General features: G+C 36.5%; 7 protein-coding genes and 2 long non-coding RNA genes across 9 annotated transcripts; 5 read left to right on the top strand and 4 right to left on the bottom strand.

Moving 5' to 3' along the window:
- Positions 1–38,564: 38,564 nt before the first annotated feature.
- Positions 38,565–44,873, top strand: LOC123659089 (secretory carrier-associated membrane protein 5B). Its single transcript, XM_045594355.1, has 8 exons — positions 38,565–38,763; positions 38,844–38,945; positions 39,611–39,742; positions 40,924–40,932; positions 41,513–41,717; positions 42,354–42,612; positions 43,056–43,173; positions 44,707–44,873. The coding sequence occupies exons 1-8, from the start codon at positions 38,707–38,709 to the stop codon at positions 44,860–44,862; spliced, it is 1,038 nt and encodes a 345-aa protein (XP_045450311.1). The 5' UTR covers positions 38,565–38,706; the 3' UTR covers positions 44,863–44,873.
- A 7,366-nt stretch (positions 44,874–52,239) lies between these two features.
- LOC123659054 lies at positions 52,240–53,326 on the top strand. The gene is made up of 2 exons (XR_006743969.1): positions 52,240–52,333; positions 52,953–53,326. It is a non-coding gene; the product is annotated as an uncharacterized LOC123659054 (long non-coding RNA).
- A 1,693-nt stretch (positions 53,327–55,019) lies between these two features.
- On the bottom strand, positions 55,020–59,061 carry LOC123659323 (pre-mRNA-splicing factor RBM22). Its single transcript, XM_045594569.1, has 7 exons — positions 58,861–59,061; positions 58,721–58,774; positions 58,097–58,590; positions 57,806–57,979; positions 57,132–57,274; positions 56,312–56,424; positions 55,020–55,929 (listed from the first exon to the last, which is right to left on the bottom strand). The coding sequence occupies exons 1-7, from the start codon at positions 58,912–58,914 to the stop codon at positions 55,789–55,791; spliced, it is 1,173 nt and encodes a 390-aa protein (XP_045450525.1). The 5' UTR covers positions 58,915–59,061; the 3' UTR covers positions 55,020–55,788.
- A 10,542-nt stretch (positions 59,062–69,603) lies between these two features.
- On the top strand, positions 69,604–75,547 carry LOC123658999 (WD repeat-containing protein 61). Its single transcript, XM_045594283.1, has 7 exons — positions 69,604–69,703; positions 69,787–69,911; positions 70,616–70,782; positions 71,062–71,297; positions 72,013–72,200; positions 74,316–74,487; positions 75,356–75,547. The coding sequence occupies exons 1-7, from the start codon at positions 69,686–69,688 to the stop codon at positions 75,443–75,445; spliced, it is 996 nt and encodes a 331-aa protein (XP_045450239.1). The 5' UTR covers positions 69,604–69,685; the 3' UTR covers positions 75,446–75,547.
- An 18,646-nt stretch (positions 75,548–94,193) lies between these two features.
- On the bottom strand, positions 94,194–95,456 carry LOC123659217. Its single transcript, XM_045594470.1, has 3 exons — positions 95,288–95,456; positions 94,824–95,203; positions 94,194–94,292 (listed from the first exon to the last, which is right to left on the bottom strand). The coding sequence occupies exons 1-3, from the start codon at positions 95,454–95,456 to the stop codon at positions 94,194–94,196; spliced, it is 648 nt and encodes a 215-aa protein (XP_045450426.1).
- A 2,145-nt stretch (positions 95,457–97,601) lies between these two features.
- On the bottom strand, positions 97,602–138,948 carry LOC123658979 (arrestin domain-containing protein 17-like). Its single transcript, XM_045594267.1, has 9 exons — positions 138,834–138,948; positions 127,640–127,792; positions 126,203–126,411; positions 124,017–124,199; positions 122,656–122,841; positions 121,812–122,031; positions 98,327–98,499; positions 98,097–98,163; positions 97,602–97,935 (listed from the first exon to the last, which is right to left on the bottom strand). Exons 1-9 carry the CDS (start codon positions 138,946–138,948, stop codon positions 97,919–97,921), a joined length of 1,323 nt encoding a protein of 440 aa, XP_045450223.1. The 3' UTR covers positions 97,602–97,918.
- Positions 131,734–134,402, top strand: LOC123658980. Its single transcript, XR_006743950.1, has 2 exons — positions 131,734–131,989; positions 134,005–134,402. It is a non-coding gene; the product is annotated as an uncharacterized LOC123658980 (long non-coding RNA).
- A 4,120-nt stretch (positions 138,949–143,068) lies between the features above and the next one.
- On the bottom strand, positions 143,069–154,867 carry LOC123659216. Its single transcript, XM_045594467.1, has 9 exons — positions 154,538–154,867; positions 152,270–152,422; positions 150,949–151,157; positions 147,929–148,111; positions 146,816–147,001; positions 144,463–144,973; positions 144,143–144,429; positions 143,639–143,700; positions 143,069–143,144 (listed from the first exon to the last, which is right to left on the bottom strand). Exons 1-9 carry the CDS (start codon positions 154,650–154,652, stop codon positions 143,138–143,140), a joined length of 1,713 nt encoding a protein of 570 aa, XP_045450423.1. The 5' UTR covers positions 154,653–154,867; the 3' UTR covers positions 143,069–143,137.
- A 5,935-nt stretch (positions 154,868–160,802) lies between these two features.
- LOC123659215 (bumetanide-sensitive sodium-(potassium)-chloride cotransporter) lies at positions 160,803–222,928 on the top strand. The gene is made up of 26 exons (XM_045594466.1): positions 160,803–161,183; positions 172,205–172,217; positions 178,433–178,526; positions 180,320–180,434; positions 189,234–189,393; positions 190,317–190,412; positions 192,770–192,939; positions 193,379–193,571; positions 194,103–194,242; positions 194,476–194,673; positions 195,514–195,621; positions 196,234–196,357; positions 198,204–198,325; positions 199,993–200,128; positions 207,615–207,714; positions 208,033–208,144; positions 210,280–210,414; positions 210,816–210,922; positions 211,272–211,387; positions 212,397–212,459; positions 213,100–213,193; positions 213,405–213,502; positions 214,423–214,569; positions 218,486–218,600; positions 219,409–219,561; positions 221,639–222,928. The coding sequence occupies exons 1-26, from the start codon at positions 160,803–160,805 to the stop codon at positions 221,889–221,891; spliced, it is 3,543 nt and encodes a 1,180-aa protein (XP_045450422.1). The 3' UTR covers positions 221,892–222,928.
- Positions 222,929–288,358: the final 65,430 nt, after the last annotated feature.

Genomic DNA, 288,358 nt, shown 5'->3' with positions numbered 1-288,358 from the left:
TATTTAATACATTTTGTAAAAGATGCTAAATTTCGTTTAGAAAATACTAAGTATAGAGTTCATAAAAGATGGGATTAATGTTGTATGTTCTACAAGTCAACCCCGGTGGGCACGTAAGTGTGTGTACGTAACCAAATGGAAATAATATTATAGTATAAAATTTTATACAATTTATATTTAATTACAAATAATGTACGTATAATACAGTAGAAGTGGCAAAAATACAGTACAGCAAACCCATAGATATGACAAATATTTATCGCATATTCAAACGTATATCGACGTATCACTCCAAACAAACAATCCAGTGATTACGACAGTAAACCACTAGAAAGTCCCCGATTCGAGTTGAGAAACTCATTATTATTCGCTCTTTACGTTTCATTTTCTATTAGCCCAAAGTCCTTAAATCCGGCAGCCGATTGCCACAGAGTATAAAGTCTATCAGAGTAATATAAACTCTCCGAAATGGCTGCAATATAATAAGCAAAATACTCGTCGGAAGAGCCGCATCCTATCCACTTTATAGGACATTTCATTTATTCCATTCACTTATTCCCGACGAGGGATCCTTCGTTACGAGCGAGTGCGTTCCGTAAACAAACCTAATTCAGACTTCAGTACAATGTTTCTTTCCAATTTAACAAATTAAATATTCCCATGAAATTATCTATTCATATTTTTCCACAAATTCCAGAAATAAGCAATACATATAATAAAAATGTAAATGTAATACGTTTGCGCACGCTAATCTCAGAAACGGCTTATCCGATTTAGATGTGGTTCACGAATATATTGTGATAAGCTTCACTTAACATTTAGTGTTTGTTTCATGTCAATCGGTTCATAAATAAAAAAGTTACTGCTGAACATGTAAATAAGTAAACGACGGTGTTTATAATCTAAAATAAACCAAAAGATATATCCATAAAATGCTGTCCAAAGTCACTATTCCACGCGCAAAATATGCTAATAAATATACAGTTAGAGACAGCGATATTTTTAATCTTACTTCATCTACAACTATTTACTTGGCTCATATAAACTCGAGAAGTTAACAAAATTTAAAACAAAGAAATCATATTAATCATCATAATCATATTAAATTTCAATAAATTTCGAGGGTAGGCTTATCTAGAAAAGAGACAGGTTTCTTCTTATATAATTAGCGATTATATCTCATGGTAATCTGGCGCCGTAATGGATGCAGAGTATCGAATAAAAGTGAAACTTCAATGGATATGTGAAAGTGTAATGAAAGAGATTTTTAGGGTTCCTTGTCCAAAACTCTGGGAGTAAAAAATACGTGCATCAAACCGTTTCTTGAATATTTTGTGACTAACAACCGGACGTGTAACTTAATAATAATAAACAAAGACTCTATAGCACGCTACAAAAAAAATAACAAGAATTGAAATAAACAAAGAAAGGCAGTCTTATCGCCTAAAGAGCGATCTCGCGAAAAAAAAAAAGTATGCCATACCATTTTGTAGTTAGGTATAACTTGTTCGCATAGGTATGAAAGTTGGCTTTTTTAATACCGCTAGAAATATTTGAATATATTATTAACTATTAATCTTTCCGATATTATATTTATAAATATAAGTTTCCACAGAGACTGTTGTATAAAAAAGTTTATAAAATCCTCAATAAAAGAATTATTTAACGGTAAACCGATACGTTACTCGGACTGCGGATTTGTGCACATTTCCCAAGACATGCGAAAATTGCGACTGAATTTAAACAATCTTTCGGGTCTCGGTACCAAAGTATTAACAGAACCTGAGACCGCCTTAGGTAACCTTACACATCGGGAATTGAATTCAAACTTGACCAGTCAATGTATAGCAACATTTTGTTTAATTACTGCTTTTTAAACTTATGACAGCAAACATAAATATAGCACTTTTAATACAGAAAATTCAATCAATTTTATTATTATATAATCTTTCACTTCAGCCTATCGCAGTCCACTGCTGGACATAGGCCTCCCCAAGTTCGCGCCACACATCCCGGTCTTCCGCAATCCTCATCCAGCCTACACCGGCAATCTTACGTAGATCGTCGGTCCAACGGGCCGGAGGACGTCCCACACTGCGTTTGCCAAGACGCGGTCTCCACTCTAGGACCCGTCTACTCCAACGGCCATCGGTCCTGCGACACAGATGACCAGCCCACTGCCACTTCAACTTGCTAATTCTGTGGGCTATGTCGGTTACTTTCGTTCTCCCGCGGATAGTCTCATTTCTAATCCTGTCTTTGAGAGAGACCCCAAGCATAGCCCGTTCCATTGCACGTTGAGCGACTTTAAACTTGTGGACCAGTCCCTTGGTCAGTGTCCACGTCTCGGCTCCGTATGTTAACACAGGCAGGACGCATTGCTCGAAAACTTTTGTCTTCAAGCATTGCGGAATCTTCGAAGTGAAGACTCGACGGAGTCTGCCAAACGCCGCCCAGCCCAACCGAATCCTCCTATCGGCCTCCTTCTCGAAGTTGTTGCGGCCTAGTTGGATAGTATGGCCTAGGTAAATATAATCCTGAACAACTTCGAGAAGAGTACCATCGACCGATACCGGTATCGGTATGACTTGGTTGTTAAACATAACTTTCGTCTTATCCAAGTTCATACAGAGACCGACACGTCGGGAGGACTCGTTTAGGCCGGCCAGCATTTGGCCTAACTCATCCAGCGTCTCCGCAAAGATGACAATATCGTCGGCGAAACGAAGGTGAGAGATGAATTCACCGTTGACGTTGATGCCCCGTTCCCCCCAATCCAAGGTCTTAAAAACATCCTCTAGCGCAGTGGTAAACAGTTTCGGTGATATTACATCCCCCTGTCTTACCCCGCGCCGGAGGGAAATAGGTCTTGTTCTTTGGTCATTGACATGAACGGTCATCGTCGCCGCGTCGTACATAGATTTTAGTACTTCGATATATCGCCAGTCGATATGACATCTCTGCAGAGAGTCCAGGACAGCCCAGGTCTCGACGGAGTCGAAGGCTTTCTCGTAGTCCACAAATGCCATACACAGCGGTTGATTATATTCTTCCGTCTTTTGGATAATCTGCCGAACAGTATGGATGTGGTCCACGGTGCTGTAGCCATTTCGAAACCCAGCCTGCTCTGGTGGTTGGAATTCGTCGAGTCTTCTGGCGAGACGATTCGTAACAACCCTCGAAAACAGCTTATAGACGTGGCTCAGAAGTGAGATCGGTCTGTAATTCTTTAACAGAGACTTATCGCCTCTCTTAAAGAACAGCACCACCACACTCCTGGACCACGCCTCCGGCGTGGTACCTCGGTGGATGACGGCGTTAAATAGTCTTGCCAAGGCTTTCAGGACAGGTCGCCCTGCGGCTTTAAGGAGTTCAGTGGTAACTCCGTCATCCCCCGGGGCCCTTCCGTTTTTAAGCTGCCCGAGCGCTACACCAATCTCATCCTCTTCGAAGTCCGGGATACACTCCGAATAATGGCGCAACAATGGTGCCCGTGGATCTTCGGTGTCCCAAGTCGCAGGCTTGCGTGCGCTCGACGAGTACAGCTGTCCATAAAAATTCTCAACCTCTTTTCGGACCTGAGGGCGAGAGCAGACGGTTCTGCCATCTGCTGTTTTAAGCTTCGCAAGAAGGCTTCTCCCCAATGGTCTTTGGAAAACTTTGGACCCCCTATTCTGCTCAATCAGAGTAGCAACCTCTCTCGTATTTGAGCAGCGGAGGTCTCGGCGAATAATTTTCCGTACCCTCTTGGAAAGAGCCCTCTGTTCTGGTGAAGCAGCCGACAACTCGCGCCTCTGCCGCATCAGATCCAAGGCTTCGGGAGAAAGTTTGGACTGCTTCGTTGGCTTTGTTGGTGGAAAGTGCCTGCGACCCAGTGTACACACCGTCTTCACCACGTTGTCGGTTATCTCGTCCACGTCGCTAGTAGTTTCCAGCGAATCGAATCGGTTTTGGAGTTCCAACTGAAACTGCTCGGAGCCACATAGTATTTGGGGCAGCGTAGGTCGGAGAGTAGATTTCATCAAGCGGGTCCGCTCCTTTCGGAGACATATATTCAGAGTGCCCCGTACTAGCCGGTGGTCGCTGCCGGTGTTAAACCTGTTAACCACTGAGACATCTCTGAATATATGCCTTTTATCCGCTATGATGAAATCTATCTCGTTCCTCGTCACAGTATCGGGGCTTTGCCATGTCCACCTCCTTTGGGGCTTCTTCTCAAAAAATGAGTTCATCAAGAAGAGCCCCTCCGATTCGAGGAAGTTGACAAGCGTCTGCCCCCTGTGATTCCTGTGCCCCAATCCGTGTGGTCCGATGCTCGATCCGTCGCGGCCTTGTACTCCCACTTTAGCGTTGAAGTCTCCCATAACAACGCTGTAGAAGGTCGAAGTAGTGCCATGTATGGCCCTTGTAATATCTTCATACAAGGCTTCGACTTCATCGTCAGAGTGTGCCGAGGTCGGCGCATATACCTGTATCACTTTCAGGGAGTACCTGTCGGTGAGCTTAAGTACAAGGTACGCTACCCGGGTCGACACACTACTGACTTCCACAACGTTGTTAGTGAGAGTCTTGTGAACCAGAAAACCGACGCCACCTTGGGAAAGCCCATCACCTTCACGGAAGTAGAACAAGTGCCCGGAGTCCAGGATCATCGTGTCCTCTCCCTCTCTTCGGACTTCAGACAACCCCAGTATGCTCCACTTAATGTGACTAAGTTCTACCTCAAGTTCGGTGAGGTGATGGTCCAACCGTAGCGTGCGTCCATTATACGTAGCCAGGAATATTTTTCTATGGCAGCCTCCCGTACCCCGGTGATTCTTAGCACCCTCTACCCCACCGTTACCACGGCCGCTGCCGTAGCCGGGAATAGTGGGGCTGCCGGGAACTGAGGGCCTTATTTTTAGGTTCGAACTCATGGGGGTTTTTGCCCATAGTCACCACGCTGGGCAGGCGGGTTGGTGACCGCAGGGCTGACTTTGTCGCACCGAAGACGCTGCTGCCCGTCCTCGGTCTGTGCATTTAAAAAGCCAGCAGTTGGATGGCTATCCCGCCATCGGTCGGCCTTTTAAGTTCCAAGGTGGTAGTGGAACTGTGCTATCCCTTAGTCGCCTCTTACGACACCCACGGGAAGAGATGGGGTGGCTAAATTCTTTAGTGCCGTAACCACACGGCACAATATAATCTTTAAAAATGCATTAATATTTTTACATGAGATTAAGCGGATATACGTTTTTATATTATTACTATAATTTTCAAGTATACTTTATACTTATGTAAGCACATAAACATTTATTTAGATAATAAAAAGATAATGTATTGTTATTATAGATTTAAGCGTAGATGAATGAAAGTATGGATATCAATAAAACTTTCACGCAAAATCTACAGGACGGATTTCAAACATTTTGTATGTAAATCGATAGGTGATGATCCATAATTACAAAAAATAGTGAGGTGAACTATGTAAGTTTTTAATAAATTATTTATGTGAAGCTACCACCGATTCGGAATGTAGATTCTGCAGAGAAGAACCGGCAACAATGCATTTAGGTACGAAGCGTATACCCTTATTTAAATACGAATATATTACTAGCTGACCCCGCAAACGTTTTGCCGTGTATGTTATTAATACCTTAATCCCCCCCTCCCCCCTTATAACTTAGGGGTATGAAAAATAGATGGTCGATTCTCAGACCTTCCCATATGCACACAAAATTTCATAAAAAATCGGTCAAGCCGTTTCGGAGGAGTATGGTAACTAGCATTGTGACTCGAGAATTATAACATGTATGTACATATAACATGTATGTGTATATAACATGTACATTGTAACATGTATGTAACATGTACATTAACGCAGACTTATTCAGTAGAAGACCTCCACGTGTAAGTTAACTTTTCCTTGTTGTTGTTATGAAACATAAAGTATATTTCCTCGTGAGATGTAAATAACTCATCAAAATAATACTTCTAAGAATTGTACTCTGTTCAGAGTTCAGACATACATTAAATAAACACGTAATTTAATTACGGTTATTACTTATATACATTTGAAGACTCAAAAGACTTTTGGCATTGATTTCTAAAAAATCACTTATTCCTTCACTTTTTATAAGAATGAAATTGTATTGTATTCAATTCATTTTTTATAGTGTTGCATGTGCCGTGTCGGCGCCTACACACAGGCGGTTTGCAGCCTCGATTACCGCTCGGGATGGATATTTTTATTTATAATTATTTCTTAACGGTTTTATGTCTATCCTGGTGGGTCTCTCCAGCGTACCTAGGAAAGCCCGTCAAGCTGTCGGTCCCGATTGTTATCATAAATACTCGATAGAGACTTCACAGAACATAGGGAATATATCAACCAATCCGTTGTCGAGCAGCGTGCTTGATTAAGCTCGTATCCTACATTGAGAATGAGACCTACGCCCAGCAGTGGGATATTACAGACTGAATCTTGATATATCTACTTAAAATGCTAAATAATATCGAAAACTAATTGAAAGTAACTGTGTAATCATTTTAATCATTTTGATAATTAACTTTATTCAATACGAGTGTAAATAACTCTTAAAACATCGAGGTATCTAACTTATTAAGGTCGCCTAATAGAATATTCTAGGCTATCTTAATTATAATTACATTATGGTCAGGGCAGCGATCGAGTTTATACTGAGGGAGCAGTCTAATGCCTTCTGTCTAGCTATACTTACAACAAAACTGTAACAGGACCAACTCTGTATATTTTGTAGTAGTTTCTACATCATCAGCCTAGTTAGTCGTCGGTTCATTTGGCTGGAGGGCGTTCAAAATATTTGCCAATTTATGGTATCCATTCGAGAGGGTTCCGACTCCACCGACCATCGTTAGTACGACTGACGTGACCAGCCCACTGAGACTTCAGTTTGCTACACCTTAGATCTATGTCAGTTACTTTGGTCTTCTGGCGGATAATTTCATTTCGGACCAAATCGATTTTTTTCAGTACCTTCTCCGGACAAGGTTGGTATAAAAATTAAAAAAAAATTAAATGATAACGAAAAAAAGAATGTTTCCTGGGTCGGATAATGTGTATAATAAACTCATAACAAACAATTACGTCGCATAGAAGAAATTATGGAAAAAAACATTATTGAAGAATATTGTTTAATGTAGGGTGCCTTACAGTGTGTGTGTACATGTAGACAACTGTATGTTGATTGTGCAGTAAATAAATTAAATAAATAATAATCGAAACTAAAGCTGAAACTTTTTTATTTTCGTTTTTTGTCTTTATATTTGTCTGCAGCTTAACCGCGTATCACGCCAAAATTAATTAATGGACTCGAACGAAAACTATTGTAATTTGTGTTCATACTGTGAGCTAGAACACTATACTATTTAAAACGAATTTTCAAAGCGTTGAGGCTTATTATTTTCAACATTGCATGCTTCAAATTGCGAACTAAAGCTTATTTTCTCTAATTCGACGGTGAGTCCAAAACTGACCGTGAGATATATATATATACCTATGTATACACGTCGTGAAGTATATTGGCAATGAATAACTCATTAGTGAAATATTGGTCGCTGTTTATCAAGCTCTCAACCCTTCTAACAGGCAAGCGACACAAAAAAACCGCGAAAAAAAAAACCGACTTCAATTACATCGACGAGTAATACAACGTAGATCGACGAAAAAATAGTCAAGTAACTACGCGTTATCAAAGATTACTCAAAAAGTAGTTATCAGATCTCAATAAAATTTATATGTGACCACATGACAAACAGCTTTCGATTAAATGAAAAAATTATTAAAATCAGTGCACCCAGTAAAAAGTTATTGCGGATTCTCGAGAGTTTCCCTCGATTTCTCTAGGATTCCATCATCACATCCTGGTTTCCTTATCATGGTACCAAACTAGGGATATCACCTTTCCAACAAAAAAAGAATTATCGAAATCGGTACATCCAGTAGAAAGTTATGCGGTATAATACAACGTAGGTCGACGAAAAAAGCGTCAAGTAAAAACGCATTATTAGATATAACTCGAAAAGTAGTTGTTAGATCTAAAATAAATTTAAATGGGACCAATTGACACACACCACCTTTCGATTAAAAAAAATTGTCGAAATCGGTCCACACGGTCAAAAGTTCTGATGTAACATACATAAAAAAAAATACAGTCGATTTGAGAACCTCCTCCTTTTTTGGAAATCGGTTAAATTTTTTATTTATATGTAACTAATAAATGTAGTATTAGTCCAACTAATAAGTCTAAGTAATAAATGTATGACGCCGCGTTGGCGCAACGATTACAGCCATGGATTGTACCCGTAGCGCTCGCGGTTGCGGGTTCGATCCTCGCACATGACAAACATTTATTTTGGCCATACAGGTGTTTACCGTGGTCTGGGTGTTTGTGCAGTCTTTGTGGGTCTCCCCACCGTGCCTCGGAGAGCACGTTAAGCCGTCAGTCCCGGTTGTTATCATGTACACCTGATAGCGATCGTTACTCATAGGGTATATAATCGCCAACCCGCATTAGAGCAGCATGGTGGATTAAGCTCTGATCCTTCTCCTACATGGGGAAAGAGGCCTATGCCCAGTAGTGGGATATTACAGGCTGAAGCGTAATAAATGTAGAGCCGATTTTTTTACCGATTGTACTGAACCGATCGGAATAATACTTACACCATAAGATGCGGCGTGTTTCGGAGAAGGTTTTAGTATATGGTATGTTGGTGATTACTTATCGTGTATATAGACGGACAAAGGTCGCTAGTGATAATATAAAATAACAGATATAAGTAAAGGAAAAACTATGGTCAAAAGTTAAAAAAAAATATTTCTGGCGACACTTTGACGGAATTGATTAGGATTTTCACAATTGTGGTTCTTGTAGATCTAACTTAAATTAAGTATCATGTTGATACTCTGCTTAGATGAGTAGTCATTAACCTATAAATAAGTGTAGTGAAATCATAACGAAGTTAATTCAAGAATTAGTTAAATTGTTACATGATTCTGGAATAATTTTCAATTCGACACAATAAAATATTAAAATGAACATCACAAAGTTATTGTGACAAAGTTGCATTTTTTGCACCTCCTTTCATCTTTTAGAACTCCTTCAAAATCCCCAAATTCCGTTAAAGTATATTATTTTTAAAGAGATAACATTTTTCAACGGTTGACGATGTAGCAAAATGAGAAAGTGTCCCCTTAATTTGTATGCGAGGCTAAATCTGCTAAGCCGTAAATCGAACACTTCGGTTGCATTGTAAACGTCCATTTCAGAAATGAAAATTTACAATTAGCTACACCGCGTGATTAGCATTATTAGATCTAGCCTAGTTTTTGTGAAGTGTTAATCACTAATATTTTAGAATTGAAGAATATGGATTCGATATCTAACGTGGATAAAATACAGGTAAGTCAGTCGTCTGCAAGATACCATAAAAGTTAGTCATTTCGATTAGTGTTGCTTTTTTGTACGAATTGGTTATCACATAGAAAGCTTCAATACAATTTTGTCATTAACTAAAATGCTAGCTCCTAGTGTTAAAACCAACAAAACGAACGAACCCTTTGTCTTCTGTCTACATTACGCGAAACGAGATATGGTGACAACTCTTAGAGACGATGCCTAACAGTTTTTGTTTACGAAAGAAACTTAATTAACATATCCATTATTCACGTAAACATAACGACGGAGCTATAATCACGACTCATCACAATATCCACGAGAGTAATCTTCCTCGTACGTTGCAAGTTACAGCGCAAAATGAATCCCTCTAACAATAAATAAATAAATAAGCGCTTCACACTCAACGGCCCCCAGTAGGATTTTCTCCTTTGTCGGGGGTCCGATAACACACACAATACACAAGCACAACGCCCAGACCACGTCAAACATCTATATGGCCAATAGAAATATCTGACGTGAGCAGGATCGAACCCGCGACCGCCAGCGCAACAGTCAGTGCTATGACCGCTGCGCCAACGCGTCTTCAATAAGTCTAATATTACGCAAACTAAATACGCTCATAGCTTTACGTTCTCCAAACATTTTTGAAAGGATAACAGCACTAGTGGTCATCAATCATTCAGTTTCTTGTAAATGATAATGTAGTAAAATAATATTGATTTACAAGTTTCACCATATTTGTAATGTAGAAATATTGCTATGACGGAAAACACATTTACTGAGTTATCTTTGACTCACGGGAATGAAGTAACAGTAAATGCCAACCAATTCGACTAATATGTACCATAATAAGTTAGACACTGTCTTATAAAAAATAAAAGTATTCGTTTTAAAATTGCTATGCAAGGAAATGACTATATCAAAAACGGCGATGATGAAAAGCGACTATAACACGCAGCTTTAAGATGGCGGTAAGTGTCGAAACATTCGTGCACACGACTTAAAGTGACATTCAGTAGAAACGCCTTTAGAACGCCAAGCTAAGCTACACGCCGTTTAACTGAGGTTTACTCTGACTCTCTCATATGTTCTCAAGTCGACCCGCTTTCAGGGCTTAATTCCCTTTGTTGCAACGATACGTCAACCTGTTGCTTTTAAGTAAGTCCGCCCACAATAACTAATCTTAATCTTACGTTTTACTGTAATGTACGGCTCTAATACTTGGTTCTGGTTCTCAAGACAATATTTACTTATCTACACAAAATATTTATATACAATTAACTAATCGTCAGAAGTTCTCTATGGTATTAAAATAAGGATATAAACGAATGGTTTGTATTGAAAATTCACCAATAAGACAACGAAGTGTAGACTCTTGTCCACGGAATCAAAAGATAGAATTCGAAAGTATTTTAAATGATGTCTGAAGCACAGCCATTTTTGTTTTTTGCCCTATATTTGCGTAGGAACACAAACAGCGTGGCAACTGTGACAAGGCATAAAAGTTTCATATCCAATTAAATATGTTCGAAATAACAGGCCTCATTACACAATAACAAATCTCATATATAAAATTCTCGTGTCACAATGTTAGTGACAATACTCCTCCGAAACGGCTGGACCGATTTTATGAAATTTTCTGTGCATATCGGGTAGGTCTGAGAATTAACCAACACCTATTTATCATATCCCTAAGTTATAAGGAAAGGGACTAAGGGGGTTAATAAGATATATGGCAAAACAACGTTTCAGGGTCAGCTACTCGACATATAAAACTAATTTGTACATTTGCCGTTACATGTGACACACATAACAAATCGCTTTAATCAGAAACTATATTGTAAAATAATACATGTGCGTGCGCGTTGAAGCAAAAAAAAATATAATACTATCGAATTGTAATCTTTCGGTACCTTGAGATGACGATCTTAATTATATTTCTAAATTCTGACATACGTTTAAGATATGTTTTAGATCATTAATTTAATAACTGCCACGAAGACTTACAAGGTTTAGTTTCATTTCATACTCGTATTTCATTAGTTGTATACGTATTACAACACTAGTATTAAATATGGCATTACTTACAAAAAGACGAGGGAAGGTAAAAATACGAATAAATTAGAATACGACTTCTTCGTAACAGTAACCGCTAAATGTATAACTGCGTTAGTTTTTCATTTTTTGACTTTTTGACTCTTATGGCAAAAGCCATAAGATTTTCTCCAATCTTTTGAAGTTTCCATATACGGCATTTGCAGCTACTTACAGCGGTTAATTTAATGTAGAAAACGTAGTTTAATTTGTGTGGTTTTTCGTGAAAGTAACCGTTAAACTACCTGCATTAATGTTTAAAAAACTTATCACAAATTTCACATTTGGCCACTTAAAATTGTATATGTAAACAATAAAATATGACTTAGCAGAGAAATATTAAAAAAAAATACAAAAAAAAATGAAAACTACCTGCAAATGATAACAGCAGAAACTGTGAACTATGAAGCAACGCAACTACCTAAAATACCAAACGCGTAGCATCATAACGGTACTGGAAAAGCAGATTGAATTGCGTTGTAGCGAACTTATAATGGCACTTTAATAGCACATTACCAACGCATCACTTATTATCATTAGTTAATTACGTTTAATCAAGAAGATAACGGCGCTGATGAAAATTCCGATTTTAAAACAAAAAAAAAAGTTTTATTTGTATATGCAAAACGACTTCGTTGCAGTTTCACTAAAATTATTTATTGGTATATTAAAAACTTCAATTCTAGACAGTTGTTAAATTTTAGACCTCCGAGAAAACTGTATCCAAGCTCGTGCAACAGAATCAGAATGATGCCGAAGCTGGTTTTTTACAATAATAATTTAATTTTTTATTTATATTTACCTACCTTTTAATTTATTTTTCTAAAAAAAAAACGTGTGGTGTCGTGGGACACCAGATAGGAACGAAGTTCCTTATTATAAAATATTAATTTCAAGTTCTATTCGAGTTATGAAGAATTATTCGGATATACATTTTTATTATGATTTTTTTATCGATAGAAATAAAAAAATAAACTACTTTACAAAACTATCTCAACACTTTATTTTGTTTACAATTATTTAAAAAAAATGTATTTTTATATTTTTATAATATAAAAATACAAGTCCTGACTCGCTGAAATTTTGCACAGAGTTATTTTTTTTATGATGTATACAAGGAATGAGGAATGATATTTCGAAATTCAACCTCTAAAGGGGTAAAATAGTGGTTCAAAATTTGTATGGTGAAACAATATTAAATAGACATTTCGATTCGAAACTTCGTAGGAGTATGTACGATTTTATTTTTGTGTTACCCACACATTAGGAATTCTAAACATTTTTGAATATCATATCAAAAATTGACCGTTCCAGTGGGGATCAAACCTGCGTTTCCGACTGACCGTGTCGGCGCTCTAGCCAATTAAGCTATGGAACAATGTACCCGTTAAATCGAAGTTTTTGATATGATGATTTTATTTTCGGTTTAAGCGAACCGTGTCGCCGTCTATAGTGAGTTCTTTACAGAAACCCGTAACTATTCAAAGTTTCATATTACAATGAAAATCTTTGACAGGAGACGACACCATGCTATTTTTAATATGTAAGATTTTATTTTTGTGTTACCCACACATTAGGAATTCTAAAGATTTTTGAATATCATATCAAAAATTGACCGTTTCAGCGGGGATCGAACCTGCGTCTCCGACTAGATAGTAGCGAACTATGTCTCGGATGCGGCATTGGAGGCAGAAATTATCCACTTTTATCTATATTTTTTAAAAAAGTTCCACAACCACCTTGGAACTTAAGAAGCCGACCGATGGCGGGATAACCATCCAACTGCTGGCTTTGAAATACACAGGCCGAAGACGGGCAGCAGCGTCTTCGGTGCGACAAAGCCAGTACTGCGGTCACCAACCCGCCTGCCCAGCGTGGTGACTATGGGCAAAACACATAAGTTCACGTTATTTTTGGCGTAAACTTGTGGAGGCCTATGTCCAGCAGTGGACTGTATAGGCTGTAATGATGATCTATATTTTAGACTTTTTATTAAGTTTATATACTCAAATATTTGTTACTTTCTATTGTTCGGAACTAATCTAAATAATTCTCATGACTTTTAAATAAAATCTTGTAAAGACGCAGTCAATGATGTTATTTAGGAAACATAATATTTTATGGAGTGATTGTACAATTAATATTGTAAATTTAATTTAGGTAATATTACATTAGTATTAAATTAAATTTAGTTTAGTTTTAGTTTAATTCTAAGTTTAGTTTTTTTTTTTTTTTTGTAACATTATTGCAACCGATATACAATAATATGTAACCTTAAAAATTAATAATTTATATTGTATCTCTTGTACTTGTGCGTGTGTGTATAATTGTAATATGTTTTTATCTTGTTTCTTTCAAGTGTCTATTATAGTTATAATAAATGTAATTTTTTATGATATGCATTAAGTTAAGGCCGCCTTTTGTACATTTTTTTTTCTACAAATTATTGTTAATGTTGCTTTTTTATTTTATTGGTTTGGTGTACAATAAAGTGTAAAATAAGTAATAAATAAGTTTTTTTTTCACTAATCCTAATGAGTATGAAAAATTACCTTTCAAATTTTTTTTGTTGGAATCATTTTTTTATAGCGAATTATTTCTCACATTTCATTGAGTAAAATAAACAAAGCGATCTAGTATTATATAATACGTAAATTCTATATCACTTACATACAAAAAGCCTTAGTTAGCCTGTGTTTTGCAATTCGAATACATTTACGTGTTAAATAATGTAATATTTACCTAGTAAACTAATGACTAGGAATTTCAGTACTGTAGACTACTAGACTGTACTTACTAGACTCGTTCTAAGCTGCCCTTTGAGTAGATTTTACGACCATAACGGCCAATTTAACCGTTAGCTAATAATGTTTATCTCGCACAAAAGTTACTTGATACTCGAAGATAGATTCCTTATAAGCAGAAAACCCCAATTCTAAGAATCGTTTACCAGTAAAGCGGGAATTATAATTTTTGCCTTATATACAACTAAGTGGTCATAAACAAGCATACGGCCCACCTGATGATAGGCGATTACCGTAGCCTCAAGAAACCTGCAACACCAGATGCATCGCAAGCGCGTTGCCGACTCAACCCCAAATTCCCCGCAAGAACTCTAATCACCTAGTCACCTTACTCACCACGGAAACACAACACTGGTTGAAAGCAGTATTATTTAGCTGTGATTTTCTGTAAGGTCCAGATACATCCCCAGTGGGGCTGCTCCAGATTTTGAGCGGGATATTTCCTGCTGTGCCCTACCTCAGTTAATCCTCCCATTATTCCTTAAAGTTCTCTCGTAGAACCAAATAAATATCTATCTTTCAGCACAATAATATCGCTTGAGATAAACAATAACTACATATTAGTGACCTACATTTCAATAAACATTCACAGTACATCTTTAGAAGGGGTGCATCCAGTGATGCGATAAAATCTATTCATTTTACGGTTCAGAACGTGAACAGCTGAATATTTAAAAACATGGCATTGAACGTAGAGCAAGGTCGGCAAGCAACGTTCATCAAGCGCTCGCAGCGCTGCAGCTAGCGAAGAGAAACAATTGCCTTTTTAAAGTCAAGGTGCTCCAGTTCAAATATTTGGGCATCATAATAGTTTCTGAGGCATATTATCTATTTGAAATTTCAATGCTACTATTTTTAGTCTTTGTTGTGATAAAAATGGAAACAAGGTTTTGTATGTACAATTTTATGAACATATTAAAGTACATATACTGTCTAAATAGATTAAAAGGTAATTCTTTTTTTAATAAAAAAGGGCATAGAACCTTGACCTGCTACAGGTAGCTACTGCCGACTATGGATGCCTGCATTATAATCCTCTTGTCACGGGTACGTTACCGGTTTTTATGGAAAAAATTTCTCCTACACTCAAAGCTTACAAGGTCCAAAAAAAATTAAATAATTAATTCGCGTTCAACATTATTGTAATTTTTTAATAACTTTTTTTTTAATATTACTGGTAACACTTCCTCACAGCCTTGATATTTTTATATTATCTTATAATACTACAATTGTAGCTCACAATCGTACGGTCCACCTGATGGTAAGCAGATATCGAAGACGCCTGAAACACCGAGAGCATTGGAAGAGCTTCGCCGACTCAACCCCTTACGCTCCTCCGAAGCTCCCGACACTACTTGAAAGCAGTGGTAATAAATACTAAGGTTGAAGTATATCACCGGGCTACTCAAAATTTTATATTACTGGTAGCACATGTAACTAACAATCAAACAATCAAAACAAATCTCTTTACACCACACGTGTCGTTTATACATTGTTACAACCATATATATAAGCTGGACTATAAATATTTACGTAACGACCACAAGTTACGTAACTCGACAACGACTTGACCACGTAAGTGTCCTGACCACGGAAAACAGCACATCGTGTATGGCGCACGTGACACGACTAACAATATGGCGATTGTTGCCGCTACAAATTTAGCTCCTTTGATCTTTGGCTTTAGAACTGTATTCTAGGTCGCAGAAGTATTCAAGTCTAACGAAAAACTTGCGGGAAATTTTGTACTGGAGCTATTCCAAAGTAACATTAGCGAGAACTCAAATTAAGATGGACGATAATGTTAGTCTTGTTGCGCGCTATGTCGACTTGAAAAGCAAGTCTTTTAATACAATTGAACAATAAAACAGATATAATAAATAACATGCAACATACCACTCGAACATTATTGAACATGTTATGCTTTACACCATCAAAGACAAAATATTAGACTTAATTATGCCTATAATTATAACACAAACTGATAATATTGAAAGTCAGGTTGAGAAAATACGTCTGACTAATGCAACAACATGTTAAGTACGTGTTCGTGTATTATTCACCAAAGATGTTTTATAAATATAATTAGCAGTACACAAGATTTCAGACTAAGTATGTTAAAGTAAAAGTATAAGTCTTTACTGTTACTTTTAATTTTAGTACATAAAAAAATTATTATCCTACCTTGAAACAAATTTATACATTATTAGATTTATTTCTATAATTTTACCAGAAATAATTTCACGCTAAAAAATAAAGTTAGTTTTCCAGAATAAATATTAATAAATTTGTTTAGTATAATAGAACAATACCTTTACTTGGGTCTTCGGACAAAAATCCTTAAAGCAATCGTTCGGCACACTTAAACAACTCCAAAAGCTATCAAAGCAATTCACATTTATAATAAACTGTTACACAAAATATAAGGAAAAAATAACTCGTTGGGGTACGCGATAACTGTGTTAATACCTCTGAAATGATAAATATCAGCGACTGTTATTATGAAACTATCTTGTTTCATATATCGGCTCTGACGTCAACTCACACGTTCGACATAAAATATGGAAAAGGTGGGCGTTGATTATTTTCTATTTCGTTCAGCACTAACATGACGTCCTGATAGGAGTAAAGATAATCATGTATTCATAGATAATTAAGTATTGAGCATATCTTCGAGGTCTGATGTTTTCTCTCGTCGTCATCACCTCAAAAAGGGTAACATCATCGCGATCAGTAACTTAAATAAGGAGATAATTGACAAACAAATTTTTTTAGATGATTTTGATGATGATTAGAAAAGGTTTAATTCTTTGCAACGAAGTTCACTTCATTTTAAATAAATTACTACAAATGTTACAAATAAGTTTACTTTCAAATTTTGTCGTAGTTGTTGAAAAAAGGACTTGGCTAGTATTGAAATGACCAAAATTATACCAAATTATACGCTTCAGCCTATCCCATCGTTATGATTAGGCCTGTTTTTTCGTGTAGTAGAAGGATCGGAGTTTAATCCACCATGCTGCTCCATTGCAAGTTGGCGGATATAATAAATAATATAAATCTTATCAACAACACGGTTAAAAACAGACTTGACATGACGGGCTCGTTTGAAACAACTCCTATATATTTTCCTATTCCTAACTAATATACAAACAGTACAAAATTCGCTATCTCGAGTATCGAATATGTATGATGTAAAATATATATCGATGTGCCTATTTCAACGTGATTTTATATTTAATAACATAAATATTTAACAAAGTGCTTTTACGCAAACTAAGCAATGTTTTAGACGAAAATTTAACTACCGCTCGTACCGTCTATTACCGAGGGTAATGAATATTTAGTACAGTATATAAACGCCAAATTATTGCTCCTGGTTTTGACATCCGGATTGTTAATTTGCAATTCATAAGCCGACCTAATATATTGTCTGACGCATTAGCCTCATACCGACAACGCTATCGTAAGAATTTGTTATAAAATACCACATCGATATATCAATATTACTGTATTACATAAGCAACGTATTTAGAGCAATAACTAAGCTCATTATATGAAGGTGGTGCACATAGTGTGTTTGTGTATTTGTCACCGCAACATTTTGACCATAGACAGTTAATAGCCCATCCATTTGCTAATTATTATTATCATCCATTGATAACTATTGCTAATTAGCAAAAACCGCAGATCAGATTAGGTTATAGTAGTTTTGAGGCTTGCGAGTCCATTGCATAAAGCGAACGGTTAATAAACTACAGAATACATATTTTTAACAGGACACCGCTCTGGTGTAGTATTAGGTTCGTGAGCCCTTTGTGGGTTCGATTCACGAACTGGAAAAGCAAAAAGGGTCAAGTGTGTATGTATCTGTAGTCATTATTATTTGATTTTCATACATTTTCGAACTATTTTAAGAATTCCTGCAAAATCATCGATAGATCTTAAATAAATCAAAGGCCACTAACATATTGAATGAAAAATTGTTTACCTTAAAACAGTAGAAACTTTTCCGCGGAACAAGTTCAAGAGAAATCGCATTCCCTTGGGACGTGCGCGTTGAAATATCACCGCATAAACTATAACAAGGTAGACGATGATTCAGCGGTGAAATAAAATATATTTTACAAACAAACTGCACCAGAGACTTCGTTCACGATTATATATTTTGACTTTATGCTATCTCCCAAGTTAGGCATAGGTCCTTAACTTTGGAATTAGAAAAGTTTATGGAATTTTTTGGAACCTTTCTTTGGAATTGGGAAAGTATTTAATTTCCTTTTTTATAGTACATAATTAAATCGCTCAAAATCGCATTTAAATCCACTCCGTAGTTTTGATGTGATGGGTCAAGATGCAGGGAAATAGTAGGCTCACAGTATCAACCCTTTTAATTTTGACGTGATAACGTCTTATAAATCGATGAACACCGGCCGCCCGCACAAAAAATTGTCACGTTCCACCTGAGCCTGAACAAGCGAGAGTGCTGAACAAGCAATAGAGAAGCTCGATCGGCCCAACCGTTGACTTGTGACACATTTATCTCTCTTCTCGCGTGACGTCATCTAGCAGTTCGAATAAATACATGTTAATTTATCGAAAAAATTGTAATTTTTAATACCTACAAAATAATGATAATTCAGTACGTGATGATAATTTAATTCAATTCGTTTATTTTCTATAAACACTAATCACACATACGCTAATTATTTTTCCATCAGCAACCTTATTTATTACGATCAATTGTTGGCTATTTAAAACACGCTTGCTATAACTTATAGAAGCGGAAGAGAAAACACAAATCAAAGAACATGAACGCAGAAGTATATTAAACTATAAACTATTATTTATTTAAGACTATTATTTTATATATTAAACTATTATTTTTATATAATTTTCCTTTTTTTTAATACCTATTACATTTTTTATTTATTTATGTAACGTGAAAAATATATCTATACAAATAAATAAAATTGGCGTGTCTGTTTGTAATATCCAAATAACTGCTTTTACTAAATGCGTATGGATGTATACACGGTACATATACCAAAATAATAATTTTTACAATTTTGTCTGTCTGTCTGTCTGTCTGTTTGTTCCGGTGAATCTCTGAAACGACTGGACCGATTTTTATAGGACTTTCACTGGTAGATAGCTGATGTAATAAGGAGTAACTTAAGCTACTTTTTTTTAACGCAATAACATACATATGTTATAACATATTTTTATTTTAGAAATTTATTTATTTTATAATTCTGCGAACTGATTAATAACTTTTTCATAAATCCTTAAATAAATCACCAGTTCCACCGCAAACATCTGGAACATTAATATTTTCAGAAAGAAAAACAGCCCTTAAACGTGTCAGGCGAACATTCCTCGCTGGCAGCGATACCGTTATTTACAAAACGACGTTAAACAAAACAAACTCATAATTTGTAACACCAACAAAGCAATATTCAAATAACATTACTGGCAAGTTATTTCTCTCGCCCCATGTTTTGAAAATAAACAATTTCGATCATCAAAAAACGGGCACCGCTCGTAAAGTCGCCGTATAAGAAGATTCTCGATGCTGTTGACCGTTCGACTTAGGAGTTGTGTAATCCGACAATTTGCCGTTCGTAACTTGCAAACACAACAAAACAAGGCGAACATATTCCCGGCTCTGAAAGGAAGTTCGCTCGAAAAGGCAACTAGCTGCGGGGAAACCTTATATTGTTGAATTTATTATATGTTCCCTCGCTCCGCTCCAGTTTCTAAGGTCATTCGCGCCGGCCGGTATCAGGGCTGTATCTCGCTCGAAATAATAACAATATTAACTATATTACAGAGATAATAATATTCTAGAAGCAATTTCAGTTCTGTCCCGTGTCGTCTGGCGGATTCTACTGTATCAAGCGTATATTGAATCAAAAGCTTATCGGCTTCAACATTGAAGATAATTTTCTTGGGAATTAATTTCTCCGTTTGTTGAAACTGTGACCTCTGTAATTTCGTCTGCAGAGCAGTTGCGATTATAGATCTGTTACTTTCGTTGTTGTTAACAATTTGGCTCGGAGTGGCAATGAAGGGAATGGAATGTTCGAGATAAGTGTTTATAGGTCAATTAGAGGCAAACGAAACGAGGCCTATCGGGCCCGCTGTAAACCTAGTTATTGCCCGTGATAGCATCGCAAACAAGATACAGTTGTCCAAATTTGCAAAATTTAATTTTCTGCCGATATCTATTTGTTATGCAAATATTCTCGTCCAGTATTTATCTTATCTATAACGTATGCCTATCTGTTTCAAAAACTTTGAACAATAAAGCGTTATTGTTTACAATAAATAGTTTCGTGTCCACACTTTATACTTTATTGTATTTTGACTGATACAGACCGTTTTCAGCCCTGACAACACATCGTGACATGAACAAGGAACGATGAGACATTACAGGACAGGACTCAATTCGTGTCATCTCCACTGGGCTAGTCGTATATGCTGTATTTGATAATAAAATCAGATATTAAAATAATATGTGTATTCATTTTAATTTTATTAGCTTACCGCGCTCTTTTGTTACCATTTCAAAAAAATTAAAAAATTTAATTTCATATGATACATTTAAATACTTATAAAAAAACTGTGAAAGATTTAATTTTTCACATGAGATTCTTATTTAGATATTGTGAAAATCGATACTGAAGCCAAAACTGTAATTTTTTATAATTGTTGTCTGTCTGTTTCCCTATAAATCTATCATTATTTATCTTGACCGCGAATCACGACAAAACTATAGAATAGATTTGATAAAATTGATGAAAAAAAATGAAATAAAATTTGGCATGATTTGCATATACATATATTATGAGCATACTTTTTATTTAAAAAATCAGTAAGCTTACTTTAAAGAAGGCTGATAAAAACAAAAAATGTATAAAAGCGAACGAAGGACGGATACGGATTGTATGTAACACACTCACAATTATCCTTTTTATAACGAAAGGCATGTAGGTATTATAGATAGAAGACATATTTTATAAAATACAATATAATATTGTTTTCCAATGTTTACGCGAATTTCACTCATTATAATGAAATTACTTTTTCGGATGTTATCGCAGTTTATTAAGTTTTTTAAAAGCCCGACGTTTTGGATACTTTTCTGCAACCATGGTTACGGAAGGACATTTATTTCATTATAACGACATAAAATATTACATCCATTATCACAATTTTTTTGAAAATATATAATTATATACTAATAAACGTTATACCTACAAATACAATTTTTGATATTAAAGTACAATCTGTACATTGCACGATTTGATACAGCATAGCGTTCATGATACTGGCCATAGTTATTATAATACCGTACGTGGGTCCTGGGTGCGGACTCGGAATATTCACATATGAATTGGTTCATACAAAACCATAATGTACACGTTTGACCGTACCCTGTTCGAGGCACGACCCGGTAACAGCACGATACAACGTAAAACAACCTTTGACCATTAGGTGCAAACAATAATATACAATCGACTAACAAAACAGTTTCTTTTAAAAAAAATTGTATAAAATACTATATGTAAGAAATGCACTTCTACAAATAATATTCTTTATTGTACACAACTATGAAACAAATAATTACAGCAAATAAAGAAACTCGTTCGTCTTTCAATTATTTATTAAGCAAATTAACAGAAGGACGCAGTTCTGTGCTAGGCAAAATTAGCGAGATCTTAATATAACTTTTAAAAAACCACATCTATCATCATATAATTTATAAATCCTCAATGAAACCACTAGCGTTTCGAGATTATCGACTGAGTCGAAAATATTGTGAGAATACATCCTCTAATTGTTTATGTTATCTTATTTACAAACAAGATATGTACAAACAAGGTCTACGGATATCGAATGACAAATTCTAGCAAACCGGGATTAAATTTCAAACATAATGCAATAGTTAAACGACGCTATAATATTCTAATCGAGGTTTGTAAAGTACACCTTTTCTAGCAACGAACCGTTGAACTGTTTTGTTCTCAAATATAAAAAACGGCCTCAATTTACAACGCAAAGTACACATACATACATTCATATAATTAAGGATAACTCACAAATATTATCATCAATAAATCATCAAAAATCTCATATAAAAATTAAATTTCGAACAAGTATTCTAAATTGATCGGTTCGTGAGAATATAGGAACCGAACTTTAATCGTCTTAATTTTTTTTTTAATTTTGGTTACAACTTTTGTCTTACAAATCACATAATCATTTAAAATGACTTATTCCATATTACCTTAAGTAGTCTTCTTATTCCGATTAAACTCTTAAATAGTTGAAAAAAAATTGTATCGTAATATCTAAGATTTTTATTTTTTGTGTTACCCACATTAGGAATTCTAAACATTTTTGAATATCATATCAAAAATTGACCGCTCCAGCGGGGTTCGAACCCGCGTCTCCGACTTGCCGTGTCGGCGCTCTAGCCAATTAAGCTATGGAACGATACACCCGCTCGAGCGAAATTTTCGATATGATAATTTTTAATTTTCGGTTTAAGCGAACCGTGGCGCCGTCTATAGTGAGCTCTTTACAGAAACCCGTAACTATTCAAAGTTTCATATTACAATGAAAATCTTTGACAGGAGACGACACCATGCTATTTTTAATATCTAAGATTTTTATTTTTTGTGTTACCCACATTAGGAATTCTAAACATTTTTGAATATCATATCAAAAATTGACCGCTCCAGCGGGGTTCGAACCCGCGTCTCCGACTTGCCGTGTCGGCGCTCTAGCCAATTAAGCTATGGAACGATACACCCGCTCGAGCGAAATTTTCGATATGATAATTTTTAATTTTCGGTTTAAGCGAACCGTGGCGCCGTCTATAGTGAGCTCTTTACAGAAACCCGTAACTATTCAAAGTTTCATATTACAATGAAAATCTTTGACAGGAGACGACACCATGCTATTTTTAATATCTAAGATTTTTATTTTTTGTGTTACCCACATTAGGAATTCTAAACATTTTTGAATATCATATCAAAAATTGACCGCTCCAGCGGGGTTCGAACCCGCGTCTCCGACTTGCCGTGTCGGCGCTCTAGCCAATTAAGCTATGGAACGATACACCCGCTCGAGCGAAATTTTCGATATGATAATTTTAATTTTCGGTTTAAGCGAACCGTGGCGCCGTCTATAGTGAGCTCTTTACAGAAACCCGTAACTATTCAAAGTTTCATATTACAATGAAAATCTTTGACAGGAGACGACACCATGCTATTTTTAATATCTAAGATTTTTATTTTTTGTGTTACCCACATTAGGAATTCTAAACATTTTTGAATATCATATCAAAAATTGACCGCTCCAGCGGGGTTCGAACCCGCGTCTCCGACTTGCCGTGTCGGCGCTCTAGCCAATTAAGCTATGGAACGATACACCCGCTCGAGCGAAATTTTCGATATGATAATTTTTAATTTTCGGTTTAAGCGAACCGTGGCTCACTATAGACGGCGCCACGGTTCGCTTAAACCGAAAATTAAAAATTATCATATCGAAAATTTCGCTCGAGCGGGTGTATCGTTCCATAGCTTAATTGGCTAGAGCGCCGACACGGCAAGTCGGAGACGCGGGTTCGAACCCCGCTGGAGCGGTCAATTTTTGATATGATATTCAAAAATGTATCGTAATAATTTAAAGCTTTTTGATCTGTGTATTCAATAATTGTCAAATAATCAAATTACTTCAATATCAAATTACGTGTGTCGTTATCCTCAGTATAAGAGTCAAGTTAACTTGAAACCCGGAATGTACAGAAACCTTATAACTGTCTTGGAGAACCTGAAAGAAGCTTACACACTTTATCTTAAAGGCTTATCTTAAAGAGTAAAGTAAGACATACTAAATGCGAATGAAGCCGCTATGCAATAGATATTTTTACTAAACTTTATTATACTACTGTGGTGGCAAACAGTTGTAGGCTCTAACTGATGGTCAGCGGTCAGGCTACTATGAATTGTAAAGAAGATATATACTTCTGTGAGATAGCAGAACCTCAATCATTTACTCATTCTACCCGAAAAATTTAATAGTAAGCAAAATATTAAGACCAGGTCTTTAGTAAGTGTAATCTAATTTTAAACTTTTAAGAAACATCTACGAGACAATTTAAGCCTTAAACCGCAAGCCTGTCTAGGTCACCCACGTATGTATTAACGTAGAAGAAGTTACAAGCCATGTCGATCTATCTGGATATTGCTGACATTAAAATAAAGAAATTTCAATAATATTTGATCTTATTTACTTTAGTATTTACAAAACTTTTAGTTAAATACATATTTCTGAAATCAATAAATTTCATACAACTGTATATGTATATTTATGGTTTATAAATCCTGATTTGAAGTCCCTTTGTCAAACATTTGTCATTGTGTTTTTTTTTACTGACAAATGCAATATCACAATTGAAAATTACAAAAAAAAAAACAAGTGCTTGCCTACAAAGTATACATGTCAGAAGTGAAACTTCTTTGGCAAACTAATTTTTAAAGTCTGACAAAAACGTTGCCGTTTCGTCAAAACGTTGCTGTTTGAAATGAGAAAAATGAGTCGGAAAGATTTTCTAGCACGCAAAAAATTGCAAAAATTAGTTAATTAAGAGCCATTTCACAATTTTACGCTCTGCAAGTTTAGGTAAATTTGGTCGCATCGCGCGAGTCGTACGAGCCACGCGATCTTTGTGCTAGTACGTATAGTGTAACAACCAAAAGACCATCGTGATCATTTTCTGATGTATAATAAAAATTATAACTATGGTATAAAATGTTTTTTACATAATTAATTTGTTAATAATTTCAAGTATGTTATATAACAACAGTCAATAAATTTAAAATAAAATTAAAAAAATCAATTTTATGAAACAATTTTTTTAAATTGATTTAGTTTTTTCAGTTTACGAATGAATCTAATATTTACGATATGAATAAAAAAGCATTTAATGACATCGACACCGACAAACATATTAATTAACAAATAACAAGACAAACAGATTGAAATGCCTATTTGTATTGATAGTGTGAGAAAAGAAAATTAAATTATACATTTGTTTACAGAAATTATCATTATATTATTTTACAGTCATTTTCGTAATATGTTTATTTTATTTATATTTTATTATGAAAGTATCAAATGCGTTTTATCCGCTATAACAACAGGCGCTTGGCGCGTGTGAGCGAAAGAGACGGCTGCGCAGAATTTGGCGTGGACCTTACCTCTAAGAGCGCCAGCGCTCGACTGATTTACCGGGCTTGATGCGTGGCAATATATACTATCTTTTTATTATTTAATATAAAATGTATTAAAAATAATTACATCTTTTAATTATTTTTTTTGTATTCCTTAATGATGTAAGTTTACTTTGATGAAGATAGTTCGTTAAAATTTCTTAGTTTTCTAAGAGAAATATCGCTTTTAAAATTGTACTTATTTGGAAAATATTCGTAACTTTAAATTTTTTTTATCGTTTAATAGAGATACAAATGGAATAAAAATCTATGATAGTGGACAACAAAATTATATTCCACATATTATGATATTTTTTTAAAATGGTTTCAACGTAGAGGTTATTGAAAAGTAGGACTTCAAAGTATACATTGCGACCGTTTACCCAGGGAGGAGGCTGATGAAAAGGTTAATAATTTTATACACATAATATAAATCAAAATTCTGATCTGACTATGGACTACAACAAAGGTTGCTCTATTATATTTCAAGAATATAAATTACATTATTGCATCCAACACTGAGATTAACGACGTCAAAATATTACAATTTCGCGGATTGTTACCGATTTTTGTGAAATGGCTCTTAACTGATTATGTCCCAAAATTATGCAGTATTCTAAACGCTTCAATGAAGAAATTCCTGCTGGAAAAAAGTTTTTTAAGTCCATTTTTCAACGTCCTACGTCTTCATTACATGTAATGAAAAAGGTTTTAAATAATTCCTTTATAAATTTTTGCTTCTTAGAGTCTTTCTTATACATATACTCAGATTACGTTGCTAAAGTTATTAAAATGAAAGATATAGTTTTTCATTAAAACATTACTTAAAAAATATTATAAACAAAATATACGACTTTTATTTAACACATTTTTGAGCTTGTTAACTAGACTATTATTTCTTTCCCTTCCGAATCTATCTCGCATTAATGATAAACTTTTTGTTATTTATTTTGTTCAAAAGGAATTATTATTTGTAGGCTATTTATTTGTCTTACTCGACCGTTGTATCCTACATGTTGTAATTTTTAGGACAAAGAAAAGACAATTTTGTATATTTATTTTTACACAATTTTTACTTGAACATTTTTTTTTAATTCAAAATTTTAAAACAATTCCTTATTACATTAAAATTATATTTTTTTTTTGTAAAATTACGACATTTAAATTATACAATTATATAATTTTAAAATGTAATGAGGACACACAAAATTATTCTAAACACACACAGTTTCAGATACATATATTATTACTATACAAGAATGTCACACACAACTACGTGCATCAATATGATTTGAAAACTACCTACAATGCGTAGACTTGATGCAACATTTTATTTTTTTTTTTAAATGCATACAAGCGTGGCAAAAGCTCTACAAGCGATCAAAATAAGGAAGCAAGCTGTCACGCACGTAGTGTTGTCGTATTTAATTTTATCGCGACCTCACAGGAAGGTCAAGCGACTGTGATATGCATAGTTATTGCGAATTTAGGCGCGTATATTGTTTTATATATGTAACTGTATTTTTATTCATTCTGATTAATAAAAATATTTAATTAAGTACATACTTATGATAAAGCCAACTAAGTAAAAAGATATATATATATATATATATATATATATATATATATATATATATATATATATATATATCTCTAATTACAAATTTCTGAGGCAATATTTAAAACTTTCAGACCATGGAAACCATACTGAATTTTTGAGAGAAACAAAATCCAAAGCCCTATCTTGTAGTACAAACTCAAAACCTATCTAATTACATTCAAATAATACATTAAGTTATTTTTGCGTGATGCAGGACCAAGATACGTAAAGAAATATAATAATAATAAAACTAATTACACATTCGGCTTTAGTATCACTTTCAGAATATCCTCTAATTTTTTTCCAAATATCTTAATGTAGGATTAAGGTTCTGTTACAATTTTATTATGAGTACAGACGTACCACGGATATAATGTATAAATCTGCCTAAAATATACGATAACGTGTCGCAATCACAGCAGATTACACATAAAAGTAGAACATCAAATAAACACAGCACACGTTTACGTGATGTTCGATCGATTCTGTTCATTAACGATTTACGTTTACACAACAGACATGGTTCGGTAGCCATATATACTTATTAAAATTTAATAACATACTATTACTTGTTACATTTGGGTGTATAATTAATAGTGTTGCACAATAACATCATTACAAAGAAGTTCTTGTCTACAAAGTCAATCGGCATTTGCCCCTTCGAGTTCTCTTAGTCATTGCCAAATTGCTCTCAGCTATGTACTGATTTAGGAGTATGCCTCAAGGCTATGCAGTAGGTATAGCCTAACCCTATGCAAATATTTGACTATTGGATATACAAACATGACCTAAATGTCCACAGGACGTAGCGATGTCGGTGTTCAGTTTTCAACGCATTCAGTAAACCTGAATACAAAATTTTTGATACACTTTCAAGTTATAACTGTAACGACACGGTTTTTGGATTTTTGGTCACGGTTTTTGGTGGAAAGATGTGTGGACGAGAAAGCCAATTACCACTTTAAGAAATAGGATTGAACCAATTATCCAATCCTACACCAGTCTCTGGATCTCTATTAGTCCAATAAAATCAGTGCAACTTACTCAATATTTTTCTGTTCTAAACCTTTTGCTGAATATTTTTAGAAACACGTCTAGCTTACGTCACGTTTTGATCCATCGGTTGTTATCTTGTTATCATTTTGCAAACAAACAAATCTTGAGACCAGATATTAACATAATATTAGAAGTTTCATCAGGGCGTCGTGTCAGTTAATCCCTGAAGAATAGGGCTTATAATTTCACTAAGTCTACCGCTCCTTTGATGCAATTTTCGCTACATACATAACACGTGGTTCAATAAGTCTCGAGACTAAGTACTAAAAAAAGGTCTTTTTTATAAAATTTATTTTTATTCATCAACATAGTCTCCTCCAAGAGCGATACAGTCCCTCCAACGCTTTTCTAACTTTTCTATCCCATGTGTGTAGAACGATTTGTCTTTGGCTTCAAAATAAGCCTCCGTTGCTGCGATAACTTCACTATTTGAGTCAAATTTCTTACCCTGAAGCATTTTTTTGAGGTCTGCAAACAGCCAGTAATCGCTGGGGGCCAAGTCTGGCGAATAAGGGGGATGAGGAAGCAATTCGAAGCCCAATTCGTTAATTTTGGCCATCGTTCTCACGGACTTGTGACAAGGCGCGTTGTCCTGGTGAAACACCACATTCTTTTTGTTCATGTGAGGCCGTTTATCCGCGATTTCGTACTTCAATCGCTCCAATAAGCACATGTAATAGTCACTATTTATATTTTGCCCCTTTTCAAGGTAGTCGATGAAAAGTATTCCATGCGCATCCCAAAATATAGACGCCATAACCTTACCGGCCGATTTCTGAGTCTTTGGACGCTTTGGGCGGCTTTCACCAGCCGCTCTCCACTCCGCTGCCTGCCGATTGGATTCCGGAGTGAAATGGTATATCCAGGTTTCATCCATTGTTACATACCGACGTAAAAAATCCTTTTTATTATGATTCATCAGCGCCAAACATCGCTCTGAATCATTGATACGTTCTTCCTTTTGATTAGTTGTAAGCAAACGCGGCACCCACTTAGAAAAAAGCTTTTTCATGGCCAAATTTTTATGTAAAATAGTGAAAACACTACCAGCTGAAATCTTCACTATCTCGGCTATCTCTCGCACTTTTACCTTCCGATCTTCCAATACGATTTTGAGGAATTGGTTAATATTTTGTTGAGTCACTGCTTCATTTGGACGACCTGAGCGTTCCCCATCATTGGTGTCCATGCGACCGCGTTTGAAGTCGGCATACCACCGACAAATGGTTGCTTTAGAGGGAGCTGATCCTGCATAACATTTTATAAGCCATTGCTGTGCTTCAACGGTATTTTTTCCCATTAAAAAACAATGTTTTATCAACACGCGAAACTCGTTTTTTTCCATTGTATCGAAATTACAACCGTAGCGTTACTTAAATGTTTCAAAATCAATAATTTTATTGTTCCATTTTTAAAAATTTGACACATATTCTTGTATTGATAGCCAGTACTTTTTAAAAATCAAAATAGTTTTTAATTTAAGCGCCATTTCCAGGTTAGTCTCGGGACTTATTGAACGATCTAGTATGTGTATAACTGGTATAAATCAAGGTTAAGCTTAATAAAATATAGTTAGATACTAAAATGAATGAGATAGCAAATATTTTTTACAGGGAAAAATGTTCATTCTATTCAATATTCCAGGCAAAATAAGGAGAGAAATGGACAGCACAAATAACTTTTATAGGGCAATTTGAAGCAATGTTACGTCATCGGAAAACTCGGTAAATCTTCGCCAAACATTATATAGCGAAAATAAAGTGGACAAGCTTATGTAAGCTATAAAAAATGAGTGATAATGTACATAACATAAAAGATCCTTGTAAATTAGGCGAGTAAACACTTAAATATTTCTCTAATTTTAAATTAGCTAATACTGCAAGTTTTAAATCATTTTTGTTTGAAAATAATCAACATTTATAATATCGACCAAGACCTAATCTATACTAACGAATGGAGAGCAGGTTTTTTTTTCGGTTATACTGCGAAAACTACTGAACCGATCGGAATAATATTTACAACATAATATGCAGCGTGTTTCGGAGGTTTTAGTATATGGTATGTTGGTAATTACTTATCGTGTAAAAAAATATGGAAGAACAGAGTGCCTAGTGCGAGTTTTGTTTAATCCGTCTCGCAATAACGGGCGTAAATTTTAACTTCATTTTGTATGGGAAATTCGGCATTTCAACCTAGTTCTCGCTTTTGCCGCTAGATGACTCGGTATCGATTGTATCGTATACTATTCTTTATCGTCTAGGCTGCAGTGTTTAAACTCCCATGCAAAATAATTTTCACGTATAAACGCGTTTCTCTCATGTTTTGTAAATAAAACACCAATATAATACAACGACACGTTGACGCTATGTCCGCAGAGACTGATGCGCTAACGGTCGCGGGTTCGATTCACACACGTGACAAATGTTTGTTTAGATCATACAGATGTTAAATTTGATTTGTTTCTATTGACATTTAAATGTGTTTCATGACCCCGACTAGTACATTGAGAACTTTCTCATATGCCCAGCGGTGGGATGTTACAGGGTGAATCGTTTTGTGTCATGACCCCAAAAAAGTATTCAAGTCCTCTGGGCGTTGGGTGTAAAAACTATAACTTTTTTATATATATCGTTCCTAATTCCGTAATTTAAAAAATAAACGTTTTTTTAGAACGGATTCCTAAATCAAATTCGAAACAAAAAATAGAGCATTAGGTAAAGAACGCACTAAATTTGCTCTACATTACAATAGCGAGTTGTTTAACGAGCTGCTGTAAACTAAAATAATTTTAACGCAGAGCCAGCGAGAGTCTGTTTTATTATGTCATATTTTTATTTAATCTTAAAATTACTTTTATTTCCAAACAGTTAAACGTAATAAAATGTTTCCTTTACGGCGATGTGATTTTATTATCTGCAATTAATGTTGTAACAAATAAACATTAAGGATAATATTATCTACTTTCACTTTAATATATTACTTACCTATTCTACTTACAAATATATAGGTATTGTATTTATTACAACCGCTCTGGTGTAGTGCAGCGACTAGTCGCCTAAAACGACGGTTTGCGGGATGGATTCCCGGTTTTCCCGGTTTTCGGGATGGATATTTGTATTTGTACAAATATTTCTTTCCGGTTTGGATGTCTGTCCTTGTGTCCCTCCGTGCCTCGGAGAGCACGTTAAGTCGTCGATCCCAGTTGTTATCATAAATATCTGATAGCGATCGTTACTCATAGTAGAGATCATATCCGCCAACCCGCAGCGACAGTAAGCTGCAATCCTTCTCCTACATGGAGAAAGAGGCCTATTCCCAGCAATGGGATGTTCAGGCATAATCGTTATATATTATTTATAGATATAGAATTGTTCGTTGGTTTGTTTTTTGTGCTCAGGATTTTTTTTTAAATATATATATCAACTCATTTTTAAGATCATTAATTGAAATCGGAAACAGTTTTTAACATCAAAAAATACATATTTTAGTACATACAAAATAACAACAAATAAAAACATACGTATACAAACATACATTATGACACGAGCGCGAACAATAAAACATAAAACAATAATAATTACACAATACCTACTTATGTTACAAAACATTTGTTTTTCTTTATCTGTTCGACGAGGCGCTGGCGCAGCATTGGCTATTGCGTTAGCGATCACAGGTTCGATCCCTGCTCATGACAAACATTTTTATTGTTCATATATATGTTTGTCGTAGTCTGGGCATTTGTATTTATGTTTTTCCGGATCTTCAAGGCTGGCGTAAATTCTACTGGGTCCCGTTGAGTGTGAAACATTTATTTATTATTAACTACTTAGATACCCGCAACTTCGTCTGTGTGGCTTTTTATGTATATATACAAAACGACGTTACGATTTCATTAGAGGTTTATAAAGTAACAATTCCACTTCTAGGTGTATCAAGATGAAACCGACACCAGATTTTAAGTCCCTAAAACTGCATTTAAATTCATCCAGCTTATTTTCCATCGTCACAGAACAGACAGGCTTAAATCTAAAAAAAAATGATTTCTACCGCTCTCATAAAAACCATTAAAATTGATTTTTCCTAAAGATATTTAGGATGAGAATTGAGACATATCTCATGTACAAACATCGAATAGTAACATATTATACGTAGAGACTTTAAGCGATTAACAATGATGACTTTTCAATGATACAAATAAAGCAATTAAATATATAGATACAAACAAAAGAAATGATTAGCCTTGACAAAAATGTTACTCGGTCTCATTACCGGCTCGGTTGTAACAAACCGTTACGAGTGTTGCGAGGTTAACCGTTCACCTGAACTTTAAACGTTCTAAAAAAGTCTTTTTTTACGTCCGCTTTTATTTGAAGTAAAATTGCTAAGAAAACTTGTATTAGCTGAAATAACAAATATCTAAGGTGGCTTCAATTCCGTGCCAGGATCGTTGAACCAATACGTAACATGAAAAATACGCTTCATAATAATTAATATGCAATTTATTGGAATTGGACCCAAAACAACCTATCTTATTTTACATGACATATTAAACATGGACATAGTTACATCACTTACGCTATTTTTTTCATAGGGACAACGAGGTCGGCAAACAAACGCACGGCTTATCTGATGGTAAGGGATTACCGTAGCCTATAGACATCTCAAGTGCGTTGCTACGCTATTCCAGTATTCTTGAAACTTTAATATGCAATCAATTTAATGCATGCTAAGAACTTATACGCATATATATAGCACACAAGTTCAGTTCTCGTGGACTAGTTAGATATATGATGAAACGTGTTTAAATAGACAAATAATTACGTACGCAAATCGGAAACTCGGTTTCTATTACATATTTCAATAGATTAAAACCCGAGACGCGTGATCGAAATCATTTGTTTTCTATAATTTATGTATGTTCTTCAAAATGATTTCAGTCTAAATACTTACTAGAAAAGTTTCCAGGATAGCTGAAATCTGGCGATTAATATAACGACGAAAATTTTTAGAATTCAAAAATGCAAGGCAAAGTACAAAAGGAAAAAAGAAGTACTTTTTAGTAAACTGTGATAATATTATATTTAGATTCGTTTTACAACTTTTCATTCTTATAATAAACTTGAACAGCAATAACAAACTAATCTTTCAACGAACAACACAAAAGAAATAATCGCACAATAGTCGCAATCGCGATCAGATACCCTTGAAATCAACAAGATGGACCATTAGCTATGAAACCATCGATTTATAAAGTCGGTTACCTGTTTTAGTTCATTTAACACGATGAGATATGCCATTCCCGCGAACATCCGACAATCGACACCGTCACGATGACGCCGCCCGGCCGTTTATCGACAAAGTTGCTCTATACGAATGCAGTGGCCCGGAAACTTCGACGTTCTTTACGTAATACGGCCAGCGTAATACGTATCAATTCATTACATATAGAACGCAAATATGATCTTTCGAGTGTAACAAACTCGTCGATGAGAAAATGTTTCCTTGTAAGTCGTACGAGACAATGATCTTTGGCGTCTAACAATGGACATTACGAAATGAAGAGTTCATTTAACTCTCAGAGGTTGGAAAATGCTTAGCGTTTGTATCACAGGTTTCTGATGATTAACAAAGCTACCTAACGTACAATGCTGTCTAACAAATAGAAATATATGATATAGTCATATTAATATTTAAAAGTTATCCCAAGGACTTGTATCGCGCCACATTATTTTTTTTTGGTCGATACATTTTTTTAATTTTTCTTTTACGTAAACCATATTCAGAAGTTATGCACATATATTTTGGCGATTCATTTTTATGTATACACTGGCCGACCCGTGCCCACTTCGTTGGGCGTTAATTATTTTTATGATGCAAATATACAGGAAAGTTTTCATCTCGCTCGTATTTCGCCGACTTGATTTACAAATACTATTTATTTTCACTGAATTTTTTATTCAATAACAAGAAATATAGCATATATCGCTCCTGAATAGTGTAGCTTTCTGTTAGTGAAAGAATTTTCGCGATCGGATCAATATTTGCGAAGATTACCCCCTACAAACAAAAAAAGTTAGAAACTTTGTCTCTTTATAATTTTAGTATAGGTACAGATTATAATATATTATATTGACAGATAATTAAAAAAAATCACATTCAATCATTAAGTATGAGATTATGCAGAATAAATAATTGTGTTTGCTCGCAAACGAAAAAAAAAACCGACTTCAATTACATCGACAAGTAATACAACGTAGATCGACGAAAAAATAGTCAAGCAACTACGCGTTATCAAAGATTAATCAAAAAGTAGTCATCAGATCTCGATAAAATTTATATTTGACCATATGATAAACATCAGCTTTCAATTAAATTAAAAATTTACACCCAGAAAAAGTTATTGCGGATTTTCGAAAGTTTCCTTCAATTCCTCTGAGATTCCAACATCAGATCCTGGTTGCCTCATCATGGAACTGAACTAGGGATATCTCCTTTCCAACATAAAAAGAATTATCAAAATCGGTCAATAAACGACAAAGTTACCCCGTCCATATATTAAAATATATATATATATATGGTCGAATCGAGTAACCTCCTCCTGTTTTGAAATCGGTAAAAAAGCAACAAAGGCACCAAAGCGTTCAGTCATTGTGACTTAATTGAAGTAATCTCACTTATGATCCAAAGAACATTCATTATAATTATAAAAATGTATAAATCATTATTATAAAAATATTAAAGATATATTTTTAAATTAAATTTATGTAGGTAAGCTACAGCAGCAATTTGTTACTATACACACAAACACCCAGACCACGGCAAACACCTGTATGGCCAATCCAAATGATTGAACCCGCAACCGCCAGCGCAACAGGTACAATCTATGGCTGTGACCGTTGCGCCAACGCGGCGTCATTTGTTACTTTAATAAGACAATGATTTGTAATTTTTTTATTTATACATAAACAGAACCAAGGCACGCTACTTCTACTGTTCTAAACAATAGACAATGAGATTCTCATTAAAAAAAAATATAGATCCTAGTCAAACGGTATTTTATTTTTATTTTTTGGCGGGAACTTTTAGAGGCCTATATTCAGCAGTGGACTGCAATAGGGTGAAGTGAGAATAAGTTTAGTTATAAAATATTAAGGGCCTGTCTCACCAGTTGCGGATAACGCTTTGATAGATGACGATACAAATAGACTGATGTGGAATTAAGATCTGTTTCTCTTCAATTAATAAACTGCAACTTTAAAATTAATATATGTGAATAGAAATATCTCATAAATATACTGGAATTCTATGGTTATAAAAAATAATGAATCATAAACTTTTAGCTGTCGAATACAATGTGAAAGGTGAACACACTTACACTACACTTTACACGTACACTTTAAATTTATTTATCTTTAGTAAAATATTAAATATTAGCAATTTTACAATAATTTTGAAATATAAACAATATAAAATGCATATTACGCTTGTAAACAAGGCATTTCTAGATACCATAGTACCTTACCAGTCATATCTTTTTTAAAATCAATCATATTAAATTCTTAACACACCTTCAACTTTTCATTTATAATAATATGTATTGTGAAGGAAATACACTTAACAAATTACTGATATAGTCATTATTATTTCCAAGGCAGTGAAAGGAACCGGTCCAACTGCGATAGAATCTCGTAACCCATTTCCTAGGAATACAAATCATGTTACGTAATAATACTGACTGTTATATATTTAAAGTATGAATGTTGACCATATAGATTCTTCTTAGATTAATGCATTTTTTATTTATTAGTTTTTTTTTATATTTATATCAACTAACTTGCAACATTTTTGTCAATGTGTTATATACACTTTTTTTTTAAATCTTGATTTATTTTCCAGTTAATATTTGATCAATAATCAAATTATTTTTTTTCTTTAGTGTGTGAAAGTGAAAATTCAACTTATTGCTATGTTTTGAGTGTATAAAAGTGAAATTTAGATACTAAAACTACTTGCATTTGCTTTCTCTTTTGAATTCTCTTTCGTTTCAATAAACATGTTATTAATTCGTAAAATAAAAATAATTGAATATTATAAAAATATTTTTTTATACTGATTAAAAATTGGAATTAAATATTATTAATAATATATTTATTGAGATTAATAACTTCCGTAACACATTAACATCAAGTTCAAACAACTTTCGCTGTTCGCCAACTCGACCTCTGCGCGCGCGCAACACCACATCAACTCTTTCGTCAAAATGTTCTAATTGTATTATCAGACTGTTGCTGCCAATTCTTTCGTTGTAGCCATTGATTGTAGCCCACGGTTGTAGCGGTAAATTTTAAAACATTAAGTTTTTTATTAAGTTTTTTTTTATTTCTATCTTATACTTCTTTTTTTTAATTATAGTTTATAAATTAATGATTAAAAAATTAAAAACAACTCGTATGAATAAAGAATTTAATACATACCGTTTATGTTTATTATTTGGTACGAAATCCCAAACAATATTTTAACTGTCACTCACACATTCAACACAAAACACAGCTTATTCACTTCTTGACATCTGACATGATTCGTCTAAACGCAAATATCACAAATATTCGTAACTTTATAATCTTAAAAACGATAAATATATGAACCTATAAACAATCGAGTATAACAGTTAAGCAAAACATAAAATAATTATACAAAACGTAAACAGCTGCCTACTTTGACAGAACCGTCTAAGAAACTGACAAGTAATCCTACCAACCACAAAACCACTTTCGCTTTCGATGGATACCAACATAAGGAAACATGAAACTACGTAACTTAGATATTGCGTCACAAAGCAAGCTATACGTATAAACTTACCTATATGTTTACTGTTCTTATCATAGTTAAAGAAATTCTTATGTTTTCATTATAAACCAATGCTCATAAAGTTTTTTAGTGAAATGAGTATTTACAATAGTTAATTTGACGATAAAAATTAAGTTAAAGTTTAACTTAATATATTAATAAACACATTTATATACAAATAAATATAGACAGAAAAGTATTACTTCAAAGTTGGCCACAAATTCTGTATAACGTTAAAGCACAATTATTTATATATTTAGTTAAAACTTTATTGCACACTTTAATTTACAATTACTCATATTTTATTGAAATTATTGTTTGAGAAAAATTACTATCTAATAGTGTCTTCGTGAACAATAATAACTAATTAATTACCAGCAGCTCTAACTATTAAAAGAGAATATTAATCTAAAATATCAAATAATCTGATAAATAACAACAAAACAGTATTAAAGACTGTTAAAATTAATAAAAGTTAAGGAAAAAATACTCAAAACAATGATGTGACTCGTTTTGAGTGTATCTTTAAAATAATTAATACAGAACGACTAAAAACAAACAGCACGAGAGAATATCTAGTTTAGTACCTTAGTAACTTAAAATTTTACGTAATATCCTTAAAAACGTGCAAATTTGGGAACTCTATGAAGGGGACTATGTCTAGCAAATCACAATTATCGGCTAACGACGACGGCTACGAAATAAATCATTTATTGTAGTTATTGCCCTACCTATCTGCAACTGAGGTAGGGCACAATAGGAAATTTCCTGTTCAAAATATGGAGTAGACTGACTTGATACTACTTCGACCTTACAGAAGATCACAGGTAAATAATACGGTTTTCAAGCAGTGTCGTTCCTGTTGGTAAGATGACCAGTGTTCCTGAGTATAGAGAGAGAGAGAGAGAGAGAGACAATTGGGGATAGAGCTCATTCAAGTACTGACCGCGCCCGACGTTGCTTAACTTCGGTGATCGAACGAGAACCGGTTTAATCAACGTGGTATGGACGTTGGCTAGGAGGGATAGAGTTAGCATCGCACTTGCTATGCTTCTGGTGTTGCAGACATCTATTAGGTGGTATATAGAGATGAGTCGTACGCTTGTTTGCTGTCCTAGTTATATAAAAAAACCACAAGTTACATATATCGTTGTTTTAGTGACAATGCCACTATATATTTTATAATTTTTTAAAATTATATTATGTTGTAACGTTCGATGACTGAAAAATAATTAAACATTGTAAATTATACGTCAATCGTAACTTTACACTTTATGAATATTACGCTTTTTACCTTGTATGTAAACAAATTGATTAACTATAATTTGCATTAGAAATGCTGATCGTATTCAATTATTAATAAAAATAAATAAAAATTACCGTTTTCATAAATAAATACAATAATTTAAATAATTATAATAAAATTAGATTATTAATTAGTTCTGGCAACATTATTATTACAATGTCACCTCGTCACCATCGTTAATCTGTCATCGTATGGATTGATTGTATATATTCATTCTTTATGTTTAAAATAACGTAATAAACTATATTTTGTGCTAAATAATCATTATAATAATCTAAAGTGGCGTTATTATATATAAAAAATGTCGAAATTCGAGGATAATCCATTTAGTGATCCAGCCATAGACAATCCTTTTGCGGTGAGTGGGTTGACGAAAATGAGAATTTGATCGACGTTATATCGTATTTCGATTCAATATTCTTCGGCTATATATTACAGGACCCAGCGGTGCAGCAAGTGGCTAGAAGTACTAACAATGCCACGCAGGGCCTCGATGATTACAATCCATTTGAGGGGCAACAAAATGCTAATCAGGCTACGGTAAACTTTATATATTAGTCATTTATTGAATATTAGTAGGTTGATAATGCGGTCGAATGAATTAAAGATAATGTCCAAAGATGTTATTGACCGGTTTAGTTCTCGGAAGTAGTAATTTAATATCTCGTAACATTACTATGAGTTTGACCTAATAGACTGCAGTATCTATTGCTCAATATAATAAACAAAATAAGTAAACATAAAATAAAAAACTAGCATATAACAAATTAATGATTTTACAAAACATGTTTATCATATACCTAAAACAAAATGATAATTATAAAGCTTTATATGTAAGATTTTAAATTAACATGGTTGTTTTCATTACTAAAATTACATAAAATGGGATATTTACCATTTTTTTATTTTATTTTGCGGATCTCGATATTTTGACATTATCTACGAATATTTTATTCACGAGACTGAAGTTTGCGGGTAGATGTTGACGGCATTAGAAGTGTCCGTACTGGTCTACCACCTTTCTTGTACTAACGCACCTTGTGTAAACACTGGTCACCACTATTATTGTAAATAAAAATAAAAAAATGTGGTAAATATCCTGTTACAAATAATTTTAGTAGTCACAAAGCTTTTCAATTAGAAATTGATCAATTGATCATGTGAAATCTTTTGTTTGTGTGTAAAACGTTTTCCAATGTTTGTAGCCCGCTCAGCAACCAACACAGCCAGCGATAATGCAAGCTGTCTCCCCTCCATCTACTGGAGAATACACTCGACCAAACCCCCCACAACAGAGTGAAGGCCCTCCACAAAATTTCACCACAGCTGATTTTCAAGTAAGATCTATGATTTTTTAAAACTGGATCTATCATATGTATTATAATATCATTCAAATATTATGCAAATTGTTATTTAATATGAATAATATTCCAATACCATTTGCACATCTAGTTATAAATTTAGTAAAGAGTACATATTTTCATTTTAGTAGATTAGTTCACAATGTTAAAAATGAGAAAAAATAGCTTAAGGTAGTTTGGTAGCCGCAACCGAAGTACAATCAAAAACTTTTTTTATTATTTTTTGCACTCGCAAATACACTAAGCACACTATAATAATTAATAGAAATTAACATAAGAATTTAATTGTTTTAATTTAATACAGATTATAATTAAACAATTAAAATAATGTTATAAATAAAATATTAACTGACTAGTGCTCAGCTCACTAGATACGCCATATTTGCAGTTTTAAATTTGCAAACATAACCCTGAACTGTCACTCTGATTTTATATCGTGAACACTTTGAGCTTATTTATCATTAAACAAATAATTATAAATAAAAGTGAAACCGGCAAGACTATCTGGTTGATTTCTAAAAAAATCAAAGTTGTGAAAAATTACAAAAGGTTTGTTGCTTTACACCATTTCCGCTAAACAGCAGAGATAGAGCCACATGACAATTGATAAATTAATTCAATCAATTTACCACATAGGTAAATTATTCACAAAGTTTTTCTGTGTATATTTGGGATATAGTTCAATTAATTTTTTATAGGGTTAAGTTTGCAATTTTTTAAAAAATTCTCGTTTCCGGAGTTATTGAACAAGGACACTCATAGTAATCGTGTTTTTGGCTAAACTTTAAATAATTATATCTCTTAAAGGCTTAAACGGTGTGGTATAAGATAATCGGTTTTCATTATAGATGTCTTTAATTATAATCTTTCAAATAAATCCAAAAAAATATTGAAGTAAAAGGTAAAGTTTAAGTCATTTAGCTACCTTACCTTAATTTATATACCTTAATTTATAATGATTTGTATCATATTACCGCTAGAAATATAGTGTAACAAAAATATATAAAATAAAATAATACAATAAAATTTAGAAAAAATCGATAATAAGCTAGTCTAAGTTATTTTTAATTTGTAAATATATATATTCTGCATTGATGTAAGTGCATGTTGTATAATATCTATTAATACACTTTTGCTTTTCCAAACTTGCACAAAAGGAGCTAAAGGTAACCTAATCACATTTGTCACTACTTATCACTTATAAACAGCTTGATAAGGTTTACACTTAGAACATCAATCCATTTCTCATATCTCTGATATTTCACTTAAATTATCAAAACAAAAACAATACAAATGTCATCTAAAATGTTTTTATTTTGATGGAAATGAATTTACTATAACTGTTTTATTATGTTAATATGATCTACAAAAGTTTTATTACACTGAAATTACTACAAAATGGGAAAATACTTTTCTACATTCTTAAAATTATCTTGACAAAGAGCAAACATGACACAGCCAGTGGATAGTTCCAGCCTTATTTACCATAGATTACGTACATTGTGTACCTCTATGAGCCGACCAATTGTTATAATCATAACTAAATTTGTGTGGGTATCATTTCCAATTTAAGCATATGAAGAGCATCCTTTGTTATTATAGCAGACTACAATGTACATTACAACTGTTTAGTAATAGAAATTTTCAGTTCCCTTGAAATTAATGAAGCATTCTTGGAAATTTATTTCATTTTATTGACTAAGCTTGACAAATAAAAATATGACATTAAGTGAAATCGATCTACAGAGACGACAGGAGGAATTAGAACGCAAGGCTGAGGAATTAGCAAGGCGTGAAGCTGAACTTAGGGCGGGGTCGGCCGGTAGACGGAATAATTGGCCACCGTTGCCTGCTTTTTGTCCGGTCCAACCATGCTTTTACCAAGACATCAACGTGGATATACCCCTGGAGTTCCAAAGAATCGTTCGACATTTATATCACCTATGGATGTGTGAGTTTATGGTTTATTTTAATATTTTAACTATTTATTTACATGAGGTTAAAAATTATACCTAATAGACAAAAAGAAATTTTGAATATTTGAATGTAAAATAGATTATAATATGTAGATGTATGAAATGGTTTTTAGAGAATTTAGTAGTATTTTTGAGTCATATTAACTTATAAATAAAAATTGTGGTTTAGTTACAAAATTAATAAGGGTATATAGATAAATATTCTTACTTTTTATCATCAATAAAAGTAACTATTAATAGAATTAATAGTGCAATACATGATAGTGTTGTTTATCTATAAAATAAAGACTATCCAGCCCGAGTAATTTATAAAGATAAAATAGGTACATTCATAAGTGTTTCAATAGCTTTCTGTGTGAAACATTCATGATAGCAGAAATGTTTTATATTTATGAATTACTGTATTGACTAGATTGGTAGCGGAGTCTGCAATGACCTAGCTTTCTGTCTGAGGGTTCGATTCCCACCTCAAGTCTGAATAATATATATATGTCAGCCAGCTGTAACCTTAAAATAGATTGTACAACAGATGATTATTATGTGTGTATGTTAAACATATAAAAATAAGTGTTTAGGAATTGTAATTAATTAATTAACTCTTATTTTTTCAGTTCACGCACTAGTGTTGGCATTGAATATAATTGGTGGCATGTCATTACTGTTTGCCGGTCAAGGTTTCACCGTCTTTGGCCTATCGATACTGTACTTTGTGCTGCTAACGCCCTTCAGTTTCATTTGCTGGTATAGGCCCATATATAAGGCGTTTAGAAGCGATTCGTCATTCAATTTTATGGTCTTTTTCTTCATATTCCTTTTCCAAACTATAATAACGTTGGTACAGTCGATCGGATTCAGTGGTGGAGGCTCGTGGTAAGTGAAAGTTTTACAAAAAATAATACTTACTTTTAAAAACATAATTTACTAACTTTATGTTGGATGCATTGGTATTTTTTTTTTCATTTTGAATAGATTAATTAAATATTAAAAAATAGCTGACCAGTCTTGCATACTGTTTTACTCATGAATTATAAAAATCATTATGTTTTCAAAAAAAATTGCAATTTTTCATGCAATTTCCTTAATTGTTCATTCTATAAAAACTGTCGACAAAGGTAGAAATTGTCTAGAAACTTAAAATGAAAATTAGCTAAATTGGTCAAGACATTCTCGAGTATTGCACTTAGTAATATATTAAGTAAAACAATATATCAAAATAGCACATAATATGATATTTCCAATATGTTTATTACAATTTTATATACTGGATATACTCTAAAAATACATTTATTTAATATATTTCTATCTATTTTCAGCGGACTTATCACGAGCATTTCAGCGTTTAAAGAAAATGTCGGAGTGGGGATCATTACTCTGATAGTGACTATCGGCTTCATCACGGCCGTCGTAGCTGATGTTATGCTCATTACTAAGGTTTGTATGAATTAAAACTATTAAAGTCTGTTTTGGTGCAGTTATACAAAGGTTGTACTATCGCTTCAATCTGTAATATCCCACTGCTGGGCATAGGCCTCTTTCCCCATTTAGGAAGAAGGATCAAAGCTTAATAAAAGTTGTACAAAGGTATCTTCCGTTATTCACACGATGTTTTTAGCAACTTTTTAACCCTACCAGTGGGTATACATTTCATAGTGGTAATTGATGACCCTAAAGACTGTTATTCAATCTTTCAGATACAAAACTGTATAATAGTAGAAGCATTTTTTTTTCCAGTCTGGGTGTTTTAACCTTGGATATTATATTATTCATTGTTTTCTTTTTTAAACCTAACCTATGATAATTTTTGTAACTCTATGTTTTAGTTTTACTAATGACTTCCTCTCAATTGCGTATTATGTATTTAACACAGTGAGATAGTGACAGTAGAGCGACTATTTTCAAAATCAGTTCTTAGTGGATATCTATTACATATAAACTTTTAGCGTTTGTAGCAAAAAAACTTAACAAGATTCATAAAAACTGTGAGAGTCCTTAGACCTCCTTAATGGGGCTCAGTCATAAAATCTGTTCATAGTAGACATTTACTAATTATTAACTACCTCCTGAATTTTCAAGTTTATAGCACAAAAAAGGAATTTCATACTAGCGAGAGCCCTTAAGAGCCATTTCACAAAAATCGGTAACAATCCGCGAAATTTTAATATTTTGACGTCGTTAATCTCAGTGTTGGATGCAATAATGTAATTTATATTCTTGAAATATAATAGAGCAACCTTTGTTGTAGTAAATAGTTAGATCAGAATTTTGATTTATATTATGTGTATAAAATTATTAACCTTTTCATCAGCCTCCTCCCTGGGTAAACGGTGTCAATGTATACTTTGAAGTCCTACTTTTCAATAACCTCTACGTTGAAACCATTTTAAAAAAATATCGTAATATGTGAAATAATATTTTGTTGAGGACTATCACAGATTTTTATTTCATTTGTATCTCTATTAATCGATAAAAAAAAATTAAAGTTACGAATATTTTCCAAATAAGTATAATTTTAAAAGCGATATTTTTCTTAGAAAACTAAGAAATTTTAACGAACTATCTTCATCAAAGTAAACTTACATCATTAAAGAATACAAAAAAAAAATTAAAAGATGTAATCATTTTTAATATATTTTATATTAAATAATAAAAAGATAGTATATATTACCACGCATCAAGCACTCGCGCTCTTAGAGAAAAGGTCCACACCAAATTCTGCGCAGCCGTCTCTCGCTCACACGCGCCAAGCGCCTGTTGTTATAGCGGATAAACCGCATTTGATACTTTCATAATGAAATATAAATAAAATAAACATATTACGAAAATGACTGTAAAATAATATAATGATAATTTCTCTAAACAAATGTATAATTTAATTTTCTTTTCTCACATTATCAATACAAATAGGCATTTCATTCTGTTTGTTTTGTTACATATATATATATATATATCCTACTATCCGCGCAGGTGCACCGCATCTACCGCTCGACGGGCGCGTCGCTGGCGAAGGCGCAGGCGGAGTTCACGACGGAGATCCTGCGCAACCAGCACGTGCAGACCGCCGCCTCCAGCGCCGCCGCCGCCGCCGTCAACGCGCAGATCGCCAACGCCAACCGATACTGAGCCGCCGCCCGCTGAGCGGTACACACACTACACTCTCTCTCTCACACACACGCGCAACCAGCACGTGCAGACCGCCGCCTCCAGCGCCGCCGCCGCCGCCGTCAACGCGCAGATCGCCAACGCCAACCGATACTGAGCCGCCGCCCGCTGAGCGGTACAACAAACTACACTCTCTCTCACACACACGCGCAACCAGCACGTGCAGACCGCCGCCTCCAGCGCCGCCGCCGCCGCCGTCAACGCGCAGATCGCCAACGCCAACCGATACTGAGCCGCCGCCCGCTGAGCGGTACACACACTACACTCTCTCTCTCACACACACGCGCAACCAGCACGTGCAGACCGCCGCCTCCAGCGCCGCCGCCGCCGCCGTCAACGCGCAGATCGCCAACGCCAACCGATACTGAGCCGCCGCCCGCTGAGCGGTACACACAATACACTCTCTCTCTCACACACACGCGCAACCAGCACGTGCAGACCGCCGCCTCCAGCGCCGCCGCCGCCGCCGTCAACGCGCAGATCGCCAACGCCAACCGATACTGAGCCGCCGCCCGCTGAGCGGTACACACACTACACTCTCTCTCTCACACACACGCGCAACCAGCACGTGCAGACCGCCGCCTCCAGCGCCGCCGCCGCCGCCGTCAACGCGCAGATCGCCAACGCCAACCGATACTGAGCCGCCGCCCGCTGAGCGGTACACACACTACACTCTCTCTCTCACACACACGCGCAACCAGCACGTGCAGACCGCCGCCTCCAGCGCCGCCGCCGCCGCCGTCAACGCGCAGATCGCCAACGCCAACCGATACTGAGCCGCCGCCCGCTGAGCGGTACACACACTACACTCTCTCTCTCACACACACGCGCAACCAGCACGTGCAGACCGCCGCCTCCAGCGCCGCCGCCGCCGCCGTCAACGCGCAGATCGCCAACGCCAACCGATACTGAGCCGCCGCCCGCTGAGCGGTACAACAAACTACACTCTCTCTCACACACACGCGCAACCAGCACGTGCAGACCGCCGCCTCCAGCGCCGCCGCCGCCGCCGTCAACGCGCAGATCGCCAACGCCAACCGATACTGAGCCGCCGCCCGCTGAGCGGTACAACAAACTACACTCTCTCTCACACACACGCGCAACCAGCACGTGCAGACCGCCGCCTCCAGCGCCGCCGCCGCCGCCGTCAACGCGCAGATCGCCAACGCCAACCGATACTGAGCCGCCGCCCGCTGAGCGGTACACACACTACACTCTCTCTCTCACACACACGCGCAACCAGCACGTGCAGACCGCCGCCTCCAGCGCCGCCGCCGCCGCCGTCAACGCGCAGATCGCCAACGCCAACCGATACTGAGCCGCCGCCCGCTGAGCGGTACACACACTACACTCTCTCTCTCACACACACGCGCAACCAGCACGTGCAGACCGCCGCCTCCAGCGCCGCCGCCGCCGCCGTCAACGCGCAGATCGCCAACGCCAACCGATACTGAGCCGCCGCCCGCTGAGCGGTACAACAAACTACACTCTCTCTCACACACACGCGCAACCAGCACGTGCAGACCGCCGCCTCCAGCGCCGCCGCCGCCGCCGTCAACGCGCAGATCGCCAACGCCAACCGATACTGAGCCGCCGCCCGCTGAGCGGTACACACACTACACTCTCTCTCTCACACACACGCGCAACCAGCACGTGCAGACCGCCGCCTCCAGCGCCGCCGCCGCCGCCGTCAACGCGCAGATCGCCAACGCCAACCGATACTGAGCCGCCGCCCGCTGAGCGGTACACACACTACACTCTCTCTCTCACACACACGCGCAACCAGCACGTGCAGACCGCCGCCTCCAGCGCCGCCGCCGCCGCCGTCAACGCGCAGATCGCCAACGCCAACCGATACTGAGCCGCCGCCCGCTGAGCGGTACAACAAACTACACTCTCTCTCACACACGCGCAACCAGCACGTGCAGACCGCCGCCTCCAGCGCCGCCGCCGCCGCCGTCAACGCGCAGATCGCCAACGCCAACCGATACTGAGCCGCCGCCCGCTGAGCGGTACAACAAACTACACTCTCTCTCACACACACGCGCAACCAGCACGTGCAGACCGCCGCCTCCAGCGCCGCCGCCGCCGCCGTCAACGCGCAGATCGCCAACGCCAACCGATACTGAGCCGCCGCCCGCTGAGCGGTACACACACTACACTCTCTCTCTCACACACACGCGCAACCAGCACGTGCAGACCGCCGCCTCCAGCGCCGCCGCCGCCGCCGTCAACGCGCAGATCGCCAACGCCAACCGATACTGAGCCGCCGCCCGCTGAGCGGTACACACACTACACTCTCTCTCTCACACACACGCGCAACCAGCACGTGCAGACCGCCGCCTCCAGCGCCGCCGCCGCCGCCGTCAACGCGCAGATCGCCAACGCCAACCGATACTGAGCCGCCGCCCGCTGAGCGGTACAACAAACTACACTCTCTCTCACACACACGCGCAACCAGCACGTGCAGAACGCCGCCTCCAGCGCCGCCGCCGCCGCCGTCAACGCGCAGATCGCCAACGCCAACCGATACTGAGCCGCCGCCCGCTGAGCGGTACAACAAACTACACTCTCTCTCACACACACGCGCAACCAGCACGTGCAGACCGCCGCCTCCAGTGCCGCCGCCGCCGCCGTCAACGCGCAGATCGCCAACGCCAACCGATACTGAGCCGCCGCCCGCTGAGCGGTACACACACTACACTCTCTCTCTCTCACACACGCGCAACCAGCACGTGCAGACCGCCGCCTCCAGCGCCGCCGCCGCCGCCGTCAACGCGCAGATCGCCAACGCCAACCGATACTGAGCCGCCGCCCGCTGAGCGGTACAACAAACTACACTCTCTCTCACACACACGCGCAACCAGCACGTGCAGACCGCCGCCTCCAGCGCCGCCGCCGCCGCCGTCAACGCGCAGATCGCCAACGCCAACCGATACTGAGCCGCCGCCCGCTGAGCGGTACAACAAACTACACTCTCTCTCACACACACGCGCAACCAGCACGTGCAGACCGCCGCCTCCAGCGCCGCCGCCGCCGCCGTCAACGCGCAGATCGCCAACGCCAACCGATACTGAGCCGCCGCCCGCTGAGCGGTACACACACTACACTCTCTCTCTCACACACACGCGCAACCAGCACGTGCAGACCGCCGCCTCCAGCGCCGCCGCCGCCGCCGTCACCGCGCAGATCGCCAACGCCAACCGATACTGAGCCGCCGCCCGCTGAGCGGTACACACACTACACTCTCTCTCTCACACACACGCGCAACCAGCACGTGCAGACCGCCGCCTCCAGCGCCGCCGCCGCCGCCGTCAACGCGCAGATCGCCAACGCCAACCGATACTGAGCCGCCGCCCGCTGAGCGGTACAACAAACTACACTCTCTCTCACACACACGCGCAACCAGCACGTGCAGACCGCCGCCTCCAGCGCCGCCGCCGCCGCCGTCAACGCGCAGATCGCCAACGCCAACCGATACTGAGCCGCCGCCCGCTGAGCGGTACACACACTACACTCTCTCTCTCACACACACGCGCAACCAGCACGTGCAGACCGCCGCCTCCAGCGCCGCCGCCGCCGCCGTCAACGCGCAGATCGCCAACGCCAACCGATACTGAGCCGCCGCCCGCTGAGCGGTACAACAAACTACACTCTCTCTCACACACACGCGCAACCAGCACGTGCAGACCGCCGCCTCCAGCGCCGCCGCCGCCGCCGTCAACGCGCAGATCGCCAACGCCAACCGATACTGAGCCGCCGCCCGCTGAGCGGTACACACACTACACTCTCTCTCTCACACACACGCGCAACCAGCACGTGCAGACCGCCGCCTCCAGCGCCGCCGCCGCCGCCGTCAACGCGCAGATCGCCAACGCCAACCGATACTGAGCCGCCGCCCGCTGAGCGGTACAACAAACTACACTCTCTCTCACACACACGCGCAACCAGCACGTGCAGACCGCCGCCTCCAGCGCCGCCGCCGCCGCCGTCAACGCGCAGATCGCCAACGCCAACCGATACTGAGCCGCCGCCCGCTGAGCGGTACACACACTACACTCTCTCTCTCACACACACGCGCAACCAGCACGTGCAGACCGCCGCCTCCAGCGCCGCCGCCGCCGCCGTCAACGCGCAGATCGCCAACGCCAACCGATACTGAGCCGCCGCCCGCTGAGCGGTACAACAAACTACACTCTCTCTCACACACACGCGCAACCAGCACGTGCAGAACGCCGCCTCCAGCGCCGCCGCCGCCGCCGTCAACGCGCAGATCGCCAACGCCAACCGATACTGAGCCGCCGCCCGCTGAGCGGTACAACAAACTACACTCTCTCTCACACACACGCGCAACCAGCACGTGCAGACCGCCGCCTCCAGTGCCGCCGCCGCCGCCGTCAACGCGCAGATCGCCAACGCCAACCGATACTGAGCCGCCGCCCGCTGAGCGGTACACACACTACACTCTCTCTCTCACACACACGCGCAACCAGCACGTGCAGACCGCCGCCTCCAGCGCCGCCGCCGCCGCCGTCAACGCGCAGATCGCCAACGCCAACCGATACTGAGCCGCCGCCCGCTGAGCGGTACAACAAACTACACTCTCTCTCACACACACGCGCAACCAGCACGTGCAGACCGCCGCCTCCAGCGCCGCCGCCGCCGCCGTCAACGCGCAGATCGCCAACGCCAACCGATACTGAGCCGCCGCCCGCTGAGCGGTACAACAAACTACACTCTCTCTCACACACACGCGCAACCAGCACGTGCAGACCGCCGCCTCCAGCGCCGCCGCCGCCGCCGTCAACGCGCAGATCGCCAACGCCAACCGATACTGAGCCGCCGCCCGCTGAGCGGTACACACACTACACTCTCTCTCTCACACACACGCGCAACCAGCACGTGCAGACCGCCGCCTCCAGCGCCGCCGCCGCCGCCGTCAACGCGCAGATCGCCAACGCCAACCGATACTGAGCCGCCGCCCGCTGAGCGGTACACACACTACACTCTCTCTCTCACACACACGCGCAACCAGCACGTGCAGACCGCCGCCTCCAGCGCCGCCGCCGCCGCCGTCAACGCGCAGATCGCCAACGCCAACCGATACTGAGCCGCCGCCCGCTGAGCGGTACAACAAACTACACTCTCTCTCACACACACGCGCAACCAGCACGTGCAGACCGCCGCCTCCAGCGCCGCCGCCGCCGCCGTCAACGCGCAGATCGCCAACGCCAACCGATACTGAGCCGCCGCCCGCTGAGCGGTACACACACTACACTCTCTCTCTCACACACACGCGCAACCAGCACGTGCAGACCGCCGCCTCCAGCGCCGCCGCCGCCGCCGTCAACGCGCAGATCGCCAACGCCAACCGATACTGAGCCGCCGCCCGCTGAGCGGTACAACAAACTACACTCTCTCTCACACACACGCGCAACCAGCACGTGCAGACCGCCGCCTCCAGCGCCGCCGCCGCCGCCGTCAACGCGCAGATCGCCAACGCCAACCGATACTGAGCCGCCGCCCGCTGAGCGGTACACACACTACACTCTCTCTCTCACACACACGCGCAACCAGCACGTGCAGACCGCCGCCTCCAGCGCCGCCGCCGCCGCCGTCAACGCGCAGATCGCCAACGCCAACCGATACTGAGCCGCCGCCCGCTGAGCGGTACACACACTACACTCTCTCTCTCACACACACGCGCAACCAGCACGTGCAGACCGCCGCCTCCAGCGCCGCCGCCGCCGCCGTCAACGCGCAGATCGCCAACGCCAACCGATACTGAGCCGCCGCCCGCTGAGCGGTACAACAAACTACACTCTCTCTCACACACACGCGCAACCAGCACGTGCAGACCGCCGCCTCCAGCGCCGCCGCCGCCGCCGTCAACGCGCAGATCGCCAACGCCAACCGATACTGAGCCGCCGCCCGCTGAGCGGTACACACACTACACTCTCTCTCTCACACACACGCGCAACCAGCACGTGCAGACCGCCGCCTCCAGCGCCGCCGCCGCCGCCGTCAACGCGCAGATCGCCAACGCCAACCGATACTGAGCCGCCGCCCGCTGAGCGGTACAACAAACTACACTCTCTCTCACACACACGCGCAACCAGCACGTGCAGACCGCCGCCTCCAGCGCCGCCGCCACCGCCGTCAACGCGCAGATCGCCAACGCCAACCGATACTGAGCCGCCGCCCGCTGAGCGGTACACACACTACACTCTCTCTCTCACACACACGCGCAACCAGCACGTGCAGACCGCCGCCTCCAGCGCCGCCGCCGCCGCCGTCAACGCGCAGATCGCCAACGCCAACCGATACTGAGCCGCCGCCCGCTGAGCGGTACAACAAACTACACTCTCTCTCACACACACGCGCAACCAGCACGTGCAGACCGCCGCCTCCAGCGCCGCCGCCGCCGCCGTCAACGCGCAGATCGCCAACGCCAACCGATACTGAGCCGCCGCCCGCTGAGCGGTACAACAAACTACACTCTCTCTCACACACACGCGCAACCAGCACGTGCAGACCGCCGCCTCCAGCGCCGCCGCCGCCGCCGTCAACGCGCAGATCGCCAACGCCAACCGATACTGAGCCGCCGCCCGCTGAGCGGTACACACACTACACTCTCTCTCTCACACACACGCGCAACCAGCACGTGCAGACCGCCGCCTCCAGCGCCGCCGCCGCCGCCGTCAACGCGCAGATCGCCAACGCCAACCGATACTGAGCCGCCGCCCGCTGAGCGGTACACACACTACACTCTCTCTCTCACACACACGCGCAACCAGCACGTGCAGACCGCCGCCTCCAGCGCCGCCGCCGCCGCCGTCAACGCGCAGATCGCCAACGCCAACCGATACTGAGCCGCCGCCCGCTGAGCGGTACAACAAACTACACTCTCTCTCACACACACGCGCAACCAGCACGTGCAGACCGCCGCCTCCAGCGCCGCCGCCGCCGCCGTCAACGCGCAGATCGCCAACGCCAACCGATACTGAGCCGCCGCCCGCTGAGCGGTACACACACTACACTCTCTCTCTCACACACACGCGCAACCAGCACGTGCAGACCGCCGCCTCCAGCGCCGCCGCCGCCGCCGTCAACGCGCAGATCGCCAACGCCACCCGATACTGAGCCGCCGCCCGCTGAGCGGTACAACAAACTACACTCTCTCTCACACACACGCGCAACCAGCACGTGCAGACCGCCGCCTCCAGCGCCGCCGCCGCCGCCGTCAACGCGCAGATCGCCAACGCCAACCGATACTGAGCCGCCGCCCGCTGAGCGGTACACACACTACACTCTCTCTCTCACACACACGCGCAACCAGCACGTGCAGACCGCCGCCTCCAGCGCCGCCGCCGCCGCCGTCAACGCGCAGATCGCCAACGCCAACCGATACTGAGCCGCCGCCCGCTGAGCGGTACACACACTACACTCTCTCTCTCACACACACGCGCAACCAGCACGTGCAGACCGCCGCCTCCAGCGCCGCCGCCGCCGCCGTCAACGCGCAGATCGCCAACGCCAACCGATACTGAGCCGCCGCCCGCTGAGCGGTACAACAAACTACACTCTCTCTCACACACACGCGCAACCAGCACGTGCAGACCGCCGCCTCCAGCGCCGCCGCCGTACACTCTCTCTCTCTCTCTCTCTCTCTCACACACACACATATTAAAATGCAAGAAAGAGCGCACACACGCATGTTAAAACATATACTCACATACACACGCAAGATTACATACATATGATGCACACAAAATACGTGCAAACTGCAAATGCGCGCGCGTTATTCAAATTATGATACCATCAAACATTGTTGCACAACACTAGCACAAAAATTGATATTTTACAAAACTTATAACATACACATATACACCCAGCAAGCACACATATACAGTTGTATATTTCTACAAACTGCATTACTTTCACAAAAATTAACTTGAAGTTTCCTTTTGTAACTTAAATTTTATTTATCTTTACTAGAAATAAAAATAATGTATAATAAATTTATAATAACAGTTTTATTTATATTCCAGGTATCAAGACAAACGCGCGTTTAATATACAACGGCTTCTGAATGGAGAAAATAACTATTTCATTAATCAATACAATGAAAGCGCTTTTTAGTATATTATACGTATTTTCTCGTAATTACCGTATTTATTGACACGCCTTATCATGAAGAGATTTTAAATTATTTAATGCTATAAAGTCTATAAATATTAATCAATTAATGTGCTTGTTTTATATTATACTGTTGCAATTTACTTGTAAATTTTTGGTTATTATTTTTCCGTTAAACATGCTACAGCATTTTCAAGATTCCAAATGTCAATGTCAGTTCATTTCGATAATACTTACCTAAATAGCATTTCATTTTTTTAAATAAATTGTGTTATTTTTACAGTAATTATATATTAGTAAGAAAAAAATTATAACTTTTATCAATCTATTTCTTTAAAAAAAAAAAAATTATAATCAGGTAAAATTAAAACAATCCAGTAGTAAGAGTGTTAATTTATTTTAAGAATTTCGTTTAGACAAACGCATTTTATAATATTTCAGCCACAATATCGAATGGCTGTGCAAATACATTGATTTAATATTTAGTTATTTATAATTTTTATAAAAATTTAAACGTCCTAATCAAGGACAAATACCTCGTGTGTTTATTAATGTAATTGGAAAAGTATTTTTATGATTTATTATTTTATGATCATTATAAGATGCTGCAAAATTTCATAAATTGCAATGTTATAAAACGCCCATCAAGTATTACCGCATCCAATTTTCATTACTGTCAATTTTTTTCTTTAATGTCATAAATAAAAAAAAAATATTCTATGAACAAACGTGTGAAAAGTTTTTTTTTTTCGCTTGCAAATATGTCAGCTTCTACAGAATACATCCACATACAATATCATTTAGTTTATTCTAGTTTTAACTACATGAGCTTACCGACGCCTTAAAAGTACATAGCACCGCTACGCACTTACTGAAATATATTAGACTTTGCAATAATAATAGATAGAAGAATACAATACAAATTATATTACGCGTATTTCATTTAAAATTACTAACGCGCCATAAAATTGTCATCGTTTTCATTACAATTCTGATTCGTTTTTGCCATAAATTAACTTCAATGAAGTAAATAAAGTAAAAATTGTAATAATTTACATTCCATTATGCGTGGGCGAATGTAAATATTTTTGATAGCCCTTCGAAATTTAAATGTGTTTTGTCAATTTCGATTTTCAAATATAGCACGTGTCGAATATGAATTTATTAAAGTAAATATTAAGAATTGTAATCGGTCCGTTTACTTAATTTTTAATATTTCGTGTGTGTGACTTCCCTCTTGCCCCGTTACGATATAACATGCACAAGACTTCGATACTAGCGTTTATATCTATGTATAAAATAGCATAAGATTAATAAACCTTACTAGTCAAGTGACTAAAGCTAAGATAAATAACGATTCAAATAACTTGCCTCCTCTGATCTTAATGAACTCTTACGTGATTGGTTAAATGATGATAGTCGACCAATCAGATAGCGTAGAATTCGTACGAACTTTAGAGGCCGAATTATTTGAAATGTGTTTATCTTATATTATCTTAACATTTTGGAAAGTGAACATCATAACAACTTAAACCATCTATTGATTATTCTTTCTCCATTGTATCCTTTGTTTGGATACATCTAAGTAGGTATTTGTGTATCTGGGCCTAGTATAATGTAAATTATTATGAGACCGTCCTTACCCAGATAACGGTAAGCGAAGGCGTAGAATTAACTAAATGTTTAACTGTTTTTTAACGATTAAGTCATGTTATAAACTTATGATTAATAATAAATATAGTTTCAGAACAGATGTTTCATTTAATAAAATTACTTAGTTTTTAATTACTTGTCATAGTGAAAACCACGCAATTTCACAAATGCTCATTAAATTAATAGTCAATTACATGTTATAAAATAAAAGCACCTCATATACTGTATAGTAAGTAATAAGACTTCACACAATCCAATCATTATGTAGAATAATTGTAAGGCTGTCTTTCCCTAATTGAATAATTTTTGAAAATAAAATACCAATATAAATTAAAAATTACATTTATTATATAATGAAGACAAATTACAACAGAAAAAAATACAAATATATACACGTACAAGTAAAGGAGAAAAATACAAAGTACAAATTTTTCAGGTGAAACATTTTATATCGATTGCATTTGTTAAAAACACAAAATATAATACATCTAATAATAACAAAAATATGTTTCGATTAAACTAAAATTAGAGTTATTACAAATGTAACGTCACCTAAATTAATTGTACGATATTATTTTATTTCTATGTTTCGTCATTCCAAACAATATTATGTTTCGTAAATAACATAATTGAATTTGGCTTTACAAAAACACGTGAGTTTAGTAAATTTTAGAATATACAATAAAAACGAAAAATACAAGTGTATGAACTTAATAAAAAGAATAATTGTGTCACAAAATGCGAGGTTCACATACAGATAGATAAGCTCTGCTGACAAACCCAGACCTGAGACATCCTAAGGAGTCGTCCATTATTGACCTGATGGTTTCAGTAACTTTTAATGTGATGAGGTTTTAGAGTAAACCCCTCCATTGAAATTTTCAATATTACTTTTAAAAAATTAAGCCTACAAATATACACATTTCTACAAAGACATTAAGGTTACAGATGTTTGTTGGTTTTTTGTTTTGTTTTTTTTTATTGTACCTCACGTGATTAATTGACGACCCCTTACCTACAGTACAATATGCTACGTTTACAGTCCAGCAAATACTACATTCTAATAAAGCAGCTCGACTGAGGCACGCAGCATTGCTAGGTCTGTGGAGGGTTGGCATGAGCGTGTCCAAGGCGTGCAGGATCTTGGCTGGGGTAGTGGAGTGGCCATGGGCCCCATCCGCCGCCGTAGTGGTGTAGGTTGAAAAAATCGTTCGGGCGGTTTGGGGGTGGAGGCATCTGAAATTATCATTTTAGTTATTTATAATCTTATATAGATTATATTAACTTTACAAAGATTTAGTAACAAATTTAGATTGCATTCATTCTTCACATAGAAGAAGCAACAAAGCTTAATCCACCACACTTCTCTGCTGCGGATTGACAGATGTATTCCCTTCTACAAGTAACAATTGGATATCCATGGTAACAACCAGGACCGACAGCTTTACATACTCTCTGGGACAACGTGGGGAAACCCACAAGGTTAAGCACCTAAACCGGTACAATTTCCATTTTAGCCTAAACTGCACAAGTACCACTACACCAGAGCAGTCGTCAACAAATTTAGAGAAGTAAATATTTGTGTTTTAACACTTAAATGTTTGTCTGATTGACTTACCTGTGGTGGGAATGGATGTAGGAAGGCGGGCGGCGGAGGTAGGGCTCCAGGTAAGCCAGGAACTGGCTCCAGGGCTGGCTGAGGATCACTCTTCTCATTTGTGCCTTGCCGACCTGTGGCCATATTTAAAATTATTAGAAGACAACACAAAATTTCAAATATATTTCAATTGTTTTCAAATTAATTTTAAATATATATTTTACAAGTCATCAGTAATTCAGAGTTCACCAACTACAATCAAACAAATCTCTTAATATCAGTATAGGTGATAAAATGGTCTTTAAGCCCTTAGTATATTAATTTATTTAGAATTGCTGGTAATGAGAGTGCAGATGCTTATGCTAAGGAAGCTTCGTCATCAGATTCGCTAAGCCAGTGTAAAGCACATTGCCATGATTGCAGAGGCAAGCAAATAAACCTCCATCCAGGTTGGAATTCCGGTTAAACCATGGTTTTTTGAATACAGGAAAGCAATCAAAACCGTCTGCTCAACAATTTGCCGCATGCGACTTGGAGATTGTTCTCTCTCTCTTTCTCCTGTATTTTTTGGAAAAATTAGAGTCCGGGACAGTTCTATTTCTAACATACTAACATTTATTGTGTTTGTTTTTTTTTAGACGAATAAGTGGTGTGGAGCAAACCTTGTAGCATCACAACGCTAATCTTATGAGCAGAGTCCTCAAAAGTAATTGAGGGAAAACACTCTGACTTTGGCAATTCCTATGGGAGTCAAATTATAAAAGAAGAAGAATGTTACATACTTCTTTAATAAAACTTTAACTGTCTTTACTACTTAAAACTACTAGAAATTGGTACACACCTTGTGATTTTCCCCATTTGATGGTAAGTCTTTTCCCAGCAATTACCAGCCTGTTAAATGTTTTCTCAGCGGCGTGCTCGGCAGCACTACGAGTTGTGTATTGCACAAATGCGCATTGAGCTCTTGGCACTAAAGTTAGACACCTGAAGAGAAAAAAAAAACACATGTATAATTCTGTAAGAACAACATAATATAATTTGAATTATAAAACAATTAAAATTAGTAACATCAGAATAAGACTAGCCCCTTGGCAGTTTCTAATGACCCTGCATTCTGCAGGGTTTTCCACCCTTAGTCTAGGTGTATATCATTTGTATGTGTCAAAAGAAAAAAGGAAGCTATATCAATCAGCTGTTACCTATAACACAAGCATTAAGTTGGCAAGCATTAATCTTGGGATAAGATGATTACAGTATATGTATGTTATAGATATTGTTGCATTTATTATTTTTATGCCTAAATATATTTTTGTAATTACATCAAATTTACCGTTAGAGAGGTAATGCAATTTTTTGTTTTAATAAGTAAATAATGGAAATCATCCTTCTATTGTAAGTGTAAAAGTATCACATTTACCAAGCTGAAGAACATGTTACAGCCTCTTATGATTGCAAAAATAGTTTAGAGTACTGAAATACAAGTGAAACACAGAGATAATGTCTATGAAAACTTACCTGATCTCTCCATATTGATAAAAGTGTCCTCTCAACTCCTCTTCAAGTATATTCTCAGGAAGGTTACCAATATATAGTGTAGTTACTGTACGGTCCTCGGGGGGTGGTAAGGCTGGCATTGCGGCTGCTCGTCGCATCAACTTTTCAGCCACAGGATCATTCACACCATAATACCTAAAAAATTGTTATTATTTAATCAATAATTATTTCTTTGTGCCTATTAACATAAAAGCCGTGGACATAACTCCTGTAAAATTTAAGAGAAAAAAAAAATGTTACACTATAAAATACCTGTCCTTGATGTTTTGATCTGCCAGTGGATCATCTGGATCTGTTGGCTTTTCATGCCTATAGGGACATTCTTCGCCTCTTCTACACTCTCCTTTGACCCAAAATGAACAAACATGAGGTCTGTTGCGTTTATAGTATGGAGCAGTTCTTGCAAGGCGTAACAATAGGTCTGAGGAACCCTTCGATTTCAATGCAGAATTACTAGGCTGTGTTGGATCAAACTTAGACATTTGGCTATCTAGATTTTGTATATAATATTCCTTATTGACTTCATTGCGAGGTAAGTCATCCTGCACTTTAAGTGCAGCATCTCTTACTTGAATTGGCAACCCATATTCAAGATCTAGTAGACAAGTCTGACAAACATTCTTCAATTTAGAACAAGTTTGACAAATCTCTGTTTTCTTAAAGCGCATTCTTGCTCCGGGACACCAACGAAAAACGGTAAATGGACGGGCGCATATTTTACACTCTTTACCGTACTTTTCTTTTGTCTGAAAAAAAAGATATGAAAAAGTTAAAACACATCGTGGATATTAACTGACATAGTTATACTACACGATAGTTTAACTACACGATAATTGTTACGACACGCAATGATAACATAAGTTTTTTAATACTCACCATGCGAATGTAGGGATTATCGCCGAGACATGTCTGACATAAAATCGGAAAATCCTAAAAAGATAAAAATACAAAATGTTAATCACCATTATTGCAAATGAATCAAGGTTTCTTACAAAACTAAGTGGTTGGTTACTTACAGAATCTTCCCAGTTTTGACGATTGTATGTGTTAGTTGTTTTAGACACAGCCATGATCCGTAAACCACAATAGTGAAGTTGATATTATTTTTCAATCAAAGCAAAACTACAGAATAAAACTATAAAACAAAATTAATGCCATACAATTTATACTACAAGTACAACGCATCGACAAACGACCATTGGCAATTGGCATTAGTTGCAATCTGAGTTGCCAACCCCAAGAAACTAAAAAGTAGCAGCTCAAAAATAAAAAAACAGGAGAAAACAGCACGTAAAGTAAAAAAAGACAGATTTCATACTTTCCTTGTATAATTCAAATAAATACCTACTTTTTTATAAGAAGATAAGGCTTATATTGTCCGTGCTTTTGTTATTCCAATTGTTAGTTATGTTACTGATCGTTTACTTGGTACACTACTGCAGCTTACATTAAGAGAACTAATTATTCTATCTTAGTATTCCTAATGCAGACGTGAGTCCACCGACAAAAATTATGCTAACTTAATTGATATCTTACATGCAAAAAGACATTGACTTTTTTAATTTTTATTTTATTTTATTATATTGTGTCTTACTTTAATTATTGTTGTCCTTAATATCTATGTTTATATAAACACTTACTTGCTATCTATAATAAATGTACACTTATTTTCTAGATAACGTATACACTTATGACCTACTTGGCCTACTTACAATATACACTTAACCTTTGTTTTTCATTCATTACAGCCTATAGAGTACACTGCTGGACATAGGCCTCCACAAGTTTACGCCAAAAATAACGTGAACTCATGTGTTCTGCCCATAGTCACCACGCTGGGCAGGCGGGCTGGTGACCACAGGGCTGGCTTTGTCGCACCGAAGACGCTGCTACCCGTTTTCGGCCTGTGTATTTCAAAGCCAGCATTTGGGTGGTTATCCCGCCACTGGTCGGCTTTTTAAGTTCCAAGGTGGTAGCTGTGGAACTGTATTATCCCTTATTCGCCTCTTACGACACCCACGGGAAGAGAGGGGGTGGCTATATTCTTTAGTACCGTAGCCATACAGTACGACCTTAACCTTTGTTATTATTAGTATTTGGGGACTATTGTAGTGTCGGAATGAAAGACTTGATCAGAAGGTGTCGATCGAATATATTTAAACTTTTTTTTTTTTTTTTTTTTTTTTTTTTTTTTTTCGAATTGAAGAGTGCTGTTGGCCCTAGCGGCCTTTACAGCGTCACCGGTGAGAGGGGCCGGGCACTTAGGCAACCGGCCGCGAAGGAAGCATGGGAGCCCTCTGGGAGGGCTCGGGGGGGAAAAACGCCCGCCCTAAGGGTGTCTCCTAGCGAGATCGCACCTCGGCTTAGAGCGTCGTCGGAGTGGAGGAGGCGCTATGCGGAGCGCTGAGACGGCTTACGGACGGTCAGCTACGCGCCTAGGCGCGTGCGAGCCGTCAGAACGCGGGGACCTCGCCCTCGCCGGCGGGGGCGGTGTGTGTGTGTCTTGTGTGTGGTGTATATGGCGTTAAGCGCCGTGATCCTATCGTCAGGGTCGGTTAAGACGTGCATGGGACGCCTTTGTACGGTCTGTAAGTTACCTCTACCTACGTATTTGCAAGCCTCTGCTACAAGAGGATTTGGGTGACTGCGCGCTCTCTCAAAATACGCTGTAGCGAGTATTTTGAGGTGCTTCGCGATTGAATCGATCTTAAGGTCGCGATGTAAGTCGACATTACGCACGTACCACGGCGAGTACGTGGCAGTGCGCAGAAACTTGTTCTGAATGATTTGGAGCCTATGGATGAGGGTTGGCGCTACATGAGCGAAGACGGGGCACGCGTAGGTCATAATAGGTCGTATGCAGGCCTTGTATAATGTCGTCTTATTTCTAAGAGACATTTTACTCCTCCCGCATAGCAGCGTGTGCAATCGACCTAGTACGAACGCTGCCCTGTTTCGGACCCGGTTGATGTGGGCTTTGAACGAAAGTTTACTGTCGAGAATGACACCTAGGTACTTTGTTTCCTTTAGCCAAGGAATCGGAGTGCCGAACAGGGTAATAGTCCCGGGTCGACCTTTCGTCCAGAAGACGCGTCTGGTGTGCTTAACAAAGTGCACTGCTGCACTCTTTTCGGGGTTTACTTCGATTCTCCATTTCCTAAACCATTCGCCGAGGGCGGTGGCCGCGGATTGGAGTCGAGAAGTTATAGCCTCGACGGAGGTGCCGGTCGTGAAAATGGCCGTGTCATCGGCGAATAGGGCCAGCTTGGTGGCTTTATTTTTGGGAATCGGGATGTCATTTGTGTACAACGAATACAGAAGCGGTGAAAGCACCGAGCCCTGAGGGACTCCGGCGCGAATAGGACGGGGCGAAGACAGAGTGCCGTCAACCCGATATCTGAAGGTACGATTTGACAAGAAGTCTCGTATGATGCGCACGAGATTATCTGGCAGCTCTAGTTGATAGAGCTTGTATATCAAGCCGTTATGCCAGACTTTGTCGAATGCCTTAGCGACATCGAAGAATAGAGCCCCCGTAGTGTGAGTACGGGATGTGGCGAAACCTTTTAGGATGTGCTCCGTTAAGCGATGCACCTGGTGGACTGAGGAGTGATGGGCTCGAAACCCGAATTGCTCGTCGATGAGCGGAGTACGCATTTGTTGCGTGGCAGCCTTGAGGCGGGTGTGAATGATTTTCTCATACACCTTACCGAGGGTGTTGAGAAGACTAATGGGTCGATAGCTCGAAGGCAGGTTCCTGGGTTTTCCAGGTTTGGGGATTCCTATCACGGTCGCCTCTTTCCACTGATCGGGGAACGAGCAACCGGCCAGAAGGGCGTTATAAATCATGACGAGCAGCATGATAAGCTGCTGAGGAAGGCGTTTGAGCGTCTTGTTGGTGATTCGGTCGGGACCCGGGGCTTTTTTCGCGTGGAGTTCCTTAATGATCGATTCAACTTCTTCCACCGTCGTCGGTGGAAGCGTTTCATTGGATGGCGGTGAAGCCGCCCTACGTTCGACGAACCCGTCCACCGTTGAGAGGTGTATGGGATCGCACGGCTCAGTGCTTGGGGAGCATTGGCTCTCCAGACTACTCGCAAGGCACTCGGCCTTGTCCAGGTCGTCGAGGGCTGGTGGGAGATTCGGCCTAATGAGGGGAGGTGTAGAGGCTACGGTGACGCCACGGAGTCTCTTCGCCCACGACCAGTAAGCGGTGTGCGACGGGGTGAGTTCTCCTAGACGTCTACTGTAGTAGTCATCCCTGAGGTCGGCGAAACGAGCTTTCACCTCCCTCTGTAGGGAACGGAGTTTCCTCCGATTGTCGTCAGTCGGGTAAGAGTCATGGGCTCTGGTTTGTGCGTTTTTACGCCTAATGAGGTCTCTTAACTCCTCTGGGAGCTGCCAACGCTCGCCCGGGCGGATTGGCATCTCCCGAGAGCAGTCATCGATCTTATTTTTAATAAAGGAAGTTAATTTTGACGCGGCCGCTTTAGCTACGTCTACCGAATCGATTGTGTCGGGTATGCCTTCAAGGTGGCCTGAATCTAGGGAGCTAAGCTCTGATTCGAGCTTTTTCCAGTCTATGACTGTTTTGACGGGTTGGTGGAGATCCGTATCTGGTCCTAGCTGGATTAGGACGGGGCGATGGTCTGAGTCTAGCTCTGATAGTGTCTCGATAGAGCGTAACTGGAGTGTTACGCCCTTGACGATAGCTATGTCGAGCACGTCTGGTGAGTCATTTGTTCCCCTAACTGGATAGCGAGTGGGTGTCATGGGCGCTAGGACATCTATGTCTAGAGTGGGGAGTGACGTCAGTCTGTCTAGTTCTGTTCCTCTGCTATTTCTCGTGCGGGAGTTCCAGCGGGGGTGTTTACTATTTAGGTCACCGGCCAGAAGGACCGCGCTACCTGTTGAGAGTAGCGACCTAATTTCGCTCTCGAGCAATCTCTTAGAGGGAGATAAATAAACTGACGCGATGGTGATGGCCTGGTGGCCCGTCATACTGAGTCGACACAATGATGCTTCGATTTCGCTAAGCGGCGGAGGGTCTAACGGCACGCAGTGCAACGACTTTTTGTAATAGATAAGAGTGCCGCCGAGTGCGGTGACTCTGTCGTTTCGAACAAAATTATAATTAGGCACGTAAGGTGCTCTATGACCCGGTTTGAGAAAAGTCTCTTGCACTAGCATGACGTCGACCGGGTGTTCCCTCAAAAATTGACACACTAAGTCGAGTTGTGGTCCAAGGCCGTTTGCATTGAAAGTAATGACACTGAGCGAACGTGGTTTTACCCTAGCTCTATCCGTCATATTAATTTTAAACGTCGAAGGACTCTAGTACCGCTGCCATGCGGTCTAATTGTGTGCGGACTTCGGCTAAGTAGGCCTTCATCCGTTTGACCTCGTCTTTTATGGGAGTCGGTTCGACTACCGACTGTGTGGGGATAGCCCTTACGTAAGATAAAGGCTTGTTCCAAGCGTTAGCCTTAGGGGCTACGCTTGCGGCCTGAGGGGCCTTGTTCTGGGTCGGGGGGGCTTTCGAAACCACCTGCTGGGTTTTGATGCCAGACTGTTGGGGCTTAGGAGCCTCCTGTGGGGCCGGCGTGACCTCTGTGGTGGTTTCAGGGGTCGGCTTCCTCTTTTGAGAGGTCGCTCTACCGCGCGTTTCCCTCGGGCGACGCTTGCGCGGTGCCTGAGGACAACCGCGGTAATTTGCGGGATGTCCGTCCTGCTTACAAAGCACGCAGCTAGGAGGGACTTCAGGGTCGGGGACCTTACGGGGGCAGTCTGCGGTGCCATGGTCACCCAGGCACTTAACGCACCTAGGATGTGCGTAGCAGTTACGGGCGGAATGTCCGTAGATTTGGCAGCGATGGCATTGCCCAGGTTCGCCGCGGTTTTTGGGAACCTCAACAGTGAGCCCGGAGAGGCGACAAACCGTTTTAACATTGAAGATAGCTTTCCCTTCGGGAGAAAGATCAAGGACCGCGAGCACCATGGGATATGGTGCTTTGGTTCGGGGATGATACATCCTCGAGACTCTGTGCACAGGAAATTTTTGAGCCAAAAGGTCGGCCTTGATGTCATCAGTGTTTAGTTCGGCGGGCAACCCGCGGATAACTACGCGTAGTTGAAGTTCGTCTTCTAACGCGTAGGTGTGGAATGCGATTTTCTCCTGTCTAAGGAGAGCCGTGAGGCGACGGTGGGTTTCCGAGTCCTTGACGGTCACTCGGATTCCATTGTATGTGGATTTTGCCAACTCAGGGCAGATGTTCTTGGCCTCCATTTTTTTGGAGATAGAGTTCCAGGACGCTTTGTCTTGGACGTAAATAGGCGGCGGTTTTTTAATAGCACGGCCTGACGGGGGCGCTGAAGGCGCGGGCAGCGCATCACTCGCCGAAGTGGCGGGGAGCGTAGCGGGGAGAACTGCGGGAGCGGTGGGTGAGGGGGATACGGGGGGGACGCTGCGTGCTGTGGTAGCACTACGTTTGGACGGCAGGGGCTCTTTGGCTACTTTAGCCTTTCGTTTTTTGCGCTGGCAGCGGACCGGCTCGAACCCTTCGGAGTCCGAAGAGTCCGAGAGGGGTGACTTTGATGATGCATCGCTGCATTCAAGGTCGGAATGCGCGGTCTCCATAAAAACTTCACCGCGGCGATCCTCTTCCCTCTCGGGGGAGGCCGGGCAATCGGGAATCGAACCCGCTGTGCTGACTTGGGAGGGAGGAGTGAGTTCGTTGACGAGATCGGCGTAAACTTCAGGGTATTTATGCTGCAGGAGCAGCATGAATTTTTCAATGGTTCTATTGGCATCCATAGTGGACGCGGGGAACTACTAAAATAAAAACAAAAATTTTGTATCTCCCCTGCCGTGAGGCAGGGGCGAGTGAGTACCTACTTGTGTACCCTAATGTCTCTGCCCTTAGGTGGCCGAGATGTGTGCCTAAGACTAACCTGTACCTCCGAGTGTGTTGATCAGCTCCGGGAGAAGCGGATCCTCGCGCGCGAAGATACTATTATAGTCCTTTGCACTTATATTGTCCGAGTACACTACACTGCAAGTCCGACAGTCTATTGACCTATCACACGAACACTGCTCTACACTGACCTAACGATAGTTCGAAAGTCCAATGTCCGTAGCACTGCACTGGTGAAAGTCCAATAGTCCGTAGCACTGCACTGTAGCTCGGCGAGTTGCTCTCTCCAAGAGCGAAGCGGGGGCGACTGGGAAGTCGCCGGTTGGGCTCGCGGTCACGCTAGAAGCGGACGCGAGCGGTCGGCGGAGGCCGGTAGGGTGCGTGTGAACGCACAGCGGGCGGTCGGCGGGGACCGGGGGCGCGCGTGTGAACGCGCAGCGGGCGGTCAGCGGGGACCGGGGGCGTGCGTGTGATCGCACAGCGGGCGGTCGGCGGGGACCGGGGGGGCGCTAGTGAGCGCGCGGCGAACTGTGCCTGCTTAGACGTCCGACTAGGTCGGGATGTGGCGGCAGACTCGTTTTCTATATTTAAACAAAAAAAATGGTAATATTTGTATAAAATGATAAACAATAAAAAAGTAAGTATAACAATAGTCGATAAGTTATAAGACCAATCGCAGATGTTTATTGTCGAAGCCTTGCGTCTCTTTCTCGCGCGTGGCTCTCTTTCTCCGCGCGTGCCGCTGTCGATTACTCATGCGCTTCGTCGCGAGTCGGAGGCACGGTAGCGCAGAGCGATATCTATAAATAGAACATACGTTCCCGCGGCTCGCTCTTTTCGGCGGCGATCGGCGCGGCGAACGGATCTCTGATGTGTACTTCACTCGGCAGCGGCGTGATTGTACTTCGTGAAGATATACATGAAGAATACGTGCAAGTTAGCTTGAAGACTTCTGTGAAGATCTGTGCATGTGATTGCTGGTGCATCCGCTTGCATGGTGTGCTGTGCTATTTTCCAACAGTTCTTTTCAGAGCTAACAATCTTGTTTCACGAACATTAAAACAGCTCTTTTCAGAGCTATGTACTTTCTGTTTCACGGACACGTCAATGCTTCTTGGTAATGGTAATGGTTTGAGGTTATGAATGGTGAAGGTATTTTTAAGGTAAAGGTATCGGTAAGGTTAAATGCTAAAGGTATTGGTATCAGGTAAGTTATCTTGTAGCCTCATTGAATTACTATTACTAACGTAATAATAGTTCGATGTGGTAGGTAGCCACAAGTAAATTGTTATTATTTTTTGCCCCTACATTAAAATACAATTTACTCTTACAAATAAGTGTGCTAAAATTTATTATAATATACTAATTCTGTTGTGGTGTTGTCTTCACACTTCAACACGTTTTAACATTTCGAGCACACCCTCAATGACGGCGGCATCCCTGTAGTGAATCGCCATCCTGAGGATGTGCTCGAGAATGTCTTTTTTAGACGCTTCCGCTGCCTTCGCCACAAAGCGACCTATTGCGTCGTCACGTTCGTCGGTGTAATAGACACAGGTGTCGGTGTGTCTAGTCACCGCGACTACAGCGTGCGAAACGCTGTCGTGGATCTTGAGGCTCCTTGTATTTGTCTGGAGGACGATGACGTCCTCATAGGTCTGGCCCTGCGCATGAGGCGCATGGTTAAAAAGCGCGATCCCTCACCGGATCCGTATCCCTACCCTAGGGTTCGGTCCCTTCCTATAGGAATGCGCGCGCCTATGAGGCTCTCCACTCGCAAAGATCGGATCTTTATGCTTGATCTGTGCATGGTCTTGTAAACCTCACTGATGGCAAAGGCGACGTCTTTGGGATTACGATGCGTGCACGACAACTCACACGAAATAGTCGTTAACAGAGTTGGTCTATAATACCGCATTTCGAACAGGTTATCCCTGTCGATGTACGGCAGTTGGTTTATGTCTCCGATGAGGACTACCTTCTCAGCTCCCGATAGTCGGGCGGCCATTACTATGGCTCCGAAATGGTTCATGAGGGCTTCATTCACCATTAGGCGGTTGATTTTTGAAACTTCATGGAAGCCATTTACCAGAACGGAGGCCATAGTACGCACCTTTTGCTTGGCTTTGTTGCCATAGCAGTGCACCAGTTTTTCTTTTAGGTCTTTGGCCGCCTCGACTATGGTCGTAATCACGACTACCGTGTCCCCATGACCTTACGGTCGATATTTTGATTCGTCATTAAGTTTTCATAATATTAATAGCAGAAAATAATCTTCACACGGTAGCGCTGAAAATAAGCAGAAAAGTTTCTTCAACAATTCACACAATACTTATAGTTGCATTTATAATTGCTCAAGTACAGATTGGAACAGCACCACTTTCCTTAATTTTTAAATAAATATATATAGTTCGAACAAATTTAACGTTGATATCATAAGACAGATGAGCGCTGCGAATGCGCATAGACAATGATGGGAAGCAAAAAAATTACGGATATTCGTGATAAAAAAAATACTAATCGATAGATTTTCAATAGCTCAATTCAACTCTTTGCGCGGACATAATTTATACCAAAACTATCTGTAAATATTTAGTTCTTAAGTTGTGAATTGTAAATATGTAAAATATTTTGTATAAATAAAATTATGATATTTATATTGTAACATACAATCTGTAATGTCAGGAATGTCACAATTTCAATGAAATGTCATATATCAGAACGAAACTTACAAATTCAAACTAGGCTGTATGGATTATAGTCCTTTGCCTTTCCCTATTGGGGATAAATTTTAAAACAACAACAACAATGTAATGTCACTTAAGTTGTAATTGTCAAACCTAGTTGTCAAACAAACTAAATGAACGGCAGAGCGCCTTGACGACCCAATTCAGTCGATGATATCACATTTAGGGTTAACTCTGCTTTGCATTATCTAGGCCAGTGGCTGTCTGACCATGGCTTATCTTTATCGATAAGCAAAAGCCAGGCAGTTGCTTTCTCTAGAAAAAGAATCGTCCCTGTCTTCGATTTTCATTATGGAGGTCAGCGCATTGACCTCGTAGATAAGGCTAAATTTCTGGGAGTTATTCTCGATAACCGACTTAATGGACTTTCTCATACAGAGCATATTCTTAAAAAATGTGAAAAAGGTATCAATGCCCTTCGGGCAGTTTCAGGCGTTTGGTGGGGAGCTCACCCATATTCTCAAAAACTCCTCTACAATGCCATAGTTCGTAGCCATATGGACTATGGTTTATTCGTTTTAGACCCTATTATTAAATCAACTTCAGAAAAACTAAATAAAATACAATACAAATGCCTTAGAATCATTCTGGGTGCTATGAAATCTACACCTACGAATGCTCTGCAGGTTGAATGCGTTGACCCTCCGTTGCAAATAAGGAGACAATTCCTTTGTGATCGGTTTGTCAGCAAAATGTTACAGCTATCTTCACATCCTCTTTGGAGTCGTTTAAGCGAACTATCACAAATTCACAATCCCAACAAACCCGAATCATGTCTTTTGAATAGCTTCCTGTACTTTACTAAACTTCCAAATCCATATATTCAACTGCCTATAAATCCTCTTTTTTCTATTCCCTATAAAGCCCTTGTATATCGTCCTGTCATTGTTACGAACCTTGGTCTTATCAAAGGTTCCCCGAACACTAAGTCTCTCTTTAATTATGTAGTTCATCAAAATTGGTCCGATCATCTACTTATTTATACCGATGCGTCTAAACTGTCCGCAGATAGCTGCGTTGGCGCAGCCTGCTGGATCCCAAAATTCAAAATTATTTTACAGTTTAAGTGCCCGCCTGAATCATCGGTCTTCACCGGTGAAGCAGTCGCTATTTTGGAAGCTATTTTATATGCCCACTCCCATGATTTAAGACAAACCGTAATTTTGACTGACTCCTTAAGTTGCCTATTAGCAATTAAGGAAAACCCGTTTCGTAGCAGAAAAAGATTTGTCATTATTTTAAAGATCAGGGAAGTTTTGTTTTTATGTCATCAGAAAGGATTGCAGATCACTCTTGTTTGGATTCCCAGTCACTCTGATATTCCCGGCAACGAGACTGCGGATTCATGTGCCAAATCTGCCATCCAAATCGGCTCCCATGCTCACTATAAAAATTTCTGTTATGATCTTGGTGTTGCAGCGAATACTCGGTTGGCCAATTCGTGGACATCATCTTGGATATCATCCAAAATGGTAAAAGGTAAATACTATGCGAGCCTGCAACCAGAAATCCCTAGACGACCATGGTTTTTCCGTTTTAGACACGCCGATCGCTGGGTCACTTCGACCATTTGCAGGTTGCGTTTAGGTCACGCGTGCACACCCAGACATCTCGCAAAAATTAGAGTACGGGACCATTCACTCTGTGAATGCGGTTTAGATGAAGGATCCCCATCCCATATCCTGTTTAATTGCCCCAAACTCCTTCATCCGTTGTATGACGTACTCCCTCCTGAAGTTCCCCGCCCTATAAATGTTGAATCTTTATTAATGTTTGTGTTTAGTCCTCTGTGTTCGTTTTTATGTAAATATATTAAATATAATAAAATTAAATTGTAAATATTACAATGTATATATATATATATATTTAGTACAATGTTATATACTTATAAATATTTTTATATTTTTGTACATTTTGAGAGTATTGTGAATAAATACATACTATTTTCGTGTATTTTCAAAATTTTACTAAATTGTATTCTCAAATCCACCGAAATAATAACAATCTCCGTCGTGTGTTCTCCATCCCACGTGACATTGGCGAAATGATATGTGTCAAACTGACACAACTAAAAGCCATTAAGCAAAGAACTGAACTGATTCCATTTAACTTAAAAATTTGCAGCTTAGATCTGACCGTTATTAACTATTTCTTAGAGAAATAAAGTTATATTTACTAAGATGTCCATAACGACATTGGTAAAACTAATGTACTTTTTAGTAAAAAGTTTAATGGAACGTAATTTGCGTATTTTTTATTCCATAATTTATTTCTTTTACAGTATTATTTACAGCAGAAAAAAGACAATGCACATGATGAGGCCATATGGTGTTGTAGTTGGAGTCAAATTAATCACGAAAAGAGAAAAGAAGTGACTGAAAATTCCGAAAATATGGAAAACTCAAGGTGTGTTATAACCAAAAATGTTGTAATTCACGAACACCGGTGCCCGAACTTTTACTTCATAATAAACAGTATTCAGTTTAATAATTCGTAATATGAACTTTTTGTGTCATCATTACAGCCTATACAGTCCACTGCTGGACATAGGCCTCCACAAGTTTACGCCAAAAATAACGTGAACTCATGTGTTTTGCCCATAGTCACCACGCTGGGCAGGCGGGTTGGTGACCGCAGTACTGGCTTTGTCGCACCGAAGACGCTGCTGCCCGTCTTCGGCCTGTGTATTTCAAAGCCAGCAGTTGGATGGTTATCCCGCCATCGGTCGGCTTCTTAAGTTCCAAGGTGATTGTGGAACCTTGTTATCCCTTAGTCGCCTCTTACGACACCCACGGGAAGAGAGGGGGTGGCTAAATTCTTTAGTGCCGTAGCCACACAGCACAATGATGTGACAGTGTCAATTTGACATAAATTATAAATAGTATTATTACTTATGAAGCATTGATATTTCGTCTGTTTTTTTACTTGCGGTAATTTTATATTCATATTCAATTATTCTACGAAAAACTTCACTTTGATCTGAATTAATGAAAAGCACGTGCTTTTAAAGAAACCGAATTTAGAAATTGAGAAACAATTATACAAATGATGTTAACATACATTAAATGACAATAAACAATTATTTAAATACTTCTTTCTGATCTTTACAGAGATTCAAATCACTCACAAGAACCCCCAGAAAACTACTTAATAACAGGTGGTCTAGACGACATAGTTAAAATATGGCGCTTAGAGAATGGACAGCTAGAACTTAAACATCAACTAGAAGGACATTCCCTTGGCATTATATCTGTTGTAGTAAGCCCAGATGGAAAAAGTAAGCAAATCTTAAAATAAAATAAAATATATATATACTAGCCGACCCCGCAAACATTGTTTTGCCATATATGTTATTAACACCTTTAAACCCTCTCCCATATAACTTAGGGGTATGAAAAATAGATGTTGCCTGATTCTCACACCTATCCGATATGCACACAAAATTTCATAAAAATCGGTCAGCCGTTTCGAGGGAGTATTGTAACTAACATTGTGACACAAGAATTTTATATATAAGATATTCTATATTATTATTAAGCTGTATAATAAATTTCAGCATTGGCCAGTAGCTCCCAAGACTCAACACTGACTCTGTGGGACATTGCATCTGGTGAAAAGTTAAAAACAATTGAGACAGGTGGTCTGGATGTATGGACTTTAGATTTTTCTCCTGATGGCAAACATTTAATCTCAGGCAGTAATCATGGCAAAGTGTTGATATTCGGAGTTGAAACTGGCAAACATGAACTGACTTTAGATACAAGAGGAAAGTTTACACTTAGCGTAGCATATGTGAGTTTATTTATTGTTGTTGCAGAAAATGAGTTAATTTATAAATTAAATTAATTTTAGAGTGTTTATGAAGATAAAGAAGTTAATTTTTAAGTCCTTTGTAACCAACTTAAAAAAAAAGAGTGTGAAAGAGAGAATGCTACCTCATAACTTTACTGGTTTTTTTTTTTTATAAAACTAGATGGGCAAACAAACATGGCTCGCCTGATGTTAAGCAGTTACAGTTATAACTATATACAGGTGGATGGTGTTTAATGAAGTCTCTGACTCTTTTTTTTTATTTGAATATTTTATTTATTAATATTTTTACTGTTTTGTTTTATATTAATTTATTAAACAATGCTGTTTATTATAAAAAATCTTAGGATTTTTTTTAAGCTTGCTATTGACGTATATGGTGATTTCTCTTACTTTCTTTTTTGTAAATAAATTTTTATTTCTTTCTGATGTTGTTGGCACAGCAGTCATAGTACTGGTTGTTGCGCTGGCGGTCGCGTGTTTGCCGCTCACGACAGACATTTGTATCGGCCATATAGATGTTTGTCGTGGTCTGGGCGTTTGTGCTTGTGTATTGTGTGTGATTCCGGACCCACGACACAGGAGAAAATCCTACTGGGGGCCGTTGAGTGTGAAGTGTTTATTTATTTATTTATAATTTTAATTTACTAAACATTTTTTTATTATATTTTAATAATTTCTTATTGATTAATTTTAGAGTCCAGATGGAAAATACATAGCAAGTGGTGCGTTGGATGGTATTATCAATATATTCGACGTGGCTCAAGGCAAGCTTATGCATACTCTGGAAGGTCATGCTATGCCCATCAGGAGTTTGTGTTTTTCACCTGACTCACAATTATTATTGACGGCCTCTGATGATGGGCATATGAAGCTTTATGATGTGTAGGTTATTTTTATTATTATACTAGCATACCCGGCGAATTTCTTAACACGGTATTTTTTTCCATTCACATATTGTGTTGAAGTGTTAAAACGTGTAGTAAAAGGAAGAAAAAAGAAGAAAGCAGTATGTATGTAGTAGTAAATTTGACCATGTGGAAGTGTGTCTGTTAGAGTGTATGTGGGAAATTGGATAATGCCGAGTATGAGTGTGTGGGAAGAGGGAGTGAAGAAAAGGTGAAGGTGTCTATGCTTTGGTTATTTTAATAACAAGAACTAGCAATAGAAGTTTAGTTTCTAATTATTTGCTCAGTGTGCTCGTAATTTAGCGTTTGTAGTCAAATTGTTTTTTGTTTTGCATTTGGCCTTTTATGAGTTTGTACAATTGTAATTTGGTATTAATTTTATCGTACAGGAATTTGCCCGGTAATAGCAAAAAAGCATTTTGATATGTTAGTACTAAGGTGTGTCCAATGTCGATCTACTAGATTAAAACCTCGTACTCCTTATATAATTGTTCTGTGGGGTAGTAAAACGGTCTAAAAGACAATACTTTCAGCGTGGCTTTTGGTTCACTACCCCAAGAGCCGATACAATCATTTATCTAAGCGTGTGTAAGAGAGAAGTACGCCAATCTTACCAAACTGCTGTCAACTTTATGCCTCAAGGTATTAAAGACGAATACCAACTTGCTTAATCTGTTACTGAGAGTGTCTGTGTGTACGGAATCTTAGTTGATCCATCGTAACTCCTAGATACTTATCAGTGTCAATTTCAGTTAGAGGTTCACAGACACATGCACGCCTTCCCAGCTCAATACACGAGTGATGACTTTTAGAGAAATAGTCATGGTCTTTACTTGTGTTAAGCGTCAGTACTGAAGCCACTTGTACACAGTATTTAAGCCCAGTTGTGAATGTTCGTATACTTCATATCATGTTATAGCGCTAAATAGAATGAGTGTCATTAACAAATTTTATGACCTTTCTCTGAATATGAGAGAGCGTAGCCAGATCGTTTATGTATATGAGGAATAGGGTCGGACCAATAACATCGCCTTGAGGTATACCATAATTAAGCGTACGCTTCTCACTGACAAAATCACCTATCTTTATTCTCTGAGTGCGCTGCTCACTCAAGTAATCTTTCCATCTTTTATATTAAAGTCGGTACAGAAAGCGTGTCGAATGCTTCCGCAACATCCAGAAATATTTCCAAAAATTTCTGCCGACCTTCTATTTTTGTGACTACAAAGTTAGTCAATTCATGGACTGCGTCTGACGTTGACGTTATGGATGACGTGGAAACCAAATTGCGTGGGTGATATAAGTTTATTATTTTTGAGGTATTTAACATATCTCTTGTTCATGAGTCGCTCCAGTATTTTAGAAAGGGCAAGAAACACCGCTACGGGTCTGTAGTTGTTGACACGGCTTTCGTCCCACTCTTGTATGTTGCGTGAATTATAGCTTTCTTATAAACATTGGGCAACACACATGAGTTTGCGCCATTTTTCGGCGCGAACTTGTGGAGGCCTATGTCCAGCAGTGGACTGCAATAGGCTGAAATGATGATGATATGATGATTGGGGAATAGGCCAGTGGAGAGAGCAAGGTTACATATACAGGTGTGTTAGTGGTGGTACGAAAGATACTCTTCAATAAATTACTGGATATTCTATCGCAGCCTAATGAACAGTAATTACGTAGTGATTTAAGTAATGAGGCTACTTCGTGTTCATCAGTAGGTATCATCACTTCACTTCAGCCTATCACAGTCCACTGCTAGATATAGCCCTCCCTAAATTCAATGGCACGAACTCGTGTGTTTTGCCCATAGTCACCACGCTGGGTACGCCGGTTGGTGACCGTAGGTATCATTACCATAGAATGCGGATTGTAATCAATTATTTCAATTATAACCTAAATAAAATAATAATCTATATCGAAATTACTTTTTAACCTTCTTGAAATAAAAATTTGTCATTCTTATAAGTATATCATATGCCTTGACTTCGATAAAAAAATAATGCATTAACCTACTTATTTACATATTTCAACCTTAAATAAACTTTCAAATCTATGATAAAAATTTATATAATTAATTTCAATGTTTAAGGGCTCACGCAAACTTATCTGGTACATTATCCGGTCATGCGTCATGGGTGCTTTCCGTTGCATTCTCACCAGACGGCAAGAGATTTGTCTCAGGTAGCTCAGATAGGACTGTAAGAGTTTGGGAGCTGGATAGCATGCAATGCCAGCATGTTTTTAAAGACCATACAGATCAGGTAGACTATTATTTCATTAATTTATCCTACTAATTATAAATGACGCCGCATTCGCGCAACGGTTACAGCCGTGGATTGTACCTGTTGCGCTGGCGGTTGCGGGTTCGATCTACGCACACGACAAAACATTTGTATTGGCCATACAGGTGTTTGCCGTGGTCTGGGTGTTTGTGCAGTCTTTGTGGGTCTCCCCACCGTGCCTTGGAGAGCACGTTAAGCCGTCGGTCCTGGTTGTTATCATGTACACCCGATAGCGATCGTTACTCATAGTAGGGAATATATCGGCCAACCCGCATTGGAGCAGTGTGGTGGATTAATCTCTGATCCTTCTCCTACATGGGGAAAGAGGCCTATGCCCAGTAGTGGGATATTACAGGCTGAAGCGTAATTATAAATGGGAAATAAAACTACCTTTACTGAGGTGGGGCACAGCAGTATATAAATCCTGCTCAAAATCTGGAATAACATAAGACAAACACTGGAGGACAACTCAAGGTGGCTAGAGCTTCTGAGGAGGGTTGTTGGTGGGATCCGGTGGGGTTATTTAGTGGCCTAGTCATATATAAAATATATCATCATTTCAGCCTATCACAGTCCACTGCTGGACATAGGCCTCCACAAGTTCACTCATTTGTTTTGCCATAGTCACCACGCTGGGCAGGCGGGTTGGTGACCGATATAAAATGTACAAATTACGTAGATGTTCTAAAAATCTAAAGCTTGATATGTTCATCTGTAAATGAACGAACTTAGTAATAAATAAATAAAATAAAATTTTATTTATCATATTAGAGTAGATTAAATGTTAGATTAGATGTTAGTCAATATCATATATTTATTATAGATTAAAAGTGTCTATTTTTTTTAGGTTTGGGGAGTGAAATTTAATCCAGAAAACGATCAAATAATATCGGTATCTGAAGACAAAAGCTTTAATATTTATGGTTGTCCATTGTAAACAACAAATATATTATAGAATAAGAGTAACTGTAAATGCATTTAATTGTATAATTTATACTTGAAGATTTTATAATAAAACTAGACGACCTAGTAAACTTCGTACCGTGTTATTATTATTTATTTTTTCATTTTCATGAATATTATAAATATAGCCTATATTTGAAGTTGGACAAATTTACATATCTGTGCAAAATTTGAATAAAATAGGTGCAGTAGTTTTGGAGATTTAATTGGACCAACATCGTGACACAAGATTTTTATAGTAGCTGACTCAGCAAACGTTGTTGTGCCATGTATATATTATTTACCCCCCTTAACCCCCCCTCCCTCCTTGTACTCATAAACTAAGGGGTATGAAAAATAGATGTTGGCCGATTCTCAGACCTAACTGATAAGCACAAAAAAAATTCATGAAAATCGGTTCAGCCGTTTTGGAGGAGTAATGTAACTAACATTGTGACACGAGAACGTTTGCGGGGTCAGCTAGTATAAGATGTAGATAAGAATGGAGTGTTATATTTGCTAAAACGCCGCCAACTAGTGCCAACCAGTGCCCAGTGACACAGACTCGCCCTGCGAGCTTACGTTGATTTTATTCCTGTGCTGGCGATTCGCGTCGCGAGTTCAGTGTGTTTCAGTAATATTTTTAAAACGCTTCCTTATATTCTATTCTTAATTAGAGTGTAAACTGAATATTATATTATTTTAGTATTTACATGGTGGCCTGGGTGTAAAGAAAATTTTTATATTTGAAAGAAAAAAAAAATTCTGCAATGCTCTAAACTCGCTAGGCGAGTTCAATGACGTAGGTTCTCAACATTTTGACGTCAACACTATAGCTTGGATACCCTTTGAGGTGAGAATACGTTTGATATATCATCGTGGATACCACTTATAATTTGAACTTAAAACAAAATGAAAACATCTAGATACAGATAAATTGGGTACGCTTTCGTTAACAGATATGGTTCCGATGATTTTTGAGTCGGTTGATGTGGCGTTCACTGAACATTATAAATAATGAATTATAGTTAGAAAAACTAAAAAGCCACGCTTTTATAGCTAATCGTACTAAAAAGTAGAAAATAATTTTTAATTACAAAGAGTTTATATTACATTATATTAAAGTAGTAGAAGATCGAACAATCAATCATAATTACTTCAAAATAAAATTATAATAAAAATTAAGTTATTTAAGTCATTTAATATACCTATCAAGCACCCCACGCTTTAACTCTGAATTGAATTATTCTCTTTGCGTTAGCGCAGCGGTAATAGCACTAGCTGTTGCGCTGGCGGTCGCGGGTTCAATTTCCGCTCACGACAGACATTTGTATCCGACCATATAGATGTTAGTCGTGGTCTGGACGTTGTGTTTTTGTGTATTGTATGTGTTTCCGGACCCCCAACACAGGAGAAAATCCTACTGAGGGATCCGTTGAGTGTGAAGCGTTTATTATTTATTAATAATTCTTTGGAGAGCGTGAGGAACAGGGTGTGATCACGTCGGGGTAACCAGTTTGGAGAGCGTGAGGAACAGGGTGTAATCACGCCGGGGTCACCAGTTTGGGGGATATGAGTAACAAGGTGTAAAGTTCCTCATGCACCATCGAAAAGGAAGGATCCTGCGACCAGACAGGTGTTTTGTCTGGTGGGCCAACGCCCCGACGGTTGTTGTCGGGTTCTTGTATATATACTCAATCGCTCTGATAACTTTGATATCGCTATGTAGGACACGTCAGTTCTTAGTTACGTAGTTCGTATGTCGCGCGATAGATGTCGCCACACCTTACAGAAGATCCAGGAAAGAATTTATTAATTCTGGCGGTCCTAATAAGGATATTGGGAAACTGTTATTGAATTATTGCATTGTCATCGGTCTTTGATACGTGTGCAAAGTTTCAAATTAATCAAACTTCTGGAAATTGGTGAAAATTATGCTCAAAGATTCCATTACATACATTCATACAACCCAAGCTAATAAAAGGATGGTGAAAATAAATCTTTTCTCTTTATAATATCAATTGAGATTTCAATTTTTATATATATATAGTAGGTACCTACCTACAATTCGTAATACTGTTCGTTTGCGACTGGGTTTTAGATTTCAAAAGAAAACAAAATATTCACTTAATAGGTAAAATGTTTGGGGAAATGTAATAGGTCTTGCCTATCACAAGAACCAGGGAACTCATTATTTTATATGTAAACAAAAATAATAATAATAAAAAAACTAACTGTTTCACTATTGTGAAAATCCAATAAAGAATAAGTAATAAATAGGTATTATTTTTATTAAAAAATACTCGCAGTCCCAGCCTTTTGATTTTTTTTATTGTATATCAACTATTACAAAACAAGTTGAATTGCGCCGACTCGCTTCCTCTAAATAGAATAACTAATAACATTGTTTGAACGTGTGTTGAGCTCCGAATTTTCTCTTACATTGAGAAAGAGATCTATGCCTAGGAGAGGGATGTACAGGATGAATGAAATAATTAGAAAATCTGCTAAAACGAGTCTCTTGTAATTGATCTTATATTAAAGTTTATAAATATGGCAAAGGTATTTACATATATTCAAATGATAACTTTTGTACACATTAAACATGACATCAGTTCCTATACTCTTTGGCCACAAAACATCACTATCTCAGCTATCACTTGAATGCAATTGAATGTAACTAACTTTTCTTATTTTATGCGGTACGACTAATATGTACCTTATTCGGTGGTTAGCGCTGACAGCTAAGCATTATTTAGAAACGCTTTCTAGGAATTTTTAGTTCATAGTTTCATCCATTTCTGCTATCAGCGCTGACGGTCAGCGTCTTTGAGGTCAGCGTGCATACAACGCCACTCCAAAAATCAGCCTAGTCTTTGATTATGTATACTTCGTTAATAACAAGTGGGCGATTCCCCCAAGTGAAGTAATACTGCTACACTAGTACAAAAATAAACGATAAAACCAGATGAGATAAGAAATTTCGCGAACGTTATATCTAATACTAGTTTAATAGTTTACCTGGTAAATTTCATAAACGCTATTCTTTTTTTAACCGACTTCCAAAAAAGGAGGAGGTTCTCAATTCGACTATATTTTTTTTATGTATGTGACGTCAGAACTTTTGACTGGGTGGACCGATTCCGACAAAAAAATTTTTAATTGAAAGGTGGTATGTGTCATTTGGTCCCATTTAAATTTATTTGAAGTCTAACAACTACTTTTCGAGTTATATCTAATATAACGTTTTTACTTGACGCTTTTTTCGTCGACCTAAGTTATATTTTACTACATAACTTTTTACTGGATGTATCAATTTTGATAATTCTTTTTTTTTTTTGAAAAGGAGATATCCCTAGTTTGGAACTATGATAAGGAAACCAGGATTTGATGATGGGATCCCAGAGAAATCAAGGGAAACTCGAAAATCCGCGTAACTTTTTACTGAAAGCTGATGTTTATCAAGTGGTCACATTTAAATTTGATTGAGATCTGATAACTACTTTTTGAGTAATCTTTGATAACGCGATAACGCGTTCTACGTTGTATTACTTGTCGATGTAACTGAAGTCGGTCTTTTTTTCGTTTGCGAGCAAATACAATTATCATATAATTTTTATACAAACCTTGTCCTTTATAAAATATAAATAATATTAATCGCAATTACTATTATTAGACAAACTGTAAATATTGTATAAATTATAAATTTTTGTTGGCCTATAAAAAGCGATACTAACAGCTATTTGTAAATAATCGAGCAATTTATTTAATGATAGTAAAAGAATTAAGAAGGTCTATTACTCTATCCTAATTGTTTAACAACAGTACATATCTAAATCGACAATAACATACATACGAGAACAAAAATCATAAAAAAAATTGTACAGTGTCCGTAATAATAATAAATAAGATACAGTGATATATGATGATGATTATAATTTATAAGTATGCAGAATCCACTTATCCAGTATGTGCAACACGTACCTAGGTACTTCCCGTTTAGCCAGCTACATAATTGTATAGGTACTAATCTGTGTTCCCGTTCCAACAAGTCTACGGCTCTACGCTCTACGGTATTATGTCATAATCATTAATCATAAATTCATAATCTTTGATCATAATGTCAAGTTATAAGTTAGTTGACATTGGATTGGAAATTTAATTAATTGATTTCTTAATAGTTGCCGTTTTTATTTGTATTATAATCAATAATCTCTGTTACAAAACAATTTTGGTTTTTGTTTTTATGGTTGAATTAATTGTTGATTTTTTAATTATACGCCAATTTGTAATATCAAAGTTTAAACAATATCCATTCTCTTGATTACCGGCAACTCATTAAATCATATTTGAGACACATATTTTCAAGTGCCTAAAATTTAAATAAAAGTGTAGTTATTCATATAGTTTGTTTTGATAGAAAACTAATATTAAAGAACTACTACTAGTATATCTGAATAATCTCCGAAGCGAAAGTTGAATACTTTCTTAGTCTGCTCCGAAAACCAAGTTATAAAAATGGATACAAATTATTTGGGATTCCAATATGGTACAATAACGTTAGACGAACCGAATGCTGTGTATTACTCAGGGCAGCCAATAAAAGGAAATGTTAATTTTAGGGTAAACAATTCCTTGTCATTTTTGAGTAAGTACATATCTCGTATTATTAAAAGTAAAAAGACTAGTTACTATATTTTTTCTTAAGGGATAAGTGGCCTTGATTCTTTTTTTTGTTTCTTTTAGGTCTAAATATAGCTTACAAAGGTGAAGCAAATGTATCTTGGACTGAGCAGGAGGTTGAAATATATTCAGGTGTGAGACGGACTAAAGATATAAATTATGTGGGACACGAGGAGTACTTCAACATTTCACAATGCCTTGTTGGTGGAAGTGGTATGCTTTCTTATATACTAACTTAATAATCATGTTTCTTATGAAATATTCCATAGTTTTGTTTGAATCTGCTTTTAATACAGCCAGTATATGTGCCAATAACTCGATAATTAATGTCTTCTGTCCTGTAAAAGAGAAAATTTGGAACTTAGGTGACTCTATTATTTGTCTTTACCAATAATTTGTTTTTAATACAATGACATATATACAATACTAGAAACAAATTTTTATATTTATCGCCAGCTCCAATTATAAGAGTCCTAGAATAGTCGAATTAGACTTGTAATTAGTGTTAATACAACTTACTTACATTTGTTTTACTTTTATATTTTTATTCTTTCATCAGTAATAACCATTATGATAGTTTAATTTTATTAGAAATGAATTTAGAAACTAAGTTTTGTTTTAAATCCATAGCTGATGAAATTATATAACAACATTTTTTATAAACCAGGGAGATCAATGATAAGGCCCGCGATCGCAATGTATCACAGAAAGAAGAATCATGATTTAGATTGATTTTTTTTCCTCTACAGAAGTTTTAAAATGCGCACACAAATTTTTTTTTAATTTGAATCTTGCCTGCCTACACATTCTAAATTTAATATATGGCCCTGTGCAAAATTGGGTTTGACACCCCTGCTATAACCTACTGTGATAATTTTCAACTATCAATATGTAGATCCAGTAGCACTTATATCGTAGTTACATTTTTATATTGAGTTGATATGACCAATAATTGTGTAGTTACTATTTAAAAATAATGAAAAAAAAACAAGCTTCTCAATAGTGATGTATATTAAAATTTTTGATGGTCATATGTTTTTTGATAAAGTATATATCGCACATTGATATTTTATATGTCGTTTTGGTTATCTTAATTGCAATGTATCAACATTTGCAAATTATTTATACCACATGCTAGTTATATTATACCTAAATGCAAACAATTTGGTAGGGATGTATTCTTTACTGCAAAAACTTCTAAACTGATTGTTGTAAATACATAAATAGCTGAAGATTAAGAATAACACATACTTTATACGCTACTTTTTATCCCGACATTGCAACTGGATCGGAAATTACATGGTTGATACTACAAGGCAGCCTTGATTTAATATTTTTCGTTTTGATGGTAGATGCAATAGTCACAGTACTGATAACTGGTTGCTACATGGTTACATGAATACTTGTCATAATCATTTTTGTTGTGTCTATTACAGCATTTTCACTCCAATGGAGAATGTCCATTATGAAGCATTTCCTTATTATTTATTGCATGTATATCCTGTCTTACACATTAAAAAAAAACAAATATTTAAAAATATAAAAAAATAGTAATCATCTGGAGGCCGGTTGAGGTGTAGGCCAGTTAAGACTGAGGACCCTCCTCACGATTCAGGCCATCCCAAGCAACACTCAACTAAAATCCAATTTTTGATCCAACAACAATTAAGCAAGAGTTTTTTTATTATTATTAACAATTTTGTTATAGGTGTATCAGTGCTACCGCCAGGAAGTCACTCTTTTCCATTTCAATATCAAATTCCATTTACATGTCCGTCATCATTCAAAGGTGACAAAGGTAGTGTGACATACAATATAATAGCTTATATGGTGCATCAGACTGGTGATGAAGAGAAAATTGTAAGGGAAATTGAAGTTATTGCACCTTTGGATCTGAATACTGAGGAAATTAAGGTATTATAACATTATATAATATAATATCTATGTATAAATATTAAATGCAAATTTTCCTTTGTCGGTTGTCCTAAAAGTGTCTTGTAAGTGAAATTTAGGATTCGGTTTTGGCCAGTTTCGGCCAAAAAATCTAGTTTAATATTGTGTCTTTCGACTAACTCAACCGTCCAACGTGCCGCTGGCTAAGATCACAAGAAGTAAATAATTATTATATTAAGAATATTGAAAACAAATAATTTATGATATGAAAATGAATGTTGTTTTTGTATTTATGTGAAATTGATTTTTGAAATACACTAGACTTCAGTGTACCCTGTTGGTCATATTGGTCACGTTAGTTTTCGTTTCGGCCAGTCCAACTCCACCAAGGTCGAAATTTCGGTTTCGGCTACAGCTGAAATATCTGTTTCGGTCGGATACTAACATTAATATTCAATTTTTGTAACCTAGCGACCGATAGAGCTGGAGTTCGAGGAGGTGTACAGCTGCAACTGCGCGTGCGCGTCGCGGCCGCTGCGCCTGACCGTGCGCGCCCCGCACGGCGGCGCCTGCCCCGGCGCGCGCGTGCCGCTCGCCGTGCGCGCGCACAACACCGCCAGCGTCGAGGTCTCGCAGATACAGTTCCAGCTGGCGAGGGTGAGCACTCGTGTAGCTAGGTGTACAGCTGCGACTGACCGTGCGCGCCCCGCACGGCGGCGCCTGCCCCGGCGCGCGCGTGCCGCTCGCCGTGCGCGCGCACAACACCGCCAGCGTCGAGGTCTCGCAGATACAGTTCCAGCTGGCGAGGGTGAGCACTCGTGTAGCTAGGTGTACAGCTGCGACTGACCGTGCGCGCGCACAACACCGCCAGCGTCGAGGTCTCGCAGATACAGTTCCAGCTGGCGAGGGTGAGCACTCGTGTAGCTAGGTGTACAGCTGCGACTGACCGTGCGCGCCCCGCACGGCGGCGCCTGCCCCGGCGCGCGCGTGCCGCTCGCCGTGCGCGCGCACAACACCGCCAGCGTCGAGGTCTCGCAGATACAGTTCCAGCTGGCGAGGGTGAGCACTCGTGTAGCTAGGTGTACAGCTGCGACTGACCGTGCGCGCGCACAACACCGCCAGCGTCGAGGTCTCGCAGATACAGTTCCAGCTGGCGAGGGTGAGCACTCGTGTAGCTAGGTGTACAGCTGCGACTGACCGTGCGCGCCCCGCACGGCGGCGCCTGCCCCGGCGCGCGCGTGCCGCTCGCCGTGCGCGCGCACAACACCGCCAGCGTCGAGGTCTCGCAGATACAGTTCCAGCTGGCGAGGGTGAGCACTCGTGTAGCTAGGTGTACAGCTGCGACTGACCGTGCGCGCGCACAACACCGCCAGCGTCGAGGTCTCGCAGATACAGTTCCAGCTGGCGAGGGTGAGCACTCGTGTAGCTAGGTGTACAGCTGCGACTGACCGTGCGCGCCCCGCACGGCGGCGCCTGCCCCGGCGCGCGCGTGCCGCTCGCCGTGCGCGCGCACAACACCGCCAGCGTCGAGGTCTCGCAGATACAGTTCCAGCTGGCGAGGGTGAGCACTCGTGTAGCTAGGTGTACAGCTGCGACTGACCGTGCGCGCGCACAACACCGCCAGCGTCGAGGTCTCGCAGATACAGTTCCAGCTGGCGAGGGTGAGCACTCGTGTAGCTAGGTGTACAGCTGCGACTGACCGTGCGCGCCCCGCACGGCGGCGCCTGCCCCGGCGCGCGCGTGCCGCTCGCCGTGCGCGCGCACAACACCGCCAGCGTCGAGGTCTCGCAGATACAGTTCCAGCTGGCGAGGGTGAGCACTCGTGTAGCTAGGTGTACAGCTGCGACTGACCGTGCGCGCGCACAACACCGCCAGCGTCGAGGTCTCGCAGATACAGTTCCAGCTGGCGAGGGTGAGCACTCGTGTAGCAAGGTGTACAGCTGCGACTGACCGTGCGCGCCCCGCACGGCGGCGCCTGCCCCGGCGCGCGCGTGCCGCTCGCCGTGCGCGCGCACAACACCGCCAGCGTCGAGGTCTCGCAGATACAGTTCCAGCTGGCGAGGGTGAGCACTCGTGTAGCTAGGTGTACAGCTGCGACTGACCGTGCGCGCCCCGCACGGCGGCGCCTGCGTCGAGGTCTCCCAGATATACAGCTATCGAACAACTATACTTGGCCTTGAAATATTTACTTATAGGGCGCGAACACTACAATAGATATTACAATACTAAAAAGTACAATATAATAACTACAATAATTTTACAATAGATATTTAAAAAATCGCAAGATCTCTTTTAAGATTGCACGTTTCAAATTTACAAATTTTGTCTCCCAAGAATAACCTTAACGGAATATTTTTTATGCAAAAAAATATAAAACCCAATATTTACAGAGAATGCGCTATTTGAGCCAGCAACCGATGTCAGCGGTGGTGCCACCAGAAGAGATTGTAGCTTCGATGGTGACGGGATCGATTCTTAGCAAAACAGAACGCGAGTACAATTTTGACTTCGAAATACCCAAATTTATAGCACTGAACCTGGACAACTGCGGTATCATTGATGTTGGATACTTCTTCAAGGTGATTTTAACCTTAAACTTTTTATTTTTTTTAAACCATTAGCAACAGAAAAAAAAGTTACAAGTTATTGATTAACTCCAAAACTTTTTTGTTACTGTCTAGTATTTTAAATTTGTAATATACTGGGTAACATTATAACAAGTAAGAAGAGAGATGCGTCAATTAAAACCACGTATACTGCGTGCTATTTCTAGCTATTCACAAAACATTAGTCATGTTGTTGTTGTTGTTGTACACGGGCTATTTTCCGCAACTCGACGTCTTGATGCGCCTTTTTTGCGTGATCGGCTGGTGGGCACTATTCGTGCCAGCCAAGCTCCTTGAGGAAGCCTAGCAGACCCTTCACGTTGCCGACGACTTCCTGGAGCAACCTCGGTGTCCCAAGGTGTAGTGCCCTGTAGTTCGCCACACCACCGCATTCCAGCAGGATATGTGAGGCCGTTTCCTCTGCCTCCAGGCACGCTCTGCACAGGGGGCTGTCTGTAACACCTAGATTGTGTAAGTGCTTGTTAAGCAAGGCATGTCCCGTAAGCGCCCCGACCAGTAGTCGGAGCTGGGCTCTTACATAACCGCGAAGTTTGCGGGACAATCCTGGGTTGATCGTCGGAAGAGCTTCCTTGGTCTGCCTGCAGGTAGTTAGGTTTGTCCAATATTCTTGGTGCATTACCTTGGTGTTGTGTCGCAGCTGGCTGCGCAGCCATCCCAATGGCAGAGGCAGAATGGGTTCGGGTCCGTGGACCCTCATCTCCGATCCATTCCTCGCCAGTCGGTCGCCCGCGTCATTGCCTCGCGATCCACTGTGTCCCTTTATCCATTGAAGGGTAATGGTGTTTGTTTCACTTACCTTCGTCAGAGCTCGATGGCACTCGTATATTAGCCCTGATGTCATAATGTCGCTCTGTAGGGCTTGCAGGACCGATCTGCTATCGGAAAGTATACGGATTGGAAAACCCTGTACCTCTCTAGACTTGATCGCTGTTGCTGCCATTATGATTCCCATACATTCCGCCTAGAAGACGGTGTTGTGGATTCCTAATGGCGATGAGATGTGGATATTCAGGTCTTCTGAGTAGACCCCAGAACCTGTACCTGTTGATGTTTTCGACCCGTCTGTGAAGATTCTTAACTCTCTAGGGTTGAGGCCTTCACCTGGGTCTTCGTGTAATTGTATTCTGTATTTTTTGTCGAATACGTACTGTTTGGGTATCCTGTCGGTAACCGCTTCGACGAGCGGTTCCCTGTTTGCCAGTTCGCCAAGTATTCCTGTATGTGCTACCTTTACGTTCCTCCAAAGGTTTAGCTTCCTGAGTCTTACCGCAGCCGCTCCCGCCTCCTGTTGGATAAACAGGTGCAGCGGCGGCAGGTTCAGTAGGGCTTCCAGGGCGGCTGTCGGAGTAGTCCTCATGCAGCCCGTAGTCGCCATGCAAGCTAGCCTTTGAAGTCGTTGTAATTTTGCTTCACCGGTGATTAGTCTGGTTCTCGGCCACCAAACCACAGCACCGTAGCTGATAATTGGCCTGATGACGGACTGGTACAGCCACAGAGTGACTTTTGGGGATAGACCCCATTTCTTACCTATCATTCTGCGGCACTGCCAGAAGGCTATTGTAGCCTTGTCAATTTTGCTGTTGAGATGCTTGCTCCAGTTCAGTTTGCTATCTAGAATAATTCCTAGATACTTTACCTCCGAGCTGAACTGTAGCTCCGTACCGAACAGTCTAGGGGGTTTGTAGCTCCCCAATTGCCGTTTGTTAGTGAACATTACCTGTTCCGTCTTTCCAGGATTGACGGTGAGTTCGTTATCTATGCACCATCTCTCCACAATTCGTAGCGCCTGCTGTGTGACATTGCACACGGTACTGCTGACTCTGCCGCTGATTAGAATAGCGATATCATCAGCGTACCCGATCGTGAAGTAGTTGTGCTGGTTCAGTCTGGTTATAAGGTCGTTTACCACTAGGTTCCACAGTAGTGGGGAAAGCACCCCTCCTTGTGGAAATCCTCTGGCTACCAGTGCATGTTGTGCCTCAGTTGATGTAAGTTTGATGACTCTTTTTCTGAGCATGTTACCTATCCAGTCAATCATCGTCGGGTGTACCCCGTGCTTAACTAGGGCCGACGAGATGCTGTTGAAGTTAGTCTTGTCAAAGGCTCCTTCTATGTCGATGAAGGTGCTAAGACACATAGCCTTGTTTTCAATGGCCTCTTCTATTTTACTGACCACTGCATGTAGAGCTGACTCTGTTGATTTACCTTGGCTGTACGCGTGTTGGTTTGGATGTAGGCGTACTGTAGCTAGGGCGTTTTCTCTCAGATCCCGTTCGCACAACCTTTCCAGAGTCTTCAGCAGAAAAGATGTAAGACTTATAGGTCTGTGGGATTTGGGTTCAGAGTAGTCACTTTTTCCCGGTTTGGGGATGAAGATTACCTTTACCTCCCTCCACTGCCTCGGCACGTAGCTGTGAGCTAAACAGGCCGCCAAAACAGTGGTAAGCCTCTGGATCAGTCGGTTACTTCCCCACTTTAGAAGTGCCGGGAAGACCCCGTCCAACCCTGGGGATTTGAAGGAGTCAAAGCTGTTGATAGCCCATCTGACTTTTGATGGGCTTACTACCTTGAGTGCATATTCCCAATGCTCCTCTGTTGGGGCTACGTCCTCCTCGGGCCAGTCCACCGACTGCATGATGTGGCACCCTGGGAAATGTGTCTGAACCAGGATGCACTCTGCTTCTTCCGGCGTGCTCGTGAAGGTGTTGTCAGGCTTTCTTAGGGAGCCCTTCAGCTGGCTAGATTGGTTTACTAGGACCTTCCTTACCCTATTGGCCTGTTCGCAGGTTTCCACGCTGCTGCAGAATTTGCGCCACGAGTCGGTGCTTCTGTACCTTAGTCGTTTCTTGTATCTGGACTTGGCTTTCTTATACCTATCCCAGTCCAGATCGGCGCATGTATTCATTGCTCTGTTTAGAAGTCGCCTTACCTTTTTCCTGAGTCTTTCCAGTTCAGGCCCCCACCAGATTACTTTATTCTCCGGTGGCAATGATAAGGGACATGCAGTTTGGTAGGAGTCTATAATGTTGCTAGTCAACGTATCTACCTGCTGTTCTATATGTTCTGTTCCCACAAGCCGGTCTGGGCATGCCTGCTCACTGAGCAGCTGCTCCAGTCTCTCAGCGTAGTGCACGCGGTCAGTTTTGCGTGGGTTACGCCTAGGGGTTGCTGGAACTGTATTTACCTGCACATCGAAGCGTATCCATCTGTGATCTGAGCACGATGCCTCATCGGATACGTGCCAGTTGGAGATGGTCTCGGAGGCCGCTTCTGTGGCAAGAGTTAGGTCGATGATTGTCCTGCTACGTCTGTTCACGAAAGTGGGTTCAGAGCCCACATTCATGATCTGTAGGTTTGTCGTCATCAGATATTCAACTAAGAGCTTACCTCTTTCGTTTGTTGTTTTCATTCCCCATAGGGTGTGATGTGCGTTGGAGTCAGTGCCTATAATTAGTTGCAGCCTGGCCTCTTCGCAGTATGTTATCAGCCGTGCCATGTCGTGCGGCGGTGGCGCATCAGCCTCCGGCATGTAGGCCGACGCGATCACCATCTCCGGCAGGCTGTGGTCTTGCGTACAATGCAGCTGTATGGCGCACACATCTCTAGAACAGAATCTCGTTAATGTTTGCGCCTGTATATTGTTGGTGATGTAAATACAGGCCCTGCTGTTTTCCGAGCCTGTATGTGTAATTAGCTTACCTCCAGAGTTCCGGAGTCCGCACACAGTGCCATTCCTGACCCACGGCTCCTGGATCAGTGCAATGGCTGTTGTGTTAACCTCCAACCATTTTCGCATTTGGGCCGTTGCTGTCATGCTATGGTGGAGGTTTGCTTGGAGGACTTTACAGGATGGGTGAGCTGGGTAAGCCATCGTCAGACAGCATCCCTGCCTCCTCCATCACTGTCTCCCCTATGGCCAGGTTGTCCAGGCTTGCCAGACAAGCCCCCTCCTCCGACTCCAGAAGCAGCTCCTCCACGACCACTGCCTCTTCGGTCTGGGGTTTGGGGCTCGACCGCCTCACAGGGGGTGGCTCGGGGATAGCCGGGATTGCTCCCGACCCTTCACCCTTCGCCTGTTCTCCGCTGTTTTGATCCTCCATGAGGTCGTCATGCTCCGTTGGCAGGTGCTCGGTAAATTTACCTTTAGGACCCTGGAACTTCACGTACACCGACCCCAGCAAATAGCAGAGTCGGCGCTCACGTTCCACCAGGGTCTGCACCACGTCCTCAGGAGCGCTGAAGATCAGGAACGTATTACCGTCCTGTCTGTCAACCTTATGGAGGATCCAGCTGTCTATCTTGGCCCACACATTCTGGAGCCGCAGCGCGCGTCCCACCTTCCAGATGTCCGGTTGTTCACCCGGAAGGAGGACGCCGCAGCGGACCAGCCTGACAAGGTCGCACTGCCGTTTGACCATTAATTTGGTGCCCGTGGGCAGGGCGAGCTCCGAAACTATACGTGTGAGGTACCCCACGGTTTCGCGGTTCTCACACCACAGTTTCAGAGCTCCGTCGGCGTATATCGGTTTACCCTGAAAAACAGGGTTCACCGGTTCATCATCGGTTGCTTCTACAAGATCCTTGAGAAGGCGCTCTTGTAGAAGGACCTGTACTTCTTGTGCGGCCTGTGCAGTCAGGTGCTCTCCGGTCACAGTTGTCACCGCAACCAGTAAGTCCGACTGCACTGCCGCTGAGTAGGGGACATGGGTACCATCAGCCAGCCTCGGCTTTTTGGGACCACCCCTCGGCGACTGAGAGTCGTCGAGGCGAGCCCTTTTAGCCGGTACCTGGGATGCACATCCATTGCCCGCTTTACCCTTCGCCTGCGCCTTGCCGCGTTGGGCGCGACCGGTTGCCTGGTTACCCTGGCCACCTGCCGCGCCCTTCGCGAACTTGACGGACCCCTTGGTTTTGGGTTCTTCGGCTTGGGTTGTTATATCGCGCTTGGGGGCTCCCGCCTCCGATGCACGCCTCCTCTGACGTTGGCGTAGCTTCCTGTTCATGCGCCGGGGCTTAGGTTCACTCCCTGGTTGGGAGGACCCTGTACCCCCTGCGCGTCCCGCCGACTTGCCGGGTTTCCCCTTGGCTTGTCGGCGGTCGACCAGGGTCCACGCCTCGTCAAAGCGTTTTAGGGCAGCCACCTCTCCTGCCGACCGGGCTCCGGGTTGCCCCAGTGCCCTGTCGGCGTCGAGGATAGCGCCTGTTGAAGGCGCCGTCGACGTGGACGGCCTCGGTTCCTCCGGTTTCCCGGTTTCCCCTCGGCCACCCACGGACCTGCGCTTTGTGTGTGGTGGCGCCACCTTGGCGGCACCACCCCCGCGTGTGTGTGTGTTTACTGAGGTCAAGGTCGACTTCGCTGCCTTGCCTCCGCTAGTGAAAGAGGGCTGTCCCAACTTCATGGTGCCGCACCCCTGTTGTGTTTGTTGGACCCGTAATGGGTGTTTGGTAGACGGCCCCGCATTCGCGGTACCCGCCACCAGTGAGGTACCATCCGGTTTCCCTTCAGGTCCCTGTGAGGGTTTGGATCTATTGTTGTCCATGTTTAATAAGAAAGAAATTTCATCCACTGCGCTCCCTACCCTCCATGGAGCCCGCAACGTTGGGGATGCCGTATCGACACCGGGGCTACGCAGTAGATATAGATGTGGTAGGTTGGATTCCAAACGCGACATCGGGCCAGGCTGGTGACCGCGATCCCACGGCCCCCAGTGGTTCCGAACACCCTTGCCCCGTCAGCATGGCCGGTCTCCGCGTCCTCCCAGAGGACCCCACCCCATCTCGCCAGCGTAAAGCACCCGGCTCATCCGTGCAGTTACGCATGTCCATTTCCCCGCAGTGGCTAGCTACGGGGCTACCGTTTAGCCTGAAATCCGGACCAAAGAGGGCGTGTTGTCTCCCGCGGTAACGAACCCAGACCCCGTTCGACTCAGCCCCCCAGGACTCCTTCATCCCTGCGTACGGCGATCAACTGCGCAGGACACACGCAGGTAGGCAATTGTAGTTGATCTACCGGGTCACCTACTATACCCGGCAGATGGCCTGTCATACTTGGCTACAGCAGTCCGGGGTAGATGGTAGTTGCGGCGCCCGTTATGACTGCTGCATTTCCAGGCTGTGCGACCCACTCCAGAGGAGCTGACGCCCCAGGAATGGGTTCGCCCCCAAGCCCGTACGTCGGCGAGCTGAGGGCGACGTGGACGCGTATGACAGACTTGACAGGGGCAAGCCAGCTTATCGCCGCACCCTTAAGCCTACTCACTCCCTGCCCTACACCCCAACATTAGTCATATAGAAACAGTATTTGAGGCACATAATGGGTTCTTAGTTGTGTAAAACATCTGATAAATGTCTAATTGTAAAACCGTATAGCAAAATTAATACTTTAATTTTGATTTCAGGTTATAGTAAGCGTATCGGGATGTAATGATGATATGTGCGATGAAGCAGAAATGTGTATGGGACTGGTGCCCATAGACAGTGACTTAGACGTGAAACAAACCCATCCCATGGCTGATAAACTTCCAAACGGACCTATACCCAAACCGGACCCCAACCAGTCATATAACCAATCATTCGTTGCTCCAAATGTGCAAAACTTACAAGTATCGCCCGGCCCGGTATCTGGCTATCCTTACCCAAACAACAGTACTCATGGCTCTAAGAGTAACCTTGCAGGATCGTTCGAGTCTAATCTTAGTTCTCAAGCGAATCAAAATGTTTCGATGCCGATGCCAGGTTTCTCTCTATTACCCCAGGGTACAAATGTATCATATGGCTTCTCCCAGATCCAAAGCCCCTACCCATCTGTACCCCAGAGTCCTCCACCTCCGTACTCAATGACCAGAAGCTCGCCCGCCCCTTCAGCCCCTCCCGCCACACCTTCTTAACTTGGAAATATATATTTCTAATAAGCACTTATTTTTCTTTATTCTCGTTAAGAATTTGGCATCTGTACTAACAGTAATACCTCCACTTTAGATGTAAAGATAATTTAGTTAAGTTTGGGGAGCACAATTCAGAAAACTAACCAATTTTGATTTTTGCTTGCACAAATAACATTATATACTATATGAAGAACATGTAAAGCGAATAAAAAAATTGGAATCTAATGACTGACGATGTTTATAAATTGTTTAAATCACTGATGAATAAATTGTTAAGTCACACTTCTCATAAAATATTTGTGCAAATATTTTAATTTTTTAAAGGATTTTATAGATGTTTTTATTTTTACAAATTCTAAGGTATTGTTACCATTCGTTTTAATGTATGTTTTGTACTTACATCAATAATTTCTATAAACTTAATAATTCAGAACTACAAACGTCCAATTAATCTCATCTACTTAATAATTAACTTTAGAAGTTAACTAGATTACTTCACTCAACAAATCTTGATCAACGGCAAGTCTAGTCTGTTGAGCCTTTTAAACTGTGCCATAACTTCCATAACTACATACTTTATAAAGATGTTCTTTTGCATCAACTTATAATTTTATATTAACTTTTACTAACTTTTGCACATAAATATCTCTTCAGTTCTAATACATTTAAGTTGAAAATTTTACTAATATTATTACATTATAATGTGATAAGTTGACAGCTTCAATGACATTAAATACTGCATTTCTAGTTGACTATACAAATAATTAATATACAATACTCTTGTTCACTCTTACACACATTAGTATCCCGATAGTTTAGGAAAATAATAATTAATCATAGGATCCCAACGTCAAAGTGCCTTGGGCTGTGCCAATAACTTGATGGTCTTAATAGATTACAACCCTAAAAATTTGCCTGATATAACTTTAGACGAAATATTAAAATTATACTGGAAGAGATAAGTTAAACTTCTTGGTGCTTAGTGATTGATTGAGGTGCTTTTTATATATTTTTTAAAAGTAATTTTTTATAATAATGTTTTTTATAATAATCTGTAATGCATGATTAGTTATTTTATATAAATATTGCTTTTTATATTAAAACAAGTTAAATTTAAACTTTATTCTTGTTATTACTTTATTGTATAATCATTTAATGCTTATTTTTATAAATAACGATTTTACGTTGAAGTCCTTATGTCTTATTTGCTGATATAACGATATAAGAGTACAGAAAGATATTATTTCATATTTTATATTTTTTGAATGTTTTTGTAAAAAATATTATAGAAATTCGTTTTTATAAATACCTACCTGGTGTTAACTGGAATGTTTATGTCAAAGAAAATATAAGCTGTTATTTTTAAGATGTAATTTGTAATCGTATACTATTCTAAGTTGTTTTTAAATAAATCAATATTATTTATCTTGGTGTTATAATTTGTCTCAATATCTATAACAATATTATAAAGAAGTCGTTTTTTAATAGGCTTACTCTTGACCCCAGTCGTCTTAAGGACGCTATCACATTTTTCCACAAATATCAGTGTTTTTCAGGTACCAATCTAATTAATTAGGAGTTACATTGCGAGGATATCTTGGTTTCAAATGAAAAATAATATATTCATCTCCGAGTGACACCATAAAAATTCTATAGACCCATACAATCTTTTAACACAAATACGGTTTAACCATCACATCAATCGCAAAAAAATTAAAAAAAGGCGGGTCTGAATAGGAACCAATATAGCTAAAATACACTGCACTAAGAAAAATAACTACATTAAGAAATTGTTGCTTATTTAGTCTTCCGTGCATGTCGCTAAATATTTTATACTAGCTGCTGCCCGCGACGTCGTCTGCGTGAACGCTATACAGCACCAAAAATACTTACGATTATACCCTTTAAAATAACATTCATTCACCCGTTTTCTCTTTACATTTCATATCTACAGAAAAATCTCATAGATGGCGCTGCTTTAAAATTGTCTTGTCTACTTATATACATTTATGTTTATCGGCTTAGTAACTTATATTGCGTGATTTTTATGGTGTGAAGCTAGCTTATATAGCATGGTTATTAACATTACAATAACAAAATTCAAATATGCGTCGTTTTTATAGAATGCGTTGAGGAGATAAAGGTTCCCTGCTCGTTCCCGGTAGGTGATAGCATGATAATATGTAGTCTAAATCTTTTGTCGACCTACGTTGTATTACTCGTCGATGTCATTGAAGTTGTTGTTTTCGTTTGCGAGCAAATACAATTATGAAGTTTTGGTATCACCGTGCCACTGTATCCAATCATTCTGAGAGAGTGGATGGTGGGGTTTGACGAGTACATATTTACGTATACCTCGCAGATGGCTTAAACAACGCCATGGGACTCCGGTATGTGCAGGACAACTCACGTGAGATGTTGATTGTCAGATACGGTCTACAGTATCTACCGTATTTCGAACAGATTTTCTCTATCTATATAAGGCAACTCACAGAGTACATTATATATGTTACCGGCCAAACCCGATTTCAGGACAAACTAGTTTTGCCTAGGCTAAACTAGTTCTTCCTATACGTGTTAGGATTAACTAGTATAACCTAGGCATAACTAGTTTGTCCTTAACCCGATTGGATAAACCAGTTTAGGCTAGACCAAACTAATTTGTCCTAAGTCCGATAGGATAGACCAGTTTAGGCCAGGCCAAACTAGTTGATCCTGATATAAATACGCACACTTTAGGATAAACTGGTATGGCCTAGTCTAAACATTATAGTATATCAAGAAAGTCAAAATAAATGAATAAAGTGAATAAAATACTCTGTAATTGAAAAAATAATTATTTTTATTAAAACCATAATGATTCGTCGTTAATATGGATAATTGGTAATACAAACAATCATACTATAACAAATAATAAGTGTTTTTTAATAGAAGCAATAATCATATCTCAATTATTAAAATTGTTATTTATTTTTACATGGTTTACTTTGGTGGCACTTAGAATTGCAGAGTATGAGTGCCTTCTTGCACTGGCATCTGTTTGTGGAACAGTTTTTGTAGCAGCTGCACCTCACAAAACCTTGGCCTGATCCAACTGAATGTTTCGTAGCTGCAGTCCTTAACGATATTTCAGAGCCTTGGTTTACATCTGTTACCTCTAAAAAAGTTTGATTGCAAATGCCGAATTCTGATCTGAAAAAATAAAGTAAAAACATATTAGGTACTTTAAAATATCATTAATGCTTCAGAAAGATAGATAAGTAATTAAGTAACAAAAAAATAAAACCTGCAATATTGATTCGTCATTTTTCTGAAGAATAACTCCAATAATGTTTCTGAGATCACCTTTGCCTTTGTCAACATCTGGAATCGGTACAGTCACATTATCTTCAATGTTGGCAGGTGGATGAGACTTGTCAGAAGTAGCTTTCATTTTCTTAGCGTGTTTCACAAGATTTTCTCCTGCAGTTGTTCTAGCTTTATGAATGTCATTTTCAGATGAAGAAACTTTTTCTCGATTACTAACTTCGACAACGTTATCATTTCTATCTTCTGTTAGGTTAACATTACGATCATCTTTTATTACCTTCCTTAAATCATCTTCATCTTGAATATCATTTATGATTTCTTGCGGCAAAGGGGAAGTCGAAAGTCCTACTCTGGGTTCTATTCCAAATAATGCCTTGTATGGTGATTATTTTATCCCTGAATGGTAGGCGCGGTTTTTCATGAATTGAACGTATCTCAAACCTTCTGACCATTTCGTTGAAACGTTGTCATTCATCCAAGACCCTATCATATTCTCAATATCTTGATTGGCACGTTCAACTGAGCCCTGGCTTTGACTATGTCTGGCAAGCTCACTTATAACATTATTTACAAATTCCCTACCGTTATCAGATTGAAGAATGCACGGCATTCCTATAGTTAGAAATATATCATTCAAATGGTAAACCACCTCTGCGCCCTCTTACATTGTAGGGCGCGAAGCAGAACAAATTTTGTTAGATGGTCTTGGTAAACCATAATAAATTTAAAATTTCCATCTGGTTGTGTCTGAAAATCAATCAGATCTACCTGGCACCTACTATTCATTTCCGAATGAAGAATGGGCTTAGAGACTAATCCTCTTTTCTTCTTTGTTTTATTTTGATGACAGACACAACACATATATAAATACAAGCTTATCATTTCTTTTGTGATATTGGCATATTTTTTTGATGTTTCGGCTAACATCCTGTCCCGAAATTTTTTTTAGACTGTTTAGACTAGGCCATACCAGTTTATCCTAAAGTGTGCGTATTTATATCAGGATCAACTAGTTTGGCCTGGCCTAAACTGGTCTATCCTATCGGGCTTAGGACAAATTAGTTTGGACTAGCCTAAACTGGTTTATCCTATCGGGTTAAGGACAAACTAGTTTTGCCTAGGTTATACTAGTTAATCCTAACACGTATAGGAAGAACTAGTTTAGCCTAGGCAAAACTACTTTGTCCTGAAATCGGGTTTGGCCGGTAACATATATACAGGAATAGGCAACTGATTGAATCTCCGATGAGAACAACTTTGTTTGCCCGCGAAAGCCGTGCCGCCGTTACTATAGCTCCAAAATGGTTTATAAGAGCATCGTCCCGGTGGATGACACAAAGTGTAACCTTTTTACAAGTCACAAAATATAACCGTTTAACGGTTTAAACGGTTACATTTTGTGACTCTAAGATCTTTGGCAGCGTCGACCGTCGTGGTAACTACTATTTCTACATTCTCATAGAAGTTTTTGACTGTGTGTCGTTTTCCCGCACCCAAGTACCCCATTTATCCACTGCAGCTTCGACAATTGCCAGCCCACGAGGCCCGCGTCGATATCAAGATCCCCATAAATGGATTTTGCCATCTCGAGCAACCCTCATCCAGCGTTACTCTCGTGCACTTGGCAACCACCAAAACCGGGTCTCTCACAGGTGTTAAAAATTTTAGTGATGTGTTTTCTCGCCCCGTAGCCTCAACCTTGCCTACAAAACCGCCCGTGCCGATATATGCTGCCATATATTTTCCTGTAATCTGGGACGTGTCGTTATTATACATATATGGGTACCTCTGCCTCATCGAGCAGTACTAATCTGTTGTCTTTACACTATATTTTTTGTTTGTTTGTTTTTTTATATTTATGTAAATGAATCCCTCTTTCCCTTGGTCACGCCATCACGCGTGAACGGCTGGACCGATTTCGCTAATTCTTTTTTGTTATATGGTCTATAGCAAGTGGTTAAACTTTTTGTTTTTGGTATTTTTGTGTTAAATAAAAAGGCATTTTTTACGAAAAACATTTAATACAATAAACACAAAATTACTACAGTAACATTGAATAATAAAAAATTAGTACAAGTTTTATTTAACATGATCTTAAACATAGTAAAATGCGACAGTAAACCTTTGAGGTAATCGTAACAAGAATAGATTTTATAGATGAATTATATTCATCTCCCTTATTATTATATATCTTTATAAGAATATAATAAAGTTCATAAAATAAGAGGCACTTATGTAGAATGACATAAAAAATTGTACACAAAAAATATATCATAAATCTCCACAATAACATGGCACCACAAAACAAGTGTAAAATTCCATAACAATAAAATATTCCATAACAATAAAATTCTTCTTGGATAAAAAATATTGTTTATATATTATAGAAACTATGTTATGTCATGTTTAACACTTTTAAAAAGAGATTTGTTTCCTATACTTACATTTACTTGTACACAAATATAATATTATATATATATATATTGCGCTTAAAGCACAAGGCACCACAAAAAGCTTAAAAAATCTAAAAATGCATATCGACTAATAAATTGTAGTATATCAAAATTATATTGGTATATTAAGTAACAATATTAAAAAATTCTTTGACAAAGTAATATAAGCATAGCAGTATAAATGCATGAAATGCAGCCGTGTGAGCTACTAATCTTATTTGTCGATAAAGTGTATACTAGTAGTATATTGAATCGACTTAACCTAATTTGCATTTAAGTACATAGGAACAGACATACAATAGTTCCAATAAAGCGTTTACTAAGCCTGGTTCCTGACCTGGCTTCAGTATTTAAGCTTACATAGAGTAAATATCTAAGTGGGTTGACACTTGTATCTCAAATAAGTCACATCTCTCATATTTCATACCCTATATAGAAGGCACATAAAGACAACGTGAAACATCGATGATTATATCATACATATCTTTCAGATTACAAATTACTAACCTACCGCTAATTACTTGCTTGAACTTTAAAAAAATATATCTTTGAAATTTTGTTTGTCCATTAATTTTTATTCAGATCCATGTTCATGTAAAAAGTACCACTTCAGAATATCTCACTCTTTTTCATTCTCTGTAATTAGACATCATTCTATTTAAGAAAAACATTAATTATTTTATGGTTGTTTTACTGGTAATATGCAGATTCTTATTTAATTTCCTTCTGGTATTTTTGTTCCTTTTTTTAAAGGTAATAAATAAATAAACATTTATATGCAATATAAATGTACTTACTTTTTTCAGTGTCCACCATTTCAAGCAGTGGTGCGCTTGCAGCGCTGTAGGGATTACCAGAGACAGGCTAAAAAAATATTAATAAATAATAAAAATATGTAACAAAATCATAAATTAGTGATCCTAAATTAAAACATTAAAATATTACAACAAAGAACATGACTCAGTAAACTAAAAAATCTCAGATGCAAATTTTTATTTTTATTTTGTGTTTCATTTTTTATACTTACCGAGCCTGTAGGAACTGAATTGGGTCCTGTAAAAGGCGCATTGTTCACATTGGCACCCGGAATTGTAAAGCCAATTACACCTACTGTTCCTTGCCCTGATCCCTCTTTATCGGGTATAACATTTTGACCACCAGGGTAAGGAAGATTATTTCCAGGATAAGGAGGTGGATTATCTGAATAAGGAGCATTGGCATGGGGTACATTGTCACTATGTTGAGGCATTTGGTCCTGTAATGGATTAGGTATAGTATCCTGGTAGCCCACTAAAGGAACTGTTCCAAGTAATATCGTCTTTGACTCTTCAGAGTCACGGTGACATCCACTGGGAGATACCACAACCTGAAATATGAGCAAATAATTTCTATACAAAAGGACATCTTTTTGAGAGAGATGAGAAAATTCAATTAAATTGGTTGTTGTATGATTTTTGCTGTGTAAGTTAGATACAAATAATTTCAATAAGGTCATGTAGGATGGAGTCAATGCCAAAAAAAAAAAATTGTTTGATACGGTCGAGAATCCAACTTTAATAAAATTTTGGAGACATTTTAGAAAGTGTGAAGTGTAGAACATTTCATTGTTAGTCCTCTACCTACATCAATACAGACAAAAGAGAGTGTGAGATATTCACTCTTTAAAAACAGTATTCAAATTCTTAAAAAGCTTATCTCACATTAAGTCTAATATTTATTAATCCTAACCATACATGTACTGTGTGGCTACGGTACTAAAGAATATGGCCACTCCCTCTCTTCCCGTGGGTGTCGTAAGAGGCGACTGAGGGATAACACGGTTCCGCTACCACCTTGGAACTTAAAAAGCCGACCGGTGGTGTTATAATCATCCAACTGCTGGCTTTGAAATACACAGGCTGTAGCGTCCTTGTTTGACTCTACACACTTTTTCTTGTTAATATGAAATAAACCCGAATCAAAATTAATTAATTAATTAATTTATTGATCCTTGATGATGATCAAATGACCCGGTGTGCGAGCACGCGCGATCGCCTTGATAGATCGAAACGTACTGAATAATTATTATATTGACAACCAATTTATTTAATAAAATCGCTGATTCGCAAATGTACGACTTGGTTCGTACATGCTCCCACACCGAAAAGTTAGTAGTGATGAGATGATGATACAAGGTGATTCCAATTGGTTCTTAACCTACACTTGTTAGTAAGAAAATAAAAACTAATTATCTAAATAGAATTAAATTTAACACTATCGTCACCGATTACATAAACCGAGCGGAAGGTCGGTGACGTAAATTTGTTTTTCTTATCTACATTAGAATGTTTGCACGGAACGCACTTATTACTCGCACCACACACACACTGTTGGTCAATAACCGTTGTGGAGGAGGGCGGCCGCCGCCGAGCTGCCGCCGGCCGCGGGGTGGCCAGCGTCGGCCGCTCCGTGCGCGCCGACCGCCTGCGGAGGATCTTGCGCGATCCCCAAATAGCTATCCCGACGGTAGCCACGGCAACGATGATGTAGGTTGCCGTATAATGATGAATGTCGTGGCTGCTAATGCTGTCATACAACGGAACAGTCTGCTTCATCTCTTCGATTTGCTCCTGCAGCTGAATTAGCCGCTTCGAATGCTCGCTGACGTCGTCTTTGTCGCTTGCGTTAGTAGTGCCGAGGGTTGGAACCGATATATTAAAAAAGTAGTTTATCGGAGATAACTTTGGAGCAATAATTTCGGCTTTGAAGTGCAAAGTACTCATTTCTTGTTTATGACTATACACAGTAAAGTCCTTGAACTTCAGTATACATCCGTCATTTATTGTCAATAAGCCAGAATACAATAACGGTAACGATGAAACTTGATCGTCGCATAGTATTTTTACGTTCTGTTGTTTACAATAAAAATAAAAGTAAGTATTCACTTGATTTAATTCATGCCACTGTGATTGGCACGGTTCCTCATAAATTCTGCATCTTCCGGTGGCTGCATCCCTTTCACAAAGACTTTCATCGTCCTTCAGGGTGTACACCGGAGACCCGCTCTTACATAAAAGAGTGCCTGACTCTTCTTGCAGACACGATTTTAACTCACTTTCAGTTATAGGCAACAGAGCCTCTTTCTGTAAATTAATAGCTAGGAAACTAGATACGGGTTTTATATAAATCATAATATTATTATTTAGTAAACGTGGTACGGCGATGATTTTATGAATTTCGTAGGTATCTCGGTGAACTAGAGGTATTTTAGTTTCAAATAATAGGTAGTTTGTTGACATTCTAGCTTTTACCTTTAATAAATGATAAATATTAGGTAAACTTATGTTCTCAAAAGGTAGTGATAAGTCTTTCGATATTTTAGCTGAAATAATGTTTAGTTCTTGGCGTAGTTGATCAGGTGTCAGGAGGTGTAAGCTGAGCTGGCCGTTATAAATGTTAGTCATAGTGTCTAGTAGGATATTCTGTATGTCCTTGAGATGAGTTAATATGTTGTTGGCTATTATTGCGGAGAGAATAAAGTCGTTATTTGTAAAGCTTTCCTTTTTGACGGCGTATAATTGTTGTTCTACTTGATTTAATCGTTGGTTGATGAGCTTGTGTTGCTTGTTCATAACGTTCTCAGTGCGTTTCAATACATTTAACTCGGCTTCGACAATAGAGGTCTGGTTCTTCCAGAGTGCGGCGAGATGCTCTTGATTGTGCTTGATGAGTTGAATGTCTTGCTCATATTTTTCAGCGAAATTACTATCCAAAATTCCGAATAAAGAGTTAGCTAAATTACCTACTCCGTTTATTATTCCTCGTCGCGTGCGCACAGTATGCTTATTCATCATAACATTATTATAATGATTTAATTGTTCATAACCGTGATGTAATTGTAACATGATCGCTGCACATTGTGAATGCTTTTGTTCACTATTGCAAATGTTTTGTAAATAATCTAAGTACTTGCTTAATGTTAATGACCCCTCCCAGTAGGGATTCATGTCGTAGTAGACGACTAAGCGCCACTCGTCTTTGATTAGAGACATTTTTGTTATCTTGTCGAAGTACAAACTTTGATTATTTCTAAGCGGCGTAATATTAAACGAGCCTTCTGATCTTGATATAAATGTCATTATAAAAAATAAAATTGTAAGCACCAATTTCGAAAAGCTATAGGTATTTTTCTTGCTTGTTTTGGTAACGTGATATACTTGCTTAACGTCATCTTGTTTTACATTTGAATTTTGTTCATTTACTGGTAATATTGACAATTTAACGACCGGGCGTTTCATGAGGCCGTTTTTTGTTTTTAGGGTAACAACCCTTACGTAACCGTCGTTTCCAGGGTGTAGCTGCAGGACGCGGCCGAGTAGCCACCTCCCGGCCGGCAAGTTAGCGTCTTGAATGAGCACTATGTCGTTGACCTTGATATTCTCTTGTGGTAGCCTCCACTTGCTGCGGACTGATAGTTGCGTAAGATATTCTAAGCGCCATTTTTTCCAGATATCATCGAACAATCTTTGCGTTAGGTGCCAACGAGTACGTAAGTCAGTTTCGGTGTTGTAAAATGCTAAATGAGGACCACTAGTTAAAAAATGAGATGGTGTTAGGCAATTTAAGTCGTCAGGGTCTTCGGTCATTGCACATAAAGGTCTTTGATTAATACAAGCTTCGAGCTGAGAGAGTAATGTTGAGTATTCCTCAAATGTAAGTCTTTGTTCGCCTATCACTCGTTTTATATGATATTTGAGACTCTTGACCGCAGCTTCCCATAGACCACCTGCTGACGGCCAAGAAGGGGCATTAAAATGCCACTTGATCCCCATTCGCGTGATTTCATCGATGAATTTTGTGTTTTGGAAGGTACTTAATATTTGTTGGTATTCTTCTTGTAAGACCTTGTTTGCTCCGATAAACGTAGTACCTTGGTCACTGTACATATTTTTCGGCACCCCTCGTCTAGCAGTCATGCGGCGCAAAGCAGCTAAAAATGATGACGTTGTTAAATCTGACACCAACTCTAAATGTACAGCTTTAGTAACCATACAGACGAATACAGCCACGTAGCCCTTTGTGGTTAGAATACCTCGGCCCTTGTTGGCCTTAACAAACACGTGACCTGTATAATCTACCCCTGTATGATAGAATGGCCGCGATGGATTGACCCTTGCTGTAGGTAAATCGCCCATAATTTGATAGTGCTGACTCGGAGTGTGCTTTCTGCACTTTACACATTGAAAAATACGCTTTTTCGTGGCTTTGAGTCCTCCTACCAACCAATACTTTTGTCGAATAAACCCGGAAGTAAGCTTGGCGCCACCGTGATAGGTGAGTTCATGACACTGGTTGATAATTAATTCTGATAAACGACTATTTTTGGGTATGATAATGGGGTGTTTCATATCTAGGTTAATATTTGCGTGTTTTAGACGTCCCCCCACTCTTAAAATTTTATCTTCATCAAGTATAGGGTGGAGCATACAAATCTTGCTTTTTGATGATACATTATTTCCTTTCTGTATGTCACGTAATTCTTGAATAAAATATTCTTGCTGACACTGTTGAATGATTTTTATATTGGCTTGCTTTATTTCACTTAACGTTAAGTATTTCTTGGTTTCACGTTTATTATTAATAAATCTATAGACCCAGGCTAATATTCTCGCAATCTTGCTTAACGAGCTAAATTTAAAAAGTAATGATGTTATGATATTTTCATATTGATTATGAATTACTGTTGCTACGATCTTTTTAGTTCTTTTGGCTTCTTGACATGTAAAAAATGTTATTTTAGTATTAAATTGATCTTTAGTTTTATGCGTTTTTAACCAAGTCGGCCCGTTCCACCATAATTTATGATCTCTTAATTGTAACGCTGTTAAACCACGGCTAGCACAGTCTGCGGGGTTCTCCTCCGACTTAACGTAATTCCAGCTGTTGGGCGGTACCACTTCGATAATCTGCTTTACTCTATTTGCCACAAATGGTTTCCAGCGCTCAGGTACACCGTTAATCCATCCTAAAACTACCATAGAATCAACCCAGCAGTAGTAATTAATTTGGTATGTCTCAAGGCAACTTTTTATTTTTGACAGTAACTTTATGAGTAATAAGGCACCACATAACTCAAGTTTCGGTAAGGTAAGTTTATTATTTACAGGAACTAATCTTGATTTTCCTGCTATCATAGTTACCGATGTCTGTTCATGTGTCATTACCTTGCAGTAAACAACGCAGGCGTAACATTTTGTTGACGCATCTGAGAATCCGTGGAGTTCGATGACATTATTCTTTATTGTTCCTAACCACCTAGGTATATAAAATTTATTTATATTTTCTAAGTCAATTTTCATACTTTCCCACTCTTTCAATATATTTTCCGGTAAAGGTTCATCCCATTTTAATTGCAATTGCCATACTTGTTGAAATAATAGTTTTATTTTAGTTGAAATTGGAGATAGCCAGCCCAGTGGGTCAAATAATTTTGATATATTTGAAAGTAAAATACGTTTTGTAGGGTTTTTCGTCATGAAGTCTAATTTTGAGGTAAATGTAAATTGATCTTGCTGTGGGTCCCAACTAAGTCCTAACGTTTTTGATGACTCGGTGTTTTTAAAGTCATAATTGATTTGTTCTGTATTATTATAGTTATTTGGGAGTATATCTTGATTATTGGCCTTCCATTTTCGTAAATTAAACCCCCCTGACTTTAAAATCGAAATAATGTCGTTTATTAAACGCTTTGCTGATTCGATAGAATGACATCCGTAGACTAAATCGTCCATGTAAAATGATGATTCAATAACTTTCAGCGCGGAACTTTCTTGATAATTCTGTCTCTCATTTTGAGCTAAACGTCGAAGTGTCATCATCGCCAGAAACGGCGCAGCCTTGGTGCCATATGTCACTGTCTTTAATTGAAAAATATTCATTTTATCTAACGGCGATTCTCTCCAAATAATCTTTTGATAGTTTTGGTCATCTGGATGTAACCAAACCATTCTAAACATTTTTTCAATATCCGCAGTAAACCCATATCTAAATTGTCTCCACTTGATAAGAAGACTCTGTAGATCTTGTTGTAAATTAGGACCTCTTTCCATCAAGTCATTTAAGCTCAAACCGGAAGTGGAAGGCGCGGAAGCATTAAAAACCACCCGTAACTTAGTTGTGGTTGATTCATCTCGAATAACACAATGGTGCGGTAGGTAAAAACCGGATGAATCGGAATTATTTGAGTGTATCATGTGACCTAATTGCTTGTATTCGTTTATAAATAATTTATACTCTCGTGCTATATTAATATTTTTAACAAACTTTCTTTCTAACTGTTTAAACTGTGCCATGGCCTTTGATTTTGACTGGCCTAATTTATTTTCTATTTCATTTTTAAGGGGGAGGCGCACTTGATACTTGCCATCCGACTGACGTATAGTAGTTGTATTATAAAAATCAATGACCTGCTGGTCAGCAAGTGATATAGTAGATGGCTCTGAGATATTTTCTGATTGCCAAAATTGACAGATATCGTCGATGTTATGTACAATTATGTTACATTTAAAACTCTTTTTTACGCAGCCACTCAAAATCCAACCTAAACGCGTTTTTTGAGCCATCGGTAGAGTGGGCCCCGCCTTATAAATTCCGTCTAATAGTAAGTTACTAAAAACATCTACTCCAAGTAAAAGGTCTACCGGTCTTCTCATATTGAAGTAAGGATCCGCTAAAGGCAAATTTTCTAATGCAGGCCACTCTGGTTTAGGAAAGCTGTAGGAGGGCAGATTCTTTATTAAAGTTCTCATGATATACGCATCTGTTTCGAAAGAAAAGTCTTCTTGATTAGACCTACACTTGATTTTAATAATCCCCTTACAATTGCTCTCCTTTTCACCTATTCCAGTTATAGTTCCCTTGCAATGTTTGCGTGGTAAACCTAAAATGTGAGCTATTCTCTCTGATATGAGAGTAGTCTCAGACCCCTGATCTAGTAAGGCTCGAATGTTATGGTATGTACCGTCCCGAGCTTGAACCTGTACCATGGCTGTTGCCAACAGGATTTCAGGGTCTTTGCAATTTACCGAAACATGTGTATTACCCACGTCCGATTTCGAAATCATCGACTCTGTATTTTTCGACGTATATAGTTTATTGCAAAATACGTCATGCAAAATTGTATTATGATTACCATCGCATTCTCGACAACGCGATTCAGAATAACAATTTTTGCCTTCGTGATCATAAAGACAATTTTTGCATAAATTTTTGTCTATAATAAATTTTCGTTTCATATGATTAGGCAACTCTAGAAACTTTGTGCAATAATATAAGCCATGTTCGCGATTTGAACAAAAGTGACACGGTAATTTTGCCGTATGTGCAGGTTTTTGAACTCTGTTACTTGAAACCTTTGATTGTGTAAAGTAGGTGGGTTTCTTGTAATTTAAGCGATTTTCTGTTGGTGAATTATTATAATATGTATTTTTGAAACTAGACTTCGCTGTCGGGTTTTCTTGCTTTTTCCGTGAAGTCTCAAGAGCCGTAAATTTCGTTTCTAGATAATTTAAAAAATCTTTTAAAATAGGTAATTCCTTTGGTTGCTTTAACGATGATATGTATTCGTTGTAAGTATCGGCATCTAGTTTTTGGCTTAAAATATGTACTAGTAAAGGGTCCCATGAACTTATGTCTACACCCAGGTTTTTTATAGCATTTAGCGACTCCAGTGACGTATCGTGGATTTTCTTGATATGTCCGAACGACGGTTGTTGCGACACTGAAATATTCATCAAAGTATTGATGTGTGACGTAAAAATAAGCTTTTTATTGTTATATCTATTATTTAGTATCTCCCAGCAGGTAACGTAATTGTCTGAGCTTATTTGTAAATGTTGAACTAAACGCTCGGCTTCTCCTCGGAGCTTACCCTTTAAAAACTGCATCTTTTGCGCGTATGATAGAGATGCGTTTGTGTGGATAGTTTCAGTGAAAAGATCCTTGAACGATGTCCACTGCTGGAAGCTTCCGCTAAAAATAGGCAATTCCATCTGCGGAGTTGATTTCTCCCTATGACACATAGACCTCATTTTCCTATTAATAGCCCTTTTCATGTCTTCGTACAATCTTTCATAGTGATAGAAAGCCGCATCGTATTCCTGATTTTTCCCCTCTAGTTCACTATCTATTTCAAGATGTAAAGTATCTATAGCCGACCACCGGGATTGTAACGTTTTTAATAAATCGTCAAACTCCCATTTATCTAACTCCGTATCTAAGTTAATACTAGCTACCTTTCTCTGAAGCGCCCTGAAGTTGCTCGCTTGCTTTCTTAGCAACTCATCGGTCCTGCTATTGACGCCCTGTGCCCTGAAAGTTACCTGATGTGCTTCAGACTCGTGCGCGCTGTCCGTCCTCGCTGCCGTCGCCGAGGCGCGCGTGGGCGGCTGCGGCGGCCCGGCGCCAGCCAGTGCAGTCGCTGGCCGCAGCAGCGGAGTGCCCGGTTTGGCGTCACGTGGTTGATAATTCACGATGACGGACCTAACATGCTCGTAGCGCTCCCTAGTTGTGTCGAATTGCTCGGTCACAAAATAATCATGTGACTTGTCACTATAGCCACATAATTTAAGGTGGTTGTTTTGAAATTCCTCCCAATACTTATCTAGCGTTTCAACTCTCCTCCTGATGTAATCACCGGTCTTGCGTTCCGGCCCGTCTTTCTTAAAATTGCTGTAGAGCTGCTCAATAGCTCCAACCAACTGCTGCTGTGTTGATAGAAGATCTTCCATGTTTACTTAAATTGATATGCTAAAAATTCTTCGATAAAAAATAGTCTTTAATCTAATGTCCACAGAATGTCAGTTTTTTCTCGAAGGACCATAAAAGCTCGAAGGACCATAAAAGGATGTAGCGTCCTTGTTTGACTCTACACACTTTTTCTTGTTAATATGAAATAAACCCGAATCAAAATTAATTAATTAATTAATTTATTGATCCTTGATGATGATCAAATGACCCGGTGTGCGAGCACGCGCGATCGCCTTGATAGATCGAAACGTACTGAATAATTATTATATTGACAACCAATTTATTTAATAAAATCGCTGATTCGCAAATGTACGACTTGGTTCGTACACAGGCCGAAGACGGGCAGCAGCGTCTTCGGTGCGACAAAGCCAGTACTGCGGTCACCAACCCGCCTGCCCAGCGTGGTGACTATGGGCAAAACACATGAGTTCACGTTGTTTTTGGCGTGGACTTGTGGAGGCCTATGCCCAGCGGTGGACTGTATAGCCTGTGATAATGATGATGGTGAACCATACATTTATTTATTAATTATATAATTGGACAAATACTCTGATGTAATAGTGCCTGTGCCGTGTAGGCGCCTAAACACCGGCGGTTTGCTGGTTCGATACTCACTTTGGATGGATATTTGTACTAATACTTGTTTAAGTTATGTATATGTTATATATGTTAAGCTGTTGGTCACGGCTGCTATCATGTACATCTGATAGCGATTGTTACTCATAGAAGGTAATATATCTGCAAACCTGCAGTGGAGTAGTGTGATGGATTAAGATCTGATCCTTCTTATACATTGAGAAAAGCCTTTGCCCAGCAGTGGGATGTTACAGCCTGAATTGTGAATTAAATTTATTTACAAACCTCAAGCTTATAACTTAAATGTATGTAGCTGCTTGCAGATAGATTATAAACATCCAGAGCGGGAACTTCCATCTCAAGGGACCAGTTGCGAGTAGTGTTGGCTGGTATGGGGCCTTTCTTGATCTCCGCTAAGACATCCGATTCTGACCGTCTGCCGGGATGATGTGTGGCAATAAAAACTACTAGCTAAAATGTTACATAACTTTAATGTAATTATTATAAGAGATCTAGTTTAAACTATTAACGTGTGTGTGAGATGTAATGCAATCAAGAACGTAATTATTGTTACATATAACATAATATATACTTAGTTTACAATAATAAATAAAGTTTTATATTCCTATAATGAAATAATCATACAATATTATGGAATGGATACGAAAAGCAATTTGTTTAATTACATAGAATTATACATTTTTTAAATAATTGTGTTTGCTCGCAAACAAAAAAAAAACCGACTTCAATTACATCGACGAGTAATATAACGTAGATCGACGAAAAAATAGTCAAGTAACTGCGCGTTATCAACGATTACTCAAAAAGTAGTTATCAGATCTCAATAAAATTTATATGTGACCACATGACAAACATCAGCTTTCGATTAAATTAAAAATTATTAAAATCGGTACACCCAGTAAAAAGTTATTGCGGATTTTCAAGAAGTTCCCTCGATTTCTCCGGGATCCCATCATCAGATCCTGGTTTCCTTATCATGGTACTAAACTAAGGATATCCTTCTTTCCAACAAAAAAAGAATTATCAAAATCGGTACACCCAGTAAAAAGTTATTGCGGATTTTCAAGAATTTCCATCAATTTCTCTGGGATCCCATCATCAGATCCTGGTTTCCTTATCATGGTACTAATCTTGGGATATCTCCTTTCCAACAAAAAAAGAATTATCAAAATCGGTACATCCAGTAGAAAGTTATGCGGTATAATACAACGTAGGTCGACGAAAAAAGCGTCAAGTAAAAACGCATTATTAGATATAGCTCAAAAAGTAGTTGTTAGATCTCAAATAAATTTAAATGGGACCAATTGGCACACACCACCTTTCGATTAAAAGAAAATTTGTCGAAATCGCTCCACCCAGTCAAAAGTTCTGATGTAACATACATAAAAAAAAAAACAGTCGAATTGAGAACCTCCTCCTTTTTTGGAAGTCGGTTAATAAATACCATAATTCTCTTGAGGTATTTCTTAGTACCTAGATAGACTAAGGGATAACACAGTTCCGCTACCACCTTGGAACTTAAAAAGCCGACCGATGGCAGGATAACCATCCAACTGGCATCCAATAGCTTTGAAATACACAGGCCGAAGTCGGGCAGGAGCGTCTTCGATGCGACAAAGCCAGCCCTGTGGTCACAAACCCCCCTGCCCAGCATGGTGACTATAGGCAAAACACATGAGTTCACGCCATTTTTGGCGCGAACTTATGGAGGCCTATATCCAGCAGTGGACTGCATTAGGCTGAAATGATGATGATTTCTTAGTACCAGCTTGAGCGCAGTGGTATGCTATGATGGAGTGGTGTAGACCTGATACTGTATTTCATCAAAATCGGGTTTTGGTCATATAAGATACAAGACAATGTTACCTATGTACAGCGTGTACATAATCTAAAAATAAATATAGTAAAGTAATTGTGATATATTTTTTATATTTATTGAGCGATGGCACAGCATGAAATATCCTACTCAAAATTTGGAGCAGCCCAACTGTGGAAGTACCTCGAACTTACAGAATATCAAACCTAAAAACACTGCTCTTAAGTAGTTTTGTTTATGGTAAGTGAGCCAAAGCTCATGGGTAGGGTCAAGGGTAGACCCTATCCCGACCCCAACCCTTCCTCACTACAGGAACACAGCACTACTGAGGGCTACTGCCCTCAAGTACGCCTAAGCTTACCTGCACTTATTTAATTGTGATATAATTCATACATGCATTTCGATGATTTATTTTTATTGAAATAGATTGCTCACCCGTTTAATGCGAAATTTAACATGACCAACTTTCACTGTCCCCTTATTTGTGCAGGTGACTTCGATTGGTATCTTCTGACCGGGGCAGAATCCTGACATGGGTACATTCACAACTGTGTTCGTTGATCCTGAACTAAAGCAGCAACGGTAGTAGTTCGAGTCGAAATTAATTTCTATTGATTCCTGGTGATCAAAAATATAATAATTATTAATGTCTTATAGTTCTTTGCTAATATGGAAGAGATTATTTGATTCATGGGAAGATTTAAGTGTGTACTTAATAAGTGATAACTAATAATATATTTGCACATGTATGAAACATGCTTTATATTAAATATATCTGTATATAGTATATTGGTTTTTTTTCTATTGTAATATTATTAAAGCATATTTTTTTGTAGATTAAAAGGACAGTAAGGATAGTAGACAGTAGGTAAGGACAGCTTAGATAAAAAAACAAGAAAACCACATAATTATACTCTTTAGGCATACAAATAACAAATATTTTTATCGATATCTAGTTATAAAAATCTCATGTCACAATGTTTGGGTGGGCTAATCTCCAAAACTGCTGGACTGATTTTAATGAAAATTGTACAGATATGTAAACTGATCGTTAACTTTGTCCAACTTAAGATATAGATCAGCTAGTCTATACAAATAAATAAAATAGAAGTGTCAGTTTGTAATATTAAAATAACTGCTTTTTACTCAATACATATGAATGTATACACGGTACATATACCAAAATAACATTTTTTACAATTTTTGTCTGTCTGTCTGTCTGTTGGTTCCGGCTAATTTCTGAAACGGCTGGACCGATTTTGACGGGACTTTCACTGGTACATAGCTGATGTAGTAAGGGGTAACTTAGGCTACTTTTATTTTAGAAATTTATTTATTTTATAACTCTACAAACTGAACAATAACTTTTTGTTAAATTTCATGCGGACGAAGTTGTGGACACAGCTAGTTGTTGTATAAAATAATACAGTATTTTGTAAATAAATTGTTAAAGAAAGTAAATAAGTACTAACTGTACAATCAGGATTCATATTTAGATCCAATGGAACCCACACACGGATAGCGACCTTCTTCTCTTGATCAAACTTAAATGCTCTGTCTACAACTGCTTTGACCTTGTATCTTATACGACCAAAAACTCCTTCAAATGACGATGGACAATTATCAGGTACTCTGAATGTAAAAGGATAGTCATAATTGCCGGGTTGAATGTGATGCTCTCCTGAAAATACCAAATTACAAATCTCAGTATAACATTTTATCAATAATGAAAGGAGTATAGTAATAACATTAAAAAACATGTCCATTTTAGTAAAATACAAAAAGGCTAATATACAGAATAGAAATCTATAAAAGTATGTATTATGTTAGATAAACAGAGGAGACAGACTATACACCAAGAAAAATATTTCATTTAATTTATAATAAAATCTATTGATATCAAATTTCTAGATACACTGACTGATAATTTGATTTTTTTTCACTCTGTTGCCATTGCATGTAATTATGTATCTTTATAAGACTTTAAATTAACATGGTTATTTTTATTACTAAATTTTTTTTATAAGGGATATTTATTTCTATACATATATTTTAATATTATTTAAGAACATCTTGTTCACGAGGCTCTGATATCGAGCTCCGCAAAGTTAAAATAAGAAACACGGTAAAAATACCGTTTATAAATAATTTTAGTAATGTGTATCTTTGTTATCATTTTGATACCAAGTTTTATTTATCATGATGCACTTTAATTAAGAATTGTAGTTATTCGGAAACTTGAGATTCACTCTCGATTAATCTCAAGTAACATTACTTGTGTGTACTTATGGTGAGTGAGGTGGCCAAAGATTTTGGGGAGGGTCAGGGGTAGGGTTAACAACGTGCTTACAATGCTTTTGGTGTTACAGGTGTCCCAAAAGCTACTTTAACCACTTACCTTCAAGTGGGCTGTATACTTGTTTGCCACCCTAGTTGTATTAAAATAAATATAAATAAATATCTACACAACACACACACGGTCGTCTGTTCCTAAAGTAAGCAACTTAATGCTTGTGTTATAGGTAACAGCCGACTGGTATATAGCTACATTTTTTTTTTTTTTCGATAAACATACTTATAAATAATACATATATAAATATATAAATAAATATTTATATTACACCCAGACTCGGGGTGGGAATCGAACCCACAACCCTCGGAGCAGAAAGCAGGGTCACTACAAACTGCGCCAACGGGCTAGTATTAAAAAATAAATATATGTGCTATAAATATACCTGATTCAGACCCAACTAGATATATTTTTTCATTGACATATTCCTCATATGAGTCATGGCTTTTTGTCCGAGTAACAGTTCTGCCATTAACCCTATGAGATTCTCTCGTAGTCCAGTGAACTTTACAATAACCTTTAAACATAACGTAGATACCTGAAATATAAATGACTGGTCAATAAACGTACAAATTTATTAATATTTCAACATATAGACAAAATGTTAACTTTGAACTTTACTTGATATTGGAAAAATGGATAGCTTGAAGTAAAATACTACACACACAGTATAAAATTAATACATTATCTTATTAATATCATTTACTGCAGCAATTATTCATTAATTGATGCAACCTACAACATCTCACAGCCTGTATAGGCATCTTTCCCCACGTAGGAAAAGGATCTGAATTACTGCAGTAAAACTAGCATTTAAGTAAAGAGTCTCTAATACTGTTTACTTTTATCTACAAAATTATATAAATAAACAAATTCTTTCTTCTTGATTTATATTTATGTATGATTCAGAAGCACTGTGCATCTATGTTTCAAGCACATTAAAATCGTCACTTTATATAGTGTGTATAAGTAGTTTACTTTGATCTATAAAAAAGTAGTTTGTTTAAGATAGAAATTTTCAAATATACGACTAAAATTACAAGCCGGCATATAAATTTTTACCTCGAAATGTTTTCACGGTGTCTTGTTGAAAAATAAGTTTCCCACGAATCGTCTGACCGGAGAAATATGTTCCATTTGGACTATCTAAAATTATTTGGCCTTCGTCGAAACCCATTTTAAATTTACTTAATTCATAAAGTTTACGTATGGATATTGGAATTTGTGCAGTCCAGGAAGTACTAAATTCTTGTCTAGCTAGCGTGGAATGGTTTTATCCAAAGGTTTTATCAACAAGTTTAAAAACAAAACGCGTATTATTATGTCATCATAACCAAAGAACATGGAGCTTGGAGAGAAGGATTTAATATTTATTCTACTCTATGGAGAAGGAGAGGAGAACGATCGCTACGTACAGAGTATTAGCCCGCCTGTCAAACAGTAGAGTGAAGTAGATGAAGTTAATTGAATAATGTACATTGGTCATTGTACAAATTTTGTTTGCGGCATTGGTGAGAAAATAATCGTGCTCCGTAATTTTTTAATTTTTGAAAAAAAGAAACAGAAAAAAATGGTGGAATATTGTATTGTGCGTGGATGTAAAAGTGGTTTAGCATCTGAGAGGAAAAATAGACTGAAAACAATTTGCGTCAATAATCGTTATTTAAAGTACCTACTAAAGGTAATATCTCATACGTTATTAATTCATAGCTGCACATTAGCTAGCTTGTTGGGAAGTTATGCATCTTCGAATGTCTAGTAAAATGATCGGATTAAACATTTATATAATATATAATTTCAAATTAGCGCACAACAGCCCGCGCTTTTATTGACACAATTTAGCGATCGCAGCGTAACGCTATTTCGTCGATATTTCCGGGACACTATTTTCTACAGCGATGGTTCTTCTTCTCTCTAGTCAATCTCTAGTCTCTAAGCACCTACCTCACCCCAGCCTGCAAAATAATGATATTTGTAATCAAAAAAATACTAATTGATAGATTTTAAATTGCTCAATTCAACTACGTTGTCCTTTTAAATTGCTCACCTCAAATTATTTAATTAAAAATCAATTTTTTTTTTTTAAATCAAATATTTTCAAACTCCTATATCTTTTGATGTATACAATATTTTAAATTGTTCAAAGTCTTAAAAAACTGCTCAAGTTGCATTTATAATTGCTCAAGTATAGTTTGGAACAGATCCACTTCCCTTAATTTTTAAATAAATATAAATAGTTTGAACAAATAAAATAATGATATTTGTAAAAAAAAATGCTAATCGATACATTTTCAATAGCTCAATTCAACTACGTTGTCCTTTTAAATTGCTCACCTCAAATTATTTAATTAAAAATCAAAAAAGTCGTGGAAAAATATTCTTTTATCAATATTTTCAAACTCCTATATCTTTTGATGTATACAATATTTTAAATTGCTCAACGTGTTAAAGAACTGCTCAAGTTGCATTTATAATTGCTCAAGTATAGTATTGAACAGACCCACTTCCCTTAATTTTTAAATAAATATAAATAGTTTAAACAAATTTAACGTTTATATTATAAGACAGGTGTACGCTGCGCGTGCGCATAGACAATGATGCGAAGCCAAAAAATTGCGGATATTCGTAATAAAAAAGATACTAATCGATAGATTTTCAATAGCTCAATTCAACTACGTTGTCCTTTTAAATTGCTCACCTCAAATTATTTAATTAAAAATCAAAAAAGTCGTTGAAAAATATTCTTTTATCAATATTTTCAAACTCCTGTATCTTTTGATGTATACAATATTTTAAATTGCTCAACGTGTTAAATAACTGCTCAAGTTACATTTATAATTGCTCAAGTTCAGTTTGGAACAGCTCCACTTTCCTTAATTTTTAAATAAATATATAAAGTTCGAACAAATTTAACTTTTATATCATAAGACAAGGTGAGCGCTGCGGATGCGCATAGACAATGATGGGAAGCCAAAAAAATTGCGGATATTCTTAATAAGCCAGATTTTATAGTTCCAAACTGAACTTGAGCAATTATAAATGTAACTTGAGCAGTTATTTAACACGTTGAGCAATTTAAAATATTGTATACATCAAAAGATACAGGAGTTTGAAAATATTGATAAAAGAATATTTTTCAACGACTTTTTTGATTTTTAATTAAATAATTTGAGGTGAGCAATTTAAAAGGACAACGTAGTTGAATTGAGCTATTGAAAATGTATCGATTAGCATTTTTTTTTTACAAATATCATTATTTTATTTGTTCAAACTATTTATATTTATTTAAAAATTAAGGGAAGTGGATCTCCAAACTATACTTGAGCAATTATAAATGCAACTTGAGCAGTTTTTTTAACACCTTGAGCAATTTAAAATATTGTATACATCAAAAGATATAGGAGTTTGAAAATATTTGATTTAAAAAAAAAAAAAAGATTTTTAATTAAATAATTTGAGGTGAGCAATTTAAAAGGACAACGTAGTTGAATTGAGCAATTCAAAATCTATCAATTAGTATTTTTTTGATTACAAATATCATTATTTTGCAGGCTGGGGTGGGGTAGGTTCTCTAAAGGGGCCTACTCAAAGCACTGCCTGCAGGGCCTGCTTGCAGTTACTGCCGCAGAGGATGTTGCTCCACAAAGCACTGCAAATCATTTACGCGGCATACGTTGTCGTGTTCGCTTGTGTTCTCTTTGTCCTTGCCTAAATTCGTCACTTTTTATAAATGGCTCCTACATTATTCAAACACCAAAAAATAGCATTGGGTTTGACTGTATTGAGTACTTGTAGCGTTCAAAAGAAAAAAAGGAAGCACTGGTGTAAAAAAGTTTTATATTTTTCATGTAAAAGCGACATAGCCTGCGACCGCATATCTTTGTTATGATAATGATCGTGGTTAGTTTTCCAAAGACATGGCAAATCCCTATACAATTAGATTACGTCCCTCCACACGTCTTTTTCTCGCTGGCTCATTTTTCTTGAAGAAAACAGAGCCAAACAAATAATATAATAAAACCAAAGCAACTAACCACCAACTAACTGATTAATTGCTAAATGACAACCACTGACAAGACAAACCCCAGGTCAAATTAAGTAGACAAACGTCGCAATGTACCGACGTAAACAAAATGGTGGTCTAAATCGGCCCGACTGAGCTACACATGTCCCTGATTGCAGTTTACGGAGTGGGGAGATCGTGTGTCGGGCTGGCAGAACGACACTGCGGCCCTGCGACAGGGTGAACAATTAAAATATCGGCCCTGCATGCATACATACAATACGATCGGCAGTGGCACTGCAAGCAGGGCCCTGCAGGCAGTGCTTTGAGTAGGCCCCTTAAGCTCCATGCTAGACTTGGGTTACCAGTATATAAGTGTATAATCTATGGACTTGGGTAACTCATGAGTGAGTGATACAAATGAAACATATCTTTTCAAGTGAGCTAGTCTCTCATCAACTCACTTGCGTTTCAAATATATCTCCAGCTCACTAGGCTTAGATTCATTTTCGAGAGACTGACGTACTGAGCGGGAGTAAACGAGACTGAGCTAGTGAGCATCTCGATCGGACGATGGCGTTTATCATGCGAAAGAGAGAGATAGTTAGCTATGGCTCTGTATCTTTTCGATTCATATTTCACAAGGTCATAGACTCAATCGTCTTGCTTTGAACAAGCGAAAAAGTATTTTTTTTATGACAGCACAAGGTTTCATTTTGGTTGCATTATAAAATTATTTCACTGAGCTAAATGAGCTGAAGAGCTAAATGAGTGATATATATCCTAAGATCAAAATGATATATATCTCTATACTTTTGAGTGATATAAACTTCGCATGGCTCCCGTTTAGGGTATATATGTTCTGTGGCATGGCTACTCCATGCCAAAGAAGATCGAAACTGACATTTGTTTGATATAAATTTAGAGGTGGCACTTTCTGTAAAATGTAAGCATATATCTATATAATTAAAGTACCAAAGGTATGCGTAAAAAAGCATCGTTTCTGCTGCGGCGCATGAGGGCCAGCAACAACAGCATTCTGAGGATAATCACGGCTCGCCCTGATTGTTCTATTCAAAAGTACTACTGGATAGAAACAATGACGGGCCAACTAAAATGATTTTTTTTTTTTTTAATTTATCATCTAACTAACAATAACTAACATAGATTATAAGTAAATATTGTTACTAACACACTAATACACTATGGATGTTCACGTCTGAAATAAACGCTTATTATTATTATTATATACAAAACACTTTCACCTAACGAACTGCTTGGTTTCGTTAACTTTGATAGGGTTGATAAATATTGTAAATGGTATGGATCTGCTGTGTGGTTACGGCAGTAAAGAATATAGCCACCCTCTCTCTTCCCGTGGATGTCGTAAGAGGCGACTAAGGGATAATAAAGTTTCACTACCACCTTGGAACTTAAAAAACCGACCGATGGCGGGATAACCATCCAACTGCTGGCTTTGAAATGCACAGGCTGAAGATGGACAGCGGGCGTCTTCGGTGCGACCAAGCTAGCCCTGCAGTAACCAACCCGCCTGCCCAACGTGGTGACTATGAGCAAAACACATGAGTTCGCGCCAAAATTTCGGGCGCGAACTTGTGGAGGCCTGTGTCGAGCAGTGAACTGCGATAGACTGAAGTAGTGATGGTGGTGGTAAATGGGATGTTCTTGAGTTTTTTTTTATATATTTATTAATTTCATAATCTGTCTTCACTCATCTAGTAGTTTTAGTTCTGTTTCTTTTGTGATAAAATAAAAATTTGTTCTTGAAATACACACATCAGCTCGGGCCCCGTGAGTGCTCTTATGCTCAATTAGCCCGGTGGCGAGTGCGACGGATGGTGCTTTGCTCTTACTCTATTGCGGAGGGTGAAGAAGCGCACATTAGCGTCTTCTTTTTCCTGGTCGTCTCCTGCAGCGTGGGTCCGCATGGATGTCGGCTACGCGCTGGCCCTCTACCTCCCCCTAATAAAGCTGTGACCTCCTCCCAAAAAGAGGCCACGGCTGACCAGCATCTCTCACTGCCTATATATGTATGTATGAATATACATATATATCAAAGGAAATATGAGCCACGGTCCAATATACAGGTAATGCAATTAAGCTTAATTTCAATGGTGAGACTTGAGAGATTAGTATGAGTGTCATAACTTTTCGTTCACGTCAATGGCGCTGTACATCACTGCTATCGATGTGTGCGATCACGTGGTGCGGTGCGCACTGTGAACGCCGGTTGAGTGACGTTTCATTGTAATTGGATATTTTAAAAAATAAATGAGTTACGTACATGTGATAGAAAAAGAGACAGAATGCTATTCTGTCTTTGTTACACAACACATCCATCATTCGAAGTGAAGACTCTACGACTAGTTGAATGGTATGGCCTAGGTAAATATAATCCTGAACAAATTCGAGTAGGGTACCATCGACCGATACTGGTCTCGGTATAACTTGGTTGTTAAACATAACTATCGTTTTGGTGCAAGTTCATATCGAGACAACATCATATCGGAAGGACTTGTTTAGGCCGGCCAACATTTGGCCTAGCTCATCTATCATCAACGTCTCCGCAAAAATGACGATATCATCGGCGAAACGAAGGTGAGAGATGTATTAGCCGTTGAAGTTGACGTCGTTCCCCCCAATCCAAGGTCTTAACGACAGAATGACAATACGACCAGCGTAGTGGTGAGCAGTTTCGGTGATATTACATCTCCCCGTCTTACCCCAACCCGCAGGAAAATGGGTTTTGTTCTCTGGTCCTGGTTATGAACGGTCATCGTCGCCGCGTTGTAGATACATCTCAGTACCTCGATATATCGCCAGTCGTTATGACATCTCTGCAGAGAGTCCAGGACGGCCCAGGTCTAAACAGAGTCGAAGGCTTTCTCGTAGTCCACAAATGCCATACACAGCGGCTGATTATATTCTTCTGTCTTTTGCATAATCTGCCGAACAAAATGGATGTGGTCTACGGTGCTGTAGCCATTTCGAAACCTAGCTTGCTCTGGTGGTTGGAATTCGTCGAGTCTTCTAGCGAGAAGATTCGTAACAACCCTTGAAAACAGCTTATAGACGTGGCTCAGAAGTGAGATCGATCTGTAATTCTTCAACAGACTTATCGCTTCTCTTAAAGAACAGCACCACCATACTCCCGGACCACGCCTCCTGCGTGGTACCTCGGTGGATGACGGCGTTAAAATGTCTTGCCAAGGCTTGCTCGCCCTGCGGCTTTAAGGAGCTCAGTCGTAACTCCGTCATCCCCCGGGGCCCTCCCGTTTTTAAGTTGTCCGAGCGCTGCACTAATCTCATCTTCTTCGAAGTTCGGGATACACTCTAAACAATGGCGCAACAAATGTTGCCTGTGGATCTTCGGAGTCTCAACTCGCAGGCTTGCGTGCGCTCGACGAGTACAGCTGTCCATAAAAATTCTCAACTTCTTATCGGATCTGAGAGCGAGAGCAAACTGTTCTGCTATCCGCTGTTTTGAGCTTCACAAGAAGGCTTCTCCCTAATGATCTATGGAAAACTGTAGTAAGTGGTTAAATTTTTTATTATATGTATTGTTTTGTGTTAAATAAAAAGCATTTTTTACGAAAAACATTTAATACACAGACACAAAATTATTGGTAACATAGAATAAACATTTTTTTTTTAAATATCATATCATAAATATCGACCGTTCCAGAGGGAACCCGCACCTCCCGACTCAGTGTCGACCTGATGTTAATAATTTCCTCATGTGTTGGTATTACATAAAAAATAATACAAACAAACATTGAATAATAAAAAAATAGTACAAGTTTTATTTAACATGATCCTTATACATAGTAAAATGCAACAATAAACCTTTGTAAGAATAAGATATAGACAACAAGAATAGATTTTATAGATGAATTATATTCATCTCCCTTATTATTATATATCTTTATAAGAATATAATAAAGTTCATAAAATAAGAGGCACTTATGTAGAATGACATAAAAAATTGTATACAAAAAATAGATCATAAATCTCCACAATAACATGGCACCATTGAACATAAGTGGGGTTGGATTTTGACTCGTTTGGCACGAATTTAAGGGTGAAAAGGGGTGAGGGGGATGGGGGAGTCACTCTAAACCCCCCCAGTGTACCTGTGTATTACACAGGTACACTGTTCTTGAAAAGAAAAAAGAAATCCCATAGACATAACCTCAAAATTAAACCGTTCATCGGCGTTCCGTGACATCTGTGGCGCTACGGAAGCTCTTCGCTTTTGATGATGCATTGCCTGTTATTTCGAGTGGTATGGGTGGGTTGAGGGGGACTCCCCAATCCCCCTCACCCCTTTTCGCCCTTAAATTAGTGCTAAGCGATTCTAAATTTCAACCCATAAATGTAAAATTCCATAACATAAACAAAAACAATATGTTTTAGAAAGTATATAAGTTATGTCATGTTTAACACTTATCAAAAGAGATTTGTTTCCTATACATTAACTTGTACACAAATATGTTTGTGTTTAAATCACAAGCTTAAAAACTTCTAAAAATGCATGTCACCTTATAAATTGCTGTATATAATATAATGGTATATTAAGTAACAATATTGACTAAGTAATATAAGCTTAAATTTCAATTATTAAATGTTTCAAAATAATGGGCCAAAAAGCCAGATTTTTATGCAATACTATCTTAGTATAATTTTTTATTTATTCATACAATGTATAATAAAAATATATACAGTAGATCACAATAATAAATGCATTGAGTTCACATACTAGCAATAGTTTTGTGAGATAATTAGAATGAGTAAATATTGAATCAACTTAACCTAATTTGCATTTAAGTAGATTACATAGGAACAGACATACAATAGTTCCAATAAAGCGTTTACTAAGCCTGGTTCCTAGACCTGGCTGGTATTTAAGTTTACATAGAGTAAATATCGAAGTGGGTATGAATTTTAAGAAAATATTTTAGATACAAGATGGAAATATGTATCTTGTATCTGTATTTGACACTTGTATCTCAAATAAGTCAAATCTCTCGTATTTCATACTGTATTATAGAAGGCACATACAGACAATGTGAAACATCTGTGATTATTTCAGAAATTTTCAGATTACAAATTACTAACCTAACACTTATTACTTGTTTGAACTTTAAAAAAACGTTTCTTTGAAATTTTGTTCGTCCATTGATTCTTATTCGGATCCATGTTTGTGTAAAAAGTACTGCTTAAGAATATCTCACTCTTTTTCTTTCTCTGTAATAAGACAACATCATTATTCTATTAAAAAAAAAAGTTATATATATATATATATATATATATATATATATATATATATATATATATATATATATATATAAAGACGTCGAGTTGCGGAGAATAGCCCGTGAAGAAACAACATATATATATATATATAACATTAATTATTTAATGGCTGCTTTTCTGGTAATATGAGGATTCTTATTTATTTTACTTCTGGTATTTTTGTTCTTTTTTTTAAAGATAATAAATAAATAAACATTTATATGGAATATAAATGTACTTACTTTTTTCAGTGTCCACCATTTCAAGTACTGGTGCGCTTGCAGCGCTGTAGGGATTACCAGAGACAGGCTAAAAAAAAATAATAAATAATAAAAATATGTAACAAAATCATAAATTAATGATCCTAAATTAAAACATTAAAATATTACAACAAAGAACATGACTCAGTAAACTAAAAAAATCTAAGAAGCAATTTTTTTTTTATATTTGGGTTTAATTTTTTACACTTACCGAGCTTGTAAGAGCTGAATTGGGCCCTGTAAAAGGCGCATTGTTCACATTGCCACCCGGAATTGTAAAGCCAATGACACCTACCGTTCCTTTCCCTGATCCTTCTTTATCAGGTATAACATTTTGACCACCAGGGTAAGGAAGATTATTTCCAGGATAAGGAGGTGGATTATCTGGATAAGGAGCATTGGCATGGGGTACATTTGTATCAGTATTAGGGTAGGGGTAAGAACTGTTATGAGGTTGTTGAGACATTGTTTCAATATGTTGCGGCATCTGGTCCCATAATGGATTAGGTACAGTATCCTGGTAGCCCACTAAAGGAACTGTTCCAAGTATTATCTGCTTTGACTCTTCAGAGTTACGGTGACATCCACTGGGAGATACCACAACCTGAAATATGAGCAAAAATTTCTATAATATTATTTATTTAACAACCACTCTGGTGTAGTGGTGCTTTTGCCGTGTAGGTGCCTAAATATAAGCATTTTGCCAGTTCGATTCCCGCTTGTGATGGTCATTTGCATTTGTCCAAATACCAATTTATTTTTGTATTTAAGTACACGTTATAGCACGTTAAGGTGTCAGTCCCGGTTGCTATCATATACACCTCAGAGCGATTGTTACTCATAATAGGGAATAATATATCATTAGGAAAATCTAAACAATTTTTTAATATCATATCAAAAATCGACCGTTCCAGCGGGGATCGAACCTGCATCTCCTACTTACCGTGTCGGTGCTTTAACCAATCAAACTATGGAACGATGTACCAGCTAGATCGAAATTTTTTGATATGATGATTTTATATTCGGTCTAAGCGACCGTGGCGCGGTCTATAGTGAGTCCTTTACAGCACTCGTAATATGATATTAAACAATTGTTAATAATATATCTTCCGAAAAACAATGGGATAGCGTGATAGATTAAGCTCTGATCCATCTCATACATGGTGAAAAAGGCCTATGATAGCAGTGGTGTTAGAGGCTGAATTGTGAGTAAACTGTAATCACAAACCTCAAGCTTATAACTTAAACGTATGTAGCTGCATGCAGATAGATTATAAACATCCAGAGCGGGAACTTCCATCTCGAGCGACCAGTTGCGAGTAGTGTTGGCTGGTATGGGGCCTTTCTTAATCTCCACGAGGACATCCGAGTCTGACCGAGTGCCGGGATTATTTGTGGCAATAAAAAGTACGTCCTAAAATGTCACACAATTTTAATATAATTATTAAAAGAGATCTAGTTTGTATAAACTATTAATGTGTGTGTGAGGGCTAATATACGAGTGCCATCGAGCTCTGACGAAGGTAAGTGAAACAAACACCATTACCCTTCAATGGATAAAGGGACACAGTGGATCGCGAGGCAATGACGCGGCCGACCGACTGGCGAGGAATGGATCGGAGATGAGGGTCCACGGACCCGAACCCATTCTGCCTCTGCCATTCGGATGGCTGCGCAGCCAGCTGCGACACAACACCAAGGTAATGCACCAAGAATATTGGACAAACCTAACTACCTGCAGGCAGACCAAGGAAGCTCTTCCGACGATCAACCCAGGATTGTCCCGCAAACTTCGCGGTTATGGAAGAGCCCAGCTCCGACTACTGGTCGGGGCGCTTACGGGACATGCCTTGCTTAACAAGCACTTACACAATCTAGGTGTTACAGACAGCCCCCTGTGCAGAGCGTGCCTGGAGGCAGAGGAAACGGCCTCACATATCCTGCTGGAATGCGGTGGTGTGGCGAACTACAGGGCACTACACCTTGGGACACCGAGGTTGCTCCAGGAAGTCGTCGGCAACGTGAAGGGTCTGCTAGGCTTCCTCAAGGAGCTTGGCTGGCACGAATAGTGCCCACCAGCCGATCACGCAAAAAAGGCGCATCAAGACGTCGAGTTGCGGAAAATAGCCCGTGTACAACAACATAATGTGTGTGTGAGGGATAATGTAGTCAAGGACGAAATTTTTGTTAGATATAACATAATGTAGCATTTTATCAAAATACTACAAGACTATGTTACCTATGTACTGCGTGTACATAACCTCGTATAGTGAAGTAATCATATTAAACAAATTGTGATATATTTTGTAGATTTGTTGCAGAATGGCAGAGTCAGAAATATCCTGCTCAAAATCTGGAGCAGCCCAACTGGAGAAGTACCTCGTTTCTGTAAGGTACCTACCGTACAGAAGATCACAGTTACAAAACACTGCTGTTTAATAGTGTTGTTTTCCTGTGTTAAGTTAGCCAGAGCTCATGGGTGAGGTCGGGGACCCTGTCCCCTTCCGCAGCACACACAAATACACAACACTACATACATATATATATATGCATTTTGGTGATTTACTTTTATTGAAATAGATTGCTCACCTTTTTCATTCGAAATTTAACGCTACCAACTATCACTGTTCCCTTATTCATGCAGGTAACTTCGATGGGTATCTTCTGACCGGGACAGAAGCCTGACACCGGTACATTCACAACTGTGTTTGTTGATCCGGAACTGAAGCAGCAACAGTAGTAGTTCGAGTCAAAATCCATTTCTATTGATTCCTGTTTATGAAAAATATAATAATTACTGGCAAACATTTTTCTGCCTTGTTTCATGTCTGTGTCATGGGGTTAATTAAACTCCTCCAAAATGGCTTGAACGATTCTTATAAAAAAAATTGTGCATATCTGGTGGATCTGAGAATTGGTTGTAAACAATTTTTATACCCCTAGGTGATAACGGTGTACCTATCTATATAGCAGAGCAACGTTCTGGTTTTGTCTGGTCAGCTAACTAGCTATTATATAAAATAACGTGTTTTGAAAGTAAAGAAAGTAAATAATAATAAGTCAACTAGGCCGGTGGCGCAGTTTTTGGTGGCCCCGTTTTCTGCTTCACGGGTTGTAAGATTTTGATTCCCACCAGAGTTTGGGTTAATATTTGTATTTATTTGTTTATACTAGCTGTGCCCGCGGCTTCGCCCGCGTTGAAATTAGTGTGTCACGAAGTTTTGCCGGCAAACTTCCAGTGAAACTCTCATCAAAATCGGCTTAGCCGTTCCGTAAACCTTCCTCTTGCCAATGGTTGAGCCCTCTACAATGGTGAAACCGCATGAAAATCCGTTCAGTAAATTTTGAGCGAATCGATCACATACACTTTTGAGGACTTTGTTTATAATACACCAACTGTTGCCCGCGATAACGTCCTCGTGGTTATGAAGATATGTATTACTATTAAGATGTTTAACGCAAATAATTTTTTTTATTTCAGTCACTTGAAATGCTTATCAAACTGAGTAACTTTTTAAAAGGCACAATTTAGTATAATTTAATAGTTATTTTTATAAAACCTCTCTATACACCACATTTTTGGTTTTATTTTCAGGCTGTATATGTTTCATACAAACTATCAACCCCAATTAAACGCCCTTAGCGATGCAATATCGTAAAATCCGTTCTTAGCGGACGTCTACTAACTATAATCTACATCCCTACCAAACTTTATCTTTGTCCAACCTGGATGGATAGACCATCCAGCGGTTTTTGAGTTCTCGTGATGAGTGAGTCAGTGACCTTTCTCTTTTATATATATGGATTACGATGCATTATTTGGACACCTGCTCACCATCTATAGCATATATTTTAAATTTCAAGTCTCTTACTTCAAAAACATAAGACTTTCATACAAACTTCCGACCCCCGTTTTATCCCCTTAGGAGTCGGTTTTCGTAAAATCAGTTCTTAGCGGATGTTTACGCCCCATAACTATGCCACCTATTAACCTACCTGCCAAATTTCAAGTTTGTAGCTGTTATAGTTTCGGAGGTTTCGTGATGAGTGTGTCAACCTACCATCCCCCGTTTTGACTCCAAAAGAGAGTTGATTTCTAAAGATACATTATTTGGTCACCTTTCTACCATCTATAGAGCATACATTTTAAATTTCAAGTCTCTTACTTCAAAAATATAGGACTTTCATACAAACTTCCAAACCCCGTTTTATCCCTTTAATGATCGAGTTTCATAAAATCAGCTCTTAGCGGATATTTACGCCCTATAAGGAACCTACTTGCCAAATTTCAAGTTTTTAGCTGTTATAGTTTCGAAGATTTCGTGATGAGTGAGTGATCTTTCGCTTTTATATATATTATAGATTACAATGCATTATTTGAACACCTTCTCATCATCTATAGAGCATACATTTTAAATTTCAAGTCTCTTACTTCAAAATCATAGGACGTTCATACAAACTTGCAACCCCCATTTCACCCCCTTAGGGGTCGAGTTTCGTAAAATCCGTTCTTAGCGGATGCCTACGTCTTATAAGGAGCCTACCTGCCAAATTTCAAGTTTGTAGGTGTTATAGTTTCGGAGATTTCGTGATGAATGACCTTTCGCGTTTATATATATTATAGATATGTATCATTTCTATGTATAATTGTCAAAAAAAGACTTAAAAAATTTGCTATACCAGTCGGCTGTTACCTATAACACAAGCATTAAGTTGCTTACTGTAGGAACAGACATCTGTGTGTGTATGTTATAAGACAAAAAATAAGCACTAACTCTACAATAAGGATTCATATTTAGATCCAGTGGAGCCCAAACACGGATGGCGACCTTCTTTTCTTGATCAAACTTAAATGCTCTGTCTACAATCGCTTTGATCTTGTATCTAATGCGACCATAGTCTCCTTCAAATGACGAGGGACAGTTATCAGGTACTCTGAATGTGAAAGGATACTCATAGTTGCCGGGTTGAATGTGATGCTCCCCTGAAAATACCAAGTCACTAATCTCAGTAAAACATTTCGTCAATAACTAAACAAATAGCTGGGCCCCATGGCTTTACCCGCGTTAATTTGAGGAAAATAATAGCCTTCCTTCTTCTTAAAGCATACATAAACTTCCTTTTTAAATAATTTAATTTTTTTAGTTGTGCATGCCAGTAGAGCATGCAATTATCTATAAAATGATATGTAATTTATGTTGAGTAATTGTGAGGTTTTTTCTAAAAAGGGAGGCAAACACTTAGCCTTACTACCTTAGCGTATTAATATATATGATTGTAGTAACACATAGTACAATATAAAAATCTAGTAAGTAACATACAGAAGATAGATATCTATACAAATAAATACAATTGGAGTGTCTGTTTGTAATATTAAAATAACCGCTTTTTACTAAATGCATAAGGATGTATACATGGTACATATACCAAAATAACATTTTTTGCAATTTTTGTCTGTCCTTCTCTTTGTTCCAGTTAATCTCAGAAACGATTGGACCGATTTTAACGAGTTTCACTGGCAGATAGCTGATGTAGTAATGAATAACTTAGGCTACTTTTAATTTTAATTTATTTATTTTATAACTCTGGGAACTGAACAATTACTTTTTTGTTATATTTCAAAACTGGCCCAGCTAATATAAAGATATAATTGCTTGACACTCAACAGTCCCCACTAGGATTTTCTCCCGTGTGGGGTAAACACATAAAATACAATAGCACAAACACTAAGACCAAGGCATACATTTGTATGCCTAATGTTTATCATGTGCGGGGACGTAACCCACGACTACCAGCGCAATAGCCAGTGCTGTGACCGCAGTACCAACATATCCTCAAAGTATTTACATTTTACAAAAATAATAGGAAGTAGATGGTGCACAAAACTAAAAAATATTGGAATAGAATTTATACTTTTAGATGCTATTATATGTTATATTATATATATTATAAATGTATATTATAAATGTTACTTAAAAAAAGATGATTAACTTTTGATAACATTTAATTATTTATAATTTTTATTAAGATTAGTAAGGTGGCCAGAGCTCCTGGGGGGAGGGTTAAGGGTAGGATCGGTCATGAGCTTGCAATGCTAGTGGTGTGGTTGGTCTATAAGCTACTGTAATTACTTACCATCAGGTGGACTGTATGCTTGTTTGCTAACCTAGTCATACAAAAAAAAGATTAGAATAGATAAAATATATGTATACCTGACTCAGACCCAACTAGATAAATTTTTTGATTGATATATTCCTCATAAGAGTCATGGCTTTTAGTGTGGGTAACATTTCTGTTATTGACTCTACGAGTTTCTGTTGTTGTCCAGTGAACTTTACAATATCCATTAAATATGACATAAATACCTGAAATATAAATATATTATGTAGTATTTGTGTATGTAGTATATATGGTGTATGTATGAAGTAATGTATATGTAGTGTTTATATAAATGTATAATTATGTGTATATATATATATACAGGGTTATTTGTAAAACACCAGCATCCTTGCAGGACAAGATAGCTAATATCATAAGTAACAACATTTGTTCTACGACTTTTGAAAATTTATTAGATTTTATTTTCATACAAAAAAAATATTAATTTAATTTTCCGTTTGAATGTTATAAACTCTACGCGCATCCCAAATATTAGGTAAACAGTTACTACTTGCGGGTGTGAATGCGAGGGGGGAAGGAAGGGCCGGAGCAGCGCTAGCGCCCTTGAACTTGAACTATTTCGCTAGCCGAAGCAGTCGGCGCGGCGACTTTGATGCGCCCGCGTCATATGATTTTGTGTGCCACTCGTATTTCTTTTACTCGTATCGATCGATGTATTGTATCTGTACTAAAGTTATTTTATAACCATGGCGTACCGCTATTCTAATGTCGAATACACGGAAATGGTGAGGATGCTGGCTAGGTGTGATGACAATGTATCGGAAGCCTGTCGGCAATATGCAGCTAGGTATCTGAACTTACCTACACCGAGCCGTGAGACAATGTTACCGGTCGATGGATTGGATATTACACCAATGGACTTTTATTTATGGGGACACATTAAAACAATGGTGTGATCGCGAAATTACGAGCGGTGACATGCTCATTGACAAAATAATTTGTGCGTTCAATAAAATTAAAACTAATTCGGAAGTGTTTGTACGTGTTAGTGAACAGCTGATTTTTAGGTGTGATCTGTGTGTTGGTTGTGATGGTGACTATTTTGAACGCTATCTACGCGATGTAGAGGTAATAGGAATTTATTTTGTAAATATTATTTTATTGTCAATTATTTTTTATATTTTAATTATTGTAAACATGCTAATTCCACTTTTTAAATACGCCTGCATTACACAATGAAAAGTGAATTATACCTAGCTACCAATATTGAATATTAAATTGGTTTAATTAAACTTAGTAAACGTTAAAGAATAATAATTAGCTACGTTAATAATTTTCACATATTTTGGATTTTCAGAATTCAGATAGCTAATCTACATACACATCCGTGTTGCTCTTTGTACATACACATTTACCTAGTCACTGCGACATACATATTGTGATACTGCCTACAAACCCACCAAGCAATTTATATTATTAACTAGAATTATTTTATTAACTAGAATTATCGGGCAGAGTAAGTGTTATTTATTATTATTATTAGCAGTGCAAGCGCGCGCGAGCGTCGCGTCGTCCTTTCGACAATGAATGAATCAATGAAACATAGACTTACAAATGTCAGGACAGTACAATAAAAACTTAAAAAATCATTTTAAATTAATGTATTGAGTTATGTCAAAAGTCGTAGAACAAATGTTGTTGTACATAATATAAGCTATCTTGTCCTGCGAGGATGCTGGTGTTTTACAAGTAACCCTGTATATGTGTATTATATGTGTATATATATGTATTATGTGTGTATATGTATTGCATGTGTTATATGTTGTATATTTACTTATTTTTATATCATATAGCTTGTAAACTCCATGCCAATTCTTTATCAACTATTTGTACACTTCCCCACCGCTTCTCATTTTATATGCCCTGTCCTTATACCCTAAGGTTGTCTGGAAGAAATCGCTCTTAGCGATAAGACCGCCTTTGTACATCTTTCTTCGTATGTATCCCTTTTTGTAACATTTCTTTGTAGTGTACAATAAAGAGTATTTATTATTATTATTATTATAAAATAAATATAATATTGCATATATACATGTAAATCTATAATCATTAACACAATTGAGATGTGTTAATATTAATATTAATTAAACGAAAAGATTGAACAACTAATATCGCCTAATTATGTTGCCGCCTGTTTATCCAACAGGAGGTGGGAGCGGCTGCGGTAAGACTCAGGAAGCTAAACCTGTGGAGGAACGTAAAGGTAGCACACACAGGAATACTTGGCGAACTGGCAAACAGGGAACCGCTCGTCGAAGCGGTTACCGACAGGATACCCAAACAGTACGTATTCGACAAAAAATACAGAATACAATTACACGAAGACCCAGGTGAAGGCCTCAACCCTAGAGAGTTAAGAATCTTCACAGACGGGTCGAAAACATCAACAGGTATAGGTTCTGGGGTCTACTCAGAAGACCTGAATATCCACATCTCATCACCATTAGGAATCCACAACACCGTCTTCCAGGCGGAATGCATGGGAATCATAATGGCAGCAACAGCGATCAAATCTAGAGAGGTACAGGGTTTTCCAATCCGTATACTTTCCGATAGCAGATCGGTCTTGCAAGCCCTACAGAGCGACATTATGACATCAGGGCTAATATACGAGTGCCATCGAGCTCTGACGAAGGTAAGTGAAACAAACGCCACTACGCTTCAATGGATAAAGGGACACAGTGGATCGCGAGGTAACGACGCGGCCGACCGACTGGCGAGGAATGGATCGGAGATGAGGGTCCACGGACCCGAACCCATTCTGCCTCTGCCTTTCGGATGGCTGCGCAGCCAGCTGCGACACAACACCAAGGTAATGCACCAAGAATATTGGACAAACCTAACTACCTGCAGGCAGACCAAGGAAGCTCTTCCGACGATCAACCCAGGATTGTCCCACAAACTTCGCGGTTATGAAAGAGCCCAGCTCCGACTACTGGTCGGGGCTCTTACCGGACATGCCTTGCTTAATAAGCACTTACACAATCTAGGTGTTACAGACAGCCCCCTGTGCAGAGCGTGCTTGGAGGCAGAGGAAACGGCCTCACATATCCTGCTGGAATGCGGTGGTGTGGCGAACTATAGGGCACTACACCTTGGGACACCGAGGTTGCTCCAGGAAGTCTGCGGCAACGTGAAGGGTCTGCTAGGCTTCCTCAAGGAGCTTGGCTGGCACGAATAGTGCCCACCAGCCGATCACGCAAAAAAGGCGCACCAAGACATCGAGTTGCGGAAAAGAGCCCGTGAACAACAACAACAACAACAACATCACCTAATTATTAAATTACTACAGATATTATCTTAGCCTTAAAGGCTCAAAATTCAAAATAGTTTCAAAATTCAAAATAGTTTATTGATAATAATAAGTTTTAACCAGGGACCGGACAACACTGCTTAAGAGTTAAGCCTTTTCGCAGGGTAACCCGAACATGGGGTAGCCCTTATCGCAGTGTAACCTTTTGGTTCGAGTTACACCTCGAAACCCAGCGAAACGGGTAACACCTTTAATATAGTAACCACGTGAAGGGGTTAACCCCTTCAGCGGCTTAAGCCTATGAGGAGGTTACCTACACGAAAAGCTTTTATTTGTGTTACCCTGAATTAACTAATAAACTTGAGCTGCATGTAGAGAAGGGGGATACTTACACCTGAAGCCCGAACATGGCTTCATCACCTTAATAGTTTTGTTTAGTTATTAAGAATTAGACAATAAGTGACGACTGACGACGACGGTCGACGACAGAGAAGCGATTTAATAGGGATGAGTAATACTAATGCAGGTAAGTGATTATTATTTAAATTAAGTACTGAGTTACCTTAATGTTAAAATTATGTCATTCTTGTTAAATAATTATTGTTATTATGTTAAGTTACGACTGAATTACATAACATCGTATTTATTTTAATAACATAATAATGTTGTGATTTTTATTAATTTAATTACAATTTACGATAAAAAGATTGTATTATTTCATTAAAATTTATAATTATTTTTAATTTTACTATTTACTTTTAGCTCCTGGGGGGATTGGGGATTGGGTCGGCAACGCGCTTGCGATGCTTCTGGTGTTGCAGGCGTCTATAAGCTACGGTAATCGCTTACCATCAGGTGAACCGTACGCTTGTTTGCCGACCTAGTGACATAAAAAAAAAAATAGTGTAAGAATCTGGCAACTAAATTAAATGTCATTTAAACCAATGGGAATCGATTACAGTGGGGGTATGTTAAGTGGGGATAATTTGTTGGTAAGCTAGAGGAAGGAACGGAGGAGTCATTCTGGTTGCTGATTTTGAAGCGAGCACTAGTACTGTCATTGGTTACTAAATCATATATTGTATATCCAATACAAATCAGAAGTGGCAAGCGTCTACTGCTCACAAAGGTACGTTAAATAATTATTCATTAGTCTTAATTTATTATTGATATATAACAAACTTTATTACGCATTTAACAATATAACAATTTTTATTATTGTAGGTAATAGTAAAAAAAAAATTACCAACAAATTACTCGTTAAAAACGGTGGTTTTTATCGGAATATCATTCGGTCAAGCTACTCTTGATAATGATATTCTGTGTAGTGTTGCATGGATCATTTGGTCAGGGCTATACTCTGACAATGACGCTATGCTATACAGAACCGCGCTGATTACATTTTTTGTATTTTTATGTTATGACAATGTGAAATATTGGGTAAAACTTGGCCAAGGCGACTCTTTGGCAGTTTTATGCTAATATTCTCGTACTGGGTTGGTTTGTGAGGGTAAAAAGAGGGTAGCCACATCGAGTATAAATATTGAATATTGGATAAAACTTGGCCAAGGCAACTTTTTGGCAGTTTTATACTAATACTATCGTACTGCGCTTTAATTAGATCATTTGATCAGGGCTACACTTCTATAATGGTTTATAATAGCATTGGGTACGTATAAAATATTACAAAGAAAAGAGAGGGTATCTACATCATTAGATATAGAATTTAATATTCCGTGTCATTTTTCGTTACTATTATAAAGCAGCGTAGGGTCCGGTAACATTCGACTAAAAGAAGTTATTGTAGCTAATTCAAATTACACAATATGACGTATGTTTCTGTGTATTGTGATTTAGTTTGTAGCATAATTGTAACAATCTAAGAATATACTTGCGACCCTGCGTAATTAGTGCATGCTTATTAATTATATTATATATGTTTAATAATAACGATATCTAATACTATTGAACGAGCAATTCTTGTATATATATAGAATCTGAATCTCGGAAACGGCTACCACGACTTTAATGAAATTTGGTATGCAGGGGATTTTGGGGAAGATATTTATCTTAGACTATTAGACTTATTAGATAGACTTATTTAAGTCTAGCTACGATTAATTTTCAGAAAATATCGTTTTATCCCAGTTTTTAGAGAGTGAAAAAATAGCTACAATATCGTTAGAATACGAAGGTAAATTTCGCACTTGTCAATATAGTTGTAATAACTCAGGTGGGAAATCGGCCGGTCGCGATCGATCGAAAAGACCACGGTTCAAGTTCTCAAATTTCCAGATCGATTATTACTTTTCCTTTTTTTAACCGACTTCCAAAAAAGGAGGAGGTTCTCAATTCGACTGTATTTTTTTTTTTTTTTTTTTTTATGTATGTTACATCAGAACTTTTGACCGGGTAGACCGATTTCGACAAATTTTGTTTTAATCGAAAGGTGGTGTGTGCCAATTGGTCCCATTTAAATTTATTTGAGATCTAACAACTACTTTTCGAGTTATATCTAATAATGCGTTTTTACTTGACGCTTTTTGCGTCGACCTACGTTGTATTATACCGCATAACTTTCTACTAGATGTACCGATTTTGATAATTCTTTTTTTGTTGGCAAGGGGATATCCCTAGTTTAGTACCGTGATAAGGAAACCAGGATCTGATGATGGGATCCTAGAGAAATCGAGGGAAACTCTCGAAAATCCGCAATAACTTTTTACTGGGTGTACCGATTTTGATAATTTTTAATTTAATCGAAAGCTGATGTTTATCATGTGGTTACATATAAATTTTATCGAGATCTAATAACTACTTTTTGAGTAATCTTTGATAACGCGTAGTTGCTTGACTATTTTTTCGTCGATCTACGTTGTATTACTTGTCGATGTAATTGAAGTCGGTTTTTTTTCGTTTGCGAGCAAACACAATTATCTTTCTAATTGCACTCGTTATTTTTTATTTAAATAGTCAGTTCTCATTTTTTTACTATGTCGGTAAAATCGAAAATTATATACTCAGGCTGTGCTTTTGGGAGGAGATTATCAAATAAAAACTTAAGAAAATAATTACAGTATTTTTAATGATAATTTATTTATGTGAAAAATAAAAATAACCAACTAAATAGGTACTTCTTTTCAGATCTCACCGAATACAGCTGTAATGGCTCAGAAAACGAATCACAATCTATACTAAAACAAGATACAATATTTATAAATAAAAGGAAATATGTACCCATGACGACAATAAATGAAAATAAAAAAGCTTGTTTTAAAAATGATAATGATGAAAACGGAAATCCAAAGAGGAATAAAGTTGAAGAATCGTATGAGAACGTGACAAATAATGATCAAAAATGTATTCTCTGTGTTTTTGATAGCGAACTGAATAAAAGAAATTATTATTTTGGAAATTTACTTATAGGAGAGCTTCATTTTTGCCTCCGTGTATGAGATCACACGCCTACATTAATATATTGAAATATGTCGAAACACTTAAACATAAGCATTTAAATAATAATTAATATTTTTTTTACATAATTACTAAGTTTTTTTTTCATACTACTAGGTCGGCAAACAAGCGTACGGATCACCTGATTTTAAGGAACCGACTGTCCGTTTGCCCCCTCTTGTATAAAAAGTCTGATTTATGAATATAAAGTAATGAAATCACATATTTTGTCAATAATGGCGAATAACAGCTGATTTTAATATGCAAACTTATTATAAACTATAAGATTTAATTAACATGTTGTTACTAATATTAAATTATAAGAATTAATTAAGTAAACAAATCATGATTAGAGCGGATTAACATTATATCTTGTAATAAGCTGCTGCTAATATTGCTTCTTAATGGATTGAGTATAAATTTTACTGAAGAAAAAAGCCTTTCCACGGATACTTGCGTTGCTGGAGCAGCTAAAACGCAATTTGCGACATTTAACAAGGTAGGGTTTTTAATATGTGCATATTTATTAGACCAGTGAGCTAATATATTACTATTCAAGGGCACTCTGGGTTCATATCTCAATTTCCGAAGCATTCCTTCAAAACTATCAATTGAAGTTCTTCCGGGCAGCCCACGAAGTGACTCAGCTTCTTGTAATTGTTTTTCTAAAACATCATTGACGTGACTACTCGTAGAATTTTCACTATCATGCCGACTAGTGCATGTCACTTCTTGAATGTCAGTGTCAAGCGATGTTACGCTTTGTAATTGTTTATATGTTTCCAATATTAGTTTTTGAGCTTTTATGCAATCTTGGTCCGATAATAAAACATTTAAGCGACCATCTAGGTACAAGCTTTCCAAGACTACATCAGCATTTAATAAGGTTTTTTCTCGTAATTTCATGTTCGCTAATAATTCATTTGCAAATATGCTTGGAATCAATTCAAGCTTGGCTTTGCAATTTAGCCATGCTATGTAAAAATCGCCAATTGTTAGCTGTTCTCGTTGCAAGGCTTCTGTCGCCTCATTCATAGGCTTAAGGCAGGTGAGAATTTCTGTAATTTGTGTCCAGAAGTCGTCTGAGTAAATTCCCGCTAATTCAGATTGGCTATCACATATATCTTTTAGTGAAACCAATCTAAGTAACATTTGGTAAGTAGAGGACCATCTAGTAGGGCAATCAATTATCGGTTTGTTTAAATTTTGTGATTTTATAAACATTTTGATGGTTGGGCGTCGTAAAATTTTTACCGCCTTTCTTGCAAGTTCAATACAAAGTTGTACTTGAAAATTGCCAGCAATAGCGTCTTTGACAGCGAGTTGCAATGTGTGTGCCGCACAGAGCATACTACGTGGTTTGAACGATTCATTTTTAATTACGTTAATAATGGCATCGACGTTTAATTCCAACGGTGTATCCGTGCCAAATGAAACGCCATCATTATCTTCGTCATCATCATTTTCGTCGTCGATCTCACAATCGCTATTCATATCAGTATTAATATCTTCTGTTATTGCAGTAGAACAATGAGCTGCCAATAATTTTGCCAACCTTTTAAAATTACTGCCATTGTCAGTGGTAATTGAATATATTTGAGCTGTCGATATCATAAAATCATTCAACACCTCTAAAACTTTTTCTTTTAAGAAATCACCTGTTTGTCGTTCTAGAATTTCTAAAACAGCTAAATTTCTAACTGTTATCTGACTTTCTTTAATATATTGTATATTGATGCCTAAGAAATTTTTATCTAGATACGAAGCTGAATCGAGTTTGAGGCTTACTAAATTATTTCTGATTTCTGACGCGATTTTTAGTTTTATTTGATATGCTTTTTCCGGTATCATTCCTTTTATTACTTTTGTATTTATGTGTTTATTCTGAATATTAGAAGGAACAGCTATGTTAATTATTTCTTGAAATGCTTTGTCTTGTATCAATGCAAGTGGTCGCCCATGTACTGTTACTAATTTCACACAATTGCTTATAACTTGGTCTGACGTCGAAGAATGACGAGATGTACTTGGTTGTTGCTGGCGATTTTCCTTATTTATATTGGTTATGTATAAGTACTCTTGTACATGTTTCGATGAAATATGATTTTTCAAATTGGTTGTATGCTTACCCTAGAACAAAATACGTAAATAGGTAATAGGGGACTTACGAGTAGGGTAGTGAAAAATAAATTATGGAATTTGATAAATAATAAAATTTATATAGAAATAAACTTAAATGTTCTAATTTTGAGTCATAAAAGCTTATTATTCTTTTATTATATCGTAATTTTTAATCTGTATATCACGTGATCTAAAACGCGAGCCGCCATGGTTTGACGTCATATAGACAATGATATACACTGAGAGAACTGCTCAGTGCTCAGTGTGAAAAATTCGTTCCTTTATGGAGTGCCACTGCCACACACTACCGCAATACCGTAGAGAAATATATGACGTCATAAATAGCTGCCATTTTTGTACTATGAGCACTGGCGCTTTAGAGGTAAGTTGCTCTCAGTACTTTGATCACGTGATCAAAAAATATATAAGCGCCAATGATTGTTATTATTATTAATGAACTATTTATGTTACATTTAAAAAAAATTTGCCCACCGAAAATCGGTAGAATATGTTGGCTAACTATGTAATTTGACAACTGTATACCATATTCTTGCAAAATAAATACATTATTATTATTATTATTATTCAAAAAATGTCAACAATATTCAAATAATAAATTTTCTTGTTGAACAGATAATAATAATAATAATAAATAATAAATTCTTCTTTATTGGCAAAAATACCTACTGTACAATTTTTTTAAACCAGCCAAACTGCGTTTCAGTTTATCGGTGGAATTAAAGTTTGTTAAAATAATTATATTATAACATATTATCATTTTCTTTACTATACCTATACTATAAAGTTTTATCTAACAAAACTATCAAACAAATTAACAAGACAAATTAACAAGTATAAAACCTTGCCTTTATGGAATTTCCACATAAATTACATTTGCTGGTGTTATTTGATGCATCATACAGATAATAACGGTGTACAGCATCTCGTTTCGGCTGTGGCATCTTCAGAGAATTTCTTACAGAGATTCTACACTTAAAAAAAAACTGAACACTTAATATACTTAATATAAAAATGAAGTAGGTAATAGAAAGTACACTGAAACAAAATCACTGCTACGAGTATATCGTTTATAATTGCTTCCGTAGCTTCGTCCGAGTTCCGACTCAATTTTTGAATTAAAAAATAATAATATTATTATTCTGAAAGTGAACACGTTCAGTTCAGACACGAAAAAAACGGCGCGCGGCATCGGCGCGGCGGGAAGATTGAACCCTTTCAACGAGTACCCGGCCAGTCCCTGGTTTTAACAAACAAGTCGCAACACCCTGTACTGGGTGGTGTCCCGTATTACTGGGTACCCCGCTCATCCACCAAGGCTTACAATATTAATCAATATCAGACAAATAATAATCAAATAAAGAAAAAAATGATATGATAAAAAACGATAATTTTTATGTGTGTGTACGTGTGCGTGTGTGTATAAGTGTGTAAGTAAATGAATAAACGAGTGAAAAGTAAATGAATAAACGAGTGAAAAGTAAATGAATAAACGAGTGAGTGATGAGCTCATAAAATAGGAATACGTATTTAATATATTTAATTACTAGCAACCCGCTCCGGCTCTGCACGGGTATTAAATATAATTATAGCCTATGTCATTCACTGAAAAATTGATCCAGTAGTTTTGATTTATTCATTACTGCCCGTGGCCCGCACGCGTTAACTTTAGAGTAAAAGCCGGTCGCAAACGCTACATACCGCAATTTTTAAATCTGTAATATCTTCAAAAATATTCATTTAAATCATACGCTGTACAGGGCCATATAGATCTTTATTAAATCAACAATATATTTTAGGTATTTAATTAGATAATGGTTAACGCTGTATTGGTTAAAATCGCTATGAAAAGGAGCTATTATTTGTCATAAAAAGTAAATGACAAAAAAATGTTATTGTGGGATATCCATAAGAGATGGACATATACCATAGTAGAGTTTTCTGTAGACCTTTTCAATGTGCACAATACTTAGTACATTATTTTGATAAATCTCGTAGGGTTCAGGCTGCGTTTGCAATGTAAGCGGAAAAAATGTAATTGTTAACGACATCACATTAGAAACCTCAAAAATAACAGTATTTCTCCACTATTTAATGGATGTTATTATACATGTAAACCTTCCTCTTTAATCACTCTATCTATTAAAAAAACCGCATCAAAAACCGTTGTGTAGTTTTAAAGATTTAAGCATACATATGGACATAGGGACAGAGAAAGCAACTTTGTTTTATACTATGTAGTGAGTAGTGATTATCACATTCAATTTTAATATTATAAAAAAAATAAAGGCAAGTAGGCTTCAAAAATACTTCTATAGATTATATATTTAAATAAACAAAATTATATTAATAAAATTACAAGCCAGCATTTAAATTTTTACCTCGAAATGTTTTCACAGTGTCTTGTTGAAAAATAAGTTTCCCACGAATCGTCTGTCCAGAGAAATATGTTCCATTTGGACTGTCTAAAACTATTTGGCCTTCGTCGAAACCCATTTTAATTAATTCATTAGACTTACGTACGGATATTTAAATTATGCAGTACAGGCAGTAACTAAGCACTAGCTAAGTAGTTACAAAGACACGCAGTCAAATGTCCAAAATCCTTATAGTTAAGGTGATTAAGGTAAGGTTGAGCTTTCTTATAATTCTCCGCGAACAAACAATAACCAACTTTTCGCGTGATTTGGTTTTATCAAAACAATGCTAGTGAAAATAGCAACGCGTATTATTATGTCATCGCAACCAAAGATTATGCGTTTTGAATTTTTGATAGGAAACCAGAGATAATCAAAGAGTATATATAAATTATAAAAAGTCTTAGTTATAGAAACCTATTCTTTGTCTAAGATAAAAGTAATCTTAACTGACTTGATATAGAGGTGGCCGTTTCTACTTTCTGTAAAATAAACTTATATAAATTATAAATTAATATATACAAAATAGTAGGTGGGGGAAAAAGCATTTTCGTATTTTCTTGTAAAAAGTTGAATTAAAATCTTTTTGTTAGTGATGTTTGTATCTGGCTGATTTTGATACCATGAAAAGGCATTTTTTATGTATCTCCTCAGAACTTTTGACTGGATGGACCGATTTCGATGATACTTTTTAAACGAAAGGTGATGCGTGTCATGTGGTCCCATTTAAATTAAACTGAGCTCTAACAAGCACTCTTCAAGTTATATCTAATACTACGTATTTGCTGGACTTTTTCGTCGATCTACGTTTGTATTATACCGCATAAATTTTCACTGGGTACACCTGGTACCTGGGTAATTTTGATGATTCTTGTTTTAATCGTAAGCTGATGCTTGTCTTGTAGTTCGCTTATAAATTTGATCGAGATATAATCAGTAATCTTTGATGACGCGTATTTATGTAACTGCGTACGCGTCGTTGTCGTAACGCCATAAATCGGAACCCAACACAATAGGGTTCCGATAGATGGCGTTATTAGAAACTACTTCGATTTGGACTATTGTATAGGGTAGTGAGCTATATTATCCACTTGAGGGCAGTGGCAGTTTATTGTTCATAATTTTGTTTTATTCGAAAGCTGATGCTAGTCTTGTGGTCCAATTTAAATTTAATCCAGATCTGATAACTACTTTTGTAATTGAAGACAGTTTTTTTTGAGTGTAAGAAACACAATTATTTTGCAACCAGGTCCAGGAAACGTTGGGCATCTAAAAAACTTAATAAACCGCGATAAAATCCGAAAAAGTTGTTTCAATAAAAAGATATTTGTTTTCATTTTCTTACATTTATAAAAGTAATGTTATATATTCTATTTGTGATAGTGATCACATGAGATAGTTGATTAGTATCTTATAATTATATACTATTAGTATGGTAATTTACTAGAATATACGTTCGCAATTTAAGGTCCAATTTTTAATTTTAAAAAATAAAAGATCACAGCTAAATAATACTGTTTTTTAAGCAGTATTGTGTTCCTGTTGGTGAGTAAGGTAACCAGAGCTCTTGGGGGGGAATGGGGATTTGGTCGGCAACGCGCTTGCGATGCTTCTGGTGTTGCAGGCGTCTATAAGCTACGGTAATCTCTTACCATCAGGGTACGCTAGTTTGCCGACCTAGTGACATAAAAAAAAATCTAAATGGATTTTTTTTATTATACTACTAATCTAAGTTATTATGCAGCATTTTATTATGTCAACTGAATTTGAAAATTAATAAAAGATCCATAAAAGATTCGCAAGAAAAGTGACGGATACGGACCTCATTTTTCCCGTGGATATCCGCGGATACGGATATCTGGAACATCACTATTAAAAACTAATACTGAACTGAAAATGAAAATCGCTTACTGTAGAAAAACTGAAAAGAATAATTCATTGGAAAACAGCTTTGTCAAATAAATTGTGTTCAGTTTCGGCGTGAAACTATTATTAGGAACTTTTGGTTAGCTGCTATGGGATCGTCCACTAATCACGTGAGGCTCGAAGGATGGGGGGGTCGGAATAACATCACGCGATTTTTAAACAAAAAAAAAAAAAAAAAAAAAAAAAAAAACCAATAACCTTAATGACTGTCTAGAAAGTATCACAATGCTTAATTTTTCAAAATCTAATCAGATTATACAGATATATAATTACAATTTACTTAGCGGAAAAAAATACATGTGATCTTGGTATTTTAAAAACCTCTCCATGGAGGAGTATGGAGTCCAAAAAGTTTTTAAAAAACATCACGTGATTAATGAACGATCCCTATTACATGTTAAGATGGCGCTATTATCGCTACTTATTGGTAGAGTGAAATAGAGAAGTTATTGTTAAATAAGACAGAAACTTTCTCTTTAAAATATTAATCTTTCCAAATAATCATCTATTTGTAAAATAAAACTACCTTTAACAATAATTTTATATATTTCGAAAGGCACATTGAAGACATTACGATACCCAAAAGCGTATAAATATGGCAGTTTCAAACAGACCGCCAAGGCGAGTATTTTTTTGAACATAACATTACACACAAAAATATTCTGTGTAGGAGGAGTAGCTTTGAAAATTACATTTTAAACAAAAAGCAGTACAGTAATAGTTAGCACTCATCATCAAAACATAAAAAAGATTGCCATCAACTGAACTGCTTTCTCTGTGAAACTACCCCCTTAGCTCAACACAGAAATTTTATAAAAAATATAAAATTTGTCGTTTAAGTATAATTACGATGCATAATAGCGAGATTCCCAGACTTATCCTACTTAATATAATAGCACAGCATAGGTACATTTTTAACACTAACATAAGATCATTATAAAATACTTAAATTATTATAGAGATGTAAAACGAGGTACATGTCACGTTGATTTATATTTATTTGATACTTTATTGCACATAATTATACACTCATATTATAAAGCTCAAGAGTTTGTTTGTTTAAACGCGCTAATCTAAAGAACTGTTGTACGAAATGAAAACTTATATTTGTTGTTGGATAGTCCATTTACCGAGGCTATATAATATTTTAGTACATTTTTCCTTAAAATTAGCGAGTTATAATAATACAAAAAAATAAATAAATAACAATAGTCTAATTTAACACAGCACAATTGCGGTCTTCTTTTCGTGTTTCACTAAAAGTATATTAAGAAGATGTATGCCACAAACTCGGGGAGGCCTATGTCCAGCAGTGGACTGCAATAGGCTGAAATGATGATGTATTAAGTTAAGTGCTATGACCGCAGGTAGTAATCTCTGACAACGCTTTCAACATAGGTAAAGTATTTGAATCTCAAAATGACCAATAACAATCATGACAAATATCCCGTTGAACATCTCAATAAGTAAACGACCGTAATGACATTTTTGTACTTGCATTGAAATTTAAGTTTTTACTTTCTTATATATAACTCTTATATAAAATGATTACATGATAATAACATTGAATAACAATAGTGTAATTTCTTAACATTATCTTAGCCTACCGTAAAATGCCTTTGAAGATTCTGGAAATATTCGAAACTTAAAGACTAATTTTTTTATGAATCATATTCGTAAACTTTTGTAATTTATTTATAAACAATTTTGTCATTTGGAGGCATGAAATTCTATGTAAATATCAACAGTCCATAAAAAAGTATAAAATATAAAGACTCATAAAATTGTATATAAATTAAAAAGAAAGTTATATTATTAATTTTCAAAATATAATTAAATTGATTACATAATTATTCTTTTGTCTCAGACACTGTTTTGACAATTACAACATACATTTGATACATTTTTAATAAATAAAAAAAAAACTATTTTGACACTTTAAGTAACAAAAAACAAAAAATTAAAAAATATAATTATAAATGACAATGACTTGTCTTTTGTGCATCAAATTTATAGTCATTTAATGACTTTTTGTGTTGTAAAACAATTTTGTAATTCCCGTTTGTGTTATAAATTAATTTTATTTCCCTTATTATATAGTATAGTTACGTTTATAATTTTAAAATAGGAGTATAATAAATATAATAGGACTATATATAATAAGACTTAGGCACCTTTTTATTGACATTTAATTTTATCACATGAAAGGGATAATATCCCTTTTTATATATATTGCACGCTGTGTTGTGATCAAAGATAAAAAAACTGTAACATTTTTACCATTTGTTCTTTTATTGTAATAAGTAAGATTGTCTTTAATATTGTCTTCAGTATATATAACTTTATTGTCTGCAACAAAAAAATATTACTATTTATTTACAATACAATACAATACAAATACTCTTTATTGTACACTATCAGAGAAAAATAATTTTACACCGAAAAAGAACATATAGACATGTACAAAAGGCGGTCTTATCGCTAAAAGAGCGATCTCTTCCAGACAACCTTAAGCATGAAAAGGACATGACAAAAGAATTAGACGGCATGGAGGTGTACATACATACTATATACATATAATACGTAAATATACATACATATACATATTACACACTCATACACACACACATATATATATATATTATATATATATATATATATACACACATATATACACACATATATACACACATATATATATCAAATATATATAAACATAATATATAAAAAATATGATTATATTTATATAAGTAAATTTGCATAGCAAACGATACATATGTATATAAAAATACCTAATGTCATTTAAATATATATTAAAAAAATGTATACATTTTTAAACTTACTTCTCAATATCGGGAGAATCAAGAGCCGGAGCCGAAGCAGTGAGGTATGGGTTTGCGGCTGGCTAAAAATAACAAAAAGTAATAATATACTAACTAAAACACACTACATTATTAGAATTTGTATGAGTGACCTAAAACTTATAGAATATTTGTTGTATATGAATATTTGTTGGTAGGGCACAGCAGGAATTTCCTGCTCAAAATATGGAGCAGCCCGACTGGGGTAGTAGCTCGATCTCACAGAAGATCACAGCTTAATAATACTGCTTTCAAGCAGTATTGTGTTCCTGTTGGTGAGTAAGGTGACCAGAGCTCCTGGGGGGATTGGGGATTGGGTCGGCAACGCGCTTGCGATGCTTCTGGTGTTGCAGGCGTCTATAAGCTACGGCAATCGTTTACCATCAGGTGAGCCGTACGCTTGTTTGCCGACCTAGTGACATAAAAAAAAGTCAAAATCCCACAAATGCGCATTAGGATATTTAAAAATTAAAGTAGTCTATTTACCGAAGCTAGGAGAGGAGTAGTGGCCCCTGGGTACGGTGTATTTCCCGTGTCGCTGCCATGGACGACGAAGCCAACGTTACCAGTCTTCAGTAATCTTCCATCACTTGCCAGTACCAGAGCGGGCAGAGATCCCATTTGGCTCGGGGACTTTTGGGTAGGAAAAGGAGAACTACTTCCAGGGTATGGAGGGGGGTTATCATGGAATGGGGTCACGTTGGGGTAAGGTGGATTTGCACTGGTATTAGGGTTAGGTGAACTTGCTGGTGGATACGGCGATTTCGATGCACCATTTGCGGAGTAAGGTGAATTTATGCCAGTACTAGGAGTTCCACCAAGGTAAGGCGAGTTTCCAGAAGGGTAAGGCGAGGTTGCAGCATCTTTTATTGGGTAAGGCGGATTAATAAAACCAGGGGAATTGACAGGGTAAGGTGGGTTTGCAGATGGGTAAGGCATTTTGGAAACATCGTTTGTAGAGTAAGATGAGTTAGATGGGGGGTATGGTGGGTTATTAGTACCATAAGCCGATTTAAACGAATCGTTAGTGGGATACGGTGGGTTAGAGTTTATCTGTGGAGATGTAACTTGATAAGAAGAATTTCGGTAATTTTCGTACGGCAAATTATTTGGGTAAGGGGCATTATTATGAGGGGAAGGACTGGTCACGGCAGAAAACAATGGTTGTTGAGTTATGGGTGCAACCGGCTGAGGCATTTGGTCTTGTAATGGGTTAACTACATCATCCTGGAAACCAACTAGAGGAATTGTTCCAATGATAATTTGACGTGACTGATGAGAGTCGCTGTAGCAGCATCCATCAGGGGAAACGACAACCTGCGACAAGGAATGCTACTGGTAATTGGCACAATGTGCTATAGGATCTCTTCATTTTATTCATTCTATCAGCCTTGTTTATTGAAGTGAAACTTCTTTAAAATCATTGTGATTTGAAACTCGAAATGAAAACACGTAAATGTATAGGAGAGAAAGATTTAGAATACATTACATGATTACACCTCAAAGCGCGTAAGCGACGCGTATTGCATGGCTCTTACGACCTTTTTTATGAGACCGTGGTCATCGTCGATGAGACAAATCGGCCTACCATTCTACGTATTTTCAGAAGTTTCATCTTCTCGTTAGATTTTCTCGCTACATATCAGTGGATTTTAGAATATTTCCATTTATATATTTTTAAGTCAATTAGGGAAACAGAATGGACTATACTATTTATTTATTTACACTTTATTGTATACCGAACAAGAAATAAAATAAATAAGCAACATTAACAGTAATTAGTAGAAAAAAAAAATGTACAATAGGCGGCCTTATTGCTTAAAAGCAATCTCTTCCAGGCAACCTTAGGCAAAGGAGATGATATATTGACGGTGTAGGTGTACAGTTTAATTTTATAAAAATTATGTGAAACAACTCAATAAATAGACATACATACATACCTATATAGATAGATTGTTTGTTTGTTAAAATATATAGTAGAAACATTACATGTATTTAGTGGAAAGTTGCTAATTTAGTACAAAATATTCACTTTTTTATATACATCCTACACATAGTCATCTTTCTTAAGGTAAGCAACTTAATGCTTGTGTTACAAGCAACAGCCAGCCGATATGGCTGCATATTATATTTGTTTCGATAGCTGCATATAAATAATACTAATATAAATAAATAGATATACCACACTCAGATTCGAGGCGGAAACCGAACCCAAAATCCCAAATCAGAAAGCACTGCAAACTGCACCAACGAGCTAATCATTTTTAATTATTATTGAGAATACAGGCAGTCTTCGTACTTACGGTATGTTAAGTTCTCAAAAAAACGCGACGTAATTCGAAACGACGTAAGTCGTGACATATTTTCATGTTTATTAGTTTACATGTAAAAATCAAGGGTTAGGATCCACACGGACTCAAAAAAAAAAAACTTTATTTATAACAAAGGATATACATACTTTATTATCAAAAGTAAGTTCTTAAAATAAATATATATGTACTTATAAAATTGCTACTTCTTTTTGGTATTTGGCTATGGATTGTGCCTGTTGCGCTGGCGGACGCGGGTTCGATCCCCGCACATGACAAACATTTGTATTGACCAAACGGGTGTTTGCCGTGATCTGGGTGTTTGTGCAGCCCTTATAGGTCTCCCCACCGTGTCTCAGAGAGCACGTTAAGCCGTCGGTCCCGGTTGTTATCATGTACACCTGATAGCGATCGTTACTCATAGTAGGGAATAAATCCGCCAACCCGCATTGGGGCAGCGTGGTGGATTAAGCTCTGATCTTTCTCCTACATGGGGAAAGAGGCCTATGCCCAGTAGTGGGATATTACAGGCTGAAGCGTGTAAAAATATGTATGAGAAATAATAAATTAAACTTTTGGCTTAAAGAAACTATCAATTCTAGATCGCTTCGCTTCTTTCTTGCTATCATACAGGTCTTGGTAACACTGATAGTCTGCACCAATTTTGTTATTAACATTAAAACTTCTCTGTTAACAAGTGAATTCTCCTATGCCGAAAATCGAAACATTTGACGTATGCTTGAGGATTAGTGTCAAAACATTGTTGGCGTAACTTGAAACGACGTAAATCGAAACGACTTAAGTCGAGGACTGCCTGTATTCTATTAATATTATGAAAATGTTAACAAACCTCAAGTTTATAAGTCAACGAAATGAAGCTGCATCCTGTTAAATTATAAACATTAAGAGCGGGAACTTCCATCTCGAGCGACCAGTTGCGAGTAGTGTTGCCGGGTATGGGGCCTTTCTTGATCTCCGCAACAATTTCTTTCTCCTGTCTTGTATCCGGTTCGTGTGTTGCAGTGTATACTATTTTCTAAAATGAATGATTTTGTTAAAGAAAAACAAAGCTAGTAATGTTACAAAAAAAAACTGATTGAAGTAAAACTTCTTTAGTTGCGTCCACAGTAATATACAGTCATTTATATCTCCCTCTCAACTTCCGTTCGCCACGCCCGATCACACTTTTCGTAACGCTCTCGTCATGCATTCACTTGCTTATTCTGCAAGTCGATAGAGCGAAAGAAATTTTACTTCAAAAAAACCTTCATCATCCAACAACATCCTAGCTTTTTCAATCAATCTTGTGACAGCTGATTTACAGTCTTTTATAAAATACACGTAAGTATCACATTGTATGTCTAAAAGGGCATTGGCAATAAAATGAAGAGACCATGGATGATGTGTTACTCACCCAAAACAATTTTTTTTAAACATTTCTAATGTACATTATGTATGTACATATAATGGCAACTGTCGCATATATTTTAGTTTTAAGAGACATATATATAACATAAGACCTTCGATTGCGTTTGTACAACACGTCATTATTTTAGCTTGCGTAAATAATTATATTTCGCATACTAGCTGTTGCCCGCGACTTTGTTCGGGTGGCAAAATCTAATTCATGAAAAGTTCACATTTTTTTTGGGATAACATGTGTACAATTTCATCCAAGCCTATTATTTTTTTTTATGCGACTAGGTCGGCAAACAAGGTTACCACCACCAAGGTCATAGCCAGATAATACTGTTCTAAAAGTTATGTTCCTGTGATGAGTGAGGTGTCCAGAACTCCTGGGGAGGGTTGCTGGCGTCTATAGGCTACGATAACCACTTACAATTAGACAGAACGTACACTTCAATGCCACCCTTAAAGTATAAAAAAAAAAACAATGGACCCAACTCTCTAAGGGTTGAACATACAATGTGAATTAACCTCAAACTATGTTGATGTGTATTACCTTTTTGAGACGTATTTTAATGGTGTCTATTTCCACAGTGCCCTTATTAGCACTGGTTATTTCGAGGGAAATCTTTTGCCCCGGACAGTAACCGGATAGGGGAGCGTTGACAACAGTTTCTGTTGACCCTGAACTGAAGCAGCAACAACAATGTACATCGTGGAGTTCCATTTCTAAGGGTTCCTGTTGAATAAAAAAAAACGAGTGTGCTTTAGGCCACACGACTGAAGTAAAACTTCTGCACAATGGGCTTGCACGGTGTCTTAGATATACGAAACGTAGCTAGCTATGAGAGTAAGAGAGAAAGAAAATGTGTGCTCGCACCTCTCTCTCTTGCTCCGTTCGTCTCACCCGATCGCACTTTTTGTTACGCTAACGTCAAGCATTGTGCTGTGTGGCTACGGCACCAAAGAATATAGCTACCCCCTCTCTTCCCGTGGGTGTCGTAAGAGGGACTAAGGGATAGCAAGGTTCCACTACCATCTTGGAACTTGAGAAGCCGACCGATGGCGGGATAACCATCTAACCGCTGGCTCTGAAATACACAGGCCGAAGACGGGCAGAAGTGTCTTCGGTGCGACAAAGCCAGCCCTGCGGTCACCAACCCGCCTGCCCAGCGTGGTGACTATGGGCAACACACATGAGTTCACGCATTTTCGGCGCGAACTTGTGGAGGTTTATGTCCAGCAGTGGACTGCAATAGGCTGGAATGATGATGATGATGATGATAAACGTCATGCATTTACCAGCTTACTCGCCAAGTCAAGCGTGCGTAAAGAAGTTTTATTTTATACTTAACTAGCGACCCGCTCCGGCTTCGCACGGGTATAAAATATAATTATAGCCTATGTCATTCACTGAAAAAATGATTAAAATCGATCCAGTAGTTTTGATTTATTCATTACTGCCCGTGGCCCGCACGCATTAACTTAGAGTAAAAGTCGGCCGGAACCGCCGCAAACGCTACGTACCGCGATTTTTAAATCTGTAATATCTTCGAAAATATTCATTTAAATCATATGCTGTAAAGGGACAATTAGATCTATGTTAAATCAACAATGTATTTAAAGTATTTAATTGGATAAGGATTAATGCTGTATTGGTTAAAATCGCTTCGAAAATTAGCCATTATTTGTCGTAAAAAGTAAATGACAAAAAAATGTTATTGTGGGATATCCATAAGAGATAGGTATATACCATCGCGGAGTTTTCTGTAGACCTTTTCAATGTGTACAATACTTAGTACATAATTTTGATAAATCTCGTAGGGTTCAGCCTGCGTTTGCAATTTAAGCGAAAAAAAAATAATTATTTACGACATAACATTAGAAAACTCAAAAATAACAGTATTTCTCCACTATTTAATGGATGTTATTATACATATAAACCTTCCTCTTGAATCAATCTATCTATTAAAAAAAACCGCATCAAAATCCGTTGCGTAGTTTTAAAGATCTAAGCGTACATACATGTGCAGGGACAGAGAAAGCGACTTTGTTTTATACTATGTAGTGATAATACAATTCTTATTGTTTACGACCGTGTTTGTTAAGAAAGCAAGCAATCAAAAATTTAATTACCTATGACAAAATATCTATGAACAACATCAACTAATTTGATGTATTATTATAATAAATAAATACGTTCAACATACACACTTGGTCGTCTGTTCCCAAGATAAGCAATTTAATGTTTTTATTATAGTTAACAGCTGACTGATATAGTTTTATACATCTTATCGATAGTTGTATTTATGTAACCGTAGGCAGTAACATCTGTGAACCACATGCGGAACTCATTTCAATTATTTGGGTTCTTAGAAAAATCACTTTTTTATATCTTTACTAGCCGTGCCCGCAGTTCTTCCGTGTGGAATTAAAAAAAAATATTGTTTAGTTCGCAAACTTTTGAAAATAAATACATTTCTAAAATAAAAGTAGCTTAAGTAACTTCTTATTACATTAGCTATCTTGTGAACCCAAAAACTTCTACTTTTAAATAAAATAGGTAGTTATTATTTAAGAAAGCCCCATGTTTCCTGAAATCTTGAATGCCACAGCTAATAGATTTGATATTTGGGTGTCTGCCTCGAAACTTGTCTATATACATATAAATAAATACATATCTACAAATAAATACATAATAATAATAATACATATAATAATATAATAATAGTAAATATAATAATAATAACACAATAATAATACATATAATATATTATACTCAGACTCAGAGCTGGAATAGAATCAGCAACAATTAGGGTTACTAGATGGGTAGACTAAAATATCTGGGCAAATTTTCAAAAAGTCGGGATTTTGGGATTAGGGTCGGGACCAACGGGACAAATAAATGTTAAGAAATATAAAAAAAATCACTTTTTATTATAAAAATTTAAATCACAAAAACAATAAACAAAATTACTTTTTATTATAAAAATAAAAATCACAAAAACAATAAACAAAAAAAAAACATTTTTTGGCAGATTCTGAGATCATTAATTATCACAATCACTTATTCTAATAAGTATTATAGTTATTAGTAATTTGAACTCCTTTTTGATAAATTACTGCCACATGTACTTCCCATTACATTTATTATCGCGATAGTTTTAAATTTTTGTTTTGCTGTTGTTTGTCGGGACATTTAGTATTTTTTCGGGACTCTGGACATCATACGAAATATCGGGATAATCCCGAGGAATCCCGACCATCTGGCAACCCTAGCAACAATATTCGTAGAATGCAGGGATAACTGCACCAAAAGCTAGTCTAATATCTAATATACATGTATATCAAAACTCATTACTAAAATAATGTACATAGTTAACAAGGTTCATTGTTTGAAGGATCAGTCAGTAATATCAATTTAATTGTTCATTAAATTATTTGTTAATATGCCAAGTAATTAAGATTACTGGGCATCTTATGAAACACTATACATAATAAAAAAATATTATGTTGTTGGCCAGAGTCACAAATAACAGTATATAAAAGGTTTACATAAACTTAAGGATAACTAACCTTGCAATACGGATTCTGATTAAGATCCAAGGGAGCTATCACACGAAGATGGACTGTTTTCTCTTGATCAAACTGAAATGCTTTGTCCACAACCACCTTGATCTCATATCTAATGTCACCATATTCACCATCATAAGAGGACGGACAGTTACCGGGAATTTGAAAAACGAATGGATAATCATAATGGCCTGGCTGAATATGATGTTCTCCTGGAAAATGTAAATAATAGTCGTATTGAGATGGCATGACAAAAACGACATTACAATCGCTCTGGTGTAGTAGTACGTGCACTATGTACGTGACTGAACACCGTCAGTTTGCGGGTTCAATTGCTGCTCGGGTTGGATATTTGTATAATACAATCTATATATATTATATAAAATTATACATGTAAGCTACCAATCCCGTTCGTTATCATATACACCAGACAGCGGCCTTTACTCATAGTAGGGAACATATGTGCCAGCCTGAAGTGGAGCAGCGTAGTTGATAAAGCTCCGAGCCTTCTCTTAAATATAGAAAGAGGCCTATGCCCAGCAGTGGGATGTTATAGTCTTATTCGTATCGTAGTGGTGTATGCAGTCATGTAAACACTTGTGGCCGTAGGTTGAATTATGTTTCAGGCAGATATTTGTATTTGTAGAAATATTTGTTTCCGATCAGGGTGTTTGTGAGTGTGTTGACAAACACCTAATAGTGATCATTAATAATTCAATGGTCATTAATAATTAATAATTGTGTTTGCAGGCAAACGAAAAAAACCGACTTCAATTATATCGACAAGTAATACAACGTAGGTAGATTAAAAAATAGTCAAGTAAATGCGCATTATCAAAGATTACTCCAAAAGTTGTAATTAGATCTCGATGAAATTTAAATGTGACTACATTATAAACATTGGCTTTCCATTAAATTAAAAATCATTAAAATCGGTACACACAGTAAAAAGTTATGCAGATTTTCGAGAGTTTTCCTCGATTTCTCTGGGATCCCTTCATCAGATCCTGGTTTCCTTATCATGGTACCACACCGGGGATATCTTCTTTCCAACAAAAAAAGAATTATCGAAATCGGTTCATAAACGACGAAGTTATCCCCGAACATACATTATAAATATATATATATATATATATACACGGTCGAATTGAGTAACCTCCTCCTTTTTTTGAAGTCGGTTAAAAATAATAAACAAAGACGCCCGTAATGATGTGTTTAATAATATATTAACTGTCAAGATATTTAAACAAAACAAAACTACATATAATTTTACGTAAGAATTATTTCTAGTAATTGACAAATCAAATAACTGTAAACTGCCTACCTGATTCGCCACCGACTAGATAAATTTTCATATTACAGTATTCTTCATATGATTCATGCACCACTGTGTAAGTTTCATCTCTATCACCGACTCGACGAGTTTCTGTCGTCGTCCAGGAGACTTTACAAAAACCGATAAACTTGGCGTAGATACCTACAACAAAAGATAGAATTAAATGAAGAACATGAGAAAGGAATTGCATATCAGCACCAAGTGTTTGCCTAATAGTTGCAAGTTCAATTTTTGGAAGCATATCCTTGTGGAAATAGTTGATTGTGAGGCATATATTTAATTATTTAATGACAGAAATAATGTAATATCAGCGTAAATTAATTTAAAATAGTTATTAAAAATACATAGTCACAAAAATTGAACGAAAATATCGTGAAGTAAAAATGCTATGTATGGGTAAAACCAATTTATTCAACAGCTCTTGTTACATTTATTCATAAATTATTAATTTTTATGCACAAGGTAGATGTGTGTACAAAACAACTTTTTATTAATTTTAATATAAAAAAGTAATATTTCAATTGTGCTGTGTGGCTACGGCACTAAAGAATTTAGCCACCCCCTCTCTTCCCGTGGGTGTCGTAAGAGGCGACTAAGGGATAACAAGGTTCCACAACCACCTTGGAACTTAAGAAGCCGACCGATGGCGGGATAACCATCCAACTGCTGGCTTTGAAATACACAGGCCGAAGACGGGCAGCAGCGTCTTCGGTGCGACAAAGCCAGTACTGCGGTCACCGACCCGCCTGCCCAGCGTGGTGACTATGGGCAAAACACATGAGTTCACGTTATTTTTGGCGTAAACTTGTGGAGGCCTATGTCCAGCAGTGGACTGTATAGGCTGTAATGATGAATATTTCAATTCTAGACAGTGTATCAAAATGAAATCTACACCAGATATTAAGTTAGATATTCAGTTTCATAACTGTGAAAACCATGTTTTATTTCATACAGAAGTTTATATAATGCCATTAGATAAAATAATTTATTAGTATGTCTAACATAGACATGAATTCATTACCCTTACTCCTATAATTTTTTTTTTTCTAAGTATCCACAACTACAGGCATCAACGGGTTACAATTTTATTACACAAATAGACAAATTGATGAATAAATATAAAAAATATTGAATACAATTATTTGAATTTTCCACTCAATAATACATTTGGTCATCAGTAACACACGTCAATGTAACCAATCATGAAACCTTATATTTTAAATTGCACAAGCTTTAAAATTACAAGCATTATATTATTAGCAAGCGTACATATTAAAAAAAATAACATAATTATATAATAATAACTACAATATATGACCTAAAAATTACACAGACTTTTGGATAGTAAATAAACAATATATAGATTTCAAAACATGCATAAATCGGGAACTTATTTTTGTATTAAAATGGTTTTAAGTTACTAGAAATATTGCACCATTATACATTTACTTTAATCAAAATTATTAATGTTAATTATTAAATACTCAATTTTGACTTTATGTGTATGAGAAATCAATATTAAATTGAGTATTTGTGTCAAAAAAATCTTAGTAAATAAAATATTCCATGTAATTTATAGTTCTAAAAAATTCATTACTTCAGCCTATCGCAGTCCACTGCTGGACATATGCCAACAGAGAACTCATGCGTTGCCATAGTCACCACGCTGGGCAGGCGGGTTGGTGACCACAGGGCTGTGGCTTTGTGGCAAAGATGCTGCTGCCCATCTTCAGCCTGTGCATTTCAAAGCCAGCAGTTGGATGGTCATCACGCCATAGGTTGGCTTTTTAAGTTCCAAGGTGGTAGTGGAACTGTGTTATCCCTTAGTCGCCTCTTACGACACCCATGGGAAGAGAAGGGGTGGCTATATTCTTTACTGCCGTAACCACACAGTAAACATTGCTATAACTTTTTAATAAATAATTTTAAAAGTATAATATTGACTGTCCAAAAAAATTTTAATTACAATTCATTATGGTTTATAAAATTTACACGGACTAACACAGGAACAGCTGGAACGTTTCAAACATTTAGGTGTTTTCTTAATTTTTAGGAAAAGGAAAACAATAGAGAACACAAGTTTTAAGTCTTTCAGTTTAGATTAATGTTGTTGATAGTTAATGGGTGTCGATAAAGATAGGTAGTCACATAGTTCGATAAGCGATAGTTTTTAAAATATTCTAGTCATACTATTGTACCAAAATTTTACGTAATAATTTAAATAATATTAAAAGCCGGTAACTTTTTTTTACTCACCTCGAAATTTTTTCACTTTGTTTTGGTCGAATATAAGACGTCCATGAACGGTCTGACCCGTGTAATATGCGCCGTTGGGGCTGTCTAAAACTATTTTACCATCGTCGAAACCCATTTTTATTTACCACAATAACTTAAAAAATAATGGGGCGATACTATTTTTAGATAAAAGTATGTATGAAGCCTAAGCATTCATAAGTGCTGTCAAGCGATTATATTCCCTAAATCTCTACTATGTATTCTGTGATAATAGTATCAATTGTTAAAAAAATCATGATGACGTAAAGTGTATTTTTAGCCGACTGCCGAAATATAACGCTAGAGAAAAATAGGCAGAATCCGTAAAATATGGTGCGTTCCACTAAAAGCTGCTGTATGTAAATATGGTGGCATGGTGAAAACATGCAGTGATGCAGCTGTGGGGTTTGATTGGAGTAAACATTAATTCAGCATAGATTCGCGGGAATTTGTCGTTGCATTTTTGCCGAATCGAATGAAAGAAAAACTTACAATTTGAAATTGACAGTTGTTTTTTTAAAATTCCCGCCACATTATGATGAAAGTCAACTCTAACCCACTTTGAACCCACCTATGTTTTGTGGATGAAGTGGGCGTAATGTGGTCGTGAATAGTGACGTCATCTATAACGTCGAGCGATCGCTCGCGACGACTGCTTAGGTGGACCGTGGAACGATAAAAAAAGCGTTGCGATCGTTGCGGCCGCTGAGTGGAACGCGCCCGTAATACAGTCAGACTCAGTCAGACCGAGTCAGACTGACAAGCACTTCATTGTTGCCAATTCTCAAAAATTTATGCCCCTAAATCCCCAATCAAAAACCCCCAAAATCCTCACAATTACTAGGGAATCCCCCATTTTTTTATGATTAATAAAATAAATAATTAAATATTAAATAAATAATAGTATATTTTTGACAATACTCTTTTTTCTCTAACATTAGACATTTTAACGAAAGACTTGCTGATAAACGAACGAATTGAACAAGAAAATAACTAATAATAATCAACGTATTTGTAGTAAACTTAAACGCAGTTTAACTTCACGCTTTATTTCTTCTTTTTTAGTAACAAGCAATCGCACTAGATGTCGCTAAGGCGGTATGTATAAAAATAAATATGATTCGCTACTCGTTCGATTGGATTATCCCAGGGCCTATTCTTTTACACCTTTATTTTGCTTATTTTGAAATAAAAAATGAAAAAAATATTTGAAGTTATAAAAATCCCTAAAAATACCGCTACAAACATGACAGCCCTAAAAAAACTCCATCCCACTTTTTTCCCCCTAAATTTGGGGGGAAAACTCCTAAGTTGACATCACTGAGCAACTTTTAAGGGGGTAAGGTATTAAAATTATTTTTTTTAATATATTTTTTTTTAACTGAATGTATAATATCTAAACAATATTGTGTCAAAATTTTAACTCGATTGAAGCAAAATTGACGAAGTTATAAGTATTTCTTTATCTGTCGGATTTTTTTACCTGCCTGACCCGAGCGCGCTTGTCACGAGTTGCCTGGCAGATGTTTCGCTCTCTATACCTCTCGCTCTCTCTCTCAGTTTTATTCATAGAAATTTCAAAGCAAGTACAAACGCGTTTACGCGCCTGTCTGTATATTTTGTCAGTGTAGAGTATAAAATTTAGTGTGGCATTAAATATTCTATTGAGCAGACGTACACACGTGTTCTTATTTTCGCATCATTTTAGCTCCGTTTTCAAGTTTTGTTTTTAATCATTACTAAAATGCCTAAAAAAATTCAAAGATCTGATAGACCATCAACAGGTTTGAGATTATATCGGCCTAAAAAAATTGTACCTCCACAAAAACGTAAAAGCGAAGACATTGTAACAAGTAGCGCGTCAGCTAAAAAAGCTGCAGCTGCTAATGCATTGAATTCGTTCAAACACACGTACAGTGCTCTTCCCGAGGATGTTTTGGATGCCATCAAGCCTATCTATGAAGATCTGAACAAAGATGCCTGGAGCGATGTGTCAGAGGCTTCACGCAGAACAACAATGAGAGTTTGAACCAATTTATTTGGAAAATCTCACCAAAGCACTTGAGTGGAACCTCTGTCATTATGTGGCAGCTAGTGTCTTCAATGATGGTTCTTTTGCTTTACTAACCTTTATGCAAGACATGGGAATCAGTAGTGGATCAAGCGCTCATGACTGGGCGCGATCAACTAACTCCATACGTATAAAACGAGCAGAGCAGGAAGCTGAAAAGAATACTAAAGAAGGCAGGATTCGTCGTAGACAGGAGCAAAAAGTGCTTTAGACATCTTTGATGAGACATCTTTGCTGGAGAGTTTTTTCAAATTTTGTTAATAATTTTTATTTTACAATAACAAATTAGCCGATTTTTTTCGTAAAAATCGCACTTTTCCCTTCAGTGTTCCAAAAAAGTGAAAAATTGAAATTTCGAAAAACCCTCCCAGCGTTACCTCGGGAAAACTATTATTTAACGAATAAACTTTCATTTTTTTATTTCATATAATCCAGCACAAAGTTATGAGGGGCACCGCAATTCTACTTTTTTCGAGACATGTCCGAATAATTGCTGTTCTTGCCGTATTTTTTAATATTTCTTCGTGCAAATTTTATGTAATATTCTTCGAATGCTATATTTTAATGTACTATTAGTTTTAATAAAGAGATTTTAACTGCGTCGTCACAAAAAAATCACAAAAACATGCCTTGTTTTGTACGAATTGGACCTACTTATGCAAAAGGGAACCAATCCACACAAATGCCATAATCGAGATAATGATACAGAAGCTTTCAAAAATCAACCTTCTATCGACCCTGTAAAAATCAAAATGATCTGAAATTTTTTACAGAATAAAACATTTCTATGACAAAGTTATCAACCAACATAACAGCAGTTGTTTAATAAACTAACAAGATCCATACCACATGGTCCTTTGATTTTTTATTTTTTTAATCAAATAAGTAGAACCATGCGGGTTGGTTCTTGTTTGCATATTAAAATAGGTGTAATCCTATAGTTTACAAAGATTCACATTACTTGTTCCTTGTTGATATAATTTTATTTACGACGTCTAAGAAGTCAAATCCTTTGAATCTGTGTTGTGTAATAAATCCTCCTTAAAATTATTATTAAAATGTTTCAGTAGACATGAGATTAGCTCAGTTTAAAAGTTTTATTCCCTAGGATCTTTTAATGCGCAAAATATGTTTTTAACTGCTTTAATAAAAGAACAACCTGTGAAGCGTCATTACGTTGCAACTGACAATAAAACTAGTTTCTCAGAAAAAGTCTTACTCTCGCCAATATTTTCTAGATGGTGTATCAGTTTGTAGAGATATGTTTGACAAAACATAACAAACGTTGGCAAAACGAATAAATATAGCAAAGTCAGTCTTGTCAATGTCCTAACTGAACAACAGACACTCACCGAACATTGAAGCATCTACTCTGATACTGGCAATTCCGCAAGGGTGCTAAAGCCAAAGAAGAAGAAGAAGAAGAAGAAACGAATAAATACGTCGATGCGAACACACAGTTTCATTAAAGATAATCGTGGTTCGTATGGCAGTTGCAATAGAGCATCTCCTGAAAGCGAGGAGTTCTTTATTAACCTTATGAAAAGGTTGCCGACATATGTATCCCATTATCGCCGACAAAAAACAGAAGGGGCTAAGTTTTTGATAGCAGACATGACTTTATCAAAAATATACGACTTATACGTCGATGAAGCGAAAACCGAAAAGCCGAAAGGAAGAGGAAAATATTGTCTCCTGCAAAAGTCAACAAATTGTTTTTTACGAAATTAACCAACTGAGGACTGACATGAAGCTAGCTAAAGATGATCCCACTGTCGAGACTCTGACTTTTGACCTCGAAAAAACGTTACCTCTACCCCGTATATCTACAAATATCGTCTTTTACAAAAGACAACCTTGGGTATACAATTTAGGGATACATACTTGGAGCAAAGACGAAGCTTACTGTAATGTGTGGGTAGAAGGAAAAGCTGGCTGATATGCTCAAGAGGTGGGGTCTTGCCTCATCAAACATATCATGGAAAGGCTTGATGGCAAGGTAAAATGTCTGATTTTATGGAGTGGTTCATGTGGTGGTCAGAACCGCAGTATAAAATTGATCTTAATGCTGAAAGCCATGTTGAATGAACATCCAACTTTAGACCAGATAAATATAAAATTGCTGGAATCAAGGCGTAGCTTCCTCCCCAATGATACAGATTTTGGAAAGATAGAATGTGCCATAAAGCGTCAACAGAAGCTCTATACAGCGGATGATTATATTCAGGTTATGAAAACTTGTAAAAAAACGAAACCAATGCATGTACATAGGATGAAAAATGAAGATTTCTTGTCATCATTGAAGTTAGAAAAAAATATAATAAATAAAAATATAATAAATAATAATAAATAAAAGAAATTATGATTAAATAGGATGAAATGTTCAAAATTTACATGAAAACTAATTTAAATGAAGATTTTAAGGTTGTAAATATAAAAAAAAATGTTCGCGGAAGACAATATTTTATAACAAAATCGATAATGGGGTCACTTTGGCCAACAATGAAACCTGTCCCTGACGCTAAGTTAAAGGATTTAAAAAGTATGCTACACTTAATTCCGCAAGACACCCATGATTTTTATGTAAAACTCGAATGGGAAAAGATGATATAGAAGACGATCTTGAATGTTTTTCAGGTCAACCGGATTTTAATCTAGAATTGGATTTAGATTATTTTTTGAAATTCAATTAAATAATTTTGTAGTTTATAACATTTGCATATAACTCTTAGAATTTAAGATTAATTATTTGTTTTTATTTTTCAATAATAAAAGGATATGTTAAAAGAAATATGGGAGGGATTTTTCATTGTTTTCCTATAAATTTATGGCATGATGAAAAATTAACAAAGAACCAACACACACACACAGATAGTTTTGCAAAAAGGAACCAACGAGTTTTTCTTTTATTATTATTAAAAATGCTAATGATTTTCCTCAATTTTATATTTGTATACATAGAATAAATGATTTGGTACAATATTATAAATAAATTTTATTCAAAGTAACAAACAATTTTACTGTATACAAAATTTTGACAAAAACGGCTTTTTCTCAAAACTGTCATTGTGTGGGTTGATTCTGTTTTGCGTAAGTAGGTCCAATTAACCTTATCCCCCCTTAAAACCGCGGTATTACCATTGAGCTTGTATTACCATGATTAATACCACGGTCTTATTGCAGACTGTGATTAAAACTATGAAGAAAAATGACAATAAACTATGGAGGATAGAGGAGATGAGAATTATTTCATATGAGAGAAAAATTTAAGAAGAAAAAGAAGAAGTGACCGCACACAGCTTAGCATTGATGTACAGCAGTGTTGACGCGAACCAATAGTTATGACATTATCGTACTTATCTTTCGCCATTGAAATTGGGCCTAGTTTCACTTACATATATGACCGTGTTGGTTATATAAAGTGACGTTTTATTGTAATTGGTCATATTTAGTGGAATAATATTTAGAAATAAAATATTACACTGTCTAGTTTTTTTTAAGTTAAATTTTATTCTATTTTTCTAAGTAATACGTACTCTAATAGAAGATATGAATAAATAATAAAAAAATATGAATAATAAGAGAAGTTTGTTGCAAAGACCGTTAAGAAAAACTGAGTTCCAAGAGCAGTTTCTGTTTAAAAAATTAATAAAATATTATCGTCTTTAAAAGAATTTTAGTTAGAAATTACTATTTCAATACTATTTTCTTATGTTTTGTATTGTCTCATTTATACAAGCATACGTTTAACCAAAGAGTATATAAACATAAAAAAGTGGTAACATTTTTGTGACCTTCGTTTCTCTAAGCTCTGTTAGTTCGCTTTCGCTTGTCAAATTATCAGTTAATATTTATTCTACTCTATGTTATCAGTCAAATTCTGAACGTCGTTGATGATGTTTCTTCATTTTTTAAACGAGGCATATGATTCAGTTTTCTTCTAAATTATTCAATAAAATAATTTACAATAAAGTAACTGTGTATAAATATTGCTGAGACAATGTATATATTTTTTTGTCTACTATCAAGTACAAGAAAATAAATTTTCGCGCATTCCGAATTTTAAATACGTTGAAACAAATCACAACCTCGAAACTTGCTTTTGTAATTGAAATGTGTTTTATGAATTAAATTATAATATTTTTGTTATAAATCCGTTTCAATTTCGGTTACGAAATGGCGTCGTCGCAAAAAGATATCGAATTAAGTCCTGTAAACGTTAGTAATGACAATAGCAGTTCGGCGACGGAACAAGTAAATGTACCGGTAAATGATGAAGAAGATATCATTATTGGAAGATTCAGAAAGATTAGTTCGGCTAAGTCTATGGCCGCAACTAATGGTAACATCCAGTACCCTTCAGAAATAATCAGAAATGATACAGACGTTGAAGCAGGCCTTCAGTTTAAAGCTAAGGAAGCAGAGAGAGAAAGACTGCTGGAACCAGCTACAAACGGTGCAGTTCTACGTCCAAAATCGCCGATAACTAAAAGTAGTTTCAGAGATATGGAGAAGCCTTCACGGTTCAAAGATCAACCATCAGCAACGAGATTTCAGGTAAGGAAAATTAAATAAAATCTATTTATAAAGTATAATATAAGTAGTGGTACTTTAAATTAAAATGTAAGTAAACTGTAGTAATTTAGCAAAAGAAATTTAAACTAAAAATGTAAAAATCCTAACCTGAGATTCTGTACATCATAATCTAATGTAATCAAAATTAATGAAAAACTAAATATTGCAGTGATTAGTATATTTTATATTTGCATATTAAGAATACATAAATAATATGTGTGTATAATGTAGCTAAGAAAGTGTAAACATTTAAATTTAAATTACATTTTAATCAAAATATGTTATATTACATTTTGATTAGCTACATCCACAGACTCCTACTCCAGTGTGAAGTATAAAATGATATACTTATTAAATTATTGAAATACTAAGGTTTTGGCCGCATATATCAAATATATAATTAAGTTAAGCCTTTAATTAAGATTCTTAAGTTTATAAATAACAATTTATTGTTATTTTTGAAGTAAATTATCTTTACGCATGCTTGGCTTGGGGAGTAAGCTGATGGTAACGAAAAGTGTGCCCAAGCAAGCCAACAAAAGTTGAGAGGGAGATATAAATTAGTGAAGATAGAAAGAGAGAGAGTAATGTTTCAAATGTTTTATTTCAATTGTGTGGTCTAAAACACAGTCTTTTTTTGGTATATTGTAAATATTTCAATTCAGTTTGAAACTTGAACTTGAATTGATGGTGCAAAATGTCAATAAACTAATATAAAAATGGTGGTAAAAGAATTATATACCTCTCTTAGACAATTAACTTAGACAATAACTAACTTCTGTTGACTGCCTAAGGGTTAAATTAAGGAAAACAGTTATAGGTGTTCATTCTTATAATATATATAAGGATAAATTTTAAGTTTCTAAATGTATTAGTGCAGTAGTTCTCAACCAGCCTGGACCACTACTGTTCCCTGGGACTAACTTTCGTAAATTTATAAAATGTAATTTTTTCGAAATAATGTTAGAAGTCATGACAACCAATTTTTTTTTTTGACACTGGGAAATGCTTTTACGCCCTGTCCCCACAGCCAAAGGTGACGGGAGTGTGAAGTTCCCAACTGTTGGAATATATATTAAATAAAACTATTTATATCATATTTGAGCCGTGTTTACTTTGTATCCAACATACATAAGTCTAAGAAAAATTACAGAGTCAAATAATATGTCATAGGAATGTGTTCTATTTACTTTATTTATTTATTTATTTTCAAAAGCACACTTACAACATACATATAAAAATTTTAAAATTACAAATATATAATAACAAAGTATCTGATATGCATGTCACTTACAAGTGTACATAACATTTTGGAATACAATGTTTAAAAGCAAAAAAAATCACAAATAATTAAAATATTTGAACTTTAAATATATCTACATTAATATAGTTCAACACTTACAATATTCAAAAAAAAAGAGTGACACCCCATCATCATCATCACAACCAAAATAATCAAAATCAAAAATAAAGATAAAAAACATATTATTATCATATACATTTATAAAATTAAACAATTGGACAATTTAATCAAAATAACGATTAGAAACAAATTATTAATTAATTCAATTAGAACAAATTCATTAATTAAGTAATTAAGAATAGGGAAATAACAATAGTCAAATTAAATTATCAAAAAATTCCAAATAGGAAAATTAAAATTAAAATCAAAATCAAAATTAAATCGAAATCAAAGACAAATCAAAATCAAAATTAAAATTAAAATCAAAATCAAAATTAAAATTAAAATCAAAATTAAAATCAAAATTAAAATTACTGTAAAATAAATTAAAATAAATTAAATATATTTTTTAAACTAATCATGCATTTTATAATAATTAAGTAACTTACATCTAAAGACAGAGAGAGAGTCGTGAAAAATGTCAATGCCTGGAATCGATTTACTGATACTATTATATTTGTTACACAAACGCACTAGAGGAGCTTGTTTCCCAATGTGAGACTTTACGCATGGAATGTAAAATATCTTGTGCGCGTGGGTACTTCTGTGTGTCCTAGAGGGAACCGATATGATTATCCTCTCTGTTATTTCAGAATTGGTAACCCTATTATGTAATATATTGTGCAGGAAAGTCAGATCTGAAACCTCACGCCTACTCCGAAGAGAAATCATGTGGAACCTTACCAAACGCTCCCCGTACACTTGTCTGTGCGAAAAATTGCTTTCGTAAAAAGCAAGATGCCTCGTGAAAACACGCTGAATGCTCTCAATACGTTGAGAGTGTATACTGTACCGAGGATTCCAGATAACACTGGCGTACTCAAGACAGCTAAATATATATAAAACCTTCACTCCTCCTAACGCATTCCTAGACTATTTATCAGATTCTCCAATCTTTGGGATGGCAGCCCTTTATTTAAAATATCAGCTTCCATCCTCTCTGTATTCATATAAATAATATAAACACTTTTCTCTTTAACGTGCTGTCGAATGAAATGCGTTCTCAAATCGATATGCTTGGTTCTGTTGCTCACAATTTCATTCTTGCACATCTGTATCGCCGCTTAACTGTCGCTATATATTAGTACACTATTTTGTTGCTTACAGGCAATGCTATTCCACAACATTTTTAGATGTATAGCCTCCTTTACGGCTTCTGTTAATGCCATGTACTCTGCCTCGGCTGTAGACAAGGCTACCGTTCTTTGTTTCCTTGATTCCCAGCTAATGCATCCGCCAGCTAATTTGAAACAATATCCTGTGTAGGATCATCTGTCAAGTGTACACGATGCACAATCTGCATCTGCAAATCCATAAATGGGACATTCAGTTTTCTCGTAAATTATTCCGAGCTGTAAAGTTCCTTTTAGATACCTTAGTACCCGTTTCGCACATTTAAAATGTTCTTCACCATAGTAATTATTAAATTGTGATAAATAACTAATAGCAAACATTATATCTGGCCTGGTAGCCACAGCAAGAAACATCAATGTTCCAATCAAATTCTGATACGGTAAGTTTTCTATTTTCTTTTCTTTTTTATCTAATTTTAATCGTGCTTCTATGGGTGTACTCACTGGTTTACAGTCCTCCATTTTATAAGAACTTCACTTCATCTTAAAGAACTTTCTTAATATAATTTTCTTGCGATATCTTAATTTTTCCCTGTTTTATATTAACTTGTATACCTAAAAATTCAGATGGTTTTCCCAAGTCTTTCATATCAAACTTTGTTGTGAGAAAATTCTTTACCTTTTGTAACTTCTTTTCTGATGTATACGCAATCATTAAATCGTCAACGTAAAGACAAATTAATATTTTGTCTCCTCCTTCTTTAAAAGAATACACTTACCATCGCTACCTGGTATATTATGCCAAAGTCACTATGAGTTAAACTTCATATTTGGTCATTGCTTTTACAAGTGTTGGGAACATGTGCTAAAAAATTTGAGCTTTTATGAAATGACGATAGTCTAGCGCTTCCGGGCTCTTGATTTATTGTGTCAGACTTGTAAGATACAATTTAAATATTCATGTGCATGTTTCTAACCGCGCCGCGTTGGCGCAACGGTCACAGCACTGGTTTGTGGCTGTTGTGGTGGCGGTTGTGGGTTCGATCCCCGCACATGACAAACATTTGTATTGGCCATACAGATTTTTTGCCGTGGTCTGGGTGTTTGTGCAGTCTTTGTGGGTCTCCTCACCGTGCCTCGGAGAGCACGTGAAGATGCGGTCCCGATTGGTATTATGTACACCTGATAGTGATCGTTACTCATAAAAGTGAATATATCCGCCAACCCGCAATGAAGCAGCGTGGTGAATTAAGCTCCGATCCTTCTCCTACACGGAGAAAGAGGCCTATGCCCAGTAGCGGGATATTACAGGCTGAAGCGCTGTTTTTAATCAACTTTGCATTCGTCTATTAATCACACGAAGTACGACAGGGGGTAGGTAGGTTTCAGAAAAAATCAGGAAGATCACAGGCTGTAATGATATATCACGTGTATATATTTCTCATTGAACGGACGATTTCGAATCCAAACAAATGACAAATAAGGTAGGGTCAGGGGGTTTTAAAGTTGCTAAAAACAGCACGAGATTAAAAGACGACCCCTTTTAATATTTATAACATTGTGATTTCAAAATCTACCCATTGTAGACTTTTAAATTTTATACAGATATTTTTTTAACAAATTTAGATTATGCTTAGGTTAGATTAGACATTTATTAGTTTTTAGTTATATGCTATATTACCATACCTTCTTAATAAGGTATTATTTTGGAACTAAAATTGTTTTTGCGCGCAAAAATTGTCGTATTTAATAGAAAAATATTTGGTTATTTCGTATTTATCTGGACATTTAGTACTCGTGTGCGGTAAAGTGTTTTTTGCCCGCGTATAATTGACCTTCTGTTTTTATAAATATGATAAAATGTCATTTTAATAATCTATACAAATAAATAAAATTGCGGTGTCTGTTTGGCTGGTTCTATCTGTTGAATATTAAAATAATCGCTTTTTACTAAATGCATATGTATTACACGATACATACCGAAATAATATTTTTTATAATTTTTGTCTGTCTGTCTGTATGTTCCGGCTAATCTCTGAAACGGCTGGATCGATTTTGACGGGACTTTCACTCGCAGATAGCTGATGTAATAAGGAGTGACTTAGGCTACTTTTATTTTAGAAATTTATTTATTTTGTAACTCGAACGAACTTTGCGAACTGAACAATAATTTTTTTTAATTCCTCGCGGAGGATGTCGCTGGTACAGCTAGTTCTTAATATAATTCTGTAAGATATATGATTTTTTGTTTCTCATACTATATACATAGGAACTTATAATGACCTCATCATACTGATAAGCTCATAAAATAAACTGTTAGAACAGGTAATTAATCCCATTTGCTGTTAAATAATTTTAATCATACAGGTATGTTAATAAGATTCATTTTATGTATAATATTCAGCGTTTTACATTAAACAATGGATATTAAGTCATTGTTGTACAATACAAATAGATTGTAATAATGTAATTAGATAAGATTGAAGCAAACTTTGCAAATGAAAAGCTTATTCATATGGTTAGGTCATTACAGAAATAGATAATAGAAATATTCTGTAACATAGTATATACAGAATAATATCCTGGATAATATTTTCAGCCATGAGATGTAAACATACTTTGTTTTATAATTTTGATCCTCTTTTCTTTCTCTATTAATGTAATTATTTTTAACCGACTTCAAAAAGGAGCAGGTTCTCAATTCAATTATTATGCCGTGTTAAATGGCGAGTCATAAGACAGTGTTTTAAAAGCCTATTTGATAAATAAAATGCTTAAATTGTTTTGACTACCGTGTTAAAAGTCGGAAACTAGTCGTCATCCTCATCTCAACTATTTTCTCAGTTTTTTTGTGGTCTGGTCGTTTGTGTTATAGTTTTGTGTGTTTGGGCCACTGACAGAGTGTTTCGTCCTACTATATTTATATCGTTTTTTATATCATCAATCTGTTATTAGTTGTACATATACGCTGAGTTGCACGAAACAAATTTAAAATTTAAGTAGAGATTAAACTAATTTAATCACAAGAATTTCATACAATTCTTACACTCACTCACTACTTAAATTTTAATTTCTTTTCGTGCAACTCGGCGATAGTGACATAGCGAGCTTAACTCGCGCTCGAGGCACAATACCTTTTTACCAATACCTCACAATAACTCTACCGGCATCAACAATAACAAAAAACTATTGTTGCTTTTGTTTTTGTAAATTAATTAATTATTAAAATTATATTACGGCTTTAATTTTGAAACAACGTCAACATGATTGACGTTCGGTAATTTTTTTTGTTCAATTTCAAATCAACTCATTTATAAATAATTTTTATAATTTTGTAAAGTGATATTTATTGTACTTATTTAGTGCGAATTATTCACAGGGGTATAATAGCTAAATAGTATTCATTATAAGCTTAATATGATATCACTACATAGTATAAAACAAAGTTGCTTTCTCTGTCCCTATGTATGCTTAAATCTTTAAAACTACGCAACGGATTTTGATGCGGTTTTTTTAATAGATAGAGTGATTGAAGAGGAAGGTTTATATATATATAATACATGCATAATATTGTAGAGGAATACTGGTTGTTTTTGCAACCGTGCGAAGCCGGGGCGGGTCGCTAGTAATTTATAAATGATATGCGGGTTTTAGTTGTGAAGTGTTAATAGTAATTAATATACTTATGACATTGTTTAAAAATGTTTGTTACACGCTGCGGGTACTTGAAATGTTATGCAGTAAAAGTTGTGTGGGTACTTAAAAAGAGTAGAGCAGAGTAACAGGCTGTGAAAAGGGGTAAATGATTTTTTTTTTTTTCATAAAGTATTATCTATCAATATTCTATATTTCAAAATTAAAACTCGTAACATAATGAATATGGAATGAGAATGCGGTTTTTTTTGCTCAATTTTATGTTTTAAGCGGATATTTATTTATTTATTTACTTTTTATTGTACACTACAATATGCAAATACAAAACAATAATACTTTTTTTTTTATATCACTAGATCGGCAAACAAGCATACGGCTCACCTGATGGTAAGAGAAAACCGTAGCTTATATTCGCCTGCAACGCCAGAAGCATCGCAAGCGCGCTGCCGACCCAATCCCCAATCCCCCCAGGAGCTCTGGTCACCTTACTCACCAACAGGAACACAATACTGCTTGAAAATAGTATTATTTTGCTGTGATCTTCTGTAAGGTCACTACCCCACTGTAACTGTGGGTACCACCCCAGTCGGGCTGCTCCATATTTTGAGCAAGAAATTCCTGCTGTGCCCTACCTCAGTTGAATACTACAGACAACTTAAGAATGTGTAGTACAAGAGGCGGTCTTATGGCTAGTTAGCCATTTGTTACAGACAACCCGAAATAGGATTGAGTATTATTATTTATTCAAAGATCGGGTAGGTGGTGCAGTTATATTATTATATAATAAACTTAGATACAAATATCTACACATTAATACTTACAAGCAATACATATATACATTAGAATAATATAATATAATAAACTAATAAATATAAAAACAGTATCTCATAGCACATGGAGATATATATATATATATATAAACAATGACCCGCGTCTAAATGATTCTAAACGTCGAGTTGATATATTTATCGCTGTGATGCGTCCATCGGTCTAGGTCAGAAGCGCCTTTACCGATAAATCATAATAGTGTCAAATTGGATAACTACCTGTACACTTCCCATAGCCTCGGTTTACGTCTTAATAATATCACCAGATGCCACTGGATGCTGCGCTGTGTTATCAATATGTAAAAAGATTGTGGATTCAGCATGTAACATGTAATGTTTACTTATCATGGTACCACACTTGGGAAAAATTCAGAAAAATCCATTCCGACAAAAAAAGAATTATCAAAATCGGTTCATAAATGACGAAGTTATCTTCGAACATACATAAAAAAAGTGCAAAGGCGGCCTTATCATTAATAATGATCTCTTACAGACAATAGAGAAATATTGAACAGAGATAATATTGTTTAATATTATAATTAAGTAAAGTTGTAGTTTTAGTTGAGATGAGTCAGAAGCAATAGTCTGTTTTACTTTCCGTTGAGAAATTCTATCAGCAACTTGATGTATTTAGGGTAGAACTTGCCTATAGAAGGCGTAGGTATATATGAGTAATGCAAATTATTCATTCGAATAAAAATCAAACCATTCGATTCTAATGGGTTATTCGAATTAGTGACATTAAAAAGGCTATTTAACAGTATGCCTAACACAACCTTCATTGTCATTCTATGTACATAATTTAGATATGTTTCCATAATACTATTATTATTTAAATTTAAAAATGTTAATTATGCAACTAGTTCTTCCAAGTGTTGTTTTCGAGCAATGTAATTAGATTTTTTTTTATGGGTTTAGAGTTTGTCACCATGTCTTAAATAAGTTAAGATGTATCCTGCTCAAAATCTGAGGAAGTAGGGATCACAGCTAGATAATAATGTTCTAAAGTGGTGCTGTATTCCTGTAATGAGTAAGGAGGCTAGAGCTCCGGGGGAGGATCGGGTGTAGGGTCTTTAGGCTACGGTTACCGTTACCATCAGGTGAACTATACGCTTGTTTGTCGACCGAGTCGAATAAAAAAAATATAGTATTATTGTATGATGTTATCATCTATGGTTGATCCTTGTAAAACTTTTCATACTAATAAAGAGTTGGGAATTCAGCCCAAAACTAAGTTTTGAGGAGTTGATTGGCTTCGCGGCTGGATTTTAAGTTAATATAATATATGTATTATGTGTTTAAAGTATATATATATATATATGTATAAATCGATTGTTACTTAAAACACGGAATATCCGTGTTTCTAACACGTAAAGTTCTCTATCTTAGGAACAATCGGCCACTTGTGTATGTTATTTTTTCTTTTTTTTTAAATTCTTTTATTGATTTAAGGGATTTTTGTCCTACAAGGACACGCCAGTCCCATTGAAACTTTTACAAAATAATCGCAGCACGCACAAAAAAAAAAAACAAACAAACAAAAATACCCTTTCTTTCTATTTATTTATTAAATTTTGAAATAATGAATTACTTAGATTTTTTACGTATACTTGCAATGAGACATTATTTTAGAGTTTATTGTTGTTCGTGATGTTTCACGATAACATTTGAGATAACACGAAGAATTAGTTCTTCGTACAGAAATATAATGCATAAAGCATTTGTGTAATTGAGTAATGCGTTTTGCTATTTTTTATTAATTTTATCTTAGAAAAAGAAAAAAAAAAATAGTGGTTAAATGTGAGTTAACTATACGAATACGCCATTGGAACGAATCATGAAGGGTTAGGGTGTAATTTTTAATATATAAGATATATATAGTTTCGCTCACGTGGATTTGGAATTGAAAAAAGGATCTTTTTTAATGATAAGTCTTAGTACTAAGTGAGGCTAACAGCCTAAAGGCATTAGAAAAAATTTAATTAATCAAAACCAAAATAATAAATGTTTGTATTCAAGGAGGCCTCTAAAGGCACTTTTAAATCGTCATTTCACAGCTGTATTATAAAGTACGAGTATATTAAATTCTGCAAAAATGGCAAAATGGGCAAAAATCCCCTCAATTACTATTTAAAAAAAATTTCAATCAATATCAATTTAGTCACGTCTTGCATGAAATACGGCGCCACTAAACCCACGCATATTTGTCATTAACAATGTTGAATATAATGTATTATATATTCTTACATAGATTTTAATTACGTCGCATTAAAACCTATTTTCCAAGAACTCTGTTTTAATCTTTTTTATAGCCTACTCTTATAAATTTGAAAAATAGAACGGTATATTTAGTGTTGCTTTTAAGAATGCAGTCTCGTGACAGTTTGAATATTAAAATACTAGATGACGTTTCAAAAAAAAAAAAAATACAAAACTGAAACGTCTATGATTACAACGTTTAATGTTATTAATAAAAAAGCGTTCCTTTAATATTAATCATAACATTGAGCTTAATATTAATATTAAAATTTTTTTAGTTGTCCATTTAATTGTTGATTATTAATTTGAAGGTCACAAGAAAAGGCAAAAAGTCATGAATGTAATAAAACCTACACGGTCGTTCTTTGTATTGATATAAGGGAAATATTTTTATGGTTACGATGAAGCCATATATCGTAACGTTTCAGCAATTATCTCTGTTCGTGAACTTTGGCATTATAAGTGAAATAAACCATGGTTTAACACTACAGTCGATGAGTTTTTGAATAATCTCTGTAGTATTAAAATCGAAATCAGATTTTTTTAATGATTATTTAAGTAGGCATTTAAAGCACTTTTGAATCGTCGTTTTACAAAGTATGTAGTAGTTTCTAATTATTAGTTAATTAGTTGTAGTTAATATTAACATTTCACAGATTCAGAATGCAGACTTTAATGAAAAAATCGTCAAGAAACTCAAAGTTACTCTTCAAAAACTGTTTGTACATTTACATTAATCGATCATTTTAAACCCAGTCTACGCCCTGCATGAAAGTCAATGTTAGTTTCTAAACGTTTTTCATCGTTGTATATCATAATTTTTTTTTAATCACATAGTGGGTTTATTAAATTAGCTGAACTATCACGTTCGAACGTTATGTGACTACAAACATTACGGAAATTCATTTTTATTTATATAGATTGAAATAGTATAGTAGTTTTGAAAGTGTTTTAAACGACTGACTAGCTTTAGTAACTGGATGTTTAACCTTTAATCTAGATGTAGGGGACCGTGGATCGCCTAGTACCAGATCGTACCGGTTTTACGAGTATCTACCGACACCACTCAAGAAATTTTATAAATATTAATAGCAAACGATAATGGTGAATGTACTGCTGTAGACATGATATGGATGACGCGTTGGTGCAATGGTTACAGCACTGGTTTGTGGCTGTTGCGCTAACGGTTGCGGGTTCGATCCTCGCACATGACAAACATTTATATAGGCCATACAGATGTTTGCCGTAGTCTGGGTGTTTGTCAGTCCTTGTGGGTGTTCCCACCGTGCCTCGGAGAGCACGTTAAGCCGTTGGTCCTGGTTGTTATCATGTATACCTTATAGCGATCGTTACGCATACGTGTAGTAGGGAATATATTCGCCAACCCGCATTGGAGCAGCGTGGTGGATTAAGTTCTGATACTTCTCTTATGTGGGGAAAGAGGCTTATGCCCAGCAGTGGGATGTTACATTCCTTTAGATTGGCACTCAACCAATTATTTTACTACTCGAGATCTAAAAATATTTTTGCACAGTTGCAACCAATCGACAATGAAGTTGTACACGTTTTATTTTATTTACTATATAAAGTTTATATATACAAGCAACTTAATAAAATCCGCGCGAAAAGCGGATTTATTTACTTACTTTGCTTGAGTCACCTGTCTACCTGGTACATGGTAGAGTCAGGACTCTTATATGTTTTCAAGTACTGTTTTAATATATATAGATTTATTATAATTGTTTTGTACTTGATTGGACGTACCAACTCTGTTCATTGAAACAAATAAAAGTAACCAAACATAAAATTGACTTAAACACGAGTCATGATCAATTTTCTTATAAAATGGGTTTCTTGATTCAAACGATGACAAATACGTTGGTTCTGACTTAAACTAAATTGAGCAATATGAATATCAGTTTCAGAATCCGTTGGTTGTTGAATAAGTGGGTATATCTAAATTTAGCACGCTAAAAATAGCCGACGAAGCAATCCCGACCTTGCTGTCTCCGTTCGAATGATTGAATTCGACTTGACCCGGACCCTAGGATTACTTCGCGGGAAATCATGTAGACGGAGGAAGGAACCAATTATGAGATAATTGCTTTGTTGTAAAATTTAAGTTTCCTTCAAATACATCGTGTCATATCTCCTCGTTCTTCTTTATTCTTCTAAACGATTTTGGGATAGTTTTCTTTACTCAGTATGTTATTTTTGGTCAATTTTTTTTTTGGCAAGTATATCATTTTGCCAATTAAGTTTAGGACATCTTATTTTGAGCGTCTGGAAGAAAATACCGTCATGAGTGCATGTACCGTTAGATTTTATAAGACATCTGGCATGACATCCGTCATGTGATGTGTTCCGTTCTATCCTCTCTGCAATGCAGTTTGTTGTTAGTCTTTTAGTATTTTTCACTGTTCATGTTAGATTGTTTATTATCACCATGTTTCCGTTATCGATGGATTCGTGTAGACAATTGTGGTCCGTTCATTACACAATGGAGTTTATACATGCAAATTGTTCGTCAAAACATTTTACTGTGTTTTCTGTGCCGTAAAGTTTAAGTACTTATTTGTTGTACTTTTTACTTAACGATGTAACATTTTTATGTACTATATATTATTTCTAATTCTCTCTTCTTAATAGTCTCTTAACGTTACTTGATGTATTACTAGCTTTTGTTAAGACTAATTGTCGAGTGTACTTACTTTTTCCTTGTAAACGTAATAACATATTTGATTAGAATAACTGCCAAGGGTTTATTAATGGAAAGGATAACGACCGGAACCGGCGTCTTATCTTGATCTCCGAGGCACGGCGGGGAGGCCCAACAAGGTCTTATTCTAAGGAGAGGTGAAAAAAAAGTAACGAATTTTTGCTTTTTGTACTTAAATGTAATAACTAACCGTCTTCAAAAAGAAGGAGAATCTCAATTTGACTGTTTTTTTTGCGTGTTACCTCATAAATTTTTATTGTGTTTACCGATTTTGATGATTCTTTTTTTTAATCGAGGTAGGTCACAGCAGGAATTTCCTGCTCAAAATATGGAGCAGCCCGACTGGGGTAGTCGACCTTACAGAAGATCACAGCAAAATAATACTGTTTGCAAACAGTAAGTAATTTGGTGAGTAAGGTGACCAGAGCTCCTGGGGGGATTGGGGATTGGGTCGGCAACGCGCTTGCGATGCTTCTGGTATTGCAGGTGTCTATCATCATCATCATCATTACAATCTATACAGTCCACTGCTGGACATAGGCCTCCACAAGTTTACGCCAAAAATAACGTGAACTCATGTGTTTTGCCCATAGTCACCACGCTGGGCAGGCGGGTTGGTGACCGCAGTACTGGCTTTGTCGCACCGAAGACGCTGCTGCCCGTCTTTGGCCTGTGTATTTTAAAGCCAGCAGTTGGATGGTTATCCCGCCATCGGTCGGCTTCTTAAGTTCCAAGGTGGTTGTGGAACCTTGTTATCCCTTAGTCGCCTCTTACGACACCCACGGGAAGAGGGGGTGGCTAAATTCTTTAGTGCCGTAGCCACACAGCAGTGTCTATAAGCTACGGTAATCGCTTACCATCAGGTGAGCCGTAAGCTTGTTTGCCGACCTAGTGACATAAAAAAAAATCGAAAGTTGGCGCTTGTCACATGTTCCCATTTAAATTTAATCGAGATTTGGCTGGTACATTTTGGTTTATCCCTAATAATCCGTATTTACTTGGTTATTTTTTCCACAAACAATGAAAATGGTAAACATATATATATATATATATATATATATACATATATATACAGGTAACATAACATATATACAGGTATTAACTTGCACTTTCTTATGTTGATTAAGTCACGGTATAATCAGTGAACGCAAAAAAATGCGTTACAAATCAAGGGAAAATTTTAGCAATATTTTTGCAAACGAAATACATAAAATACATATACTAATGTAATATATAAAATTCTCGTGTCGCGGTGTTTGTTGTTAAACTCTTCCGAAACGGCTTGACTGATTCTCATGAAATTTTGTGTGCATATCGGGTAGGTCTGAGAATCGAACAACATCTATTTTTCTATCTAGGGGAGGGGGATTAAGGGATTTAATAAGATATATGGCAAAACAACGTTTGCGGGGTCAGCTAGTATTATTATAAGAAAATAGTTGAATAACATATTCCACTAAAATTATAATCGTTTTGATGGTTGTAATTTGTAATAACTCCAGTTGCGCTAATGGATTAACGTTTTATAGTACTTTGGGGAATCTAAAATTCGCTATCAGAAAGAAAGACAAAATATAAGCTCTATCAATACTTATTGGTAGTATAAAAACGATTTTAAAGCTTGGTGTATAAATTGATTACTCAACGGTCTTATAAATACCGTTCGTTATAATTGTCAAATTATTTCAAATGATTTATTGTTGGTGAATGTGAATTGATGGTCGACGTGTCGTGGCTAAAAACAACCTTCGGCCTATGGGGTTTGTGTGTGACTAGGCAAGTGTAAATATACGTCAGGTTGATTATGGAATATCGAAGGTACCGACTGTTCCGCTTGGAAAAAGACTATGGGTACGTGTGGCGATGATTCAGCGTTTTCGCTTTTTAGTTCGGACACCAATATCCGCTTTTTTATGTTGGTAGTATGGAATAGTTTTTTTTTTAGCCATCCTTTTAATTACGAGTCAGTGTGATCAAATTTAACCCAACACCAGGCAATATAGGAGATAATGGAAAGTAATTTGTAGCTTAAAAATGAAAATGTTTTATAGCTACTGATCCGTAAACAGTTCCTTGGTAATTCTTAATCTAAACTTTCGTGGAGTGGCCTTTGAATTGCCAGTTTATAGAGTAACTAGCTGACCCCGCAAACGTTGTTTTGCCATATATGTTATTAACCCCCTTAACTCCCCCCTTATAACTTAGGGGTAATAAAAAATAGATGTTGACCCGTGCCCACTTCATTGGGCGTTAATTATTTTTGTAATGCAAATATAATTCTAGTAAAGTTTTCATCTCGCTCGTATTTCTCCGACTTGATTTACATATACTATTATTTTTTACTGATTTTTTGTTCAATAACAATAAAATATAGCCTGTATCACTTCTGAATTGTGTAGCTTTCTGTTGTGAAAGAATTTTCATAATCGGATCAGTATTTGTGAAGATTACCCGCTACAAACAAACAAAGCCAGAAACTTTATCTCTTTATTAACCGACTTCCAAAAAAGGAGGAGGTTCTCAATTCGACTGTATTTTTTTATGTATGTTACTTAAGAACTTTTGACTGGGTGGACTGATTTCGACAATTTTTTTTAATCGAAAGGTGGTGTGTGTCATTTGCTCCCACTTAAATTTATTTGAGATCTAACAACTACTTTTCGAGTTATATCTAATAATGCGTTTTTATTTGACTCTTTTTTTCGTCGACCTACGTTGTATTATACCGCATAACTTTTTAATGGGTGTACCGATTTTGATGTTTTTTAATTTAATCGAAAGCTTATCTTTATCATGTGGTCACATTTAAATTTCATTGGATCTTACAATAACTTTTTGAGTAATCTTTGATAACGCGTATTTACTTGACTATTTTTTCGTCTACCTACGTTGTATTACTTGTCGATGTAATTGAAGTCGGTTTTTTCGTTTGCGAGCAAATACAATTATAATATTAGTATAGATCGCTTAAAAACTTAACAGTTACCCTTTTTAAAAAATTATTAATACAATAAATATAAATTCAAACACGTCATACATAAAACCTTTTTGAAACCTAATTATTGGCAATTTAAAAATAGTTTTTGGGACTTTATTATACAAACGTTTTATGAATTCGCTCTATCGATATTTTTTTATTAGTGTTGCCCAAATGCAAGAACAAGACGAGACTTAGCCAGTCTTGGTCTTGGTCTTGCGCCAATACACCTGGTCTTGGTCTTGGTCTTGGTCTTGCGCTCCCAGTCTTGGTCTTGGTCTTGGTCTTGCAGCAAGAGTCTTGCAAGTCTTGCAATTACCTATTAGTCTATTACTATTTATTAAAGTTTACTTTAAATCTTAGAAAAACGTATTAGAATTGGAACATTGTGAGCTTGAATTAACATAGCCATAGTAAAGATCAAGCAGATTAATAAATAACTGAAGATTTGATAATAAATTCGAAAAATCAACTGACCTATATGTCGTTTTCCATGGAAGTAACTGTTTCTTAATAAACATTTATGATTTATAAGCTTACATTTGCTAAAACATGTAAAAAAACAAATTACTATTAAACGGGTTATACGGGTTATGCGGGTATTACGGGTTAAACGGGTATTAACGGTATTATTATTAAACGGGTGATATTTGAACACTTTTTGCTATTTTTTCTTGTAAAAACTTAAGAAATATAATGACTAAATGTACAATAATAGTACCTAAGTAATTAGTTTAAAACCATATAAGTAATCAATATTATAATATATACTTACTAGAATGAATTAATATGACATCTACTACCTATCCTTACCATTTTATCCTAATCATAATACTACTTGCGTGATCAGTATAATGTATTCATTTTCATTCTAAGCACTCTGAAACTTATTTATTCTTTGGAACACCTGTAGGTACTCTTAAAATTCGAAATTATTTTGCATGAGTATACCTACGCCCTATGGCGGCAATCAAATAGTGTCAAATGTTATGATTTCGGCGTGGCGGCAACGATTGTTTTAGATTTCAAAAGAAGCCGCCGGCGCGTGTATCATAACCATGTACTTCCGAAAAGCGGCAAATTTCTTTGAGAAGTAAGTACAAAACCTTTGATGCCGCATTATCAAAGTGCCGATGGTTAAAACATAACTATGCATGCACTCAGTTTGATTTTAATAGATATTTTTTTATTCGCTATGTTTATGGTATTAGTCGTAATGCGCATAGGTCCAGTTTTTCATATTCTTTGATACAGTTTTTTGCGTCTCATAGAATTCCTAAGCGTACCTACCTATACACCGAACTGTTACACCTAACTACTCAGTGAAATAGCGCTAAGTCCTAGCTGCAAGACGCAAGAGTCTTGCAGGCTATGTCTTGTTCTTGCTCAAGTCTTGCACGGTCAGTCTTGGTCTTGGTCTTGCTAAAAATACGCGGTCTTGTTCTTGGTCTTGGTCTTGCAAAAACGCAAGAACAAGACCAAGACTGCAAGACCAAGACTGAATTTGGGCAACACTATTTTTTATACATATACATCCAAATAAGTAATCCAGCCTTTAAGGAAGAATTGCTCCTGAGCACATTTTTGTGACATTTTTCATAAAACTTCTGTACGCACGCTTCACTTGGGGGGTAAGCTGGTGATTGCGTGACGAGAGCGTTATGTTATTTCTTTTCTCTTTCTCTCTCAGCCAGTAAAGTTTCGTATATCTAAGACACAGTGCAGGCATATTGCGGAGAAGTTTTACTTCAGTCTTGTAGTTTAAAGCACGCTCGTTTTTTTTTTTTTTTTAAATCAAGAGCTATTTAATTTTATATTTCTTAGAAATGCATAGGTCCCTCTTACCCGTCTTATATGGTATCTGTCCGGTCATTCTAGTCAATTGTCATCAATATCTATTTATGATATTATTTATAATTATTTGGTATATTATAACAGTATGCTCATTGGGGTAACATGTTAATGTGATGAGATATAATGAAGTACTGTACACTGTAATACAAATATTAAAAAAAAATATATATATATTTATTTACAACAGTCGGCTTTATACAAGCATGCTTACCGTAGGAATTGCCGACCGTGTGCGTATGTTATAGAAAAAAATATATTTGAAAGCAGCGGTCCAATTACAAACTTCAGTTGAACCTCAAAACGTTCGATTAAAATTACGTTTTGTATTGTGTAATTATGTATTATCTACATGCTCTCAGCTCTTAAGAATATCAATAAACATTCCATTTTTATTTGCAGATGGAAGATAACCAAGACGAGGGAACTGAGTCTGATGGTTCTGGTATGGAAAGTGATGATCCACTTACAGCTACTGACACGAAATATGGCAAAAGTTTCAGGTAATTTTGGTTATACTAATATCAGTAAGAGTAAAGGCTGGTCTGTTGCGTCAATTTGCCATGTCACTGCTTTCTGCTCTAAGTTTGTGGGTGCGATACCCACCTATCTGGAAGCAATTAGTATAATTTCAGCCTATTGCAGTCTACTGTTGGACATAGGCCTTCCCAAGTTCGCGCCAGACATCCCGGTTTTCCGCAATCCTCATCCAGCCTACACCGGCAATCTTACTTAGATCGTCGGTCCAGCAGGCCGGGGGACGTCCCACATTGCGTTTGCCAAGACGAGCAATTACTATATGTGCATTTATTAAAAGACATATCCATGTTACTTTCTCTAAAAAATGTACCAACCTTCCACATCATCCTTGTAGGAGAAGAACATTACTTCTGTAATTTAAAGTGTTTACTAATGCGTAAATCATCTAATCGAATTCAATTCACGTCCGCCGAAAAAATCTTTCATCATTAGAAGTTACAAAATATCCCTTTAACAAGCTACGTATATAAAACACGGTTACGAAATGCGTGGATTAGCATATGACGTGTGCGCTTAATATTTTGTTTTCACAATGGGTGACTTTCGACGGGGAATTGGGGCAATGTTATATATTATTCGAAATGTAATTTAAATAAGTGAGTCACGGAGATTTAATAGTGAAGTAGTAACAGTAAGAAATAACTTCAATTTTTTGATGGTCAGGTCTGAAGAGTAAACTAAATAGACAAGATCAAGATTCAGCCTGTAACATTCCACCGCTTCCACTCTTTCTCCATATACCTAGGAGAAGGAAAATCATCATACATAAATCATATACAATAATTTTATTTTTTAACTAGCTGCCCGGACGAACATCGTTCTGTCAAAAGTTAATCGATTTTTATTTAGATTTTTTTTAGTATCAAAACCGTCCGTGGGCCTTACGGAACATACAAAAAATAAATTAGCCTAATTGGTCGAAGCATTCTCGAGTTATGCGCTTAGCGACATTCATTTTTATTAATTTTTTAATATTTAATGGATGATTAATTATTTAATGAATTTATTTGAATTTATTATTAATTATTCATACATTATGAATGAATGATTTGATATACTTATATATAATCATTTCTATACCAAGCTTTAATTAAAAACAAGAAACAAATGAGAAATAACAAACATTAAAAACTTTTTTGCACTTGCAGTCGGTGTTACATGTGATTTTCCTACACATTGTATATTAATTTGTAATAAACTAATGAACAATGATAACTATGTCAGACAAAATATACATAAAATACTTTGTTTTTAATTATCATATTAGTAAGGATATGGCATAGGTACTATTAGTTGATTCGATCGACGTAGTATTTTTTATATAACTAGGTCGGCAAACAAGCGTACGGCTCACCTGACGATAAGCGACTACCGTTGATTAATAGACGCCTGCAAAACCAGGAGCATCGCAAGTTGCCGACCCTTTCCCCAATTATCCCCAGGAGCTTTGGTCACTTTACCACCATCAGGAACACAATACTGCTTGAAAACAGTATTATTTAGCTGTGGTCTTCTGTAAGGTCGAGGTACTACCCCAGTCGGGCTGCTCCATATTTTGAGCAGGAAATTTCCATCTGTGCCCTACCTCAGTTAAAGCTCAACCCTTCTTTATTCTTATATTTCGTTACAGTTCTAGTTGTATTCAAGTGGTATATTTACCATTAATTGATTTCTAACTATACAAATTTACTAGTTACTACTACACATCCTTACAAATGATGACACAATTCGATCTACATTGATATTTTTTTTACAGACATTTCACAAGGGAAGCCTTACCTCGACTGGATAACTACAGAAATGTGCTATCACTTCACGCCGCTCCAAGACCGACCCTGGATGAGCTTCACAACGCCTCGCTTTCAAGGAAGGTTAGTTAACATTTTAATTTTTGATTTATACCTAATAGTTTTGAAACTATATTAACGTTGGTTTTTGGGTTTGGAAGGTCCTATTCATCTGACAAAGGTTTGAGTTGTTGACTATAGCTTTTAAACCCTAACAGCTGCGAAGTTATATAGTTGGTTCCGCGCTTGAAAGCTAAAATTTCACAGACGAATATATGTTTTAAAATTGCTATTCAATTACTTAGTTTTTACTCAATGACCTATTTAGGTAGAGGGGTAACTGACAAAATTCTGACTCTGATAAGCAAAGTCTCCTATGAATACCTGCTGATGGAGCAACTGACGTTACTAGGAATATTAATATCGTATGACAGACGAAACTCGCTTACTATAATAAATTATTGAGTGTCTTTTGAGTACAATGTGATTGATTAACGCTGAGTTTTGAAACGAAAAAGAACTTAATAGCTTACTATTCGTTGCCGGATTATACTTAATGATAAAGATATTACTAATCTATACAAATAAATAAAATTGGAGTGTCTGTTTGTATTATTAAAATAACTGCTTTTACTAAATGCATATGGATGTATAGACGGTACATACTCGTATACCAAACTAAATTTTTTTACAAATTTTGTCTCTGTCTATCTGTCTGTCAATATTAGTTGGACGGATTTTGACGGGACGTTCACTGGCAGATAGCTGATTTAGTAAGGAGTTACTTAGGCTACTTTTATTTTAGTTTTTTTTTTGTAGTTGCGAACTGAACAATAACTATTTCGTTAAATTCCACGGGGACGAAATCGCGGGCACAGCTAGTTTTATAATTAAATACAGTGTTTTTAAAAGCGTAACTGCGGAGTTTTTTGCCCATTCTTCTCTGCAGAATCTACATTCCGAATCGGTGGTATGTTCACTTTTAACCATAATTAGGAATATAATTATTTTAAAGGAGATTGTGATAGAATACATCACAATTCATTATTGATAGAAACCATTGTACAGTATATATCCTCGATGAAAAATATCTTTCGTAGGCTACTTTTCAGAAATTTCATTTCTGCCGTGTGTGAATTGCACATAACGACATCTGTAATACCTATAAAAATTCTAATTATTTTAATTATATAAAAATACGGTGTAACAGTAACACTATTATTGAGCTGAAAAACGAGATGTTTACTATGTTTATCGTTTTGAATTAAATAAAAATAAAATAATATTTTTAACATTCACACACGGTCAGATTCGTTCGTTTCTGACCATTCGTTCGTTGTTCATAAGATAAGAAAATTTTAATGTCCGTGTTATAGGTATAGTTATATATTTTTTGACAAATATATATTAATACAACATTACGTACGAAAACGCTTAAAACATAGATAGTCACAAATTTTTTTCGCGGCTTTTTGCACTTTTGATTTATCCATTTTGGCAGGCAGAAAAACAATTAAAAAATTCGCGACAAACTGTTTTTTTTTTAATTTCATTATTTATACTGTTTTCATTTTTTTTTGTTTTGTAGTTAATTTCATTTTTTAAATGTCACCTTTTAATGGTATCAAAACTAGTTACAAACAATACAACCAAAAAGATTTTACTGCAACTTTTTACTCGAAAATACCAAAAGACTTCTCCTCGATCTATTATTAAAGAGATCATCCGATTTTTATTTTTCTCCCTTATCCACTCAATGGTCACTCGGTGTCAATCAAGTGTGTATGACGTATGAGTGAGCCTTCATTCGTAGTCTTGGCTTTCGTAAATATTTATCTGCGGGACACACCTGAATCAATAACGTACCATATTTTTAGTAGCACGTGTTCTTCTATTCCGTATATTACATATTTATTTTAGTAAAATTGCTCGTTAATGGAATGATAGTTGTAAACAAAGGTTGAGATTGTTTTCTTATTGGCTTGATAGGTTATAATTAGATCGGATTGAAATCATTCAAGAAACATGGTGTAGTCAAAATGATTTTACGACTAAAAAAATGTGATGCGTTGAAAAATTCTAATAATACATAATGGCCCGTAAGACGTCGCCCTGTCTTAAGAACTGTCAAACGCATTAAGCAAAAATTGAATCGATAGTGACACCCTAACCACCTAGTGCTATGAATTATACAATACTTGATGACCAATTCCCATAGCTACCAAATGTACACAACAATGATAAATATCTTATGCTAGCTACTAATAAGTAGTAAAATATAATTTATGATATAGAAAATATGACGTATGTATAAGAGTTCCTATAAATGCACTATACAGGTTATCAAAACGCTATCAAGGTCGGATGCAAGCCATACACGTGTTAAATGGGCGCGTGTCATACACGTATTAATGTGTCCGATACGATAAAATTAAGACCGGTTCCTATATTTAAAAACTAATCGTTCTGTTTTTGTTTCCACTGTGAATATTTTAAAATTTAACGGCTGGTAAGCAAATACGATTGGAGGCTAAAAAGCGAGATATAAAAAAAAAAAAAACTGAATTTTATCAGTATTGACTTTGATCAGGATCTAAGGACGTTTACACATTTTTAGTTATATAACTATCTCGGCAAAAAAATGTAGGGTTCACCTGATGGTAAGCGATTACCGTAGCTTATATACGTGTGTAACATCAGAAGCATAGCGAGCGTGTTTCCGACCCTATCCCTAATTCCCGCCCAGCAGCTCTGGTCCTTATTTACCAACAAGAACACTACACAGCTTGAACACAGCAATATTTAGCTGTGATTTTCTATGAGGTAGAGTAACTTCCCCAGCCGGGCTGGTCCATATTTTGAGCAGGAAATTTCCTGCTGTGCCCTATCTCAGTTAAATGATCAAAAACATACGATCTTAAGAGACTTTACACAATGTTTACATTTTATACTCTCATAAAGGTGTATACAAATTTTCAACTCATTCACCTTTGCTCACAACAGAAACACAACACTGCTTAAAAGCAGTATTATTTAGCTGTAATTTTCTTTAATATCGAGTTACTTCCCCAGTCGGGCTGCTCCAGGTTTTGAGCAGGATATTACCTGCCGTGCCCTAGCTCAGTTAAACCTATCTACGACAAGGCCTACGATAAATGTACTTATACGCCATTGAAATATGTGTGTACATATACCAGAACTCGTGATGTTCTACAAGTAGCCATATCCTGTATACTGTTTTACTGGAGGTCACCTAGTTTTATTATAAGACGTTTAATGATATAACATTTTCATAACGAGATTATGTTGAGAGGTATGATTATCTAATATATAAAATTCTCGTGACGCGATGTTTGTAGTTAAACTCCTCCGAAACGGCTTGACCGATTCTCATGAAATTTTGTGTGCATATTGAATATGTCTGAGAATCGAACAACATCTATTTTTCATCCCCCTAAATGTTAAGGGTAGTCCAGCCCTAATTTTTTTTTTAATTTTTAGATAAATTATTTGTTTTTTATTTTATTATAACTTGGCGTTACATATTTCATACAATCCAAAATTTTCACCCCTAACCCCTATTTTTAAATAGTGTTTAGCGGCAAGACAACGTTTGCCGAGTCAGCTAGTAAATATATATTTTTGGCAGTCTTCTAACCACGCCCAAAACTTTTATTCCATTTTAGAATGTGAACCTCGATACAATAAGCTATATATATTTAATAACTACTGAACTTAGCATACAATGGAAGATTTAAGTCCATACTTTATAGTGCTGCTGTTTTACGTCGTAAGATTACTAACGATGTCCGATACGATATGCGTACGACACGACGTGCACACGTTTATTTGTAAATTAATCGCAACATTAAATTGATTGGACGAAGAATTGAATTTTGTCACTAAACCGATTTTTGATAGGAACATTAAAATAAGTTTTAAGCTATCATGGTCTTTACCACTATTGGTAAGGTATAAAACGGGATATTGACCATGCTACGATCAGAGATACGAGCAAGAATATCATTGCTTATTTCGACGCTATAGTCCAGTCAAATTAGTTTTAACCTCGGAATGGAATGAGTTGAAAATTTGTATACACCTTTATGAGAGTATAAAATGTAAACATTTTGTTAAAAGTCTCTTAAGATCATATGTTGTTGATGCTGATTCTTGTTTACGACACACTCATTTACTAATTAGACACAGGTAATTGAAGCGAAGGTTCGTAATTGCGACTTCTCTTCAATTAATCTACGGGTCGGGTCGCGAGGTGCGGGGCGTTAATCAAGGCTAAGTACATAGGAGTAGTAGTAGATAAAACTACTACTATGCATTATATACTCTTTATATATTACATTTATTATCTTGGTGTTCTGGAAAAAATGATTGGTAATGGGAACGCCCGTTCTGCGTAATTCTTTTATTGTATGTGTTTTTGTATATTATATAGTTGAAGATCGCCGCTTTCAAGTAATGTTGTGTTTCTGTGGTGACTAAGATGGCCAGAGTTCCTGAAAAGGGTCGGGGGGTAGAGTCGGCAATGCCCTTGTGCTGCTTTTGGTGTTGTAGGCGACGCTAGTTTGCCGACCATCATCATCATTCATTTATATATTTAAAAAATGATACATATATTATGTACGATTTTATTTTTTTTGTGTTACCCACAATTAGGAATTCTAAACATTTTTGAATATCATATCAAAAATTGACCGCTCCAGCGGGATTCGAACCCGCGTCTCCGACTGACCGTGTCGGCGCTCTAGCCAATTAAGCTATGGAACGATGTACCCGCTAAAGCGAAATTTTTGATATGATGATTTTTACTTTCAGTTTAAGCGAACCGTGGCGCCGTCTATAGTGAGTTCTTTACAGAGACCCGTAACTATTCAAAGTTTCATATTACAATGAAAATCTTTGACAGGAGACGACACCATGCTATTTTTAATATGTACGATTTTATTTTTTTTGTGTTACCCACAATTAGGAATTTTAAACATTTTTGAATATCATATCAAAAATTGATTGATTAATTGATACATATATTGTCCGGAAAGACTGTTTAGCGATAAAACTCGACTTTGTGCTTAGTTCTTTTATTATCTAACTAAAATATAATTATGCCTATTTTTTATTGGGTGCAATAGAGAGCAATTTAGTAAATATAAGTCATTAAAAACTTTGCTGATAAAAACAAATAAAATATCGTCGAATTAATAAAATGCGAAAAAAAAAAAAATATTCCGTTTAACAACATAATTATCTTCAAAGTATCATGTATTTTGTTTTAATGTAATGTCTTAACCTGTAGTCCTTGTAGTGTAACCTTACCTATAGTCTTTTTTCATTATATGATTGCCAAGTTTCACTACACAGCGAATGGATTATAAACCTCATGTCACTTTCAAAGAACCGATACAAGTAATCTAATAACCGATACTCATGACTTCGTCTGCGATTCTTATTATAACAATATATCTTTTGAAAAGATATAGAAGATGAAAAGAGAAGAGATTTTAGCCTAAATGTCGGAACCGAAACTATACTTTGCTTACTATTTGTTTTGTAAAATTATTTAGTGTTTATAAAAATGTTTCAGTAACAGTTTTTTGTCGTTGCTTAAAACCATAACCATATCCATTGTAACCATAGGAGACTTAATTGAAATCTATACAATAGTATTTTCCTTTTACGAATTCTACTTTATTTGGAACAATTATTATTAATTGAATATAACTAAGTGTTGTTAGAAGTTTTATTATCGTGGACTTGGTTTTCCTTTGAATAACGGTCAATTAGTTTTACAACCGCTCCGGCAAGAAATTAATTCGACGATAAATGTAGAAGTGAATAGATAATAGTTATTGTTACACAATATTATTATAAATAAACTTGCATATGTTGTCCACGTAGTTATTTAATGCAACTTGTACGTTATGTGTACACGATGTAATTATGAAGATTTTGGATGTAGTCACCTGATTCGATTCCCGCTCGGGATTGATATTTTTACAAATATTTCTTTCCGGTTTGGATGCCTATCCTTGTTCGTTATATAATACAAATGTTTATGTTATAAAAATGTATATAAGTATGTTTTGTAGGGTTTTTGACATTCAGTATGATTATATTATGGCCTGGAACGCCTTCGGTATTACTGCAAGTTAAGCCCTGATAAAGACTATTTTTTAATCTAATAGGTCCCTATTAAGAAGGTCGGAGGTCGGCGCATGGTAAGTAGGCGTTACTATAATACACCATTGCATAGTTTAGAATGACTAATCGCCTGAACGAATAATCACAGTTGATTATATGCTTGTAAATATCGAATTATTTATAGTCTGTTATTTATAGCGGTTGCCAATGATAGTATAGCCTGGCTAGGAATTTCCCTTCCAAACTTTTCACGAAACAGATGGTTGGAAGTTCGTTTCTAGATTGGTTCTCCTACTATTAATTGACACGGTATATTACGTACTATGTCGTATTTATTGTAAGTTGGAAGGAAAATGCGATAAAAGTTAATAGAATAAAAACATTTAATAAGATTAAACAAGTGTATTTATATAACTATTGTAGGTAATTATATAATAAATTAAATAGATAAATGTTTATTTATATAAATATTTATTTTTGCCTTTTTGTTCAGTTTGTCAGCCTTTGTTTGTCAGTTGGTTAATTTTAAATTAACTGTATGAAGGCTATCAATCTGTTTGTATTGTAAGTTGAAAGAAAAATTTCTTTTATTTAGATTTTTTTAAAAATATTTTCAAAAACTAATACGGCGTGGAGATAATTTAATAAATCTACTCTCTCTCTTTCTCGCTCTATCTCTCTCCTTCTCTCCCTCTCCCCCCCTTCCCCCCTCTCTTGGTAGAAGAGAATGTGGAAACGTTATTGAAGATCATGTTACTTTAAAAAATTACTGTATGACCCAGTAAATTCTACGTTCCAACATGTGTCTATAATAATCTTAAATCTATACGAATAAAAATGAATCGACATAATATATGTATGTTTTGAGCGACTGCACCAAATTGAATTTTTTTTTTGTTATCGTCACTGTGAAGAAAATTAAAAAAAATTAACATTTTAATTTAAAAGTCGACATTTCATAAGCGTAACTGATCGGCTAGTTATGAAATCGGTAGTACATAACTACCGATGTCGTTTATAACAAGATTATTAGATTGATTTTTAGTAAAATCCCTAACGTCAGCGATTGCAGTCGCTCGCGTTAAGCCCTGCGTCGTAACAGAGATTACTATTGTAGTTCGTGAAATTGATCAAAATTATGCACATATCAACATAAACTTCGTTAGAAGATTTAAGACTACTTATTAAAAAACAAAATCTTTTGCGAAATTAGGATACAAACCACAAAGAAAAAAAGCATTTTTTTTTAATTTGAAATTCGTTATTTACGTCCAACTGTATGTACGGGTATGATTATGTATGGTTATCACATCATTCTTCAAAGACCCTTTGACGATAATACCTATAATATAATGTACTTTAACATAGTATGAAACGACGCCGTAAATGTATCTTTAGTAGCCGGCAAACAAGATAAATCAAGCTAATAATCGAGCTAAGTGCGCCATGAATAGCTTGAGATGGACCAATTTGCATTTTATAGTGCAATAAGCTTGTGCATCGTCAACGTTTTTAAATGACTATGACTAGACATGACGCTATCAACTACGCGTACTTTTTTATTTTTGACATAGACCTACTGATGGAGTGATCCCTACATGGAAAGTTCACCGCCATACCGGTCTAACGGCCGCGCCGTAGACCGGGTTCCCATTATAGCTAACAAATCGAGTCAATGTATTTAAGATATAAAAAAAATACTATTTAATAGACAGTATCTATATATGGTATAAAATTATACCTTTTGAGAGCAATAGAGTTAAAACAATAGTTTTTTGAATTTTTGCTTATTTGTCTGTATTTTTGAAATATCGAAAATGTCGCAATACCGGTGCCAATCTGCCTTGAAGTACTTGGATGCGGTTTTAACAGTCATGACCCTCATCATTATCACTTCAGCCTATCGCAGTCCACTGCTGGACATAGGCCTCCACAAGTTCGTTCCAAAAATGGCGTGAACTAATGTGTATGCCCATAGTCACCACGCTGGGCAGGCGGGCTGGTGACCGCAGGGCTGGCTTTACCTGCCTTCGGCCTGTGTATTTTAAAGCCAGCAGTTGGATGTTTATCCCGCCATCGGTCGGCTTTTTAAGTTCCAGGGTGGTAGTGGAACTGTTTTATCCCCTAGTCGCCTCTTCCGACACCCACAGGAAGAGAAAAAATAAGAAGAGAAGAAATTCTTCACTGCCGTAACCACACAGTATACATGACCCTGGAAATTTAAATTACTCATTTGTTGATTTTAGTTTGATACACGGTGTAAAAGTTAGTGAACAACAACGAACCTAGAGAAGTCTTAATAACGTAGTTTAAATACATATATTTGATCGATTGATTGGTTTAATGGCTAAATACATATAATAAATAACACAGATAAAATTGCGGATATCAGTTAATAAGAGAATGAATTTGGCCAAACCACAGAGAAGAAGCTTAAATGTCCCATTGCTTGGGTAGGAGCCCAAAAGCAATCGGATGTTTATAGGCTTTTTTGTTTAGTTCTGTGGTGTGGATCTAATATATGCATTTTTTTTTATTTCACTAGGTCGGCAAACAAGCGTACGGCTCACCTGATAAGCGGTAAGCGATTACCGTAGCTTATAGACGCCTGCAACACCAGAAGCATCGCAAGCGCGTTGCCGACCCAATCCCCAATCCCCCCAGGACGAATGTAACGAATGTTTTATATTATGTACTATGTAAAAATACATACATTTCCGTTTCCAGCCAGGCCAAACTCTAGAAAAAGATCAGACAGCGCCAGCGATGTCGTCGCGGAATATGAAGTTCGGATGGATAAAAGGCGTCCTCATGAGATGCCTCCTCAATATTTGGGGAGTCATGCTCTTCTTGAGACTGTCCTGGGTCGTTGGGCAAGCGGGAGTAGGTAAGACATTATATATTTTGTTTTACTATATGAGGATGTTAGACTTTAATTGGATAATAATTTATTTTGCAGTTTAAAAGAAAATTGGTTTTTTTTAAAGCTTTTCTAGTACTATAAACTAGATTACAGACGATCAAAGTACTTTTTAAGGCTTAAATATCACGTAACTACGTAATATTTAAGCGTTACTCTACGTTTTCGGAAAAGGAGCTATAACAATTTACCCAATGAAATTTCAAAGCTACACCAATATTTTTTTTGTTTAAAATTTTTATCTCAAAATGGGTTTTTAAGACACGTGTAATTAAAATTAGCAAGTTCCTTTTTATACTCCTCTACAACTGTAACTAATAGCTTGTGAACCTTTTACAAATACACGTTTTCGTCCCCAACTGTTTGTGGGGAAAATAATTTGACTCGTGACGTCATCACTATAGATTACTGTCAATACCTTAGATAACTGTCAATTATTATAAAAAGTTGTCTGTTACAGTAAGTGTAGTCCATCGTCGAGATGAATATCAGAAGTATTCTTGATAATTTTTTTTCTTCTAAAAATAAAAAAATGTTTTATACTATTTACATCTTAACTTTGTTTCATTCACTGTCAGAAATATTGTGAAATAATATTTTTACGATTGAAATCATTCGTCTAGTCGAGTAAATCCAACCACTTTTGCTTAAAGCATTGGTATATCGAGGCGCTTTTGCCAACTATCATAAGTGTTTTTGCAATGCGCTTTGCCTTGAAACATTCTGAGTTTATAGATTCGAGAAAAACACAGCACATAAATTTTTATGTGTCTATAAATTTATCTCAGATATTTTTAGCAGTAAATTATGAAGTATATTAGAATCCCAAGATATACTATATGCGAAAATGAATACTATGAAAAAATGTTTGTAAATATTCTTGTCGGCAGCGCAGGCATCACTTTTGATAGTGACGACTTCAGTTGTAACGACAATCACGGCGCTGTCTATGTCCGCGATAAGTACTAATGGCGTTATCAAAGGCGGTGAGTAAGAGTGCTTTTATTTAATCTGTTTTATTTACAAAACGTAGAGTTTATTATTTATTGCTACATATAAATATATTAGATGCAGATTGTCTATATATCTATAATATATATAAAAGCGAAAGGTCACTCACTCATCACGAAATCTCCGAAACTATAACACCTACAAACTTGAAATTTGGCAGGTAGGCTTCTTATAGAGCGTAGACATCCGCTAAGAACGGATTTTATGAAACTCGACCCCTAAGGGGGTAAAACGGGGGTTGCAAGTTTGTATGAAAATCCTATGTTTTTGAAGTAAGAGACCTGAAATTTTAAATGTATGCTCTATAGATGATGAGAAGACGTCCAAATAATCCATCTTTAGAAATCAACCCCTTTTTGGGGTTAAAACGGGGGATGGTAGGTTGACTCACTGATCACGAAATCTCCGAAACTATAACACCTACAAACTTGAAATTTGGCAGGAAGGCTCCTTATAGAGCGTAGACATCCGGTAAGAACGGATTTTACGAAACTCGACCCTTAAGGGGGTAAAACGGGGGTTGCAAGTTTGTATGAAAGTCCTATGTTTTTGAAGTAAGAGACCTGAAATTTTAAATGTATGCTCTATAGATGATGAGAAGACGTCCAAATAATGCATCTTTAAAAATCAACCCCTTTTTGGGGTAAAAACGGGGGATGGTAGGTTGACTCACTGATCACGAAATCTCCGAAACTATAACACCTACAAACTTGAAATTTGGCAGGAAGGCTCCTTATAGGGCGTAGAGATCCGCTAAGAACGGATTTTATGAAACTCGACCCCTAAGGGGGCAAAACGGGGGGTTGGAAGTTTGTATGAAAGTCTTATGTTTTAGAAGTAAAAGACTTGAAATTTAAAATGTATGCTCTATAGATAGCAAGAAGGCGTCCAAATAATGTATCTTTAGAAATCAACCCCTTTTTGGGGTTAAAACGGGGGATGGTAGGTTGACCCACTGATCACGAAATCTCCGAAACTATAACACCTACAAACTTGAAATTTGGCAGGAAGGCTCCTTATAGGGCGTAGAGATCCGCTAAGAACGGATTTTTCGAAACTCGACCCCTAAGGGGGCAAAACGGGGGGTTGGAAGTTTGTATGAAAGTCCTATGTTTTAGAAGTAAAAGACTTGAAATTTAAAATGTATGCTCTTATAGATAGCGAGAAGGTTTCCAAATAATGCATCGTAATCTATATATATAAAAGAGAAAGGTCACTGACTCACTCATGACGAGAACTTAATAACCGCTGGATGGTCCATCCATCCAGGATGGACAAAGATGAGGCAGGGAGGTAGATTGTTAGTTGACGTCCGCTAAGAACGGATTTTGCGATATTCCACCGCTAAGAGGGTTTAATTAGGGTTGATAGTTTGTATGAAACATATACAGCCTGAAAATAAAACTAAAAATGTGGTGTATAGAGAGGTTTTATAAAAATAACTATTAAATTATACTAAATTGTGCCTTTTAAAAAGTTACTCAGTTTGATAAGCATTTCAAGTGACTGAAATAAAAAAATAATTTGCGTTAAACATCTTAATAGTAATGCATATCTTCATAATCACGCGGACGTAGTCGCGGGCGACAGTTAGTGTATTATAAAACAAAGTCCCCAAAAGTATATGCGATAGATTTCTTCAAAATCTACTGAACGGAGTTTCATGCGATTTCACCAATGGAGAGAGGGCTTTGAGAGAAAGGTTTACGGAACGGCTAAGCCGATTTTGATAATAGTTTCACTGGAAGTTTGCCGGGAAAACTTTGTGACACACTGATTTCTACGCGGGCGAAGCCGCGGGCATAGCTAGTTTCTTATAATTCTCCTAGAGCAGAATTTAGTTGATAGGGTTTAGACATTTCATTAATTTTTATTGAAATTTTGTTTTGTAATCTTTTCATTTGAAGTTGTAAAAAATTGGTGAATCTTTTTGAAGTGATTTTTTTAGAATCGTTGTGATTTGAAACTTGATGAAATTAGAATGCGTCACGATAGTGAAACAATACATGTATAGGATTAAGTCGGTGAGAGAATGACATAGATACATTACATATTATTTTATATTCTCGGTAAAAAAATCGCCGTAGACAACTTTTCGGAAGTTCCACTTCTGCTATGAGAGAACACACACACACACACACTTTTTTTTGCTAACCGATGTTTCAATACACTTCTCTAGAAGGTAAAATAAATATAATGATTTATAGAAAAAGAAGAAAGCTATTGTATACAAATGTTTTATAATGATTTTTGTCCAAAAATTGGAAACTAAAATAAATGTCTGATAAAAACTTTCGACATAAAAGTACAAAAAAAATTCATTTTTCACCAGGCGGAACATATTATATGATATCGAGGTCTCTCGGGCCAGAGTTTGGAGGCTCAATAGGCCTTATATTTTCAATGGCGAATGCAGTGGCCTGTGCGATGTACGTTGTCGGTTTTGGAGAGTCGCTCATCACTCTTATACCAGAGTCAGCGTACATGGTCAGCAAAAGTTGGGTGAGTGGAATTTATTTCATTTTTTTTATTACTTTAGTTATAAAAAAATGCCAGTTATTATAATTTTATGTTGTGGGTTGATTGGTAAATAAAGTTAATGTCGAGATATTCGAAATGTATTGAGGGTAGTTTGTGTTTTTGTACAACCTATAAATTAGTTAATCATGTGTGTAGAGTTGATCTCTAAAGACAGTATTACCAAAGAAAATTCTAAGTAAAACTTAAGTGAGTCATTTTATTATCAATTTTTATAAAATCGGCCCACCCAGTTAAAAGTTATGAGGCAACTAACACATAAAAAATAGAGTCAAATTGATAACCTCCTTTTTTGAAGTTGGTTGAATAATGGTGCAAGGGCAGCAAATGTCTTAAAATTGTCTACTCAATATTCTAATCAATATCTAATGAATAATATGAATTTTATTGTTCATCTTTTTAGGACCAAGCCATATATGGCTGTATAACCATAGTACTCTTGACGGGTATCGTGATAGTGGGCTTAGAGTGGGAGGCGAAAGCTCAGATAGTACTGTTGGTGATACTTTTAGCTGCTATAGCAGACTTCTGTATTGGAACCATCATCGGGCCTAAGTCTGACGTGGAAGTCGCTCAGGGATTCGTAGGGTATAACAGTAAGTATTTCTTCAAATCATTTAGGGATTCTTTTAGTTGATTACTTTATTGTCAAAACCTTTTGGACTTATTTGGACTATCTATCTTCTAAGTAACTCAGCAAAATAATTAGTATTCAATGTACTCGATAGGTTGGACAATTTTACGTGTGCATGTCATATTTGGGACATGAATATATCATCATCATCATCATCATTACAGCCTATCACAGTCCACTGCTGGACATAGGCCTCCACAAGTTTACCCCAAAAATGGCGTGAACTCATGTGAATATATGGTAGCTTGTTATTAGCTTTTTGATTTCTATTATGTATTATTAGTTACAGTTATTATAAGCCGTAAGCTATCCTATTAAAATGAAATATGTAGAATGAATGAAATTTATCGACACGTCTATTCGTTTTGAACTTTCAAATTATAAAGCGTACCAGTTGAAGAAATCGGATATTAAATAACTTAAAATTTCAGTGACTTATATTTCTGAATATTGAAGATTACTTAGTAATATATATATATTTTTCTTTCCTTAGTGTCGATTTTAAAAGCCAACCTCGGACCGGACTACAGATACTTCGAGGGCGTCGAACATAATTTCTTTTCTGTATTCGCAATATTTTTCCCAGCGGCCACGGGAATATTGGCCGGTGCCAATATATCTGGAGATTTGAAGGTATTTTTTCGTAGAACTACCTATTCTATGGTAATGGTACTTGCATGGCAGAGACAATACTTGTTCTTTTGGTTGATCGAAAAGTTAATATGGAGGTATTAGTTTGGTGCATTCTCTTTTATGCTAGTATTTTGTTCTGGCTGTAATTGGGATTTGCTTCAAATATATCCCAATTTCATAATTTTAATGAGCCTAAATATAAAACTTCTATAATCAAGAAAATTCTGTTTAAGGATCCTCAAAAGTCAATTCCAAAGGGTACTCTCCTAGCTATACTGTTGACGACGATATCATACCTCTTGATCGCCTTACTGGCTGGTTGGACTGTACTCAGAGATGCGTCTGGCGATGTGGCAGATGTTGCCTCATGGACCATGGACCAGTGCAAGATCAATGGCACTTGCGCTTATGGTCTGCACCACAGTAATGACGTAAGTTGCTTGATTTCTTATTGTTTTGCCGACTATTTGATAAATTACTGACCTACAGAAGGTTTGGTCCAGTCTTCAGAAGGTCGAGTTTAAAAAGTTCCAAATAAGTATTTTCTGATATGTAGCGTAATTTTTGGTCACCCAAAAGTTTATGGTCTGTTTTTGAAAAGTAAAACATTTTCTACCAGACTATATTTAAAATCAAACAGGTTTTGGTTTCTTGAACCTGTATAAGATAAACATGATTTAGGAACTTTATCTCCAGGGTAACATTTATGAGAATTGGTGCATTAAACCTTTAAGTGTCTTAAATTTTTTAATCATAATGAATTATGTAAGTAAATTTCAAGATACAATAATTGTGTTTGCTCGCAAACGAAAAGAACCAACTTCAATTACATCGACACGTAATACAACCTAAGTAGACGAAAAAAATTTACAAACGCACTAGTTGTCACTACGATTTTCGAGGGTTTGCCTCGATTATTCTGGGATTCCATCATCAGATCCTGGTTTCCTTATCATGGTCCCACCTTGGGATATCTCCTTTCCAACAAAAAAAGAATTATCAAAATCGGTTCATAAACGACGAAGTTATCCCCGAACATACATAAAAAAATATATATATGTATACGGTCGAATTGAGTAACCTCCTCCTTTTTTAAAGCCGGTTAAAACATAACCAACAGTATATTCCAAATCCAGCCTCTTCACCCATCAAACAATTTTAGAAAAATAATACGTAAAACTTCTAAGAAAGTTTCTGTAAATTAAAACTAGATTTAACAACTTGATATAAGTTTCTGTGGATTCAGTTTTTTGTCAATTTTATTTGTACAGGTAATTCGTCTCGTGTCAGGGTTTGGTCCCTTGATATACGGCGGGTGTTTCGCCGCGACTCTATCTTCAGCGCTCGCTTCGCTAGTTTCAGCTCCAAAAGTTTTCCAGGTATAATTAAGTCAGTAAATAGAGCCCTTTTTTCTTGGTCAGCCTCGCCAATTTTTTAAAATTAGCATGAAATTACAAAATGCTGTCAAATTAAGGTGGAGCTTCAAGCGTCATCTTGAAAAATTGTTTTTGGCCGAAATCCCGGAAACTATGCTATTTAAAGCAAAAGTTGTTGAGACCATTATTGTAGAGAATAAAATTTTGCATATTTTATTTCCTGTAAACTTTATTTGTAAAACTTACCGTTTAAGGTTTATGGCCCATTTAATGAACCGGCTTTTCCAATTGTTCCAGTTTGACCAATAACTCTTAAAATAGTGGATTAATAATAACAAAACCGGTTGTGCACTTTTGAGAACTGCTAAAAAGAGCTAGAGTAAATATTAAACCAGAGGTAGCGTTGTTAAAGTTTTATCTGCATGTATATTTGATGCAGTGGCGTATTGTGTGCTTAAAATGTGCGAATAAGTAATCATTCTAATTTTACAGTTATTTTTTTGGAATTTATCAATTGACAAAATCTACAGAAATTGGAGACAGAAATTGATAAATTGAAATAAATGAAAAACTAGTACTTAAATTTTCTTAAATAATATTAAAATCGGTTCCCAGGCTCTCTGTCAAGACAAGCTCTACCCTTGTCTTGATTTCTTCGCCAAAGGCTATGGAGCCAACAACGAGCCAGTACGTGGTTACGCGTTGACATTCGTTATTGCTATCAGTTTTATACTTATGGGTGAGTATTAATATACTGTATGTTAGTAAAAATATTTAATAATATGGCTAAATGGTAATTAGTCCATCACATAAACACACATTACATCAATTATACTTAGTCACTAAGAGAACAATATTTCAGTAATTTACGTTAGTTTAAAACAATTGTGAAAAGGAATGCATTTATAGTTTACATTTTGTATTTTATTATTCCTTAATTTGTATTGAAACATACAAGAACTAAATCAGATTTATTTAATAGAAGGTATATTAAGTGATTTGAACTTATTGTAAATGAGTCAGTGGGCAGAGACGGACTGAATTTTTATATCAACAAGTTTGAGTTTGGAGGTGTTGGAGAGTGAAAATGAAACAACTACCAAAAAAAAAAAAAAAAAAATTAAAAAAAAATAGAAATAATATTGTACCCAATCGTTGATATTCGAATAATTTGACCAAATACTTGGTGTTTAGGGTTGCGATTGATTAGAGAAAAGGTTTCGTTGACCGTCTCTACATTCACTGTCAATACACGTTTACATATTAGGCATTACACGTTTGTTATCGCTACATCAAAAAATGTTGTTCATATTTTTTCATCTTCTCTAAAATAAGTTTTATGATTGCCATTAAGAGGCTCCCCCTTCTCAATGACCTTGAGCATTTAGACTTTGCCACACCCCACCCACCCGCACTTCACCTGATCAGTATTACGTAAAGGTTATTAAACTCGGCCATCTACCGGCTCTAGCTTGTACTACTTAGGACATGCGATTGATCCGTTTTCTAGACCAAGAGCTTGCGTACAAGTTGTGATCATCCATAATTATTATTTAATTTTCTTCTTGTCGTGTCGATCATTTAGGCTATAAAATTATATTAATTACTAGTTGTTACTTGTTGTTCAGTTCGCAGTTATAAAATAAATAAATTTCTAAAATAAAAGTAGCCTAAGTTATTCCTTACTATATCGGCTATCTGCCAGTGAAAGTTCCGTCAGAATCGGTCTAGCCGTTTCAGAGATTAGGCGGAACAAACAGACATACAGACAGACAAAAATTGTCAAAATGCTATTTTTGTGTATGTATCGTGTATACATCCATATGAATTTAGTAAAAAGCGGTTATTTTAATATTAAAAGCAGCCGCTCCAATTTTATTTGTATAGATATACTAAATTTATATTTTATTCTATTATCGGCTCGGTGAAGATCGACTTTAGGTTCGGATCTTAGACCACAAGCTAAGCAGCTTTACATTTACACAGCTCAAAATTAATAATTTAAATTATTTTTTTATTTGAAGTAAATACAATTGCAAAATTCAACAGTAAGTCTGTCTACCTGTTACATTTTGATGCCTATCTTGGATTAAAAAAAGTAAATAGATTTGCGCGTAAGCAAGAGCAGCGTGCGATGACGAGCGACACAAGTTCCCCGTACAAAGGCCTCTGGCCGACTGCCGCGGGCCGCCTGTCGCCCGGCAAATAACCAAAAATTATATTTTTACGATTTTCTAATAAAATACTGCACTTAATAAAAAACCCTTCTGTAGAAATATTAAGTACAGGATTCTTAATTAATAAAAAAAATATTCACTATTGTAAGTAGTAAAATTAGAAAGCCTATACGATTTTTGTACGCGAAAGGTGGTTCAGATAAACAATTATTTCTCTTTATTTAGAGAATTTTATACAATTATCTTACAGTCACATTAATAAGCTGAATCCGAGTTACAACATATATTTATTTGATATTTTTAACGTAACTTTAACGTATACTTTATAGCACATGAAAACGGCCGATTTTGTCTGGGAGCCCCTTAAAGCATGTGCCTAATGTATTAATGTTTTATTTTTTATTCTAGGCGGCTTGAACCAAATAGCTCCGTTAATATCAAACTTCTTCTTAGCTGCGTACGCGCTTATTAATTTCGCAACCTTTCACGCAAGTCTTGCAAGGCCTGTTGGTTGGAGACCTACTTTTAGGGTGAGTTATATTTTTATTACCAAATAGATGACAAGCGTGGTTTTTAACCGACTTCCAAAAAAGGAGGAGGTTCTCAATTCGATTGTATTTTTTCCTTATGTATGTTTACTCAGAAATTTTGAGTTTGTGAACAGATTTCGATGATTTTTTTTTTAACCAAAAGGTGGTGTGTGTCCATCTAAATTTGATCGAGATCTGATTAATACTTTTTAACCGACTTCCAAAAAAGGAGGAGGTTCTCAATTCGACTGTATTTTTTTTTTTTTTTTTTTTTATGTATGTTACATCAGAACTTTTGACTGGGTGGACCGATTTCGACAAATTTTCTTTTAATCGAAAGGTGGTGTGTGCCAATTGGTCCCATTTAAATTTATTTGAGATCTAACAACTACTTTTCGAGCTATATCTAATAATGCGTTTTTACTTGACGCTTTTTTCGTCGACCTACGTTGTATTATACCGCATAACTTTCTACTGGATGTACCGATTTTGATAATTCTTTTTTTGTTGAAAAGGAGATATCCCAAGCTTAGTACCATGATAAGGAAACCAGGATCTGATGATGGGATCCTAGAGAAATCGAGGGAAACTCTTGAAAATCCGTAATAACTTTTTACTAGGTGTACCGATTTTGATAATTATTTTTTTGTTGGAAAGAAGATATCCCTAGTTTAGTACCATGATAAGAAAACCAGGATCTGATGATGGGATCCCAGCGAAATCGAGGGAACTTCTTGAAAATCCGCAATAACTTTTTATTAGGTGTACCGATTTTAATGATTTTTAATTTAATCGAAAGCCGATGATTATCATGTAGTCACATTTAAATTTCATCGAGATCTGATAACTACTTTTTGAGTAATCTTTGATAATGCGTTGTTACTTGACTATTTTTTCGTCGATCTGCGTTGTATAACTCGTCGATGTAATTGAAGTCGGTTTTTTTTTTCGTTTGCGAGCAAACACAATTATTGAGTAATGTTTGATAACGCGTATTCACTTGACTGTTTTTTCGTCACTACGTTGATCTCAGTTATACCTCAAGTTTTTACTGGATGCACCGATTTTGATGTTTCTTATGTAAACCAAAAGCTGATACTTGTTATGTCGTCTCATTTAAATATAATCGAGATAAAATGAGTAAGTACTTTTTGAGTAATCTTTGATGACGTGTATTTATGAGCTGGTGCATACATTGTCGCAACGCCATCTATCGGAATCCATTAAAACTACTTGGGTGGATATAGACCTCTGATGACTACTTTTCAACTAATCTTTGATAACGCGTATTTACTTGACCATTTTTCATCTACTTACGTTGTTGACGTCAATTATCGTTGAAAGTTAATCTCATCATCACAGCAGCCTTTCGCAGTCCACTACTGGACATGGGCCTCTACAAGTTCACGCCAAAAATGGCGTGAACTCATATGTGTTGCCCATAGTCACCACGCTGGGCAGGCGGGTTGGTGGCCGCAGGGTTGGCTTTGTCGCACCGAAGACGCTGCTGGATAAGTTAATTTCATGAGCTCTGTATTTTTTGTATCTGTATTCTGTGGCGATCTACGCGTCTACGCGTCGAGCCCTCTGCACCGATGGTCAGCGTCACTATACAAGCACTCTGGCTCCTCTTAGTATTTACATGCAATAAAGTGTTCTGATTTCAGCTGTACAACATGTGGCTGTCCCTGCTGGGCGCTCTGGTGTGCGTCGCCATAATGTTCGTGGTGTCCTGGGCGACGGCGCTGCTGACGCTGGCGGGCCTGCTGGCGCTCTACCTGCTGGTGTCCTACCGCGGGCCCGGTCAGTGTGTAGTGTAGTGTATCATCTTACCTGATCTCATCGCTGGTGTCGTCGCCATAATGTTCGTGGTGTCCTGGGCGACGGCGCTGCTGACGCTGGCGGGCCTGCTGGCGCTCTACCTGCTGGTGTCCTACCGCGGGCCCGGTCAGTGTGTAGTGTAGTGTATCATCTTACCTGATCTCATCGCTGGTGTCGTCGCCATAATGTTCGTGGTGTCCTGGGCGACGGCGCTGCTGACGCTAGCGGGCCTGCTGGCGCTCTACCTGCTGGTGTCCTACCGCGGGCCCGGTCAGTGTGTAGTGTAGTGTATCATCTTACCTGATCTCATCGCTGGTGTCGTCGCCATAATGTTCGTGGTGTCCTGGGCGACGGCGCTGCTGACGCTGGCGGGCCTGCTGGCGCTCTACCTGCTGGTGTCCTACCGCGGGCCCGGTCAGTGTGTAGTGTAGTGTATCATCTTACCTGATCTCATCGCTGGTGTCGTCGCCATAATGTTCGTGGTGTCCTGGGCGACGGCGCTGCTGACGCTGGCGGGCCTGCTGGCGCTCTACCTGCTGGTGTCCTACCGCGGGCCCGGTCAGTGTGTAGTGTAGTGTATCATCTTACCTGATCTCATCGCTGGTGTCGTCGCCATAATGTTCGTGGTGTCCTGGGCGACGGCGCTGCTGACGCTGGCGGGCCTGCTGGCGCTCTACCTGCTGGTGTCCTACCGCGGGCCCGGTCAGTGTGTAGTGTAGTGTATCATCTTACCTGATCTCATCGCTGGTGTCGTCGCCATAATGTTCGTGGTGTCCTGGGCGACGGCGCTGCTGACGCTAGCGGGCCTGCTGGCGCTCTACCTGCTGGTGTCCTACCGCGGGCCCGGTCAGTGTGTAGTGTAGTGTATCATCTTACCTGATCTCATCGCTGGTGTCGTCGCCATAATGTTCGTGGTGTCCTGGGCGACGGCGCTGCTGACGCTGGCGGGCCTGCTGGCGCTCTACCTGCTGGTGTCCTACCGCGGGCCCGGTGAGGTGTGAGGTACGGGGAGATACAGTAAAAGGCGCACAAGTGTTCCGGACAACGCTCTGATTTATTCTGCCTACATATAATGAAAATACATGTCTTATAAACTAAATGTTACTACACTACACCACCGGGGCAAAATAAAAAAAAATAAAAATTAATTACATAATTAAGTTTTTTTTTTTTTGTATAAGTATATAATGTAAATATGAAAAGTTTTAATAAGTAAAAGTAATAGTAATAAAACAATTAGTATGTATCTAAATATAGTATACAATAATTTGAAATGATTTAGAAATAAACATTAATTATTTATCTTTTACAAAAAGTTTTGTTCTATTTTTATGAATAATTTCAATTTTATTATTTCTCAAAATTTTTACATTCGGTTCCTGCTCTTCAATAACTAAATACGGGCCATTATACAAGGTATCTAATTTTCCTCCTGTTTCATTTTTTACTAATAACATATCATTTGGTTTGTATTTTATTTTATTTACCTTTTTATCATATTTCTGTTTTCTTTTCTCTTTAGACTTTAACAAATTTTCTCTCGCATCCCTATTAGCTGTCTGTAACCTGTACTTTAATTCTAAACTGTAATTGTCTGGATTGTATAAAGGTTCAATGTCAGAAGAAATTCTACTAGGTATTTCACATGATTTTCCAAAAACTAACTCGTATGGTGCATATCTTGTACTTGAGTGAATTGTATTATTATATGTAAAACACCAAAATGGTAGCCATTGGCTCCATGTCTCTGGATGGTTATCACATTGTATGCGCAAAAATGAACCTAAATGTTTATGTGCATTTTCAAGAGAACCAATAGTTTGATGATGGTATGCAGTAGAACTTAGTTTTTCTATATTTAGTAACTTACAAACCTGTTCCATTGTATCCGATATAAATTCAGTTCCACGATCCGTAGTGATGACCTTTGGGATTCCGAACCTTAAAATGAAATTATTCACAAAATTCTTAGCTATACTTACCGTTTCCTTATTTCTAAGAGGATATGCCTCTACAAATTTACTTAATTCACATTGTATTGTTAATATATATTTATTATCTTCTAAATCTCTATCTAATGGACCTATTATGTCTAGAAAAACTTTTTCCAAAGCAGAACTAGCTGTGGTTGTAATAACTAGGGGTTCCTTAATATGCCTAGAATGTTTACTTTTTTGACATTTTTCACACTTTCTAACGTAACTCTTAACATCATTTTCTATTCCTGGCCAGTAGAATTTACGTTTTATGTTATTTACCATTCTGCGAATCCCAGCATGTCCGCTTGTGGGTAGCAGATGATAGTCATTCATAATAAATTGTTTTTCCTCGTCACTATCTATTCTTTTTATACCTTTCAAAATACAAATCCTTGGACCGTTATATTTATTTTTACTTTTTATTTCTTCTATAAGACTCCTTATAAATAACGCGTTATCTTCTTTCTTTATAATGCATATTTCTCTAATTTCTAACTTTTCACATATTTTCCTCAATTTTTCCACAAAAACGTCTCGCGTATAATGTGCTTTAAAATCAAGGTTAACATATAATATATTTTTATTTTTATTAAATGCGAAACATTCAGATTCGACATCCATATATTTTTTCTCTTTCATTTTTCTTAGTTCTTTTCCTTGTATTAAACTTAACTCAACTGATCCACTCGGTATTCTAAGTATTTCCACAACACTTGGTTGATCAGGCCAATTGTTCGGGTCAATACTTGGAATATCGCTTATCATTCTATCATCTCCACTTTCATTCTTTCTTTCTGCCTCTTTTACTTTCTTAGCCTGTGCTCTTGTTGTTACTGCTAATAAACTTTCATTCATAGCTTTCAAATCTTGGGAAGTCATACTTATTCGCGATAAAGCGTCCGCTATTACATTTTCTTTACCTTTCACGTATACTACTTTAAAATCATACTCTTCTAGTGCTAACCGAAATTTTAAAAGTCTACTTGAAGGGTCTTTTAGTCCAAATAGGTATATAAGGGGTTTATGATCCGTCATAATAGTAAAAGTACGTCCAAATAAATATGGTCGAAAATATTTTACACTCCAAACTATGGCAAGTAGTTCTTTCTGTATAGTTGGGTAATTTAATTCAGCTTTATTCAAAGGTCTACTAGCATATGCTACAGCTCTCATGTTATTATTACAAAGTACTGCACCTATTGCTGTCCCTGAAGCATCAGTTTGTAATATAAATTCTTTTGAAAAATCAGGGTATTGTAGAATGGGTGGATTTATTAAAGCATTTTTCAAAATATTAAATGATATCTCACATTGTTCAGTCCACTCATATTTGACATTCCTCCTACAAAGTTTATTTAAACAATTAGTTAATTCAGCAAAATTTTTAATAAACTTTCTATAGTAATTACACATTGCCACAAAACGTCTCAACTCATCGACGTTCGTCGGTATTGGGTAATTTTGAATAGTCTTAATTTTGTCTTGGTCTGGTTGAATTCCTTTAGAGGATATCGTATGGCCTAAATATAATAGTTCTGTTTTTAAGAATTGACATTTACTCGGATTTAGTTTGAGATTGACTTTACGTAAGCGTTCGAAAATTTCTATTAAGTTTTTATTATGTGATTCTAAATTTCTTCCGAAGCAAACACAATCGTCTAAATAAATAAAACAATTTATATAGTTAAGACCTGACATAGCTACTGACATGACTCTAGAGAAAGCGCTGGGACTGATCTTTAGCCCCATAGGTAGACGTTTCATTTGAAACTGACCTGTACTAGTTGTAAATGATGTGATTGGTCTAGATTCGGGTTTTAATGAACATTGATAATATGATTGACTTAGGTCTAAATGAGAGAAATAAATTGCGCCTGATAACGAATCCAATATCTCTGTTATGTTTGGTAATGGAAATTTATCATCCTGTATTACTTCATTTAACTTTCGATAGTCTATAACTAATCTCCACTTTTTATTATTTTTGTCATCTGATTTTTTGGGTACTAACAATATCGGACTGGACCATTCACTTTGTGATGGTTCTATTATGTCATCAGCTAACATTTGTTTAATTTGTTTATCTACTTCAGGTTTTAAACTATGTGGTAATCTATATGGTTTTATATAAACTGGATTTACATTTCGTTTCAAATTAATTGATTGTTCACACAAGTTAGTAGTCGTAAGCTTATCACCGGGTAAATAAAATATGTCAGCATACTTTGAACAAATACTCTCTATACTGTTACGTTCACTTGTACCTAAGTGATCAAGTTTCAAAGATTGCAACAATGTTTTTGCACGTGTAGAGTTCGAAGTACACTTATCAAAAGAACAAACATTATACTCTTTTAATGGTAATAGCTGAGGTTGAAAAATTGGAATAATAATTTCTTTGTCACTAGTATTCATTAATCTAATAGGTATTATGTTATTTTTTGGTTTTACTATTAAACTAGCTAAAAATAAATTTTCTTGTAATTCTTCCTGTACAATCACACTATCTTCTTTCACATCTGAATTTAACTTTATATAATGAATAGTTTCGCATCGTGCTGGTATCGTTATATAGTCTGTACATAATTTAGGTGAAGTATATAATGGTATCTGGCTTTGTTTTTCATTTGTTAACATTAATATATTTTTCTCTAAATCGATAATCGAATAAAAATTGTTTAGAAAATCTAACCCAATTATTCCATCTGATTTACAAGGTAATTCCTCAAACAAATAAAATTTGTGTTCGTAATTAGTTCCATCTAACGCCTGTAAAGTTAAATAAACATAACCCTCTGAATATGTCTTGCCACCTATACCGTTAATGACTATAGGGTCTTTATGTATCGGTGTATGTTTCGATAATATACTACTACGAATAGCCGATAAAGATGCACCGGTATCTAGTAACCACGAACATTTTTTTCTATAGATATTTAAGAATATGTATTTTACATTGTTTTCGTAATTTAAAATATAATTTTTAGTCCCGAAAAAACTGTTTCGGTTCAGTAGTTTTTTCTTCTTCAAGTTGTACCGAACAAATATTTTGCTTACTACGGTTACCGCTACTATTGTAAACTCGACGGGGACCTCGAGTCGGGGTCGAGTGGTTTTTGTTAGAATAATATCCTGAATTATTATAATTATTTTTAACATACATACCTGTACGAGGGGTATTATTGAGATTGTTGTTCCGTCCACGATGTGAGTAAAAATTAGTTTTATTGGTTCGTCCGCCTCTGCCTCTTTGGGAAGACCTATAGTAGGGGATTCGATTACCTCTTCTTTGCGCGTTGAATATATTGTTAGACGATGAAGGTTGTCCCAACTCCTCGTCTTCAGCAGCACGGACTGCATCCTTCAACTCGGAGTAGTCTCGAGCTGATATAATTGTGCTGAGTCGCCTATTACGTAATCCATCTGCAAATCTTTTAATCGCTAATTTTTCATTAATAGGTCTCAATATCTCACAAGCCTTCGGGTTTCCGTTGCTCTGTGCTATAGTGAGGCCTACAAATAACTCAGATAATTTATCTCCATACTCATGAATTGACATATTATTTTGAGATAAGTTATTTAATTGGCTAAGTATCGCATTTGCTGATTTTTTTGTTAATAAAGAATTTCTAATATCATGGATTAAGCTCTTTACATCACTATATTCGCTTTTTAATTTTAATTTAGCACATTTAGTTAACCTGGTTTTTAATACAAATGAAATTAATAATTTTTTCTGTGTGAAATCTACAAGATACTCATCATACATTTCAATTCCGTCAATAATTTTTTCAGTAGTTTCTTCCGTATTATCCATTACGGGAATTAAAGAAGTAGCAGTTTTTAAGTCGAACCTATCCATTTTTGTTATTTCCGATTTTTCCATTATACTATCCACACAATTAATTTTGTAACTTAAAATTTTATTATATACTAATTCAATGCGTTCTAATATTCCATAAACATAATCTTTTAATTCAACTTTACATTTTTGTTCGTTAAAAATATTAATAATATCTTTATATTCACGAAATAGTTTTTCAGCTTTTACAATTTTTTTATTCACATTACCTGTATATTGTAATCTTCTAGTGTGACCTAATTTCCTTAAATCAATTTGAATTTCACTTAACTTATTTAAAATAATTTCTAATTCTTTTTCCATATAGTTTTAAACTTACAGTCAATATTACACATAGTTCTTACATATTTTACGTAAATATGGTATGAAATTTTTTACTTTCACTATTCACTTTTCACTATACCGTATCTCCTCCGTCAGCGTTTGTAGGGTTGAATCTGCCAGAAAACCTCTGCCGAATTCTCGTAAAAAATTCAGACTGCATTCTTTTTTCTATCCATTTCCTTTCTTTATTTCTCCAGCTTTTCCATGCCAAGTAAACCATAGTACAAATAAAAATTATTAGGGCCACGGTGATTAAAATATTACTCGTTTTTATGTTACTTTCGATTTCTGTAATTCCTCCAGTGTTACTCCCTGCAGCGGCATTCTGCGTTATTAATATTTCCTTATCTTCGTTTTTCGAGTAATTTTTCCCCATATTATTTATTAATTAGATATAGTTTTAATGAAAGTTTCACTTTATTCACTGCTCGTTATAAATTATAAATTATAAATTCTTTAAAAGTTGCACCGAGGCACACTGGAATCCGTCGCGTTTGCGTTTTGCGCCGGTCACCCGACACTCGCAACCGCCACGGCATGGCAGGGTCGCCATGAGGTGTGAGGTACGGGGAGATACAGTAAAAGGCGCACAAGTGTTCCGGACAACGCTCTGATTTATTCTGCCTACATATAATGAAAATACATGTCTTATAAACTAAATGTTACTACACTACACCGGTCAGTGTGTAGTGTAGTGTATCATCTTACCTGATCTCATCGCTGGTGTCGTCGCCATAATGTTCGTGGTGTCCTGGGCGACGGCGCTGCTGACGCTGGCGGGCCTGCTGGCGCTCTACCTGCTGGTGTCCTACCGCGGGCCCGGTCAGTGTGTAGTGTAGTGTATCATCTTACCTGATCTCATCGCTGGTGTCGTCGCCATAATGTTCGTGGTGTCCTGGGCGACGGCGCTGCTGACGCTAGCGGGCCTGCTGGCGCTCTACCTGCTGGTGTCCTACCGCGGGCCCGGTCAGTGTGTAGTGTAGTGTATCATCTTACCTGATCTCATCGCTGGTGTCGTCGCCATAATGTTCGTGGTGTCCTGGGCGACGGCGCTGCTGACGCTGGCGGGCCTGCTGGCGCTCTACCTGCTGGTGTCCTACCGCGGGCCCGGTCAGTGTGTAGTGTAGTGTATCATCTTACCTGATCTCATCGCTGGTGTCGTCGCCATAATGTTCATGGTCTCAATCGACGTGTGTTAATTTTCAACTTAATGTATTAATATTTCTGTTAATTTAATAAGGCTTTAATATGGCTTGAAATTAATCCTTTATAAGGTTATTAAATTAGTATTATTTTCGTGTAGACGTAAACTGGGGTTCGACTACTCAGGCGCAAATGTACAAGTCCGCGTTAGCCAGCGTGCAGCAGCTGAACCGAGTTTCGGACCATGTCAAGAACTACAGGTAGATATGTCGTTTATAACTTTTGTATTTTTGGAATTCCCAATATCACTATTAAAACGGAAGCCTTACAGAATTACATTTATGTTTATTCGTCCTTTGAATGTGAGTTATGTAGAACAAAGTCAAATAAAACATAAATAAAAAATAAGTTGAAAACGCGTTTGATTTTATTTGAACTTAAGTCAAATTTGTTTGTATCAATGTTCTACGAAACTCTACCAGGTGTAGAAGTTTGACCTGCACTCAAACAGTCTTATTCTCACAATGCAATAAAGCTGTGTATATTTTATAAAAGTATCTATATTTTGTTACAAACAGACCCCAAATATTGGTGCTAACCGGTTTTCCCGGGGAAAGGCCAATGCTGACGGACTTTGCCTATCTCCTCACCAAAGGACTTTCACTAATGCTGTGTGGACATATTATGCCGGTAAGAATTTTATAAACTTAACTAACTGACTCGGCAAACGTTGTCTTGCCGCTAAACGCTATTTAAAAATAGTGGTTGGTGGTAGAAGGGTGAAAATTTAGGGTTGTATGTATCTTTCAACGCCAAATCATAATTAAATAAAAAATAAATAATTTATCTAAAAATTAAAAAAAAATATATGTTGGAGTGGACTACCCTTAACATTTAGCGGGATGAAGAATAGATGTTGTTCGATTCTCAGACCTACCCAATATGCACACAAAATTTCATGAAAATCGGTCAAGCCGTTTCGGAGGAGTTTAACTATAAACACCGCGACACGAGAATTTTATATATTAGATAACAATAAAGAATTTGATCTCACTCTTCTCATTATATGGAGTTCCTATCAATGTTTGCAACGGTCGAAATACCTCGCATATTTCGACCGTTGCACACAAACATTTTGTTTCTTTAGGCTTTTATGTAGATGATGATGTAGTATCTAGTATGTTAGAAGTGTATGTTTTTGTATGTTAATGTATTTTTAATTCGCCTCCTTTGTTTATTTTCCATGTCTTTTAAGATTTTTATTAGGAAGAGATTGTTCTATTAGCGAAAAGACCAAACCATTTTTTTTTGTAATTATTTTTGTTTTTCTTTTATATATATTTTTCACGTATGTATTATATTTCGTATATATTTCCTAATCTATAATATATATAAACGCGAAAGGTCATTCATCACGAAATCTCCGAAACTATAACACCTACAAACTTGAAATTTGGCAAGTAGGCTCCTTATAGGACGTAGACATCCGCTAAGAACGGATTTTACGAAACTCAACCCCTAAGGGGGTAAAATGGGGGTTGGAAGTTTGTATGAGAATCCCATGTTTTTGACGAAAGAGACTTGAAATTTAAAATGTATGGTGTATAGATGGTGAGAAGATGTCCAAATAATGTATCTTTAGAAACCAACTCCCTTTTGGGGTTAAAACGGGGGATGGTAGGTTGACTCACTCATCACGAAATCTCCGAAACTATAACACCTACATACTTGAAATTTGGCAAGTAGGTTTTGTATAGGACGTTAACATCCGCTAAGAACGAATTTTACGAAACTCGACACCTAAGAGGATAAAACGGGGGTCGGAAGTTTGTATGAAAGGCCTATGTTTTTAAAGTAAGAGGCGAAATTTAAAATGTATGCTCTATAGATGGTGAAAAGGTGTCCAAATAATGCATCGTAATCTATATATATAAAAGAGAAAGGTCAGTGACTCACTCATCACGAGTACTCAAAAACCGCTGGATGGTCCATCTATCCAGGATAGACAAAGATGAAATTTAGCAGGGAGGTAGATTATAGTTAGTAAACGTCCGCTAAGAACGGATTTTTTGATATTCCACTGCACACGCCAATACGCCAATGCGCCAACACGCCAACAGTCCAACACGCCAACATGCCAACACGCCAATACGCCAACACGCCAATGCGCCAACACGCCAACACGCCAATGTGTCAATACGCCAACACGCCAACACGCCAATGTGCCAATACACCAACACGTCAACAGTCCAACACGCCGACATGCCAACACGCCAATATGTCAACACGCCAACACGCCAATGCGCCAACACGCCAACAGTCCAACACTCCAACATGCCAACACGCCAATACGCCAACACGCCAACACGCCAATACGCCAATCCGCCAACACGCCAACACGCCAATGTGCCAATGCGCCAACACACCAACACGCCAATGTGCCAATACGCCAACACGCCAACACGCCAACACGCCAACACGCCAACACGCCAACACGCCAACAGTCCAACACGCCAATACGCCAACACGCCAACACGCCAACACGCCAATACGCCAATCCGCCAACACGCCAACACGCCAATGCGCCAACGTGCCAACGTGCCAACGCGCCAAAGCGCCAACACGACAGGACACCAACAAAAATAACAAACCTGTTTTAATAACGAACCGTTATTTATGATATTATATCTGTCCCGGTTCGGAAGAAGCCACTTCGCCATCTAAGGACATCGTGGCAAGTTTGCCGGGAAAACTTTGTGACTCACTGATTTAAACGCGGGCGAAGCCGCGGGCACAGCTAGTTAAACTATATTTCCAACCCGCAGTATGCCCTGACGCATCGAACTCGCGAGGCGCTGGTGTCTCGCGCCACTCAGTGGTTGTATCGACGCCGCGTGAAGGCCTTCTACACACTTGTGGACGATGTAAACTTCAAGGACGGCGCTAGCGCACTCATACAGGTATATTACTGACACTCTATATTCCACTTACTTTATCCCTTCCTAATTTTCTCTATAGTTCAAAGTTTTCCGCTCTCTTTCCCTTCTTAGAATTAATACTCTTTCCTTACATGTCTACTATTACCTCACTGGAACACTACATCGTCTCTATAACTTCGTTAATTAATTTATCTAGTTCTTTTTTCTCCTTAATTGCGCTCTTCTCTCAGTACATTTATCACCTCCCCAGTTGTTAATCTTTATATACCCTCTCTTTCACAAATCTTCTATCTCTTTTTCTTAACTATTAGTTCTCATACTCTTTAAATGTGTATAATGAAAACAGTGTTAGCATGTTAATAATGTACCATAAAATATTTGTTATTAATTCAGTAACACACAACACAATATTTTATTTACAGGCGAGTGGAGTCGGTAAATTGAAGCCCAACATCCTAATGATGGGTTTCAAGGAGGACTGGCAGACGTGCGACCGGTCCGAACTAGCGGACTACGTGAACGTAATGCAGTGAGTTTTATTTTCGGTTAAACGTTGAGTGTGAATTGAAATTAGGGTTGCTTTTGCATACAATCACAGCTAAATAATACTGTTTTCAAGCAGTATTGTGTTCCTGTTGGTGAGTAAGGTGACCAGAGCTCCTGGGGCGATTGGGGATTGGGTCGGCAACGCGCTTGCAATGTTTCTGGTGTTGCAGGCGTCTATAAGCTACGGCAATCGCTTACCATCAGGTGAGCCGTACGCTTGTTTGCCGACCTAGTAACATAAAAAAAAAAGAAAAAAAAATACAAAATTAGAGCCAGTTCCCCTATGAGTAAGCCAGTGTGCAGCGTGCGAGTGACCGATGTGGTGTCGGCAGCAAGGCGCTGGACGTGCACGTGGCGCTGGCGCTGCTGCGCGTGGAGGGCGGGCTGCAGAGCAGCGGCGCGCTGGACGACGACCTGCAGGCCTGCCTGCGGCCCGCCGCGCCCGCCGGTGACTGCCAACGTTTCACTGTCCACCTGTTCCAATGATCCAATGTTCCACTGCCATTGTTCCAACGATCCACTACCACTGTATCAACGTTCCACTGTGTCACTGTTTTACTGTTCCAATGTTTCACTGTTCCAATGTTTCACTGTTCCAATGTTTCACTGTTCCACTGTGTCACTGTTCCACTGTTTCACTGTTCCAATGTTTCACTGTTCCACTGTGCAACTGTTCCAATGTTTCACTGTTCCACTGTGCAACTGTTCCAATGTTTCACTGTTCCACTGTGCAACTGTTCCAATGTTTCACTGTTCCACTGTGTCACTGTTCCACTGTTCCAATGTTCCACTGTTCCAATGTTCCACTGTTCCAATGTCCCACTGTTCCAATGTTCCAATGATCCACTGTTCCACTGCTACTGTTCCAATGTTCCACTGTTTCGCTGTCCCATTGTTCCGCTTTCCCTTGCGTTATCTAATATAGACGAATCATGCCGTCTCGTCACGTGGTGCTATTTAAAGTGTGCTTTCATAAGCGTATTTTGTAGAAGCACGTCAGTGCTTACCACTGAACACTAGCAATGTTTGTAATATTGTGTTTCTTAGTATTCACCAGCATCTCTATTCGGTGACGTATTTTCCGTTCCAAGTCCTGAGATATTTGTCATATTGTGGTCATGTACACTAATAAGTAAGAATTCACTAGAATCCGTTTACAAGCATATTGTAAGTTTATATAGTAAGTCCTTGGTGATCATACATACTGTAGTAGTCAATCGCTTAATTATTATTACTAGCATACCATAAATTATCTGCTAACAATACTCCGTTTATATTAGAATGCGTGGCTTGTTATTGTTTCAAGCTTGTGATTATGTTAGTTGATTGTTTTACTAATGTAATATTTTAATTTAAAAAATTATATGTGATCTGATATGATTAAACAATTGAGTACGTATATATTTTAATTGGTTTATGATAATTTGTAATTAAATCATTATTGTTTTACTTTCAAGGTTCAATGGGTGACAGTATTAAACAATCGAAATCTACCGAAACTTTAAACTCACAGTCGAGGGGTAAGTTGTTGGACGTTTGAAGCCCAGTTTCTGTATTCTAAAAACGATACGTTTAGCTCACTGACATGATGATCTCGGTGGAATTTAACGGTTCGTTAGCAAAATAGTATCGTTTTATGAATATAGTAATTGGGCTTTATATGAATATAGTAATTGACATATTGACAAATTGACATGCATACTTTTTTTTTTTCATCAATATTCTTTGTTAATTTTATTTATGCCATGTTTTTGACGTTGTTTGATAACAATGACATTTTATAATAATGATCTTTAATTTGTATTGTAATTTGCATGCCGCTTGTTTGAAGTTGGTGCGAATATTTTTATTAGTTAGTATTTTAATATTTTATTTTATACTTCAGACATTATTTTTAACAGACTTAATAAAAGGGCTCTCAATTGGATTCAATTATCTTTTTTTCTGTATGTGTGTTATCATAAAATTTTACCGAGTGTATCCATTTTGATATTTCTTATTTTATTCGAACGCTGTAGCTTGTCATATTGGGACTAGTTAAAGAGATAGGACGACATTTAATTGAATTCGACTACTTTGATATTGTTCTTATTTAATCACTTGTCGAAATTTTTTAGCAGTTAGTTACATTTCCTAAGTTGTGATAATCAACTGTTGCAGATAGCAGTATGTCGGATGTCTCGGTGTTGTCCGGCGAGCTGAAGGGCGTGTCTCCCGATCCTGGCGCTACTAGGACGCGTAAAAATAAAGGGAGGTAAGACTGACGTATAAAACGAAGAATAAGAATTATTTAAGCTATTTTATAAAAGGTTTGTAAGACCTGAAAAAAATATAAAGACTATGGTTGATATAGATTTATTTAAGAACAAACTACTAACTTATAAATGATTTAAATAAATTTTTGGCTGACAAATTGCAATAATGTAACTATTGTGATAAAACATAATTAATTGTTTATTTAATAGTTCGGCATTTATATTGAAACCAAAATCAATACCTACCCTAGTCCCTGTTCAAGATAAGTGTCCCAATCAGTTACCACTGGAGACAACTGTACCTAAATGTAAGTGATACCAGTCATTTGGCCATATCTTTGCCTCCCTATGGCCCATACCACTAAAGTACGTATATTGTTCCATTCAATTTGTCATCTCCCCACCCCTCTACGTATCGCTGGACTTTAGACTCGTGTTCGCCCTTCTACCCTTCTTGGTCCTACCGTAGTGTTGAAGATGTTTGCCAAAATAAAAAATAACTTAATTCAAAAAGGTTCCAAAAACACCTTTAATTCGGATTTTACAAATAAAAAATTTAATTATAGTTTCAAGTGAAGTTACGACTGATTCGGAATGTAGGTTCTGTAGAAAAGAATCGGCGAGAAACTTGGGACTCTTAAAAAAAAAAAAAAAAAAACGAGTGCGCTTTAGACTACTCGACTGAAGTAAAACGTTTTTAGCAATAGGCCTGCACTGTCTTAGATATACGAAACGTAACTGGCTATAAGAAAGAGAGAAAGAGAGTTCACACCTCTCTCTTTCTCTTTTCGTAAAGCTCTCGTCACGCATTCACCAGCTCACTCCCCAAGTCGAGCGTGCGTAAAGAAGTTTTACTTCGAAAAGTGTGTCAACTTTAATATAAACTTGTATGTATTATTTCAATGTATATTGCACAAAAAAAAAAAAATAGATATAATACTCGATACACAGGCATTTAGTTGGTTACCATAGAAACAGACGACCGTGTGTGTATGTTATAAGATATTTATTTTATACTTATTTATAACTAGCTGCCTAGGCAGACTTCGTTCTGTAATTTTTTTTTTAAGTATTAAAACCTTCCGTGGGCCTTAAGGAACATACAAAAAATAAATTATTATCCGAATAGGTCGAACCATTCTCGAGTTATGCGGTTAGCAACATTCATTTTAATTTATGTGAATATAAAGATATGAACTATTCTCATATCAAAAAAAGTAAAACGTGTGTGTGTGTGCTAGCAGTCGCCTGGGCGAGGTGGTGCGCAAGCTGGGCGCGGCGCGAGGCCGGCGCGTGTCGTCGCTGTCGGCCGAGGAGCGCTTCACGCGCCGCCGCGCGGGCAGCGTCGACGTGTGGTGGCTGTACGACGACGGCGGTGAGCGCCGCTCCATGTGACTATAGTATACAACTGGGCGAGGTGGTGCGCAAGCTGGGCGCGGCGCGAGGCCGGCGCGTGTCGTCGCTGTCGGCCGAGGAGCGCTTCACGCGCCGCCGCGCGGGCAGCGTCGACGTGTGGTGGCTGTACGACGACGGCGGTGAGCGCCGCTCCATGTGACTATAGTATACAACTGGGCGAGGTGGTGCGCAAGCTGGGCGCGGCGCGAGGCCGGCGCGTGTCGTCGCTGTCGGCCGAGGAGCGCTTCACGCGCCGCCGCGCGGGCAGCGTCGACGTGTGGTGGCTGTACGACGACGGCGGTGAGCGCCGCTCCATGTGACTATAGTATACAACTGGGCGAGGTGGTGCGCAAGCTGGGCGCGGCGCGAGGCCGGCGCGTGTCGTCGCTGTCGGCCGAGGAGCGCTTCACGCGCCGCCGCGCGGGCAGCGTCGACGTGTGGTGGCTGTACGACGACGGCGGTGAGCGCCGCTCCATGTGACTATAGTATACAACTGGGCGAGGTGGTGCGCAAGCTGGGCGCGGCGCGAGGCCGGCGCGTGTCGTCGCTGTCGGCCGAGGAGCGCTTCACGCGCCGCCGCGCGGGCAGCGTCGACGTGTGGTGGCTGTACGACGACGGCGGTGAGCGCCGCTCCATGTGACTATAGTATACAACTGGGCGAGGTGGTGCGCAAGCTGGGCGCGGCGCGAGGCCGGCGCGTGTCGTCGCTGTCGGCCGAGGAGCGCTTCACGCGCCGCCGCGCGGGCAGCGTCGACGTGTGGTGGCTGTACGACGACGGCGGTGAGCGCCGCTCCATGTGACTATAGTATACAACTGGGCGAGGTGGTGCGCAAGCTGGGCGCGGCGCGAGGCCGGCGCGTGTCGTCGCTGTCGGCCGAGGAGCGCTTCACGCGCCGCCGCGCGGGCAGCGTCGACGTGTGGTGGCTGTACGACGACGGCGGTGAGCGCCGCTCCATGTGACTATAGTATACAACTGGGCGAGGTGGTGCGCAAGCTGGGCGCGGCGCGAGGCCGGCGCGTGTCGTCGCTGTCGGCCGAGGAGCGCTTCACGCGCCGCCGCGCGGGCAGCGTCGACGTGTGGTGGCTGTACGACGACGGCGGTGAGCGCCGCTCCATGTGACTATAGTATACAACTGGGCGAGGTGGTGCGCAAGCTGGGCGCGGCGCGAGGCCGGCGCGTGTCGTCGCTGTCGGCCGAGGAGCGCTTCACGCGCCGCCGCGCGGGCAGCGTCGACGTGTGGTGGCTGTACGACGACGGCGGTGAGCGCCGCTCCATGTGACTATAGTATACAACTGGGCGAGGTGGTGCGCAAGCTGGGCGCGGCGCGAGGCCGGCGCGTGTCGTCGCTGTCGGCCGAGGAGCGCTTCACGCGCCGCCGCGCGGGCAGCGTCGACGTGTGGTGGCTGTACGACGACGGCGGTGAGCGCCGCTCCATGTGACTATAGTATACAACTGGGCGAGGTGGTGCGCAAGCTGGGCGCGGCGCGAGGCCGGCGCGTGTCGTCGCTGTCGGCCGAGGAGCGCTTCACGCGCCGCCGCGCGGGCAGCGTCGACGTGTGGTGGCTGTACGACGACGGCGGTGAGCGCCGCTCCATGTGACTATAGTATACAACTGGGCGAGGTGGTGCGCAAGCTGGGCGCGGCGCGAGGCCGGCGCGTGTCGTCGCTGTCGGCCGAGGAGCGCTTCACGCGCCGCCGCGCGGGCAGCGTCGACGTGTGGTGGCTGTACGACGACGGCGGTGAGCGCCGCTCCATGTGACTATAGTATACAACTGGGCGAGGTGGTGCGCAAGCTGGGCGCGGCGCGAGGCCGGCGCGTGTCGTCGCTGTCGGCCGAGGAGCGCTTCACGCGCCGCCGCGCGGGCAGCGTCGACGTGTGGTGGCTGTACGACGACGGCGGTGAGCGCCGCTCCATGTGACTATAGTATACAACTGGGCGAGGTGGTGCGCAAGCTGGGCGCGGCGCGAGGCCGGCGCGTGTCGTCGCTGTCGGCCGAGGAGCGCTTCACGCGCCGCCGCGCGGGCAGCGTCGACGTGTGGTGGCTGTACGACGACGGCGGTGAGCGCCGCTCCATGTGACTATAGTATACAACTGGGCAAGGTGGTGCGCAAGCTGGGCGCGGCGCGAGGCCGGCGCGTGTCGTCGCTGTCGGCCGAGGAGCGCTTCACGCGCCGCCGCGCGGGCAGCGTCGACGTGTGGTGGCTGTACGACGACGGCGGTGAGCGCCGCTCCATGTGACTATAGTATACAACTGGGCGAGGTGGTGCGCAAGCTGGGCGCGGCGCGAGGCCGGCGCGTGTCGTCGCTGTCGGCCGAGGAGCGCTTCACGCGCCGCCGCGCGGGCAGCGTCGACGTGTGGTGGCTGTACGACGACGGCGGTGAGCGCCGCTCCATGTGACTATAGTATACAACTGGGCGAGGTGGTGCGCAAGCTGGGCGCGGCGCGAGGCCGGCGCGTGTCGTCGCTGTCGGCCGAGGAGCGCTTCACGCGCCGCCGCGCGGGCAGCGTCGACGTGTGGTGGCTGTACGACGACGGCGGTGAGCGCCGCTCCATGTGACTATAGTATACAACTGGGCGAGGTGGTGCGCAAGCTGGGCGCGGCGCGAGGCCGGCGCGTGTCGTCGCTGTCGGCCGAGGAGCGCTTCACGCGCCGCCGCGCGGGCAGCGTCGACGTGTGGTGGCTGTACGACGACGGCGGTGAGCGCCGCTCCATGTGACTATAGTATACAACTGGGCGAGGTGGTGCGCAAGCTGGGCGCGGCGCGAGGCCGGCGCGTGTCGTCGCTGTCGGCCGAGGAGCGCTTCACGCGCCGCCGCGCGGGCAGCGTCGACGTGTGGTGGCTGTACGACGACGGCGGTGAGCGCCGCTCCATGTGACTATAGTATACAACTGGGCGAGGTGGTGCGCAAGCTGGGCGCGGCGCGAGGCCGGCGCGTGTCGTCGCTGTCGGCCGAGGAGCGCTTCACGCGCCGCCGCGCGGGCAGCGTCGACGTGTGGTGGCTGTACGACGACGGCGGTGAGCGCCGCTCCATGTGACTATAGTATACAACTGGGCGAGGTGGTGCGCAAGCTGGGCGCGGCGCGAGGCCGGCGCGTGTCGTCGCTGTCGGCCGAGGAGCGCTTCACGCGCCGCCGCGCGGGCAGCGTCGACGTGTGGTGGCTGTACGACGACGGCGGTGAGCGCCGCTCCATGTGACTATAGTATACAACTGGGCGAGGTGGTGCGCAAGCTGGGCGCGGCGCGAGGCCGGCGCGTGTCGTCGCTGTCGGCCGAGGAGCGCTTCACGCGCCGCCGCGCGGGCAGCGTCGACGTGTGGTGGCTGTACGACGACGGCGGTGAGCGCCGCTCCATGTGACTATAGTATACAACTGGGCGAGGTGGTGCGCAAGCTGGGCGCGGCGCGAGGCCGGCGCGTGTCGTCGCTGTCGGCCGAGGAGCGCTTCACGCGCCGCCGCGCGGGCAGCGTCGACGTGTGGTGGCTGTACGACGACGGCGGTGAGCGCCGCTCCATGTGACTATAGTATACAACTGGGCGAGGTGGTGCGCAAGCTGGGCGCTTTATCGGATCGAGGAGTATAAAATTTCGTCCACTTATAGTTTATATAAAGAAGGAGTGCAGTTGCTAATATTTTTTAAAGTTATGCATAAAAATATAATAAATCAATAAAAAAAAAACATTACACTCACTACCATGTATTTGACACAAACACGCATACATACTCTTTTTTTATTGTTAAACTCTGTGGTTAAATTATGATCGAATTTCGAGCACAGAGTGACCACTAGTGCACATAAATAAAGCCTACACGCTCGATCCACACCTCGAAAGACTCTGTAGCCTTCCATCCCACTGCAAACACTATAACTCCATCGCATGGCCCGGCCCCGCAGGTCTGACGCTGCTGCTGCCGTACATCCTGTCGACGCGGCGCGCCTGGGCGTCGTGCCCGCTGCGCGTGTTCACGCTCTCCAACCGACACACCGAGCTGGAGATCGAGGAGCGCAAGTGAGCCTCGCCCGGCCGTGGACGCGGTGACACGTCCGCCTGGTCGCAATTACTATTCTACTTTCAGAATATAATACTAGTAGTGTACATTATGTATGTATTCATGCGTGTTTGTGTATATGTATGTATATACAGACGCTCTGTGTACTGGTGCGGATAGTCGCCTAAAACACCGACCGATTGGATATTTGTGTTTATACAAATATATTCACTGATCTTTTATGAATCTGTTTAACTTGAAACTATTGAATAACTGAAGATATTGAAGAGGGTTGAAAATGATGAAAGGGCTGTAAATTAAAAAAAATAAGAAAACTTCTTCTTCTTCCTCTTCTTCCTCTTCCTCCTCCTCTTCTTCCTCCTCCTCTTCTTCCTCCTCTTCCTCTTCCTCTTCTTCCTCTTCCTCCTCCTCTTCCTCCTCCTCTTCCTCCTCCTCTTCCTCCTCCTCTTCCTTCTCCTCTTCCTCCTCCTCTTCCTCCTCTTCTTCCTTTGAGACTTCAAGTGATAGACTTCAAGTGATAGACTTCAAGTGATAACTTCAAGTGATATGTTCGCCCTTGCCAACTTATTTTTTGTAATTGAAGAGTGTGAAAATAGTAATCATTCTCGATTTCCATAAATAAAATGAGTACGTTACATTTTCCCAGGTTTAATAAAATAGAACAATGATTATAATAGTTAAGCGTTGATTTAGCCATGTATAAGTAATTCGTTTTATAAGAAGAAAGTTAAAGTTGATTTAACAAGACTGCTTTTATTTAATGTTTTGTAAGAATATCAGTCTAATTCTTCTTTGTATTGCTTGCAGCATGGCGTCTCTACTGTCGAAGTTCCGTATCGATTACTCAGCGTTGAAGATGATATCGGATGTCAACAAGAAGCCGAAGGACTCCACATTAGCGTATTTCGACAACTTGATTGCGCCCTTCATGTCGACTGATGACACCAATGACAACAGTAAGTAACGTATATATATTTTTTCTTTCGATAGTTTTCTTTGTGCGTATTATGAGCGATTTTGACTTATTTTGTTTTAAGCTATACTCGTCGTTGACAATAATTCTTAATCCTATGTAAGGTATCTATCAATAGTAGTAATGGAAGTGTTAACATAGGTAGAGTGTTTGTTATCCCCGCCGTTACGCGGCTATATTAACATAAATAAAAATCAAAATAAGTGCTGACTTAAAATCGGTTAGTTCATTACCCAGTGAACACTATGAGGTCTAGCTACCGTTAGAATGACGTTTACGTTGACGAATTTAAGTGTCAATCTCATTGCTACCAATATAGTTCTAGTTCTGGCTCACTATAGATACTCGTATGTTTTACCTATTCACGCGCAAATTAAATATATTCTATTGTAATTCAGTTATCAATAGTTAGTTATAAATATACTTATTATCTTCTTAAGCCGCACTACGCCTGGTAATTATTTATTTGAGTTGTTGAATCCCACGACACAGGCTTTGCCTAGTGTGGGATTCACTGTTCATTTCATGTAATGTGTATCTTTACAGTTAAATAAACTTTTTTTGATTTTTTTTTGATTTTTTTTTGATGATAGATGAAACTATAACCTGGGGATCTTTAAGTCGCGAGTAAATAGGCTACTTCTAGGTAAGCGTGCTCCATCTTAGTTTTCCCTTATCGTCAGGTGAAATAGTGGTCAAACGCAAGCCTATCATTGTATAAAAAAGAAAATAAAATAAATAATGACGCAATAATGACGGCAAGTTGCTTTTTGCATTATATCTGAGTAAATGATGACGTAATTTTTACAACAAATGAATAATCATATCAATTCGGGAGTTCCGTAATCGAAATGAAATAAAATGACATCTATTTGAGATCATATGGACTTTACTGATTTATGTGACATAATAAGGACGTCACTTTCACTGTTCACTGGGTAATGAGCTCACCGACTTTCCCCTAAGTCAGCACTTTTTTTTTATGTTACTCTTACATGCTCTAATTAAAAATGTGACGTCAGTTATAGGTCATGTATTTACTGGGTTATGATAGTCGTTTTAAAAACGATATCCGATATCAATGTTAAGTATAATGTAATTTGCTCAGGAAATATTACAGTGTACGATAGATGTGAACAGAAAGTGTAGGCGCTAACAAAGGTGCAATACGAGTATTATTTCTACCATCCTTCATCATTCATCATCATTTCAGCTTATCGCAGTCCACTGCTGGACATAGGCCTCCATGAGTTCGTGCCAAAAACGGTATGTACTCATGTGTTTTGCCCATAGTCACCACGCTGGGCAGGCGGGTTGGTGACCACGGGGCTGGCTTCGTCACACCGAAGACGCTGCTGCCCGTCTTCGGCCTGTGTATCTCAAAGCCAGCAGTTGAATGGTTATCCCGTCATCGGTCGGCTTTTTAAGTTTCAAGGTGTTAGTGGAACTGTGTTATGTCGCCTCTTACGACATCCACAGGAAGAGAGAGGGTGGCTATATTCTTACTGCCGTAGCCACATAGCTAATCCTACCATCCTTCACTTAATAGAATGGAAAACAGTTACATTCAGACACAAAAGATATAGGTGGCGACGTGGGGAGTCAGTGCTAGTTAGACTTTTGATGTCTTTGCAGTAATACTGATCAAGACCAGTTCGCGTATTTGTAATGACTACAGTAGTATCAGACAGGTAGTTGTAAGAATTACTGTCTGGTTTAAACCAAAATCTCTCAATGGTCTTCTTTCATAGTAGATAGTGGTAACAATGTATTTGTAGAGATTAAGTTTAGCGATTAAATATTATGTTTATTATTATAGTAAGTTTAGACATCGGTCTAGTATAGTGGTGCGTGCACCGTGTGGGCGCTCATTCACCAGTGATTACGGGGTCGATTCCCGCTCGGGATGGATATTTGTATTTATACAAATATTTCGTTTCGGTCTCGTCGTTTGTCCTCGTGGGTCGCCCCACCGCGCCTCGGTGGGCACGTTAAGCTGCCGGTCCCGGTCGCTATCATAGACACCGGGTAGCGACCGGCACCCCGCCGGTGGCCCATTGTAAGAGTGTGCGCAGTGGGCGTGACGGCGGCGGACGTGGCGGCGGCGCGCTCGCGCACGCACCGCTACCTGCGCGTGCGCGAGCTGGTGCGCGAGTGGTCGGCGGGCGCGCGCCTGGTGTGCGTGACGCAGCCCATGCCGCGCCGCGTGCTGCCGCCCGCGCTGTACGCCGCCTGGCTGGCCGCGCTCGCCTCCGCCGCGCCGCGCACGCTGCTCGTGCGCGGCAACCACGCCGCCGTGCTCACCTTCTACTCCTGAGCCCACTTTGTGCGCCTCGTCACACGTACGTGCCAGCTCAACTCTTGTTCTTACTTAGTGCGCCGTACATCCCACGCATTTTATGTCCAGTTTCACACGTACGTGCAAGCTCAACTTTTGTTCTTACTTAGTGCGCCGTACATCTCACGCATTTTATGTCCAGTTTCTCAGTGCGCTTCCAACTTACAGTGTTGTTACGTGTGCACATCTTTTACTTCTAAACACCTTCTACTCCTGGTTGTAATTTAGTGTGTAACGTATTATTTGCGCGTGTGTACACACCCTATGATTACTAATGTAGCACGTGACACTGATCGGTGCTTAGTGTACCGTTTTACTTCCAGTGTTCCAATGTTTTAGTGCGCAGCGTGACACGTTCGTATCCTCACTCATTTTCTACTCCTAATGTAGCAAATACTGATGCTTAGTGCGCACGTCTCGTGCGAGCTTTAAGTCCCAATATGTTAGTGCGCCACGTCTTAATTGCGTGTGCGTGATCACCTACTAAACCTAGTGCCCACTTAGTTACTTAGTACCCGATGTTCGTATTATATTCGTGTGCTCATCTTCTATTCTTAGTATATCACATAGCACTGCTCAGTGCGCCACACGTTTTGAGCGTACCCTTACTCCTAGTGTCAAAGCAAGCACTTGTCGCGCATATGCGTGTTTACATTCTATTCTTAGTGTACACCCGCAAACTTCTATATGCGCAGCGCCTCACATGCATTAGGACTCTCAACTTTTACGTCTAAAGTGCTCCTAGCTCGCAATATTTTAGTGCGCTGCGTCTCCAGTCTAATATTGGAGTCAGTACACTTCCTTCTTCACCTTTTGTGCACCATCGCAGCAGCTACTACACCAAAGTGTGCGCTCCCACACCACTCTGTACAATTCATACTTCAAGCTGAGGTCCAAGCCCTAGCATTTGAAAAAAAAGACCCAACTAATTCCTGTCACTTCGAAGGTCAATAAAATATCTGTTTAAATGATATCAATCTCGAATATTAAATGTAAATTAAGATTTTGTTTTACAATATTTATTTTACTTACTTTAATGAATGTTACAATTTCATTCGTAAAAAAAAAAAAACAAAAAAACGATTGATATATTAAGTCGTAGTAATTTTTTTATGTAATTACAAATTGTTACTATATAGTTAATTAAAATAAAAACTGGAACATTATCCAGTGACAAAAAGTGATAAAGATTTTTCTCGAATCATGATATAAATCACGAGATTTGTACTAGTTATTAAGGTTCATTCCCTGTACGAATCGTACGTATCGAACACCAGTACATTGTTATTTAAAAAAAAACAATTTAAGGTTCATTCCCTGTACGAATCGTACGTATCGAACACCAGTACAAGGTTCATTCCCTGTACGAATCGTACGTATCGAACACCAGTACATTGTTATTTAAAAAAAAACAATTCTACACTATACGCAGGTACTTTCATACTAACAATTGTATTAACATTGTAATATACATTACTGATTATGTTTCTTTAACTAATATATAGTTATGACAAATAAGCAGTTGTAGTACATACTCAACACATGATTTCTCTCATTTAGTCGCGTGATTGAATCGATATTCCGACAACCTGAAAGTATAAATGATCAACATTATGTCTATGACGTAGGATTTGACATATTTATCAAACAAGGCAGTCGTTGAAGTTTCAAGTCAAGGCAAACATTTGTATATACTACACTACACAAATGTTTGTCGTTATCTGGGCGTTTGTGATATTGCGTGTTTCCGGACCCCAGACATACTGGGCCGTTGAGTGCAAGGCCTTTATTTTTTAGATATATTCTTAAGAAATTTTTCTAAATTGTCTTTCAGAATGTGCCTAGAACTGATATTTTACTAAAAGAAATTTGATATGAACTATTGGGATCATGTAAATCCTATAAATTGTATAACGTTTTTCGAAAGAAAAAAAAAAGTAATAAAATTGGTAAATCTTACTTTTTGTCCTAATATATATTGCTGTTGCAATCGAATGGACTGTGTCTGAAGTTTTACTAAAAATCAACTTTTTTTGTAACTTATTGTCATATATTTTTGCTATAAATATATATTATAGATGTTTAAGGTTTTTATAGGAATTTATAATTCGTCCTACTACATATTATTTCTTGCGTCGTTAAGATAATAAAGAGACTTCGTTTCACGATTAAGCACTAGATTGTCTTATATTGAGACATTTTTGTGGTGCAGAACAGCGAAAACGTTAAAAGTGGCATCATAATATGTTAAATTTTCATGATGTCTAATTTGAATATAAAAAAATGAAGTGGAATAAAATTGTAATGAACATTACAATTAAGGGTGTTGATGAAATCCTAATAGAATAATATCGACGCAAAAAGTATTTTTTGTAATGTTTTGAAATTCGTATGCATGTGTCTGTGTGCGTGTGAACTCTTTGAATGTGTGATATATTTTTTGTATGATAATTATAATTAATTTTACTAAATCTCACCCATATGTAAGAAATAAAACTTTCCATAGATTAACTGTTTTAATTTTTTATATATAAGGTGTTCGACTCCTAACTGCGTTCCTTCAAATGGGGGTTCTGTAGGTGTAATAGATCGCGTTCCGCGTGAAAAAAAATCCTAGGCCATTTTTAAATACGATTTTATTTAAATAGACGAGCTACTTCGATAGACTCGTTCCGCATGATACCTTTAGTGAGTGCGTAATCACAACTATAACAATTTATGATGAAAAAATTTTTTTCCGCGAGAAAAATAATTCCATATGCGTTTGTTTAGTTTTTATACGACAGTTAATATTAACATTTCACTTAATCGGGCTAAGACAGATAGTATTAGACGGTTATGCAGAAGTACGTTACCAGAGTAGCTCGTATTAAGTAAAATAAATAAAGTGAAATTAAAACAAGGGCTAGGATTTTTTTTTACGTGTATCGTGATCACGCAATGACACCTATGACCATATGACGCAATAACCCTACATTTGAAGGAACGCAGTTAGGAATCGAACATTCATTTAATTAGTATAGTAAATTGTATAAATATTCAGCGCTATAATATGGTTTATAAAACGCGTTAGTTTGTGGGAAGCTTTATGTTAGCACCGCTTTTTGTCCATATTATATGAATAAGTCCATAAAGTTAATGAAACATTTTATATGTGATGAAAATGTTTAACATTTTAGTATTATAACGAAATCTTTAGTTATTAGTTTTACTAACAGTAATTTTATCAGTAATTATATAATATAATTTAGTGTAACATAGACAATTTTGAGTTAATTTTCCTAATAATCAAACATAAACGGCTCTCTAACATTATCTAAAGATAATTCACAATTTTGTTGTAACAAGTATTTAAGTCGGTCACAATCATTAATTATTATTGTATAATATCTTAGATTATGCGGTTTTTTTTTTTGAAAAATGATGTGACACCTCACAGACACGCTAATTTATTTTCGTGTGCGTTTTGCTTTTAATTCCATTGTAGTCTAAAATTGATACATTGATTTTGGCATATTTGTGTTGCGATTGTGTAGTCTTAGTATGATTTATTTCTTTTTTTTTATAAAAAAAAAAAAAAAATTGAAATTTAAAAAATAAATTTTGAAAAAGTGTATTTATAAAACTGCGTAGTTGTAAAACGGTATCAAATAGTTAAATTAACATTATATCGTAAAAATCTTCTTATATGTGTATTATATGATATTCAATTCTCAGACATCACATTACTGCTGTAGTCTTAGTTCTGTGTACACATGATTTTATAGTTTTAAAATTGACCATTAATTTAAATTATTGTAAAGTATTCTTTCATTTTGAAGTTTTAATCTGAATGAATCTCGTAAGTTAGTGAACTGTTATTTAATGTAAATTTTGTTTATGTATTAAAATCATAACTTCAATAAATCAGACTAGCTTTCACTTAATGAAATACAATTTAATTGTGTTATAAATAAATAATATTAAATTATTAAAACGAATATTACAAGAGTTGTCGCAAAAGTATTATTACAAAAACTACAAAATTTTTATTGTTATTATTGTATACGATTACTGTATCAAATTTTACAGTTAAAATACAATAATCTCTAAACACCGCAGACCATTAGTTATTCTAGATACGTGATTGGCGTCTTTTAGGTACATTTTTATTAAATTTTTCTCCTAAACGAAAAATGACACTATTATTATCGTACCTGATGATTCGAATGACATTAATTAAGTTAACTAATTCTGTTTTATCTCGTAATTTATTTATTAAAAACGTTTTTAGTTAAATTTACTAAACACACTTTGTATCGATAGTACTTTTGTACTTTAAAAACTTAACTTGATGAATAAATGATGAAATATTTTTCTGAGTTATTATTTACTTTCCCAACACATTTTTCTATTAGATTAATTATGATTATATTTTATTTAATCTGTAAAGATAGTTATGACCACGATCTTATATGCAGGTCATGCAACAGAGCTTAATTTCATTGGTGAGAGATTAGTACGATAGTGTCATAACTTTTCGTTCGTGCTATCGATGTGTGCGGTCACGTGGTGTGCTGCGCACTGCGCACGTCACGTAAGTGACGTTTCATTGTAATTGGTTATATTTTAAAATAAAACATTCGTCACTTATCATCGGTTTTGGCGGCCGTAAAATTAAAACAAAAACGCAACCACTAAGCCGACGTACCCCCACTACTGTTGTTGCAAGACCTGCTTAAAAGACCGTAGATAGAACTTTGTGAAATAAAAATTTTGGCACTGTTAGAAGCCATTCATGAATGAATGTAATTTGAAACAAAAATGATTAAAAATAAATGTTTGACAGGTTTTTATCTTATTTTTGCAAGGAATAGAAATAATGATAAGTCTACATGTGTCTGTTATGTCCCTTGGGAAGTGAGGCCAGACTTTCCGAGGAAGTCCTGTGTGAAAGCGAGAATAGGGTCGACAAAGCGTTTCAGATCCTCTTGATTTTGCAGCCATCGGTGGCCGCCGAACATCTCTATTTTTTACGGAGGAGGTAACTAAAAAAAGCCTAGAAACTACATACGTTGATGTACACATAGAAAAACGTACACGTTCGTAAATATGCGTTATTTTTTGGAGTTTTTTCTATTTCTCTGACATTCTATCATCCTATTCTCATCTTTGAAATAAAACGTCATACTTTTTTGATTCGTTTAAAACTTGTTTATTAATTGTTGATAATGGTAGAAAATGCGGTAATCAAATCATCTAATTTTATACAAGCGGGAGAAACACAATTTATTAATTCTCATGACAGAGTTCTTTTATCTTTTGAAATGGTTTGGTGAATCTAGCTAAAAAAGGGATTAGACTAACCCGAATTTATATTTATTAGTGTTACAATTACAAATTTGGTTCTCTTAAATTTACATAATAGTCAACTTTCATACATACATAATTGAATATACATGTCTCCAGAGTCCCCTTTTGATAAGCAGAACAAGCCTGTATTAGCGGATGATTACGTGCAAAGACTATTTATATAAGAAAATAGCATTCGTTGCAGAAAAAATAACTGCATAATTATGATTTCGCGTTGCATTAAGTTGCATCAGTGTTTGTCTTCAGTTTAAGTTACATAATTCTTAATGTAATCGCGATTGTTAGGAAAATGTCACGGTGATTAGATGGTTGATTTAAGTAAGAACAGGTCAACAACACGACGATACAGTTATAGGGAAACAAAATATTAAATTTATGATGATAATATATATTTTACATCAGGCTATCCTTGTCTGGAACGGACCGGGTCCTAATCCAGTATGCCTTACCATACTTGATTATATTTTACATCAGGCTATCCTTGTCTGGACTGGACCTGGTCCTGATCCAGTACGCCTTACCATACTTGATTATATTTTACATCAGGCTATCATTGTCTGGACCGGACCTGGTCCTGATCCAGTACGCCTTACCATACTTGATTATATTTTATATCAGGCAATCCTTGTCTGGACCGGACCTGGTCCTGATAGAACTTGCCGGATCAGGCATGCCTTATACTGTCCTGATCCGGTCCAGATACATGATCTGGTTGAGCCTGACCTTTTTTCTACTCGGGATTATGAATTAACAATAGTAATAATAATGTCTACACATGTAATAATGATGACGCCGCGTTGGCGCAACGTTCACAGCCATGGATTGTGCCTGTTGCGCTGGCGGTTGCGGGTTCGATCCCCGCACATGACAAACATTTGTATTGGCCATACAGGTGTTTGCCGTGGTCTGGGTGTTTGTGCAGTTCTTGTGGGTCTCCCCACCGTGCCTCGGAGAGCACGTTAAGCCGTCGGTCCCGGTTGTTATCATATATAGCTCATAGCGATCGTTACTCATAGTAGGGAATACATCCACCAACCCGCATTGGAGCAGCGTGGTGGATTAAGCTCTGATCCTTCTCCTACATGGGGAAAGAGGCCTATGCTCAGTAGTGGGATATTACAGGCTGAAGCGATGTAATAATAAAAATAAATAATTGTACTTGCTCGCAAACGAAAAAAACCGACTTCAATTACATCGACAAGTAATACAACGTAGGTAGATGAAAAAATAGTTAAGTATATACGCGTTATCAAAGATTACTCACAAAGTTGTTATCAGATCTCGATGAAATTTAAATGTGACCACATGATAAACACTAGCTTTCGATTAAATTAAAAATCATCAAAATCGGTACACCCAGTAAAAAGTTATGCGGTGCATATCTATTAATACAACGTAAGTCGACAAAAAAATAGTCAAGTAAAAACGCACTATAAGATAAAACTCGAAAAGTAGTTGTTAGATCTCAAATAAATTTAAATAGGACCAAATGACATACACCACCTTTCGATTAAAATTTTTTTTGTCGATATCAGTCCACCCAGTCAAAAGTTCTGAAGTAACATACATTAAATAATTGTGTTTACTCGCAAACGAAAAAAAACCGACTTCAATTACATCGACGAGTGATACAACGTAGATCGACGCAAAAATAGTCAAGTAACTACGCGTTATCAAAGATTACTCAAAAAGGAGTTATCAGATCTCAATAAAATTTATATGTGATCACGTGACAAACATCAGCTATCGATTAAATTAAAAATTATCAAAATCGGTACACCCAGTAAAAAGTTATTGCGGATTTTCAAGAAGTTCCCTCGATTTTTCTGGAATCCCATCATCAGATCCTGGTTTCCTTATCATGGTACTAAACTAGGGATATCTCCTTTCCAACAAAAAAAGAATTATCAAAATCGGTACATCCAGTAGAAAGTTATGCGGTATAATACAACGTAGGTCGACGAAAAAAGCGTCAAGTAAAAACGCATTATTAGATATAACTCGAAAAGTAGTTGTTAGATCTCAAATAAATTAAAATGGGACCAATTGGCACACACCACCTTTCGATTAAAATAAAATTTGTCGAAATCGGTCCACACGGTCAAAAGTTCTGATGTAACAAACATAAAAAAAAATACAGTCGAATTGAGAACCTCCTCCTTTTTTGGAAGTCGGTTAAAAAATGCTGTCGAATGGAATACTTCCTCCTCCTTTTTTGGAAGTCGGTTAAAAAGAAACGGACACTAACACTTACCAAATTTATTGAAATCAAAATTTTTGAAAATTATATTTATAGAAACTAATAAACATGAAATAACAAGTATTATTGTCATAGAAATATCTTTCTGTCTGTCTGTATTTTTAAACTAGCAACTCGCCTCGGCTTCGCATGGGTGCATTGCTGATACTAAATATACTACAGAATGTCTTTATTTATAATATGAAGCTAGCTTCATCATCATCATCATCATCATCATCATCATCATTTCAGCCTATTACAGTCCACTGCTGGACATATAGGCCTCCAAAAGTTCGTGCCAAAAAATGGCGTAAACTCATGTGTTTTGCCCATAGTCACCACGCTGGGCAGGCGGGTTGGTCACCGCAGGGCTGGCTTTGTCGCACCGAAGACACTGCTGCCCGTCTTCGGCCTGTGTATTTCAAAGCCAGCAGTTGGATGGTTATCCCGCCATCGGTCGGCTTTTTAAGTTCCAAGGTGGTAGTGGAACTGTGAACTTATCTCTTAGTCGCCTCTTACGATACCCACGGTAAGAGAGGGGAGAAGCTAGCTTATAGCATGGTTATTAACATAATAACAACAACATTCAAATATGCGTCGTTTGATTACACGTTGTTACAGAATGCGTTGAAGAAATAAAGGTTCACTGCTCGTTCCCCGTAGGTGATAGCGTGATAATTTGTAGCCTATATTAGCCAAATTTGAAGTAAATCCATGCAGTACATTTTTGAGTTTATCCCGGACATACATACAGACAAACAGACAAAAATTCTAAAAACGATATTTTTGGCTTCGGTATCGATTGTAGATCACACCCCAAATATTCTTTTAAAAAAATATTTAATGTACAGTTTTGACTTTCCTACCATTTTATTATAATATGTATAGATATGAAGCAATGCTGAAGTTAAAAAAAATAAACATCTATGAAATATATTCTAGCTAGGTGCCTATAAGTAGTAAATTTTTTTAATAAACATGCTCCAAATACAATGTCAACAAGAAAATCGTGAAAAAAATCTTATGATTGATTGATTGATTCTGCTTGTAACATTCCACTGCTGGGCATAGGCTTCTTACTCGTTCTAGGAGAAGGGTCTAAGCTTAAACCACCTTGCTACTCTACTGTGGGTCGGCGTTGGCGGTCATATTCCCTACTATTACTAACGATCGCTAGCAGGTTTCTATGATAACAACCGTGATCGACTGCTTATGGTGCTCTCCGACCTACACGGACAGACAACCAGACAGAAATATTTGCACAAATATAAATATCCATCCCGAGCGGGAATCGAACCCGCAATCGCCGGCGTTTAACATTTAAAAGTAAAATGATTATTAGGCCATATAATTAGACGTTGCTTCTTGTTATTATTTTTGTAAACGTTACAATACGAACTAAACTAGTAAAATAAATATATTGTATGTAAACTTTAAACGTAGACTCGCTGTTGCCTATTTAACCATACCAGTAGGTACCTAGTTACCTACTAAATTATCTTTTTGTATGAGCGTGATATGTGAAAAATGTGCACTGTTCTATTGGACTGTAACTCCGTCTTCTAAATAGCGATCCGTTTAACGCAATTATCTCAATGAAAATCATGAGAGCTACAAAGCTAGCCCGTCTAGTGGTCAAAACCAGTTCACTCGCCAGTCGGCTTGCGCGCCTCGTTCTCGTTGTACGTATCTATCAAAGAAGTTATAAAAATATCCCGCGCAAATCACGTTCTATATACGAAAAGTGGTGCGTCAACTTTTATTGTGATCCGTAGTTTCGAAGTGCTTTTGTGTACGTGTTAATTATTATATATAATATATATTTGTAGGTTTGTCATTCCGGATGTGAGATACAGGTAAATAAGATTTTTAATTTGATTTTTAAGCACGTTTGCTGTTTATCTCGTTCGTTTATAAGCGAGCGTCTTGTTTCCGAGAATTTTATATTTTTCTACTTGATTTAATATAAAACAAACGTGTTTCAAACACTGAAAGAGACTTTATTTGAAATATTGTTTTTGTGGGCATCAACGCCGGTCGCTGTTGTTAAATTGTTTTGAATTAATTTGAAATTGTTAACATAACTATCCAAAAATAATATTATGTATTATAATAGTTGTTCAGAAATATTTCATTTAATCCCCTTGTCAGTGATAATATTATTCATGGGATTTGTAAAATTAATCTCTTTTTATCAATTTCTTTTATCATCGCTTAGCTAATAAATTATTTAGATATACAATAAGTACTTGTGTATTTATAACTATAAAATTATAAGAAGTTTTCATTAATTTTTTTTTAAAGTAAATTTTTAATAATAATAATAAAAAAATATCCATGTTACCTACGTAAATCAATTACTAAAATAATATTTACAAATGTTATGCGCTTTAACGTCCACAATCTTAATTAAAAAATCGTTATAACAAAATTATAAATTTGTAAACTTTATAATTATGTATGTATTATAAATAATTCACGTTCATAAATTAGGTAAATATTAAGAACGCGACAATTTGTAACTAAGATTACATCTTATTTTTTTACGTATTTTGGGGAACCAATCGAATCTAATGATTTCGTAGGTTCAGAATAACAAGTAGGTACTTATATGCTACTTTTTATCCTAAAATTCCCAATGGGATTCCAAGCGGGACAACCGCAAGACAACTACTAATAGAGTTTTGGTTGACTATTTTCACTCCATTATAAAATTCAATGGATTATTATTTTTTTACTTTGAACTATAAGATATAATAAGCCTTTTTGTGAATTTGAATATCTTATAAAAACAATGTAATATTGGACGTTATTTTACTTTCGAATTTTCCGAAGGCTAAAAGTGAACCTTTCGTTGTCTACAAAGATTAATTACTCAAGCAAAGTAAAAATAAACATAATGTAATACATATTTAAATATTTATTGTTATATGTAGTGACGAAAGAGATAACGTAGTTCAAGTGAAAAAAAAGTAAAGAAAGAAATTCTAGTTTCGATGCTAAAAACCCAGAAAAAAAGGTCGAGATGTTAAAATACAGAAACGTCAATATTTATGCAACATAAATGGTAATCAGCAATCGTTGTGTCGTTTGAATCTCTCCCAGTCATCTCGTTCTGTAATACTTCGACTAGTTAACGATTTAAAAATATTTAAATGGACGACGGGAAAATATTGCATTAAAAACACTTACATTAAACATTTGTTTAGTTTCCGTTTTGCTTCGTACATGAATTGTTCAATATTTAGTACGTACACATTTTGTCAATATTGGATTTTCTTAAATTGGTCCAACAATGTAATTATGAATTAAAATACTAACAATATAAAAAAACGACTGAAGTAAAACTTACCAAACGTAACTCTCTCTCTTTCTATCTTCATTAACTTCTCCTTCTCAACATCCGTTCGCCTCGTCCGATCACAATCGTAACGCTCTCGTTACGCATTCACCAGCTCACTTCCCAAGTTAAGCGCGCGTAAAGAAGTTTTACTTCGAAAAGAGAGTGTCAGAATTGTAACTGGAAAGTATGATATGATGATGAGGAAGATTTTTGGCTACAGACAATTATGTTAGAGCATCTTGGTGTTTGCATTAAGGAAGATCGAAGTTAGTTGTTTTAAACGTGTTAAAGTGAAACTTATATTAATTTACTCGTACTAGATTAGCTCTGTTGACATCGATTTATCTTAGTGCTTGTAGACAGTAATAAAAATAAAAATATAAAACTGGCATTGATATACAATTCATTAAACTGTGTAAATTTATTGTGTTTTTATATTTTAAATTCAAAACGTTGTTATAGTTATAATAACCATACGTTTGTTAAAAAGTTGTGATAAATGAATGTCAAAATAATTCTTAAATAAATTTACCGTGCGATAGGCGTATTAAATTAATCGTCCTAATGAGGCGAGTAGGCGCCTCACCTCCGGTGGTCGCGTGTGCTACTATTTCTCGATGAATATATTTGTTATAGCAAATATCCTTGTGGATCTCGTCAGAGAGCACGTGAAGCCACGGTCGCGTATGTTATAGTGAAAACATCTGATTACGATTGCTACTCATAGTGAGGAAATTATCCACAAAGCCAATGAGCTGCAATGGATTAAGAATTAGTCACTCTCTTATAGGGAGATGAGGCTCCTTGCCAACCAGTGGCACATTTACGGGTTTATTCAGTTCAGTTTTTTTTTCAGTCACATTTATTAGGAAAATTAATTTAGCTTATTGGTAGTATTTTCACTGCTATTCTACAGATTATAGAATATTCCCTTTTAATTTTCTAGCTTTTGCTAATATTATATATATATTATTTATTATTAAACTTCACAGAAGAAAGTAATTAATTAAAATACCAACGTAAAAGTATTTATTACAAAGTAAATAGAAAATAAAGTTTTATTTATTATATTAACAACATATATATTTTTACATTTTTATAAACACATACCGTAGTGGCACCAATGACCGACAAGACCCAATAACCGACACTTTATATTTTGATTCAATCAAATAAGAGTAGGAAAACGATTTCTTCATATAGCAAAACTGTACCATAGATAGCACACTTTTGATTGGCTCCCAGTGACTTTTGAGCGATATCCGTCTTTTTTTTTGAAAATGACGGTGTCACAACTGATTGCGCCTGGAGTACCGGTGAAAATTACAACATTTCTTAGTGAAATCCTTAAGGAAGTGAGTACATTTTTTTATTAATTATACTAATGTAGTCTAACATATTTGGATTTTATGTTTTTCACGGGTTATTATAAGAACTATACGATCGGTTTTTGTTCTAACGAAAGTTTAAGGTTATTTTGATATTAGTATAATGTTGGTGTCGATCACTGGTTTTCATAAACTGACTTTTACCAATAATCGACACGGGTCGATAATAATTTTTTGAAAACATTTTTCATTTGACAAGCGAATATAGTTCTTCTTACTTTGCGTATTTGGTAGATATTTGAAGTAAACTAAACAAAGTCGAGAGACCAGTAATCGACAAGTGTCGATTATTGGGAAATAATGTGTCGATGATTGGTTCTTACAGATGGTTCCGAGAAAAAATTATACTCCCAACCAGTTAGAAAAAACCTTAGAAGCTGTAAAAAAAATGGCGAAAAGATTGCAGTCGCATACCATTTTTGGCGCGAACTTGTGGAGGCATATGCCCAGCAGTAGACTGCAATAGGCTGAAATGATGATGATGAAAGTTTTTGATAATTGTTTGTTAATTATATTGACCCTTTTTATTATAATTTACATAAGTCTGTAAGTGTGTAATCTGCGCATTTTTATGATTAATACACTTCAGAAAGAATAATTGTGTTTGCAGGCAAACGAAGAAAAGCCGACTTCAATTATATCGACAAGTAATACAACGTAGGTAGACGAAAAATTAGTCAAGTAAATACGCATTATCAAAGATTACTCAAAAAGTCGTAATCAGATCTCGATGAAATTTAAATGTGACCACATGATAAACATCGGCTTTCGATTAAATTAAAAATCATTAAAATCGGTACACCCAGTAAAAATTATGGGGATTTTCGAGAGTTTCCCCCGATTTCTCTGGGATCCCATCATCAGATCCTGCTTTCCTTATCATGGCACCAAACTAGGGATATCTCTTTTCCAACAAAAAAAAAAGAATTATCAAAATCGGTTCATAAACGACGGAGTTATCCCCGAACATACATAAAAAAAAACAAAAAAAATATGTATATATATATACGGTCGAATTGAGTAACCTCCTCCTTTTTTGAAGTCGGTTAAAAATATGGACATTATACTATGGACAATAAATGAATACTTATTAAACTGTTAATTTTATTTTAACGACCCACTAAGGAGGCCGCGAATGAGTCGGTAATTGGTAACTGTCGATTACTGGAGATTCGGTGTCGATGATTGGAGATTTATACACTTTTTCCATTTTTAGGATTTTTTTCTAATCAGGATATAGTTAATAAAAATATTACATCCTATTCTTATATCAAGAATATACCTTACCATACTCAATCGTTACTTTTGGTTTAAAGATGACTAAGTGACCTTTAATTTTATAAAGAAGTCCACTATCTCCTTAAAGTGTCGACGATTGGTGCCACTACGTTAATACAGTAAAGTCCTTAATACATATCAAATAATAGGATATATAACATACAATCAAATCAGCAAGAAAATTGAGAGAAACAAGTGATAAACGATAAAAATAATTGTGTAAATAAATGACATTATGTGGAATGAACACACATCAATATGATGATACAGCACAACAGTTAATACTAAAATATAACTATGTTAGTTATATTTGCGTTATTTATTATCAATGTCAAACAGTTACGTTTTTCTTAATTATCTACAATAATTAATACTTAAGATTTATTGTAACTTGCAGACATTTCATTTTATAAGCCGAGTGTAGTTTATAGTTTAATGATGTCTTAAGATTGTAAAGTATAGAAGTTATTTAGTAATTAATAGCTGTAATAAATTACCCTTTAGCCAGTACGTTGATTAAAAATAACTCTAAGTAAGAGCTGCTTAGAATATCCATATATACAATATTTTGTTCATAGCAGTGACAATCTCTATTAGGACGAAGTTTCTTATGGGACGTTGCCGAGGGGTACCCTAGCCGGTAAAAAACGTCCGTAAATAAAAGCGTAAGATTTCTTATGTATAGTCATGTATGATGGCTATACAGTGTCTAATGTATAGTCTAGTGATGACTGTTATTATTATTGCAGTTTGCTATTATTATTATATCATTCGAAAATTATTATATATTTTTATAAATCATTGTAAATAAAATAATTTTGTAAAGTAGTTTTTTGATTTTTATCAATAAAAAAATGATGATAAAAAATGTATGTAATAATTATTTTCTTCATACCTTAAATATAACTTGAAATTAATATTTTATAATAAGGAACTTAGTTCTTGTCTGGTGTCCCACGAAACTACACGGTTTTTTTATATTTAAATAAATTATTGTAACAAAATTTCTTATTTTTATATTACTGGTAAAATGCTACGTAGGAACACAATTCAAGCATAAATATCCAAACTACAGTTTTTATTTGTCATGAAAACCAACATAACTTAATTTCGATTTGGACTAAATTGTTTATAATGACTTTATAGAGATCGTTAATCGTTATCTGTTACTTTTATGTGCAGGATAAGCTTTATCCACAAACGTTGTATATTAAGCTTCTTTTTGATGTGGAGAGAGAGGCCTTTGCCCAGAAATGGGATGTTAGAGGCTGATCCAATTAATTAATCAATTTTTCTGTAATGTCTCTTCATCCTTGTCAAATATTAATACTTATTCTTACTATTTTAAACTTAACAATGCTACTGGCACATAGCTACTGAAAATTAAAAGATAAAATCAATAAGTAATATCATTTATGTCCGTAATGAAATAAATAGCACTGTTCCGCAGTTTGGTCCCAGCCCCGTTACAATGAGCGCTATGGGTCCGCGCTTCAGACTTGGCTGAGCAGCGCGTCGAGGTTACATGCGTTTCATACTGTTCTTATGGCGAAAAAAAAATCATCCAAGAACGATTGGAATCACACATGTAGTTCCGTACTGTATTTAAGTTTTTGAACTTTTTGTACATTAACACAAACAATACATAATTGTGTTTGCTCGCAAACGAAAAAAAAAACCGACTTCAATTACATCGACGAATAATACAACGTAGATCGACGAAAAAATAGTCAAATAACTACGCGTTATCAAAGATTACTCAAAAAGTAGTTATCAGATATCGATAAAATTTTTATATGTGACATGATAAACATCAGCTTTCGATTAAATTAAAAATTATCAAAATCGGTACACCCAGTAAAAAGTTATTTCGGATTTTCGAGAGTTTCCCTCGATTTCTCTAGGATCCCATCATCAGATCCTGGTTTCCTTATCATGGTACCAAACTAGAGATATCCCCTTTCCAACAAAAAAAGAATTATCAAAATCGGTACATCCAGTAGAAAGTTATGCGGTATAAAACAACGTAGATCGACGAAAAAAGCGTCAAGTAAAAACGCATTATTATATATAATTTGAAAAGTAGTTGTTAGATCTCAAATATATTTAAATGGGACCAAATGACACACACTACCTTTCGATTAAAAGAAAATTCATCGAAATCGCTCCACTCAGTCAAAAGTTCTGAAGTAACATACATAAAAAAAATATATATATAGTCGAATTGATAACCTCCTCCTTTTTTGGAAGTCGGTTAAAAAGAGAAAAATAACATTTATAACTATCAAGTTATTTCAGATGCTGATGATCAAGGCAGTCTTATCGCTAATACGTTCCAGGTAATCATTCGGCAGACGCTCATATAGAAAATTAAAAACAATAATTTATTGATTTTTTTTAAAATTTTTTCTCAAGATTCATTTAGCTTAATAAAAGAAACCTTCATTAGACTCATGTTTGGCGTTTACAGAATAATAAGTACCTACTATGCTTTGGCTAATTAAGACGTTTTGATATATAATTAAATTCATCTATCGAAAATTGTTAAATAAGCTGTACCTATCAAATATCAGTGAAAGCGAAGTAATATTTCAAAAACGTATAAAAATATTTAACAAACGCTTCATGTTTCAACCGCTTTTTGTTCGGTGGAGTAATCCGTATTCTAAGGAGTTAATTAGCGTTCGTCGCTTCTATTGCGTCCTTTAGTTTACGCTTTAATTCAATTCAATCAAATAAGTTATTAAAAAAATCTAATTACAAGTAAGGCGAGGCGACAATTACTTGAAAAATCAACGCAATAATCCCTAACGTTAATGCTTGTTAGCAAATTCTTTAAGCTTTTTGAAGTAAAACTTCTTTATGCACGTATGACTTGGTGAGTTAGCCGGTGAATACGTGACAATAGCGTTACGAAAAGTGTGATCGGGCGAGGCGAACGGAAGTTGAGAGGGAGATATAAGTTAGTGAAGATAGAGAGAGAGTTACGTTTCGTAAGTTTTACTTCAGTCGTGTGGTCTAAAGCACTCGTTTTTTTTAATCGAACTGTCGCCCTTGTCAGGCGTTGCGAGATAATAAAAATGGTCGGATGGTTCCGCCTCATTGTCTCATCAATTGTTTTGTACAAGGTTAAGATTCAAAATGAAATCTATAACATTTCTTATTGTTAGTGTCTATTTCAGATTTCAAATATATAATTACGAATTGAAATAGTAAGAGAGATGAAACAATAACTCATTCTTATTATATCTATCTATATAAATATAAATAAATTACCAAAATTTATACGCACATAACTTCAGAGCGACTGCATCTACTTAAATAATAATTCTTTTTCTATTAAAATAAAATCCGGTTAATTCCTTTTTTTATATAACTAAGTCGGCAAACAAGCGTACGGCTCACCTGATGGTAAGCGATTACCGTAGCTTATAGACGTCTGCAACACCAGAAACATCGTAAGCGCGTTGCCGACCCTATCCCCAATTCCTCCCACGAGGTCTGGTCACCTTATTCACCAACAGGAACACAACACTGCTTGAACACAGCAATATTAACTTTGACCATCTGTAAGGTCGAGGTACTCCAGTCGGGCTGCTCTATTATTTTTTTGCAGGAAATTTCCTGCTATAGTACTGGGGCTCAGTTGATATTCACAAAAAGAAAACAAAATAGCTAAACCGAGTTCGCCAATATCGCTATTTATTTAGGTATAGGTACATATATATATATATATATATATATATATATATATATATATATATATATATATATATATATATATATATATATATATATATATATATATATATATATATATATATACACTGAAGTTTAACAATACAAAATACTTAGAACAAATTAATAAGCATGAATAAGACGGTATTTTTTTTTGACTAAACTTGTGATGTATTTCGTTATTAATTAAGAATACTCCTAGTTTTTACGTAATTTTTTGTCTGCCAAAAATAAGTTCTTGGAAGAAACGGTAAGATATTTTTTTTTGTTTCTAAGATAACCAGTTCTAAATTTATTTGTAGACAGTGAACAATAAATAAGACGTATAAATACGAGTTTTTTTATGGCAGCCTTCATAGTTTTTAGTAGTTTCGAGAATAAACACAACAGGAATCAATCGAATATTTATCTATACTAATATTATAAACCTGAAAAGTTTGTTTGTTTGTTTGAACGCGCTAATCTTCAACATAATCAGGAACTTACTGGTCGATTTGAAAAATTCTTTCAGTGTTAGATAGCCCATTTATCGAGGAAGGCTATAGGCTGTATATCATCACGCAAAAATCCCCCTTCACGCCCTCTCCCCTAACCTCAAAATTAGTGATCGATTTAAAAATTTAAGCTCAAAATTTACCATGATATTTCCGTAACACGGGGTTTACACGATAATAGTTGTCGGGGGTCTCCCCCAAACCCCATAAATTATAGTCCGATTTTGTACATAATTTATTGATTTATTTATACATTATTTGTCGATGTAATTGAAGTCGGTTTTTTTTCGTTTGCGAGTAAACACAATTATATAAACATCCAATACACATGTATATGAAATAATTACAACTAATTAAATGCATCGGCGTCTAATAAAAACATTTCCATAAGCACGATGTTACACATGTGCACCATAATAAAAGAACGCAGTAAGTAGGTGATTACTAATGGTTTATATTCTTGAATTATAAATTATTTTATATAACCACATAAGCTCGAAGAGACACGTGAGTTTCTTATTTAAATCATCATTTTAATTAAGTTACACATAAACTTGTAGTCATTAAACTTGATTTTCATATAGTTTTAAAACGACTTCAAGAAAAAAAGGAGGAGGTTATCAATGCGACAGTTCTTTTTTCTGTATGTTACCTCAGAAATTTTTACTGGGTGGACCGATTTTGATATCGAAAGGTGGTGCGTGTCAAGTGGACCATAAACGAAGGCTGGTGCTTGTCTCATAGTTTAATCGAGATCTGGCAAATATTTTTTGAGTTATCCCTAATAACGCGTATTTACTTGACTATTTTTTCGTCTACTTTCGTTGCATTACAGGTCGATGTAATTGAAGTCGTTTTTTTTATCGTTTGCGAGGAAACACGTTTATTTATATAACTTGTAGATATTTCAACTCGTTAAATGTTCAATGTAATGTTTAATTGTTTGTTAAAACGATGTTCCATATATCATTGTTTTAATTAATAAAATACGAGTCAGTTACGTAATCAGTAACAATGTATTAATATGGTAATACATGCATTAGCATAACCGTGTAACCGTTTACAAATGAGCGGTATTCAAACAATACTGGAAATCTAATTTTTACGCTTTTTGTAATAGATTAATTGACTTACATACAAATAAGTAGACGATATAATTGTGTTTGCTCACAAACGAAAAAAAAACCGACTTCAATTACATCGATGAGTAATACAACGTAGATCGACGATAAAATAGTCAAGCAACTACGCGTTATCAAAGATTACTCAAAAAGTAGTTATCAGATCTCGATAAAATTTATATGTGACCACATGATAAACATCAGCTTTCGATTAAATTAAAAATTATCAAAATCGGTACACCCAGTAAAAAGTTATTGCAAATTTTCGAGAGTTTCCCTCGATTTCTCTAGGATCCCATCATCAGATCCTGGTTTCCTTATCACGGTACCAAACTAGGGATATCCCCTTTCCAACAAAAAAAGAATTATCAAAATCGGTACATCCAGTAGAAAGTTATGCGGTATAATACAACGTAGGTCGACGAAAAAAGCGTCAAGTAAAAACGCATTATTAGATATAACTCGAAAAGTAGTTGTTAGATCTCAAATAAATTTAAATGGGACCAATTGGCACACACCACCTTTCGATTAAAACAAAATTTGTCAAAATCGGTCCACACGGTCAAAAGTTCTGATGTAACATACATAAAAAAAAAAAAAAAAATACAGTCGAATTGAGAACCTCCTCCTTTTTTGGAAGTCGGTTAAAAAGTGGTTTGAATTTTTTGTTTTATGCTAAGAAATAGCTTTATGTATAACAGCTAGCTTTATTTATATATTCTTATTTTTAACCGACTTTCAAAAAAGGAGGAGGTTCTCAATTCGATTGTATTTTTTAACCGACTTCCAAAAAAGGAGGAGGTTCTCAATTCGACTGTATTTTTTTTTATGTATGTTACATCAGAACTTTTGACTGGGTGGAGCGATTTCGACAAATTTTCTTTTAATCGAAAGGTGGTGTGTGCCAATTGGTCCCATTTAAATTTATTTGAGATCTAACAACTAGTTTTCGAGCTATATCTAATAATGCGTTTTTACTTGACGCTTTTTTCGTCGACCTACGTTGTATTATACCGCATAACTTTCTACTGGATGTACCGATTTTGATAATTCTTTTTTTGTTGGAAAGGGGATATCCCTAGTTTAATACCATGATAAGGAGACCAGGATCTGATGATGGGATCCCAGAGAAATCGAGGGAAACTCTTGAAAATCCGCAATAACTTTTTACTGGGTGTACCGATTTTGATAATTCCTTTTTTGTTGGAATGAAGATATCTTTAGTTTAGTACCATGATAAGGAAACCAGGATCTGATGATGGCATCCCAGAGAAAACGAGGGAACTTCTTGAAAATCCGCAATAACTTTTTACTGGGTGTACCGATTTTAATAATTTTTAATTTAATCGAAAGTTGATGTTTGTCATGTGGTCACATATAAATTTTATTGAGATCTGATAACTACTTTTTGAGTAATCTTTGATAACGCGCAGTTACTTGACTATTTTTTCGTCTATCTACGTTATATTACTCGTCGATGTAATTGAAGTCGGTTTTTTTTTTCGTTTGCGAGCAAACACAATTATTTTCTGTATGTTACCTCAGAACTTTTGATTGGGTGGATCGATTTTGAAATCGAAAGGTGGTGCGTGTCAAGTGGACCATTTAAAATTTAATTGAGATTTGACAAGTACTTTTTGAGTTATATCTAATAATGGGCATTACTGGACAATTTCGTCGTCGACCTACGTTGTATTATACCGCATAACTTTTCACTGAGTTTACCGATTTTGATGATTCTTATTAGACATTAATTATTTTTACTAATGAAAATATACTGATTTTCGGAATAAGAAGTAGTGTGTCATAGCTTGTGCCAAGTTTTGTTCAAATCGCCTTAGTATCTGTGTGCGGCAAAAATACAATAAAAGACAAAAAATATAATATTAGACAGTTTATAGTTTTGTTAAAAGCAGTACTTGGTAGTTTATATTTTTTTTATTTCTGTATAAAACAAAATATTAATAAAAAATATTTTAACATAATTTACAAAACGAAAATAAAATTATTATAACATTAAAAATAAAAATTTAAAAATAATTTTTAAACAAAACAAAATTTTAATAACAGCACTAGCAGGTACCGATGCTGCGTATCAAGAGTCTATTGTGAATACATTTGAATCGCAATTGGCTCCATTATGTTGAGATCGTTAATGCAATGATAGGTTTGAGGAAATCCTTCTTAACCGTCTCGATTCATATGCTCATAACATCTAAGCCTTTAGTGAAAGGTTAAACGCCAGCTACAAGGCAAGTAAGGAACAATGGAGGGATAATAGTGTCAGTGAGGTTTTGTAATGTAGTGTGTTTGTTTGTAAATGATTATTCACTTTAGTTCGATCTACTTGTGAAATGTAATAAAAGAAGCTTTGAACAAGCTTAATTTTAACTGATGTCTAAATTCGTTCATTAAAAACTTTTGTTAACGTTTTAAGATTGTGTAAAATATTAATATTTTGTCGACTAGCCCGCTGGCGCAGTTTGTAGTGACCCTGCTTTCTGCTCCGAGGGTTGCGGGTTCGATTCCCACCCCGAGTTTGGGTGTAATATACGTATTTATTTATATATTCATATATGTATTATTTATAAGTATGTTTATCGAAAAAAAAAATATGTAGCTATACCAGTCGGCTGTTACCTATAACACAAGCATTAAGTTGTTTACTTTAGGAACAGACGACCGTGTGTGTATTGTGTAGATATTTATTTATTTGTATTTGTTACAGATAAATCCTTTGTGTATTATTCAATGCACGTAACATTGCCAAAATCATCTACCCATGCTCTTTTGCCACCATTAAAACCTATAAAACCAAAATTAATAAATAGTATTTCGCAATTAAAGTATTAGTTTTTTTTTTCTTTTGTTTTTAATTCTCACAATGTAGAAAGAATATTCCATTAGAGATATTTAAAGCCACAAGAAATGTCACTATAGCATTATATCTATTACCAAACACCAACTATTTCTGCGGTCTTAAAAACTTTATTGAGGTGGTAATCTCGACCGCACCGATCAATCTCCCTCGTGTCTTCTCTGTTCTAAGTGACATTAGCAAAATTTTTCTGTACTTTTTGACCCTATTGAAAGCTGTGAATCTATGCTTGAAGATTTTATACAAATTGCATAATTTACCATTATGAAGTAATCTCTTAATCTTTGCATGAGCACGATTTAGGCAACTTGTTGAAAAGCAAAAAGATTGACAAACACTGATATTATGACTGACATAACACATGTCGCAATTATAGTCTGTAGCAAGACAGTGCACACTTATTAGTCAAACCGAACATTAATACATAATAATATATAATGTCTGCTATATAAGGAGAGCTATATGTTGTTAATATTGAGTATTGTCTTTCGATACTCGTTAAGTAGTCTTGTTGTAAAAACGATTTATAATCGATTCGCGTCGACCGAGTTTATGATTCTAATCTCCTACGGATGCACGTAATTCTGCGATTGCAATGCATTTTCCCACGGTACCTTTAGTTGCGTGTTAAATGAAAATATAAATAAATGATTTATTCTCTTAATAATAACAAGTATTGTATATCGTATGCTTTAGTTTAATAGTTGCTTTTTGAACTTGCAAAGTCCATTTAGATATGAAACGGGATATTTACAACGTTTATCGTTGGTAATTTTGGGTACATGGAGTATTTCGGTAGGGTTTCATGTCACTTGGAACTATTCTAACTATTATTGACTCTTGTAGTAGAGTCAATAATAGTTAAAGTGCTACTACTTACTACTACTACCACTACTACTACTAGAACTTGATTGAAAAAATCTGTTTGCTATAAATAGCCTCTTGAGGACCTTGTCTATAAAAGGTAAGCACGATTTGGAAAGCAGCAGATTTAGATGAAAAACAAGAACGGATTATAAGCGTTAACCACTATATTCAGATTATCTTAAAGTCCGCTACCGCCAACACCTTAAGGAGAGTGTGTCTGAAAACCAGCTCTGCACGGGGTCATGATCTCATGTCAGATCAGACATCTTATTTAGTCACAAATTACATCCACAACCTTAATATTATAATTTCTGTCAGGTATTTACTTTTTTATTTTAATTTGTTATATTTTATCTATTTTTGTGACAGTAAATTAAAATGTCATTTCATTTACTTTCAACCAATGAAACAAAATTTGTAACAGTTAGTGCACAAGGCGGTTACTGTGACCCATATGTCATTAGTTAGGGAGGGTATAGGTCAATTATTTAAAGGAACTATCGGCATGGCCCTTCAACAATCGTAGAAATAACAAAAGTTATGATAATTTGACGTTTTTTGAAAATATATGTATGTACTCGTATAAGTAGGATCAGATATCTTGCGAGAAATTCAACACATGCTGATTCAATGCTGTTTTATCTTTCAAATAATGTTAAGAATATTAATACGATTTTTATTAACAAGTCATTAATTCAAAAACAAAAATCGAGTCAAATTTGTAAATTTCGGAAGTCGCAAATCTAGTACTGTTTGCGGAAATCAACTATCGATACATTCATATATTGTAACTAAATAAAATTTCAACTCCACGAATACGGAAGCTAAGTATTCTTAATATATTTTTGTTTCCTGTATTTACATTAAATTGTATTTTTGCCAAGAATTTGTATTTTATGTAACTGTTATAGCTTCCGAATGCACAGATTTATAGTTATAAATATATTACATTGTTACTTTATACACACTAACTGAGGTAGGGCACAGCAGGAATTTCCTGCTCAAAATATGGCGCAGCCCGACTGGGGTAGTACCTCGACTACAGAAGATCACAGCTAAATTATACTGTTTTCAAGCAGTATTGTGTTCCTGTTGGTGAGTTAGGTGACCAGAGCTCCTGGGGGGATTGGGAATTGGGTCGGCAACGCGCTAGCGATGCTTCTGGTGTGACAGGCGTCTCTAGGCTATGGTAATCGCTTACCATCAAGTGAGACATACGCTTGTTTACCGGCCTAGTAGTATAGGGACCGACAGCTTAACGTGCTCTCTGAGGCACGGTAGGCAGACCCACAAGGACTAACAAGCAGACCGGAAATAAATATTTGCGGAAATCGAACCCGTTACCGTCGGTGTTTAGGCACCGCCGAAACGACACATGCATCATTACAACAGAGCGGTCGTCAAGTCGTCGTCAAGACGTTTCCCACTATATTTATTGTACCTATTGTGTAAATATTTATTAATTTATATTTATTGCATACTAGCTGACCCGGCGAACTTCGTATCGCCTAACACAAACTTTATCGTATGGTATTAAAGTTCAAATTGACTTTTAAGTATTATCACAAATCTTTTGTATGGGAGTATAGAAAAGTGTTGTTTTTAGACTTTTTCAGGAATTTTTTCTTTTTTTTAAGAATTTTTCTCTCCGTAAGAACCATCCTCGTACTTCAAGGAATATTTTAAAAAAAGAATAAGCGAAATCGGTCCAACCGTTCTCGAGTTTTGCGCTTAGCAACACATTCAGCGACTCATTTTTATATTATAGATTTCTATTCGCAATTTTAAATCTAAAAGTTGTAGTATCTCTATTGAGGCTAAACAGATCATAATGGCATGCTCTACCTCCTGCTGTTAAAGTCTATTCGTAACTTATATGCAGGATAAATTTTTCTTCAACCGGTGAAACAGGCATTCTATATATAGAATAACATAACATAACATAAACGTATGTGTATATGTATGTTTGTTACTTTTTCACACAAAAACTATTGCACCGATTTCATTGAAACTTGGCACGTGGATAACTGGAGATATACAATAACACATAGGCTACATTTTATCCCGACATTCCCACGGGATCGGAAACTATGCGGGTGAAGCCGCGTGGCGTAGCTAGTAGATAATATGCATAATATTAATGTAGATATGACGGGCGTAGAGTCGACACAGTTATTAGTTACGTGCGGAAACGTGTAAGAGACGAGATAATCGGTTTTAAATCGACCTCGTTACTGTAACGTAATACTTTGTAACACTACGGAAGCTGGAGAAACGGAATGAAATTATAAATACATAATTTTATAAATATATAATTTATTATATAAATATATATTGTTTTTAATTTATACTTCCCATGGGTACTTATAGGTTAAATATAGAAATAAGTTTGTTTTTCTTCTTTTTTTTTCACCGTGTTAATGGTTTTGTGTTTCCTTTTTTTTGTTTTTCACGTTTGTTAATTTAAATTTTAAACGGATGGATGGTCGTAATTGGCCTTTTTGATTATATTTAATCCTTGTTTGTTTTATAATTTTTTCTGTGCTGTGTACCATCCCTTGTATATAAATAAATAAATAAATAAATAGATTGTACAAATATTAGTTTCTATATAAGTTTGACTACAACTAACACACTTTAAATCTATATAAATAAAAATGAATGTTGCTAAGCGCTTAACTCGCGAACGGCTCAACCAATTCGGCTGATTTATTTTTTTTGTATGTTTCATAAGGCCCACGGAAGGTTTTTATACTTAAAAAAAATTGAAAAAAAATAAAAAATAATTTCTGCTATTAATTTTAGACAGTACGAAGTCTGTCCGGGCAGCTAGTACTTTAAATAAAAAAGAAATTTACTGCGATTGTCATTTTGAAACTCTAGAGCGCTGTCTGGCTCAAACTTTAAATTGAAGTAGCATAGATTTCAAATCTGAGAGCTGTAAAGTGAAATCGTGTCCTAAACGATTCTCGTATTTACTAATAAAGTACTAGATATACCCGCGGTTTCACCCGCGTTAATTTAAGAAAAAAGGTACTAAAATATTACATAGCCTTATAGCCTTCCTTGATAAATGGGCTATCTAACGCTGAAAGAATTTTTCAAATCGGACCAGTAGTTCCTGAGATTAGCGCGTTCAAGCAAACCAACAAACAAACTCTTTAGCTTTACAATAAATAAATAAATAAATAAAAGCTTCACTCTCAACAGCCCCCACTAGGGTTCTCTCCTGTGTATTATTAGTATAGATATAGGCTTACATCCGCAGTAGTACAATTAAGAACGTTTCATTCGATCATCTCAAAAAGTTTTGGTCATTCGTTGTTTCGTAACAAATGTTACACGAATGACAACACGAATACTGACGTTGTAAATAAAATAGCAAAATATTTTTTACATTGAACGGTTCATGTTCTCTTTTAAACTCTTAGTTATTGTTACATAAGTTATATATATTTTTGTTTTTTTTTTAAAGCAATAACTTAAACATACGCAATCGCTACCGTCACGTGAATTTAATTTTTTTTATATCATTTTTTTATATCTTTCAAATGAAACGTAATACATAATCACTTTTCTTTAAATATCATTACTTTTTCTATAGTAAATACATTTTTAACTCAACTCGATACGGATATTAATGTTTTGCGGAGTTGCTTAGTTTTTTACATTTGATTCAGTTGTAACTTTTAAAGCAATCTTTTCGTGTCTTTGGTAACGATTCTATTATGTTTCTGGCATTGATTGTGACCTTTTTTAGATGGTATGAACACAATTATTATTACAGATCAAATTATAGAGAAACTGTAAAAAAAAGTATATTTTTTGTTTTGAAGTTTACAAAGAGTGAAAAAGTGGAACACTGGTGAATTTTTATCAGTGTTATATTAACATTTGGGGTTCGCGTCTGGGTGTAATATTTATTCATGTACATAGGTACATAGGTATATATTAAAATATATCTTTAGCTTGTTACCTAAAACAATGGCATTAAATTGTCTATCTTAGGAACAGATGACAGTGTATGTCAAACATATTTATTTATTTATTTTAAATAAATTAATTTGAGATAATATTTCAGCACACCATCAAACACGTTTTTAATTACGATGTGGTAACATTCAATGACAACTTCGTGGTTCAAGGACATATTTATGGAGAGTTTTACAATAACAGCTAAACTTGAAGTTTTATCATAAATCCATAAATAAATAAAGCTCATTACTTAAGGAGTAAAGATTATTTCTATAATAAACATACGTGGGGCTACAGTTCATTGATATCTGACAGTATTTTGCATCCAAATGTTACTTATTATATATATAATGAGCGAAATTATTTTAAAATGCCAACTATTTAATTTCTTGCCGGATTCTTCGCAGCATTCCTAAACGGTAGTAGAGTCATATAAAGCTAAAATCATTTGTAAATGTAAATTAAAATACTATAAACTTACTAAATAAAGTATATTTGATATTGTATAAATTATCGTATTAGTCTTTATAACATAGTTTATATATGTTTAATGTAAATTTTAATTACAAATATAGTTAACGATACCCAGACAAAAAGAATTTGATTCGATAATTCTGTCTAATTATATTACTAGCTGCCCGGAAAGATATCGTTCTGTCAAAAAATAATAGTGAAAATTAATTTCTTTTAATTTTCTTGCATTGAAACTTTCTATGTGTGCCATAAGGAACATACAAAAAAAAAAATCCGAATCGGTCGAGCCAATCTCGAGTTATGCGCTTAGCAACATTCATTTTTATTTATATACACAGAATGGACAAAGAATAATTTAAATAGTTAATTTAGTTCACTAACGATACATTCTAAAAATGTAATGTGTTTTGCTAAGAAAGATTGTTCTATCTAAGAAATGAAAAGATTTTTTTTTAAATGTTCAGTCTCAAATGATAGAGCTTTCGTTGTTTTATACGAGTATAATCCAAAGACCTTGTACAAGTTTAGATTTTTCCTTATAGATGACGATAATATATCTGTATGTTTTAAATACTTTGGTATCAGTTAAAAGATGTACCAATAGCTATTCAATCAACGATCTTTTTTATTGATCTATACTAATATTATTAACATGAAAAGTTTGTTTGTTTGTTTAAACGAGTTAATCTCAAGAAATACTGGTTCGAATTCAATAAAATATTTTTGTGCTATTCGCCCATTTACGGACACAATACGCTATTTTTTCCTCAAATTAACAAGGGCGAAACCGCGCATAGCTAGTGGCATATAAATTGCGTAAATACGTACTAAATATAAGTGATTTCATCTCTTAAAATGAACATGATAAACGACATATTCATATTTTATTATTAATGCGTATATAATATTTTATTATCGTCTCAATAAAAACAACAGTCTGAGAAAGCTTTGGTAAGAAGGTCTTATAATTGAAACGGCATTGACCTTTCACGTTTATGCTCTGCTGGTACCGACTTTTGGAACAAATATACAATACGTCATGATTCATTAAGATTATAAACAGTGTAATTAGGTTACATTTAGTCAGTATATTTGTCCACATTTTGAAATGAAACTTCTTGAGAATCGTAATTTGAAACTCGATGAAACGAAAATGCGTTACGATAAAGAAACAAACACATAAATACATAAATATATAGGAGATAATGAAACAGAATACGTTACTGCTTAAAACGCGTAAACGACGCGATTTATATGCCGCTTACGATCTTATTCACGTGACCGTGATCATAGTCGATAGAACAAATCACAACGGCTTATCTTTTTATTTTATTTATTTATTTATTTATACTTTATTGTACACCACAACTACATTTTAAACAATAAACACATTAAAAAAAACATTTATAGACTGTGAAGTACAATGGGCGGACTTATGGTTATTTAGCCATTTTTTCCAGACAACCCAAACGATTTTTACGATGTTTCTGACGTTTTACTTCAGTTGTGAATTGCACACATAATTTTTCTTTGAAGTAAAACGCACGCTTGACTTGAGGTGTAAGCTGGTGAATGCGTGACGAGAGCGTTACGAAAAGTGTGATCGGGCGAGGCGAACGGAAATTGAAAGGGAGATATAAGTTAGTGAAGATAGAAAGAGAGAGAGTTATGATCGTAAGTTTTACTTTAGCCGTGTGGTCTAAAGCGCACACGTTTTTTAAGTCACCTTTTATACAAAAATGTTTTTTACACTTTGATGATTTTGAAAGATTAAAATTAAAAAAATAAATTTAGCTTGAGGTTATTAAACTTTTACGTGTAAGATACGGAATTAGATAATTACATAAATGTAATTATTTAACATTTTATATGTTATATTATATTTCAAATTACGTAGTTCATTCAGAATCATGATTACTGTAAATAAAATATGTATTTCAGTCTATTCGGGTTAAAAAAATAGTGACTTGTACTCGCTTACCATCAGGTGGGGCCGGACGCTTGTTTCTCAACCTATTTAAAAAATGGATGTATTGGTCACCAGCGTAGCCCAGTTCATATAGTCAAAATGATAAATTAACATTACATTCTTGTCGGATTTTATCAAATGTGAAATCAAAATTCGAACAGATTATTGCATGTTGCGTGCGAGTCTACATCTACCTTCATGCATACATCTGAAAATTACATTTACTTATGTGTTTTTATTGACATTGTAAATTTAAAATTTACATTATTGTATTTTGACAAGATTATATCATTTCTATTTCTAAATTTATCATTATTTTCTTAATTTTGACATATCTGTGTTTTTCTTTTTTTGTCTGTGACTTGTGTCTGGAGGAAAACTTTGTAAACTTATAATTGTATATATAAAAAAACTTTATGATCATTTTTTTGTAACAGTAGGTTGTATTGTGAGCAACACATTTAACAATTTATTTTTAACATAAATATAACATAAAGCTAAAGATATTTAACGGACTCCAGTAGAATTTTCTCATGTATGTCATGTGAAACGCCCATACAAATATCTCTATTCTCCATTGCATATCGAAGCCAGTGTTGTGACCACAGCGACAACACATTGTCAAAACGTATTTTGTTTACAATAGATACTCGTAATAAGTGTGTAGTGAGTACAAAGTACGGTCAGTGGTATTGTCGCCAGTTGCGCAGCGCTGTCCCCACGTGACACCGAATTATACAATTGATAATGTCCGACAGATCACCGTTACCAGATGTATTTATACACAATTATGTACTTATCTGTCTATAAGTATTTACAATATTTGATTGCAACTTTGCTTTTAGTATGTTTTGGAGAGAATGCTTGACGAATTGATTCTGACCTTTTTCCAAAATTTTCATCTTTGTTAAGTATTAAAGTTTAGAAATAAATTAATTTATAAGCAATTAACAAACAGAAATTCATATTAAATTAATAAATGTTACTCAAAAACCAGTAAGTAAGGTAAACGTAGTTATAAAAGATTACTCCAAAAGTCCTCAGATCTCGATGAAAATATGGGACTACAAGACAAAAAATCGGTATACCCAGTGAAAAGTTATGCGGTATAATACAACGTAGGTCGATGAAAACATAGTCAAGTAAATACGCATTATAAGATGTTATAGCTCTAAAAGATCTTGTTAGATCTCAATTAAATTTAAACGAACCACTTGACACGCAACACCTTTTGATTAAAAAAAAAATCATCAAAATCGGTCAACCCAGTCAAAAGTTCTGAGGTATTGAGAAGATATTGAGAACTTCCTCCTTTTTAGGAAGTCAGTTAAAAAAGATCACGGCTACGACAAATAGGAGCAATAACGTAACTGCATATAAACTAATACTTCAGTAATGTGTACCATGTATTGTTTTCTTTACGTTTTTCATTGGTAAATTTTCTCGGATTGAGTATTGAATTGTTTGTAGTTTGTCGAAATTAATACCTCGATTTTGTAGTTAGATCGAAAACAAATACATGTTATCTTTATATAAATACTTCCTGGTTTCTCATAATTTTATAACTCATTAATTTTTTTATTGGCTTTTATTAATTGGTTGTAAACCGGTAAAGTTGGTGTTGAAAGTATTATTAAGAAATTGTAATAAAGATCCGATGAAATTATTTACTTTTTTTGTATTGTTACTTGTATAAAACATCCAATTTATTTTCTTTATTAATAAATTGTATTCATGTAAAGCCGGGGTAGATAGTCAGTATTCAATATGTCCGTAACTAATTTTAATATAGGGGAACATAATAACAAAGACTGTTATACCATTAATTTGTATGTCAAATAGATCTTGATAGATTCATCAGATCATGATCAGATTCTTTGTAGGTATTTACTACAACGAATCTTCAAATTTCAATTTGTCACAAAACAGCCTTGCAGTTTTGCATTAAGACGCCTCGTTCTTAACGAGGTTTATTGCGCGCACTTTTTGCGTGATGACGCGATCTAGCGCGGCTTTATTCAGATATTTGGGTCAGTTCAGACATTTTAATAATATAGAAATTGTGAATGTTGTGACGGCAGTTTTAATACAAACAATTTTTTAATGGTTAGGAAAATTAAGTTAACTAATAAAAGCAAGATCTTAGATAGATTTTTATAGCTTTACTTGGTCCTAACTATTCACTTAAAATGTGTGTGTATGTGTGTGTACCAATAATATAGCATAATTAGGTATTGTTAACTAAATATTAATTTTATAAAATATCTAATCGCGCACATATGAACATATTTTTTTACTTATGTGTGGTTTTTAATTTTTGATATACTAGACGATATAAACTACACACGCTACTACAGTACAAACTTACCATTTCTATAAGTGTCTCATAGTCATTAAAGTATTTTTAGCAAGCTCTATTCGTATAGCTGTTTGTTTTTCAGGAATTCAGTTTGACTGACCGATATCAGAAACTTTGAATCTGACTCATAAATTATTACGGTAGGTTACTTTGTAGAAACAGAAAGTTTCAAACGGAGTAGTTCGTTCTTAGGAGCTAAAGAAGACATTTTATCATCCTCAGATCGTTATCTAAGTATTATCTATACAAATAAATAAAATAGGAGTGTCTGTTTGTAATTTTAAATCAATCGCTTTTCACTAAATGCATATGTATGTATACGCGATATCTATACCAAAATTACATTTACCTATATAACATTTTTTTATAATTTTTGTTTGTCTGTTTGTCTGTCTGTTTTTTCCGGATAATCTGTGAAACTGCTGGACCAATTTTGACGAGACTTTCACTGGCAGATAGCTGATGTAATAAGAAGTAACTTAGGCTACTTATATTTTAATTTATTATTATTTTTTATAACTCTGCGAACTAAACAATAAAAATTTTGTTAATAAATAGTTATAATTATATTTGCTCGCAAACGAAAAAAAACCGACTTCAATTACATCGACAAGTAATACAACGTAGGTCGTCGAAAAAATAATAAAGTAAAAACGCATTATTAGATATAACTCGAGAAGTAATTGTTAGATCTCAACTAAATTTAAATGGGACATAATGGCACACACCACCTTTCGATTAAATTTATTTTTTCTCAAAATCGGTCCACCCTGTCAAAAGTTCTGAAGTAACATACATAAAAAAAATACACTCGAATTGAGAACCTCCTCCTTATTTGGAAGTCGGTTAATAAAACAGAAGCAACAGTCAAGCCTCCGTCGATAATTGATAATGCAAAACAAAACAATTAGTGATCGAAAGACCGCTGACGACACTATCGTGGTTTCGTTGTGATTGCGTCTGAAATCTGAAATCAGAAAATCGATGAGCGGGATCATTAGAAGTCAATGATTCGATTGGTAAACTGAAATTATGTCATTGGACTGAAGTACTAATTATTTGACACTTTTTGCACTACGGTTTTCAGTTATATTTTACAGAAATTGTGGTAACGAACTCATTTATCCGATGAAACTAAACATTTTGATATTTATTGTATTTAATAAATAAATAAAATAGTTTCAATATTGACTATTTATTTAAAAATTATAATGATTAAAAAGTCTTGTATCTATCTATCCGCGTATCAGTTATCTTTGAAGGCGTTAAAAAATGGAACTAAAACTCAGTCAAAAAAAAAACAGAAAAAATATTAAAATTTAAGATCGTTCAATGCATTAAAGTATCAGAAATAAATATCAAAAGACGCTACATCAATTGAATTAGTTAACAGTGTCACATTAATATTGTTTCCGCTGTCTTACATAATATACGAGTAGGTACATATGTTCGTGAAACTTTTAGGAAGTCATTACTGCTGTTCTCCATTCTACATGATATTCTCAAAATCATTTATATATTGAATACTGTTGCTATTTCGCATATTTAGTTAGTAACAATTTTTAAAACAGTTTTGTAATATAATTTCAGCCGGATTTAATGTTAAAATAGTTTTACCGTTCAGTACTTTTATGTAAATTTATATTGCGTTAATATTTCTCAAAAGGAAGCAATATCAATAGTTTGCTCAATGTTTTGTTCAAATGTGTCGATACGATGAGCAAATGTGTTAAATCGAACAAAACACGCTTAAATTTCATTTAAATCAGACCGGATGTGTAATATGAATAATTATTTTTGTCCGTTTAAGTGAAGAAATTTGATGCAATACTCAATAAAACTAATATTTTACCAAAGTTTTGTTGATATAGTAAATTGAATGCAAAAAATTAGCTCAAGCAATTACAGTTTCGTGAAACATACTTTATTAAACGGTTTTATTTAGCTCACCCCGTTTGTTTTATTTTTTATTATTCTTGGGTCAAATTTAGTAATTCAAATTTCACCCTCTTCCTGTCAACCGATTAATCTGAAATTTTGTATACACTTTGGATTTTGGTGACAATACAATTATGTTTATTCATTATCATTATAAATTCAAGATGGCCGCCGCTACAAAATGGCGGATAATTTATGTTTTATTAATCCCATCAATATGGGTATCAAATGAAAGGGCTTAACAAGCAGAATACAATATACTATAAAAAATTTGAAATCCAAGATGGCGGCCGCTACAAAATGGCGGATAACGTAGGTTTTATCAATCCCATCAATATGGGTATCAAATGAAAGGGCTCAACAAGCAGAATACAATATACTTTAAAAAATTGAAATACAAGATGGCGGCCGCTACAAAATGGCGGATAACGTAGGTTTTATCGATCCCATCAATATGGGTATCAAATGAAAGTGCTCAACCAGTATAATCAATGTACTATATAAAATTAAAATCCAAGATGGCGGCCTCTACAAAATGGCGGATAACTTAGGTTTTATCAATCCCATCAACATGGGTATCAAATGAAAGGTCTCAACAAGTAGAATACAATTTACTATGCAAAATTGAAATCTAAGCTGGCCGCCGCTACCAAATGTCTGATAACAATTTTTTATCAATCCCACCAATAGGGGTATCAAATAAAAGGGCTTGACAAGAAGAATACAGTGCACTATAACAACCTCAATATTTAAGATGGGCCTTGCAATAATGAAGCACTAAATGAATTAAACAGAATGCGAAATAAAAACTAGAAAATAAAAATAGGTAAAAAAACTTTTTAAGCTAAACGGTTTTATGTTAAACATACATTGCAATGTTTAAGATAAATGTACTAAAAACCAAAAAATAATAAATTAGATACAGTCGTGGGAATTATAAACATATGCATAGACTAGACTAAAATAAAACCGTGGGGCACGTCAATTGTCTACAAATTATCGACTTAATGTGCGATAGAAGAATCGTTTAATTCGTCGTTAAAATAGGCAGTTGGCCCGCAGACGGTGAGGAAATTACTTACTATTTTCTTGCTCATGGAAATTCCAATAGTTATACACTCCATGTAAATAAAAGAGATGTTTCAACTAGTTTATCGTAGGACATTCACACTGCTGGCTGGCGAGGAATCGTTTCACTGCTCGTAGTTTGTCTTTAATCGACAAAACATATGATAAAAGTACTACTCGCTCACCACTATGAAACCCTAAAACTCGCTTATAATCGAGCTTGCTAGCTTGTTTCCACATTCTAGCCCTACTTATCACACGTCCATCGTTGTCGGTTGAACAACTGCCTAATTATAGTGTAACATTACAAAACAAACATTTTAATCAACGATTGTAGACAATTGACGTGCCCCACGGTTTTATTTTAGTCTAGTCTATGCATATGTTTATAATTCCCACGACTGTATCTATTTTATTATTTTTTGGTTTTTAGTACATTTATCTTAAACATTGCAATGTATGTTTAACATAAAACCGTTTAACTTAAAAAGTTTTTTTACCTATTTTTTATTGTTTGTTATCGATAAACTCAAAAACTATTGGATATAATTTTAAAAATTCTTTTAATAATGTAATGCTACGTAATCATTGAGGGACATAGGCTAATTTTAAAAAAAGAACAAAACGGAATAGACAAAGTAGTCCATGTGGGTGTCACGGGCGGAAGTGCATTGTAGAAATATTATTTTAGTCAAAGTCAATATAAACCTTGTTTTTATTAAAATTATTTACAAAATATCTTAAATTAGCAGACCGTTGTCTAAGTATGGATTTTTTTTGGTAAAAAAAAAAACTAAAAAAATGGTTACTTCGAACCGTGAAGGTAACTTATGAACAGTCATGTTTTTGTCTTACGATTTTATTACTGTTTTTTGGTTTAATTGACGTGAAAGAAACACAAAAGTAGGTAATATCCTTCCATCTTGTATCTACAGCGATAATTATATAATCCATATATCATAAAATCATTATTAATTAAAAAAAGAATTACCTATCCCTTAGATAATCATTTTCATACGGTATTTACGTTATTTGTGATTCTATTTTTCTTGCATTTGTCAAATTAGGTACGTAATTTTTTAAAAAGTTGTTTTGGTTTTTGTTTTACCTGTTTTTTTTTTATATATAGGTATTATCGTTGTTTAGGCTGTAATGATTATCGTTGTTTGCGTCTGTTAGGGTGTGTATATTATGTAATACCAATTATTATTAATATCAACATTTTATTTTTAAATATTCACTTTCGGGGTTACATAATACGATACCTAAAAATCAATAATAATTTAAAGTCCAAAGAACAATATTTACATACATTTATAATTGTGTTTGCAGACAAACGAAAAAAAAACCGACTTCAATTACATCGACGAGTATACAACGTAGATCGACGAAAAAATAGTCAAGTAACTACGCGTTATCAAAGATTACTCAAAAAGTAGTTATCAGATCTCAATAAAATTTATATGTGACCACATGACAAACATTAGCTTTCAATTTTAAAAAAAATTGTCGAAATCGGTCCACACGGTCAAAAGTTCTGATGTAACATACATTAAAAAAAAATACAGCCGAATTGAGAACCTCCTCCTTTTTTGGAAGTCGGTTAAAAGGGCGACTCCAGCCTGTTATGTAACATATCTACTTCTAATAATAATTCATTGTACACGGATTGGATACCTACAACATAAACGCATAAATCACTTTGTACCAGTAAGTGCGCTCACGCATCGAATCGTGGTTACGAGGCGTGTGTAAATAATACTTTGTGCAATCAAAATTAAACGTTTTCTGTAATAGGTACCAGTTGGACCGCTTTTAAAACACTTTTAATAGCTAATGTAGTTGTTACCTAAACAGTTTGGTAAAAATCTTGTAAAAAAAGTTACAAGTTTTAGTAAGCTTATAAATAATTCTATCGACATTTTACCGCTGTTACAAACAGTTGCTGTAGGTACATAGATTATTAAAACTATGTTTGGGATGTGTTTGTTATACTTTGATTTATTCTTTAAATGTTTTATTATTCTAAGTTAAGGGTGAAACATGTCTTCAAAAGTCTTTTAATGTTGTAATATCAGCCAGTGTAACACTGATTAACCTCCTTTGTGTCTTCGTGACAGTGGCGAAATAATCTGTATTATTTTGATTCTTTTGAAGCCATTGATCCAAATAAATGAAGATTACAGCTTTAGTGTTGCGTATACGACCATTCTGGTGTAAGTCTAATGGTGACGACTGTTCCAATAAAGCTGACGTTCGTAGGTTGAGGTTTAAACTGAGGTAGGAACAAGCGTACGGCTCACCTGATGGTAAGCGATTACCGTAGCTTAAGACGTCTGCAACACCAGAAGCATAGCAAGCGCGTTGCCGACCCTATTCCCCCAGGAGCTCTATTCACCTTACTCATCAACAGGAATACAACACTGCTTGAAAGCAGTATTGTTTAGGTCGAGGTACTACCCCAATCGGGCTGTTCCATATTTTGAATAGGAAATTTCCTGCCGTGCCCACCTTTTTTTTTTTTTTTTACTTGGGGAAAATCCATCATGGATACCCTCCAGCACGGGGGCGCCAGAGGGTTATGTCAGACTCCTACTGACTAAAAACCACCACGTGTGAGCAGTCGTCCGCCTGAGTGGGGCGAGATGGGGTCGCGTTAGCGTTCGCCATCTCTACTACCTCAGTTTATGAACGACGAAAAGACGTATTTTATGAACGGCTCCTTGTCCCTTTAACTCTTTAAGTAAATGTATATGTATGATGTTCTAATGACCGGACTGCTGTTAGCTATTTCCAGGAAAACTATAATTCCTTTAAACCTATGACATAACTACTACGCAATCTAATACGATAATAGTCCACACAAAGTTCTTGTTACGTTACATTTGACGCACGTTGCGTTGCATTCCGTAACAAGTTAAGCTTATTTAATAGTGCATAATTAGTTAAACTTGATCCTGCGAAAAACGAAAATGGAGATTAAAAATATTTATGGTTAAATAACTTTATTTTCTTAAAAATAAATTATATTTTATTTATTTCATAAACGTAATGTTAATATGTATTTTAATCTTATTAATATTATCTGTTATTTATATCTTTCTGTCTATCAGAATGAATTTGAAAGAAAATCGACGCGATTTAGAGTTAGGACATTTTGTATTTCTTAATCCGAAATTTAGATTGGTTCTGTTAAAAAAAGGAATTTCATAGTATGTAATTGCAAAAAGTTGCAGGTGCAACTAATACAGTATAAAAACCATAACACAAGTCAGATTTCGAGTTCTTCATCAATCAATTAATAGCGTGTCATATATATTTTGATTGATAAATTGATTCAGCCTGTCACAATCCACTGCTGAGAAAGCCCTCTTTCTCCATATATGAGAAGGGACTGAGCTCCACCACGCTACTTAACTGCGGGTTAGAGAAAATATATTTGATATTTTACGTCACAATTATAGTTGACAAAATAACCCATCCTAATAAATATCTTTATTATAATTATTAGAATGTCTATTTATAGAAGGTTGTGAAATATCATAAAAGCGTAGTAAGTAAGTAAGATTAGTATTATTAGACGTACAGTTAAGTTTAGTCCGAACTTGTAAGGTATCGGAATATGTATTTCACGAACGTGTGTTTGTATAATCTTATTAAATTAGGTCCGTAGTTTCTTCAAGTTAATAAGCTTAAAAGACCAGAGATAAAAAAGATTTTCATTACATTTTTTCCTTTTTTAACCGACTCAAAGGGAGGAGGTTACTTAATTCGGCCGTATATATATATATGTATGTTCGGGGATAACTTCGTCGTTTATGAACCGATTTTGATAATTCTTTTTTTGTTGCAATGGAGATATCCCAAGTGTGGTACCATGATAAGGAAACCAGGATCTGATGATGGAATCGAGGAATCGAGGGAAACCCTCAAAAATCATAGTGACGACTAGTGCGTTTGTTAATTTTTTCGTCTACTTACGTTGTATTGTCTTGTCGATGGAATTGAAGTCGGTTTTTTTCGTTTGCGAGCAAACACAATTATTTTCCATAAAAATAAATCAGTGATATAATAGTAAATATGGTAATTAAAAATATTATACGTATAAATTATTTATTAAAATAAGTTTGATACAAAAAATAATTTTACTAACTAAACGACTCGTTTTTAAAATATCGTTTTAAACAAAGATATATGTTAAAATTCGCACGAGCGTTTGTATAAAAAAAAAATGTGTTGACATTGAAATGATATTTTTAAATATGTTAATTATCATCAAAACAAGATAACGGAATATAAATTGTTTTGATTGACGTACAAAACATAACTGTCATGTCACTAGAATAATGTGACATTTAGAATCGTATTACAAGTTTAGCCCGCTTTACATATTGTACTGTGTGGCTACGGTACTAAAGAATTTAGCCACCCCCTCTCTTCCCATGGGTGTCGTAAGAGGCGACTAAGGGATAACACAGTTCCGCTACCACCTTGAAACTTAAAAGCCGACCGGTGGCGGGATAACCATCGAACTGCTGGCTTTGAAATACACAGGCCGAAGACGGGCAGCAGCGTCTTCGGTGCGACAAAGCCAGTACTGCGGTCACCAACCCGCCTGCCCAGCGTGGTGACTATGGGCAAAACACATGAGTTCACGTTATTTTTGGCGTAAACTTATGGAGGCCTATGTCCAGCAGTGGACTGTATAGGCTGTAATATATATACATATTGGCGTTTTTGACTTTGTGCGTTCCTTCACGCTAATTAAGCGCATCGCGGCAATCAATTGGTGGAGTCCGCACTCGACGTTCGATTATAAACTTAACAAAAGTATATTACGGTCTTAGGTTATTTACTTTCAGTTTGAACAAGTAAAGCAAATGCCATTAGCGACTTCCGTAGTCATTCGAATTTACGCAAATATGTTAAAGAGCTTTGAGGTTATTTCTGTTTATGCGGTTGCGTTCCTTTAAGGAGATTGATAGGTTTTATGAAATCACATTGCGACTAATATATGCAGAACCATATTTATATATTTTTGAAGGCGGTTAACAATCGGTGAAAGCACAGTTATTGATACAAAGAGACAAGAAATGTTTAAATAGACAGACTAGCTGACCCATCAAACGTTGTTTTGCCATTTATATTATTAACCCCTTAATCCCCCCCACCTTGTAACTTAGGGGGTATGAAAAATAGATGTTGTTCGATTCTCAGACCTACTCAATATGCACCCAAAATTTCACGAGAATCGGTCAAGCGTTTCGGAAGAGTTTTTAACTACAAACACCGCGACACGAGAATTTTATATATTAGATATAGTTTAAATACAGTCAATCGGGGTAACTTTGACAGATCATTACTATATTTTTTTAGCTAACTTTGACAATGTTAAATATGAGACACAAGAGGTCATTTAATATGGGCTCTCAGGTTGGTTTTCATACTTTCAAGTTATTTAACGTCCATAAAAATCATAATATGTATCAAAAACTGGCAATTTTGTTGTGTGTCAAAGTTATAAGCCCTTTATGGGTAATTTTGACACAGATGAGATTTTAAGATCGACATATTAAAGGTTCTTCTTCTTCTTCTTTAGGGTTAGTGGCTTTCAATAGAGTCAAATGAGCACAGATGATTTCGCCAATGTCACGTAGAAAATATTAAAGATTGTGTTATGTTTTTACATACATCGATAGTGGCGAAATTTTATATAATACAAAAATTGCGCGCGGAACTTTTAGCAAAGTTTTTGACATTAACTTCGTTTGAAAGCTTCTTTTTTTCAGAGAGTTGATTTACGAAGTTTGTTAAGTAAACAATGTTTATAAATTTAATTTTACCCACTAAATGTGGACCACGTAAAAATAAAAAATAATTTTGTGATTTGACTGTCAAAGTTACCTACCTAAAATATTTTATATAACAGTACACGGCAAACGAAACGAAAAGTAGCCGTTTGTTGATTACTCATTCATCTCGGAGCGCGTCACTAGGTAACCGGTTCGATTCTCTGACCCAGTGCTCCCGATACTCTTTATCTGTAGGATTAGCAAAGTAACTGTTAATGTAAGTGAGCCTGACTTATTGAGTGTATCGGCTTTGCATATATAGTAACTTCGCTTAAACTCGTTTTAAACTGACTTCAAAAAAGGAGAAGGCTCTCAATTCGACTGAATTTTGGATCGTATCATCATCGCATAGCTATTTATTTATTTATTAAAGGATAATCAACAAAATATACAATAATAATAGCTATGTCAATGTTCTTACGATTACAGGTTATCAGAATATGCATTATCACGCCAAGTGATACAAAGAATTAGTTAACGAGTAAATTTATCAATAAGCAATTTACTGGGTGTGCCGATTTTGATGATTTTTTTTAATCGGAAGCTGGTGCTTGTCAAGTAGTTTTTGAGCTATCTCTAATAATGCGTAATTAATTGATATTTTTATGACTACCTATGTTGTATAATTGGGGATGTCAATTGAAGTCGTTTTTTTTCGTTTTCGAGCACACAATTTTAGATTTAATAGTGTCCTGCGCGGTTAAGCTCATCTTGATTTTTATACTTGTCGAATTCATTGGCTTTTTTGTGTTCATCTCTCTTAGATATCAGGTTTTTCGTATATATATTATTCAATAATACGGGTCTATTTTTAATTGATATAAAATATATTATTATTAATAATATAATTTATATTCTTTTATATTACATAAAAATCTAGATTAAATGTCTCAGATAAAAATTAGTTTTTGTGTCATGTTAAGGTTATTATAATATCAGTATAATTATAATTAAATAAGGAATATATAGAAAAAAAAACACATAATATAAAAAAAAAAACTTTGAATCTGTGTTTAATGTGTTGGTTAATTTGGTAACAACAATATGTATTACATAACTGCAATAATATGTTAAATTAACATTACTTTGATTGGCTTTTTAATGTTATAAATGGAAAAAATAAAAATAGTCATTGAAATAAGGTAATGGGTTATACTAAAAAAATAAAAATGTCTCTTGAGCTTTGATCAGTAAATAAATTCGAATACCAGGCTCGCAGAAGTCATGAGGTGATATCTGCGAAAACAATCTTGACAGCTATTACAATAATATTATTGGAAACACGTTTTTTATCCTTTAAACGTTTCTATCAAAGTTTTAAAAGGTCACATGATACAATGTGTACCAATTAACATTATATTCTATTTTGATCAGATTTAAGATTCAAATTTAATTTTCTGTTTTGGGCTGTTGTAAATAAGTGTCGAAATTATTGAGACCGTTTCATTGAATGGATGATTTGTTTTTATTATCTTCTGAGAAGTTTCGTATTACAATTAGAAGAAATATAAATGGCGGGAAAATGTATTTATTTTCTCTTATATAAATCATTTAAAATAAGCCAGATAAAATCTACTTTATCAATGATTAATTGATTTATTTTATTTTGCTATAAGTAAGAAAGTATAGGTAATTATTTTTTCGTTTTTCACTTAAGTAAGTAGGTACTATATTGTTTTCTTTAAGGGGAGACGTTTATGAAGTCAAGAGTTTAATTAATTTGAGACTGTGTTAGAAGCAATCATATTTTACATAATGCCTCATACCTGTGGGATACAAGCTACAATTTTCATATTTTTTAAGACAAAATAATGTCAGATGGTGCTGTGTGGCTACGGCACTAAAGAATTTAGCCACCCCCTCTCTTCCCGTGGGTGTCGTAAGAGGCGACTAAGGGATAACAAGGTTCCACAACCACCTTGGAACTCAAGAAGCCGACCGATTGCGGGATAACCATCCAACTGCTGGCTTTGAAATACTCAGGCCGAAGACGGGCAGCAGCGTCTTCGGTGCGACAAAGCCAGTACTGCGGTCACCAACCCGCCTGCCCAGCGTGGTGACTATGGGCAAAACACATGAGTTCACGTTTTATTTTGGCGTAAACTTGTGGAGGCCTATGTCCAGCAGTGGACTGTATAGGCTGTAATGATAAATGTCAGATGAAAGTCCTCAACTATTAGTAACGGTAATAAAGCAAATTAGTCAATAATAGGTAAATTAATTATAATTAATTAACAAATCATTTTTGTTTCTGAGAGGATTTGTATATAAGAAACTTAATTATATCTTCATGGTATTATTATGAACAACCCATAACAATCCCATAAGGATATACCTAATAATACTACATATTCGTTTTTTAAAAAAACTACGATAGTAAACGATACTGATTGACCATAAGAAAACTAGTGAAATAGCAGAACCCCGCTGTGGGTATTACAACCGATTGTCACGACAATCTATTGGAATGGGAATGCCTCAATAGCTAGTGTCGAAATCAGTAATAAAACGACATTTAAAATTAAAACTGTTGGGTTTTATGCGGCCCTGGTGCGAATTGTTGTGAAATTTTTCTGGAAGGTTCTAAATTTTTATTTGTCTTGAAAAGGTGAAGTATTAGAAACGACGATTTATTTAAGAGAATTTTCAAATCAAATTACGTCAGCTATAAAAATATTTTGAAATACATAATAAATATTTACTTGCAAATAACTAAAAATCCAGCTTACTAATCTGGGGCTTGGACCATTGGACACAATTTTAAAAATTTACAAGAATTATAACCAAAACGCAGTACCCTCTTTAGTAAATAAAGGAACTAAAAAGCTATTATATTTCATTTAGTAATTGATTTTAGAACACACTAGATTCTTAACATCTGTTATATATTATCTGTGTCTTATACAATATCGAAGTTGTGGGTACCCGATCAGCTGTTTTTCTGTTGTTCCGAATAATTTAGTATATTTTAACATATTTAACAACATCAAATAAATTAGGTAAAAACACACAATTTGATTTGGTTTTATTATGTTATTTTTGATTGATTTAATTTGAAAGCCATAATTTTACACCTAGCAACTGTTTTGGCTGTTTTTATTACGATTAACGTCCTATATTATTGCGTTTAAATGTTATGGCTAACAATATATATTTTTCTTATGTTATCAATAAGCCACATCAGTTCAAACTTGTGTCTCGTTTATCCATTAGAGCGTGTTCTGTAGGTCTATAAATACCTCATTGTGCCATAGTGACCTCTGTCTGTCCATCTCACACACAGCTTCATTTGATCACTGGGTTTATTTTACGAGCGCGTAGCGACCTGTTTTTGTTTGAGTATTAGGTGATGTTGTACAGCTGACTAAAACTTTGACTTTTTGTATGGTTTAAATTTGGCACTGAATTGGTGTGATTGTTTATGTCATTTATATATTGTAACTGAGATTTTTTGACATAGTACGTAACCAGCTAAGTTTGACTAAATTGAAATTAAATTCGTCTTTTATATCTAAAGAAGAAAAAGTAGTCTAAACCGGCATATATACCTTACCTAGACAGATAAGCAATTACTATTAGATATTTTATTGCCTACTAGCGATAGTTTTTTTAACACCATTTATATGGATCTCTAGTAAGGAAAATCAGAGATAGATAGAATATCGATACTGGCCGTAAGACCGGCTACTGCGTTTGCTCTTCAAGGAATGGTAGGGGCAAAGTTTGAACCAACACCTAGTAATTGGCGTCAATGGAACTTTCGTAACGTTATTGTCTTGACATTTCATCGGAATGTAATGTTAATTTATCATTTGGCTGTATGAACTGGGCTAGGCTGGTGACCGAAATACCCATTTTTGTGGATATTTTCGTGGCAAAAATAGTAGGTATCAACGTATAATATATAAACTTTGTTAAAAATAATCAGTGTCGATAACGTAGGTAATTAGGCCCAGGGCACTGAGCCTATATTCATAAGTACACAAGCCTCGTTCGTTAAAAACACCTTTGTAGGTATTAAAATCTCACATCAGTAAACGCGCTGTTTATTTATTGTTACAAAAAATCACCCATAAGCCATAAACACTGTAACCTTTAGGAAAGACATTTGCTCTGGCCTCAAATGAAAGCTTTGAAATGTATAAATGTAATAATTATTAACAAGTATGCGCCTTAGTGCTGTGTGGCTACGGCACTAAAGAATTTAGCCACCCCCTCTCTTCCCGTGGGTGTCGTAAGAGGCGACTAAGGGATAACAAGGTTCCACAACCATCTTGGAACTTAAGAAGCCGACCGATGGCGGGATAACCATCCAACTGCTGGCTTTGAAATACACAGGCCGAAGACGGGCAGCAGCGTCTTTGGTGCGACAAAGCCAGTACTGCGGTCACCAACCCGCCTGCCCGGCGTGGTGACTATGGGCAAAACATACGAGTTCACGTTATTTTTGACGTAAACTTGTGGAGGCCTATGTCCAGCAGTGGACTGTATAGACTGTAATGATGATGCGCCTTAGCCTGTAATATCCCACTGCTGGGCATAGATTTCTTTCCCTATCTAGGAGAAGGAACAGAGTTTAATCCACCACGCTGCTCCAATGCGGGTTGGCAGATATATTCTCTACTACGAGTAACGATCGTTATCAGGTGCACATGATAACAATCGTGACCGAGGGTTTAATGTGCTCTCCGAAGTACGGTGGGGAGACCCACAAGAACTGCAGAAACAACGCGTCGTCAATTTTTAACAAAAAAAAAAACATTATTAACAAGTATGATTTCCCACCAATGTATGACGAGTAATGAAAGAGCAAATGATAGAAACATGCTCAGCCGTATCAAATGACGTATGTCTAATGACATTTTCTTCGCCACGTTTACAAACATTTCATATCTCATTATCTTTACTTACACTTTCTAATGATAACTTATTTTTTATTATCTAAGGTTCTTACCTAGTACAGAAGAATAATGAAAGAAATATTTTTGTAATGTTAGTCTATTATAATCAAAGATATTTAAAAAATTGCCAATATGATAATTTCTGATTAACCTTCTACAGATTATTATGTTTAATATACTGCGTTTAATATTATTTTAAAACTAAAAAATAGCTTTAATTGAGATATTATGAAAATAACTCTGTTTCAGACACTTGGTAAATTCAAAGTTTGTTTTAGCTGGGAAGTAAATATCCTGAAAGAATGAGATTACTATTATTAAAAAATGAAGACGTAACACATTTTATATTTGAGCTTCAAATATTTTTAACCGACTTCCAAAAAAGGAGGAGGTTCTCAATTCGACTGTATTTTTTTTTAATCTATGTTACTTCAGAACTTTTGACTGGGTGGAGCGATTTCGACAAATTTTCTTTTAATTGAAAGGTGGTGTGTGTCATTTCGTCGCATTTAAATTTATTAGAGATCTAACAATAACTTTTCGAGTTATATCTAATAATGCGTTTTTACTTGACGCTTTTTTCGTCGATCTACGTTGTATTATACCGCATAACTTTCTACTGGATATACCGATTTTGATAATTCTTTTTTTTGTTGGAAAGGGATATCCCTAGTTTGGTACCATGATAAGGAAACCAGGATCTGATGATGGGATCCTAGAGAAATCGAGGAAAACTCTCGAAAATCCGCAATAACTTTTTACTGGATTTACCGATTTTGATATTTTTTTTTAATTTAATCGAAAATCGATGTTTATCATGTGGTCACATATAAATTTTATTGAGATCTGATAACTACTTTCTGAGTAATCTTTAATAACGCGTAGTTACTTGACTATTTTTTCGTCGATCTACGTTGTATTACTCGTCGATGTAATTGAAGTCGGTTTTTTTTTCGTTTGCGAGCAAACACAATTATTATAAACAAGTTTTTGTAGAATGTATAGGACTTCTGCCATATTCTATCATTTACTCAATTTATGAATGCACGATGCGATATTTTACATCTCAAGAAGAGAAATATTTATTTTATAACTTATATTATGTCTATAATTTATTTAGATTATTAAATTTTTATTTATTTTAGTTACATATCATTAGGTTGTGGTGGATGCCAAAATTTTCATATCCGTGGATGCAGGTTCAGATGCGGATTATTGGGGGATTAAAATCGATTCAATTTTAATATGTTTTCTTTAAACATAGTTTGACAATAAAATTAAAATAGTTTGTCTTTCTTATATTTTAAGTATAGAGAGTTCTACGCGTATAATGAAAAAAAAAGTTTATAGTTAAATATAAGAATTTGTGATTTATCTGTAATTAATAGTAATATTGTAGCCTTTCCAGCCTCCACCTTCCAACCTATTTCTTAGTGAGTCTAATATTAACCAACTCCATTATATATTGTTTCTCTGGGAACGCTAGTTATTAATTTTCAAAGAGGTTAGTAAAATAAGTATCTATCGTTTGCAAGAAAATTTAATAAGTAACATTTTTTTTGCATTCCAACTTCCCGGGATTATTTTTTTTTAATATAAAATGAGTCCATCATATTTCTTGTTGGTGGCGACATTTTTTATTCACGTTTTTACTCAAAAATTACGTTAAAATACTCCTCAATAACATAAATAACTTGGATAAAAATAGAAAACAAATACTGTAATAGGTTAGCAAAGGGAAACACATCCATAACTAAAACAAGACAAAAAAAAAACGTAGAATGTGGACACAAATATGTGCCTTTCTTTTCATGTCATCATTTGCCTTAAATCTGTGTTCGCAATCCGCATCAATTCAGCCAACATAATACAATTTCGTAGTGTGTGTTTAACATAACCTTGCACCAATAGTTTTGTGCTCAGCCATGGACCGTGAACGTAGCAATTGATTAATACTGTTCATAGCTCTTATTGGTCATAAAGTTCATTTATTTGTTTTTTACAATATTAGACATATTTAAATTGGTTCACAAAAATAAAATGATTATATGAAATTAAATATAAAAATCTGTTACACATCACTAACTCCTATTCCTCTGAATAACTAGATTTTTTTTGTTGGCAGTATTTTATTTAAATAAATCGATTTTAAGTTATATTTAACAGTTTTTTCATGTCTAGCAACACCAAAAATTAGCATTTATTCAAATGACGAGATTGTACTAAAAGTTTACTCAAAGATTAAAATTATATTGTAGTCACGGTGAAAAAAAAAACAGGGGGATTGACGATAATTATTTAGTGGCTAATCTATTAATTTGTTACGATTGATTGTTTTTCTATTAGTAATAAATTTACAAATAAAGTTATCTACGGTCCACTACGGTCCGTGATTCAAAGTCTAATTAGTGTAATTGAGTTAATTCTTTTTATTTGCTTAAAGAAACAATAGTAATGATTACGCAATTAATGACTTGTACGAGGAATGTCAATAAAAAATACACAGTAAGTTATTGTGATTACATGATTTATAATCAACTTACTGTTAAGGAGTTGAATATTCTTATAATTTTAGACTTATATATTTTTTTTTATTTCTCGAAGTTATTACAGCGGAAGATATAAGAGTTTTTGTTCTAATATGTTTTTCTCTCAGATTTTATTTTGTATATTATTAGTTAGTCTATTATTTGTTTATTAGTGTATGATAAAGTTATGTATTACGTATGTATATATCCATTATTTATTTGAATGTAAGTTTATTATAAAACTGTTCTACCTAATTTGTCTCGCGCTGATAATAGATTTATCCTTCCTTTACTTGGGTTGTCTGGATGGTTAAATAGTCACAAGTACGCCTATTGTACTTCAAAGTCTGTATCTGTCTTAAAATATATTTAATGTGTAACATGTAATTGTGGTGTACAATAAAGTAGAAAAAAATAAATAAAATATACAATTCTGCTAAGATAGAGGAGTATATTTAAATTGTGTGGATTAAGTCGCGCTGTATTTCATGCACGATATTACCAACTTTGTAATAAAATACAGTTTTTTTTTAATTGTTACTGCGGAGTTTCTTGCCAATTCTTCTCTTTGGAATCGACATTCCGTTTCGGAGGTTGCTTCACTTTTAAATATAATTAATAAATTACTATAAATATAATTTTTATTTGTAAAATGACGAATTAGTAATTTTAAAGCCTATTATATGAAAAAAAGTAATTTTTAGTTTTGATTTTTGATAGGAGTTTAGTCTATCACGTTGCTCGAAATCAAATCGTAGAATACAATTGTTAAAGAATTTCTTCTAAATATACAGTTTACTTAAAAGTCTACCGTCGCGATGAATTGTAAACAATCATTGTTTAAAATAAGTTAGTAAATATAACAAATTGTAACGTTTTTTTTTCTTCTTTCAACCCATAGATTATTATTTTTTTAGATACGATTTACCGCGTAAGTGTTATTATTTTAAAAAGTATAAAGTGTTTGCACCCTTATATAGAGACTTTATATTACTCCTTGATGATAGAATCCACTGGTTTTATTTTCTTTTTAAATAGACAATGCACTTATGATGTAGGCTATATAATATCTACTTATGATTCATAATGGAGGAACAGATAACCAAATTTCAAGTATAACAAGCATTACATACCGACATGGTCAGAACCATACATTCGCAGTCATATTCATAGTAGAGGACAGTAACTTGTGCATCTGATAACACTAATCCATACTATAAATAGATGATTATACTGTAATGTAGCAGAGTAATTACATTTTAAAATCATTCTTAAATACTAGAGGGAGAAAGCCATAGTCATCAATATGCATAGCTCTATGATTTCTCTCGTTGCACGCTACTTGCGTCCGAGCATGCTTCTGCGAAGTGTATGAAAAACACAGCATTCCCCACATATCGACACATCGAGATTTACCGCATATATATTTTTAGTGTATCTTGATGTTTTTCAAATGGTTTGAGGTTTTGAATATATCTTTAAAATAAATGATAGAAAACGTGAAAGTGATGTTTTAGTAATTAAAAAAGCCTGAGGTGATTATTTTATTAAATTAATAGTGCATTGAATGAAATTACTATATTTTTATGTTATAAAGTTTTTAGTGTTATATCTATGGCGAATGAAGAGAAATTTTTATAGTCAATTTAATTTGTCTAGGAATCTACATACGAGTATATTGGGTCTCGCGTTTACAAATTCTATAAAATTTCGAAGGGGTATTTAAATATATGAAAACAAAAGTTAATCCTTTACTTACCATTATAGCTTCAGCCTGTAATATCCCACTACTGGGCATAGGCCTCTTTCCCCATGTAGGAGAAGGATCAGAGCTTAATCCACCACGCTGTTCCAATGCGGATTGGCGGATATATTCCCTACTATGAGTAATGATCGCTATCAGATGTACATGCTAACAACCGGGACCGACGGCTTAACGTGCTCTCCGAGTCACGTGGGGAGACCCACAAGGACTGCACAAACACCCAGACCACGGCAAACACCTGTATGGCCAATACTTACCATTATGAAAAAAAAAAACAAGATATTAATTAAAATTCGCGCTTATTCGTTAAGCTTAATAAAACAAAAAGTTTTAAGTAATAAACCCATAAATATGTAATATGAATATAATTATTCATTAGTATTAAGAAATAAACAATAAAATATAAAATTTTACCAGCAAGTATGAACTTTTAAAGTGTTTTAAATCACACAAAGCTTCGCTTTATCCAATTGTAACAAGGAAAGGATTGTAAGCGCTAGACAGCCTCGAACCGGATTCAAAGGCTACACTCTCTTACACAATGCCACGCTATTTATGTCAGCCTGGTACTTGTCTTACGGCTGATAAGTATTTTATTTGTTAACTTTGACTTTGACTGATGTGTCCGGAGACTGGAGATGAGTACGTGATGTAATTATAAATATGGTTTAATGGCTCATGGCTAGAGTTTGTTTGTAAGGGTTGCAGCGCCGATTTTGACTAAGTGCAATATTTTTCTATTGTTATTATGTAATAGATTAGTTAGTTCTATTGTTTTTCAAAATTATATTATTTCTTAAGATGTCAGAGTACTTATTTTGCTTTCAAATTTTTACTAACTTCTTTTCTATAAATTCTTCCCAATATTATCTACACGTTCATAAAATTGTTAAACTTAAATTAAAATATATTCTACGATTTAAAATTGCACCATTTTTTTCTTTTCTATTTTTAAGAACAACTAAAATTTTACTAAAATATTTTTTTGTCTGATTCGCAGTTGATGTAAATTAGGTATTTAGCAATAAATATTTTTAAGACAATTGAACTAGCTCATATGCAGAATGATCTATATCTACTATTAAAAATATTAAAGTACATGTGTTCGATATATTGCAACACAACCAATTCAGAAAAACTGAATAGATCTGGAAGCAATTAAACACTAAGATAGGTTACAGTCTGTAATGACACATGATCTTTTTTGTGCCGGAAAATGTATGGATCCCTTGGAATTGTGCGACTAAAGTAACGAGCAACATTAGTATATTACGTATAATAATTGATTATTCAAATTTATGTTCAAATCTAGAAATGAAACCATATCATGTCTATTGCTAGCGATAAATTGACAGATATGACGAATTATTAGAAAAAGTATAACACAGGGCTGATGTCTAACACGAACATCAATATACAAATTATCGTAATTAAAGGTCAGAGCCCTTTATAGGCCTTTGACCTAGGGTTGTATACACTACAAAAATATACAATATTTCGGGTACATTTCTATTCAAGAAGATTAATGGACGAAGGTAAATGATTTACAGTTTAAAATTAACGAGTATAAAAAATTCGTGATTTGTAATTGTTGTCCAAAATATTAACATTAGGTCATCCTAGAAAATTTAATAATGGAACTATCTCTAATTAATTTAAAGAAAATATAATATTTTATCTTTACAACAAAACTAATGATTTCAAAGCAGAATTATTAAAACTAAGAACTGGGTTATTTAGATCGATCGCTGATTATATGGGAATATATATATGGGAACATACCCATACTACGTGACCTGTTGGGGGGGGGGGGGATCTTTAAAAATGCCACGCTTGGTCACAGGGGCGGGGGGATCTTAGGTTTTCGTCACGTAGTCAGTAATCTCTAGAAAAATCTCACGCTTTTTCATATTGATAAAGACAAACGCGAGTCAAAGTATATTTTTCAACTTGCTGTTTGTAAAAAAATATTTAAACCATACTTCTGAATTACTATGTGAAAACTCGAGGCCCCCCTCGAGGAGGTATTTACAAATACTACGGGTGGTCACCAGGAGGGAGGGGTTAAAATTGTGGGTACGTTACCCTATCCGGATTATGACATTTACATTATGATGTTTACAACAGTGGCAACCCTAATCATAGGTTATCGACTCATACTTGTCGTAGTCTGTCACACCATCATTAGTGATTATTAATAAATGTTCGCTATTTGATGTATGGTTTTATAAACAATAATATAATCACCCTTATAGGAAAGAATAACCATTTTCAAATGACCTCGCTTTCTATATTTTTTCAAAGAGTTACCGGTTAATTTTATATTGAACGTTCAATATTACAGTAACTTTGTTGTGTGAACGCTGTAATCGATTAAAAAAATTGTGCTACGAGTGAATCACACACACGAATGATTCATATCGTATCTCTGTAGTGTAGAACCTTTTTTATTTTTTTTATTTTATTAACCAAATTTTCTGCATATTACTGTGGTGCTATGAAAAGCGTCACAGGAGCGTATTATTGAACCTAGTCTCAAACCACCCATCACAGAAACACAACTTTTGCTTGAGAGCATAAAGCACTATTACGAAGTTCTTTAAGTTAAAAGTGAAATACGTACCTTAAATTAATACGTACCTTAATACGTACTCTGTAAACAGTTCCAATCCTTCTCCTACATGGAGAAAGAGGTCTATGCTAAGCAGCAGTGGGATTTTACAAGCTGAATGTGTGCCACAGTTTCAAGTCTCTACCCAAGATCATCGAACGCAAATAAATCTTCTCAACGTCACAGAATATTAAGGCCTCTAAAATTTTGTAACATACGTAACGAGATTTCATATTACAAATTGAACGTGATAAAATCTTCCAAAACATCATATACTTCGTGTTGATTTTTATCATTTTCAATAAAAAAATTATTGTTTATTAGGTTTATTGGATTGGGAACAAATATTTTGTTTATTTGATTGGGTCTATGATTAGGAGTTATATTTAATATATGTATATATTTTTTTGTTTAATTTACTAGTAACATTGTGGTAAAATTTTAAATGTGGTAAAATGTTAATATTTTTAACCGACTTCCAAAAAAGGAGGAGGTTCTCAATTTTACCCTATTTTTAACCGACTTCCAAAAAAGGAGGAGGTTCTCAATTCGACTGTATTTTTTTTTTTTTTATGTATGTTACATCAGAACTTTTGACTGGGTGGAGTGATTTCGACAAATTTTCTTTTAATCGAAAGGTGGTGTATGCCAATTGGTCCCATTTAAATTTATTTGAGATCTAACAACTACTTTTCGAGTTATATCTAATAATGCGTTTTTACTTGACGCTTTTTTCGTCGACCTACGTTGTATTATATACCGCATAACTTTCTACTAGATGTACCGATTTTGATAATTCTTTTTTTGTTGGAAAGAGGATATCCCTAGTTTGGTACCATGATAAGGAAACCAGGATCTGATGATCGGATCCCAGAGAAATCGAGGGAAACTCTCGAAAATCCGCAATAACTTTTTACTGGTTGTACCGATTTTGATAATTTTTAATTTAATCGAAAGCTGATGTTTATCATGTGGTCACATATAAATTTTATCGAGATCTGGTAACTAATTTTTGAGTAATCTTTGATAATGCGTAGTTACTTGACTCTTTTTTCATCGATCTACGTTGTATTACTCGTCGATGTAATTGAAATCGGTTTTTTTTCGTTTGCGAGCAAACACAATTATAAATGAGTCAATGACTTGATACTATTATGAAAATATTTTGTGACTAAAAGGAATCACGTAATTAACGTCCATAATAATTAATGTTTTAGAGATTATTGAAAATTCACTAGAAAACTCTTTTGCGTTTATGTTTTTGTTGACGAAGTTTATAACTAGGAATAAATATAGCCCATGGTAACATTGGGCAGCTTTAATTTTACTTGTGACGGTTTGTATAGAACTAAGAGTTTAGACCGGTATTTATTTCATTTATTTCACTAGTATTTTGTTATATTTTTTGTAATTTATGCTCAACTTTAAGTAATGATTTATTTGTTTCAGATATAGTGTTTGAAAGGAGCAGATAACGCGGGTAAATCACTTTTATTTGCTTTTCTACATAAAAAAATCCTTGAGTTTTTAGTAGTTATAAAATCCATGTAAGTATAATAATATTTTTGAGCTAGTTAAGAAATATTTTATATTTTTGGATTAGGAAACAGATTCTAGATATATTAAGTCTATCTATAAGTCAGGAAGAATTATATTATCATTTAGTCTTTTAGGGTTATGTACTTAGAGGATATCAATAGAACCATTTAAAATAATACAATAAAATTGTTTACTTTATATTTTTAAATTATGTAATGGTTTTATACAGTTTGTATGGAATCCTTCACGTGTGAGTTTCGCCATTTTTTTGAATTTGGTTTTTACGACTAATTACGAAGCAAACAAACAGTTTTTCACTGGAATCAGTACATGTGTTCTATCATAAAATCGTGCCGAGAGGAATGGAGAAAGCGTAAAGCACGCTGCGATCGCTGGACCGCGACGCTGAGCGATCAACACGCATGGAGATCTGGAGACAGGCTCGTAGTTGTAATGTTACTGTTTAATGTACCAGGATCACATGAGCGTAGTAGCGTTGTTTGTCATTTTTGCTTAAATTTGTGTTTGGATTTTTTGATTCTTTTAAGAAATTATTACTTAAATAAAATTTAGTTTTTTTTTATATTCGAATTAAACATATTTTTAATAAAAGACTTGAATCCTATATAGGTACCTTATACAGCAGTCTTAAAAAATACCAGCTGCGTATGATTACGCAAGAGGTTGCAATTTACGTTTGACCTTAAAATTAATATGTAAAACGTGATCCTTGTGGTTATGCGAGCGTCTCGTTTCCTTTATTTTAAATTAATTAATTTATCACACTTATGAAGTTTTAACATAATTTTTATTAATTTAATTCGAGATACGAAAAGTGATCACATTCTGATTTAAATTATTTGTAATATTCGGTCTTCTAATTTTAGTAGCATAAATATGGACATAAATTTATGGTGATAGTTTCTAAGATCTACGAATATGAGGATGATTATGAGAAACTCCTTTGATACCTACATTTTTAATTTTATTAAAATTTTTGTTAATTTTTTGGATCGAAGTTCCTTATGGGGCGTTGCGGAGGGGGTACCTTAGCCGGCAAAAAACGTCCGTAACTTAAAAAAAAAGCGTAAGGTTATATGTATAGTGTATGTATGATGGCTATATAGTGTCTAATGTATAGTCTACGTGATATCTGTTATTATTATTGCAGTTTGCTATTATTATTCGATAATTGTTAATTATTTAATTATATAAAAAAAAAAATTGCAAATAAAATAAAGGAGTTAAGATAATGTTGTAAAGTAGTGTTTTTGATTTTTATCGATAAAAAAATCATGATAAAAAATGTATACCCGAATAATTATTCTCTTTATACCTCGAATAGAACTTGAAATTATTATTTTATACGCTTCAAAAAATTTTAATGGTTTTTATATACAAACCTGACAGTAACGAATAAAAAAAAGTTCGGTGCAATCTTCGAATGTTATGTGCGTAGATATATTTCGATGATTTATTTCTATTTCCATGGATTGCGATTATGTGTAGAAATTCTCGTGTGAGCGTAATATTTATCAGATTGAAAAGCATAGAGCCTATCATTTCTCAATACACTTGCAAAGATTCTTTTATCTAAATAGCACCATGGAATCTTATTATTGAGAATACCGATGATCGCGGTGTTTTACAAGTGTGCCGAATCTTCGAGATGTGGAAATAGAAATAATTAAAGGTCTTACACAATGATAGGCCAATTTTGCTTCGTTTTTATATTTTGTATTACAACAAGTTGTAACCCGCTGAATACTAGCTGTGCCCCGCGGCTTAACCCGCGTTAATTTGAGGAAAAATGTTAAAAATATTTTTATACCATTACTGGTGCAACTCTGGTGACAAAAGTGGCGGGTGGCGCGACGCAGCGTCGCGTCGTTTCATTTGATTTAACATTATCTTCTAAATCATGCGAAAAAATACATTCTATAAAACAAAAAGTTTAGGTATATTTATAAAATTATCCTGTTCATAAAGTATTTTTCATTCCTAAGATTTCACATTCCTGGATAATAATAATGCAAAAAAATCACTTTTTAATTTTTTGTGATCAATAATTCGCTGCAGAGTTATATTAAAGTCATCTATAAAACAGTCTATGTACTTATTTATTATTTAAGTGTTTAGCTTGAGTCGAATAATGAAAGGTCATTACCAACCTCAGAATACTAGACTATCACGAAATTTAAAATTTTAACATACAACATTGTTGTTTTTTTTCTATACTGAGATAATAAATGCCACAGGCCAAGTTGCCGTGACTAAGTCACCTTATGTTAGACGACTAGAAAACACACAATCAAAATAAAAAAGTGCGTGCGTACAAAGTACACATGTCAGAAGTGAAACTTCTTTGGCAAACTAATTTTTAAGTCTCGTTTATATTTATACAAATCTAAAGCTTAAGATTTCCGTTCCAGCACTATCGACAAAAACGTTTTTTTTTTAGAAAGCGCGTTTCCTACCCTATTCCTAATTCCCCCCAGCAGCTTTGGTCCTTATTTACCAACAAGAACACTACACGGCTTGAACACAGCAATATTTAGCTGTGATTTTCTATGAGGTAGAGTAATTTCCCCAGTCGGGCTGCTCCATATTTTGAGCAGGAAATTCCTGCTGTACCCTACCTCAGTTACGTTGCCGTTTCATCAAAACGTTGCCGTTTTATTCGTAAAAAAATTACCCTCAAGCGCCCAAAGAAATTTTACTTCTATCACTTCAGCCTATGGCAGTCCACTGCTGCACATAGGCCTCCCTAAGTTCGCGCCAGACATCCCGGTTTTTCGCAATCCTCATCCAGCCTACACCCGTTGTTTCACTTCTATAATAACGTCAAAACTACAACTTAGTTGACAAATATTTACCAGAAACACAGAACTCACGGCGATTAGTAATGGTGATGCCCAATCGATAGATAATAACGCTGATTACTTTTTATTTGACATTTGAAAACGAATGGGAGGACTGTACACTGCGTGTAACTCTTTATTACTTGGGTTAAAGTTCTCTACCATTACCCTAACCTTCTTAACACCAAAAAGAAATATTACAAGGAATTTACACACAGTAAATGCAGGTATATGAACATAACTGATTACTGTAGAAGATAAGGTACGATGGTTCAAGTTCTGTCATGGCCTAGTTTTACTTAACTCTCATTTATGGTGAGCTGAGCTTGTTAATGGTCTTACTTCCTTAAAAATGTCGCTATGTTAGACCGTCTTTAAAGCAGCGGTTTTGTCGCGGTGTGTGCGTCCTTATAACAATAAACTCGATGCGCATACGCCGATAGCGTGCCTTTGGTCAGATTTTACTGTTATAAGTTTAGGCTGTTTTCTGATTTTGCCATATGTATCAGTTGGTCTTGATTGTTTTGTAAAATGTTACTGAGTCTTTTGTTTGTTTGAGGTTTCCGAAATTTCCAGAAAAATGATGAATTTGTTTTTAACGGTTCCGAATTATTAACAAGGTACCTACTATAAAGCAAAAGAGTAATGTTTTTGTAACTTAAAATTTATAGTTAGTAATGTATAATAAAACATTAAAATACGTACTTCTGCAGTCTGTAACAAAAAAGTCAAAATGTGCATTTGAAATTAAATGACGAATTGAAATAAAAGTGATAAAACTAAAAATAGTAAAAATTAAAAGTAAATTAATTCATGAATTTAGAAAATAAACAGATTCCGCTGTACGTTTAATATGGCACCAACGAGATGGTTCCAGTGTAGAGAAAGCGAAGACTGCTAATAAGGAAGTCTTGATTTGTGGAACGCTTACACAACGTGATCGATATGACCACATTACTGGCATGTGTGTCAAGAGCGGACACGAGGCTTTGGAATTTTTTGACATCATAAATATCAATAACAATATTTATTTTAATGTTATTGCGGCTTTTTTACTAATGCTTTTAATAGTAATAATGATTTAGACAAGTATATTGATGTAACATTTTTTTATTCATATTGTTCAATTTTTCTACTATATGTTATTCCATAACGTATTATTAGTTTGTATCCGCCTATAATTGCGATGTTTGATGATAACAATTGTATTACAGTGTATTTTGTTTAGACTTCCTACAAAATATACGACGGATTATGTGATCCAAATACACAAATCGTATCCAGATATTTGTATCATGAAAGATATTATAAGATGATGTGATACAGAGATATTTTTATATAACAATAAATTCAAATGTTCATGCAACTCGAAATTTCGGTCAACAAGATTGAAAAAAAAATCTATAATTTAATAACACAGCTATCAATAGCAATTGTACGCAGACGAATTAAATTCAGCCGACGTTTTGCAACGCGGCCTTCTTTCGGATTGTTTTTCACGGCTGTGTGGATAATCGGTTAATGTGAACTTTTTGCATTCATTCTCGACAGGGTTCCGATAGTCCGCTACGATTACTCCGCTCCAAACAAAAAACTAATAGTGCGAAAACTTTAAGACTCGAAAACAATCTGAAATACCTAACAATAGGGAACTTTAAGCACCTTTTCATTTTGCTCATTGGCCCATAAGATAAAGAAATCAAAATAAACGCCCTCAATCCGACCGTTTTATATCGGAACTATCTGGCAAACAATTGGGTGTTATAATTGAGCACTTGACTGTGAATATCGATAGAAGCGTTGGTCATTGTCGGTTGACTTTGTCCAAGGACGTCGATGATTTGTTTAAAAATAGTGTACGATTTGACGGAGCATTAAATAGAGCATCAGTTTGTAATGATTTCGTAAGAAAACGTCTCAAAGAACCTTTTACTTTCGCTTCAAACCTTCACAATGATCTTAACTCTTTTAATTTATTTTAAGTTATGTGGTTCAAATTAGTAAAACTGCAAATCGTCACGCGTTCTTAACATACGAAAGCGAAATTAATACATATTTAATAACAATAACAAACTATAATGCGAACATTTAAGATGGTTGTCAAAACTGTCTTGGTGTAAGCGTACCATTTTCAATAAAAGACAATTGTGTTAAAGAAAGTGTAAATAGTTCCAAATAAGCCGGACACTTTCAGTTTCTGAGGTTTATGCCTTTGTGTAGGTCTCAGCGGATTGGTTTCACTTTTCTTTCGAAGGCACGAAAAAGTTTTATTTTCATTTTAGTATTTACTTTAACTTAATTTTTTGTATAGTGTCATTTTTGTCGTAAAATGAAAGATATCGTATTAAGAATAGAAAATATTCTGCATGCTAATGACCGCGCTAAAGCGTATTATTTAGTTTTGCATTTTTTTAAATAATTATTACCTAACAGCTGTTGCAAGGCGGATGTTCTTTTATGCCAGCTTCTAAGTTCCATTATAAAGAATGTTTCTTTTGTAAGCTTTTGACGTGTTTGATATACTTAGAGAAACTTTTTATTTCCATAACATACAACTTTAAAGTCGCGTACTTTGTCAAAAATTAGTATTATACGAGTAGTAACCCTTACTCGCGATATCGCGTATCTCTTCTCTAAAAGATATCTCAATTTTTTTTTTCGTTTTAGGTTTTATTCAAGTTCAATCAGTATAGTTTCGGTGGGAGGTATAGCTAGGATATACAACAAACAACATTATTATCATCAACTAATGTAATTTGATTAATATATTAATTAGCGTAAGTGGTAAATCCGTACTAATTAATTATATATAAAATATAAAAAAAAAACAAACCGGTGAAATTAAAAAAAAAAGTCAGTTTCGATATCATTGTCGATTGCAAAATACCCTCCAAAAAGTACAATGTATAGCACTGTCCATTTACAGTTATACTATAAATACATATTTATCTGTTCTATTGTTAAGTACAACTTATAAAAGTTTTTCGTCCCTTTTAATATATTATAATTATAGAAGAATCATTTTTGCATTATTCGGGAATTTCATATCAGCGCTGATTAACGTAATACGTCATGACGTGGTCTGACAAACTCACTGCACATTCGATTATGTGCCAGACTTGTAATCTGAGACATAAACGCCCACCGCTATGTCAACTGGAAAATAGTCATGTTTATTGGAATTTATTTTATTATTTTCCATTTATATCGTTCGGTATTTAAATTTTTTGATTGTCTTCGGTTGTTTTCATTCGTAGCGTCGCGCTAGTTTGGGTGTAATATTTTAAAAATAAATTTCAAATTTATGTTTATTAGTTGTGAACTTGTATAACATTGTAAATGTATCTTTGAAAACAGTTATAATTTACACAAATATTATCAATATAAAATGCTGTTTATATCTTCAGCTATTTTGATTGGTTTCTTCAAATAAGTAAGTGTCCACATCAGAAGTTAACATTGCAGTAATTAATTACCTACTGTTTTACAATTTTTGCATGAAACGTAATAAATACATTGTTATTTAAGTTTTGATCTATTTCGCACACTCGTGTTCATGTAAACATCTTAAGGTCAGCGACCTTACATAATTTAAGTATCGAGATGTTTTTCATTAACTTTCCCTGTACATGTTTAACAAAAGTGAAAATAATATCGTAATTTGGGGTCAGCGAAGCGCGAAGCAATTAGATCTTCTTCGTTACCTTGAATCATAATAGATTGATATGATACACCCTATGATATGTTTTTATATATTTAAAAAACTGCCGTGTCATTGACAATTATTATTTATATCTCTTATTTGTATTTTTTATACTGTAAAGGTGGTAAACACGACGACGTTTTATTCGTCTCGCCGCGCGCCTCGACCTTCAACATCGACGGACCGACAGGCTATGGCTCTAAGGGAGTTTCTGAGGGCTGACCATCTAGGAAAACCGGTTAAGCCGAAAACTCACCGAACTAGGGCCGATAAGGGACAAGTAACCCCGCCCAGGCTAAGACCGGCATCGAACCCGCTAGACCATGCTGTTAACGCAATGGTTGAATTCCTAGCCATAGTAAAAGGCAATCGAGAAGTCAACTTGGCCACATGCAAAAAGATCTTGGAGGCCCATCAGCGAGGCAGCGAAGGTCTGCTAATGGTGCTGCTCGATGAGGCAGAGGCAGCCATATATAATAACGACACGTCCCAGGTTATCAAAGGACACATGTCAGGAAAATATATGGCAGCCTATAGCGGCACGGGTGGTTTTGTGGGCACGGCCAAGGCTGCGGGGCGGGAAAACACGTCACCAAAATTTTTAACACCTCCGAGGGACCCGGTTTTGGTGGTTGCCAAGTGCACGAGAGTAATGCTGGATGACAGGATGCTTGAGATGGCAAAATCCATTTCAGTTGATCTTGATGTCGACGCGGGCCTCGTGGGCTGGCAATTGCCGAAGCTGGAGTGGATAAACGGGGTACCTGGGTGCGGAAAAACGACACACATAGTTAGGAACTTCGATGAGAATGTAGAAATAGTAGTTACCACGACGGTCGAAGCTGCCAAAGATCTTAAAGAGAAACTAGCCCGCCGCTTCGGCGACAAAATCAGGTCTAGGGTACGTACTATGGCCTCCATTTTAACAAATGGGTTCAAAAAGGGCACGAAATGTAACCGTTTAACGGTGGACGAAGCCCTTATGAACCATTTTGGAGCTATAGTAATGGCGGCTCGGCTTTCGGGGGCAAGCGAAGTTGTTCTCATCGGAGATGTCAACCAGTTGCCTTATATAGACAGAGAAAATCTGTTCGAAATAAGGTACTGTAGACCTTACCTGACAATCAACATCTCACGTGAGTTGTCCTGCACATACCGGAGTCCCATGGACGTTGTATATGCCATCTGCGAGGTATATATAAACATGTACTCTTCAAATCCCACCATCCACTCCCTCAGAATGAATGGATACACTGGCGCGCCAATACCAAAACTTCAAAAGGCCACCCTATACTTGGTCTATACGCAGGAAGAGAAAAAATTCCTGATGGACCAGGGATACGGTGCTGGAGAGGGATCGCGCGTCATGACCATTCATGAAGCACAAGGGCAAACCTACAGCGAGGTCATCATCGTCCAGACAAAGACCGAGAGGCTACAAATCCACGATAGTGTGCCTCATGCGGTAGTAGCGTTAACAAGACACACTAACACCTGTGTCTACTACACTGACGACGGTGATGACGCAATCGGCAGGTTCGTTAGCCGAGCGCTGGGTGCCTCGACAAAAACAATCTTGGAGCACAACCTGAAAAGAACCATCCACAAGCGTGATATGTCGTTGGCAAGGGCTCTGCTCAAGATGCTGGGATCAGGCGTGGCTCATGATATAGTAATAAGAAAGTAGATATATAAATATGTAAATTCTTATATCCTTTTGGTTTATCAAATAGTTACAAATAGCAGTTATTTTGCATGTTGATATATTTATTTAAATTTTAGTTAAGCTAAGTTTGATTATTAATATTATCTCAACTTTACACTTTATATAAATTTGATTGATGACCTTTTTAAATGAATTTTATTATTAACAAGTAGTATCTTTACTGTTAATTTTTTATGCGAAGTAATTTTAATTATACTTGCTACACGGCATTAATATATTGTGGAATGTTGTGTACCCCGTGATGGGATACATATTAGATAATAATGTAATAGTGAATTATATATAATGTTCCATATGTATTTTGTGGATGTACCTATAAAATAAAATAAAAAAATAGATAAATAAATAGTTATGTAGTGAAATTTAAGTAAATAACAGAAATAGATAACTTATACATAGATAAACAAATAATAACTATATAAAAAATAATATATATATATATATATATATATAAGAAAAAAAAAAAAATCCTTACTAACAGTAACATAGGTTAAGTGTACATTGTAAGTAGAACATAAGTGTACATATATGGTAACTAGGAAATAAGTGTACATATATGATAACTAGGCAAATAAGTGTAAATATAGACATAGATAAGAAAAATAATAATGTTAGAAATTAGAAAGCAATTATGTGTATACTTCTGCATAAACAGTATTTAGTAAGGAAAAAAAAAAAAAAAAAAAAAAAAAAAACCGTCGGCGTCGGACCACGTCCTAGTTTTACTAGGCAGTCACAGGACTGTCGATCTGTAGTATAATAAGTAGAAAAATCGCCTGTAGTATTATAATGCATGCATGATAAACAAAGGCACGGGCATTTTGAGCCCGTGGATCAAAATTTATAAATAAAAAAAAAAAAAAAAAAGGTGGTAAACAAACGTATGATCTGTTTGATGGTAAACGTATACCGTAGCCTATTGACGCCCTCAACCCTAGGAGCAGCGCTTTGCCGTCCCTTACTCTGACCCTCCTCCGGATCCCTGGCTACCGTACCCACCAAAGAACACACTACTTGAGATCCGAGCTATTTAACTGTGATCTTCTGTAAGATTCTTTAGTGCTGTGTGGCTACGGCACTAAAGAATTTAGCCACCCCCTCTCTTCCCGTGGGTGTCGTAAGAGGCGACTAAGGGATAACAAGGTTCCACAACCACCTTGGAACTTAAGAAACCGACCGATGGCGGGATAACCATCCAACTGCTGGCTTTGAAATACACAGGCCGAAGACGGGCAGCAGCGTCTTTGGTGCGACAAAGCCAGTACTGCGGTCACCAACCCGCCTGCCCCGCGTGGTGACTATGGGCAAAACACATGAGTTCACGTTATTTTTGGCGTTAACTTGTGGAGGTCTATGTCCAGCAGTGGACTGTTTGGGCTGTAATGATGATTCTGTAAGACTGAGGTGCTTCTCCAGTCGGGCTTCTCCAAATTTTGTAAAAAATATTTTCTGCTGTGTCATGCCTCAATAAATTGTATAGTTCATTAACGTCGTTAGTTGAAGAGAATATGTTGCAACCAGGCGGTTTAGTCTCTGACGTGACCATCTTAGCTTGCGGTTTTTGTTCGATGCCAATATTTCTTCAAGCACTTGTTTGCTTATTGGTGATATAAGTATGCTGCTATTATATAATATTTATTATATGGAATATTTGTATTTGTATTTTGCGATAAAATATTTTTAATATAATATTCTAACTGTTGTCTCTGGCTTTGAAATACACAGGCCGAAGACGGGTATCAGCGTCTTTGGATCGAAAAAGCCAGCCCTGCAGTCACCAACCCGCCTGCCCAGCGTGGTGACTATGGGCAACACACATGAGTTCACGCATTTTCGGCGCGAAGTTGTGGAGGCCTATGTCCAGCAGTGGACTGAAATAGGCTGGAATGATGATGATGATTCTGTTGTTAGGATGGTATGAAGAATGGGATGCTCTTTACGAGCGTAATTGTTACTCACAATTAATTACGAGTTTTGTCTTCGTACTGTACTACTTCATATTTGACAGGCAGATAGAATAATTCCAGATTTCTGTAAACATGCTTCACTACCTACTGCAATAGGAAGATACTCTTAGAATCATTGCAAAATTATTTGGAAGAAATTTCTATATCTCACGTACGCAGAAATTTTTATATCGCACTTAACATCGATATTTCAATTTTAATAATAGAATATGTAGGTACTTGATAGACTAACAAAGCAAAAAAAACCTTACAAAGCATCATCATTCTTTATGACAAGCGGGCAGCGCTCGCGTGGTCACTACACGCTGTCAAGGTATCTCATAACTCGCTTTCGACTTCCATCCACTGTGACACGAAACCATAATGCAATCATTTTCATCACAACTATCTTTAAACTTTTTACTATTTTGTGTCTTGTTCACGCAAAAAACCTATTAACGTTATACAGGCCTTTTGGAAGTGGTGAGGTATTTTGATTAACGAATGCAATGGATTTCGGACATCTGTTTACACAGCGTCGATTATTATCAACGCCTTAGTGGTATTCAGAATTAGCTTAGATTTTGCTGTAATAAAATATCTTTAAAGAGTTCCTTGTTGAATAAAATTAATATCGTTACAATTTTAAATATTTTTAAAAGTGAAGACCTATCATCAGCTAAATGTTGTTTAGTATTATTGCTATGTATTGTTATTTGGGCTGTTGGTTTCCAAATATCAAATAAATAAATAAATACTATTTTCTGAAGGGCTACATGTTGAATATGAATTGATTATTCAAAAAGAATAGGTAAAATGTGAAATTTATCCTTCGTTTTATTGGCAAATGTAACCAAGATGTATTTAAAGACACAAAGTAAATAACATAACAAACAATAGTTAATAAAACATTCATTACACTATTTGTATTTATTTATGAATTATTTATATATCGCGTCGAAGCTTTACTACGAAATCTGCGGGATGTCTCGCACACATGCACAGCTTCGTACATAGTTGTAAATATGCGCATCTATAATAATAAAATTGGAGTGTCTGTTTGTAATATTAAAATAACCGCTTTTTACTAAATGCATATGGATGTATACAAGGCACATATACCAAAATAACATTTTTTAGGATTTTTGTTTGTCTGTCTGTCTATCTGTCTGCCTGTTTGTTTCGGCTAATCTCTGAACCGGCTGGGTCGATAATGACGGGATTTTCACTGGTACATAATTAATGTTTAGAAATTTATTTATTTTATAATTCTGCAAACTGAACAATAACTTTTTGTTAACTTCCACGCGGACGAAGTCGCAGGCACAGCTAGTACAATAATAAATATCTTTAACACACATACATACAAATAATACCAAAATTAATATAGATTCAATTACGTCGAATAAATTTTTTTTTTTTTAAAGATAAGCGCATATTATGATCAGCTTCTTAGCGGAAAGTGTTAACGAAAGATTTGTAAGGCTTGAATAGAATGGCCCAATGGCTTATTGCATAAGTTCTCTGAAAGGGCGTGTGTACTAGCATCGTGTCGACCGTGCGGCGTACTCTGTGTACTGATTGGGTACAGGCAGTGGAATATTTTTGATAACATATTTGTGGATTAAAATTTTGTTGAGATAGGGCTAGAGTTTCTTTCGTATATTATTCTTTTATTGAAGAATAAAATCTATTCTTTTTATACAGTTTTTGAAATACCTAATCAATTTAGTTTTATTTCTGAAAACAAATCATTAAAAATCAAAAACTATGAAAAAAATTAATAAATGTTACTAATAAACGATTCTTAAAAGCCGATAATAATGGGTAAAAAAAAAGGAAAAGAACTTTAAAATTATGGAAAATAATATATATACTATGACCCATAAAAATCGATAGATCAGGTACATTATAGTTACATAAGTCCCATGTTTATATTGACAATAATTAAGCTAATTAAGTAAAGTACTATTAAGTTAATTAACTTAGACAGCGCTTCAATGTGAATAATGTATGTATTTAGATTTGTATCGCGCGATATATTCCTATCATCAAGTTATCAATGAGATAAAATCTACATAGCAATAATTTTTCGTTTGCATAATACATGCATACATATCTACGTATTACAAAAATTGTTTTAGTTTGCCTCAATTAGAGTTGCGTATCCAAAGAGCGCTGGAATGGTCCTTAGGATTCAATCATCAGTCTGTCTGTCACATCTCACAGGGTAGGTTGTTCAAATCGTCTCATAATTCATCATTATTATCAAAAACGAGTGTGCTTTAGACCACACGACTGAAGTAAAACTTACGAAACGTAACTCTCTCTCCTTCTATCTTCACTGACTTTTATCTACCACTCAACTTCCGTTCGTCTCGCCCGATCACACTTTTCGTAACACTCTCGTCACGCATTTCCTAACTTACTCTTTAAGTCAAGCGTGGGTGAAGAAGTTTTACTTCAAAATTAAAAAAAAAAACGTTACATTTAACGAATAAAACATTGTACAATGGCTCGGTACTCTTTACGT

The sequence above is a fragment of the Melitaea cinxia genome, chromosome 13, assembly GCF_905220565.1.
Source record: "Melitaea cinxia chromosome 13, ilMelCinx1.1, whole genome shotgun sequence".
Lineage (NCBI taxonomy): Eukaryota > Metazoa > Arthropoda > Insecta > Lepidoptera > Nymphalidae > Melitaea > Melitaea cinxia.
This window is presented reverse-complemented; position numbering and strand designations above follow the sequence as displayed.

What these genes read in the sequence shown, in the direction of transcription:
- LOC123659089 (XM_045594355.1), top strand. Translation starts at nt 38,707, where the DNA reads ATGTCGAAATTCGAGGATAATCCATTTAGTGATCCAGCCATAGACAAT. An exon ending in TTCAGTGGTGGAGGCTCGTG is followed by an intron (nt 42,613 to 43,055) that starts GTAAGTGAAAGT and finishes ATCTATTTTCAG; the next exon opens with CGGACTTATCACGAGCATTT. An exon ending in ATGTTATGCTCATTACTAAG is followed by an intron (nt 43,174 to 44,706) that starts GTTTGTATGAAT and finishes CTATCCGCGCAG; the next exon opens with GTGCACCGCATCTACCGCTC.
- LOC123659323 (XM_045594569.1), bottom strand. Translation starts at nt 58,914, where the DNA reads ATGGCTGTGTCTAAAACAACTAACACATACAATCGTCAAAACTGGGAA. An exon ending in GTCAAAACTGGGAAGATTCT is followed by an intron (nt 58,775 to 58,860) that starts GTAAGTAACCAA and finishes TTATCTTTTTAG; the next exon opens with GATTTTCCGATTTTATGTCA. An exon ending in ATAATCCCTACATTCGCATG is followed by an intron (nt 58,591 to 58,720) that starts GTGAGTATTAAA and finishes CTTTTTTTTCAG; the next exon opens with ACAAAAGAAAAGTACGGTAA.
- LOC123658999 (XM_045594283.1), top strand. An exon ending in TTACACTTAGCGTAGCATAT is followed by an intron (nt 71,298 to 72,012) that starts GTGAGTTTATTT and finishes GATTAATTTTAG; the next exon opens with AGTCCAGATGGAAAATACAT. An exon ending in TTAAAGACCATACAGATCAG is followed by an intron (nt 74,488 to 75,355) that starts GTAGACTATTAT and finishes TATTTTTTTTAG; the next exon opens with GTTTGGGGAGTGAAATTTAA.
- LOC123659217 (XM_045594470.1), bottom strand. Translation starts at nt 95,456, where the DNA reads ATGCCGTGCATTCTTCAATCTGATAACGGTAGGGAATTTGTAAATAAT. An exon ending in TTCAACGAAATGGTCAGAAG is followed by an intron (nt 95,204 to 95,287) that starts GTTTGAGATACG and finishes TATTTGGAATAG; the next exon opens with AACCCAGAGTAGGACTTTCG. An exon ending in ATGACGAATCAATATTGCAG is followed by an intron (nt 94,293 to 94,823) that starts GTTTTATTTTTT and finishes TGTTTAGACTAG; the next exon opens with GCCATACCAGTTTATCCTAA.
- LOC123658979 (XM_045594267.1), bottom strand. Translation starts at nt 138,948, where the DNA reads ATGGGTTTCGACGAAGGCCAAATAGTTTTAGACAGTCCAAATGGAACA. An exon ending in CACTGTGAAAACATTTCGAG is followed by an intron (nt 127,793 to 138,833) that starts GTAAAAATTTAA and finishes TTTATATTTCAG; the next exon opens with GTATTTATGTCATATTTAAT. An exon ending in TGCCAATGCTCCTTATCCAG is followed by an intron (nt 98,500 to 121,811) that starts ATAATCCACCTC and finishes CTCCTTATTCAG; the next exon opens with ATAATCCACCTCCTTATCCT.
- LOC123659216 (XM_045594467.1), bottom strand. Translation starts at nt 154,652, where the DNA reads ATGGGTTTCGACGATGGTAAAATAGTTTTAGACAGCCCCAACGGCGCA. An exon ending in CAAAGTGAAAAAATTTCGAG is followed by an intron (nt 152,423 to 154,537) that starts GTGAGTAAAAAA and finishes CTTTTGTTGTAG; the next exon opens with GTATCTACGCCAAGTTTATC. An exon ending in CTACTCCTCTCCTAGCTTCG is followed by an intron (nt 143,701 to 144,142) that starts GTAAATAGACTA and finishes TGTTATTTTTAG; the next exon opens with CCAGCCGCAAACCCATACCT.
- LOC123659215 (XM_045594466.1), top strand. Translation starts at nt 160,803, where the DNA reads ATGGCGTCGTCGCAAAAAGATATCGAATTAAGTCCTGTAAACGTTAGT. An exon ending in ATATATCTGGAGATTTGAAG is followed by an intron (nt 194,243 to 194,475) that starts GTATTTTTTCGT and finishes ATTCTGTTTAAG; the next exon opens with GATCCTCAAAAGTCAATTCC. An exon ending in GTGGCTGTACGACGACGGCG is followed by an intron (nt 214,570 to 218,485) that starts GTGAGCGCCGCT and finishes CCGGCCCCGCAG; the next exon opens with GTCTGACGCTGCTGCTGCCG.